The sequence below is a fragment of the Geotrypetes seraphini genome, chromosome 10, assembly GCF_902459505.1.
Source record: "Geotrypetes seraphini chromosome 10, aGeoSer1.1, whole genome shotgun sequence".
Lineage (NCBI taxonomy): Eukaryota > Metazoa > Chordata > Amphibia > Gymnophiona > Dermophiidae > Geotrypetes > Geotrypetes seraphini.
In genome coordinates, this window is record NC_047093.1 from 44317178 (window position 1) to 44605535 (window position 288358).

A 288358-nucleotide genomic window follows, 5' to 3' on the forward strand; every position below is an offset into this window, starting at 1 on the left:
ATGAAGTCTTTGACTCACTGTGCATAGTTCGAAAGCTCTGATTTATACGGTCATGACTTGGTGTACTACAAATATCCCATCTAGTATTTGAGGTGACATACCTTGGGTCACAAACTTGCTAATTTGATCAAGTCTCCTACTGGACACTCAAAATAGGAACCCTTGAAAAACCATGGAGAGAAAAATTAAGTCAGCTCTTAATTTCCACTCATCACAAAAGAAAAAACACCACTACTACAGCACATTTTGAGCTATCAACTACTGAATATGGATTTTAAAAACTTTTATTAAGTACAGTAGCCACTGCTAGAAAACAACAGCTACTGCCCAGGACCACCACAGAAGCTCTGTGTGCCACAAATTTCTTCAGAATAAATACTGGAAAACCGGGCAGATTAGATTCTACATTTGGGTGTTTACATCTAAAAATTCCAATTATATCTCTGACAGTAAGTTTTCATTAACTATCCTCTTCCCTTTACTCCCTGGTGCCCAGGATGTTAGCCTCCCTCCAGGGCATGTTTCCATGCCACCTTCTTTTAAAATATTCATGATATTAACCAAGGACAGTCAAATTCAGCACAATGTAAGAAACACTGTAACAGGTAGTGAGAGAGCTGCAGGCGAGTGCCGCTGCGCTGGATTTTCAAGCAGTGTTTTCTTTGTATTTCATTTAATGTTTCATTTACATGCAAGCCCAAACAGAAAGCCAATCAGCTTTGTGCATGGAAAGTGATTACATTTTAATTATGAAGCAGTTAAAATATGATGGGGTGGGGGGGGGGAGGAGAGGAAAAAACTCACTTGCTGTGTAATAAAGTAGCTTTATCAGACTTTAAACTGGAAAGACAAATAATATCATACCATTGGTAAAAAAATTAAAAGTAACAAAACCTACATTCAGTTTTACCAAAATGTAAAATCAAAGACTGGTGGGAGACCAAGGTTTTCCAGCAGAGCTATTGAGTGATTTGAAATGTTGAGAGACCCCCCCCCCAACCTTCCCCTTCCCACCCTCCTTCCTGGCTTGTTTTGCAGTGATGAGGAAACCCCCCCCCCCAAGAATTTCTAAATCCACATGTGAACGACAAAATACAGTATATCTACCAACATCTGGATTAGGTAGGTCATCTCTGAAAGGCTCACTGCCAGGAAAGGCTCCTTGCCTTTGTTCCCTTTAAGGAATATACAATCATGGATTTTTTTTTCTGTTTAGTTCTTTTTTTTTTTTTAAACCAGGTCACACACTAAGCGCTTTATCATGCTGCCATTGACACCGATGTACTCAGTCCTTAAAATAATCACATGGAGATTTCTTTTAAAAGATGTGTCCGTGCCAGCCCCTCCGTGTCCCAGTGTACACTGAGGTAGTTCAGTAGGAGGTACAGCCTCTGGAATAAGCAATGTCTCTTCCGTCGGACTTCTCTAGATGTGTTTGCTTGACAGCATTAAGGCCACCTGTGTTTCAGTTTGTTTTTCAGTGCTGAGAGTTCAAAGTCCTTTTTTTTATATATATATTTATATATATTCTTTTTTATTTAAAATTTTTTTGTGTTGTCACAGGGCCTATTTACCCACCTGGGTGTGAATGGTTCCCAGCATTGTGGGTGGTACATTAAGGATCTCCATTTTGGCACCTTAAAGTTAATAGCTGTTTTATTTAAAAAAAAAAAAAAAAAAAAAAAAAATAAAAAAAAAATAAACATAACACACACGCAACCCAAACTTCTGAAAAGTTTCTACTTCTGGCTATTTGGCTCACTCCTTGCCATAGATGGTGTGTCCATATTAACTGTTAGGATAATGCCTTCTCGTTCTTCGCTTTTAATTCGTTTCAGTTCAGGCTGCTCTAGTTGGTCTCCATTTTGACGCTTTGTTGGAAGGGATGCAGACACAGATGCATGGGTAGCTAGCATATGTAAAGGGCTGGAGGCAACTGCAATGAAAAAAAAGCATAAGGTCAAATATAGGACCTAAATGAAATGTGTGTCCCTCACAATGTTTTGGAGCACAATACAACTCTTTTTTAGCCCTAGCAGATTCTTCAGTCAGAACAAGCCTTTATTATACTACAGCACCACAAACCATCACCCTCTAGGACCTAAGGTTTTTCTTCTATTTCATCAGTCCTCCCCTGCAGACCAGTCTTCATCATGGATGTGTGATGTGGATAGTGGAAAAGTTTGTTCCTTAAATAAATGAAGTAATTAAAAACTGTATTTACACTCAGGTTCCCTTTATCAGATGCATTATTACATTTTGTTTAAAGATCAGAAACCATACAGTACGATATATGCAATAATAGGGGAAATCGAGAGGAAGGGCAAAAACACATCATTGTACTTAATAAAAGGTTCATTCATTGAACATTGTTTACTAACATCGCTTGGTTAGGTGGCCTGTGATTTTGTGAGTCAAGTTTATTGATGATCAAAACAAACAAACAAAAAAAGCTGTGTGGACTTTGGATTGTAAAATACATTTATCCTTTTACTTGGAAGGGATTAAAGTATGTACTAGAAGACACATTTGGCAGAGGAAAAATGTTTGTATGAGTGTACAGACCCAGATCATTAACTCTACAGGCTGAAGTTACCACCACCAAATATAAAACCTTCCATGTCAGGTACTTCAGATCATAAGAGTTTAGTGGCTTGAAGGGAGCTCATAACATTTGCTATTTCAAGACAAAGCAGGTGTCTTTATCCAGGGCAATCTCTCATCAAGGGGAACAAAAAGGCTGAGCAGAGATGACACCACTTTCTAAATAGTGATAAGCACCAAGGGGGAAATTCTCCAATTAGTAAATTGTCTTCAATTATGAACAAATTGAATGGCCTAATGGTAGAGCTGCTGCCTCTGCACCCAGAAATGCCAGAGCTGCTCCTTATGACCTTGGGCAAATCACTTAATCTTTCAGTGTACCTGTATACTCGTATATGCAAACTGGGATGTATCTAAAACATAACTAGTCTCCTCTTGTGTTCTTTTGATACTGGAATACTGGCTATGTTCAAGAAAGAAGATCCCAAGCAGAATGTTCTAAGCACAAATCTTTATTCAAAACAAGTACCCAACATGGTCTATGTTTTGCCCACTTTGGGTGCCTCAGGTGTATAATGCAAAAAATAAAATAAAACAAACAGAACACAATCATGCAAAGTACATCAAAGATAAAAACAAATTCAGCACACACAGAACATGAGAGAGCTAGGCAAGAAATCATGTGCACTAACAAAGATAATTATGTTTAAAAACAGCATATATCCATACAAATGTTAATATTGTAAAACCATGTATAAATAACACTTGTGGTAACCACTGGACTTTGCTTGCAACTTATTTTCAACAAAACAAAAAAATGAACACACATTTCAGAATGCATGCATAAAACTAACCAACTAAAATGGGTACAAAATATCTTGAATCACACAGAGCAACTATACAAATACTTAGAAAGCAAAAATAGCTAAACAAAACTTACATATGGAGGAGAATCATATTTTGAGGAGTGATGTGGTGCAGTGGATGGAGCTACAGCCTCAGCACCCTGGGGTTGTGGGTTCAAACCCTGTGCTGCTCCTTGTGACCCTGGGCAAGTCACTCAGTTCTCCATAGCCCCAGGTATGTTAGATAGATTGTGAGCCCACCGGGACAGATAGGGAAAATACTCGAGTACCTGATTGTAAAACCGCTTAGATAACCTTGATAGGCGGTATATAAAAACCTAATAAACTTGAAACTACTTGTTGACACTCCTACATTCAAAGATTATTTTTTGTTCAATAAGTAGTTTAGCTACATCTCCTCCTCTCCTAGATTGATTGTAATAAAAAAAAGTGTTGCAGAGTATTCTCACCAGTAAAACTGGGATGCAAGTCTTTTTAGCACTCATTGTGGTATGCAATGCTATGATTTCTTTTTAAATCACTTAAACATAAGCTATATCTGATCCACAAATACAATATAATATGGGTTTAGGGGTACAGATAAGAGTAGAGGTAGATTATAGGGATGGGATTAGAGGTAAGTTACAAAATTAATCAGGGACCACTGTTCAGGCACTAGGCCTGATGGGCCGCCGCGGGAGCGGACCGCTGAGCAAGATGGACCTCTGGTCTGACTCAGCGGGGGCAACTTCTTATGTTCTTATGAGCCACTGACTGTACACTAGATATTTTTAATAAGTGCTAGCAAAAGGTCACTGTGGTTACCATAGGTGTTACTTACAAATGGTTTTACAATATTGAATGGTACACACTTGTCCACTTGTATAAAAGTCTCAATTATCTGACCTTCACTAATCTGACAGACCCAGGGGAGTGCAGTGTTATTCTTTCCTTCTCCTTAGTACTGCGGCCTGCTCATTTTTTTACCTCTCCAAAGCCCTGCTCATTCTCTTCCTCTCTCCCACCCCCTTTAGCCAGCACTCCAGTATTTTCTGGGCCCATATCATGCCTACACGAACCTTGGAAATACAAAGGCTCTAGATGTAGAAATTCTGTATTTAGGTTGACAAAATGGGTGACACTGACAACAAGTAATTTCTTATCTTCCAGAATAACATTTTCAGATGGGTTAATTTTGTGTGTTCCATAACATTTACAGGAACGAACCTCACTCTTAAATCAGGGTACATTGCCCAGAGATTATCTCAGATGTACTGTTAATGCTCATCTCAACACTTGTCATTGTGCCAAAAATCAGCCTCCTTCAGAAGTTTGTGTAACATTTACAAGGTGCATATACAGTACACTGATATGTTGCACGTTACAAAAATTACTAAAGGAAGCTGTTTTAAACACAATGAAAGGGTTGAGATGAGCATTAACCGTATACCAGTCTACCATGATCTCTGATTAGAAAACACTTCCAAAGAACATCAATATACCTCCTATTGGGGAAGCAGAACAAGCTGGCCTGTTTACAAACTCCTAGGCAGAAAACATACCCTAGCAGAACACACCCCTATCACCTGACCTTTCATTTTCCCACAACAGCACAAAAGGGGCTCGGGGATCCTACCACTTCTCCCCTTCATGCACACAACATATGTAAAGACAAACACAAACACAAAGGCCAATTCTATAAAAGCACATACATATATTTAGGAATCCGACAGAAGCCTATTCTTTAAAGGAAGGTAAGCTGCCTAAATATCCCTTCTAAAGCCTATTTTTCCCTGAACATCTTGCACAACAGTTTCCTCATTTTCTTGCTCCTCATGCTGACCTCACCTTTCGGCCTCCAACCCATCATAGGCAGCCAGTAACCCAACTGTTTGGGGAGGCTCAGATGGTTGGGTCTAAGGTGGAATGGGGTGTGGTGGGGCAAGTTAAAATCTGCATGGGTGGGAGGGGAGGCCCAACACCTAAATAAACAGTAAAGGTACACTAGGGGCATTTTTGAACACAGCAAGGAAGGATTAAAACCGGACAGATACCAGACGACTGGAAGATAGCAAACGTCATCCCAATATTCAAAAAAGGATCAAGGGGAGAACCGGGCAACTATAGACCTGTGAGTCTTACATCGGTCCCTGGGAAGATGGTTGAAGCACTAATTAAGGATAGCATAGTCCAACACCTGGATACTCATGATCTGATGAGAGCCAGTCAACATGGCTTCAGGAAGGGGAAGTCCTGTTTGATGAATCTACTTCAATTCTTTGAGATGGTGAACAAACATATCGATAGCGGAAAAACGGTGGATATAATATACTTGGACTTCCAGAAAGCGTTCAACAAAGTTCCACACGAAAGACTTCTCAGAAAATTACAAAGCCACGGAATAGAAGAGTATATAATGAGATGGATAAACAAATGGCTGGAGAATAGAATGTAGAGGGTGTGCATAAACGGGAAGTTATCAGACTGGGAAAAAGTAACTAGGCACAGGGCTCGGTTCTTGGGCCCATCTTATTTAATATTTTTATAAAAGACCTGGAAGAAGAAATGACCAGTAAAATCATCAAGTTTGCAGATGACACCAAGCTAAGTCGGGCAATCAGGTCACAAAAGGATAGCAAAGAGCTCCAGAGAGATTTGAACCAACTAGAAAGATGGGCAGAAAACTGGCAGATGAAGTTTAATATAGAGAAATGCAAAGTGATGCACCTGGGCAGAAAAAACAAGGAGCATGAATATAAAATGTTAGGTGTAAAATTGGAAAAGTACGAGCAAGAAAAGGACCCGGGGATACTAATAGACAGGACCCTGAAACAGTCGGCTCAATGCGCAGCGGCAGCTAAGAAGGCAAACAGGATGTTGGGCATGATAAAGAAGGGAATCATGAGTAGATCAGAGGATGTCATAATGCCGCTCTATAGAGCAATGGTCAGACCACACTTGGAATTCTGTGTCCAGCACTGGTCTCCCTACTTAAAGAAGGATATAGCAATACTAGAGAGGGTGCAGAGGAGAGCGACGAAGCTAGTTAAAAATATGGAGAACTTGAGCTACAATGAACGCCTCAGAAAACTGGGATTGTTCACCCTCGAGAAGAGAAGAATGCGCGGGGATCTGATAGAGACTTTTAAAATACTAAAAGGAATCAACAAAATAGAGCAAGAAACAACGTTATTCACGTTGTCAAATGTGACTTGGACAAGAGATCATGGACTGAAACTGAAGGGAGACAGGACCAGGACAAATGTCAGAAAATACTGTTTCACACAGCGAGTGGTGGACGCCTGGAACGCACTCCCGGAAGAGGTTGTGGCGGAAACTACCATTCTAGGATTTAGGGGCAAGTTGGATGCACATCTTCTTGTAAGACACATTGAGGGATACGAGTGACCAAGGTCCTCGACGGGGAACACCTAGCTGAGCCTCCGCGGGTGCGGACCACCGGTCTAGATGGACTCAAGGTCTGATCTGGTGCGGGCATTTCTTATGTTCTTATGATCCCTTCACTGTGTCTCTGGTATAGAACCACCAGCTACTTCCTCCTATTATCTCTTTTTCTGATGGTATTTCACACCGAATACCATTCTAGGGAATTATATGCCAAAAAATTCTAAATGCGCACCAAAATAAAGTACAACATATTCAGAATAGCATTTGAAGTATTCTGGTAATATTCGCAGGTACTTTTAACACTTGCCTAGCAGTCAGTTCTAGCTCCACAGTCCATCACCATCCTGTTGGCCATGTGAACAGTAGCATCCAGCAGCACTTCTAATAGAAATCTTGTGATTACCAGCAACCATAAAGTGATGGTCCTTGAAGTCCACAGGAAGGTCAGGTTTTTAGGATATAAGTTATAATGCTTCATAGTGTGACCTTACCTTGAGTACTGCGTTCAGTTCTAGTCACCTTATCTCAAAAAAGGTTCAAAAATTCAAAGCAGAGCGACCAATATGATGGGATGGAATTCCTCTCATATGAGGAAAGACTAAAGAGGTTATGGTTCTTCAGCTTGGAAAAGAGGCAGCTGAGGGAAGATGTGATTGAAATCTACAAAATCCTAAGTGGTGTAGAAAAGGTACAAGTGGATCGATTTTTTACTCATCAAAAATTACAAAGTCTAGGAGACACTCAAAGTTACAGGGAAATGCTTTTAAAACCAATAGAAATAAATTTTTTTCACAGAGGATGTGGTAAGAGTGGTTAATATAGCTGTTTTTTTTTTTTTTTTTTTTTAAAAAGGTTTGGACAAGTTCTCTGAGGAAAAGTCCATGGTCTGCTATTGAGAGACACAGGGGAAACCACTTCCTGCCCTGGATCGGTAGCATGGAATGTTGCTACTATTTGGGGTTTTGTCAGGCATTTGTGACCTGGATTGGCCACCATGAAGAAAGGCTACTGGGCTAGATGGACCATTGGTCTAACCCAGGGTTAGGCAATTCTGGTCCTCGACAGCTGGAGCCAGGTTAGATTTTCAGGATATCCACAATAAATATGTATGAGATGGATTTGCATGCACTGCCTCCTTGAGATGCAAATCTATCTCATGCATATTTATTGTGGACATCCTGAAAACCTGACCTGGCTCCGGCTCTCGAGGACTAGAATTGCCTACCCCTGGTCTAACCCAGTAAGGCTATTCTTGTGTTCTTATGACTGGAGAAGACAAAGCCGGCTCTAATCAAGCTTTGTACAATTGTTTTAGATTTTGGAATGCTCAGTTCTGTATTTCTGTTCACTTTGCTTGCTATAAAAGACAACTCTTGAGGATGAACATGCAGTAGATAAATACGAATGGTTCCTTTGCTCAGTTTTGTATTTCAGTTCACACTGTCTTGCTATGTTGTAGAAAACAACTCGAGTGAGGATGATCACACAGAAGATAAATACGGTTTTGTATTTCTGTTCACACTGTTAAATACAGATACCCTATGCCTGTTTTATGTGGATAAACTATGTTTTCTGAGGGGTTACCATTGTTTTCCATATTATCTGACTTTTCACTTATCTAACAATAGATCTGTCTCGTTTACATCTGATAATTGAGACTTTTCTGTAATAATTTTTATGATTATCATGATTTCATTTTGTCATATTCCCTCCCACTAGGGGATTATATGAATAAAGTTTATTTCTCACTAGAATGAGTCTCCCTGAATCTGGATATAAGAGTTCAAACCAGCTTCCTTTGGCTGGTAAGGGATCCTTCATTAGTTGAGACTGGTCACCTGTTTCTACCAGCAGTGCACTCTCTTTAGAGTTCTGCATCTTAAATGAAATAACCTTTATATTCCAACAGAAATAAGTCAGCAGTGGCTTTTTTCCTGCCACTGCTCAGCCAGTTTATTATCAGCAACTCACAATTAACCTGCTTTTAAATCAGCATGGATAAACCGTCTAATCCAAAACAGAAGCGGTGATCAGACGCATGGGGTAACTGCTCCTCCACACGACTACTAACTATCAGATTTTGAGGAGACTTCGGGTGATTTTTCAACTTTCCTGCAGTTAGCCACTACCTCATATGTGTGCAACTATGACTCCCCCGAAAATTAATAAAGGTGATGCCTCACTTAATGCTCCCACGAGCGGCAAACAGCCAAAAACAGACTCGGGATCACCGGACAAGATGGCGCCAAAATCAGAGGACCCGCATCAGGATCTTCTGCTCAAAGAAATTAGAGCAGTTAAACAAATCGTGCAAGCGCAAGTTGCAGAAACAAAACTTGTTCGGGAAGAAATTGAGTCGCTCAACTCACAATTTGTGGATGCCCGACATCGCATCAATGCACTCGAAGCACACACTTCCACCTTACAAACGAAAATGTCGTTGGTAGACAAACATGACAAGCTCATTTCATCCTTACAACGCGATTTTGAAGATTTATCTAATCGTAGTTGGCGATCGAACATCAGAATTATTGGCCTGCCTGAAACTTCGCAAGGCCCAGATGTGGCTGCGTTCCTGGCTGATTCCTGCCTAAAACCCTGGGCATATCTTTTGAAGTCTCGCTAGAAATAGAGCGGGCTCACCGTGTACCATCCAAGCTTGCTGCACATATCAAGACACCAAGGCCCATTGTTGCTAAGTTGCTTCGATTTCAACATGCCCTGCAACTCATCAATGCCTCAAAATCACATCCACATCTATCAGGGCAAAAGGTTTTACATTGTACCAGATCTGGCTAAAGCTACTGCACTTCGGAGGAAAGCGTTTCTTTCACATCGTCAGGGGCTGAAAGATGTCGGCACCAAATATGGCTTAATGTACCCGGCCAAGATGAGGGTGACATACAACAACCGCACCACCACCTACTTGGATCCGGAGGATCTCAGCTCATTTCTGGACTCTTTAAAAATGCAATGATACTGTCCCCTAACTGCTTTTTTGCTCTATGAGCTTTTGAGGCTTTTGTCTGCCTTATTCACCTGCATTCTCCTGTTGAGACATAAGTTCTTGTTTGTGTGGTAGTGCTGTTCCGGTTGCTCCTAGCGCTCACCATCTGTTCCATCAGGAACACCCATATACTGTTACATACTATATACACTGGTATGGCTCTGTATTATGCTATGCTATGTGTTTCTCTACCTTGTGTGTCCCTTTTTCCTCTTCTCTCTTTTCACTTTTTCTTCAGGAGTGGTCTTTATTCTACTGTATATTATCATGCTTATGTACTGAATTGCTGCATAGGTATTCTAGCAATGGTTTCTTATACTGTTATTAATGTCTGATTTGCATATCATTTCATATAATGTTAATGGGCTGAATCATCCCATCAAACGGAAAAAGGTTGCTAATTATCTTTAAGGTAAACATCCAGATGTCATATTTCTACAGGAGACTCACCTTCCCTCTGCGTCAGCTACTAAACTGAACATTAAAGGTTATTCTTCCCATTATTTTTCACCGGCGGCTCCTCATAAAAAGAATGGGGTTTCCACTCTTTTCAATGATAAACTGCCGCTCACTATTCTCTCGCATGCTGCTGACTCAGAGGGAAGATGGTGCCTGATTCACGCTGTGTTGTGCTCATCGGAGTATGTTTTTCTCAATATATATGCTCCCGTTCTAGACCATCCAGAATTTTTTAGAGATCTTCAAACTCTATTACTCCCTTATTCAACTTGCTCAATTATAATTGGAGGTGACTTTAACCAACTACAGGATCTCTTCATAGATAGATCCTCCTCTTGTAAACCATCCAAATCTAAATCCCATCAAGAACTCCTCAATCTCAAGACTAATTACTCCCTTATAGATCCCTGGCATATATTACATCCTAAGGGCAGGGAATATTCACACTTTTCTCACCCACATAATACCTATTCCAGAATAGATTATTTTTTGATCTCTTCCTCTTTAATTCATTCTTTATCTAATGCTCTCATACACTCTATCACCCTCACCGATCATGCAGCTATTTCTATACATCTTACCATATCTCCACCCACATCTAATACTCCTTCGTGGAGATTAATAATCATCTGATTGAGACATTTAAGTACGTCACTGGTCGTGTCGAGGTGGAAAACGATATATTCTTTCCCAAGGGACCCTCGGTCACAAGGGGGCACCCGCTCAAACTCAGAGGGGGGAAATTTAGTGGTGACACCAGGAAGTATTTCTTCACGGAAAGGGTGGTAGATCACTGGAACAAACTTCCGGTGCAGGTGATCAAGGCCACCAGCGTGCTCGATTTTAAGAATAAATGGGACATCCACGTGGGATCCCTATGAGGGTCAAGTTAAGGGACTAGGTCACTAGCACTCAGACTCAATGGGGTGGGTCAATAGAGTGGGAAGACTTGATGGGCTGTGGCCCTTTTCTGCCGTCATCTTTCTATGTTTCTATCTGCTCCTGGATGACGAGATCTCTATTAAGGTGTGATTATTCACGATCAAATTCTTTGAACATAATTCTCATGATCCTGAGATTTGCCCTGCCATAGTCTGGGAAGCGTATAAGGCCTCCTTAAGGGGGGAACTCATCAAATTGGCAGCATGGAAAAAGAAAACCCAACTCCAAAAAGAAAAACACTTAGAACAATCCATTAAATTATTGGAACTCCAGCACATGTCTGCCCATATAAAAGATCCCTCATTCTATCAACAAATTCTTAAACTTAAATACGAGTACAACTCTATTGTCTCCTTAACAGCTAGAAAAGACTTATTTTTGCATGCTTCGGGGCACTACATGGGGGATAATGTCATGGGGAAACCTTTAGCCCATTATCTTAAACGCAAATCGAAAAAGCTCTATATATCGGCTATTCATGACTCTTCAGGACAAATTGTTACTAAAACAGATAAGATCGCTACAGAATTTGAACGCTTCTATACTACATTATATGGCTCTGACTTCTCTGAATCCAAGACAGATGTTGACTCTTTTCTGGCAAACATAGAACATTCCTCGTTAGATGAAGCCACTAAAAATGAATTAGACGTCCCTGTCTCGGCTTCAGAGATATCACGAGCTATCTCCTCTTTAGCCAATAACAAAGCGCCCGGACCTGATGGGTTCACTAATGAATTTTTCAAGAAATTTCATGATCTTTTGGCTCCTCATATGCTTACATATTATAATTTTCTTCATCAATCTCCTGATAAACAGTTTAATTTTGCGGACGCCATGATAGTTGGTTTTCCTAAGCCCGAGAGAGACCCCACTCAAATTAAAAACTACAGACCAATCTCCCTTCTGAATCTTGACTATAAGATTCTGGCCAAGATCCTGTCCTTGCGACTCAACAAAGTAGTATCCACTCTCATTCATAATGATCAGGTCGGTTTCATTAAAAACAGATACATTGGTGATAATCTTCGTCTCTTTCATCATATTAATACTCATGTTAAATCGCTTCATGATCCCATGGTCGGTTTGGCCATAGATGCGGAAAAAGCATTTGATCGGGTTGAGTGTCCCTTCCTACTACGAGCTCTTCATTGGTATAACTTTGGCCCTTATTTCCTCCAATGGATCAAAACGCTATACTGGCAACCTTCTTCTCACATCTTGATTAACAATTCTCTGTCCAATAAGATCTTTCTCCATAGAGGTACCCGGCAAGGCTGTCCTCTTTCCCCTTTATTGTTCAATTTAGCTCTAGAGCCTCTACTTGCCTCTATTCGTCAGAACTCAATTATTCAGGGTGTCTCATCCCAGTCCAGACAAATTAAACTAGCTGCATACGCTGATGATATTCTTCTTTTTATACGAGACCCTTGCTCCTCCCTTCCGGCTCTCATATCCTTGGTCAAGGAGTACTCCCTGCTCTCGGGATACTTAGTTAATTGGGAAAAATCTAACATATTTCCGTTAAACGATCTCATCACTCCATCAGAGTTGTTTCATTTTCCGTTTCAATGGTCATATGATCTTATCAAATACTTGGGCATATTGATTCATAAAGATCCCTCTTATGTCTTGGAGCTTAATATGAATAGGATCAAGAAATTGATCACTCAAGCGACTTCACAATGGTCTCCTTTGTATCTCTCTTGGTGGGGCAGAATAGCCTCCGTCAAGATGACTCTAGCGCCCCAAATTACTTATATTTTGTATATGCTTCCTTCCTATTGTCATAAATCATTATATCAATGGATTAATACTTCTATATCCAATTTCATTTGGAAAGATAAGAAACCTTGCATTGCTTTGAGCAAGCTGAAAGCTTCCAAATCTTGCGGAGGCATGAATCTCCCCGATTTCCACCTTTACCACACTGCCTCTCTAGCACACTATGGGGCTCATTAGCTCCAAAGACCTCTACCTTTGAATCCTCCAGCTTGGTTAGAAATGGAAAATTTCATATGCTCACCTTTTCCATTATCCATACTTTGTACCATGACCTTACCTAAGCGACTGAAATCATACACATTGGTGAGCGCAACACAGCTAGCTCTTCGTCATCTAGACACTGCAGCTGATGTTTCATTATTTGATAACCTAGACATGTCCTTATGGCAGAACCCCAAACTTAAACATAATGGTAAACCTTTCTCTTGGAAGAAATGGCAAAATGTGGGTATTTGGTCGGTAGAACAATTGAGAAATTCTGAATCGTTCATACCTTTTTCTGAATTATCTTCTACATACCCCGCATTACTCAAGTGTTATTCCCAATGGATTTTGTTGACATCCACTATAGCACAATCCTCCTTTACCTCTCACGATGACACAACCCTCAAATCTGTTCACCGTTGGTACGCATGTGTTTTAATGGGAGGTAAGGCTATCTCCACCTTCTATCACATATTATGAGATCATCGCTTTACTTTTTCTCCACACTCCATGAAGCACTGGGATGTGATGCTTTCTATTCCTCTACAGGATATTAACTGGGAACTTTTATGGTCTGCGACAAATAGACCCTTGCTGTCGTCAAGAATCTCACAGTCCATGTTTTTTCTCATGTGGCATGCAGTTTGGACTCCGTTTCGCATGTGGAAAGCTAATCTCAAATCAGATCCCAAATGCATTGCTTGGATATTGATGGTATCTTAGATCATATGTTGTTTCACTGTACCCAAGTCCGCTCGTTTTGGACCAGCATTTGGCCCACTATCAAAAAGATTACTTCCTGTTCATCAGAACTCGTTTTTGATATGATTATTGTCAGATCTCAACACTCGAGTTTTACTAACTCCACCTGCCCCAGTAAATTGATTGATGCCATGTTTGTTATAGCTATCATGCATATTTTAAAGAATTGGAAGTCAGCCCCTCTACTAGATTACACATTCTGGTGGAACTCACTACATTCTGGTGGAACTCACTATGTCTGTATCACAAGTACGAATCCTATGCCTATGAAAAACGCTATATTTATTCACTCACTATACATTCATCTTCTCATTTTTCTCCTTGGAAATTCTTGGATACTTATATACACTCCAGATAGTTTGACCACTCCTGCACAGTACTTTTAAAGGTTGATATACTTTTTATTCTCAGCACTGCTTGATTTCCCTTCTCTTTCCCTTATACCCTCTTTCTTTTCTCTTCCCTTCCTCCTTATGTTTCTATACCTCCCCTGAATTTTTCCTCTTATCGTTATGATTCTCTGATTTGGCTCAGGGGCTATGAATATGACGGAATGTACATTACTATGTGGCCTTGTCTATACTGTTCCCTTAACGTTTTGTACTTTTCCTGCATTTATATTTTGTATTGCTGTTTTATTCCCCAAAATCTTAATAAAAATTTTGACCTTAAAAAAAAAATAGTAACTTTTCAGAACAATTACACTTCCTTCTTCAGCATGTCTCTCCTTTGTTTCAAGTTTCTTTATTTTTGATATACCCTCTATCAAAACAAGTGTCTAAACGGTGTACAATATAAAAAGATTGCAAAAAACAATTAAAAAAATAAAAGCATGTCCTCAACTTCATTCTAAGAGTCCCTGCCCCTGGGAAACTTTTCCCTTTGTCAGGCTTTACTGCCCCTGAGAAACTTAAGAAACCCTTTCAGGCTTTCACCACCACTGGGAAGCTTTTCCCCTTGCCGTGCTTCAACTGCCCCTGTGAAGCTTTCCAGGCTTCATACAGAGCACCTTTTTTCCCCTTTGTCAGCAGGGCAATTGGTTCCCCCGACTATTTGCCTTGCTGCTCATCAGCAACAGCTGGAAAAGACTACTGTGCACTTAGCCCCTTCTCTAAGGTTTAATGCATTGTGGACATGTAGTTCACTTCAATAAATCTCTTGTAGCTTTTTAAAGGGCTAAGATGGGTTACTAATTATCTTTACTGTAGAATTAAGCAATGCAGGATTGCTTATCACAATAAGCATGATCATATTTATGCTGTGTTTACATGGTGTAATTATCTTTATTGTTAGTACACAGGATTTCTTGCTTCCATCCCTCACATTCCCTGTGTTTTGAGTTATTTATATTTTATATACTTTGCATGATCATTTTATATTTTTATTATTGTTTTTAGTACTATATTCCTGAGGAAGCCCACTGTGGGCAACACATGGATCATGTCAGGTACTTGTTTTTAATAAAGAATTGTCTTTAGAATATTCTGTTTGGGGATCTGCTTTCTTGTGCATTGGTTTGGTGCATATCTGAACAGCTTCACTGTTGCGCGTTGGACACTGGCTATTTTCTCCTGGAAGAGGAAGGGAAGGGATTTTGAATTTAGCTCACAGTTTTAGTTATAGCACTAGGCAAGTTACATTCAACTGCAGTAGATGCTTTGTCCTGTCCCCAGAGAGGTTACAATTGAAGTCTGTACATGAGGCAATGGAGGATTATGTGACTTTCCCCTTGTTCTTAGCCAGGAAAGCTTGGTTCAAAACCCCTTTCCCCAGCTTTGGTTGGGAAACTGACTGTGGTTTCTCCACTATTTCTATGAGAGTAGGATCGTTATTGATTTTACCTGGATCCAAAAAAAAAAAAAAAAGAGGAAGGTACTTAAGCCTCAGAGTAGTAGGTTCTCCTTTGCTAACAACTCAAATACTTCCTAAAGAAAGAGGCTGGGTCAGATATGATGCTTTTTATTAAAGAGCACCAAAAGACCTTTAAATCCCTCTTCCTATCTCCAACGATATTCTCATCATGGCATGACAGAAAATCTAATCTAATCTTCTATTTCTGCATCGCACTAGGCAGGCTCAAGGTGACTTACAAAGAGAAGAGAGAGGAATGGAGAAGGGAGGGGAGAGAAAGAGGAGGAGAAAGGGAATTTTTGGGCAGGGGAAGATCTGAGAAGTTTAAGTGTCAGAGGTTAGTTTCATGTTTTTTTCCGGAATGTGGTGTAATTGGGTTCTGTTCTGGTCGTTTCAGTGAGGTCATTCCAGGTTTTCACTCCTAGGAAGGTAAGCATGGAGTGAAAAAATTGCTTGTATTGGAGATTCTTTGTTGACGGAAGATTTAGTAATATCCTGTTAAGGTAGACCATGCCTTTGAAAAGAGTTGGATGAGTGGAGCAGTTGAGTTTCCGTGAATTATTTGGTATAAGATGCATGAAGTTTTAAATTTTATTTGTGATGGGATGGGATGGGTAATCAGTGAAGTTGCCTGACGAAGGCTGATATCGAGTCTTATTTTTTCAGGTTGAAAATTAGTCTTGCAGCTGTGTTTTGTATGAATTGCATTTTATGGATCAGTGCGCTGTTGATTCCCATGTAGGATCTAAAGGCATTCAATGTCATTCAAAATCATCATAGGTCACTGACCATGTTCTTTCTGGACTAATGTCCCCCTTGCCTAAAGTGATCAAAGCTGTGCAGCCCTATCCTAAGGAAGAAAATCCTTGATTTTATACTATGTTTTGCATCTACTAGCCCTTAAAAAACTGATAAGAAATTATGCAGAAAGAGCAGAGTGTTCTGAAAATATTTTCTGCCCTAAATATCAAGAGCATGGCGAAATGAGATCCCTTTGAGAGCAGATCAATCAAGAGTGATAAGAAAGCTGCTGTTTCTCAAATAAAAGGAGCTTTTTGGACTCTCTATATTAAAAAAACTTTATGTACTGAATACATAATAGGGTGAGGGGGTTCTCCCATATTCTTATCTGTTCATCTCTAAGTACCCTGTGAATGGGCACTGTTATAACCTTCTTGAGTGTGGAAAATCAAGGAACTGGAGAATATCCATTATTTTTTGCCCTGGAGTCCTCCTTTGTCTGTGATTTGAATGGATCTGAATTGAACTTGAAGCTATACATTGTGGCCTGCCAGATGCGCCACCAAAATGACTGGTTTAGAGATATTTTGCATTTCTCCTTCACAGCAGCGGAGACATCGTTGCTGCAACCTCTATATTTTAGTAGCTTGCTCCACAGACCCTCTGCAATTTTTTTTACTCCGAATTCAGACCTTCCCCCTTTATTGTTGCTTTGTAAGGCTTGGCGCCTGTTTTGTGGCCTGCTGCAGGTTCCGTCAGACACGTCAGTTTTGCTACCGATTTGGGGTAATCCTTTGTTCCCTCCACAAGGCCGTTTACTGGGGAAAAAAAGGTTATATTGGTGCGCTGGTTGGAGGCATCGCCCTTGACTTTGCAACATTGGAAGGCTGCCATTATTCAGCTCTTGCAGGTGGAGTGCCAGATGGTATCTAACAGAGAGTCTCACGAAGGGTGGCACCTCCAAGATGTTTGTCACCATTTTGAGATTTCCTAACGCCAGCTGCCTGTAGCTATTTACTTAATTTGTAACTAGGTTTATCAAGCTTCTCTCTTCTTTAATTTTTTTTTTTTTAAATCATTTGCTATTGTATATCGAGTAGAGGTAATGAGACTACTTTGTACTGGTACCACTCTAGCTCTTGAAGGGTTGGGGTTTTTCTATTGTTGTATGATTCTCTCTTTCTCTTTGTCTTGTTGGAACCACCGGTTCCTATTGTTTCTCATTTTCATGTACAATAAAGATGTTTGGAATAAAATAAATCAATAAAGGAGAGACCTTAAAAGAAGTCTGTCTCCTTTCATGGTAAGGTATTGGATCTGAAGGTAAGCCCACAGAGTCCCCTTCCTCAGATGCTTATAGTCAGAACACCATTTCAGTCCCAGAAAAAAAAAGAAAAGAAAATCAACCAAATCACTCCATGGGTGAGGTCTGGGTCTGAGCCTGCCTAGACCTCAACATTTCAGTGGAGGCATACTTCAGTTGAAGGCAACTAGACACAGATGTTTTCATGTATTCTGGGAATGTTTTCTCTCCCAGTGTACTGGAAGAGGATACTACTGCAGAAGATATCAATTCTGAGGCCGTTTGAGGTATTGGTACTGAATTTCCTATAGGAATGGCATAGATATCATGGATTAGCTTGAAGATCATCTGCATTGGCATCGACACTACTGAAAACATTCAGCAATTATCTATTCCAGCATCTGTCTTCCTGTTGAGATTTTCCTCAATGTGTGCTGATGCTAAGATCACAAATGATGGCCTCATTTCATGTCCCTGGAGGCTGCCATGGCCCCATTGACATTATGATGAGCAGTTCTCCAGGTGAAATCATTTCAAAAGGTATAATAATAGTTGGTATATATGTGCTCTTGATAATGTGCTCCAAAGGGCTAAGATATTGATACCCAACTTAGAGAAACTTGGCACTGAACGTTTCAAATCTTTCTTAGGACAGGACTCAGCTAATACCCAGTCTTCATGGGCTCTATCAACACTTGATGTTGAGTGTGATCAATGTACACTCAATGCTGATCCATCTTCATCTTCTGGTGCAGCCCTTGGCCCCTTCCTCTGAAGCAGATACTAGACAGTTTAGATGCATTGAGGATTTTCTAACATTTTCTACTTGAACAACTGCCTCATCATCCACAACACCTCAACCAGACAAAGGAAAACTCACACCCCATTCTCATACCCCCCAATTAAAGAGATCAAATGGAAAAAACTATATGATGGCCTACTAGCCACTCAAGCAGCCAAACTAGACAACCAAATCGCCAAACTACTGACAGCATCCCTAGACTACAAAACTTTTAGAAAAGAAATAAAGACCATACTATTCAAGAAATCCCTGGAAAAAAATAACACCGCAAGTATCAAACACCGCCTCTCACTAAAGCCAACTACCCTAAACAAATAACTATACTCATTTCTTACTCTCCTTGAAAATGACCAAATCTCTTTTTGGTAAGATCTTGTTGTAATACTTCCTTGATAAAAATTGTAATCCGCCTTGAACTGCAAGGTAATGGCGGAATATAAATCCCTAATGTAATGTAATGTAATTGTTCTTCATAACCCCAAATCTTTTATTCATTTGAGAACAAAGGTGACAATGAGAGGGTTTATGACTGGGCACAATACACTGCAAGCACCAGTTATGAGTATCCCCACAGAATGTGCTTCTATTGTACCACCTGCACTTGATAAAGGCTCTGGAGAATTTTCGTCAGAGATATATAACTGAAAGAATTAGCTGTAGCAAAATTAAACAATGCAAGTTTGAAAACAGATCCATTCAGGAACTCCTAAACCCCAAAAAAGACAAAACAAATTCAGAAAAAAAAGCCACACCTTAGAAATGTCCTAATACGAAGAAAAAAATTAAGGGGGTATAGTAGGAAGTTTACCTAAATTTCTTGTAAAAAATTATGGCATTAGAGTCAGTGTTCCCGCTAAGCTGCGTTGGCCTGCGCTCACGCACAAAATATTACATCGCAGCGCAAAGTTTCTCTTCACAGCGCACACACGCGTCGGTAAGGTAAGGGGACGCATTGGGGGGATTGCACTTCCCCACAATTGCCATGCTTCGGTTCCTCTTCTTCCTTCCTTCCTCCCCCCCCCCCCCCCCCGCGGGACCCTGCGGCACCATCAACTCTTACTCCCTCTAATGTCGGCCCTGCAGCTCCAGACTTCCTCGCACCTTCTCCCCTCCCCCTTTGGATCGCTATTATTTTAAATGTTATAGCCGCGGAGCTGTATCCATCAGTGGAGATGTCTAACCTCGGCCTGCCCCGGAACTCTTACTGCAGCAGCCGCCCGTCTAGGCAGGAACAGGAAGTCACTGTTGCAGTAAGAGTTCCGGGGCAGGCCGAGGTTAGACATCTCCACTGATGGATACAGCTCCGCGGCTATAACATTTAAAATAATAGCGATCCAAAGGGGGAGGGGAGAAGGTGCGAGGAAGTCTGGAGCTGCAGGGCCGACATTAGAGGGAGTAAGAGTTGATGGTGCTGCAGGGTCCCGGGGGGGGGGGGGAGGAAGGAAGGAAGAAGAGGAACCGAAGCATGGCAATTGTGGGGAAGTGCAGAGCTGCAGGGAAGAGTGTTGCGGTACCCAGCTGGAGGGAGAAGGAAGATGAGGGAGGGAATTAAAGGAGAGGCCAGGGCTTGGAGCGTAGGAGGAAGGTATGCCAGTCTAAGGGAAAAGGAAGGGGGAGATGTGAGAGCATGGAGGGGGAGCGAAAGATGGAAGAAAAGGAAAGGAGAGAGATGCCAGAGAATCAGGGAAGGGGAGATACCAGACTATGAGGAGAGGTGTGGGAGAGGGAAGGCGAGGAGAGAGATGCCAGACCAATGGGGTGAAAGGAGAGATGGAAGGGGGAGGCATACAGTTTCTGGAAGGGGCATAGAAGGAGAGAAGATGCCATATAGGGGAAGAGAGACGGCAGACAGTGGATGGAAGGAAGAGAGTTACAAGAAGATGAGGAAAGGAGAAACCACAGAAGACAAAGGTAGAAAAAAATTTCTATTTATTTATTGCTTTAGGAGACATGTGTCACTGTTTCTGTGAAGCATTGTATGCAGAGTCCAGCTTCTTGCTGGTTCAATTTAACCTTTGTCTATGTATTTTTATTTTATCCCCCCTTTTACAAAACTGTGAAGCGTTTTTAGCACCAGCCTTGGTGGTAGCAGCTCTGATGCTCAGAATTTTATGAGCATCAGAGCTGTTACCTCCGTAGCTAAAATCCACACTACAGTTTTGTAAAAGAGGGAGGGGTTAGTTTGTGATTACATATTCCTTACTAGGCGAAGGTGTTTTCTGTGTTCTGTGTGTTCGAAAGACATGGTTTTCTGTTAGGATTGACGGTGTAGGATTGATCTGTGCTGGTCTGGCTTGTTTAGTTTTACAATGGGTGTATTGATGTACTGCTCACTGCAATATGTAAGATGCTGCCTTTTCCTAGGTACTCATGTGTGACGTGTGGTTTGTTACTAAAAATCATGTTTTTCTTACAGATGGGGGGGGGGGTGCCAAAAAATGATGGGCCCCGGATGTTACATATGCTAGGTACGCCACTGTATGTAAAGATACCAGAAAGCTGGCGTAGCAAAAACTTCTAAGTTTTGAGTATTTAACCCTCCCACAATCTCACGGGCACTCGTTTCAAGTTTATTGAGATTTTGATTTAAACGCAATATCAAATATTTTCAATGCGTATAACAAAAATAAATTTGGGGAAATAAATAAAACCATTTGAACCAGTGTTCCCGCTAAGCTGCGCTGGCGTGCGCTGGCGCACAAAATATTACATCGCAGCGCACACGTTTCTCGTCACAGCGCACGATCGGAAGAGGCGTACGGCAGATGGCAGGGCGGCGAGAGGAGAATCGGGCGAGTTGGCTCATAACTTGCTGGCGCCCGATATTTTTGGCTCACGGTGAAAAAAGTTTGCTCACAACACCCGCCCGCTTAGAGGGAACACTGATTAGAGTACACACAAAAGATACATTTACTGGTACAATCTGTTACTTCTTTAATCTGGCCCTGTACATTTGGCCTTATATTAGCTATGCCTGAAATCTTGCCACAGGTTCTTAAAGTCTGGAAGTTATTTGTTCATAACACAGGCCAACAACAAAAAAATTTCTTGGTACCTTGTTTGTTTGTTTTTTTTTTTGGGGGGGGGGGTTTAAACATGTTCCTGAGGTTATTTGGGGCTCTGATTCAGAAAATTGCATTGGATAGACCGCATCAGCTCTAGTTTCTTAGATATGGTTAAATTTATTTATTTTTTACTGCTATTTAAAAGATCTCTTCTGTAGAATCGGGATTTCATAAGCTTTCTTCTTTGAATGGGAAATTTATGTATTTAAATTGCCCACTTTTTTTTATGTATAATGACCTTGGTTTTACAACTATTTGTCTACTTCCTTTCCTATAATGCACATTGGCATAAGAACATAAGAACATAAGCAGTGCCTCCGCTGGGTCAGACCACAGGTCCATCCCGCCCAGCAGTCCGCTCCCGCGGCGGCCCAAAACAGGTCAAGACCTGTCTGAATCATCAGAAGGGGCTCCCTTGCCACCTTGGTTTCCCATTTAAGTCCTGCCTTCCTATCGAAGTCCTAGCCCTCCGGTCTTGCACATGCACGACCAGGTTAGTTTATACTCATTACCTGATTTACTTCCTATACTTGTGTTACCTCCCAGCTCCTCCCTCAGTATCCCACGATCCCTTTATCCCTCAGGAATCCATCCAATCCCTGTTTGAATCCTTGTACCGTATTCTGTCTGATCACTTCCTCCGGTAGCGCATTCCAAGTGTCCACTACCCTTTGGGTGAAAAAAAACTTCCTTGCATTTGTTTTGAACCTATCTCCCTTCAGTTTCTCAGAATGTCCCCTCGTATTTGCTGTCCCCTTCAGTCTAAAGAATCTGTCCCTATCCACCTTCTCTATGCCCCTCATGATCTTGAAAGTCTCTATCATATCTCCCCTGAGCCTCCTTTTCTCCAGAGAGAAGAGCCCCAGCCTATCCAGCCTCTCGGCATATGAGCAGTGTTCCAGCCCTCTTACCAATTTCGTTGCTCTCCTTTGGACTCTCTCAAGTACCGCCATGTCCTTCCTGAGGTGCGGCGACCAATACTGAACGCAGTACTCCAGATGTGGACGTACCATCGCTCGATACAAAGGCATGATGACTTCCCGTGTTCTGGTTGCTATGCCCTTCTTTATGATGCCCAGCATCCTGTTGGCTTTTTTCGAGGCTGCTGCGCACTGTGCAGATGGCTTCAGTGATGCATCCACCAGCACACCCAAGTCTCTCTTGAGTCTGCTGTCTCCCAACAATACCCCCCCTAATTTGTAGCTGAACAACGGGTTCTTTTTCCCTATATGCATGACCTTGCATTTGTCCACGTTGAAGCGCATTTGCCATTTGTTTGCCCAGTCTTCCAGCTTGTCCAGGTCCCTTTGTAGGTCCTCACACTCCTCCCTGGTCGTAACTCTGCCGCACAGTTTGGTATCGTCTGCGAATTTTATAACCTCGCACTTTGCTTCCTTTTCCAGGTCATTGATGAATATGTTGAAGAGTAAAGGCCCCAGCACCGATCCCTGTGGCACACCGCTCGTGACTCCCCGCCAGTCAGAATATTGACCCTTTACTCCAACCCTCTGCAGTCTTCCCGACAACCAGTGCTTGATCCATCTGTGCACATCCCCTCCCACCCCGTGGTTCCACAGCTTCTTAAGTAGCCTTTCATGTGGCACCTTGTCGAAAGCCTTTTGAAAGTCGAGGTAAATGATGTCTATGGGCTCCCCATTGTCCACCCGACTGCTTATTCCCTCAAAGAAGTACAGAAGGTTCGTTAGGCACGACCTTCCCTTACAGAATCCGTGCTGGCTTGTTCTCAGTAGGCCATTTCTCTCGATGTGCTCGCAAATGCCGTCCTTGATCATAGCTTCAACAATCTTCCCTATAATTGAAGTCAGGCTCACCGGCCTGTAGTTCCCGGGGTCACCCCTCGATCCTTTCTTGAAGATGGGTGTGACATTTGCCAATTTCCAGTCCTCCGGCACCTCACCAGTTTTCAAGGATAGGTTGCAAACATGTTGTATTGTGCCCGCTATTTCCTGTCTTAGTTCCTTCAGAACCCTTGGATGGATCCCGTCCGGGCCCGGTGATTTGCCGCATTTTAACCTGTCTATCTGTTTGAGGACATCCTCCCTACTTACCTCTATGTGCTCTAATTTTTCAGTCTGTTCCCCACTCATGAGTTCCTCTGAGTCTGGTATATTAGATTTGTCTTCGCTCGTGAAAACCGACGAGAAGAACGTGTTCAACCTCTCAGCTACCTCTTTATCCTCCTTAATCACTCCCTTCCTGTCCCCATCGTCCAACGGCCCTACTTCCTCTCTCGCTGGTCGCTTCCCCTTAACGTAACCGAAGAATGCCTTGAAGTTTTTCGCCTCCTTGGCCAGCCCCTCTTCGTATTTCCCTTTTGCTTTTCTAACCTCCCGGTGGCATTCCTTTTGGCATTTCCTGTGCGCCTGGTGATTTTCCTCTGTTGGGTCCTTTTTCCATCTCCGGAAAGATACTTTTTTGTCCTTTATCGCCCTCTTAACTTCTATTGACATCCAAACCGGGTCCTTTGATCGCTTGTTCTTGCAGCCTTTCCTGAAGTTGGGGACGTACATTCTCTGTGCTTCTTGCAGGGTGTCCCTGAATAGGGTCCAGGCGCTTCCCACAGTCTCCATCCTAAAGATGTTTCTGAGCTTCCTCCCCACCATTTCCCTCATAGCAACGTAATTCCCTTTCTTGAAGTTCAGCGCAGTTGTTGCGGTCCTCCTAACTATGGGTGTCCCTCTTTCTAATGTGAATCTGATCGTGTTGTGATCACTGTTGCCTAGTGGTCCTCCCACTTCTACCCCTCTTGCAGGCCCCCCTAATCCGTTTAGGATGAGGTCAAGAGTAGTACCCCCTCGCGTCGGTTCTTTGACTAGTTGCTCCATGAAGCAGTCCTTCACAGCTTCTACAAATCCTATCTCCCTATTGCAGTTGGAGTGACCCGTACTCCAGTCTATCCCTGGGTAGTTGAAGTCCCCCATCACTGTTACATTTCCAGTCCTGCACTCCTGTCTCAATTCCGCTTCCAAGTCGTGTCCGACTCCCTCTGGTGTACCAGGTGGTCGATAGTACAGCCCCAGTTTTATGCCCGCACCCTTGTTTCCCGGTAATTTGACCCACATCGACTCCAGCCCCTCTGCCTTCGTTGCCATATCCATCCCGACCGAGTGGATAGAGTCCTTTATATATAGTGCTATGCCTCCCCCCTTTTTGTGGGTCCTGTCCCTCCTATAGAGCTTGTACCCCGGCAGCGCTACATCCCATTGATTTTCCTCTGTCCACCAGGTTTCTACAATTCCAATTATATCCAAGTCCTCCCCATTTGCCATGACTTCTAGTTCACCCATCTTGGCCGTGAGGCTTCTTGCATTTGCGTATAAGCACCGCAGGTCCCGTCATTTTTCTCCCAACTCTGCATTTACTTGGGCCACTTGCCCTTGGATTTCGGGCAGTTTTCCCGCTCTCTGTGTTTCTGCTTTACCCTCAGCCTTTACCCTCTTAGCTTTCAGCTTCCCCACATTCCTGCCACCCCACTTTCCCGCTTTTCCTCTGGGATTTCTAGCCCTACCGGCCCCCTCCTGGGCTATCATCCCTTGAGTCTCTGTTTGATCCCCCTCGCCTTGTGGTGCCTCTATATTACCCTCGGCTTTCGCCCTAATGCCACCCAGTCCCCCTGTGTCCACAAGCCCCTTAGTCTTCTCCCAGCAAGCTCCCATTTCCTGATGTTTCCCTCGCTGTCTGATTTGGAGATCTTCCGGTCCCCCTGTTTCCTCCCTGCAGTCAGCCCGTTCAGCATCTGTTCTGGATACTGTTGTCCGAAGCGTCAACATCAGATCAGCTGTCGGCTTTCCCCCTCTCCTCAGTTTAAAGCCCTCTCGATCTCCTTCCTCAAATTGGTTGCCAGTAGTCTGGTTCCCGCTGTGCTCAGGTGCAGGCCGTCCCGCCGGTAGAGCTTGTTCTTTCCCCAGAAGGACGTCCAGTTCCTCACAAAGCTGAAGCCCTCCTCCTGGCACCATCTCCTCAACCATGCATTCACAGCTTGGAGGTCTGCCTGCCTCTTTGCATCTGCTCTCGGTACAGGCAGGATCTCCGAGAATGCTATCCTCCATGTGCTCCGCTTCAGCTTTCGTCCCAGGACCCTGAACTGGTCAGTCAGTGCGTCCATGCTGAAGTTCCTCCGGCTCACATCGTTTGTTCCGACGTGGATTATTACAGCAGTCTCCTCTGTCTCAGCTCCGTCCAGGATCCTCTCGATCCTTTCAGTGATGTCTCGTGTCTTGGCCCCTGGGAGACAAGTCACTAGCCGGTCCTCCCTTCCTCCAGCTACGTGACTGTCTACCTCTCTCAAGATCGAGTCTCCCACCACAATAGCAGACTTCCCTTTCCTCAGCAACCTCCTCTGCCTCAGGTCTGTGTCCTCGGTGTAGTATGGTGTCTCTCCCTCGGGGTCCTGGTGAGTCGTGGTCTCCTCCTCTTGCGTTGTCCCTCCGCTAGGTCCTTCCCCGGTTTCGCCTTGTGGATCCTGGGTCTCGTCTACCGACATCCGTCTGTGCTGCAGCTGAACCCGTTCCTCCACCGTCCTATAGGCCTCCTCAATGAATCTCTCGAGGTCCCTCACCTGGTCCACAATGGGGCCTGCTCCGTCTGTGTTCTGGGTAGACCAGCTCGTCTCCTCTGTGGTGCGCAGTTCCTCCAGTCCCTCTAGCTCCTGGACCCTGACCCTCAATCTGCCGACCTCCGTCCTCAGGCTTTCCAGTTCCTGACACCGACTGCATATGTACTCCCGCCTTCCCAAAGGGAGGTAGTCGTACATATTGCACTCTGTGCAGTATACCGGAAAGTACCTCTGGGATCCTGGGTCCTCCATCGCTCTTGTGAAGTGCTGGTGTGTTCCTGCTGTGGGTAAGAGAGAGAGAAAGAGAGAAGGGAAAAAGAGAAAAGAAGAGAAAAGTGTATTACTTGGCGTTTCTGGCTCCCTCGCAAGGCTCCTTCGCAAAGGCGCTCTCGCTAAGGCGAGCGCCTTTGCCGCTCGCCTTCGTCGCGCGCCGAACGGCTGGGCGCCGTTGGCTCCCTTCTTCTTAAAGGGGAGCCCGGACGCCGACGCGACCTGTAAAGCTCAAATGACAAAATCGCCTTTGTTCTGTTATATTACATAATTATGTGCAAAAACTTTAGATATTAAACATAGTTTCCTTATACTACATAAATTTGTTTCAAAGGTTTCTCAACCTGATCTGTTTAAAACAATTGCACATAGATATAAATAATAATGGATTTTTCCAACTTTGTCTTCTATTACCTGGTTTGTATTTTTGCATACAAGTTAGCAGATATAGTGAGAGTGTTTACATATTTCCAACTGTAGTTTTACATCCAAAACATTGGATTGTAAAAGGTAACTTAACTGTATAATATTTATGATCATATATTCTCACTCATATCATTTCATTTTTGCAGATCGAACACCGTAGAGGTTATGGCTACTTCAAGATGGAGCTGCTTGAATCATCCCAAAGTATTTTGCTATATTTGTGGGGAGTACACACTGAAAGCATACAGGAATCCTATTTCTAAGTTTGTAAAAAGAGCATAAGGAGGTTATTTTGGTGTCAAGCTTGGAGATCAAGATAAGCCATGGGCTCCTCATATTGTATGCAAAACTTTTATGGAGCATTTGTGCCAGTGGACAAATGGAAAGAGAAGCTACCTGAAATCTGGAGTACCAATGGTTTGGAGGGAACTGAAAAAAGCAATTTGATGACTTATTTTTGTATTGTTAATATCATAGGCATCAATCGAAATAATGGTGAAAAGTGGTCTTACCCTGATCTACTTTCAGCCTGGAGACCTGTTCTGTACTGGGATCATGTACCCGTTTCACCTTTCCATGAACTACTACAGCTCTCAGAGGATGAGTGTTGCATGTCTGATAAAGTAGGGGCAGTGACAGTGATTCCCAAACAACTTCACATAGAATGTTTTGACCAGAATGAATTGAGTGATCTGATCAGGCACTTAAATTTTTCCAAGGAGTCTTCTGAATTGCTTGCCTCCAGACTAAAGGAAAAGAATGTATTTCAGCCTGAAACAAAAATTGCATTTTATCGGAGAGAAAAGGACTTGCTGCCATTCTTTACCGAAGACAACAATTTAGTATTCTCCAATGATATCAGAAACCTTCTGAAGAAAATAGATCTTTCAGTTCAAAACGTAGTCTGAAATGTATAAATAACGGCGACAAATGTAGTTCTATTTCAATCGGTCACTCCACCAGGATGAAAGAAGAGTACAAAGTGTGTAGACTTGAAGATGGTTAATTTTCTTCTTGGTCAACAAGTGATTACACAAAGTATCCTTTGGGATAGTAGAGGAAAACATGAACATTGGGCAAAAAAAGATTGGCCTCCAAGGGACTATATGATGGTTGGAGGACAAAATATAATCAATGAACCTTTGGTAGAACGAGATAGATTCATACTGCCACCACATGTAAAGTTAGGCCTGATGAAACAATTTGTAAAGGCTTTGAATAAAGACAGTTCGTGCATTGAATACATAGCACATATGTTACCTGGACTTACCATGGAAAAACTGAAGGCAGGAATTTTTGATGGTCCACAGATCAGACAACTTATAAATGATCCACATTTCATAGCATCAATGAAAGACATTGAATCATTTGCCTGGTCTTTATTTGTTCTTATTGTGAAAAAAATTATTAGCAACAAGAAGACAGACAACTACATAAAATTAGTAGAGGATATGCTCGTTCATTTCAACATGAGTGTTAAAGTCCATTATCTGCACAGTCACTTAGATCGCTTTCCAGAGAACCTTAGAAAAACTAAGCGAAGAGCAAAGTGAAAGATTTCACCAAGACATAAAAACAATGGAAGCCAGATACCAAGGAAGATGGGATGCACACATGATGCCAGACTATTGTTGGAATTTTATGCGGGATTGTCCTGGCAGATCCCACTTTCAGAAGTCTTACAAAACGAACTTCTTGTGTGTCGAATGACTGGAAAGTTTGTATCATAAACTTGTGCTTTTGGTATGAAATAAAAACATTTTCCATGTTGTACACTTTTCTTTTAATTTTTAATATGTTTCCTTCAGGCTTAAAAGATATTAATTTAAACACTACATTAAAATACCTGATATTTTAATGGGCACGCAGAGTGAAGAGTGGCATATGGCACATGTACTGTATCTCATAAACTAGAGCTGATAGAAAACTGGTGCCATTTTTGGAATCTGCATATCGAATATACCCAGAAACAGGTCTTAACATTTGAGGCACCAAAATGAGTGTTGGGCAGTGAATGGCTATAATGTTATGAGTTGTTAATGCATAAATCTGTGATACTGTCTTGAGCACAGCTACTTCTAGAGCAGAGCTTCTCAACCCACTCATTGGGTTTTCAGAATATCCATCATGAATACACTTGAGATAGATTGGCATGCCAAGGAGAAGTGTATGTCAATCTATCTCATGCAGATTCGAGGTAGATATCCAGAAAATCCAATAGGATTTGGTGTGCTCCAAGGACTGAATTGAAAAGGCCTGTTTTAGAGGATGACAAGTATTAAAGATAAGATTAGTTTTAGATGAGAATACTATATATCAAGATAGTATTGGTTCCCACTGAGTTGGTTGCCACAAAACAAAACGGAAGCTGTCAGAAAAAACCCCGCACCTACATTTAACAAATTTGCTAGATAGTGTCAATATCATAATTTTACATAGATGTCTGAAACTTAACACTCTAGGATTGTCCAGATACACAAAATTTTTTCTCACGTGAGCGACAAGTTCTAAAAAACTTTTCATGTGAGTAACAAGTTCTAAAACCAACAATTTTCTAGATTTGCAAAAAGAGATTAGGTTCTTACCTTGCTAATATCTTTTCTAGTAGATAGGTGTGTAATTCTGAACTGTAGGGTATTCTTCTCATGCTCGTGAGCTGTGCAGAAGGAATACACTCCAGGTTTTCAACTACTCCTCCTACCAAGGGCTCTGCTACAAAACAGGCGATACCCTTATATAGAAATATATAAGAAGGAGGAGTACGGGGAGACTCCCCGAAATATGCTTCTTTCAGAGCAGGTAGAAGTGCAACAAACATGTTAAACATCTTAACTGAACAAACGAAACATCAAAATAAACATACCAATCAGAAACGTTTTTGGAGCTCAAACATTCCCCAATGTGTTATAGCATACCATTAAGTTGCGACTGACAACAATATCTCTATTTTGACTCAAACTCTTCAGTTGAGACAGAAGGCAGGTGGAGTAAATAACTGACAGAATGACACACCTATCTACTAGAAAGCACAGTTACTTACCGTAACAGTTGTTATCCAGGGATAGCAGGCAGATATTCTCAACAGTGGGTGACATCACCGACAGAGCCCCCCAGTGGACAGCCTCGAAAGCAGACTTGCTTGAAGATCTTTGTAAGAGCTTCCGAGTGCTGCACTGCGCATGTGCGAATGCCTTCCCGCCCGAGTTAGGGCGCGTGTCTCCTGTGAGGAACCTCAGTTCAGATACCTAGCTAAGAAGCCAACCAGGGGAGGAGGGTGGGTTGTGAGAATATCTGCCTGCTGTCCCTGGATAACAACTGTTAAGGTAAGTAACTGTGCTTTATCCCAGGACAAGCAGGCAGCATATTCTCAACAGTGGGTGACCTCCAAACTAAGCATAATGGGATGGAGGGAGAGTTGTCAAGTTAAGAAAAAAGATTTTGCAAAACAGATTGGCCAAAATGGCCATCCCTTCTGGAGAAAGTATCCAGACAGTAATGAGAGGTGAATGTATGAACCGAGGACCAAGTGGCAGCCTTGCAGATTTCCTCAACAGAAGTTGATCTGAGGAAAGCTACAGACGCCACCATAGCTCTAACTCTGTGGCCCGTGACTCGACCCTGCAGAGGGAGACCAGCCTGAACATAGCAGAAAGAGATGCAATCAGCCATCTAGATGGAGATGGTTCGTTTTGAGACAGGGTGGCCCAACTTATTTGGATTGAAGGGGATGAAAAGTTGAGGGGCTTTTCTGTGAGGTTGAATGCGTTGCAAGTAGAAAGCCAAAATATGCAGTCCAAAATATGAAGAACCACTTCTCCAGGGTGAGAATGAGGCTTTGGAAAAAATACTGGAAGAACAATAGATTGATTGATGTGAAATTCCGAAACTACTTTAGGTAAGATTTTTGGATGAGTACGGAGGACCACTTTGTCATGGTGGAAAACTGTGAAAGGTGGATCCGCAACTAAAGCTTGTAACTCACTGACCCTTAGAACAGACGTTGAGGGCAATCAGGAAAATGACTTTCCAAGTAAGATACTTGAGATGAGCCTTATCAATTGGTTCAAATGGAGGCTTCATCAGTTGAGCCAAGACAACATTGAGATCCCAGACCACTGGGGGTGGTTTAAGTGGTGGATGAACATTAAAAATTCCTTTCATAAAGAGGGAAACCACAGGATGTGCAGACAGAGGTTTCCCATCAAGAGGCTGATGAAAAGCAGCAATCACACTGAGATGGACTCTGATTGATGTAGACTGAAGACCAGATTGTGATAAGTGAAGTAAATAATCCAAAACAGAAGTCAAGGAGGTAGACATTGGCTCCAGATGGCGAGTGGAACGCCAAGCAGAAAATCTAGTCCATTTCTGGCTGTAACACTGCCGAGTGGACGGCTTTCTGGAAGCTACCAAAATATCTTGTACAGACTGAGATAACTGTATAGTCTGTTAGGTTGAAAGGTACCAAGCTGTTAAGTGTAGAGACTGCAGGTTGGGATGTAGCAAGGATCCTTGACTCTGAGTAAGCAGAGAGGGAAAAACTGGTAGAAGCAGAGGCTCCCTGATGCTGAGTTGAAGTAGAAGGGAGTACCACGGTTGTCTGGGCCACCAAGGAGCTATCAGAATCATGGTGGCATGTTCTGTCTTGAGTTTAACAAGAGTCTTCAGAATCAGAGGGAATGGAGAAAATGACCCATCCAATCCAGGAGAAAAGCAGGGGAGAGTATATTCGAGAGCAGAACTGAGACCGCTTGTTGTTGAGGGGAGACGCAAAGAGGTCTATCTGAGGGGTCCCCCATTGAGCAAACACCTGACATAGAGGCGAGGAATTGAGTATCCATTTGTGAGGTTGCAGAAGACGACTCAATTTGTCCGCCAGACAGTCGTGCTGACCTTGAATATATGCAGCTCTGAGAAAGATGTTCTGATGGATTGCCCAATCCCACAGCTTCAGAGCTTCTTGACAGAGAGAGTGAGATCCCGTACCTCCCTGTTTCTTGACATAATACATGGCAACTTGGTTGTCTGTACAGACAAGGATACGTTGTCGTGAAGAAGGTGTTGAAAAGCTTTGAGAGCATTGAAAATCGCTCTGAGTTCCCATAGATTGATGTGACAAAGACGGTCCGCAGGAGTCCAATGATCTTGGGTACGGAGTCCGTCGAGATGAGCTCCCCATGCATAGGTTGACGAATCTGTTGTAAGAACCTTCTGATGAGGGAGATTGTGGAACAGCAAACCTCTGGAAAGATTGGAAGAGAGCATCCACCAGTGGAGAGACTGCTTCAACGAAGGAGTTACTGTAATTTGTTGAGAAAGCGGGTCGTTAGCTTGTTGCCACTGAGATGCCAGGGTCCATTGAGGTATGCGAAGGTGAAGTCTGGCAAAAGGAATCACATGAACTGTAGAAGCCATGTGACTGAGCAGAACCATCATTTATCTTGCTGAAATTGATGTGAGATGAGACACTTGATGGCAAAGGCGAATGAGGGTATCCCGACATGGTAGAGGTAGAAATGCTCTGAGCTGGACAGTGTCTAGAGTGGCCCCAATGAATTAGAGAGACTGAGATGGGGTGAGCTGGGATTTTGGAAAGTTGACTTCAAACCCCAGACTTTGGAGGAACATAATAGTTTGTTGGGTCACTGCAATAACCCCTTGTTGAGAGGGGGCTTTGATAAGCCAGTCGTCCAGGTATAGAAAAACTTTAAGACCCTGGGCATGGAGGGCTGCAGCCACCACCACCAGACATTTTGTGAAGACTCTGGGGGATGAGGCGAGTCCAAAAGGAAGAACTCTGTATTATAGATGAAGATTCTCCACCCTGAATCAAAGATATTTGCAAGAGGCTGGATAAATCGGGATATGAGTGTAAGCCTCTTTTGAGATCCAGAGAGCATAGCCAATCTCCCTGATCCATCAGGGAATATAAGGCTGGTACAGATAGCATCTGAAACTTCTCTTTGACTAGAAATTTGTTGAGGTCCAGAATGGGTCGCAAATCCCCCATCTTCTTTGGGACTAGAAAATAACGGGAATAAAAGCCCATGTCCCGTTGGTTTAGAGCAGTGTTTTTCAACCTTTTTTGGGCAAAGGCACACTTGTTTCATGAAAAAAATCACGAGGCACACCACCATTAGAAAATGTTAAAAAATTTAACTCTGTGCCTATATTGACTATATATAAAGTAATTCTCTTGAATAGGAATCAAATAAACACAAAGAAAGTATTTTATAATTACTTTATTATGAAATATTAAGTAAACAGAATAGTGAAAAATTATAAAATACTTTATTCAGTGCGAAACCTGGGCCTGTTTGGCTGAACACAAAGCTGATATTCTGGCTGGAATCGAAGAAAGACACACACGTAGCTCTTCGTCAACAGCTCTCAGTCTCTCTCTGTATTTGGTTTTTATAGCATACAAAAATAGACAAATATACCCTCCATCCTTTTTATTAAACCACAATAGCAGTTTTTAGCGCAGGGAGCTGCGCTGAATGCCCAGCGCTGCTCTTGACGCTCATAGGCTCCCTGCGCTAAAAACCACTATTGCGGTTTAGTAAAAGGTGACCATATTGTAAAATATAGACAGCAGATATAAATTCAGAACTGTGCATAGTAAGTGAAAGGAAGTTTTCATCTCTGGGAATTTACCCAGTTAACTATTAAGTTATTTGGGCAAATTCCTTTGAAAACTGTGGTAATACTGCCTCCACTTTGCTAAATTTAAAATAAAATCATTTTTCCTACCTTGTCTGGTGATTTCTGGTTGCACTTTCTTCTTCTGACTGTGCATCCAATCTTTCTTCCCTTCTATCAGCCTGTATGTTTTCTCTCCTCCACACCTCATTCCCTCCCCCAACTTTTTCTTCCTCTCTCCCTGACCTTTCTTTCTTTTTTTCTGTTTCTTTTCTTTCCTTCTGTTTCCCTGCCTGCCCCCTTTCTTTCTTTCTCCCTGCCGTTCCCCAAGCCACTGCCACTGCCGCTGCCATCGGGGAACAGGACCCACCAATGGATAACAGGCCCCAAAGCCGACGCCGACGCATGCTCTCCCTGACGTCAATTCTGCAATCGGAGAGGAAGTTCCGCCCAGCCAGGCAGCGATTGGCTGGCCCGAACTTCCTCTCCGACTGCAGAATTGACGTCGGGGAGAAGAAGACTTATCGGCTCGATAGATTAGATCGCCAAGACAAAGTGAGTCCTGTGTGATCGACTCACTTTGCCTTGGCGAGCTACTGGCGCCCCTGCCTCGGGCCCCCTGTCAGCTCCGGGCCCCTGAATGCAGGACTGGTAGTACTGCCCTGATGGCGGCCCTGCGGCACACCAGGCAACATCTCGCGGCGGAACAGCGGTTGAAAAACACTGGTTTAGAGGAAACTCCTCGACAGCTCGAAGGCGAAGAAGAGCTTGAGCTTCCTGAAGAAGAAGGGGAAGTTGTGACGAATTGGAAGGACACTCTTGGAGGGCGATCTGGAGGCACCTGAAGAAAGTAAAGTGAGTATCCCTCCCGAAGGATGGTGAGAACCCAGAGATCTGAGGTGATCATCTCCCACTGGTGATAAAAATGGTGAAGACAACCTCCTATGGGCAGAAGAGAATTGTGATGCAGGGAGATTGGCATGCTCAGAATGGGAATGTCAAAAAGACAGCTGGTTTAGTCGCAGCAGGAGTCTAAGCCTTCTGTTGTCGTTGTTGTTGTGAAGGCCTTCTAGACGGAGGCCTGGAGAAAGCTGGTGTCGGTTTTTGGGGATAACGACGCGGTGGTTGCTTTTATGGCCGAGCAGGAGGGGTCTTAGGCTTCGGCAGAATCAAGGAAGCAAAAGAGCGCTCATGTTCAGAGAGGCGCTTTGTAGCAGCTTCAAAAGAATTATCAAAGAGTTCATTCCCCTGGCAAGGCATGTTGGTTAGACGGTCCTGCAGATTGGGATCAGTATCAACAATGTGGATCCAGGCAAGACAGCGCATGGCTACTGCAAAGGCCGAAACTCTAGAAGAGAGCTCAAAAGCATCGTATGTGGCTTGCAACATGAAGAGGCGAAGTTGAGACAGAGTTCTGATGATCTGTTTGAATTCTGGAAGACTTTGTTCCTCAAGAGCAGGGTAGAATTTAGGCAGTAATTTGAAGAAATGGTTGAAATAAGCCGTGAAAATGTAGGTATAACTGAGAATTCTGCTAGCCATCATAGAATTCTGGTATAATCTGCGGCCAAACTTGTCCATGGTACGACCCTCCCTGCCTGGAGGGACCACAGCGTAAAGCTTAGATGAATGAGCTTTCTTTAAAGAAGATTCCACCACCAAAGACTGATGGAATAATTGAGATTTCTCGAAGCCTTTGCAGGGTACTGTGCGATACCTGGATTCCAGCTTGGATGGAATGGCTGTGATGGAATAAGGAGTTTCCATATTCCTTATCAAAGTTTGCTTCAATACTGGAGTCATAGGAAGCCTCAAGGTTTCCTTGGGTGGATGAGGCAACTCCATGTCGGCCAAGTATTCAGGTGTATACTTGGAATCAGAGTGGAGATCCAGTTGAAGAGCTTTTCCCATGTCGAAGACGAACCTGGCCAAAGAGGCAGATTTCGAGGTCGAGGCATCTTCCGGAGAAGGAGTGCGAGACCGAAAAACTACTAAATAGGAGGGAGAAGCCTCTCTGGAATACTCAGACAGAGGCTCAGAGTCAAGGCCCACAGTGATTGAGGAAGCTGCACTGCCTGCGTGAGGAGGAGTGAGTGAGTGTTTGCGCTTTAAAACCCTCGATGGTGAAGTTCCCAGGGTTCGAGGAAGAGTGGGTCGAGGCAGGAGAAGGCTCTCTCGGAGGTGGTCTCGATGGAGGAGACCTCGATGGACTTCAAGGAGAAGCAGCCGGTGTAATAGCTTTGCGAGACTTATGTTTAGATTTGGAAGAAGTCTCAGTATCCAAAGGCGGCGAAGGTTTCTGTTGAAGAGATGTCTCCTGAGGAAGTTTGGAAGCGAGATGCCTCGAATGTCTCGAGCGATGCTTCGGTCGAGGTGGAGGAGACTGTGTCCGAGGAGTAGGTGAAAAGTCACTGGACAAGAACCGGCGAGACTTCCGAGGCTTGCCTCTAGATGCTTCCACCGGGGTCTCAGACTGCCGCTCAGGCTGGCTCACAGGAAGCCGGGTCGAGGACGGGAGGAGTTGAGCCATGACCGAGGAAATGTGCATGGTTAGAATGGCTTTTAACATGTTCTCGAACATGGGCACCGAGGCAAAAGGATCATGTCTCGAAGGTGCAGCAGTGCGCTCCAAAGAGGGCGATCTTGAGGTTGAGTATTCCCGATGCTTGGAGGCACGCTTAGCTGGAGGTCTAGTCGAGGCAGGTAGGCCGGTAGATATGGCCTGGGATGCCTGTGACTCTGGAGGCTTCTTAGAAGTAGTACCTGAAGGAGAGACAGGAGACTTACCTGTCGAGATCTTCAGAGGAGATGCCGCCAAGGCCTTCGAGGCTGAAGGAGTCGGGATCGAGGCCTTGGTGGAGGCAGAAGCTGGAGTTGAGGTCGAGGACTTAAGAGGTCAAAGCTGCCCCCGAAGCCGAGGTCGAGACCTTGTCAGCCGGCTGGTCCATCGTGCCAAAAAGTTGAAGAACCTTGGCACGGCGCCGACGAAGGGCCCGAGGTTGGAGGGTAGCACAGCGCGAACAAGCGTCGGGACAATGTTCAGAACCCAGACAAACAATATACTGACTATGGGTATCGGTGATTGAAAGGGTCTTGTTGCACTGGCTACACTTTTTGAACCCGGTTAGAGGCCAGGACATAGAAAAAACGAAGCCTGACTTACTGAACGAGGTAAGCGGCCAGGCCTAGGCCGTAAGGCCGCTGCCAGAAGAAAAAATAAAAAATAAAAGTTTAAAAAAAATTTTTAAATACGGTATGAGAAAGAAAAAAATAACGAAATGCGAGCAGAGTGACTAATAAAATAACAAAAGCCACAGTGAGAGAAGGCAACGAAGGCTGCAGAGCTAAAGAAGAAAACTTCTCGGCTCCGCGGAAAAGGTTGAACTGAGGTTCCTCACAGGAGACGCGCGCCCTAACTCGGGCGGGAAGGCACTTGCGCATGCGCAGTGCAACACTCGGAAGCTCTTATAAATATCTTCAAGCAAGTCTGCTTTCAAGGCTGTCCGCTGGGGGGCTCCGTCGGTGACATCACCCCCTGTTAAGAATATGCTGCCTACGTGTCCTGGGATAAAAGATATTTGCAAGGTAAGAACCTAATCTCTTTTTCTAGTGCAATAGGTGTGTCATTCTAGACTGCAGGATAGGACTTCTACGCCTGCTCTTAAAACCAAGGACCCAAAGACAGTGTCCTCCATTGCTGCCACGTCCACTCTGTAGAACTTGGAGAGAATATGCAGAGTGAACCAGGTTACTGCCCTACAAATCTCCCCGGGCAAAATTCACCCAAGCTTTCGCCCACAAGACTACGCTTCTTGTGGAATGTGCCTTCAAGGAGGTTGGGAATTGGTTGTCACAGGCAATATATGCCAATGAGATGGCCATCAGTATCTATCTTGAAATGGTAGCCTTTGATGCTGGTCTGTCGTATCTAGCCTGACTGGTGAGCACAAACAGATGGTCAGACAGTCCGAACTCATTAGTAATTCCTAGATAACGTAGGACTCCTCACATCCAGATTTCTCAGAACCCTGTCCTTCTCTGATCCTGTGGTCTAGAATGCTGGTAATCTTACTTCTTTGATTAACATGGAAAGCCGAAACAACTTTCGGCCAAAAGGACAAGACTGTGCGAAAAGAAACTCCCGCACTAGTGATCTTGAGGAAGGGCTGCCTGCACAACAGTGCCTGTAGTTTCGAGATGATCCTCACTGACGTAATGGCCATGAGTAAAACAGTCTTGACTAACATCCATCCAGGACGCCTCTTGAATAGGTCCATACGGAACCTGACTGAGTCTGTGCAAGACCACATTAAGATTTCACAACATAAACAGTTGTTTTACCAGTGGTCTAAGCCTTAGCATCCCTTTCAGGAATCTGGCAATGTCTGGATGAGGTCAGGGGAGCTTTGCCTTTCTTGGGCTCTGAAACACAAGAAACCTGTTACTTGGATCCTAAGCGAGTCCACTGCGAGGCTTTTGTCAAGACCTGCTTGGAGAAAAAACAGCATCACTGATATCAGAGACTAAACGGTTCCACCTTTTCTTTCATGCACTAGCACAGGGCTGCCCAAGTCCGGTCCCCAAGATCTACTGGCAGGCCAGGTTTTCTGGATATCCATAATGAACATGCATGAGAGAGATTTGCATACCAAGAAGGCAGTGTGGGAAAATCTCTCTCATGCATATTCATTGTGGATATCCAGAAAACCTGGCCTCCAGTAGATCTCAAGGACCAGACTTGGGCAGCCCTGCACTAGCGTATTTGTATGCAGTGCACCATGCCGTAAGACCAAAGCGGTCTGGATCTTCTATTACCACTGGGCCCTGAGAGAGAAGATCAGGATGTACTTGTAGTCTGAGACATTTGTCCTTCTGTATATGTACTAAGTCCACGTACTACTGTACAGATGGCGTGGCCATCTAGTGCCACAAGCACCACTTTCTCTGGGTGATTTGCTATACCATGTAGTATACACCCTATCATGGGCCATGGAGGAAGATGTACAAGAGTTTTTTTCTTTGGCCACGGCTGAATCAGGGAATCCAGCCCTGCATTTCCGGGCTTGGATCTTTGATTGAAGAAATGGTCTGCTTTCTTGTTGCTCTCTGAAGCTATTGGGTTCAGTGACAAACAATGGCTTGGAATGCTTTTGCAGATAACATGCACATCATGGACATTGACCACTCCTGCTATATGCGTGGTGGAAATAGCTTGAAGGTGAAGGTGGAGTACATGTGTTGAGAGCCAGTACCTTTAATGAGCCTTCAGGAGCATTCCAATGCTCTGTGATTAAAAAAACTCATATCAGGATGCCAGAGAAAAGATGGGCTCTCACTCCACTTAGGATAAAGCATGGAGAAGATGGGACCTGCTGGGAGAGTAGCTGCAACTCCCACAGGGAGTCAAGAATGAGCTCTAACAGAGCTGAGGGTTTGAAAAACTGGCCTACCATGGGGTCATCCCCGTGGTTGAGGGCCACCAGTACATCTTACTTACTTGCTTCTGCTTATGACCCTGTCTCTCCCAGCAGGAAGGGCAACAGCAAAGGCATACAGATGACTCTTTGTTCTCTGAGTCTCTGACCAAAAGGTCCACCAGATCCTGGCCAGCCTCTGATACTGAGACAGGCACACTCTGGAAGCTCAAGCCCCCTTGCATTCCTCCTGGGTCGCTGCCAGACCACCCTGGGGATCTCGGCCATCCAAGTAAGCTCTCTACATCAGATTAACAAAGTGGGATGCAGCTGGGCACTTTTGATGCCTCCTTGGCGTTTGACATATTCCACTGTTGTAGCATTGTCCGAGAAGACTGACTGCCTGACCCTCCAGACTCTGCTTCAGCTTCTGTAACGTCAATTGAATGACCTGAAGCTCCAGCCTGTTGATGGACCACTTTCTAAGGGCAGCTGACCACCACTCCTGGACTGAGTACCTATTGGAATGACCTCCCCAGCCAAACAGGATGGCATCCATTGTCAGGATAACCCATGAGGTTATCTGGAGGGCATACCTTTCAATAATGACTGTGGATGGAGCCACCATGACATGCTGTTGGGATATTCTGGGGTCCACGAGAGTGTCATCTGAAGAGAATACATTTGTAAGGATCACCAAGACAACATCGTGTTCTGAAGGGGACACATGTGAGCCTTCGCCAAGGAGCCACATCTATAGTGGCTGCCATGAAGTCTAGCACCTGGAGGTAGCATCATGCTGACAGGGCTGGCCTGACCATTATTCTCTATAATCTGGGAGCAAATCTTCCATCTGCGTGGTTCTGGAAGATAAACATTGTCTTCTGCTGTATTGAACAGAAGTCCCAGAAATTCCAGGAACCTGTTGGCTCTTGTTAGAATTCACTATCCAGACCAGGCTCTGCAAGACCTGGACTATTTGATTCACTGCTCTATCTTCTTTCAAAATGATGGAGCTCTAATCAGCCAATCATCCCAACATGGATGCACTTGTAATCCTGCCCTGCAAAGATGTGCAGCAACCACCACCATCACATTAGTGAACGTGCAAAGTGCTGTTGCCAGATCATAGGGAAGTACCAAGAACTGGAAATGTTTCTCTAGGACATGGAATCTCAGGAATTTTCTGTGCTCTGGAAATATACAGATAGGCTTCTATCAAGTGTAGGGAAGCCAAACATTCTCCTGGTACTACTGCTGTGATGACTGTCCATACTGTTTCCATGTGAAAGCATGGAACTTTCAGAGCCACGCTGACATGTGTTGAGAGCTAGTACAGATCTCCAATCTTCTGAGCCTTCCTAGGGAACTATAAAGTACAGTATATGGAGTATCTGCTCAAGCCTGATTCTTCAGATGTTATGGGATCTATGGTCTGAAATTCTACCAGTCTCTGCACTGTTGCTAAGAATTTGCTTGCCTTCTCTGTTTGCCTTGCAGGGGAGTCCACAAACCAGACCATTAAAGGATGGGCGAACTAGAGATTGTAATCGCTCTGAATGATCTCTAGCACCTAATGATATGACGAGATCTGTGCCCTCTTCAGAGGAATGGCTCTAGTCCTAGCATCATTGTGCTTTCTTGGAGGCTGAAGCAGAACAAGAACTGGAGGCTTGGTTCCACCTAGATCCTGAAAATCTCTGTCATGATCCCTGATAGGATCTCTGAGATAAGACTCCTCCCTGAGTACTGCTGACAGCAACTGGAGTCATGAAACTTAGACTGCCTGGAGCCTTTCGAAGTTTGCGGTCTGCTCTCAGATACAGACTGCAACCTATGATCTGCCATTCTGGCTATAAGATTGTCCAGTCCCTTTCCAAACATTTGTCCCTAGAAAGGAAGTCTGCTGAGCGTAATCTTGGAGGTGGAATCTTCCACTCATTGTCTGACCCAGAGCATTCCTCGGGCTGAGATGGAATAAGCCAAGACTTTGCTCATGACTTTGATGATGCCATAAGGGCATCAGCCACTAATCCACTCCTGTGAATAGAAGCTGGGGAAAAGGCTCGTGCTCCGCTAGTGTAAGCTCACACAACCTGATATGACAAGCAAGTGCCACAAAAGAGACTGCTGCAGGTGCTTTGATTTCCAAGGCCAGTGCTTTAAGCTGTCTTTTCAGGAACACATCCACACTGCGATCCTGCATATCTTAGCAGAGATATGCTGCTAAGGAATCCACCTTGGGCTGAGGAAACATCTGCCGACATTCCTATGCCATCAGATACAGCCGAGCCATAGGTCTTGACTACCTTTACTGAGCCTTTAGGAGCATTCCAATGCTCTGTGACTAACACATAACAGGATGCCAGGGAAAACAAGATGTAGCCTGGGCTCTCACTCTGCTCAGGATAGAGCATGGAGCAAATGGGACCTGCTTGGAGTCTAGCTGCAACTCCCACAGGGAGTCAAGAATGAGCTCTATCAGAGCTGAGGGCTTGAAAAGCCAGCCTACTGTGAAGTTATCCCCATGGTTGAAGGCCATCAGTGCATCTTGCTTACTTGCTCCTGCTCTATGACAGCAAAGGCATAGATAGACCCCTCGTTCTGAGTCTCTGACCTGGCCAACCTCTGGAAGCTCAAGCCCCCTCGCATGCCTCCTGGGTCTCTGCCAGACAGCCCCAGGGAATCTCGGTCATCCAAGTAAGTTCTCCACATCATTACATTACATTAGTGATTTCTATTCCACCTTTACCTTACGGTTCAAGGCGGATTACACAAGAGTTGTCAGGAGGTTACAGGAGTTGTAACATTACATAAGAATTGTCGTAAGCATTACATAAGAATTGTCGAGAACTTAAGGAGCAACATGTTGGGTTATTCGAAACATTTTAGATTAGATATGGGTGGAGTGTGTGGTTGGTGGAGTTAGGGAAGGAACTTGTCATGTTAGACAGGTTTTATATGTTTTTTGAAGAGTAGGGTTTTGGTTTCTTTTTTGAAGGTTTTGTAGTCTGTGGTCGTAGATAGCAGATTGGTGATTTGTCTGTCCAGTTTAGCTGCTTTGGTGGCCATTAGGGTGTCATATAGTTTTCCTCGTTTGACATTTTTGGTTGGTGGGTGTGTGAATAGTGAGTGGGTTCTCCTGTGCCTGGTTGAGTTGAATTGTGTTAGTCAGTTGTTCCAGTAGGTTGGGCTTTCTCCATTAATAGCTTTGTATAGTTGGCAGTAGAATTTGAAGTGTATTCTTGCTTGTATTGGGAGCCAGTGTGAGTCGTGGTATGCTTCTGTTATGTTATCATATTTTTTCAATGAGTAGATGAGTCTTAGGGCTGTATTTTGTATTGTTTGTAATTACTTTATCATGGTTCTGGGCAGGGGAGGTATAGTATGTTGCAGTAGTCTATAAGTCCAAGGATAAGAGATTGTACCAAAAGTTGGAATTGTTTCCTGTCAAAGAATTTTTGGATTTGTCTTAGGTTTCTCATAGTCATGAATGATGTTTTTATTACTTTTTTGATTTGTGGTTGTGAGGTCCAGCCTGTCGATCAGTACTCCAAGAAGTTTTAGTGTGGGTTGAATGGGGTATGATATTGAGTTTATTACTAGGTTTGTTAAGGTTGGAGTTTTGCTGTTTTCTAGGAGGATGAATTTTGTTTTGTCAGAGTTAAGTTTTAGTTTGCGATTAGTCATCCATGTTGCTATTATTTCGAGAGTTCTGCGTATTGTGCCTGTCATGGTGGATTCTGGGTGGTCAAAGGGGAGGAGAATGGTGATGTCATCTGCATAGCTGTATGAGGTTATGCCATGTTTGTCTAGGTAGTAGCTGAGGGAGGCTATGTATATATTGAATAGTGTGGGAGAAAGAGGTGATCCCCGAGGAACTCCGCAGGGGTTGGACCATGGTTCTGATTTTTCTTTATTTGTTTTAATCCTATAGGTTCTGGATTGTAGGAAGCCTTTAAACCATGTGAGTACCTTGCCTGAGATTCCTATGGAGTCTAATGTTTGTAGGAGGATGTCATGGTCTACCAGGTCGAAGGCTGCAGAGAGGTCTAGTTGTATGAGCAGGATTTTCTTGCCCGTACAGAGATGCTGTCTAGATGTGTCCATTATTGTCCGAGAAGACTGACTGTCTGACCCTCCAGGATCTCAGTGCTGTAGTTAGTTCTGAAGCCTGACTGTGTGGGGGGGAGTAAGTTGTGGTTTTCTAGGTATGACGTTAAGGTTTTAGCTACGAGGCCTTCCGTCAGTTTGATGTACAGTGGGATTGAGGCTATGGGTCTGTAGTTGGATGGTTGGTCCATTGTTCCTTTGGGGTCTTTTAGTATCGGAGTTATGATGATTTCGCTGAGATCTTGTGGGAAATGTCCATCTAAGAGTAGAGATTGTATCCATTGTAGGAGCAGGGAGCGGAATAGTGTACTTGAGGCTTTCAATAGGTATGGGGGGGCAGTGGTTAAGGTTACGTGGTAAGGCTGCGTGGTTGTATTTATTATATAGTTTGTTAAAGTCGGACCACTGTATGGGTGCGAAGTGGGACCAGGTTCTATCTGCTGCAACTGATTCTTTTTCTGTGGGGGGAAATGAGGTCTCTTCTGTTTGAGTGGGAATTCTGTAGAACGTTGCTCTGATGTTTGCAATCTTGCTTTTGAAGTATGTGGCTAAGAGGGTGGCTGAGGGGGGGGAGTTACTGTTAGCTAGGTAAGGTGTGGTATCTATGAGATTTTTTAGTAGCTGGAATAGCTTTTCTGTGTCTTGGGGTCCTTCTATTTGCTTTGAGTAGTATGTTTTTCTTTTTTCTTTCAGTTTTTGCTTGTATTTTTGGTTCATTATTTTCCATGCTGTTTTTGTGGGTTCTTGGCTGCTTTTCCTCCATTTTCTTTCTAGTTGTCTGCATTGCCTTTTGAGTTGGAGTAGTTCGTTGTCGAACCACTTGTCTGATTTTCTGTGGAATTTGGTTTTGGGTTTTTCTGGGGCTAGTTCGTCCAGGGTTGCAATACTTAGATGGTTCCATTGTGAGATGAAGTCTTTGGGTGTGTAGTATTGGATTATGGTGTCTGCTTTTGTCCAGAATATGGTGGAGTCGATATGTTTGCGTGAGTTGTAAGTTATTTTTTGATTAACTGGAATGCTTTTGTTATTGGTCCAATTGATTTCGAAGGAGTATGTGTAGTAATCAGACCATATGGAACAGTTCCATTTTCCATTTGATGTTTGGATCTCTGGTTGTGTGGGTTGTTGGGACATGTAGGCTGCAATGTCGAATTGGTGACCTTTTTCGTGTGTGGTTTGAGGATCTAGGATTTTATATGTTAAGGCCTCGAGGTATTATAGTAAAGTTTCTACATGTTTGTAGGATTGGTTCTCGAGGTGAAGGTTTAGGTCTCCTAGGATTAGGTTGTAGGTTGTCGTTAGTGAGTTTCAATATATGAATTCTTCAAATATTAGTTTTGCTGTGTTTCAGTTATTTGGGGTTACGTAGCAGAGTATGCAAGTTAGTGTTCCTTTGAGCAATATGCTTGAAAGTTGATAGGCTAGTAAATCCATGCATGGGTTGGTTGTTTTGTCTTGTATTTTTAGGTTTATGGTGTTTCTGGCTATGATGGCAATTCCTCCTCCTCTTTTATTTTCTCTGCAGACTATTGTTAACTTGTGGCTCTTTGGGAAAACTTCAGTTATTCTGGGGTCCGAGTCAGAGGTAAGCTAGGTCTCTGTGAGGAAAAGGCAGTCTAGGTTGTCTTCTTCTATCCAGTTTTTTATGCATTCTGTTTGGGGGCCTATGGCTCTGATGTTCACATATGCACATGTTTTGGGGTATATGAGTGATCTTTGGTGGGGTTGTTTTTTGGTCTTGTATGGGTTTGTCGGTTTTCTTCTTCAGTTAACAAATTCAGAAGAAAATACTGCATTAGGTAGCACAGAGTCCCCTTTAGGCGATTCCATCTGGTGTCTCTTGGGCCCTGCAGCTTCCACATTCCTATGCTTAGGTAAGCCATTGTTCCAGTGCTCTGGAAGAGATTTTCTCCTATAGACAGGTCCTCCAATATCTCCTCAGCCCTAGAGACCCAAGGAGAGGCTAAGCCTGAAGCTCCCGCTCTCTTCACATTCTGCGCAGCATGTGATGAAAGGGTGTTCTTCTGGCGTCCATCCAGCACAAATTTGGCATGAATTAGGAATAGAAGAGCCTGAGCATTCCATCCCTGCAAGTTTTGATGCAAAACAGATTTTTGAAGGATCTGGAGAATTTTGAAAAAAAAAATAAAAAATTGGGGGAAATCCAAGATGGTGACGGCGGCAGCATTTTGGCACAACCCCCCCCCCCCAACTCCAAAACAGCTTAACTAAAAATAAAAAACTCAGAAAAAGGGATTTTAGAGGTAGGGACTCTAAAGGAAGGAGAATAAAATCAGCTTTTTCAGGACACCTCCCACCCCTCCTGATTTCCTCTTAGGTTGTAGGCCTTACTCATTGTGACCTGTGCTGTATATGTGATGCAGCCTGCCTCAGCTCTAAAAGAAGCTGGATCTGGGAGAAGAAATCACTGCCTCAATGGAACTGTCCTCCCACCCTGAAATCTTCAGGCTGCCAGTTGGACTGAAGTCTTGACTGATCTTCAAACTCCCGTGAACCCACGCATGCAAAAGGTGGGAGGCAAAACACAGCAGACACCCAGAAGAGCCCCGCTGAGCACCCTATAAGTGTGTGACAGCTTGTGTTCAAGCTCTTGTCACCCAGTAGGCAAGCAAAGCTTCTAGAGGACCGGACCCCAAGCTCCACAAAAGTTACTGCTGGCTGGCTAATAAGTACCACATAGGAATTGGCCTGTCAACTGCAGACCTCAGTCTGCTTCTCCTCCAGCTTTCCCCCCAATTTGGGGGAGCTCTGAGCACCAAAAAAATAAGAGAGTAGATCAGAAAGACTCCTTCTGGCGCATGTGCAGAAAGAAAAACTGAAGGGGAAAGCAGAGCCCTCGGTAGAAGGAAAAGGAGTTGAAAAGCTGTAGTGGATTCCTTCTGCATGGCTCGCAAGCATGGGGAGAATACCCTACAATCCAGAATGACATACCTACTGTACTACAAGTATTTTTGTGAGTGACCATATAAAATCTGTGAGTGACGCTCCTAAAATTTATGAGCAAATGCTCATGTACTTAGCTAAGATGGAACACAGTATTCATGATAAATGCGTTATTCATTTTAAAGGCAATTTATGAGTGGGTCAACCCTTAGATTTGACTATGTGCTGTGGTACAAGGTAGCCTTGTTTAAGCCCCACTCAAGATTGTTGTGAACCTGTATTCCACTTGAGGTGATGGGTCTGGCTACAGGTATATCAGAAATGCTCAGAGAAGGCAGGAAAAGCCCAACTTCAAAGAAATCTTCCCTCTTCCAGGCTTGACCAGCAAGATATCCTTGTCCATTGGTCCAGAGAGGAAGATAGACGTCTCAAATCTAATAGTAAGTGGAAAAAAACTTCTAAGTGTTCTGAATTACAACTGCCAAAAGGCGCTTAAGACAGCTAAACTCCAGTAGTACATGGCCTCAAAGTACCAGACCACATGAGCAAATGTGGAGCCATAAGGAATATTCATAACTAAAAATTAGCAAGAAGGGCGAACTTTCAAACCTTTTCCAAAACATCAAAAGCTCTTACCAGTATTGACTTGTCCTTGTATCACTGTGGTGGAGACCATGTGTGTTCCATTTTGTGTTACAGCTTTTACTGGTAGCTGATGTTGGCCCAGTGGTGCCTGCTGTACTATGGTAACTGTCTGCAAAGGTGCAGCTTGTGAGGTCTGAATGATACGACTAGCAGCTCCTATCGTGGCATGGCTAATAGCAGGAAGAGGCTCTACTTTAACTGTAAACAAAATAGAAGACTAATGAGAAATTTGAATGTCAGAACATGATTTCAAAATCAAGTCTTACATAGATTTACAAGCACTCACTTTTCTAAAAAATATTTTACAAATGTACTTATATCAAACAAGTAAATATCCGGACAAAAAACTACTTACTGTATACTGCAATCTAGTACATTTATCTACCGAGCTTAAATTTTGGAGAAAGACTGCATTAATAAAGGAAATTTCAATTAATCTATTCTGGAAAAAACAACCTCAAAACAAAATCTATGTTCCCTAAACCCACATTCCTATCCCGTAGCTAATAAAGTAATATAATTAAAATGTAATCCTCAAGTTTTATTCTAAAGAAATTTCTCAAGCTGGTCAAGAGCTAAAAAGAAATATCAATTTTCCTCAAATATAACTAAACATTTACAGGAGAATGCAAGAAAGTGGCTCCCAAAGCCAAAACGTTGTCCTTATACTGAAGAACCACCTTCCTCCATACCTTTGTAGCTCTGTAGACATCAGGAAATGGATATATCTTTTGATCATACAACAAATCTAACTTTTTATAAAAATAAGCATTTATCTATCACTTTTTAAAATCAGATTCTAGAGGTGGTCAACAAAAGAGTAGCCCTGGTAGACATAGCATCAAATAACTCTCAAAAAGAAGCCAACTTAAATTTGCCAGGTACTACCATCTTTAATTTAGCTAGCTAGCATGAACACAACCCTCTGAAAATTGATCAGGGTCTACCACTCCTCCATCCCTATTCGTGTTTGTCTTCTGCGGTCCCACATCCAGCACTTCAGCCATGAACACAGAACAGAAATATTTGTTAAGCAATTCAGCCTTTTCTTTATCAAATTCTACATGTTTCTCCCTTTCACCTTTGAGTCTCAAAATGCCACTTTTGTACTTCTTCCTATTACTGATATCTAAAAAATGTCTTGTCTCCCCATGTTACTGTCAGCTATTTTTTACTTCCATCTTTGCTTTCCTGACTACTCGACCAGCCTCTCTTAACTTTTCCAGATATTTGTGCCTGTCTTCCTCTTCCTGTGATCTTTTGTAGTTTATGAAAGCTAACCTCTTATTCCTTACCTTCTCAGTTACTAGTTTTGAGAACCAAAGCAGCCTTCTTTTCTTCTTACTCACCTCACAAAAAGATTTTGTTACCCTTACAATAACTCCTTTCAGTTTTGCCCACTGCATTTCTTCTCCTTCCAGACCTTCCCATCCATGACATAATCCCACATCCAAACAAAGTTAGTTGTTTTTTTTAAAGTCCAGAACCTTTACTTTTGAATGAGCCCTCTCTATACCTGTCTTAATATTAATCCATGCGATCACTGGATGCCAGATGATCACCCACTAACATCAGGTGCCAAACCATACAAGATTTTAAAGTCATAATATGCAAACTGAAATGAATTCCAGCCTCTGGGGGATGCCAATGCATTTGAATTAACATGACGACTCTCTCATATTTATAATGGAGAAACTTAGGTCAGGCTGCTGTGTTTTGAATAGTTTGAAGGTTTGTTTTTTTTTGTCGATTCTTTTTGACAACCAGTGTAAGGAATATTACAATAATCAGTTCATTTTTTCTAGCAAAAAAGGTGCTGGAACTCAAATACCAGACTACACTCTTCAGGAGAGGGGTTATCACTGAGGGGACCCCCCCCCCCCCACACACACACACAGTAGCCAGACTACCTGCAAGCTGTTACAGAATCAATTAAAAAGGCAGTACTGAGTGTGCAGAGCATGAGCTCTTTTAATAATACTTGAGGACCATGGGGCATTTTTAACCAAGCAATGGAAAAGGTGCCAGTACTCAGTACCCCCTCAAAAGAAGCCCTGATAATAGTCCATGGAAAATAAAATAAGAGATTGCACCATCAGGTGAAAACAGAGATCTAAAATCCCTCAAATTCTTCTCATTTTTCTTAAGACAAGAGCAGTTTTTATTAACTAATTAACATTAATCTGTGAATCCATAGTGAACAAATTGGAAAAGAACTCCCAGACTTTTGATACTTGGTTTAAATTTGAAATTAAGAGTTCCTCAACTCTAAAATATTATCGTTCCAAATACTGTTAGGATTTTCCAATAGCAAGGATTTGGTTTTTTCCTTATTCAATTTAAGAGAATGTTTTAGATTCCAGGATTCAAAGATATAAAATTTTATCTTTGACGATACTCAACAGTTTGGTATGAAGGAAAAATAGGTAAAGACCAACAACATAGCTATATACTTTAAAACCTGCATTTCCCCACAAAAACCAGAGTCCTTTTACTAAGCTTTGGTAAGCTCTACCGAGTGTAGGAGCCTTTACTACCTGTAAAATGGTGGTTGTAAGGGCTCACGGGGTAATATTTTTAATGGCCGTGCATTGATTGCGCAGTTAGCACATGGTCATTAATTATGGAAATAGGAAAAGCAGTCTATTTCCAGCTATGGCACATGTAGCCTTGGTGTGCTAAGGCCACTTTTGCTGTGACTTTAGGAAAAGGGCCCCCTAAGTGAGGACATCAAGATATTAAACAGTAGGTAAAAGAAGAGACCCCTGTGGGAGCCCACATGCCAAACTTTAAACATAGAATCATGAAATTTCACTTTGTATGATCTACAGGCTAAGTCCTTAATCCAATTAAAAACATTATCAGTAATTCCCAAGCTACTCAAAATTGATAAGAAAAGATAATGATCCACTTAGTTAAAAGCACATGACAGGTCATATTGTAAAATTACAGTGAGATGACCTCTGCTCAAACAAACCCTTCCTTCTGATAACAATGAAGTCAAGGTTGTTTCTGAGTTGAAGTTCTTACAGAAGAGATTATATCAGAATATATAAGTAAAACATAAAAGCATTCAACAAAAGGCTTAAGCCTTAATCAAAGAAAGTAAGCTCCCACAGAAACTCAAATATTGCAAAGTAACAAGCTGCAAATTGTGCCAGCATATTAACACCGAACCCCAATGAGGGACATGGGGTACAAAAAATAAGGGAGGCTCATGCTCAACATCAAATACAGCACAAAGGTAAATCAAAAATAAAGGCAAAATACATTGTACGGCTTTATTAGAAGTAACTGTGAGCAACTGAACATTTTTTTTCACATAGTCCCCATGCAAGATGACGCATTTGTTGAATTGTTCAACTAGCTTCTGCATTCTTGCAGAGACTTTTTTCGGTTGCTCCCGAAGTCAGGTGAGCACCGCTTCATGTTTTGTCTTTTGCTCTCCAGGTTGCAGTGATGCACACATGTCTTGTCACCAGTGACAATTCTCTCTAGAATACTTGGATGATCTTCATTCTGTCTCAGGAACTGTGTAGCAACCTTCACATGCTGTTGCTTGTGCAGATCAGTAAGCTGTTTGGGAACTCATCGTGTACCTTTTCCTGTATCTCAAGTCATCATACTTTATGGCAAATTTAGATTAGCCGATATCCAAATTTGAAGCCAATTCAGACATAATTATCCGTCAGTCTTCTGTAATCAAGGCATCCACCCTGTCAATGTGTTCTTGTGTGTACAACAATCTTGATTGACGACCAGAACAACCTTCATCAGTTATACCTGTTCTTCTCACTTTATACCTTTTTACCCACTCATAAACCTTTTGTTGATTCATGGTGCTATGTACGTACTGAGTCGATATCTGACGGTGAATTTCCACAGATTTCACTCCCTCTGCCCAAAGTGCAATACTGCACGTTGTTCTTCGATGGTGCAATCTTGCAATCCTGCAATTCCTGACCTCATGTCTGCCACATGACTAAAGGCTGAGAGCTACACCGCGGGCTCCTTTTACGAAGCCGCTTTAGCGGTTTAACGCGCGTAATAGCGCACGCTAATTTGCTGGCCGCGCTAGCCACTACTGCCTCCTCTTGAGCAGGCGGTAGTTTTTCGGCTAGCGCAGGGGTTAGCGCGCACTAAAAAGTTGTGTGCGATAAAACCGCTAACGCGGCTTCGTAAAAGGAGCCCTGTGTTTGGGCGAACTATCCCACAGGGAATGTATGAGAACATATATTGCATTTCGCAAGCTCTGTTCTGGATATCATGTAATTTAAAAATTGCCTTTAATCTATGATTCGCCCTCATACACATTATTTAATACAGAAAATGAGAAAAGTGTTACATTAGAGAAACAGGTCAGATGCTAAAAATAAAAATTAATTCACAAAGACTCAAGATAAGATACCAAAAAAGAAATCAAACTTATAGCTCTGTGAGGGAGAGCACTTTTCAGGACTATTGTATTAACGACCTTATAACAATCCAGGGAAACAGTGTATTTTGACATTAAAATAAGTTCTGCTGTCTGAGGCAATGGATGAGATGGTGCTATCCCTCTCCCTATACCCAAAATGGGTTACATCAGGGGTGCCCACACTTTTTTGGCTTGCGAGCTACTTTTAAAATGACCAAGTCAAAATGATCTACCAAGAATAAAATTTTAAAAAGCACACTGTACGCAGAGAAAATGTTAATTATCATTTATATTCTAAGTTTTTTTTTCAAAGAGATCAAGGCAGATGACTTTATGCAATGTCACTTCAGTGACAACTATACAAAAATAGACAAATATACCCCCTCCCTTTTTACTAAACCGCGATAGCGTTTTTTAGCGCAGGGAGCTGCGCTGAATGCCCTGCGCTGCTCTTGATGCTCATAGGCTCCCTGCACTAAAAAACGCTATTGTGGTTTAGAAAAAGGGGGCCATAGTGCAAAATATAGACAGCAGATATAAATTCTCAAAACGGCCACATTTTGATCACTAAATTGAAAATAAAATCATTTTTCCTACCTTTGTTGTCTGGTCATTATTCAAATCTTGTTGGTCCCAGGCTCTGGTTGTCTTCTGATAACTTGCTTGCCAGGGTCTCCTTCTTCTATCTCTGTCCTCCCCTTCCGTTTCCCTTCCCTCCCCTGGAAGTCTGGTATCATTCCTTTTTTTTCGTTTCCATCCACAAATCCACTTTTTCTCAACTACCCTTTCATCCAGCATCTCTCCCTCCTTCCCCACCACCCCAGGGTTCACCATCTCTCCCTTTTTTTTTCCCCAACTACCCTCCTATCCAGTATCTCTATCCCCCCCTCCACACCATCCCTTGTGTCCAAGCCCCCCTTCCCCCAAAGGCTTGCACCTCACCCCTGAAGGCCAGCACTACCCCTTGAAGGCCTGCCTGTCCCCCCTGAAGGTCTGCACCCCCCTCCCGAAGGCCTGTACTGTACCCTCGGAAGGCCTGCATGTTCTTCCCTGCCCTCCCACATCAACATGTCCCTGGCCAGCAGCTCCACAACCAGCACCCCTCCCGATTGCTACCTAAACCCGACTGACAACCTGCACAAGCCCGTCTACTCCTACTTCTCCCTTCCCCGCTCCTTCAAGCACGTCCACCGCTGGAAGGACGAGAGCTTGTTCCTATTCCATAAGACAGCACTGCTTCTGAATGAAGTTCAAATAAAAGCATCAGTTTCTTAGTCAAAAAAGAGTACTGTACTATTTCAGCCAAAGGAGGTCACCAAGTTTAAAGTACTGTGATGACTCCTTGATACATAGCAGAAAGAAAGCAATATTGAGAGCCAATGGATAGGAAAAGATACAAAGAAGCTGTATATAACTTCCTGATAACAGCCAGGCAGGAAGCTTTACATGAAGCGTAAACCCTATACATAAGAACCAAATGATAGCATTCAGTGGAGCTATCAAGGGAAAGGGACTGCTGAAAACAAAATCCTCTCGGCAGTCAGGGCTCACCTTTTATGTCTTTGTGGTCTCCATTCTCTTGAGGTTCTAGCTTGGTCTGGCTCATCAATGCAGCCTGTGTGACTACAGCCTGTCCTGCAACAGTGTATGTATTTGCTGGTGCTAATCCAGTCACATTGGTGACTGACACAGCTGGTATCTGGTGGACAACATGAACTGTCTGCACAACAGGTTGCTGAGACGTTGAGGTTGTTACAGGTGTTCCAACAGTATAAGCGACGGGTTTGATAGTTTGTGGTAGCTGCCGTTGCACAGTAATTAAAACTGGTTGATTAGAAAGTGGTGATCCTGTCAAATGGAAAAAAGAGAGACAAATTAAACTGCCCTATTTTTCAAATCTAAGCAGCAACAATTAACAGTGCTTTTCATGAAAACTAGGAGCCATTACTCAACCTTAATCCATACACTCAATAATTACTACTCTTATAGCTGATGAACTTTGAGGTAATCACCCATAAGAACATAAGAAGTTGCCTCCGCTGAGGCAGACCAGAGGTCCATCTTGCCCAGCGGTCCGCACCCGCGGCGGCCCTTCAGGCCTAATTGCCTGAACAGTGTCCTGACTGATTTTGTAACTGCCTCTAATCCTCTAGTCCTATCCCTATAACCTACCTCTACTCCTATCTGTACCCCTCAATCCCTTTGTCCTCCAGGTACCTATCCAAACCTTCTTTGAAGCCCTGTAGCGTGCTCCTGCTTATCACATCCTCCGGTAGCGCGTTCCATGTATCCACCACCCTCTGGTGCAGGAGGTGCACCAGCAGGCTGTTCAGAAGAGCAACTAAAATACATAACATTTTCTACATTCAAGATGTACTTGCTGGAGAAAAAATAAAAGGGGTTTGAGTGTTTCATTAGCTGTACAGTACTTTAGATGGCCAAAAAGGAGAGCATACAAGCTTAGGCAGAGTAATTGTAAATTTCTATTCCCCTGCCAAGAAAGCTATAGCTGTAATTAACAACCTATATTCCCTCTAAGCGGAGCGTATGAGCAATCGTTCATATTTGACAGGATCGTTACATGGTTGCTCACAAAATATTGACCTTAAACAAAAATTCAACCAGAAAAGTCATCCTTTGGGCACCATGAAAAACACTGATCTGTTAATGATAGCATACATGCATTAAAGTGCTCTTGAAATCTCCTGGATATTGGAAAATTTTGAAATGTACCTCACTGGGCAGGTTCTTACAGATATCATCACCCCATTATGACACAACTAGCGAGTGCCCTGACACATTCCATTTACTCTCAATTACTGGCCTTGTCTATACTAATTTAATTTTGAGGCATGGTACATATATTTTCCAGTACTCTAGAAACATACCTGTGCAATAATCTTTGAATGACTGAAAAATGTAAATTTTAAATACTATATAAGGAATATATTGCTTTCTCACTGCTTAAGGTAGTTAAATAGTAATAGCAAGAAAATGCCCCAGCCAAGCCTATACTGTTCATATAGGATCAAAATAGTGCCTTTTAAAAATATTTTTAATGGAAAGTGTTATTAATGTATTCTGACTCCAGGATTTCACATGACTAGGCAGTCTCAAGCTGCAGGATTAATACATAGCTGTCTAGTTGTATAAGCATTATATTGTTTCCTTAGAAGTGGTTATGAATAAGCTGCAAGAGCCAGTTTCAAAGCCCTGTATCTGCAAAATAGCCACAGCCTTGAAATATTCCTTTCAAGGCCACCACAATCACACTTGTGATATCACTGTTATGATTTCATAAAATGGAAACTATCCTGAAATCATAAATATAAATTATAAAACAAGAATATCAGGCTTTTTAACTTTAGTTTTTATGGTTCTTACATGGACTGCTAGCTTCACAGGCTTTTCCAGTTTTCTTATACAGTGCATCCCAAACTTTTACAGATTGCGACTATTTTAATGGTTCTAAAATATACATAAACCTCAGATTTATAATTCCTCCTGCTCTAAGCCTTTCATCAAGTCCAAGCAGGCTGTTACATAGAAACTGAGTATGACGGCAGAAAAGGGCCGACGGCCCAACAAGTCTGCCCACTCAAGAACCCTTCCTCCTTCGAGAATCCATCTTTTAATATTTAAATTTTTATTAGAAAGATTTTCCAAAAAATACAACATAGAACATACATCAACCAACCGGTACATCAGTAGATTAGACATCAACTACTAAGATTGCTCAATATACAAAAATGCACATTTTCCTTACAATTATCGCCCCAAGAACCCACCCCTCCCCCCCATTCATTCATTCATTCATCCCCCCCTCCCATCCCCCAGTCAACCCCCCCCCCCAGAACTTTCGCTCACCATCCTATGAGCCAGCCAGGCAGAGAGAACCTGGAAACCCCTACAGTGCGTCCAGTAAGGCTTCAATTGTGCTCCAAGTCAAAGAACGTGTCAGGAATTTATGGTAACGTTTAGCCACCGCCAGCTCCATTCTCCCAATGGACAAAAATCTAGTGGTCCAGTCTGAGATAGAGGAAGCAACATGATTTTTCCAATGATTAGCTATGAGGCATTTAGCAGCTGCAAGACCCCAACGAAGTAGTTTAGTCTGCCATGGGTGTTCCCTCTCATTATGTAGACCCAAAAGGCACGACTGTGGAGTCATTTCCACCATGTCTTCAACCATAGTAGACAAAGTACTCGTCACCCCCTGCCAAAAGGGACCAATAATCCCACAGTCCCACCAAATGTGTAAAAAGGATCCCACTGCTGAACCACAACGCCAACACTGAGCAGACACTCCCGAAAACATTTTGTGCAACCTTTCAGGGGTATAGTAGCACCTAGTGAGTATTTTATAGGCGTTCTCCTGAAGCAGAGCACAAGTAGAGGCCCTGGATACCTCCCCACAGATAGCATCCCAATGTTGAGCAGTGAAGGAAAATGCTAAGTCCCTCTCCCATTGCTTCTGAAAGATAGGTTGGGTAGGTAAGTGTCCCCTCCAAAATTGGTACAATACAGATAAAGGTCTGGGTACCTGTCGGAGTAGCAACCACAAATTCTCAAAAGATTCCTGTTCAATACGTCATGGCATTCCCCAGCCTTGAGCCTGCATGAAATGCCGTATCTGGAAATAGGCCAAATAGTCCCGATCTGGCAAGTTAAACTTCTGCTGGAGCATGGCAAAAGATAAAATCCTGGTAGTCCCCATCAAATCCCTAAAGACCCGCAGGCCACTCTGGGCCCATCTATGGAAAATCCTGTTATCACTCCCAGTTTGGAATCTGGGTTCAAATTGTATCTGGGCCAAGGATGACACCAACGCTCCGTTGCCCAATTGTACTCTGGCTCGGTACCACTCCGTGGCCAGATGTTGTACAAAGGGATTAGCAAGACCTTGAGTCCAAGATCTAGAGTGTCCAGAAATCCAAAGTCTATATTTCAACAGCATCCTATCCCCCGGGACCTGTTCCAACATCACCCCACTTTTATGCTCACCCAATTCCCAATCTAATATCAATTTCAGCTGCGCTGAATGGTAATACCATTCCAAATTTGGTAACCCTCTACCCCCCATGAACGGGTCGCCCACAACAAGGATTGGGATATCCTAGGAGTTTTGCGTTGCCAAATAAAGCCACGCAACTCCTTTGTTAACCCTCGAAGCTCCCGGACTGGGACCTGCACCGGTAGTGTTTGAAACAAGAATAGTAACCTGGGTAGTACATTCATTTTCACAAGAGCTATCCGTCCCCACCAGGATAGCCAAAGGCCATGCCACCGTTGCAAATCCGGTCTGATGCGGCGATACAGGGGCTGATAATTCTTCTCGTAAAGCTGGGTAAGGTCTTTAGGGATATGAATACCGAGATATTTAATCCCGTGAGTCACCCAACGAAAAGGAAAACTACCCCTAATATTCTCTACCTCTAACGGGGTGAGGGTCAAATTCAAAATTTCTGTTTTATCCAAATTAATTTTGAACCCAGAGATTCCACCATACGAGTCAAAAAGTTGTAACAGATACGGGATAGAGACAGCAGGCTGTCCTACGTATAGTAAATCCGCGAACAGCGCCACCCGATGTTCAACCCCATTCATCACGAACCCACGTAAATCTGGATGAGTCCGAATGTGCATCGCCAAAGGTTCAATGGAAAGAGCGAACAATAAAGGTGAAAGCGGGCACCCTTGTCTGGTCCCTCTGCAAATAGAGAAAAAGTCAGTATAAGATTGATTGATTCGTAGGCAAGCCCTAGGATCATTATACAATGCCCGAATCCAAGCTATAAAAGTCTGTCCCAATCCCATGCAATCTAGTACATCCCATAAGAATCCCCAAAGAACCCTATCAAATGCCTTGTCCGCATCGATGGACATCAACACAAGTTTATCCGCGCGATGACTAGCTCCCCATAGCAGATTAAGGGTTCTCCTGATATTATCGCTCACCTGTCTACGCTGTATGAATCCCGCTTGATCTTGGTGGATTAGAGATGGCAGCACTTTACCCAAACGCAAAGCCAACACCTTGGCCAAAATTTTTGCATCTAAATTCAGCAATGATATAGGGCGATATGACCCACATGACAGGGAATCCCTCCCAGGTTTTAAAAGTAAGGTCACTCCTGCTTCCCCCATAGTAGGCGGAAGACGGGATCCCTGTGGAATCCCATTTGCCACTCGTGCCAGTATAGGGCCTAACTGTTCAGCGTATTGTTTATAAAAACAACCAGTGTATCCATCCAGACCTGGTGATTTCCCATTCTTCAACTTCTTAATCACTCCCATAATTTCCGTCACCTTAACTGGTTCCTGTAAATATGCTCGATCAGATTCAGACAAAATCGGTAAAGGAACAGAATCAAGGAAAATAGCCTGAGCTTCCTGGTCAACCGGCTCTGGAGGACCATATAATTGAGAATAAAAGGCCAAAAACTCACTTCTGATATCCGAATCCACCACCTTCAAGGCTCCCGACGGAGCTCCCCGTATCCGAGTGATAGTAGCTCTATTCTGTTTAATCCTGATATATCTAGCCAACTGAGCTCCTGCTTTATTGCTATGTTCGTAAATTTGAAGTCGGAAGCGTTCTCGCATCTTATCAATTTCTTCAACCTGGAGTTGGTACAATTCATCTCGCGCCCTCTTTAATTGAGTCAGTACTGTCGCGTCCCGTGTTTCCTGATGTGTCCTCTCCAGCACTGACAGTCTCTGACGCAAATGGTAGAATCTCTGGGTTCTTTGGCGTTTGTATCTAGCCCCCCATTTAATAAGTTCCCCACGAACCACTACTTTTAAAGCATCCCATAATATAGCATCGGTGACCTCCCCGTTGTCATTCAATTCTAAATATTCTGTTATAGTACGCGCTACCGCTGCAACAACTGATGGAGATCCCAAAAGCGAATCATTAAGCCTCCAGTACTTGCAGCCTCCCTGATCCAACACACCAGTGCAGGCCACCCAGACGGGAGCGTGGTTCGATATATGCAGAGACTCTATTTCAGCCCGGGATATCCCTCCCATCTGGTTTCGATGGATCCACAACCCATCTAATCTAGTATATGTATTATGAGCATGGGAATAAAATGTGAACGTTTTCTGCGATCCATGAAGCAAGCGCCAACAGTCCACTAAACCCAAGGAAGACATCAATTTGCCTAAGGCTCTAGCAGGACTGTTTAAGGACCTACGCCCCCTGCCCGAGTGATCTAATACAGGATCCGGGGGGACATTAAAATCACCCCCTAGGTATACCGCCCCTTTAACAAAAGAGCACAGGTTGGATTGAAGACCTCTAAAAAAGACAACCTGTCCGGAGCACGGACCATAAATATTAATGATAGTCAAAAGTTGACCTTGTATTACTCCTTGCACTGCCAGACATCGCCCCTCTTTATCCCTATATATGTTGTCCACCTGAAGACCCAATCCCTTTCGCACCAAAATGGCCAGCCCTCCTGCCCTTTTAGTGGCTCCCGGTCCTTGGTGTGTCCAAATCAAATCAAATTGGGGTCTTTGAAGAAGACCAGTGTCCCTGGGTCTTAAATGTGTCTCTTGGAGCAAACAAATATCCCATTTCATACGTCTTAATTCTCGAAACACCATGCTCCTCTTGCCAGGACTATTTAGCCCATTGACATTCCAGGATCCAATGAGAATCTCCGATTCCCCATCCCTTACTCTCTGCCCAGCTGGCTCACGCCGTCTAGCCAATCCCCTCCCCCCCTCCCCCCTCCTATTAGCCGATACATTTAACTTAGAATCAGCCATTATGAGAAAAGTACGTCATAACAAAGAGGCTCATCTTGATTGCTTTTAAAATCTCTACCTTTACACACCCAGTCATCGCTCTCCCCTAGGAGCCTAGTCAAACCCACATGCACCCATCAATCACACTGTCCCGATTCAATCATCCTTCAGAGAATATGATAATTCCAGCCCATCCATGGAAAGAAGAAAGACATGTGCAATAAACCCTGTAAAGACTCAATACAATACTAAATGAACCTTCCTTGAATTAGCTTCCAAAGAGGGCTAGAAGCCGAAATTCAAGATGAATTATCAGGTTCATGATGGAACATCAAAGTGAAAATATAGCAGATCAGGAAGCTCGCCTTAACATTACATTACATTACATTAGTGATTTTTATTCCGCTTGTACCTTGCGGTTCAAAGCGGATTACATAAGAAGAGAACTGGACATTTCCAGGATGGTACATGACAATAGAGAATACAGTTTGAGGATAGAGACTTAATAACAGAATGATAGTAAAGACTTAATAACATCGGAAGATGTTTTGGACGGCAGTGTTTTGGTTTCTTGGGGGATGGGGTGAGGGAGGTTAGGTAGATTGTATATGCTTTTTGAACAGCAGTGTTTTGATTTCTTTACGGAATGTCTTGAGGTCTGATGTTGTGGTTAACAATCTGGTGATGGACGGTTCGAGTTTTGCAGCATGTGTTGCCAGGAGGCTATCATAAAGCTTTTTGCGGTGAGTACCCTTGAGTGGTGGGTATGTGAATGATGTCAGTTTTCTTCTTGTTCTGGTTGGAAGGTTACGGTTTAGGCGGTCATTTAGGTAGGTGGGTGCAGTACCGTTAATTACTTTGAAGAGTAGACAGTATAGTTTGAATTGAATTCTGGCTCGAATCGGTAGCCAGTGTGAGTCTAGGTAGGCATTGGTGATGTGGTCAAATTTTCCGAGTGAGTAGATTAGTCTAAGGGCTGTGTTCTGAACAGTTTGAAGTTTTTTGATCATGTTTGTGGGGCATGGTAGATAAAGGATATTGCAGTAGTCCACGAGACCTAGTACCAGGGATTGTACAATTATCCTGTAGTGTTCTTTGTCAAAGAATTTCCTTATTTTTCTTAAGTTGCGCATTGTGAAGAATGCTTTTTGGGTAGTTTTGTTGATTTGGGTCTGCATAGTGCAGCATCTGTCTATCTGCACTCCCAAGATTCTGAGTGAGGTCTGGATTGGGTATTTGGTTGCTTTAATTTCTAGGTCTGTTATGGATGGGTTTTTGTCCGTTTCAAGCATTAGGAATTTGGTTTTGTCCGAGTTTAGTTTCAGTTTGTGGTTTGTCATCCATTTTTCTACTTCATCCAGAATTATTTCCAGGTGTCCTGTTGAGGTGTGGTCTTGGATTTCAAAGGGGAGGAGAATAGTTATGTCATCTGCGTAGCTGAATGATGTTACATTTAGGTTGTCTAAAGTGGTGCCGAGGGAGGAGATGAAGAGATTGAATAGAATGGGCGATAGTGGTGACCCCTGCGGGACTCCGCATGGATTTGACCATGGGTTAGATTTCGTGTTGTTTGTCTTAACTCTGTACGTTCTTGTTTTGAGGAATCCTTGGAACCAATTGTAAACCACCCCTGAGATCCCGATTGCATCAAGTATCTGGAGTAATATGGTGTGATCGACTAGATCGAAGGCGGCGGAAAGATCTAGTTGGATAATTAGGATCCTGTGTCCTTTACTGAGGTGTTGTCGGGCTATGTCTAGTAGTGTTGCTAGTAGTGTTTCCGTGCTGTGGTGAGATCTAAATCCTGATTGAGAGGAGTGAAGTATATTATGGTCAAATAGGTAGTTGGTGAGGTATTGAGCCACAAGTCCTTCAATCAGTTTGACATATAATGGGATCGAAGCGATAGGTCTGTAGTTGGTAGGAGCGTCTATAGGGCCTTTTTGATCTTTCAGTAGGGGTGTGATTATGATCTCTCCAAGATCTTGTGGGAATTGACCTTCTATGAGAGTGCTTTGAATCCATTGCATGAGGTTGGTTTTGAATTTAAGGGAGGCATTTGTAAGCAGATACGATGGGCAGTAGTTCAAGTCGCATGAGGTGTGGCTGTATTTTTTGTATAGTCGGTTCAAATCAGACCATTGTAGGGTTGGGAATGTGGTCCATGTTCTGTCTGCAGATATGGCTTCTTCCGTTGTGGGGGTTATTATCTCGTAGAGTTTGGTGGTTGAGTTGTTGAAGGTATTTCTGATTGTAGTGATCTTGTGTTTGAAGTGGTCTGCTAGTTGAGAAGCTGTTGGTGATTTATTGCCTTGAGTGGCAAGGAATGGGTTTGTGTCCGTAAGTTTTTTTACTAAGTTGAAGAGTGTTTTTGTGTCAGAGGTGTTTGTGCCAATTAGTTTAGAGTAGTATGTTTTGCGCTTTTCTTTAAGTTTGATATTGTATCATGCACACATTCTACAACCCCACCCGTCCACCAAATATTCAAACATACTGAGCAGTTATCTTATAAAAAACAGTGTAAGAAAGCAATGTAGATTAAACCAGCACACAGTCTAACAGCAAATGATAGCCAGAGTATTGCCCATTGTGGGCTCTTCATAGCCATCCAGTCTAATCAGGGATACATTCCCATAATTATAATCTTGAAGTTAGGTGAAAAATAGCAAAAAAAGAACTCCTCAATAACCAACACGGAGATAAAACCCAACAGACAAAATCAATGCTGGGCTTAATACAGCAGTTCAGGTGCCTGATGTGGAAGGCTGAGGATTCTCAGTTGATGCGCTGTCATCCCTTGGAGTAGAATTATCGGGATCCCCTGCAGGGCTCTCATCACGACAGTCCCTAGGCAACCGGCAACCCAAGTCCTTCAGGGCTAGCCAGGCATCAGCCAAGAAGTCCACCCGGCGATGTTTCCCATTCAAAGTAAGTAATAGACCAAACGGAAACAGCCAGCGGTACCGATATCCCTCAGCCCGCATGAGTTGAGTTACTTCTTTAAAAGCACGCCTTTTTTGAAGGGTCGCTGAAGCCAAATCCTGGTACACCCCCACCGCAACTCCTTGCCAGGTAAAATTAGGATGTCGTCTGGCCGCCTGTAGAATCCGCTCCTTAATTATAAAGTCTCCGAAGCAGGCTATGATATCTCTATTGCCCGTACCCCGAGCTGGGCCTAGACTCCGATGAGCTCGTTGTAACACAATCACACTCATGTCTTCCCGATCATCTTCCCGGATCAGGGCACCGCAAAAGTCCTGTATCACTGACCGGGCTTCCTTGTAATGCTCCGTATCTGGAAAACCCTTAAAATGCAAATTAAGGCGCCGAGAATGGTTTTCCAGGTCCTCCACCTGATTCCGCAGGTCTTCTAGCTGGGACATCGCCTCGTGTAGCTCGGTGGAAAGTAATTGCGCCGTGGTCTCCATGTGTGTTAAACGGCCCTCATTCATCGACACCCGGGTGCCCAGTTCGCTCACCTCCGATCGTATCTCAGCCAGGGCCACCCGTACATTCGCTCGGAGCCCCACCATTTCCTCTTTGATTTCGCGAAACCACCGTTCCAAGTTCCCTTCCATATGCTGGGCTCCCGGATCTGTATCTGCTACTGGTAAGCCTGCATGTTTAGGCCCAGATTGCTGCGCCATCTTGATAGGAGCCGTCGGGGACTCAGGGACTTGCGACCTCATTTTTACGCTCACCGCCCCCGGATACTGGAATTTCGCTAACTTTTTCCTGCTCGCCATGCAATCACACTAATACTGCACCCGCGATGCCGCTCTCTCAGCGCTGTAGATAAGGTAGATTAAACTGACAATGTCGAGCCCCTCCGGAGCTCGAAAATTAAGCAGCCATACTTCATGATGACGTCACTTCCTCTCCCGAGAATCCATCTTTTAAGCATTCCTCTGGAGCAACCCCACCTGTCTGTCCCATCGTCCCTTGAAGTCGAGCATGGTACTGGCCTTGACTACCTGACGTGGAAGACCATTCCATCGATCAATTACCCTTTCGGTGAAGAAATAGTTCCTGGTGTCCCCATAAAATCTCCCCCCCCCCTTGAGTTTTAGCGGATGCCCTCTTGTCGCCGTGGGTCCTGTAAGACAAAAGATTTGTTCCTCCACATCAATGCGGCCCGTGATGTATTTGAATGTTTCTATCATGTCCCCCCTTTCTCTGCGCTCTTCGAGAGAATATAAATGCAGCCTGCTCAAACGTTCTTCATATGGGAGATTTTTTAGTCCTGAGACAATCCTAGTGGCCATTCGCTGAATCGACTCCATTCTCTTCACATCCTTTTGATAATGTGGCCTCCAAAACTGAACACAGTACTCCAGGTGAGGTCTCACCATTGATTTGTACAACGACAGTATAACTTCAGACTTTCAGCTGATAAAGCTCCTTCTGATGCAGCCCAGCATTTGTCTAGCTTTTGCTGTAGCTTTCTCCACCTGATTCGCAGCTTTCATATCTTTCCGGATGATTACTCCCCAAGTCCCATTCTGCTACAGTTCTGGTTAGGTTTTCACCATTCATGGTGTATGTTCTGTATGGATTTCTGCTACCAAGATGTATTACCTTACATTTTTTAGCATTAAAATTTAGTTGCCAAGTACTGGACAATTGTTCTAATAAAAGTAGGTCCTGCTCCATAGTGCCGGGCATGGTTGCGCTATCAGGTTCTGCTGCGCTGCCTACAACATTGCATAGTTTAACATCATCGGCGAATAATGTAATTCTACCTCAAAGTCCCTGAGGCAGGTCCCTTACAAAGATATTGAATAGTATTGGGCCCAACACCGAGCCCTGCGGTACTCCACTGGTCACTTCCGATGTTTCTGAGGGAATACCGTTTATCATTACCCTTTGAAGTCTACTGCTAAGCCGGTCTTCTACCCATGCAGTCAGTGTTTCTCCTTGTTCAATAATCTACGGTGTGGGACACTATCAAAAGCATTACTGAAGTCTAAATACACGATGTCCAGGGACTCTCCCTTATCCAGTTTCTTTGTTACCCAGTCAAAGAAGTTTATCAGATTGGATTGACAAGACATTCCCTTTGTAAAGCCATGCTGGTGGGGATCCCTTAGTCCTTCGTCATCCAGAATCGTGTCCAATCTGTTTTTGATCAACGTTTCCATAAGTTTACATACTATTGACAAAAGGACGATGCGGACCAAGAACTAATTGAAGACACTGAGACCGTCACACTGCGAGGAGACACAGTGCTGTTGGGAGACTTCAATATGCCCGATGTGGACTGGAACAAAAACTTTCAGCTACAACCAGTATCATCAGCCTATGCAGCCTGATACCACCACTGTCTGGAGTCAGTTGATTGGTCCTTCTCTGCCCCCAGCAGTCAAAGTTGTGACCCCACCACTTGGTGATGCAACCTACTGTGAGAACCACCGCTCTAACAAGTTTTGTCTATCATCACCGATTTTAAAACTCATTTCATTAATCTCACAATTAAAGACATTCATGGATGGGCTAGATGGCCTTACTGGGTCAGACCAAAGGGCCATCAAGCCCAGTAGCCTGTTCTCACAGTGGCCAATCCAGGTCACTAGTACCTTGCCAAAACCAAAGGAGTAGCAATATTCCATGCTACCGATCCAAGGCAAGCAGTGGCTTCCCCCATGTCTTTCTCATAACAGACTATGGACTTTTCCTCCAGGAACTTGTCCAAACCTTTCTTAAACCAGTATGCTATCCGCTCTTACCACAATCTCTGGCAATGTGTTCCAGAGCTTAACTATTCTCCGAGTGAAAAAAAATTTCCTCCTATTGGTTTTAAGTATTTCCCTGTAACTTCGTTGAGTGTCACTTTGAGGCTGCCGCACACTGTGCCGACGCCTTAAAGGTTGTGTCTACCATCACTCCCAGGTCTCTTTCAAGGTTGCTCACCCCTAGTGGTGAGTTTCCCATTTTGTAAGTGAACATCGGGTTTTTTTTCCTACATGCATGATCTTGCATGTCCCTATGTTGAAGCTCATTTGCCAATTTTTGGCCCACTCTTCCAGCGTTGTCAGATCTTTTTGGAGATCTTCGCAGTCCTCCATGTTATTTACCCTGCTGTATAGTTTGGTGTCATCCGCAAACTTAATAACCTCACATTTTGTTCCTGCCTCCAGGTCGTTATATATATTGAACAGGAGCGGTCCCAGCACCGACCCCTGCGGAACTCCGCTCATGACACATGGCCCTTTACTCCAACTCTCTGTTTCCTGTCTGCCAGCCAGTTTTTAATCCATCGGTGGACCTCCCCTTACACCCCGTGGTTCCATAGCTTCCTTAGCAGCCTTTCGTGTGGTACCTTGTCGAAGGCTTTTTGGAAGTCAAGATAAATGATGTCTATGGATTCCCCTTTATCCACCTGGCTGTTGACCCCCTCAAAGAAGTATAATAAGTTCGTGAGGCATGACCTGCCCTTGCAGAAGCCATGCTGGCTCGACTTTAGTAGCCCATTTTCTTCGATGTGTTCCCAGATGCTGTCTTTAATCAGCGCTTCCATCATCTTACCTGGGACAGAGGTCAAGCTCACCGGCCTGTAGTTTCCTGGGTCTCCCCTTGAGCCTTTCTTGAAGATGGCTCAAGGGGAGACCCAGGAAACTACAGTCTTTGTAAATTTTGACTTGTACCCATTCTACTCCACTCAAGATTTTGCAGACTTCAATTATATCTCCTCTCAGGCATCTCTTTTCCAAGCTGAAGAGCCCTAACCATTTTAGTCTTTCCTCATATGAGAGAAGTACCATCCCCTTTATCATCTTGGTTGCTCTTTGAGCTTTTTCTAGCACCACTATATTTTTCTTGAGATAAGGAGACCAGAATTGAATGCAATACTACAGATGATGTCACACCTCTGAAATCTGCATCATAACCTGTCTATATCCGATTACTACTAATGCAGCAGTTTCTTGGGTCCTGGAACCTTACATTAGCTCTATTTGCAAACACTTGGTCTCCAGTCCAGAGGAAGGCTACTATAATGGTACGTGGTCTTCGTCATAAGGTGCATGAGGACAGACTTAAAAATCTCAATCTGTTTACTTTGGTGGAAAGGCAGGAGAAGGGAGATATGATAGAGACGTTTAAATACCTACACGATATAATTGCACGAGTCAAGTCTCTTTCATTTGAAAGGAAGCTCTGGAATGAAAGGGTATAGGATGAAGTTAAGTGGTTCAGGAATAATTTAAGGAAATTTTTTTTTTTTTTTTTTTTCAGAAAGGATGGTGGATGCATGGAACAGTTTCCCGGAAGAGGTGGTGGAGACAAAGATCGTGTCTGAATTCAAGAAAGCCTGGGATAGGCACGTGGTATCTCTGAGGAAGAAAAGCACAGTTACTTACCGTAACAGGTGTTATCCAGGGACAGCAGGCAGATATTCTTGACTGATGGGTGACAGCACCGACGGAGCCCCGGTACGGACAATTTTAGAGTGATTGCACTCTAAGAACTTGGAAAGTTCTAGTAGGCCACACCACGCATGCGTGAGTGCCTTCCCGCCCGACAGAGGCGCGTGGTCCCCAGTTAGGATAAGCCAGCTAAGAAGCCAACCCGGGGAGGTGGGTGGGACGCAAGAATATCTGCCTGCTGTCCCTGGATAACACCTGTTACGGTAAGTAACTGTGCTTTATCCCAGGACAAGCAGGCAGCATATTCTTGACTGATGGGCGACCTCCAAGCTAACAAAAAGAGGGATGGAGGGAAGGTTGGCCATTAGGAAAACAAATTTTGCAAAACAGATTGGCCGAAGTGTCCATCCCGTCTGGAGAATGCATCCAGACAATAGTGAGAAGTAAAAGTATGAACTGAGGACCAAGTAGCAGCCTTGCAGATTTCCTCAATAGGAGTGGAACGGAGGAAAGCTACAGATGCTGCCATAGCTCGAACTCTATGGGCAGTGACAGAACCTTCCAGTGTCAGTCCGGTCTGAGCATAACAGAATGAAATGCATGCTGCAAGCCAATTAGACAACGTACGTTTAGAAACAGGACGTCCCAATTTATTCGGATCAAAGGACAGAAAGAGTTGAGGAGTTGATCTGTGGGGTTTAGTACGCTCTAAATAGTAAGCTAGAGCCCGCTTACAGTCCAAAGTATGCAGAGCCTGTTCACCAGAATGAGAGTGAGGTTTCGGAAAGAAGACAAGTAGAACAATGGATTGGTTGAGATGGAATTCAGAGACAACCTTAGGGAGAAACTTTGGATGTGTACGCAGAACCACCTTGTCATGATGAAAGACCGTAAAAGGTGGATCTGCAACTAGTGCATGTAACTCACTGACCCTCCTGGCAGAGGTAAGAGCAATAAGGAAAAGTACTTTCCAAGTGAGAAACTTGAAAGGAGTGGTAGCCAAAGGTTCAAATGGAGGTTTCATCAAGGCGGAAAGAACCACATTGAGATCCCAGATTACAGGAGGGGCTTTAAGAGGTGGTTTCACATTGAAAAGACCCCGCATGAATCTGGACACCAAGGGATGAGCTGAGAGAAGTTTTCCATGAACCGGCTCATGAAAAGCAGCAATAGCACTGAGGTGGACTCTGATGGAAGTAGACTTAAGGCCAGAGTCAGACAAAGAAAGAAGATAATCCAACAATGTCTCCACTGCAAGAGAAGTGGGATCAAGATGATGAAGAAAACACCAGAAGAAAATCGTGTCCACTTCTGATGGTAACATTGCAGAGTGGCTGGTTTCCTGGAGGCATCCAGAATGGAACGAACGGGCTGAGACAAAAAGAGTATCATGAGAAGTCAGCCCGAGAGATACCAAGCTGTCAGGTGCAGAGACTGGAGGTTGGGATGTAGAAGGGTCTCCTGATGCTGTGTAAGCAGAGAAGGAAACAGTGGAAGAAGAAAGGGTTCCCTGGAACTGAGTTGAAGTAGAAGGGAGAACCAATGTTGCCTGGGCCACCTTGGAGCAATCAGAATCATGGTGGCTCGTTCCCTCTTGAGCTTGAACAAGGTTCTTAACATGAGAGGCAGAGGAGGGAAAGCGTACAGGAACAGATTGGACCAATCGAGGAGAAATGCATCCGCTGCCAGACGGTGAGGAGAGTAGAGTCTGGAGCAAAATAGGGGCAACTGGTGATTGTGAGGAGCTGCAAAGAGGTCTATCTGAGGAGTGCCCCATTGAGCGAAGATGGACTGTAGAGTGAAAGGATCGAGTGCCCACTCGTGAGGCTGGAGAATTCTGCTGAGCTTGTCCGCTAAGGAATTCTGTTCTCCCTGAATATAGATAGCTTTCAGGAATAGATGGTGATCTATGGCCCAAGTCCAGATCTTCTGGGCTTCCTGGCACAAGAGGCGAGAGCCTGTCCCACCCTGCTTGTTGATGTAGTACATCGCAACTTGATTGTCTGTGCACAGCAGGAGGACTTGAGGAAAGAGAAGATGTTGAAAGGCCTTGAGGGCATAAAACATCGCTCTGAGTTCCAGGAAATTGATGTGATGCTTCATTTCCTGAGCTGTCCAAAGTCCTTGAGTTTGGAACTCGTTCAAATGAGCTCCCCAGGCGTAAGGGGAGGCGTCGGTGGTGATAATAAGTTGATGAGGAGGTAGATGGAAGAGAAGACCTCTGGAGAGATTTGAGGATATCAACCACCATTGTAGAGACTGACGAAGAGATGATGTCACAGATATGTGACGTAAGCAAGGATCCATCGCTTGGGACCACTGGGTAGCTAGGGTCCATTGAGGAGTGCGCAGGTGAAGACGTGCGAAGGGTGTGACATGAACTGTGGAGGCCATGTGACCCAAGAGTATCATCATTTGCTTGGCAGAGATGGAACGTTGTGGAAGCACCTGCTGACATAGAGATTGAAGCGTTTGAAGACAGTTGGATGGCAGGAACGATCTCATGAGGACTGTGTCCAAGACCGCTCCGATGAATTGAAGTCTCTGAGTGGGGATGAGATGAGATTTGGGTAGATTGATCTCGAACCCCAGAAGTTGCAGAAACAGGATGGTCTGGGTGGTGGCCTGAAGTACTGTCTGAGATGAATTGGCCTTTATCAACCAATCGTCCAGGTAAGGAAACACCTGAAGGTGGTGGGAACGTAGAAAGGCAGCCACCACAATCAGACATTTGGTAAATACTCTTGGAGAGGAGGCAAGACTGAAGGGTAGCACTTTGTATTGGTAATGACAACGATTGATCATGAAGCGTAGGTACTGTATGGAGGCCAGATTGACCAGTATGTGAGATCGAGGGAACATAGCCAGTCGCCTTGATTGAGAAGAGGGTAAAGAGTGGCCAGAGAAAGCATTCTGAATTTCTCTTTGACCAAGCATTTGTTGAGATCGCGAAGATCTAGGATGGGTCTGAGATCTCCTGTTTTTTTGGGAACTAGAAAATAACGGGAGTAGAATCCTTGCCCCTTTTGATCTAGAGGAACTTCCTCTATGGCGTTCAGAAGGAGGAGGGATTGAACCTCTTGAAGAAGGAGGGAAGACTGAGGAGTGTTCAAAGCAGACTCTTTTGGTAGACCTTGGGCAGGAAGAGTCTGAAAGTTGAGAGAGTAGCCGTGGCGGATGATGTTGAGGACCCACTGATCCGAGGTGATGGTTTCCCAATGGCTTATGAAATGAGTAAGGCGTCCTCCTATAGGCAGCGGAAGATGGGCAGATGGAGGGATACTGGCTATGTCCTGGAGAACCAAGTCAAAAGGGTTGTGAAGATTTTTGTGGAGGAGGAGGCTTCACCTGTTGTTGCTGCTGTGCTGGTCTAGTGTTTTGCCTCTGCTGTTGCCTCTGACGCCTGGGTTGTTGAGGTGCCGGTGGCAAAGGACGAGCCACAAATCGACGTTGGTAGGCCGATTGCTGACGAAAAGGCCTGGTAGGTGAGGTCTTCTTTTTTGTCTTGAGGAGAGTATCCCACCTAGTTTCATGAGCTGAGAGCTTTTGGGTAGTGGAGTCCATGGATTCTCCAAACAGCTCATCCCCCAGGCAAGGTGCATTAGCCAGTCGATCCTGATGACTGACATCAAGTTCTGAAACTCTGAGCCATGCGACTCGGCGCATGGCCACCAACATAGCCGTGGCCCAAGAGGTTAGCTCAAAGGTGTCATAGATCGACCTGACCATGAACTTACGAAGTTGTAAGAGCGATGAAGAAGTATGGCGAAAGGCAGATCTTTTACGGTCAGGGAGGTACTTCTCAAAAGCAGTCAGATTTTGTATGAGATGCCTGAGATAGAATGAGAAATGGAAAGCGTAATTCCCTGACCTGTTGGCCAACATCGCATTCTGGTACAACCTCTTGCCAAATTTGTCCATGGCTTTACCTTCTCTGCCAGGAGGGACTGAGGCGTATACACTAGCTCCCGTGGATTTCTTTAGAGTGGATTCCACTAATAGAGACTCATGTGGGAGCTGTGGTTTGTCAAACCCAGGAATCGGGATGACTTTATATAATGAGTCTAACTTGCGAGGGGCTCCTGGGATGGTCAAAGGTGTCTCTAAATTCTTGTAAAAAGTCTCTCTCAAGATGTCATGGAGAGGTAATTTGAGATATTCCCTTGGAGGTTGGTCAAAATCCAGTGCATCAAGAAAAGTTTTGGATTTCTTTGACTCAGCCTCCAAGGGAATAGAGAGAGAGTCACACATCTCTTTCAAAAAAGATGAGAAAGAGGTTACATCTGGTTTAGAGGATGGGTCTAAAGCAGAAGGATCCTCATCACCAGATGAACATTCCCCTTCAGAGAGAAGAGGGTCCTCCGAGTCACCCCACAGATCAGGATCCCTAACCTGAAAACTGCGGTCTCGAGATTCCGGTGTGGAGGGTTCCAGGTGTCGGGATTTGCGTGCCGACTTACCTGACCTCATAGACACCAGGAGACATTAAGGGCTGCATCGGTGCCGAAGTCTGAACAGCCTAGTGTTGAGCTCTCGGTTCCGGTGCGAGGACTGGCATGGAGACCGAGGAAGCAGAATGTACCGGTACCGACAAAGTGGATGCCAATAGAAGGGGCTGCTCCACTGTCGGTACCGGTGGCTCAGACCGGACCGGGACCGGAAGGCTCGGTGTCAAAAGTGCAGGAAGGAGTTGTTGCAATTGCTCCTTAAGCTGCACCTGCAGGACAGCAGCAATCCGCTCGTCCAGCGAAGGCACCGGTACCGCCTTTTTCTTCTGCGGTACCTGCGGTGCCGCTCTACGCCCCAAGGATGAGGAACCCGAGGTCGAGGGGCTCACCTCTATTGGGGCGGAGCGCTTCCGTGGGCGCCTCGAGGTCGGCAGGACTGGGCTCGCTGCTACTGAGACCGTAGGATGCTCCAACGGGGAAGGCTTCTTAGCCGGCTTACCTGAGGGATGCGACACCGACGCGGTATCGTGCGGTGTTGACGAGATGGGTGCCGACTGAGACGGGGCCGATGTCAGTGCCGGTGCCGCAGAATCAGACATCTCGGTACCAAATAATAACTGCTGTTGGATCTGCCGGTTTTTCAAAGTTCTCTTTTTTAAAGTCGCACAGCGGGTGCAGGTAGACGCTCGATGGTCAGGACCAAGACACTGTAGACACCAATTGTGTGGGTCAGTGAGTGAAATTGGTCATGCACACCGCTGGCACTTCTTAAACCCTGGTTGAGGGGGCATGAAGGTAAAAACGGCTTCTGCCAAATCGAAGGCCGAGGCCTCGATGGTGGCAACAGGCACCGCCGGGGCGAAACTGAAAGAATTGAAAAAAAAAAAAAACAAAGCCCAAAAGTTTTTTTTGTTTTTTTTAAAGAAAAGAAAGAAAAAAAAATGAAGGAAACAATATTTCCTTAAGGGTTTACGCGAGCGGGTTTACCTGCGCACTCCTCAATGGACCCTAGCTACCCAGTGGTCCCAAGCGATGGATCCTTGCTCACGTCACATATCTGTGACATCATCTCTTCGTCAGTCTCTACAATGGAAGGCGATATCAAAAAAGTCTTCAACAGCCGTTGAAAGAAATGTGTCTTCTTAGCTCCGCGGAAACTAAGAAACTGGGGACCGCGCGCCTCTGTCGGGCGGGAAGGCACTCGCGCGTGTGCGGTACGGCCTACTAGAACTTTCCAAGTTCTTAGAGTGCAATCACTCTAAAATTGTCCGTACCGGGGCTCCGTCGGTGCCGTCACCCATCAGTCAAGAATATGCTGCCTGCTTGTCCTGGGATAATAATGGTTACTGCAACTGGGCAGACTAGATGGGCCCTTTATTACATTACATGTTTTCTATCCTGCCAATACCTTTCAGTTTCAGGAGGTTTAAAAAAAGAGTTGGCCTGGGCATTCCCAGGGAGCTTACAGAGTTGATAAAGTGAGCTTACACAAATTGAAGACTAGCATGAGTGATGGGATCTGGGGGAGGGTTTATACAGTTTTAGTTAGCTCATTTGACAAATTTTTTGAAAAGTATAGTTTTCAGTTCTTTCCTGAATGTTTTGTAGTTGTTCGGTCTTGGTCAGTAGCTTGGAGAGGTGGCAGTCTATTTTCACTGCTCTGGTGGCTAGTAGTTCGTCATATAGTTTTTTGTTTTGTATGCTTTTTGCTGGGGGATGGGTGAAGAGAGCCTGTGTTCTCCTTTGCCTTGATGTGTTATTTCTGATTAGGTGTTTGTTTAGGTAGCTAGGACCATCATGTTTCTATATAAAGATGGACCACAGTGTGGCACCTAACATTTTGTGGAAAACAACCTCAATTCTCTCAAATATATGATCTTCCTCATTTTCTTTTTTTTAATCTGACCTATCAACCAAGGGAACACAAACACAAACCAAAATATCTCTGTCATGAACCCTAATGAAATAAAGCAAATCCTGGACATGGCCAGGCTCTTCTAAATTTTAAATCACATTCAACTTTTGGGGCATATTAGTGATTCATTAATACTAAATTAATGACGTGGAGGGGCATAATCGAAAGGAATGTCTAAGTCCATTTTTGTCTAAGTCGCAAGTCATCCAAAGTAAAAAACAGCTTAGAACACATTTTCGAAAAATATGTCCAAATTTTATTTCTTTTCGAAAATCGACTAACTATACGACCTGTCGATCTGATCGTCCAAGTCGCTAAATCGTCCATCTTTATACCACATTTCCGTCCAACTTTTCGTCCAAGTCAAAAACGCCTAGAATAAGCCCTGTTGGACGTGGAAGGGGTCTGCAAAGTGATGGACTGAACACCCAGACATGGCACATAAATAGTGGGGTAACTTACAGGGCACTGATATGAACTTCACAAAAAGGGTGCCATGTCTTCATCTTACTACAGCCCCTCAAACCACCTCCAGAATCCCCTTGACCTACTTATCTACCACCCCAATAGCCCTTATGGCTGCAGGAGCCACATATATGCCAGTACAAAAGGGTTTTGGGGGTGTATAGGGGAGTGCCCGTTTCAATATCAATGCAGTGATTACAGGGGCTTATGGGCATGGGCCCTCCTCTCCATGAATCCCAAACCCACCCCCAAGACGGCTTAAGCCGCCTCTGTGCTGCGACTTTCCTATGCCAGGCTGCCAGGTAATGATGTTCTGGAGGCACAATTTTCAAGTTGTGATTAATATTTTTATGGGGGTAGGGGAGGGGCAGTGATCACCGGGGTAGTGTGTGTGGGGTCTGTATTATGTGTTTGCAGTGCTTATCTGGTGACTTTAGGTGGGTTTTTGTGACTTAGACCATGTTCTAAGTCACAATGCCCAAGTTCCGTCGATCCTGTGCTATATAACTTTCAGTTATACATGCAGTACGACTAAGTGTAAGCCGCCCTCGACACTCCTCCTGAAAAGCTCCGTTTAGCTATGGTCGTTCAGCGGCACTATGAAGGCCTAGGTCATTTAGAAATACATCCAAAACCCGTTTTTATTATCGGCACTTGAATGTATTTTCACAATGTTTGTCCAAGTGCCGACTTAGGCCGGTTTTTGGACGTTTTTTCTCTTTCGATTATAAGTCCCACTAATTTATATCATGCTAAAATGTTTAAAAGCTTCATCAGATTTTAGTATCTTACCTGGAGCACTCTGTGCAAATCGTGCTTCTTGTATTACTGCTAATTTTGGCTGTATAGTGCTTGGCTCAGGTTCCATGGGGACAGGAGACCCTTCTCTGGAAAGGCTTTCTGGGGTTTGGACTCCACTGGAGTGGGCAGACAACACTCCAGAATGATTTGGAGAAGCTGGTGCACTTCTACAGGTTCAAAAAAGAAGCAAGCTAGTTACTAAAGTTAACAGTTAAATTAGCCTTTTCATTCACTAAACCCATACAAATAAAACTAAGCCTTGCATCCTGGAAAATCAACTGCAGTTAGCCAGGGGAGCCAGGCCAAACTGTCTTCTAGTGGTTCTCAAACCTGTCCTGGGGAACCACTAGCCAGTTGGATTTCAAGATATCCACAATGAATAAACTTGAGAAAAATGTGCGTGCTTATAGCACCATTATTTGTAAATCTCTAATGAATATCCTGAAAATCCAATGGGATGATGGTCTCCCTAGACAGGTTTGAGAACCGTTGTTGTAGCAAATAGCAGATAAGGGACCTTAAGGCTCATCTAGTCTCGGTTTCATGGCTAGTGCAATACTAGTTGCTCTTTTGCCCAGGGCCAGATGTATATTTTATACACCTATGAATACTGACTTCCAGACTTTCCCTTGGATCTCCCTTTATCTTCCTGTCTTTATCAGCACTCTTCATCTTCCTGTGCTAGCAGCAACAGTAGTAGCAGCAAGTGAAAATTCAGTGCTGGGCATTCCTGCCTTCACATTCTGGCAGCTTCTGTGATTCCCATCTCCTTAGGCATGGTTTTCCATTAAACAGAGTTACTGACCTGTAGTAGGTATTCTTCAAGAACAGCAGAACTTGAATCCTCACATAACGGGAAATGAGGGAAACAGTACTCCAACAATTCTTTCTAGAAGCCTCTAGTTATCTCAGCATTCATGCTCACCCTGCCACTGTCACATAGGATCTCTTCAGACTATTACTAGATAATGGCATATAACTCCTGGAGAAGGTGTTAGTGTTATGAGGGATCAAGTCCTGCTGTCCTTGGAAATCACTTGATGAAGGTAATTAAGTTTCAAGTTTAATATAAAATTTGATTAATCGCTTATTCAAAATTCTAAGCGATGAACAAATCAATAAAATTACAAAAGAGGGGAGACAAACAAAAGTAACAAAAAAACTGAACCTTACAAAACATATTGAAGACTAACTTAGCAAACATAATAAAACATGAGGAAAGGATGGGGACAGAAATACAATTTGGTTGATAGAAGAAAAGACACTTATGGTTGAAAACAATAGGAAGGGAAAGAATCTCAAAGAAGTTATGAAAATAAAATGAAGCTCCTAGATAGTCTTTTAAGTCATTAAATGCGTCTTTAAAAAGAAAGCTTTTAAATTTGCTCTTAAATTTATCCAAATTTTTCTCCTCTCTTAAGTAAATAGGGAGGGAATTCCATGTTTGAGGAGCTGTAATGGAAAAGATGAAGTGCCGTTGTGTATTAATAATTTTAAGTGAGGGGATGACTAATAAGTGTTGGTCACTGGACCTCAGTAATCTTTGTGAGGTATAAGGAATCAATGATTTGTAAATGAAAGCCGGAGTTTTGTATATCAGAGATTTAAAGGTAAGCAAACTTAATTTGTACATTATGCAGGAAGCCAGTGTGCTTTTTTAAGAAGAGGAGTCACGTGATCAAATTTCTTAGCTTTCATTATAAGTTTGATTGATGCGTTCTGGATGATCTGTAAACGTTTGATTTCCTTTAGTGCTATTCCCTTGAATAGGACATTGCAATAATCAATTTTTGAAATAACCAAGGAGTGGATTAATATGTTAAGAGACCTTGGACATAAAAATTTTGATATTGAACGGATTTGACGAAGTCTGTAAAAAGTTGATTTAACAATGTTACTAATATGATCATGGTAGGTTAATTTATTGTTGAAGATAACCCCTACGATCTTAATGCTACTTATCAACTGTTGAGTGATACCCTTAATTAATTAATTAATTTTATTTTCACCAAGGTCAAGCAGGACTGTGAATCCATACTCTTAGGACTCCCTAGCTAGAGGCTGTCTTCAACTAAAAAAAGGGAAGAAAACTACGAGGGGTGCTGCAAAAGGCAAACACCAATATTTTTGGTGAAAAAAGGCTGTGTACCCTTTTTTGGGAGTGGGAGACATGCTTAGACCTGAAAGAGAAAGTTCCAGGAGGTGGGGGAATGGAATTGGATTCTATATCCCAAATAGATAAGTTAGATATTGTGAGCCCACCGGGACAGATAGGGAAAATGCTTGAACACCTGATTGTAAAATCCGCTTAGATAACCTTGATAAGCGGTATATAAAATCCTAATAAACTTGAAACTTGAATAGATTCTGTTGGTCTGCCTAGCCAAACCTACTGTTGCATCAGAAGTCCTATTCTAAACAGTAGTGGGATGTCAACCTATAGACATATCCATGTTTTAGCTCTGCAAATCTCCTCTATGGAGTCTGATTTCATAGCTCTGAATTATGAGCTCTGGCAGAACCCTTAGTTAGCCCTGCTTTGTTGTAAGGGAAGGTGAAGGAAATGCAGGCCACATGCCAACTGGAATAGTGTGTATTTGCACCCTCATCCTTTTGAATAAAAAACAAAAAAGCTGGGTGGACTTTCTACGGGCTTTAGTCTGCTCCTGATCAAAAATCAAGGCTCTCTTGCAGTCCAAAGAGTGCAGTACGCTTTTTACTCTTATGGTTTAGGGAAAAAGGTTGGAAGAACTACTTACTATTCAAGATGAACTCCAACACAACTTTCAGTAAGGAAGTTCAGATGGGTGCACAAAACTTTAAAAAACTTAGTAGAAGGCAGATTAGTTACCAGAGCCTAGAGCTCAACAACCTTTGACACTGAAGTAACTGCCACCAAAAATACAACCTTACAGGTCCAGTACTTTAAATGACACATGGCTCAAAATTAGTTTTTGTCAGAACACTGAGGTCTCATGGCTCTGCAGTAAGCTCGATGAAAGCTTTCATAAGTAGCAAGTCCCACAAAAAGCATATAATTTAGGCTTTACAGGAGTTAGCTTTACCTTTTACTCAATGAGTTTCAATTAGAGAATGACATGGGGAAAAAATCTGTCCCCGTCACCGCCCCGTCACCGGCCCACCATCCTCTGCACCGCCCCGTCACCGCCGTTCCCTTCACCGCCCCGTCACCGTCACCGCCATCCCTTTCACCACCCCGTCACCGCCACTGCCATCCCATTCACCGCCCCGTCACCGTCCCCGCTGCATCCATATAAGCCTTAGAACTGTAATATTTAGCTTATTCCTTTCTTATAAATCAAAGTTCCTGCTGCTGAACTAGAGAAAGAGATGTTCAGCTGGCAGGGCTTTGTTTATAAATTTTTATCAACACAACTAATATACTATTTTATCCTAAAGCAAAAAATAAATAAATAAATATAATTTTTTTTTCTACCTTTGTTGTCTGGTTTCTGCTTTCCACATCTTCTCATTGGATTCCTTCCATCCACTGTGTGTCTTCTCTCTGCGTCTTCCATTTGCTGTTACTGTGCCTCTCCCTTAACCCCCCCCCCCAATTGGTCTAGCACCCATCTTCTTCCCTCCGCTCCCGCATAGTCTGGCATCTGTCTTCTTCCCACTCTGTCTTCCACATTTCCCTTGGGGGTCTGTTCCTCTCCACCCTCCTTCAATGTCTGTTCTATTCCTTTCCACCACCACCCTTCCCTCCCTCCTTTACCATCTGTTCCTTTCTACTACCCTTCAGCTCCTCTCGCGTGGCCTATCTACCTTCCTTCCTCTTATTTTCATGGCATGTTACAATGTAATTTGTGCAAGCCACTGGAGCCTGCAAGCTCGGTCCCTGTCCCATCCCCACAAACCATCTTGCTTCTGTGCTCCTATTTTCTCCATTTCTAATATCTCCCCTATGTATCTGTCATTGCCCCCCCTGTGTCCATATACCATCCCCATGGCATGTCCCCTTTATGTCTCTGTCCCTATGCCCCATGCACATAATTTCCCCTCTTTCTGTTACCTTCCTGTGTCCAGATTTCCCCTATCTTCCTCTTCCATACCAGTGTGTCTCTTCTTTTCAACCCCATCTAGCTTTTTTCCCTCTTTCTTCCCCCATCCCCCCCCTGCTTCTAGCATCTGGCTCACCTGCCTGTCCTTCCCTTTCTTTCCTGCTGTGGGTTTTTCTTTCCATTTTCATCCCCTTGGCCCAAAATTCTTTTCCCTTTCACTCCCTCCTTCCAGTTTGAGCCGGGAACACGGGCGATCGCATGGTCCTCGCAGCCCCCACCCGCCTGCCCAATCGATCGTAGTGATTAGCCAGCTCTCTCCCTTCTCCTCACCTTAGTTTGCAGGCTTTCTTTTTCGGTGACCTGCACGCTTTCCCAAAGAGCCGCGCACGAACGGCTGCTCAGTGTTCAATCTTCTGCTCTGCTGCAACTTCCTGTTTCCGGTTGCGTCAGAGCAGAAGATTGAAACTGAGCAGCAGCGGGTGCGCGGCTCTCTGATAGCGTGCGGGTCGCCGAAAAAGAAAATCTACAAACTAAGGTGAGGAGAAGGGAGAGAGCTGGCTAAACACTAGAATCGATTGGGCAGGCGGGTGTGAGCTGCAGGGACCGCGCGATCCTTCATGCCTCACTGCGGGGACAAGACCATTCACCGCCCCGCGGGCGGTGAATGGCCTTGTCCCCGTCGCCGCAGCGACTGCTAGTTTTCTTCCCCATTTTCGGCGGGTGACCCGCGGCTAAAATGCGATGGCCGCGGGTAAACCGCCACCGTGTCATTCTCTAGTTCCAATTGCACAAACATTAACCCTTACGGCAGGGATGTCAAACTCAATCACATAAGGGGCCGAAATCTAAAACACAGGCTAAGTCGAGGGCCAAATTTTCTATTAAGATACTTAGTCTTAGTAAAAGAATAGATTCTTCCTCGCCCTGAGACACCTGTGGTACGGTCAGGCACTTCTGTGGAGTACCCTGCTCCAACCTAGCTTTTACACTGGGACTGGGTCCTTCTGCCTGCAAATGGGTACTGAGGCAGCATGGTGAGAACCCCACCCTCATAAAAGTACTAATTGTAACACCATTTTTTCCATTCATTTTTCATATATACACTAGTACTGCTAGATTCAGGAAAAAAAAAATTAAATTCGATTCAATTTTCCTGCCCAATTGGGTAGTTTTTTCAAACATCCTGATGGGTTTATTTTATAGCCTCTTCACCCCCTTTGCCCTCTCCTACACTGGTCCTGTGGTGTAAACAAACTAAACAAACAAAAAATACTTTGCCTCTCTGTTAAATCCTAGCTCAAGTTCAAGGTCTAACACCAGCTCCGGAAGGATACACATTTCAAATCTGACATATTGTAATCACAAAACAGAAAATAAAATTATTTTTTCTACTTTTTGTTGTCTGGTCATTTTTCAAATCATTTTAGTCCCAGGTTCTGGTTGTCTTCTGATAACTCGCTTGCCAGGGTCTCCTTCTTTCTCCGTGCTAACCATCCATCTTCAGCTGCAGCGATAGACCCCACCATCCCTAGATACACCATCTCTCCTTTTCTCAACTACACTTTCATCCAGCATCTCTCCCTCCTTCCTCACCACCCCAGGGTCCACCAGCTCTCCCTTTCAAGTTTCAAGTTCAAATTTTATTGTGTTTAATATACCGACCATCAACATGTATCTGGCTGGTTTCTCTTCCTAAGTACCCTCCTATCCAGTATCTCTATCCCCACCCCCCCTCCACACCATACATTGTGTCCACTTCTCTCTCTTTCTGTTCCTTCCTTTCCTAAATCCCATTGTCCATCTCCTTCCCTCCCTCCATGTACTTCTACATCAGGGCCCTCCTGAAGGCCTGCATGTTCCCCCAGCTTCCCTTGTCCACCATCCATCCTCCCTCTGAATCCCTTATCTATCATATCCAGCATCTCTCTTCGGTGTCCCTGTCCCTCCGTGCCCAGCATCTTTTCTCTGTTTCAAGTCTCTCCCCATATCCAGCTTCTTCCTTACCTCCTGTATCCCCTTCCCCAGGTACAGACTAGAGAGTTGCGCGGGGACAGAAATCCCACCCGTTCCCACCAAAGTCCCACCCATCCCCGTGAGGAATCCTACCTGTCCCCACCCGTCCCCGCGAGGAATCCCTCCGTCCCCACCCGTCCCCGCGAGGAATCCCCTCGTCCCCGTGAGGAATCCCCTACGTCCCCACCCGTCCCCGCAAAGAATCCCCTCTGTCCCTACCTGTCCCTATAAACTACAGAAATATTATTTCATTTAATTATGCTACTGAATTAAAGGCTCTGGTAGAAACCCATTTACAAATAAGCAAAAATACTTTATTAATTTGGAAATATTAATTGGGAAGAATATATACTTTGTAAACAGGTTTCTACCAGAGCCTCTAATGTTTATAAATTTTTATCAAGATACAAAAAGGAGGCAAAAAATGTCAATAAGGACTCTATGAGTGTGTCTATCAGCTAATCACTCCTAACAAACCAAACCAAACAGGTACCAAATATCAATTGAAGGATAGGGGCGCTCTCAGTGTGAGGTTGTTAGCGACGGGAGAACAAACTCCAGCGCTTCCACTTACAAAGACGGAGGTGAATCACCCCGCCTGCACACCATCATCGGGCGTCCCTAGTGTGCAAAATCAACTGTGCAGAATTAATAACAATAAATAAGTCACAAACAGTGAACTAGTGAGAGAGTGAATCAAACTGAAAACCCACTCATAGAGTCCTCCCCAGCCTAATCCCCAAGATACAAAATGAAACCACAGCCAACTTAGCTTTTTAAAGCGAGCCAAATGAAGTCAATGAGCATTGCAGGAGAACAGAATAGTCATAGGATCAACCGGTTTCGGGTGAAACCCTTCATCAGGATCTTAAGGCTGGAGCAGAACCGGCTGGGAGGGAAACACAACTAATGTACTACTTTATCCTGAAGAAAAAAAAAAGAATTTTTTTCCTACCTTTATTGCCTGGTTTCTGCTTTCCTCATGTTCTCATTCAATTCCTTCCATCCACTCTCTCTCTTCTCTCTGCGTCTTCCATTTACTCTGTTACTGTGCCTTTCCCTTTCTCCCCCCTTCCAAATTGATCCGGCGGCCATTTTCTTCCCTCCGCTCCCCCCATAGTCTGGCATCTCTGTCTTGTTCCCTGCCAGCGTCTTCTCCCCACTCTCTTCCCCATTTCCTTTCAGCGTCCTTCTCCCCCCATCTTCCCCATGTTCTGTCAGCATCCTTCTCCTCCCTCTGTCTTCCACATGTGCTTTCAGTGTCCTTCTCCCCCCTGTCTTCCCCATGTCCTTTCAGCGTCCTTCTCCCCCCCCGTCTTCCCCATGTCCTTTCAGCATCCTTCTCCCCCTCCTCATCTTCCCCATGTCCTTTCAGCATCCTTCTCCACCCCTTTGTCTTCCCCATGTCCTTTCAGGGCCCTTCTCCCCCTTCTGTCTTCCCCATGTGCTTTCAGCGTCCTTCTCCACCCCTTTGTTTTCCCCAGTGCTTTCAGCTCCTTCTCCCCCCTCAGTTTTACCTTAAGCGCCTTTTCCTCTCCACTCCACCTTTCCTCCCTTTCTCCCTCCCTGCCCCTTACCTTTATGGCGCTTACCCACCCGACTGACAACAGAACAGGCCCGGTCCAACAAACCTCCCTGCCTTGTAGCCACGAATCTAAATTACCTTCTTACAGCAGCTGGAGTATTGAAGCTGCTGTAAGAAAGTAATTTAGATTCGCGGCTACAGGGCAGGGAGGTTTGACGGACCGGGCCTATTGTCGGTCGGTCGGGAGACCTGGCTTGCTGTGCTGCACCCGTCCCGGGACCGCCCCCCGCCTTGTACCAATGCCTTTTCCCTGCCTGCCCTGCTGCAGCACACAGCCGAACGGAAGTCTTCACGATGTCAGCGCTGACGTCGGAGGGAGGGATGGCTTTGCTTAAGCGCTGACATCAGGAAGACTTCAGTTCGGCTGTATGCGGCAGGGCTGAGGGCAGGTAGGGAAACGAGCCTCGCGGCTAAATACATCCAGCCCCGCAGGAACCCCGCGACCCTCGGAGGCGTCCCCACGGGATCCCTGCGACCCGAAGGGGGAACCCGCGGGATCCCCGCGGTCCTACGGGATTCCCGTCGTCCCTATTCTCGTGCAGCTCTCTAGTACAGACTTTATCCTACTATCTCTCCTGCCATCCTGCACCCTGCCCACCTACTTTGGAGCAGTATCTGTCCCTCTTGTATCCTTCCCATTCTCCCTGTGGTCTTGCATTTCTCTCTCCTTCTCTCCATTAGTCCAGCACTTCTCCTCTGCTTTCCTCCCCCCTCTTTTTGGTTTGGTCTCTCTGTCCCCTTCACTTCACCCCAGGTCTGGCATCTCCCCTCCCCTCTCTTACTCTCTCTTGCCCCTTCCTCCTCTTCCTCCCTCTGCATAGGCCTGGCAGGCATCTCTCAATCTTCAACATACGAATATAGCCTGCCCCCCCCCCCCCTCACGAAGGCCTGCCCCCGCCAGGAAGGCCTGCTCCCCCTGCAAAGGCTTGCTCCCCCTGCAAAGGTCTGCCCCCCTGCTACAAAGGCCTGCTCCCCCCGCAGGCCTACATGTTACCCCAGCTTCCCCGCTTTTACCATAAGCTAATCCTGTCCCTGACATCAGAGGAGGGGCAGGACCGTAGCAGAGAGAACACGCCGCTGAGGACGACGAACAGCTGCAAGGATCACTACAGAACCGGCGATCCTGCAGGCTGCCGTATTAGCTTAAGGTAAGAGCGGGGAAGCTGGGGGACCATGCAGGCCTTTACAACTGCCCCTGCCCCTACTGTTGTTGTCCCCCTCCCTCCAAGTTGTGCCTTGCTTTCTGGCTTGTTCCCACCTAGTTTTATGCCGCCCCCCCAGTGTTATCTTCGGGCCTGCTCCCTCTTCCTCAGTGCTGCACTGCACAAAGCCTTACGCGTCCTGCACCTCATCTTGGAAGCCTTCCCTCTGACGCTGCGATGCCATAAAGGCTTCCGGTTCAGGCGTGTAGGAGCCTCTGCCCACAGCTTTGTGCATTGCAGCACTGAGGAAGAGGGAGCCAGGCCGAAGGCAACGCTGCATCGATCACACCGTGGACCGGCAGCTGAAGAACACTGTCTCGGGCCAGATGCATGTGCCGACCCTACGGACTGGCAGGAAATTTCTGCAGACTGGCGAATGAACAACACTGGTCTAGATTTCAGCAAAGACTTTGATGCTATTCCTCATAGGAGGCTCAAATAAAATAAGCTGTTTGGGCATGGGTTCCAAGGCAGTAAAATGGATCACAAATTGGTTGGTTGATAGGTTACAGAGGGTAGTGGTAAATGGAAGAAAAAAAGGTAAGTAACAGAGTGCCTCAGAGATCGGTACAGGGCCAATTCTATTTAATATATTTATGAGAAGGAAATGTTTGCCTTTTTGTAGACGATATGAATATTTGCAACAGAGTGAACATTCTGGAGGGAAACAAAACTTTCAGAGTGATGTACTTAAGAAGCAACAGATACTCAAAGATGCTGAATGTAGTAGGAGGAGAGAGACTTTGGGGTGATAAATGACTGAATATCTCAAGGTGGCACACAATGTGATAAGGCAGCGACCAAAATCAGGATTCTATGCTGCATTGCAAAAGGCATAACCAGATGATGGTGATGTCAATGCCCTTGTACAGGTTGTTGATGAAGCCCCACTTGGAGATCAAGGTAAATTAATGCAATGAAAACAAGACAAGACTAGTAGAAAAAGTTGAGTTGTTTCACATTCATTCTGACATACAAATAAAACCAAAACTAAAGGGCAAGGAGACCACTGTACATTGCAAGGACCATACATGTCATGAATTCAGAGAGCTCCATCAAATGACCTCATCTACTTGTCTGCCCGATTCAATCCTGCTTATAGGCAAAACCTGGATTTATAAAGTGCCTTCAAATAAACCAGAATCCTGGTATGATTTTATTTTTTTACAACTTAATGCTTAAGAAGCATTCATGCAGCTAACTGAGACAGAAAAAAATGATATTACATTTCTGGATTACCTGACCACTACCTAAGAAAAACAGAGAGAAAAGGCTTTATCACCCAGTAACAGCTTGGTAAACAGACACAGGAAAACAGTGACCTGCCCACAAATAGGGTAAAAGGGAGATACTTTGCATGCCAGAAGTTCTTCTGGAAGCTCAACCACTGAACCATATCTCCTTTTCTGAAAGTCAGAAAAATAGCTCAAGGGGATAAACCATGCCATTAATTTTACCTTATTGTAGCTTAAGTACATACATTTTTGAGGAATTTACAACTACTGAAAACATGATACATTAAAAGCCATAGGAAACTAAGAAAGGGCTTCCGTTCCTGGTGCTCTTACCTAGAAGACAGGGGTCCAAGAGGAGTTCGAAAGCAAGGAACACCCCTGGGCCTTCTTTTCCTAAATGCCTGCTCTATGAGTTTGCTTTCAGAGGCAGGGTCTATCCTCCAGAATGAGCCTTTGCCTGGTTCTTCCTGGGAGCGTGGTACTTTGATGAAATAGCGATTTAGAGAGAGATTATGACGTATTGAATTCTATGGTACATAAAAAACATGAATTATGCAACTAATACTAAAAATTACAGTTAAATGTTTCTTCCATAAACAGGCACAGAAAACACAGAACTAAATTCCCTTGAGCCTTACACATTTTATTGGAAAATACATGGTAAATCCTTGCAATTCCAATTGATGACGGATGGCATTCTTCTGTGTTAATGCCAAGTTCTGCTTAAAGCCTCAAGTCATTCATGAACAGCAAATGATCAACTTACAAACCACTGCTATCTTCTTCTACTTTATAGAAATGCTGGGGTATCAAGTGTCTTTTAGTAGCTATGATCCCCAGGCCATGCAAACCAATTAACATGATTTCTGCCTCAATGTTCAAGACCTGTTAACATGTCATATATATATTTACATCATCATAAGATTTAATAAAAACAAGATATATGACATTTTACTCAATAATTGTTTCTTACCTGTCAACAGGAGTTTCATGAAGATAGTAGCTCACCAGTCAAAAAATTGAGTGTGCTTGGTACTGTGTGATTTGATTATTCCAGAGCTTTCCTGAGAGGGAAAGTGGATTTCATTGCCAATGCATGGTATTTCCAGTGCTGCAGTGGCCAAGAAATTCTCCCCAGTTTTACTTACATTTGACTGAAGAAAAGATCACCTCCAAAAAGATGGTGGGTGAATTTATATGACTGGGGAACTAATGTCTTTAGAGAATACCTGTCAAAAAGTATCAGGTAAACAACTGTGTTCTCTGAAGATAAGCAAATTCATTGAGTCAAATAAGACTACCAAAAATTTTCTGCAACAGAATAAGGAAAACCAAAAAGCTAACAGGCTGGTAATATTTTATTTTCCATTGAGAAAATTGTTTTGCCTTTTTCTTCTTCCTGCATCCCCCCCCCCCCCAAAAAAAAAAAGAGAGCAAAACAGGTTCCACTACGTATAAGCCTAAGTAATCACAAGGAACCAACACTGCAGATTATATAATACAAAAGAGAAATCTGTCTTAGCACTCTATACGCACCTTATTGGGCTAATGCTATAGCCAATTACAGGATTTCCCTAGGATTAACCACCATAAAACTAAAAATTAGCTATAATCATATCTTATAACTAGAGCCCCACATGTCACTAACAGCTGAAAACATACACGCCGTATTTCCCCATGTATAGGCAGTGGCCAATACATTGGTTTTACAATCTCCTGCAGTGGGGCGACCTATCTAAAGACATCGTAGATAAGCCGCCCCATTGGAAGATCAGCTGCAGAGTCCCTCATACCTGTAGCACCCTCCTTGACGGCTGACGGCTGCTTCATCGCGACATAGGGCAGGAGCAATCTTTTCAGCAGCCAGCTGGCCCCGTGATGCTTCCTCAATGACTGCGTCAGTTTTCGCGAGACTCGCAAGAACTGATACAGGCAATGAGGAAGCAGCGCAGTGCCGGCTCGATGCTGAAAAAAATGTTCCTGCCCTGCACTGCTGGCCGCGATGAGGCAGGAGGCAGCCACCGAAGGTATTTACTGGGGGGGGGGGAGGGAGGGATGTATAGACTGCCCCATTGTATAAGCCGTTTTAGGATTTAAAATGCTTAGATACACGCATACACCACCTCTATTGAATGCAAATCTTTTACCTATATTTATTGTGGATATCCTGAAAACTTGAGTGGCAAGGCACACCAGGACAGACAAGGGAAATACTGGTCTAGTCTATAGTCTTGAAGACTAGTGGGTGGTCAACTTACCACTAACAATTTTAAGATAGAAGTGATTTGGGAAGCTGCAAATCAGTAAAAACAGTATCAGTGCTAGGCAAAATGGAAGAAAATATTTTGAAGAATAAAATAACTGGACACAATTTAAAAAGACAAAATCAACAAGTCAAGGAAGTCTTGCCTCATCAATCAGTTACGTTTTTGTTCATGTCTTTAAAAAATGTACACATGCGTGAACTGGATGAAATGGTATATCTAGATTTTCAGAAAATTGTATGACAAAGCATCTCATGAGATAGAATGGCAATACCCTATTGTGGATTGGGTGCTTAGAAGATAGAAAAACATAGGTCTAAATGGTCAGTTTTTTCAACAGAGAAAGGTGAACAGTGGAGTACCTTAGGAATATGTGCTGAGACCACTGCGTTTTAATAATAATGTGAAAATGAAGAAAGTGAGGCAATCAAGTTTCAAGTTTATTTAAAATTTCTTATACCGCTCGATCAAACTTCTGAGCGGTGTACAATAAAAATACAGCTTTTATCATATAAAATAGGGGTAAGCATTTAACTAATAAAATCTACATAATAAGTTCAAATAATGACAAACAGAAACAAATGGGAAAAGAGGAGGAACTACAATATTTTAAAAAGAGAACAATTAAGGAAAAAATGAGAGGGAAGGGAAGGAAAATGCCTTCTGTAGTCGGCATGTGTTTAACCCTTACAAGGGCAATTAGGTATCAAATGTGTCTTGGAACAGAAATGTTTTTAACTTTGTTTTAAAATGAATCAGAGATACTTCTTCACGAATGTCATTAGGAATAGAATTCCAGAGTGATAGCGCAGTCACTGCAAAGTTATTTGATCTTATTGTGTTAATTTACTTTAGGGATGGAATCACAAGAAGGTTTTGTGTCATAGAACGAAGTGTTTTAGATGGACAGTGGGGAATTAATAGACTATTGATAAAATCTGGTTGATTACTTTGGCGTGTCTTAAATGTAAGTACCGTATTTTCACGCATATAACGCGCGCGTTATACGCGTTTTTACCTACCGCGCACACCCCTCGCGCGTTATATGCGTGAGCGCGGTATACCAAAGTTTTAAAACATAGTTCCCACCCCGCCCGACGCCCGATTCACCCCCCCAGCAGGACCGCTCGCACCCCCACCCCGAACGACCGCTCGCACGCGCTCCCATCCGCACCCGCATCCACGATCGGAGCAAGAGGGAGCCCAAGCCCTCTTGCCCGGCCGACCCCCCGACGTCCGATACATCCCCCCCCCCCCGGCAGGACCACTCGCACCCCCACCCCGAACGACCGCTCGCATGCGCTCCCACCCACACCCGCATCCACGATCGGAGCAAGAGGGAGCCCAAGCCCTCTTGCCCGGCCGACTCCCCGACGTCCGATACATCCCCCCCCCCCCCGGCAGGACCACTCGCACCCCCACCCCGAACGACCGCTCGCACGCGCTCCCACCCACACCCGCATCCACGATCGGAGCAAGAGGGAGCCCAAGCCCTCTTGCCCGGCCGACTCCCCGACGTCCGATACATCCCCCCCCCGGCAGGACCACTCGCACCCCCACCCCGAACGACCGCCGACTTCCCGACAATATCGGACCAGAAGGGAGCCCAAACCCTCCTGGCCACGGCGACCCCCTAACCCCACTACATTACGGGCAGGAGGGATCCCAGGCCCTCCTGCCCTCGACGCAAACCCCCCTCCCCCCCAAGAACCTCCGACCGCCTCCCAGCCGACCCGCGATCCCCCTGGCGACCCCCACGACCCCCCCACCCCCCTTCCCCGTACCTTTAGTAGTTGGCCGGACAGACGGGAGCCAAACCCGCCTGTCCGGCAGGCAGCCAACGAAGGAATGAGGCCGGATTGGCCCATCCATCCTAAAGCTCCGCCTACTGGTGGGGCCTAAGGCGCGTGGGCCAATCAGAATAGGCCCTGGAGCCTTAGGTCCCACCTGGGGGCGCGGCCTGAGGCACATGGGCCCAACCCGACCATGTGCCTCAGGCCGCGCCCCCAGGTGGGACCTAAGGCTCCAGGGCCTATTCTGATTGGCCCACGCGCCTTAGGCCCCACCAGTAGGCGGAGCTTTAGGATGGATGGGCCAATCCGGCCTCATTCCTTCGTTGGCTGCCTGCCGGACAGGCGGGTTTGGCTCCCGTCTGTCCGGCCAACTACTAAAGGTACGGGGAAGGGGGGTGGGGGGTCGTGGGGGTCGCCAGGGGGATCGCGGGTCGGCTGGGGGGCGGTCGGAGGTTCTTGGGGGGGAGGGGGGTTTGCGTCGAGGGCAGGAGGGCCTGGGATCCCTCCTGCCCGTAATGTAGTGCGGGGTGGGGTTAGGGGGTCGCCGTGGCCAGGAGGGTTTGGGCTCCCTTCTGGCCCAACTACCAAAGGTACGGGGAAGGGGGGTGGGGGGGTCGTGGGGGTCGCCAGGGGGATCGCGGGTCGGCTGGGGGGCGGTCGGAGGTTCTTGGGGGGGAGGGGGGTTTGCGTCGAGGGCAGGAGGGCCTGGGATCCCTCCTGCCCGTAATGTAGTGCGGGGTGGGGTTAGGGGGTCGCCGTGGCCAGGAGGATTTGGGCTCCCTCCTGGCCCGATATTGTTGGGGAGTCGGCGGTCCTTCGGGGGGGGGGGGGGATGTATCGGACGTCAGGGGGGGGGCATCAGGCTTTCAGGATGGGGACAGACCTTCAAGGGGGGACAGTGCACGGAAGTCAGGGGGGGTGAACGGAGAGTCGGGACAGCGCACGGAAAGTCAGGGCGGGCGAAAGGAGCGTCGGGCAGCATGCGCGGTATACCCGTGAGCGCGGTATATCAAAGTTTTTGTGCAAATCATCGTGATTTCTGCGCGCTATATCCGTGTGCGCGTTTTATACGGGTGCGTGTTATTTGCGTGAAAATACGGTAATACAATTTTGTAACTAATCCTGTGTTCTACAGGCAACCAGTATGCTTTACGCAGGAGGGGGGGGGGAAACGTGGTCATCTTTTTTGGCGTTAAATATAATTTTTATTGCGGTGTTTTGTAAATGAAACAAACTATTTAAATATGGTAAATTCTGACAGGATTCTGATAAGAACATAAGAAGTTGCCTCCACTGGGTCAGACCAGAGGTCCATCGCGCCTAGCGGTCCACTCCCGCGGCGGCCCATCAGGTCCATGACCTGTGAAGTAGTTCCTGACCATTTTTATAACCTACCTCTACTTCTATCTGTACCCCTCAATCCCCTTAACCTTTAGGAACCTATCCAAACCTTCCTTGAACCCCTGTACTGTGTTCTGGCCTATCACAACCTCCGGAAGCGCGTTCCATGTGTCCACCACCCTCTGGGTAAAAAAGACCTTCCTGGCATTTGTTTTAAACTTGTCCCCTTTCAGTTTCTCTGAGTGACCCCTAGTACCTGAGGTTCCTCACAGTCTGAAGAATCTGTCTCTGTCTACCTTCTCTATGCCCTTCAGGATCTTGAAGGTTTCTATCATGTCTCCTCTAAGTCTCCGCTTTTCCAAGGAGAACAGCCCCAGCATTTTCAATCTGTCAGCGTATGAAAAGTTTTCCATACCTTTTATCAGTTTAGTCGCTCTTCTCTGGACCCCCTCAAGTACTGCCATGTCCTTCTTGAGGTACGGCAACCAGTACTGGACACAATATTCCAGATGTGGGCGCACCATTGCACGATACAGCGGCATGATGACTTCCTTCGTCCTGGTTGTGATACCCTTTTTAATGATACCCAACATTCTGTTCGCTTTTTTTGATGCTGTCGCACACTGTGCCGATACTTTCAATGTTGAGTCCACCATCACCCCCAGATCTCTTTCAAGGTTGCTCACCCCTAGCAATGATCCCCCCATTTTGTAGCTGAACATCGGGTTCTTTTTCCCTACATGCATGACCTTGCATTTCTCTATGTTAAAGCTCATTTGCCACTTTCTTGCCCATTCTTCCAGTCTCGTTAGGTCCCTTTGCAGGTCTTCACAGTCTTCCGTGTTTCTAACCCTGCTGCAGAGTTTGGTGTCATCAGCAAATTTGATAACCTCACATTTCGTCCCCGTCTCCAGGTCGTTGATAAATATATTGAACAGGAGCGGTCCCAGCACCGACCCCTGCGGAACTCCGCTCGTGACCCATTGCTAGTCTGAGTAATGACCCTTTACTCCAACCCTCTGTTTCCTGCCTGCCAGCCAGTGTTTGATCCATCGGTGGACATCCCCTTGCACCCCGTGGCTCCACAGCTTCTTAAGTAGCCGTTCGTGAGGTACCTTGTCGAAGGCTTTTTGGAAGTCAAGGTAAATGATGTCTATGGATTCCCCCTTATCCATCTGGCTGTTTATTCCTTCAAAGAAGTACAGTAAGTTCGTGAGGCACGACCTTCCCTTGCAGAAGCCATGCTGGCTCGTCTTCAGTTGTCTCTTGCTTTCTATGTGTTCGCAGATTGTGTCCTTGACCAGTGCTTCCATCATTTTTCCTGGGACTGAGGTCAAGCTCACCGGCCTGTAGTTTCCCGGGTCCCCCCTTGATCCCTTCTTAAAGATAGGCGTGACATTTGCTAATTTCCAATCCTCTGGGATCTCCCCAGTTTTTAAGGATAGGTTACATATTTGGCGAAGTGTTTCCACTATTTCGTTTCTCAGCTCTTTTAGTACCCTTGGGTGGATGCCGTCCGGACCTGGTGATTTGTCGCTCTTCAGTCTGTCTATCTATCGGAGGACATCCTCTTTGCTTACCTCTAGTTGGACCAGCTTCTCATCATGGACTCCGTTTATGATCTCCTCGGGTTCTGGGATATTGGATGTGTCCTCTTTCGTGAAGACTGACGAGAAGAACTTGTTTAACCTGTCAGCTATCTCTTTTTCCTCCTTTACCACTCCCTTCCTGTCTCCATCGTCCAATGGTCCCACTTCCTCCCTGGCTGGTTGTTTCCCTTTCACATACCTGAAGAATGGTTTGAAGTTTCTTGCTTCCCCCGCCAGATTCTCCTCATATTCCCTTTTCGCTTTCCTGACCATTCGGTGACAGTCTTTTTGGTACCTTTTGTGCTCCTTCTGGTTTTCTTTTGTTTGGTCCTTTTTCCATTTTCTGAAAGATGTTTTCTTGTTACTTATTGCCTTTTTCACTGCATTTGTTATCCACGCCGGGTTTTTTGTGCGATTTTTTTTGCACCCTTTCCTAAACCTGGGGACATACAGGTTTTGTGCTTCGTGCACAGTGCCCTTGAGTAGGGCCCAGGCATCCTCTATGGTCTCCATTTTCCCTGAGCTGTTGCTGAGCTTCTTTCCCACCATTTTCCTCATTTCCTCGTAATATCCTTTTCTGAAATTGAGTGCTGTCGTTTTGGTTCTTTTCACCTTTGATGTTCCTATTTTTTAGCTTGTATTGGATCACGTTGTGATCGCTGTTTCCCAGTGGCGCTAGTACTACCACCTCCTTTGCGGGTCCTCCTAGCCCGTTGAGGATTAGGTCAAGAGTTGCATCTCCTCGCGTTGGTTCCATGACTAGCTGTTCCATGAAACAGTCCCTCACCGCCTCCAGGAATTTTGTTTCTCTCGTGCAACTTGAGTGTCCAATGCTCTAGTCTATTCCAGGGTAGATAAACTGCAAGATGACCCTGAAGGCTGGGCATTCAAATGACATATGAATATAATGTGTTCAAGTGTAAACCGATGCATGTACTGAAGACCAACCTAAACTACAGCTACACAATGCAGGTTCTAAGTTAACAATCACCACCCCCAGGAATGAATCAACGCCACCTTGTAGAAAATATGTTGAAATCCTCTGTTTAGTGTGCAGTGGCAGCCAAGAAAACAAGTAAATTGCTCGGAATCATTAGGAAAGGAATGGAAAAAAATAGAATATCATAGTACCTCTGCATTACTCCTTGGTGTGACTTCACCTTGAGTATTGCGTGCAATTCTGGTCACCACATTTCAAAATTAGAAAAGTTTCAGAGAAGGGCAGCCACAACAATAAAGGGGATGGAACAATTCTCCTATGAGGAAAGGCTAAAGAGGATAAGTTTCTTCAGCTTGAAGAAGAGACTACTGAGGTAAAAGATAAAATGAAAGGAGTGGAACAGGTAAAAGTGAATACAGTATGTTTATTCTCTCAAAGTACAGAAGTCTAGTGGACAAGCATTGAAGTAACCAACATTGAAAAAAATATTTTCACACATTTTTTATTAAGCGATGGAATTAGTTGTTGGAAGTTGTATTAAAAGCTGCTGATGTAGCTAGATTTGAAAGGTTTGGACACATTTCTGGAAGAAAAGTTTGTAAACCATTGAGGTAGACTTTCTAAAATCTAGGATAATATCACGTACTTGTGACATGAATTGGCCACTGCTGGAAATAGGATACTGGGCTTGATGTACCTTTGATCTTACCCAGTAAAGCAATTCTGTTCTTATATTCTTACAGGAAGGTATGTATACAGAAGACTTATGCCTCAATGAAGAAACTAGCCTGCCCCTTTTACCTTATCCTGGACCAGAGACAAACATCCCCGACAACTTTGAGGAAGGGGTCCTCGACCCACCTTGACCCGAAGAGACTGACATGGAGGGCTGCCATCGAGAATGAGAGGTGCGTCTCGACCACACCGAAGCCTTGGAGTGCCTCGAGGTCCACGGGGCAGGGGACCTAGCCCGGTGAGGCGAGTCCCTCAGTTGCTTCAAGGGCGGATGCCTCGAAGATGAAGTGACCTCCGTCTGGTGCTTCAAATGAGGCACACGGGCCGGAGACCCAAGCCTCGAAGCAGCAGGGGAAGACCCACTAGAAGAGAGCCGACGAGACCGACCCCGAGGGGCGTCGAGCGGACGCTCAGGCTGGCCTGCCGAAAGCAGGGTCGAGGCAGGGGCAAGCTGGCTCAGGACCGAGGAGATCCATGTCTTCAGGATGGCCTTCAGCATGTCCTCGAACATTGGCACCGAGACCATTGGATCAGGTCATACAGGTGCAGCAGTGCGCTCCGAGGGCGACCTCGATGAAGAGTATTCCCATTGTGTGGAGGCACGCTTAGAGGGAGATCTCGACAGGACATGGCCCACTGCACCCCGAGACCCCAGGGGAGGCGTCTTCACTAGCGAACCTGAGGGAGGAAGAGGAGACTTACCCAAGGCCACAGGTTTCATCGGGGCAGCTACAGAGGCCTTGGTGGAAGAGGGCGACTTCGATGAGGTCGAGGCCGGAGTTGAGGCCGAGGTTGCTCTGGCCGAAGGATCCATGGCTCCAAACAGTGCAAGGATCCTCGCCCGTCAATTATGAAGCACCCGCGGCTGAACGGTAGCACAGTGCGGGCAGGATTCAGTCCGGTAATCGGCTCCTAGGCACTTAAAGCACCAACCGTGGGGGTCAGTAATCAAAATAACCCGACTGCACTGAATGCATTTTTTAAATCCAGTAACAGGCCAGGACATAGGGCCAAACCACCCCCAGAGTTGCGCGAGGCTTTGTCGGCCTAGTCGGACCTGGGGCCCCGAGTCAACGATGAACACGAATAATTTTATTTATTTATTTATTTATTTTGGAAACGCACCGCATAGCAACTCACCCGAATTTGAAAACAAAATACGAAGCAAGCTAATGTGCAAGAGGCACTCTGATCGCGCAGAGCAGAACAGGGCTTCTGGCTCTGCAGAAAACGAAGAATTGATGCTGAGGAGACGCATGCCCTGACTTGGGCAGGAAGGCGCATGCGCGGTACACTTGCAAGCTTGAAGATCTTCAAGCAAGTTTGCTTGTGAGAGTGTCCGATCGGGGCTCCGTAGATGACATCACCCACATATAGAGAAAGCACAATTACTTACCGTAACAGGTGTTATCCAGGGACAGCAGACAGATATTCTCTACACGTAGGTGACGTCACCGACGGAGCACCCTAGCGGATGTTTTCGCAAGCAGACTTGCTCGAAGACCTTCAGGCTTGCGATTGGCCCGCGCATGCGCACGAGCCCCTCTCGCCCTGCCCAGGGCATGCGTCTCCTCAGCGTGTCCTCGGTTCAGATAGCTAGCAAAGAAGCCAACCACAGGGAGGTGGGTGGGTTGCGAGAATATCTGCCTGCTGTCCCTGGATAACACCTGTTACAGTAAGTAACTGTGCTTTATCCCAGGACAAGCAGGCAGCATATTCTCTACATGTGGGAGACCTCCAAGCTAAACAGAATGGGATGGAGGGAGAGTTGGCAATTCAGGAGAACAGATGTTGCAACACCGACTGGCTAAAATGGTCATCATGCCTGGAGAAAGCATCCAGACAGTAATGCGAGGTGAACGTATGAACCGAGGAAATTAAAGACGCGAGCACAGCGATTCAACAGAAACTAACCAAACAAGCCATGGTGCAAAAGGGGCAACGAGATCGCGCGAAGCAAGGGAGCAGTGCTTCTGGCTCCGCAGAAAACAGAGAACTGAGGACAAGCTGAGGAGATGCATGCCCTGGGCAGGGCGGGAGGGGCATGCGCGCATGCATGGGCCAATCGAAGCCTGAAGGTCTTCGAGCAAGTCTGCTTGTGAAAACGTCTGCTAGGGGGCTCCATAGGTGACGTTACCCACATGTAGAGAATATGCTGCCTGCTTGTCCTGGGATAAAGGAGAAGACTTACTAGCAAGAAGATAAGCTGAAGAACTCAGCTCCTTAATCCACTGAGCAATCATAGCTTTAGAAGCTGCCTGACCTTTATTAGAACCACCAAAGAGGACAAAAAATTGGTCTGAACACCTGAAGACATTCATGACCTGCAAAATACTAGAGCAAGACATATCGAACATCCAGAGGGTGTTCCTAAAGGAAAGCAGAAACAATGGCCGATTAATGTGAAAGGTTGAAACAATCTTCTGGAAAAGGACAGAACCGTCCTATTAGAGACCCCACTCTCAGTGAAGGACAGGAAGGGGTCTTCACAAGGCGAGGCTTAAAGCTCTGAAATGCGTTGAGCTGAGGTGATGGCCACCAGAAATAGCAGTTTCAAGATAAGATCCTTCAGAGAAATGGAATTTTAAGGGCTCAAAGGGTGATCTTTGGAGTATCTGCAACACCAAACTGAGATTCCAGGCCCAGTTTTTATTTGAATCTACATTAATAAAAATTGTTGTTTCCAAGGTTGATGTGCACAGTCCCACTCGGTTTCTTTTTCTATATTGTTTAACGTGGGGTTGGTTTACCTGGTTTCTGTAGTTTGCATCAATAGTAATCAAAAACAACAAAGACAAGACAATTTCAATATAGTCAGAGCATGCCAAAAGTCTTCATTCACTTCTCCTTTCCTCAGTTGGCAGACCTCAAACTATCAAGCTCTTCAGCATTCAGCAAATCCCCATCCTTCACTACACTTTCCTGACAGGGCTCATGAATGGGTCAACTCCAGAGGGACATCACCAGAGTAGGAGAGCTGTCCTATCATTGGACTTTATCTTCATATCCAGCAGTCCCTCATCACAAGGCAAATACACAGCCTAATAACTCTGAAATAGAACTGTGCTGTAATGGGGGTAATTTCAGGGACTTCTAAAAGTACTATATAAACTTCCTCCTTCTGCTTGCTCATTCTTCAGTCATAATGTGCAAAGCACACTTAACTCGGCATACTATAGTATCTTCCCTAAGATACCACTTGGGGTTTCACAAGAGGGAGTAATGAGTTTTGAGAAAGGGAGAGAGTATAATTCCATTTTTTATAACACTGAAGCATAAAGATCAACAGAAATTATGTTCAAAACCAGAGAATAGTGAAATTTCTGGAATTCAGTGGATTACAGGACCCGAGGCAAAATGGATTCACTAGTTGCAGATCTTGTAAGACAAATCTGATTATTTTCTTTGACTAGGTGACTAGAGAATTAGAGGGAGTGCTCTAGATGTGGTGCACTTAGATTTTAGCAGTCTTTGCCAGTATTGCACACAAGCGTCCAATAAATAAACTGAGTGTGCTCAGGATGGGCCCCAAAGTGATGGACTGGGTCAGGAACTGGTTAAGTGGAAGGCAAAAGAGAGTAGTGGTCAATGCAGATCTCTCTGAGGAAAGGGATCTTATCAGTGGTGTGAGTCAAGGTTCAGTTCTTAGGCCTGTTCTTGTTAGCATTTTTGTATATCATATTGCTAAAAGGCTGTCAGGTAAGATTTGCCTCTGTGGAAGATACCAAAATCTGCAAAAGAGTAGACCTAAAGAATGACATGGGGACAAATTTCCCCATTCCAGTGGGATCTCTCTATCCTTGTTCTCTCTCTGCAAGCTCTGCTCCTGACCCATTCCTGCAAGCTCTGTCCTCATCTGCCTAAAAGTTCGAGGCTTGTGAGGTTAAGGCAAAGTTTGCAGGAATGGGACAGGGACAGAATTTGTGGGGATGGAACAGGGATATTCAGATCCGGAAGGGATGGGGACAAATTTGTCACAGTGTCATTCTCAAGTGTGAATAATATGAAAAAGGACCTAGTGAAGCTTGAAGAATGGTCTGAAATTTGGCAGCTAAAATTTAATGCTAAGAAATGCAAGGTCATCACAAATTTGAGCTAGGTGTCAGCATGCACCCAACCCTTTTGATTTAATTCAGGTTCTCCATTTTTTTCAACTGCATAAGATGGACTTTTTGTGCCCATTGCATTCAGTTGAGGAGATACTTGGGAAAGCTCCATCATCTAGGAGCCTTAAATCCTAAATGTTCGAGTGGATGCTCACCTGGGAAGTAGCGATCATCAAACGGATTGGTTTGATATAACAGCTAAAGTGGAGAGCGGCCGCACGATACTTAAAGTCCTAGATTTCAAACGTACAGACTTTAATGAAATGGGAGAATACCTGAAGAAGAGCTGTTAGGATGGGAGGACATAAGAGAAGTGGAAAGACAGTGATCTAAGCTGAAAGGAGTGATAAAAATGGCTACGGACCTTTATGTGAAGAAAATAAATAAAAACAAGAGAAAAGGGAAGCCGATATGGTTCTCCAAACTAGTGGCAGAGAAAATAAAGGCGAAAGAGTTGGCGTTCGTGAAATATAAAAAAACCCAAGAAGAGGAATGCAGAAAGGACTACAGGGTGAAACTGAAAGAAACCAAGAGAGAGCGATACGTCTGGTGAAAGCACAGGCGGAAGAACAAATTGCTAAAAATGTAAAAAATGGAGACAAAAACTTTTTCTAAAATATTAGTGAAAGGAGGAAAATGAAAAATGGAATTGCTAAACTAAAAGATGCTGCAAACCAATATGTAGAGTGATGAGGAAAAAGCAAATGTGCTAAATAAATACTTCTGTGTTCACAGTAGAAAATCCTGGAGAAGGACTGAGATTGTCTGGCAAAGTTACACGAGAAAATAGAATAGATTCTGCGCCATTCACGGAGGAGAGTGTTTGAACAACTTGAAAAACTGAAGGTGGACAAAGCGATGGGACCAGACAGGATCCATCCCAGGATACTAAGGGAGCTCAGAGAGGTTCTGGCAAGTCCTACTAAAGATTTGTTTAACAAATCTCTGGAGACGAGAGTGGTTCCTGGGGATTGGAGGAGAGCGGATGTGGTCCCTATTCATAAAAGTGGTCACAGGGATGAAGCGGATAACTACAGGCCAGTGAGCCTCACTTTGGTTGTTGAAAAAATAATGAAAGTGTTGCTGAAAGAAAGGATAGTGTACTTCCTTGAATTTAATGGGTTACAGGATCCGAGGCAACATGGCTTTACAAAAGGTAAATCGTGCCAAACGAACCTGATTGAATTTTTTTGATTGGGTGACCAAAGAGCTTGATTGAGGACATATGCTAGATGTAATTTACTTAGATTTCAGCAAAGCCTTTGAAACGGTTCCTCATAGGAGGCTGTTGAACAAACTTGAAGGGCTGAAGTTAGGACCCAAAGTGGTGAACTGGGTTAGAAACTGGCTGTCAGACAGACGCCAGAGGGTGGTGGTTAATGGAAGTCGATCGGAGGAAGGAAAGGTGAGTAGTAGAGTCCCTCAGGGTTTGGTGCAGGGGCTGATCCTGTTCAATATGTTTGTGAGAGACATTGCTGAAGGGTTAGAAGGAAAAGTGTGCCTTTTTGCAGATGATACCAAGATTTGTAACAGAGTAGACACCGAAGAGGGAGTGGAAAATATGAAAAAGGATCTGCAAAAGTTAGAGGAATGGTCTAATGCCTGGCAACTAAAATTCAATGCAAAGAAATGCAGAGTAATGTATTTGAGGATTAATAATCGGCAGGAACCGTATATGCTGGGAGGTGAGAAGCTGATATGCACGGACGGGGAGAGGGACCTTGGGGTGATAGTGTCCGAAGATCTAAAGGCGAAAACACAATGCGACAAGGTGATGGCTGCCAGAAGGATGCTGGGCTGTATAAAGAGAGGCGTAGCCAGTAGAAGGAAGGTGTTGATGCCCATGTACAGGTCATTGGTAAGGCCCCCACGAGTATTGTGTTCAGTTTTGGAGACCGTATCTGGCAAAGGACGTAAGAAGACTTGAAGTGGTCCAGAGGAGAGCAACAAAAATGATAGGAGGCTTGCGCCAGAAGACGTATGAGGAAAGACTGGAAGCCCTGAAAATGTCCACCCTAGAGGAAAGGAGGGACAGGGGAGATATGATTCAGATGTTCAAATACTTGAAAGTATTGAAGTAGAACAAAATCTTTTCCAGAGAAAGAAAAATGGTAAAACCAGATGACATAATTTTAGGTTGAGGGATGGCAGATTCAAGAGCAATGTTAGGAAATTCTTCTTTACGGAGAGGGTGGTGGATACCTGGAATGCGCTCCCGAGAGAGGAAAATGGTGACTGAGTTCAAAGAAGCGTGGGATGAACACAGAGAATCTAGAATCAGAAATAATATTAAATATTGAACTAAGGCCAGTACTGGGTAGATCTGCACGGTCTGTGTCTGTATATGGCCGTTTGGGGAAGGATGGGCTGGAGAGGGCTTCAATGGCTGGGAGAGTTTAGATGGGCTAGAGTAGGTTTTAACAGAGATTTCGGCAGTTGGAACCCAAGCACAGTACCGGGTAGAGCTTTGGATTCTTGCCCAGAAATAGCTAAGAAGAAAAAAATTAAATTGAATTAGGTTGGGCAGACTGGATGGACCATTCGGGTCTTTATCTGCCGTCCATCTACTATGTTACTATGTTAAAAATGTATATATCGCATATTAACTTTATAAAGCTTTACTTATAGCCAATACAATACCTATAAAGGTTAATTTTCAGACTGAATGGGAGAGTGATTTGCAATTTGTCATACAACTGGAGAACTAGATTTTGAACTGTAGAAAATGGCAATCTTGTCTTTCTACTAGGACTCAATTTAAAATTCTGACATCAGAGAAGGGGTGAGACCGCGGCAGAAGAACGACAGCTTCGGAGGCCTATGGCAACCTGCAAGGATCGCTAAATTACCTGCGATCCTTTCTGCAGGCTGCTCTCTGCTGCAATCAGGTAAAGGGAAGCCAGACACTGCAGCACTTCCTGACTGTCCCTCCCCCCTCCTCTCTAAAGCAGGAGCAGCAGCGCCAGCCAGCAAGAGGCAGCGCTGCCAGTCCTGCTTTAGGGGGGAGGGTCGAGGGTCACAGTGAATCGGGAGGACAATTTTTTTTTTGGTTTTGAATCGATTCACCCAAAATGAATCGATGAATCGATTTGAATCGTGAATCGGGCAGTACTACCGAAAATAACTGAGATCTAACAGGAAAAGGTACTAAAAAAAAGTGTTGAGAAAAATAAGCAAAAAGGGGTCAAATTGAGCAAAAACGTCTGAGGGAAGGCCACAAAGTCCCAGCTCCATGGAAGAGAGACTGAAAGACCCGCATGCTGGGCAGGAAGGAACCCACATATGCATGATGGGATGTTGCTAGAACTTTCTAAAAGCAACAATGCTAGGCAGCATCTACATCGGGCTCTGTTGGATGATGTAACCCACATATGAGACTACATCTAATCTAACTGTCCTCAGAAATGTAGATATTTTAAATTTAATTGAAAAGGCCAGATTAAGATAAAATATCTGAAACATGGTGAACTTGATGCTTTAGAGGTTGCCAAACTGGAACATACATTTTTTTTTATACTAGAATCCACAACACAGCCATATTGACTCAGTGATGAAATGGACTACCTTACAACTCAAACATTTTTCTCTATGTGCTTAGTCTCATAATTGTTTTTTTAGCTAGTTCCACAATGTTCATAATGAAGAAAAAAGGTGGGGCCGCTGCCATTCTACCTGCTAGAAAGGCAGAGGAATCAGAGGCTTGAGCAAAAATCTTCTAGGGAGCCTGAGGCCAGTTCTGCCTACCACCTAGAGAATGGAAGGAAAATTTCATCAGGGAGGGTAAGAAAAACGCTGCCAGCTATGTGTTTGATATGCACATACTACTTACTATGCCTCACATAAAACAAGCCTCTTCATGTTCTTTTGTGCTCTGATAACCCCTTATGTCTGAAGTATATCTCTAGAGACTTAAGGTTCACCAAATGTTTTTGCTCCCAACTGAAGACCTAACTTTTCAAACAGATTTTTTCTTAATCAGTTTAGTCAACCCCCATCAGTCCACCACTATAGTTTCTTTGTACTGGTCAAAGTATTCAATATGTGATATACAATAAGGGATTTGAAGCACTGTAAGCTTAGGATGAACTTCAAAAGGTCTTCTAGAGACAAAATAATCCCCAATAAATTCATGAAGTATAGATTTAAATTATAAAAACTTATTGTTTAAAAATATTCTGCTCAGGGAGGCGATGAAGCTGGGAAGATCTTAGTGGGGGGCCATAAGACCTAAGGCCTCCTACTATGTTTGTGCTCATCTATTAGTGGTGGGGTGCGAAGGAGCCTTTGTATATTGTTGATGTTATCTGTTTATTGCCTGTTTGTGGTTCATGTTTTAATACAATAAAAATAATTTAGCCATAAAATATTCTGCTCATAAGAACATCTTTGTTATTGTACATTTTGTTACCATTTGCAACATTTTGGGGAAAAATGAAAACTGAATAAATGAAATGTTCAGAATTTTACCATGTTCACTTTTACAGCAGGTCCTTAAACATAACATATTCTATAATTTCCTCTATCAAAACAAAATACAAATAATGATTTGCTATCACTTTCTACCTATAATAAGCAGTTGCTTCTGGAGTGAATGTCATAGCAGCACCTTTAGCAGCTCAAAGATACTACTTGTCTATGAAAGTTTTATGAGGGGAGGAAAGGTAATTAGGTAGTCCTGTTATCTAAATAAAGCTGAGGAAACCGAGGAAGAATAAAATGTACTTGATTTGTCAGGGATCATGATGGGATACACTGCCAGAAATAACTACTTCCTGATTCCTAGATGTATCTTATTTTTTCCTCTACAAATCAGATTTATAAACAAAACTATAATGAATGTAACCTTTATCTTCAAATATACAAATTTTTCATTAAAAATACAGAATGCCTACAAAAATTGTAATACTAACCTGCCAGCCTTTGTCTGCTGTCCTGTAGTAGGGGTAGTTTTTCGTTATATGAGTATAAATTCCATTCAATGTAAGCTGCTTATCAGGTGCCATTGTAATTGCTTGTACTATTAATTGTGCATAGGAATATGGAGGTTTTGAATCATCCTATATGAGAGGGGTAAAAACACTTGTTTTATACATCAGTCATGTCTGTCACTAATCTAAATGTACAGTGTTATCCCTAAATTGCAAGTTACTATTGTTTTAATTGCTTTTAATGAGATATATGTTTTTATTTAAATTTGTTTCTTTTTTATATAAGTTGTTAACAATTTTGTTCTACGTTTTTTAACTTCTTAATAATTAGATAGTCATTCTCCCCTTAATTTGTTTTAACTGTACATCGCTTAGAATTTCTTATATAGGCGATTAATCAAATAAACGTGAACTTGAACTTGATTTGCAGAATCAGAGTTTAGCCAATTATTCTACTAAACTCTTACAGCTCAGTTTAAAAGATCAGGTTTTCTTTCACACACAAAAAAACAATGTTTTATTTCCAAAGTTGGTTTCCTAGCTATCTAGACCAGGGATGGTCAACCATGGTCCTCAAGGGCCATAACTCAGTCAGGTTTCAAAATTTTCACAATGAATATGCATGAGATTGCATATAATTGAAGCAATACATGCAAATCAATCTTCATGCATATTCATTGTGGAAATCTGGAAAACCCATCTGGGTTGTGGTCCTGAAGATGGATGCACACCCCTGATCTTGACCTACAAACACACTAATGGCATTACCTGTGCGCGCATATTGTAAACTGTAAATGTCACCGAGGAATATGACAATCAAGGGATCTGGAAATAGGAGAACTTACATTCGATATGAGTGTATGTAATTACACACAAAGCAATCTATATCAAGGATCACATTTGATTCCCAAAACCCAAAATTGGAAAAGTGAGGCAACAGTACTTATATGCATTCAGAGAGTACAACACAAACATGTAGAGCCATCATCTTAACAAAGGGGCAAAGAGGAATATACTGAGAAAAATTCCCTCTTGAACAAGCAAGTAGGTGCCAGCAAAAAGCTGACTAAATGAATATATAAAAAAATAACGGGAAAAAAAATGGAATACCTAGCTGAAGCAATAGTATTTTTTTCTTGACCCAGCAGCGTCTTCCTACTCATTGGACCTTCAGACCTACAGGAACTAGAACAGGGAGCCTGGTACCACGAGCCTTCATTCATAACTACTCAGGGATTTTTGCCCCCACCCCTGTCAAATTACCTAGACTGATCACAGAAGACTCAGAACTAGGCAAGGGGTCAGGTACCAGGTTGCTTCCAGAACTCTAATCAGGGGCCAAGGTGTCACTCTTGAATGTTGACCGTAAATCCTGCCTGCCAGCTGCCCCTCCTTCTCTAGAGAACGGAGTGAATTGAGTCTATGAATGATGTCTCTGCAGCATCTCCAGCCCTAGACATAGCAGGAAGTCAAGCTGAAGACACATATGTGACCATCTCTGGGAAAAAGCAAAATCATCAAAGACAAAAAAATAGGTTTTAATTAATTCTGTTGTTAGAGCAAACAGTTTGTAATATAACAGTCAAAACCCCATCCTTATGTGAAAAAAAAAAACAATAAACGTTATAGAAGTTCCAACATGTATCTTTTGCAAACTGCTTATGGACTCATGACATGAGAAAAAAAAAAAAATCTCAGTCATTCTCAACATTTCTGGATAAGGCGGTAAAAGGGGCCAAAAGAGACTATGAGGAAATAATAGCCAAGGAGGTGAAAAACTTCAAGCCGTTCTTTCGATATATTAAGGGGAAACGACCTGCGAAGGAAGCGGTGGGACCGTTGGATGACCTTGGAATAAAGGGAGTGCTAAAGGAGGACAAAGCAATTGCCGACAAACTGAACACATTTTTTGCATCTGTATTTGCAGAAGAGGATATACCCAGCATATCGGAACTCATCAGGCTATATGCTGGAAATGAAGACGGGAAACTGACAGGTTTGGCAGTCAGTCTAGAAGAGGTATGCAGGCAGATCGATAGGCTCAAGAGCAATAAATCCCTGGGACCGGATGGCATCCATCCAAGAGTCATCAAGGAACTGAAAGGGACTATAGCTGAACTGCTTCAAATAATAGCCAATCTGTCGATCAAATCGGGAAAGATTCCAGAAGACTGGAAGGTGGCGAATGTTACACCAATCTTCAAAAAAGATTTGAGGGGAGATTAGGGAAACTACAGACCGGTGAGTCTGACCTCGGTACTGGGAAAGAAGGTAGAGGCGCTGATAAAGGACTGCATCATTGATCACCTTGACGACACAGTTTCAGCAAAGGCAGATCTTGTTTGACGAACTTGCTGCACTTCTTCGAGGGAGTAAACAGTCAGATAGACAAGGGCGACCTGGTTGACATTGTATATCTGGATTTTCAGAAGGCGTTCGACAAGGTTCCGCATGAACAACTACTTTGGAAAATTGCGAGCCGTGGAATTGAGGGTGAAATACTCACATGGATTAAAAACTGGCTGGAGCATAGGAAACAGAGAGTGGGGGTAAACGGACAATACTCGGACTGGAAGAGAGTCATCAGTGGGGTGCTGCAGGGCTCGGTGCTTGGACTCATGCTCTTCAACATCTTTATAAACGATCTGGACATTGGTACGACGATTGAGGTGATTAAATTTGCGGATGATACAAAGTTATTTAGAGTAGTGAAGACGCAGGGGATTGCGAAGATCTGCAACATAACATAATCAAGCTGGAGAAATGGGCATCGACATGGAAAATGAGGTTCATCGTGGATAAGTGTAAAGTGATGCATGTCGGTAACAAAAATCTCATGCACGAATACAGGATGTCCGGGGCGGTACTTGGCAAGACCTCCCAGGAAAGAGACTTGGGAGTTCTAATCGACAAGTCGATGGAGCCATCTGCAGAATGTGCGGTGGAGGCGAAAAGGGCAAACAGAATGCTAGAAATGATAAATCGGAGAAGGTTATCATGCCGCTGTATCGGGCCATGGTGCGCCCTCACCTGGAATACTGCTTCCAGCACTAGTTGCCGTACATGAAGGACATGGTACTACTCGAAAGGATCCAGAGAAGAGCAAATAAAATGGTTAAGGGGCTGGAGGAGTTGACGTATAGTGAAAGATTAGGGAAACTGGGCCTTCTCTCCCTCGAACAGAGGAGATTGAGAGGAGACATGATTAAAACATTCAAGGTACTGAAGGGAATAGACTTAGTAGATAAGGAGAGGTTAAACATAGAAACATAGAAGATGACGGCAGAAAAGGGCTACAGCCCATCAAGTCTTCCCACTCTGCTTACACCCCCTGTCTATGTCCTAATGACCCAATTTCCTTATCTTGACTCTTGTAGGGATCCCACATGGGTATCCCATTTATTCTTAAAGTCTGGCACGCTGTCTGCCTTGCTCACCTGCACTGGAAGCTTGTTCCATTGATCAACCACTCTCTCTGTGAAGAAATACTTTCTGGTGTCGCCATGAAATTTTCCGCCCCTGAGTTTGAGCGGGTGCCCTCTTGTGGCCGAGGGTCCCTTGAGAAATAAAATATCATCTTCCACTTCGACACGTCTCGTGAGGTACTTAAATGTTTCGATCATGTCTCCCCTCTCCCTACGTTGCTCGAGAGTGTAGAGCTGCAATTTGTTCAGTCTCTCTTCGTACGAGAGACCCTTGAGCCCCGAGATCATCCTGGTGGCCGTCCGCTGAACCGATTCAATTCTGCGCACATCTTTACTGTAATGTGGCCTCCAGAATTGCACACAGTACTCCAGATGAGGTCTCACCATGGCCCTGTACAATGGCATTATGACTTCATGCTTTCGGCTGACGAAACTTCTATTGATACAACCCAATATCTGCCTTGCCTTAGATGAAGCCTTCTCCACTTGATTGGCAGTTTTCATGTCTGCACTGATGATTACTCCTAAATCTCGTTCTGCTGAAGTCCTAGTTAAAGTTTCTCCGTTCAAGAAGTACGTCCTGCATGGATTTCCGCTTCCGAGGTGCATGACCTTACATTTCTTAGCATTGAAGCCTAGCTGCCAGATTGAGGACTAACTTTCCAATGTAAGCAGGTCCTGCGCCATATAATTCTGTAAACTGCATTCACTTACTATATTACATAGTTTGGCGTCATGGGCGAATAGTGTTATTTTACCTTGAAGCCCTTGAGTCAGATCCCTTATGAATATGTTGAAAAGGAGTGGACCCAGGACCGAGCCCTGCGGCACTCCACTGGTCACCTCCAATGTTTTAGAGAGGGTACCATTAACCACCACCCTCTGAAGTCTGCCACTCAGCCAATCATTGACCCATGCAGTGAGTGTCTTTCCTAAACCCATCGATTCCATCTTGCTTAGCAGCCTGCGGTGTGGGACACTGTCAAAAGCTTTACTGAAGTCCAGGTACACGACATCCAAAGACTCTCCCAAGTCCAACTTTCTTGCTACCCAGTCAAAGAAGCTGATGAGATTGGATTGGCAGGACCTACCCTTGGTGAATCCATGCTGACTGGGATCCCGAAGATTCCCATCATTCAAGATCGTGTCCAATTTGCTTTTAATTAGTGTTTCCATGAGTTTGCACACTATTGATGCGAGACTCACCAGTCTATAATTCACAGCTTCTGCCCTGCAACCCTTTTTATGCAGAGGAACGACATTAGCTAATTTCCAGTCCAGGGGGAACTTTCCCCTTACTTAGGGAGAGATTGAATAGCTCAGCCAACGGTTTCGCCAGGACATCGCTCAATTCTCTGAGCACTCTTGGGTGCAAATTGTCTGGTCCCATGGCTTTGTTCACCTTGAGTCTTGCCAGTTCACTGTAAACTTCACCTGGTGTGAACTCAAAATTCTGAAACGGGTCTTCTGTGCTTTGTGTTGTCTTCAACTGCGGACAGGTGAAGACTGAGCAGAAGTATTCATTCAGTAGTTCGGCTTTATCGGAATCTGCTTCCACGTAACTTCCGTCTGGTCTTCTAAGGCGTACAATCCCGCCTGTGTTCCTTTTTCTGTCACTAATATACCTGAAGAAGGATTTGTCCCCCTTTTTAATGTTTTTTGCTAGAATTTCTTCCACTCGAAGTTTTGCCTCCCTAACTGCCATTTTGACCGCTGTAGACCCGGTCCTATATTCTACCTTTGCCTCTCGTTTCTCCGTGCACTTGTAGGAGAGAAACACTTTTTTCTTCTCCTTAATGAGGTGCGAGATCTCCGCAGTGAACCATTTATTTACTGATTTTATGAAGCGGCTAGTTGCTTCATGTATGGTTGATTTCAGTGTTAACCACTTAGCTTCTACATCATCGGTCTCCGCTTGGTCCTGCAGCGTCCGATGGACGAAATCTCCAATGCGTGCGAAGTATGTGCCCCAGAAATTGAGTACCTTTGTTTTCATGTTTGATCTAGGGAAGCCTTTCCTAAGGTTGAACCATACTATGTTGTGGTCGCTGGAGGCTAGCGTATCTCCTACTGAGACCTCTGAGACGCTTTCCCCGTTGGTGAGTACCAGGTCGAGGATCGCCTGGGCCCTAGTGGGCTCCGTTACCATTTGTTTGAGACGTGCTCCCTTTATGGTGTTTAAGAGCCTCCTGCTACCGCTGGTTGTCGCTGAAAATGAGTTCCAGTCTGCATCAGGCATATTGAAGTCCCCTAGCAGTACAGCTTCTCCTCGTAGAGTGATATTCTCTATGTCTTCAATTAATTCTGCGTCCATGTCTTCCAGTTGTCTTGGGGGTCTGTATACCACATCTAGATTCAGGCATTTTTCTCTGCCTCTTGCCAGGTTTACCCAGAGGGACTCCCCAGTGTACTTGACATCTGTGACCCTGGTGGTTTTGATGGCCTCTTTAATGTATAGAGCTACCCCCCCTCCTAACCTGCCCTCTCTGTCCTGACGAAGTAGATTGTAGCCCGGTATAGCCATATCCCACCCATGTGAGTCCACGAACCAAGTTTCAGATCTTGCCACCACATCTAGGTTGTTCACCCTCTCCAAGGTAGGGAGAATGAGAGGGCACTCTCTAAAATTGAAAGGGGATAAATTCCGTACGAACATAAGGAAGTTCTTCTTCACCCAGAGAGTGGTGGAAAACTGGGAACTCTCTTCCGGATTCTGTCATAGGGGAAAACACCTTCCAGGGATTCAAGACAAGTTGGACAAGAACGTACACAGGTAGGGCTAGTCTCAGTTAAAGCGCTGGTCTTTGACCAGAGGGCCACCACTGCTGGGCACGATGGACCACTGGTCTGACCCAGCAGCGTCAATTCTTAAGTTACTTTATTCACCTTTTCCCAGAGACAGTCACATATCAGTCTAGTCTTTTTACAAGTGGTACTATTCCATAATTTTATTTGAGGCCTGCAAATGTGATCATGTGATCCCTTGGTGGTAAAACTGAGCTTTATTTTTAGTGAAGATTTCTATATCACCAACCTGGGAGAAATCTCCAATCTACAACAAAGCTGTATGAAGAAGTAAGCACTGAACCTTAACATTGATGCTATTAATAGAATCCTGAGATCCTGAACAAAGCATAAAAATTATGTAAATATAGTAAATCAATGACCCTTATGAGCCTTAATGGTATTGTAATATAGTAACATGAGGAGGAAAAAAGTAACCAGACTAAAGGAGGGAGGGGGGGAAGTTAACTTGTCCTAGGGTGATGGTATTTTTTACTCATACATACAATTCATTATTTGGAGTCTGAGGCTTGTCACTGAAACTGTTACATTACTGGCAATTATATGGTAGTAATATCATGACATATGTACTGTAACTTAAGAGCACAGTATATTGCACACATTTAAAACTCCTTCAGCTTATTGAGAAATGTATACTTAATTGATAATTTCTTTTCCTTGAATCCTACTAACCAGTTCAGATGGAGATAGAGAGAAAAACTGAACATTCTATCACCACCAGTATAACAGGTATTATAGCAAAAGAACATACGAATAGCCTTACTGGATCAGACCAATACTTCATCAAGCCCAGTAGCCCATTCTCACAGTGGCCAATCCAGGTCACTAGCACTTGGCCAAAACCCAAGGAGTAGCAACATTCCATGCTACCGATTCAGGCATGCTAGTCTTTCCTCATATGAGAGCAGCTCCATCCCCTTTATCATCTTGGTCGCTCTTCTTTGAACCTTTTCTAGTGCCGCTATATCTTTTTTGAGATAAGGAGACAAGAATTGAACACAATACTCCAGGTGAGGTCGCACCATGGAGCGATACAGGAGCATTATAACATTCTTAGTCTTGTTAACCATCCCTTTTTAAATAATTCCTAACATCCTGTTTGCTTTTTTGGCCGTTGCCACACAGTAGGCAGAAGGTTTCATTGTATTGTCTATGACATCACCCAGATTCTTTTCTTGGGCACTAACCCCCAAGATGGACCCTAGCCTTTAGTAACTGATTTGGGTTATTCTTCCCAATGTGCATCACTTTGCATTTCTCCACATTAAATTTCATCTGCCACTTGGATGATCGGTCTTCTAATTTCCTAAGTTCTGCCTGCAATTTTTCACAATCCGCATGCATTTTAACAACTTTGAACAGTTTAGTGTCATCTACAAATTTAAACACCTCACCTGTCGTTCCAATTTCCAGATCATTTATAAATAAGTTAAATAGCACTGGTCCCAGTACAGATCCGTGCAGCACTCTACTGTTTACTCTTCTCCATTGAGAAAAGTAACCATTTAACCCTACCCTCTGTTTTCTATCCGATAACCATTTCCTAATCCACAACTGAACTTTGCCATCTATACCATGACTCTAATTTTCTCAGGAACCTCTCATGAGGCACTTTATCAAAAGCATTCTGAAAATCTAGATAAACTACATCAACTAGCTTACTTTTATCCACATTAATTTTATTATTTATTTATTCACATGTTTTCAATTATTATTTTCACATGCTTTCAATTATTATTCACATTTCACATGTTTATTCACACCTTCAAAGTCGTCAAGCAAATTTGTGAGGCAAAATCTCCCTCAGCTGAACCCATGCTGTCTGTCTCATTAAATGGGGAGTGTGCGGCGCAATGGTTAAAGCTAAAGCCTCAGCACCTTGGGGTTGTGGGTTCAAACCTACGCTGCTCCTTGTGACCCTGGGCAAGTCACTTAATCCCCCCATTTTCCCAGGTACATTAGGTAGATTGAGAGCCCACCGGGACAGACAGGGAAAAATGCTTGAGTACCTGAATAAATTAATGTAAACCGTTCTGAGCTCCCCTGGGAGAACGGTATAAAAACTTGAATTTAAAAAAAAAAAAATTATCTACGTGTTCCACAATTTTATTTTTTATAATTGTTTCCACCATGTTGCTCAGCACCGAGGTCAGGCTTACCAGTGTGTAATTTCCTGATCTCCCCTGGAACCCCTTTTAAAAAAAATCAGCTAACATTGGCCACCCACCAATCTTCAGGTACTACAGACGATTTTAGTGACAGGTTACAGATCACTATCAGCAGGTCAGCAATTTTATGTTTGAGTTCTTTTAGTAGCCTGGGATGTATATCATCTAGTCCAGGTGATTTATCACTTTTTAACTTGTCGATTTGGCTTGCTACATCTTCCAGATTCACCAAGATTTCTTTCAGTTCTTCTGCATCATCACCCTTGAAAACCATTTCTGGTTCAGGTAGATCTCTTACATCTTCTTCTGTAAAGACCGAAGCAAAAAATTCATTCAGTCTCTCTGCTATGGCCTTACCCTCCCTGAGTGCTCCTTTTTGCTCCTTGATCATCCAACGGTTCCACGGATTCCCTCATAGTTTTTCTGCGTCTGATGTACCTAAAAAAATTGTTATGAGATTTTGTCTCTTGCAAGTTTCTCTTCATATTCTTTCTTAGCTTTCTTTATCAATGCTTTGCATCTGACTTGCCAGTGCTTGTGTCTCTTCTTATTTTTTTCATTCAGATCCTTTCTCCATTCTTTAAAGGATATTTTTTTGGCTTTAAGAGCCTCTTTCACTTCACCTTTTAACCAAGCTGGCTCTTGTTTCCTCTTCTTTCCACCAGAATGTGACTGACAAAGCTGGAAGTAATAGAAACAGTGGAGAGGTTCAGATGTTTAATTGCCCATTTTAGAATGAAAGTTTTTCAAATGTTGAGAAGCCAAGTGTGGGAATATAGAGGGTGGGGAGAATGCAATATTACTACAAGAGGTCAGGCTTCCATATATGGATATTACTAGAGGTCTTGGTGGCCATCTTGGGTTCTGGTGGCTACTAAGCAAGAGTAAGTGAGCATCACATATACCCTACTAGACACCAGGGACCCCCAGTAAGCCCAGGGGGAGGAGAAAAACATATGGACCAAGGGCAAATTCAGAGGGCCTCACTGTATTTGGGAGTGGGGTGCTGGATGCAATCAAGGTGGCTGGGGTGTGTGACTGCCACACTAGGATCAGGACCTTTAAAGAGGAGCTACAATTCAAGAAAGCTGCTCCTGTGCCTATTTGGGGGACGGGGGGTAAGTTTGTTTTCCCATGTCCAGCTTTCTGAAATTGTTATTTCCTCTAGATGTGGAAGAGTGTGTAGCCCTGCTGCTATTTTACAAGAGAGACTTTACATTTGCAGAGCCTCTTGTAAATTATGAGGATACTAAACATCCTGATAATCAACTTCTGAATTCCCCTTCAATATCCTTTCTAAATGTTGATCAAACCCATTTACAAACCAGTAGAAAGTAAAGAACCAAGGATAATCACAAAACCCTCAGTCTTCCAGGGTGTGTCCTAGACTGGTCTAGCAAGATTCAAGAAAAAAAAAATATATATCAGGTGAGAGTAAATTTCATATTGTCATCCTGCTAGACCAAGTCCAGACTAGTGGGACATACCAAAACTTATTCCTCAGGATGGGAGGAAGATGTAACCTACTGTGAATGTTAGCTTGTAACCAATTCTGAGCTCCTGGGAGGATGGGCTAGAAATTGAATTAATTAGATAGATAAATAAATAAATAAACCAAGATCTCTCTAAAATGACCCTTTTCAAAAGGTTCCTATCCTCTGTCCCAGACATCAATCTTATAAAATCCCTCTTCTTCCAAACAAGAATTTATTTGATGAACTTATCAATTTTTTCTATACATATAATATAATGTAATGTAATGTGCTGTGCTCAGACCCACAACCAAAGTGCTCTTAAAATAAATATTAAGCAAATGTTGTCTCCAGAACCATTACAGCACCCTCACTGTCAAAATCAGGATTGCAGAACATTCAAGTAATATCCAGATGGGATGGCTCATTGGTGGGAAAGGAGTCTCACAGAAGTTGAAGTGAAATATACGGTTTTGAAGCAGGTCAAATTACCGTTTGAAGGTGATGTGACCCATACACTATTGGTATCTGAGCAGTTTATATTTTTGTGGCCACCATTGAGCTCCAGCGATTTAAACATCGAGTTAGAATGGTTCCAGCTGTAGCTGTTAAGGCTTGTCATCAGTTAGAGGAGCTAGAAACGGAGATCCAATAGTTGCTCATGCTGTGTAGTAAGTATCCGGTGTGAATGATTTTATATAGTAGGATTGCTAGCACAGAGGAGAGTTTGAGATTTGTTCCCTGATAAGAGTTTGGAAGTTGTTCCCGAAGTAATGCTTTGAATAGGTAAGTGGGTAGTTTAATATTATTTTACTTATTGATTTAAGAAATGGCAGAAGATAGATCTCAACTGATTTACGAATTTTATTTTATTGTAGTGATATGCCCCTCCTGTGGAAGCTATGCGAAACTCGGAGGTGCTTGAATGGCATACATAATTGGGAGGTTGATAAGAATTAGCGAAGGAAGTCTGCTACAAGTCTACTTGCTGCTATATGGATATAAGATAAGTGCACAAGTTAAAAGTGTTTTAGATGTTTATTTGATTGGAGCGGCGTGGGACCATGAGGGGGCTATGTTGGTCCCAGAGACAACCTTTGGTTAATATTTATTTTAAGAGTACTTTGGTTGTAGGTCTGAGCACATCACATTATATATACAGAAGAGATCGATATATTCACCAGATATTCTTGTGTTTGAAAGAAGAAGGATATTATAGAAGAATACACAAGAGGTTATTAAAAATATACTCCTAAAGATTCAGGTTTGTAATATCAATCTTATTACCTAATGCAGCTACAACCAAGTCACTGCCTCCAGAGAATATTTGTAGGGTGCTCTCTGACTTCTGCCCAAGATGCCACTTGAGCTCTTGAGAGACTATTTTCTAGTTCAAAAATGTACACACACCTTCAATTGACCTTTTGATCCAATGTGTCACATAGAACCTACAGAGGCTGTTTGCCCTTTACACAGGCCACTAAAATGTACAAACATCTGATACACGAAACAAATTAGTGAACTCCAGATAATGGATGTGTATCCTACAAACATTCAGTTTAAGCAGAGTGATACCTAATCCCCCTTCAGAAGACTTCTGGAAGAACAGAAGAGAAACCACCCGATTTACATGAAGCAGACCACTTATAAAAGAGTGAACTGTCCAAAAGGTAACCAAGTCTTCCAAAAGAAAGATGGGGTTGCCCAAAGTAAGGTCCAGCAACTCCCAAATCTTCCTAGATCCATCAAAGAGCATCCAGAAAATCTGTTTTAGATTTTTCTAGGAAATCCAGTCACGAATTAAGACCCCCCCCCCCCCCCCCCGGGGCATGACCAGTCTGATGGAAGCCTGAATGTATCCTAACATACATGAAAAATGAAGTACATCTTGTTAGACAGCAATAGGAAACAAGAAATCACCATACCTTACTAGCCCCTTTAAAAAAAAAGAAAAAAATTGAAGGGATATTTCCATTCCATGGGGTTATATCACAAGCTGAGCATCAATGCTCACTCTCCAATCTAAACCTCTTCAGATTGTGAGCCCACTGGGACAGATAGGGAGAAATACTTGAGTACTTGAATATAAATTGCTTAGGTTATAAATACTAAAAAAATTAATAAACAAACATCTTCAGGCCTTCAGCTATAAGCAATGGTAGAAACTGAAAATCTCTTTTTCAGGTGATGCCTTCAAACAGCCAAGCTACAACCAAAATGGGATCTGGATCTTTCATAAGAAGAGGGCACTTGATTAAGGCCCAGTTCTCTTGGTAACAGTACAACCTAAGGATGACAAATCCAATCCAGAACCATTAAAAAAAAACAGGAAGGTTGTTTCACTATCCTGTGCACTGCTCGAGCTAAGGAAGCAGACAAGAAGGAAAGACATACTGAGGCTGACACTGGCTAGGGCTGCATCAGCACATCCATCCCAACCACCCCCATTCTCTTCTGCAAGTGAAGAAAACCAGACATTTCGCAATCTGATTTGTTGCCAAGAACTCAAAAACAGGGAGCTCTCCTCCTTTCCCTTACCAGGTGTAAAGTTCCTGGAGTTTTCATTCCCTTGGGTCCAACTGATATCTACTAAGAAAGCTTTCCTGAACATAGCCCACTCCTGCAATATAAATAGCTGAAGTCTCCTAGGACAGCTGTGATCTCCTTGTTCACCTAGTTGTTCACATATGCAACCACTATGGAGCTGTCAGATAAGATTTGTATTGATCTCTCCTCTTTAAAGAGGCCGAAAACATGGTAAGGTCAACCAAATTGCTATCAAAAGCGAGTGACAGACCATAAAGACTTTTGAGCTGACCAACACCCTTGACCCTTGAGGCAATGGGCTCTCCAGCCCTACAGACTGGCATCTGTTACTACAGCTGTTCAATCCAGGAGTTCCAGAGGGTTGCCTCTCAATAGATGTGGAATAGCCCATCAAGCCAGCTGCTGCCTGAGAGAAGCTGAAATTGAAAGATAGCCTTGTACTTCTAAGAGTGAAGGGTACACCTCAAAAATATGCATTGGAGCAGCCTTATGTGTATCCTTTGACCACATTACTCTCTCTATTGTAGCTACCATAGAACCAATAATGTAAAGAAAATCACGAGATCTTGATACATGCATTGCACAGAAGGTACTTAATTGATCCAGAATCCCAACTTTGATATTGTCGTCAAAAGCAGATGATCCCAAATGAGGAAAATTAGTCTGATGATCAATTCTGCAACTATAATCAGCAATGGACCGCTACCACTGAGGCTACCAACATAGGGCAAATGTTCACATCAGAGGACATCCGCCAAGAAAGTTGCTCCAACTCCAAAAGAACTATCTCTGATAAAATTGGGAAGTGCTAAATCTAGTGTACCACTGTCCAAGCTACATAATCTCTACAGAAGGGTCCCTTGGACCCTAAGGGTCACAGAACCAAAGGCTGCAAGGCAGCAGCTCCACTTTCTTGTCATGAACATCCTCCAACTGGAATCATGGTTCTTTTGGTCACCACCATCAGTAAAGCATCCACCTAAGGAAAGGGATACAACTTATTCATAAATTTAGTACTCCTGATGACCAAATATGGGCTTCCCATTTTGCAAAGTCCATCTGTAACAAATGTGAAATATAAAGGCTTTTGTAGGTTCTTTCAAAACCTTCAGGACAGGATAACTCAGTCTGTGTCTGTCAAGCCATAGACATATAAAGAGCAGAAACAACTTGATCAGCTCACTCCTCCCCAGAGGACCTTCAAGAAAACCTTGGGCCCCAGCCAGACCCTAAGACACTCAAAGCTTATATGCCACACACAGGGAAGGGGCCTGGAGCCTAAAGAACTCACTTAAGCTACTCCAAGAGTACATGATAGAATTATAGTCCTGGAACAATTGAGGATCATCTCATGGACCCCCCTGGAGTCCCTTCGCATGGGACTGATCTCCCACAGTGAAGAGGAGCACAGTCTCCAATCTGAAAGGAAGTATTATGTGATCTTCCCTGGACACAATGAAAAGATTCTGGTCTGACAAAATGGCTACTGATCCCACAGAAAACTGAGGCATCACAGTGGGAACATAGGCCTCTCCCGAATACTGCTACTCAACAGGATAGCTCTAGAATTATTCACTGCTTTAGGTGGCTTTCCCCTCCCTCTGCCTAACAAACACTTTTTTAAAAAGTAACTTTATTCAATTAGCCAGAGAATAAAGTTAAGGGAATTTGTTTCGTTTAAAAACTTTTTTTTTTTGCGCAGAGGGATGGAAAGTGGGGGATGGTAAGGCCTCAAAGGAAATCTATGCAAGATATCCTCACATAATGAAAAACTTTGGTCCAATGCTTGGGGCTACAGAATGGGACAAAATTCCTCAAGGTTCAATTAAGAGAAATATTGTAATTCAGCTCCTCAACCACTGGTCATAAGCCATAGTGTGAACTCAAGGTGTCAGGCCTGTTACCGGAAAAATCCTGCTGCACCAGTCCAACCTGCACCATATTCTAGAGGCAGAAAAAACTGACAGGATCCTGGCAGCAGCAGCACCTATTATACTGTTGGTGTCGTTAGGATCTTCATTTATTTTCTCTTCTTCCATCCTTATACTCTGAACTGGTCTAGCAGGATAAGGATAAATATGTAAAACCAAGGCCTATATGTGTATATAAATGCAATTAGGAGTTTTATTAAAGACAATTTAAGCATTCCGTTATCATTGATAAATATAGGTTAAAAAAACACAGGTGTGGGGAGAATGTTATATAAAGGTTTAAACAAAAAACCAAGAACAAGAAAATTAAAATATGACAACTCCTAAAAGCTTACACTTCAATTATTCCTCTTTGGGTTTATGGCAATATAACATTGCTTTTTCTCAAGACAGTGCTATATTTGACTCCAGGTTTTAATTCTTGTTCTGATTTGGTGAAACAGTTACCTTTGGACTATCTCCACCAGAAGCCTCCTTGTCATTTTCTGACTGCGAATTGTCAGCCATTAAATGCAGTTCAGATGATATTACACGGCTCACTTTGTATCCTGAAGAGCCTGCACCACGTGGACTAGATGGACAAGAGTTTGCAGCACTGTAACAATATAGAGAGTTTCCAAAATTTTAATGTATATTATCTAATATTAAGAAACCTAGATCATTATCTCACTATGATGTAACAGAGAGCATTTGTGAGTATAAAGCAACAGTGGAGACCTGCTGCACATTATGCGTTTGAAAAAAAAGGTGTGACGTACATACCATACAAATTGGTTCTGGATACTTTTTATCCCCTAAGAATTGATCCCAAATATTAGCTAAACTATTAAAGATGTACATAAGGTTGACGTGAATTTGCTATTTATAAAAGGTCCTTTATTAAGAAGATTTTTTTTTACCACATCTAAAAATAAATGAATACATATTTTTTCTACTTTAAATATGCAAGGATCCACTGGTCCATCAAGCCCAATATCCTGTTTCCAACCCTGGCCAAAAAAAACTCTGTGGAGTGACGATGTTCCTAAATGGACTTTATTTGAAAGTGTTAAAGTTCCAAAGGTACACTGAAATCATCCACATAAAATAATTTCATCCACATAAAAGCCTTAAAGGACCTAGTCTGCTAGGGATACAGGACCCAACACGGTCCGCGTTTCGACAAAAAGTCTTCTTCAGGGGTCCCTGGGGGTCCTATAAAGGTGAATACGTGGGAAACAATTGTGTGGTGAGCCGGAAGTGAACTCGCAGGCCTTGAGCATGCGCAGATAGATGCTCAAGGCCCAGCAAAGAAGAGGAGGCAGATCTTCGGGCACCAGCACCAACGCACAGGACATGCCAGTGCCGGTGGCTAGATGGAAGTAAGACGCCTGTTCGGGTGGGTCTGGGGGATTTCAGATCGTGGCGGGGGGGGGGGGGTGCAGGATCGCGGGGGGGAGGGTGCCGCTCGCACATCAAGGCACGCTCGGTTTCCGAGGCGCCGATTTTGCAAATGTTTTGCTCGTCTTGCAAAACACTCGCAAACCGGTGCACTCGTAAACTGAGGTACCACTGCATGGTTTTAGGATGCATAGTTTCAATAGTAAGTAGAAGCATTTTTAATTAGGATGTTGGTATGGGCTTCTAGTGTCAGTTACTGATCTAGGGCGACTCCTAGGGTTTTGATGATAGGGTTAATTGGGAAGTTTCTTCAATTTAGGTTGATAGTAGATTCGGTTGGTTGGTTTGCTGGTGAGGCCATAAATATCTTGGTCTTTTCCGGGTTTAGTTTTAGTTTGAAGTTTGTTGACCATTGTTCTACTTGGTTGATGAGAGATGAGAGGAAGTGTCTGGTTTGTTGACAGTGTAGAGATGGAGACGATGATTGTGATGTCATCAGCGTAGATGTATGATTGGAGGTTCAGTTTGGATAATTCCTGGCCTAGGGAGGACATATACAGGTTGAATATGGTAGGGGATAAAGGGGAGCCTTGGGGGACACCACAGGAGTTGGTCCAAGCCTGGGAGTAGGTTTGCTCGCTGATGACTTGGTAGGATCAGTTTTTTAGGAAGCCTTTAAACCAGTTGGTATGTGGCCAGAGATACCTATGGCGTCTAGACAGCTGAGTAGGATGTCGTGGTCCACCAGGTCGAAGGCGCTGCTAAGGTTGAACTAAAGTATTAGTGCGTGTTTCCCTGAGCTGAGTAGTTGTGTGATGTGATGGAGGCTAGAGCTGTTTCGGTGCTGTGATGTGAGCGGAATCCTGATTGATATTCATGAAGTATTGAGAATTTATCCAGGTAGTTCATCAGGGCAGTTTTTATCAGACCTTCTATCAATTTGGTGAAGAAGGGGATATTGGCTACTGGTCTGTAATTGGATGTTGTTGTTATGGGGTCTTTGCGATTCTTAACAATAGGCGAAATGAGGATATGGCCAAGGTGGCCAAGGTTTGCTATAAGATGAGAGATCCAGTCAAAGAGCATGGCTTTGAAGGGGGTGGGGACTGCTCTTATGATGGTGGGTGGACAATTGTCTAGGCGGCAGAAGGTTTTGGCGTTATTTATTATAGAGCTTGAGAAATTGGAACCAGTTAGGGGGCTCAAAGTGGCTCCAGTTTCTGTCTACCGGGATTGAGTTAGTGTGTGTGGGTATGGTAGATGAGGAGTTGAATAATGTATTTTGGAATGATTACCATCTCGTTTAGTTAATTTTGATGCAGAAAAAGCCTTTGATAGGGTTTCTTGGAAATTTCTGTTTGCAAAATTGCAACATTATGGCTTTGGGGGGCTTTTTTTAGATGCCGTTCATGCTCTTTACACCTCAACCTTTGGCTATGGTTTGGGTTAATGGGCTATTATCTGAGGCCTTTGAGATTAAGCAGGGTACTAGGAAGGGATGTCCCTTGTCACATCTTATTTGTTCTTACCTTAGATCCTTTGATAAGGGACATCTTACAAACTCCTAATATCAGTGGGGTCTATGTTGGCACCACTGAGTTTACGATATTGGCTTTTGCGGATGATCTTTTAGTACATCTCACTACCGTATTTTCGCGGATATAACGCGCACCATTGTAAAACGCGCACAGGGGTATAGCGCGCAGAAATCACGATGATATGTACAAAAACTTTTCTATACCGCGCTCAGGCATATAACGCGCATGCTGCCCGACTCTCCTCTGGCCACCCCGACTCTCCTTTCGCTCTCCCCGACTCTCCTCTGGCCACCCCGACTCTCCTTTCGCCCTCCCCGACTCTCATCTGGTTGCCCCGACTCACCCTGACTTTCGGTGCACTGCCCCGACTCTCCTCTGGTTGCCCCGACTCACCGTTCACCCGCCCTGACTTTCGGTGCACTGCCCCGCCTCTCCGTGCCTGTCCCCCTTGAAGTCCTGTCCCCCCTTGAAGGTCTGCCTGTCCCCCCTTGAAGGTCTGCCTGTCCCCCCTTGAAGTCCTGTCCCCCTTGAAGGTCTGCCTGTCCCCCTTGAAGATCTGCCTGTCCCCCCTTGAAGTCCTGTCCCCATCCTGAAAGCCTGATGCCCCCCCTCGACGTCCGATTCTTCTCCCCCCTCGGCAGGACCACTCGCACCCCCACCCCGAAGGACCGCCGACTCCCCGACAATATTGGGCCAGGAGGGAGCCCAAATCCTCCTGGCCACGGCGACCCCCTAACCCCACCCCGCACTACATTACGGGCAGGAGGGATCCCAGGCCCTCCTGCCCTCGACGCAAACCCCCTCCCCCCAACGACCGCCCCCCCCCAAGAACCTCCGCCCGTCCCCCAGCCGACCCGCGACCCCCCTGGCCGACCCCCACGACACCCCCACCCGCCTTCCCCGTACTTTGTGTAGTTGGGCCAGAAGGGAGCCCAAACCCTCCTGGCCACGGCGACCCCCTAACCCCACCCCGCACTACATTACGGGCAGGAGGGATCCCAGGCCCTCCTGCCCTCGACGCAAACCCCCCTCCCTCCAACGACCGCCCCCCCCCAAGAACCTCCGACCGACCCGCGACCCCCCTGGCCGACCCCCCCCACCCCCCTTCCCCGTACCTTTGGAAGTTGGCCGGACAGACGGGAGCCAAACCCGCCTGTCCGGCAGGCAGCCAACGAAGGAATGAGGCCGGATTGGCCCATCCGTCCTAAAGCTCCGCCTACTGGTGGGGCCTAAGGCGCGTGGGCCAATCAGAATAGGCCCTGGAGCCTTAGGTCCCACCTGGGGGCGCGGCCTGAGACACATGGTCGGGTTTGGCCCATGTGCCTCAGGCCGCGCCCCCAGGTGGGACCTAAGGCTCCAGGGCCTATTCTGATTGGCCCACGCGCCTTAGGCCCCACCAGTAGGCGGAGCTTTAGGACGGATGGGCCAATCCGGCCTCATTCCTTCGTTGGCTGCCTGCCGGACAGGCGGGTTTGGCTCCCGTCTGTCCGGCCAACTTCCAAAGGTACGGGGAAGGGGGGGGGGGGGGTGCGGGGCGGTCGGAGGTTCTTGGGGGGGGGGGCGGTCGTTGGAGGGAGGGGGGTTTGCGTCGAGGGCAGGAGGGCCTGGGATCCCTCCTGCCCGTAATGTAGTGCGGGGTGGGGTTAGGGGGTCGCCGTGGCCAGGAGGGTTTGGGCTCCCTTCTGGCCCAACTACACAAAGTACGGGGAAGGCGGGTGGGGGTGTCGTGGGGGTCGGCCAGGGGGGTCGCGGGTCGGCTGGGGGACGGGCGGAGGTTCTTGGGGGGGGGGCGGTCGTTGGGGGGAGGGGGTTTGCGTCGAGGGCAGGAGGGCCTGGGATCCCTCCTGCCCGTAATGTAGTGCGGGGTGGGGTTAGGGGGTCGCCGTGGCCAGGAGGGTTTGGGCTCCCTCCTGGCCCGATATTGTTGGGGAGTCGGCGGTCCTTCGGGGTGAGGGTGCGAGTGGTCCTGCCGGGGGGGGGGATGTATCGGACGTCGGGGAGGCGGCCGGGCAAGAGGGCTTGGGCTCCCTCTTGCTCCGATCGTGGATGCGGGTGCGGGTGGGAGCGCGTGCGAGCGGTCGTTCGGGGTGGGGGTGCGAGCGGTCCTGCTGGGGGGGTGAATCGGGCGTCGGGCGGGGTGGGAACTATGTTTAAAAACTTTTGTATACCGCGCTCAGGCATATAACGCGCGAGGGGTATGCGCGGTACGTAAAATCACGTATAACGCGCGCGTTATATCCGCGAAAATACGGTAACTCAAGAAACCTCTCTTCCTGCTTTATTGATGGTGATGTCCAAATATGGGGATTTTTCCGGATTTAAGTTGAATCTGGATAAATCACTGGTTCTTCCTACATCCTGAGCATTTGTGACGGCTGGAGGGGGAAGTTTCCACTGAAATGGGCAGACTCCACTTTTCACTACTTGGGTATCCAGTTAACATCTTCCATTGACTCTAATTTGCAGTTGCTTTTTGACTATATTTGTCATCATCTGAATAGCTGGTAATGTTCCCTCTTCTCTTGCATGGTAGAATTTAGCTATTTAATATGATAATTTTCCCAAGATGGCTTTATGTATTGCAAATTTTGCCTATTCATCTTTTGCAAAAAGACTTACGTAAGATTTATAGTCTTTTGTCTCATTTTCTTTGGGAAGGCAAGAAGTCTCATGTTGCTTTTCAGTACTTGTTGGGGTCTTGGTCTCAGGGTGGGATGAATGTTCTCGATATGCAGAAATATAATCAAGCCTGTTTACTCCGGTCTCTTGGGGACTGGATTCTAGGACAAGACGCACGTACTTGTTTTGACTATGAACTGGCCTTCTATCATCCCTGGCATTTGTACTCTTTGCTTCATACTCATCGGGCTTCTCTCCCCTCTCCCCTCTCATTTGCATTCCAATTTTTTACTGGGATCCTTCTGAGATACCTGGAAAGTGTTGGCGTTATTGCTAGGAGGGAAGCCTGGAATTTCTGATCAGATGCCTATCCAGGGGAACCTACAGTTCTCTCTGGGTCAGCATTGCTTCAACATTTGGAGATAGGCTTCATTGGGTTTGACTCTATTAGCTCATGTACTTCATAGTAATGGTACTTTATCACCCTGGCGGGATTTCTAGCTTCAAGCTTCAAGAGGGGATTTTGGTTACATATTATTTTGCTTATTTGCAATTGCAACATTATGTGCGATCTTTGGATGTGGAGGGCCTTCGGCTGGTGTTAGGAAGTAAACTTCGGGATTTCTTTGATCAATTTGTGGACATGTGTCTTTCTATTACTTTGTTATATAAAGCTCTGCACCTTCTTACCCTGGATAGATCCCGGAAGCCTCTTTGTACTTGATGGGCAAATGAGTAACTCCACAAGACTTAAGATATGGGCTGCCTTATTAAATGCATCCCGACCCTTTCTGTGTCAGCTGAACTACGGGAATGCCAATTTTGGGTTCTGCACCAAGCACATTTTACGTGTGTTCAATAATATAGATCTGGCTTAGAGGTGACTTCTCAATGCGAAAAATGTCACAGTGATCCTAAGTCCTTTTTTCATGCCTTTTGGAGCTGCACAGTAGTTAAGGCTTTTTGGCAGCAGGTAGTCCAGTACTTGGAACATTTGCTGGGACATTCTATAACTCTTACTCTAGCAGGATTTCTTTTGGATAAATACAAAGCCTTTTGATTGCCTATTAGCTCTGGAAGACTTACTTCAGAAAGTGAGGTTATTGGCTAAGAAAATTATTTTGGGTGAATGGACTTCAGCCCATCCTCCATCCTATAGGGCCTGGCGTAATGGTTTACATGTTCTTATGCTTCTTGAGAGAGGTTGGGTGCGAAATTCCTTTCGCCAGGCAAAGTTCTTTCTTAAAATTTGGGGTCCTTATATATATTCCCTGCCCCATAGACTTCGCAGCCTTATTCTTAACACTTTGAAGATCTGAAATGTTCCTGGGCTGGGGAGGTTTAGCAACCCTGGGATAGCTCTGATATTAGAACTGGCCTTTTGGCTGTTCCATCTAGGTTTCTTTTTTTTTCTCTCTCTCTCTCTCTTTTTCTTTTGGTTCTTAGTGATTTGCTTGGGTTGTCTGCTGTTCTAGGGATTTGGAGGGTTTCCAGTTGGGGGGGGGGGGGATTTCTACAAAGTGGTTCTCTGGGCCCATAAGAACCCAGGGCCCTGGTATAGTTATTCTCGCTTCAGGTCTTGTTGTAGATAAATGGGATAGGTGGGATTAGAGTTTTCAGTGTTATCAATGTACTTGATGATTGTTTTCAATTTCTTGTAGTTTTCTTTAATGGTTCTTGCAAGTATTCATATTGTTTGGTGGTTTGTATCTTCAGTGTTGAAATTTCTATCATCATCAATAAAAATTGTTTTAAAATAAATAAATTGTTCTACTGATAAAAGCAGTTGGTAATGGTAAAATAGTTGTGGTGAAAGACAAAACACAGTTTAGGCTGAGTAAAGGCTAATGACAAGCTCAATGCAATGAAAGTTTACTTTGAGCATTGAGCCACACTGCTAAAGCCATTATAAAAGACAAATAAATGAATTAAGTTGGAGAAGTGACATGTGCTCCTAGAAACACTGGTGGTGAAGTGGATATATGCATCCTGAGAAAATAGATATTATAATTTAAATTGAAGCAATGTCATATGAAAAGCAGAATCTCAGTTAACCTGATTTGCTGCATGTAAAAACTATTTTACATATAAAAAAGGGTTTTTATAAAATTGTGCAACCGCATACATATATAACATGTAGAAGCATATAAAGTGCACTTGACCTTCACTTAGGCATTCCTGGGTAACCTAGTTTGGGTGGAGTTGCAATGCATGAGTTATTTTATAAAAGTATGCATGTACACACATTCACACCTTTTTCAGAGCATGTATAAATTTGTACAGAGCATTGCAAACTATTGGGCTGGCTCTGGAAGTCTATTTTATTAAAGGTCCAAGAACCTTTGCTGCCTTGACAAGATAGACTTAATACTGATACCTTTTTGGGATGTCGCATTAGATATTATAAAATTACTCCCTCCAACATCTGCAGAAAAATTACATGGAACGGCTATATTAATTAATGTCTTTTCTTCAGTGTATAGCTAAGGTAGGCATACTTTTCTTATGCTGGTTCATCTTGAAGTGGGGTTTCTTCTCCTCATTTAGAACACCAGTCAGATCATGTGCTCCAGGAAGAGAGTACTTGGGTTCTTTTTCTATGTAGCCTGGTAGTTTAATACATTTAAGTGCTGAGAGTAGCCTGGGAGTTATTTATCACCCTTTTTGAAGAAAATTCACCCAAAGCAGCATACAAATATAAACCAGTCATAAGAAATAAACAAAGGAAAAATGTGACCATGGAGAAAAATAATTATAACTACAAACTAGTACCTTCTCCACCTAGACCCCAGTCTCCCGACTTCTCATCCCCTGTACTTTCCCCAACTTGATCTTGCCCTGTATACTAAGGATGCATCAGCCAATCTGCTGCCACTAGGATCACGCAACCTGGAAGAGGAGCTTTAGTGTCCTACCTATCATTGGCCATGAAGGAAAAAGGTAGAGGCAGCCCAATGTTGGCCAAGTCTGAACTAATGCATCAATTCCCAAGGATCCCATCTCTTCCCTATGGCTGATGAAGCTGTTGACTTGTGCATTGGCCCTGGGCGCCAACAGATCTAGAATGGGAAGTCTCAGTGGGAAGAGGAGACTGAATACTTTGCTTGAGACCTGTCATTTCTTCAGATCCAGAGACACACTGCTGAGGTAATCTGCTTCCATAATTCTAACAATATGAGAAGATGACAGAAGGGGAATGGTCAGGTCCACCCACTGAAAAAGCAGTTGAGACACCTTGGCGCGAGACTCTCCTCTTCCTCAATTGCCCTACAATGACAGGTTTGAGGTCACACCTCATCTGGGCTCTCAAAAGCAACCTGAACCATTTCCCAAGGTAAAATGGTGGTAGTAACTGCTTTTCTTCAGAAGGGATTCAACTTCATCCCTACTTAGACGATTGGCTCCTTCCAAGCTGGACAGTACAGTGCAGTGTCTCGCAAACTTTTCCAAGCCCTGGCAAACTAAACCCGGGGCCGCGGCTTGAGGGTCTCTGCTTTTTGACAGCCCAAAGGGCATGACTTTACACTGGAAGTGTTCCCCAAGAACTGAAAACCTAAGGAATTTCCTTTGAGAAGGCCAAAGTGAAATATGGAAATAAGCTTCCATGAGGTCCAAAGATGTTAAAAAAAAAAAAATTATCCTGGTTGTTCCAAAGCTATGACTGAACTTAAAGTTTCCATGTGGAAATGCTGTTCTTAGAGCTTTATTGACCCCCTTGAGGTCTAGCATTGGATAGTAGGAGCCTCCCTTTTTTGAGCACTACATAACAGAAAGAGCTACAGAAGTTCCTTGTATAGTAGGAGATGAAATATTAAAGGACCTCTAAGAGTTTAGTAATAAGCAGAGATATTTCTTCTTTTACAACAGCCCAGCAGCAGAAAGGTCATCTCCCTCAGCGACAGGAAACTGGTTGAGAAATTGGCCTTTTACTGCCATGCTAAAAAGTGGCCTCAGCACAAAGGGAAATGCCCATGCTGAGGAAGCACTGACCATTTTTTAGCAGAGCTTAGTAAAAGGGTTGAAAAAGAAGTAAGCCCAAGCTAATCCTACACTACAGAGTTAGGGCTCTTCAGATTGGAAAAGAGACGGCTGAGGGGAGATATGATTGAAGTCTACAAAATCCTGAGTAGAGTAGAACGGGTACAAGTGGGTCAATTTTTCACTCTTGTCAAAAATTACAAAGACTAGAAAACACTTGAAGTTACAGGGAATACTTTTAAAAACAATAGGAGGAAAATTTTTTTCACTCAAAGATAGTTAAGCTCTGGAACACATTGCCAGAGGTTGTGGTAAGAGCGGATAGTGTTATCTGGTTTAAAGAAAAGGTTTGGACAATTTCCTGGAGGAAAAGTCCATAGTCTGTTATTGATAAAGACATGGGGGAAGCCACTGCTTGCCCTGGATCGGTAGCATGGAATATTGCTACTCCATGGGTTTTGGTCTGGTACTGGTGACCTGGATTGGGTACCCCGTAGACTCGATGTGTTGTTAGCACTTCAAAGCCCTGAAGAAATGATCAGCAGCAGATCATGAAACACTAGCCATTGCTTACTGACTCAAAGAGAAAATAACAGTCATGGCAGTTTAAGATAAGTGCTGTTTCATTTTATTTTTTCAAGCATAGCTTAGGGGGTTTCTCACCTACTATAGAAAGCTGAAAGGGAGTTAATGAGCAATTTAGGCTCTCCTTTCAAGTCTCAAAGCAACGCTTGCTTTGCAGCATCTGAGGCGTTCCCCCTATTAAGTTTTACTAGCTTGAGGATAACAAGCAGTTATATGCTCATGAGGAGTTAAGGTATTGAGAATTTTCCACCAGTGTATTTAAACTGGGAATTTTTTGTTTTGTATGATTGTAAATTGAGTTTCCAGTTCCTCTATTTTTTGTTTTGTCATACAAAATATTCTAACTAAGGATGCACAAAATACCAAACTTCCCTGTCCCCAAATCTACGTCCAGGCATAGGGCAACAAGAGCAACCAAAAGATGAGCCCAAACTGAACAAGTCCCAATCCAACACAAGCCAAAAGGGAAATAAACAAATCCATATGCACCAATCATCACATACTCAATCAGTTTTCCAATTCTATACACTCCCCAATCCTCCTCCTACCACTCACTCATACAAAATAACAATAGCATCCATACCCATAAATGGTAGGGTAAGTCAGTTGAAAAGAGAGGTGCCAAATAGAAGGCTGTCCAATTGGCCCAGTCTCTAGGACACTGGAGCCAAGTCTCCAATCCACAAAGATCTCAAGAAATCATGGCAAAGTAAAAGAGCTCCAAGTGTCAAGTTCAAATCCTATTAGCCAAAAGCCCATATGGCAAGCAGGGTCAGCTCAAAATACTGAAGCCTACTGAAGAAAAGAGGAGAAAAAAAAAAATCACAAATACCGGCTGCACCACACTGAAATATCCATTCTTACCCCTGACTCATACCACACCACAATCAAACTGCCACTTAAAAAACATACAGCTACCACAAAACTAACCCCCACCCCCAAACAAAAAACAACAACAAAAAGCCTACTTTGTGGTCCACTAGTAAGTGAGAAGTCCAAGCAGAATAAAGTTCACTCATTTAAGGTGTTGATCAAAGGTCCAATATGTCAGAAAACGCTCAATCCAAAAGTGCGAGCTTCCTGAGCCTTATGTCGACCCCGCAGGAAAGGCAGAGTGCATGGCGGTCCCAGAAGCAGGTAAAGTATCAACAAAAGCTTGTGCCACATCCACAGAATTATATGTGGTTGTAACTCCAATGTGTTATCTGTAACTTTGCAGGGTAGTTCAAGGTAAAACGGATCTTGCGGGTGAACAGCGTACTGCAGATTGATGAAAAGGTTCACCTTTGTTGTGCTACTTTGCTGGAATAATCTTGGAAGCACACGACACTCTGATTTTCATAAGTCAAAGCATGGCCCCTTAGTAGCGCTCTAAGAATTGCTGTCTTCTGCGCAAAATTAAGGACTCACACAATAATCACACAGGGCCTCATCCCTGCTGCCGGACATCCGCCAACCTGATGGGCTCGCTCAATATGCAGCAGGCCCAAGGTCTCCAGTAGGTGCAAAATCGATGGCAGCCACCTCTCAAAGAAGCAAATGAGGTCAACATCAGGTTGAGCTGTAGGAACCTGCACATCCTGGATCCTGTCTTCCACGTCACTGGCATATTGCTGGAAGGTGTCTAGCTCCCAGCTTACTTCCTCCAGTTCCCACTGAAGGGTTTCTAGCTTGCGGTCAATAAGGAGCAGGCATTTGTTCAGAATAGTCTCCAAAGCTACTGTAACTGCTAGTGTTATCTCCAAAACCCAAGTAGAGGCAACAAAAGGGCCTACAGGGCTAAGAGGTGCCACCATCTTGTCTCTATCCCATGTACCCGATCTCAATCTCTCCAGACAGCTTTAGAAGTCATGGTGACTCACAATCACACCAGAAGTTCCCAACCAAAACTCCTCACCACAACTAACGCATGGGCTTTGAGCAGGGAGGTTTAACAATAAAAAACAGCAGATTACTAGGGTGGGCAACAGTAGAACCACGCTTCAGCATCCTCCCCTGAGCATGGCATCATGTGATCTCCCCCTTAGACTTTGTTTTAATAACACATTTACAAGGAACATTAAAAAAAAAACCAAAAAAAAAAAAACCACCGCTCCCAAAAGATGAGGTCCCATCTTCAAGAATTGTTGGTGTCTCTTTAGGGTAGATCCTGACATGAGTTGTCATACTGGGACAGACCAAATATCCATCAAGCCCAGTATCCTGTTTCTAACAGTGGCCAACCCAGGTCACAATAGCTCTTCTTTACAAAGCCGTGCTAGTGTTTTTAGCACCAGATATGGCAGTAACAGCTCAGATGCTCATAGGAATTCAGAGCTGTTACCGTGGCGGCGCGCACTAAAAACACTAGCGTATCTTTGAAAAGAAGGGGGAATATTTGGCAAGAACATACTTCCTATAGCCTACAGGCATCCCTAGCTCCTTCCAACTTCTCTCAATTCACCTCAAAGATTCTCTCACCCCCCTAACTTCTGCCCATCAGATCATTACCTGCTAGAAACCAATTTCCACAGGCCTAACTCATAAGGATATGAGCTCCCACAATGCTCCTGATACAATTGCTTCATCAGCCAATGATTTAGCTAATTATTTCAAATCAAAGATAGAGAAATTAAGAAAAGAGATCTTGTTGGGATCATCACCTCCTTTATTATTAGAGGGTGCAAAAAAATTTAGCAATTCCTGTGAACAGAACCTGGAACACTTTTGAGGCAGCAACCTATCAAGAGGTAGAACGATTATTCAATTAATGTTGTTCTATTGCCTCCTAGATTCATGTCCACCCCAATTAATGGCAATAAGAGACTGGTTAAACGAAGAGTTGCAAAATGGTGTATTTAATGAGTCTGGTGGGAATATAATATTGATCCCAATAATAAAAACACACACACACACAAAAAAAATCAAAGTTGTTACAAATTATCAGCCAGTAGCTTCAATACCATTGTTTACTAAGATAATGGAAGAATGGGATGCAATAAAACTGACAATATTTGGATAAATTTGACTTACTACATCTGGTTTTAGTACAGAGACCTTGCTTTGTTCGCTAGTAACTAAAGGTAGATTACTTGGTCGAGGTCAGAATGCCATATTAATACAATTTGATCTCTCTTATACTTTTGACTTTGTTGATCATAATTTAATTTTATTTATATTACAAAATAGGGGTTTAGAGGATAAAGCATTAAACTGGATAAGTGGATTTTTATCGCACCAATTGGTTAGGGTTAATATTAGACCATTCATTTTAACCAAAGTTAATCATCTACTAGATGGAAAACAGGTTATGGGGTGCCAAAGAGCTTGACCCTTTCCCCAATATTATTTAATGTTGCGATGCAATCCTTAAGTAGAGCATTGGAAGTACGTAATATGTTTAATTATATTTATGCAGGTAACATTAATATTCTGTCACTGTTTGGTAATACAGATTTAGATTGTATTTTATAAAAAATAGTACTTAACACTGTAGAACAATGGGTATCGACCTATAAATTGAAAATAAATATAGAAAAAACTAAGTTTCTCTGGCTAGATTCTCAGGATTTAGCTAGATCTGATCTTTTGTGGATTATATGTCAGAATAATTATGTCTGATATGCAAACTAGAGTTTTGGGAGTTCAAATGGATAATTTGACTATGAAATATCAGATTAAATTGGCTAGTAAGAAAGATTTTGGCCTTTTAAGGAAGTTACGGGTAATACGTAAATATTTTGATATGGCAATATTTGCAATAATAGTTCAATCACTTATATTTTCTTTGACGGGTTATTGCAATATAGTATATACTTGGGATGTGCAAAGGGGTTGTTGAAGAGACTTCAGACAGTACAGAATAGTTAGGGCGATCTTTTTGATTTCTAAAGATAGAATTAAATCATATGACAAGGATAAATTTTAAGCTTTGTGTGATGGTTTTTAATATTCTATTTGACTAAGGACCACGTTATCTGCTGGAATTAGTCTCCACCACCTCCATGGGAGCAGCAAAGCTTTCCTATACCTGAAGATTGGAGGGTGGCCAATGTTACACCAATTTTTAAAAAGGGTTCAAAGGAAGATTCAGGAAATTATAGACCTCGGTGCTGGGCAAAATAGCAGAAACAAATAAAATTCTAGAACATACAAACACAGAAACATGATAGCAGATGCCCATCCGCAGTAACCATTATCTTTTCCTCTCTCTAAGAGATCCTACATGCCTATCCCACGTCTTCTTGAATTCATAAAGTCTCTGTCTCCACTACTTTATCTGGGAGACTGTTCCACATAACTACCACCCTTCTGTAAAAAAGTATTTCCTTAGATTATTCCTGAGCCTATCACCTCATAACTTCATCCTGTGCCCTCTCATTGCAGAGTTTCCTTTCTTTCAAATAAGAGAATCGACTCATGCGCATTTACATTACGTAGGTATTTAAACGTCTCTATCATATCTCCTCTCTTCCGCCTTTCCCCCAAAGTATACAGATTGAGATCTTTAAGTCTGTCCCCATATGCCTTATGATGAAGACCACATACCATTTTAGTAGCCTTCCTCTGGATTGACTCCAACCTTTTTATATCTTTTTGAAGGTGCAGCCTCTAGAATTGTACACAATATTCTAAATGAGTTCTCACCAAAGTCTTATACAGGGGTATCAATGCATCCTTTTTCCTACTGGCCATAGTTCTTCCTATGCACCCTAGGATCCTTCTAGCTTTCACCGTAACCTTTTCAACCTGTTTGGCTACCTTAAGATCATCACATATAATTACACCCAAGTTCCGCTCTTCTGTCATGTACATAAGTTCTTCACCCCCTAAACTGTACCATTCCTTTGGGTTTTTGCAGCCCAAATACATGACCTTACATTTCTTAACATTAAATTTTAGTTGCCAAATTTCAGACCATTCTTCAAACTTTGCTAGGTCTTTCTTCATGTTATTCACCCCATCAGGTGATTTAATGAGACAATCAGCATGGGTTCAGCCAAGGGAGGTCTTGCCTCACCAATTTGCTTGACTTCTTTGAAGGTGTGAATAAACATGGATAAAGGCGAGCCGGTTGATGTAGTGTATCTAGATTTCCAGAAGGCTTTTGACAACATTCCTCATGAGAAGCTCCTGAGAAAATTTAAAGAGTCATGGGGAGGCAATGTTCAATTGTGAATTAAGAACTAGTTATTAGACAGAAAACAGAGGGAAGGGTTAAATGGTCATTTTTCTCAGTGGAGGACAGTAAATAGTGGTGCACCACAGGGATCTGTGCTGGGACTGGTGCTACTTAACTTATTTAAAAATGATTTGGAAATTGGGATGACAAGTAAGGTGATTAAATTTGCAGATGACACTAAACTATTCAAAGTTGTTAAAATGCTTGCAGATTGTGAAAAATTGCAGGCAGACCTTAGGAAATTGGAAGACTGCATGTCCAAGTGGCAGATGAAATTTAATGTGGACAAATGCAAAGTGATGCACATTGGAAAGAATAACGCAAATCACAGTTATCGGATGCTAGGGTCCACCTTGGGGGTTAGCGCCCAAGAAAAGGATCTGGGTGTTATTGTAAACAATACGATGAAACCTTCCACCTAATGTGTGGTGGTGGCCAAAAAAGAAAACAAAATGCTAGGAATTATTAAAAAAGAGATGGTTACCAAGATTAAGAATGTTATAATGCCTCACCTGGAGTATTGCGTTCAATTCTTGTCTCCTTATCTCAAGAAAGATATAGCGGCACCAGAAAAGGTTCAAAGAAGAGCGAGCAAGATGATAAAAGGGACAGAACTCCTCTTGTATGAGGAAAGAACTAAAAAGGTTAGGGCTCCTCAGGTTGGAAAAGAGATGGCTGAGGGGAAATACGATTGAGGTCTACAAAATCCTGAGTGGAGTAGAATGGGTACAAGTGGATCGATTTTTCACTCTATCAAAAATTACAAAGACTAGGAGACACTCGAAGTTACAGGGAAATACTTTTAAAACCAATAGGCAGAAATATTTTTTCACTCAAGAGAATAAACTTTGGAAATGCATTGCCAGAGGTTGTGGTAAGAGCGGATAGTGTAGCTGGTTTTCCTGGAGGAAAAGTCCATAGTATGTTGTTGAGAAAGACATGGGGGAAGCCACTACTTGCCCTGGATCGGTAGTATGGATTGTCGCTACTCTTTGGGTTTTGAGCTGGATTGGCCACCATGAGAATGGGCTTGATGGACCATTGGTTTGACCCACCCAGTAAGGCTATTCTTATGTCATGTTCCTTAAGAGGAACTCAATGGTGTATAATAGGTTAGCTTATTCTTTAAATATTTTGGCCTATTTTGTCTGAGGACCTTGAAAATCAAACAGAGATTTACATTTAGCCTGTAAGGTACTGGTAATATAGCTGCTCAACTTGGACATGTGAGATTGGTTGGGCAACACATCTTTTTGTTCTTGGACCTTGAATAGGAACTTTTGGATCCCCTTGATATACTCATACATGCTTTGACTGTCCAACTGCCCCAACAGATGAGAAGTTTCAAGTTTTATTTTGGTTTGATATACTGCTTAAAATTTATCTTGATAGCCATCTTCAAGTCTTCCACAGTACAGCTTTGTCATGAACTCCAGCTTAAAGCTGAGGTATCGCCCCAGTTGCCCATTATAGAATATGCTGGATTTAATTTCAGGCACATTTGTGACTTGAGAGATAATGGTTACTGCAGATTAGCAGACTGGATGGGCCATTTGGCCTTTTATCTGCTATCATGTGTCTATGTTAAATATCATGGATGTCAAAGGATGCATCAGGATCTTTGAGATCTGTGTGCGATATCAGATTTGGTTAAAGGACCTTTCTTTGCTTAACACCAATTTAAGCACCATGTCCAGCGGCTTAATAGCTTAAATCTCTCAAAGGATATGGTGGTCAAACTAATGGAGAAATTTTTCTAGAAGCAGAAGACACAATTTTGGTATCTAACTATTACTCTAGTCTACGTCATATGAGAAAAGCTTGTAACTTGCAGAATCTTGCCAACAAATAGGTAATGAAACTATGTGTTGATTGAAAGGATTGGAGGATAGAGGGTGATACACATACTCACACTATAGGAGATCAAATACGAAGTCCTGATGCTTCATGCTGACCTGACAAAACAATCAGAGACCAAAACTGGCTGCTTGGTTTCAGCAGAAACTAAAGCTGAAAACAAAACCAGCCAGACCAGATCCCACCCCCTCACCGCGTACCATCCAGCCTCCCTTTTCTCCTCCCAAACTCACCCAGCCAGATTCCCCCTCCCCCAGACCTATCTCAGGCCATTAGACCACCACAGTGCCTAGCAGGGGCAAGAGTGATTCACAGTCACTCTCACCCCAGCCATCATCACCACCAAAATGGTCACAGTGACCTTCAGCGGCAGCCATTTCTGGCCAGAAATTAAACAGGAATAAAAGAGCTAAGTAGTTCTGAATGAAGGCTGATAGTATTAGCTCCCAGCCCTGGTACAAATTAAAGTAGAAGTCTAAAGGAATAGGAGAAACAAGCCAGTTAAAAAAAACCCCAAACACACACACACACATTAATTTTTTTCATCTTATTCATTTTTTGCGAAGTGAGGTTGGGAAGGGATATTTTTCACTTTTCATTAGAAGACCTACCCTTCCCTGCAGTCCCCTTCTCTCCTCATACCTTCTAGTTTTCTTCCTTTTTCTTCTAAAGCTCTATAATCCTCTCCTCACTGCCCAATCCTGCCTCCTCATTCTCTTCCTCTCCTTTCCTTTCATGTATTCGCCCTGTCTCACCCTTTCCAGATAGCTCAATAGCAGTGTGACGCCTCAGCCTACAGCAGTTTGGATTGGCCAGACCAGTGACTCAGTTATATACCAACTCTGCTTTCATCAATAATACAAAATGTACAGCTGAAAGTAACATTTATCTGTAATGACAAAAAAAGCATATGCCCCCAAGACTACTGCTGGTGTCAAGGTGACAAGTCCTTCTGCAAAACCTTTCCTGTAAATTGTAGGATCTCCAGAATACATCTGAAACACACACACAAAAATGAAGATAAAGCCCCTTCAAGGTTAAGATCTTACAGCACAGTAATCAGCTAGGTCAGAAGCACTTACCTGATGGTACCTGTGGGGGAGGGAATAGGGCTGATCAGGTGAGCCATGTTGTCTGGAATGTGTATTGTTAAGGGAGAGATCTGGGGCTGCACAGGCTTCACTGGGGACTCTGGGGACTCCTGTTTTTCTTTCTTTTCATTGGACAGAGCAGTGAACGTTATCTTGATGTTTGTGCTGGGAAACCTAAAAGTGCATCTGCATAAGAAAAAGCTATATCAGAGCATGCATACACTGTGTGTAAAGCATTGATTGTATTTGCATAAATCATAACATTGCAAATATGCATTCCCTCTTTAATACTATTGTAATTTATAAGGATTTTACAGGTAGCTATAATATTTTCAAAGCCCAAATTATACTGTTTTTGCTACCGATTGAGATAAAGAAGCCAAGTTTAATCATACTTGGAATCTCAATATAAAAAAGATCTTTTCACCTCATCACCAATATACACTTAACGGCCTTTTTACATGAGAGCACTAAAAAGTGCCTTAGTACGCCCTTATATGGGTCTTTCCCACGCCCAAAAGCTACTGTATAGCAGTAAAATGACTGACTTTCAAAATTTTGTATTAATGACCATGCTCTAATGTTGCCATTAGCACATGAACTTTTGTGGGTGGTAAAGGCTCACACGCTGGCATGCAGCAAAGTAGCTATGTTAGATTACAGCAGAAATGCCCACCCTGTCCTCAGACATGCCCCCTGCACATTAAAAATAAAATAATTTTTTAGCACATGGTATGCATGCGCAAACTCAGAACTTACTACAGGACACCTAAGGATGTCCAATTGTAAACCCTTTTAAGCTGTGACAAGCATGTGGTAGTGCTTACCATAGCTTGGTAAAAAGCTCTTAGTAAAAGGAGCATAAAAAAATCTGAGCTGCGATATTCCCTATCAGATAGAACTGATATGCCCCATTTATTTATTCAATAATGTATGCAGACTGGTTTTGAACAAAGTTTGAAAACTTTTCTAGTTTAAGCTAGAGTTGTTAGGGTCAGTTTTATTGCTTGCCCCCCCTCCCCTCGTATAGATGTATCAACTTTGCACTTAAGAGGTAAGGGGCTGATTCTGTGTAAATTGATTTGCAAAGAAACAATGGGGCTAAAGTCTCTCAACTCTGTATATCAACATCTGCTTCTTCACAGCAAAAATGTTATATCTCTGTAAACAAATTCATAGTTTTGAGAATTGAAAAAATAAAAAATAAAATAAAATCAAGCATCTGCAATAATATCTTCTAGACAAAAAAATTGCCCAAGATATTATGAATGGATTAACGGAATTCATTTACCAGAAAATGTAAACATTGCATGAATATACAGCCTTATGCTACATAATTAAAAACTAATCCTTATGTCATGATCAATAACTTTTGGACTATAATATATCTTAAATAGATAACTATTTTTAGATAGATTTTTCCTCAAAAAAGAAACATTTAAAAAATCCAATATTTTTTGTTGATTTTTATTCACCCTGGAAGCTTCTGATCCTCTTAGCACTCTTCCCTCTAAGCTGAGCAGGAATTTTCCAGTTGCATTGCTGCCAGTGGGGGATGATGTTTCAATATTGTGTTTTCAATAGCTAGACACAGGCAGGTTCCCTGGAGTCCTGAAGAGCTTGCCTGTCTCTCATTATTGAAAATGTGATGGTGAAACAGTAGCACCTGTTGGTAGGAATGTAGGTGGAGGACTTCTGCTCAGCTTAGAGGGAACAGTGCCCTCTAGTGATGATCCCAACGCCACAGAGAAAGGCAAACAGCACAGTTACTTACTGTAACAGGTGTTATCCAAGGACAGTAGGCAGATATTCTCACATGTAGGTGACGTCATCTACGGAGCCCTGGTATGGACAGCTTTAAAAGTGCATTGCCACTTTAAGAACTTGAGAAAGTTCGAACTGCCTGCACTGCACATGCGCGAGTGCCTTCCCGCCCGACGCAGCTTGTGGCTCCTCAGTTCGGTAAGCAAGCTAAGAAGCCAACCAAGGGAGAAGGGTGGGTTGTAAGAATATCTGCCTGCTGTCCATGGATAAACCTGTTACGGTAAGTAACTGTGCTTAATCCCAGGACAAGCAGGCAGCATATTCTCACATGTGGATTTCCCTAGATTACTATGATGGGATGGAGGAAAAGTTTGCCATTAGGAAAATAAATTTTGCAATACTGCTTGGCTGAAGTGACCATCCCGTCTGGAATAAGATTGCAGACAGTAGTGTGATGTGAATGTATGAACTGAGGACCAAGTAGCAGTTTTATAGATTTCATCAATAGGAGTGGAGCGCAGGAAAGCAACTGAAGCTGCCATAGCTCTGATTTTGTGAGCTGTGACACGACTCTCCAGTTGTAGCCCAGCCTGAGCATAACAGGTGATACAAGAGGCCAACCACGTGGAAATCGTTCTCTTTGATATTGGATGTCCCAACTTGTTAGGATCAAAGACGACAAAAAGTTGAGGAGATGTTCTATGACAGTGAGTTCTGCACAAATAGAAGGCCAAAGCCCTTTTGAAGTCCAGAGAGTGAAGAGCCATTTCTCCAGGATGAGAATGAGGCTTAGGAAAGAATACTGGAAGAATAATAGATTAAAGGTGGAATTCTGTGACAACCTTTGTAAGAAACTTGGGATGGGTACAAAGCACCACTTTGTCATGGTGAAATACTGTGAAAGAGGGATCTGCCACCAGCGCTTGAAGCTCATTGACTTGTTGAGCTGAAGTAAGGGAGATGAGAAAAACCACTTTCCACGTAACGAACTTAAGATGAGCCGTAGACATTGGCTCGAAAGGAGGTTTCATCAGTTTAACCACATTAAGATCCCAAACCACTGGAGGTGGCTTGAGAGGTGGTTTGACCCTGAAAAGTCCTTTCATGAATCTGGACACAAGAGCATAAACAGAGAGGTTTACCATCAACTGGTCTGTGAAAACTCTGAAGTGGTTTTGAGACCTGAATTGGATAAATGTAGAAGATACAGAGGTGGATTTAGGCTCATGATGATGAAGAGCACACCAGGTGGAAAACAGTGTCCATTTTCACTGGTAGCACTGCTGCGTAGATGGTTTTCTGGATGCTTCCAAGATTAATTTGACAGGCTGAGAAATATGAAAGTCAGCCGATGTTAGGCCAAGAGGTACCAAGCTATGAGGTGCAATGCTGAAAGACTGAGATGCAGAAGAGATCCATGATTCTGTGTGAGAAGAGATGGGAAAATTTGAAGAGGGATTGGTTCCTTGAAATTGAGTTGAAGGGAAAACCAGGATTGTCTGGGCCACTGAGGAGCTATAAGAATCATGGTGGCTGATTCCTGCTTGAGCTTGACAAACGTCTTAAGGATGAGAGGAATTGGAGGAAAGGCATAAAGAAACTTGTGAGTTCAATCCAGCAGAAAAGCATTTGCTTCCAGACGATGAGGAGAGTACTGCAGCTTGTGGTTGTGGAGGGATGCAAACAAGCCTGAGGAGTCCCCCATTGAGAAAATATGGGACGCAGAATTGCAGAGTTGAGTGTCCTCTCGTGTGGTTGAAGAAACCTGTTGAGTCTGTCTGCAAGTGAATCCTGTTCCCCTTGAATGTATGTTACTTTCAGGAATATGTTGTGAGCAATGGCCCAGGTCCAAATCTTCTGGGCCTCCAGACAAAGACGGAGAGAACCAGAGCCTCCTTCTTGTTTATGTAATACATTGCGACCTGATTATCCGTGCAGATGAGGACAACAGTGTTGGTCATAATGTGCTGAAAAGCTTTGAGAGCATTGTAGATCACTCCGAGTTCCAACAGATTTATATGACAAAGGCAGACTAGTGACCTTGCGTGTGAAGACCGTCCAGATGAGCTCCCCAAGCTTAAGTGGACGAGTCCTTAACTTTCTGATGAGAAGGGTTATGGAACAAAAATCCTCTGGACAGATTGGAAGAGCTCATCCACCAGTGCAGCGACTGTTGAAGTAAAGGCATGATTGTAATGTATTGAGAGAGTGGGTGGAGAGCTTGAGACCACTGAGATGCGAGAGTCCATTAAGGTATCATGAGATGAAATCTCACAAATGGAGTAACATGCACTGTAGAAGCCATGTGGCCCAGGAGTACCATCATTTGTCTGGCTGAGATTGATGGCATATGATAAATCTGAGTGCAAAGCTGAATTAAATTGTCTTGTCTTTGCTGTGGTAGAAACATCCTGAAATGAATAATGTTGATCAGAGCTTCTATGAAATGTACAGTCTGAGATGACTGAAGTTGGGATGTGGGAAAATTGATTGCGAAACCCAACTGTTAAAGGAAGAGAATTGGCATGCAAGTCGTTACTGTCACCCCTTACGAGGTAGGATCCTTGATCAACCAGTCATCTAGGTAAGGAAAGACTTGGAGGTCCTGAGACCGTAATGCTGCTGCCACTACAACCAGGTACTTGGTGAATACTCTGGGAGAGGATGCAAGGCCAAAGGATAGTACTTTGTACTGATAATGGTGATGAGCCACTTGAAATCGGAGGAATTTCCTGGAGGCCGGATGCAATGGAATGTGAGTGTAGGCTTCTTTCCAATCTAGAGAGCATAGCCAGTCGTTGCGATCTAAGAGGGGTATAAAGTTGCCAGGGATAACATCCAAAACTCTTCCTTCACTAGAAACTTGTTGAGACCCCTGAGGTCCAAGATTGGATGACGACTTCCCATCTTCTTTGGGACGAGAAAATACCAGGAGTAAAACCCCCGGTTTCTCTGTCCAGGAGGAATCCTTTTGATAGCATTGAGAAGGAGAAAGGATTCTGTCTCCCGAAGGAGAAGGGATGTCTGCTGAGGGTTGAAAGAAGTCTCTCTTGGAGGATGATCTGGAGGAATGTCGATAAAAGTGAAGAAAGTATCCCTCACGAATTACTGTTAGTACCCAGAGGTCTGTGGTAATCAGTTCCAGCGAGGATAACAGAGTTAAAGCCGTCCTCCAATGGGTTGAGGTAGAGTCTGGGATAGAGGAACAGTGGCTATGCTCTCATGAAGCACATCAAAAAATCTGAGCAGGCTAGCAGGCTTTTGGGAAGCTGCTGTCTGAGTTTTCTAAGGGTGTTGTTGCTTCTGTTTCTTTTGCTGTGGTCTAGGAGGAGCAGCAGGTTTGGAAGAAAAACGCCTCCAATTGGAAGAGAAAGGCTTTGGCTTGGTTTTGACTAAGGCATCCCAATGTTTCTCATGGTCAGTGAGCTTTTGGGTAGCATTTTCAATACAATCACCAAATAGCTCATCACCCAAGCATGGAATGTTAGCCAATCTATCTTGGAGATTGATATCCATATCGGAGACTCTGAACCATGCCAGCTGAGGCTCTGGAAGATAACTCAAAGGCATCATTAGCTGATCTCGTCATTTACCTTCTAGCCAGGGCAAGAGTATGAGAGATGTGATGAAAATCCTGTAACTCCTGTGAAGGGATGTACCTATCAAAAGAAGACAATTTCTTAACCAGAGTCTTGACATAGCAGGAAATATAGAAATTGTAGTTTAGGATTCTGTTAGCTAGCATGGAGTTTTGGTACAGGCAACAGCCGGACTTGTTCATAGTACGTCCTTCATGCTGGTGGAACTGAGGCATAGACTCTGGATGGAGTAGATTTTTTCACAGTCAACTCTACCACCAGGGACTGATGCTGGAATTGTGGTTTTTCAAAACCAGGAGAAGAAATGATTTTGTATAAAAAGTCCAATTTTCTGGGAGCCATAGTAATAGTAAGGCGGGTCTCCCAGTTCTTATGAAGAATCTCCTTGAGAATACCGTGTTTCTCCGAAAATAAGACAGTGTTATATATTAATTTTGGGCCCACAAAACGCACTAGATCTTATTTTTTTCATGTACATTTCATACAAGGAAATCTATGTGGAATCCTTTTGTATTTAAACTACATTTTTGGAGCCAGTAGGCAATTTTTACTCTATTAGAAGTGTGCGGAGCCCAATGCTAGGATGTTTAATGTCAGCTTGCTTTCTAGTGTAAACTGTAAATTATTTTTGGTTGCATTCAGCTGCTTCTTTGTTAACCTATTTATTCTTGGAAGACAACACTGTCTGCCTGCTTCCAGTGGTAGAAAGACAGTGACAGCTGTCTTCGCTCTACCAAATTAAGACTTCAGTTTGTCTCAGGATAGAAATATACTAGTATCTGTAGAAGCAAACACATAATCTAATTATTTATCTTCATGTATTAAGCTTTTTTTGTTTCATTCTGAAGCAAAGCACTACTATAATGATCAAGTTTATTGAGGTTTCAGGTTTATTAGATATACTGCCCTACAAAATTCACTTTCAGGGCAGTTTACAAAATATAAAAAACATCTAAAAATGAAAGTTAAAATAAAAGAAAGAGAAAAGGGAAGTAACTATCTGTTAATAGTAAAGCAAAAGGAAGTGCAAACATTCTAGCACCCAGTGCCCAAAGTTCCTAACAGCAAAGGGTGGAACCCAAGTTAGGGACTGAAGGCATCACAAAATAGGTTTTAAGAGAAATTTTGAAAAGTCCATAAAGATCTTTCTTACTGAAGCTGTAAAGTGAGAGCGTTCCATAATATTGGACTAATAATAATGAAGGCTTTGGATTATATAGCGTCAACATTTGATGGAATGTTGGAATGTTTAATGTGCTAGAGAGACCGAGGATCTCAAAGTTCTGGAAGGAGTATAAAGATCAGGTGTTGTAAGAAATGAGATACCAGAATAATGATTTTTATGAACTAAGATGAGAATTTAAACATACTCCATTGGGGAATGGGTAGCCAGGGTTCTTTCGGAAGTGGGGTTACAAGATCAAATTTTTTTTGATGTGGTTAAGAATTTTATTGTTATACTAGTATTTAAGCCGTTACATTAACAGGTGCTAGAATATATGTCTATCTGTCTGTCTTTCTTTATTTCTGTCTCTCTTCCTCCCTGGCCCCCTTTGTCTGTCTTTCTGTGTCTCTCCCTGCCCTTGTGTCTTTCTTCTTTTCTTTCTGTCTCCCTCCCTCCTGCTGTCTGTCTTTCTTTCTATCTGTCTCTCTCCCTGCCCCCTATGCAGGAGCATTTCTCTTCCCCCTCCATTTCCCTGTGCAGCATTTTCCCCCCATCCCACTTTCCTGTGCAGCAGCAGCATTTCGGATCCCCCCACACTTCCCTGTGCAGCAGCTGCAGCACCATTCCCTCTCCCTCCATTTTTCTGTGCAGCAGCAACAGCATTTCCCTCCCTCCCACTTCCCTGTACAGCAGCCACAGCATCATTCCCTCCCCCTCCATTTCCCTCCCCCACACCACTTCCCTGTGCAGCAGCAGCATTTTTCCCTAACCCCCTTTCCCTTCCCCTTCCCCTGGTCTGGCTGGCTCCCTTAGTCCCTTGCCGCCCCCCCCTTCCCTTCCCGCAGTCCCGACAAACCTGCTGACTCCAGCAGCGTCCGCAGCACTCTACACACGCTGCTTCGGGGCCTTCTACTGTCTTAATGTACTCTGTCACGTCCCTTATGACATCATCAGAGATCACCTTCACGTTTTTTCCCTACCCATTCTTCCCTTTTCTTCTTATTAAATGTAACTTTTTTCCCCCCCTCCCTTACTATCCTCACAGTCAAGTCTGTCTGGTTTTTGTCATTTATGTCCCACTTAAATATTTCATCCATTCTTCCCTTTTTACTCCCTCTTTTAAATTATATTGTTAACCGGCCAGATATTTGTTTTATGGTCGGGATATTAAAAACTAATAAACTTGGAAACTTGGCAGAGCAAATCAGGGCAGTAGAAGGCCCCGAAGCAGCGTGTGTAGAGTGCTGCGGATGCTGGAGTCAGCAGCTTTGGAGTCAGCAGGTTTGTCAGGACCATGGGAAGGGGGGATCGGCAAGGGACTAAGTGAGCCAGTCAGACGGTGGGAAGTGATGGGAGGGTCAGACCACGATGGGAGGATCAACGGGGGTTCGGGTGTGTCGAGGAGGGGTGCGATGCTTTCGGAACGGCTCCCTTAGTTGTTTTTTGAAGTTTTTTTAGTTCAAAGTCGTCGTCGCAGATCCTCTCTCGATCCCCGCCTGCATCGGAAGCCTTCTCCAACGCAGGTGCGGCTCGAGAGAGGAGCCACTGCGGCGGCTTTGAACTTAAAAATAAACTTTGTCCGTCAAGTGTAAGGCATCCGGAGCCGGCAAGCTCGCACATTTCCTTGGGATCTGTGAGAGAGAGATCAGTTGTAAGCGCGCATACGCACTCCTGCCAACCACAGACCTATAGATCAGGGATCAGGGAACACAGCGGTAAGAGTGCGCATGCATTTTATTATTATAGATTCCAAACTAGTTATAGGAATCTAAACTGAGGATTTTGCTCCATAAAAATGAGACTGTTATGATATTCTAGGTTGATAATTATTAGATTTATTCAAAGCACTTGTTCAGTGAATAGCTTGATGCACTGAGAAAATCTTAAGTTTGTAACATCAGCAATGTACTATGTTAGAAATCTAGGAATGGTAAGAAGTCAATTCAAAATGATCAGGAGAGCCTGCAAGAGAGATAGGTTGATCAAGAATGGGAGACCTGGTACGAGAGACTTGCATTTTTTCAGGATTTAGTTTTAGTTTGGCAGTGGACAGCCAATCAGCTTTAGTAAGTAGTTTCACATTAAGGTCAATGATGTTTCTTAGATGACCAGTCTACAAAAATAGCAAATCTGGATATCATTCATGTACACTTAGGTGGTGAATTCAAGGATGTGGATAAGGGTCAGGGGTAAAACCATATTAGCATTGAGCTAGGACTAATACTACGAGTACAGAGCCTTGCAAGACTCCACAATCAAGTTTAAATAATTGGAAGATGAATTATACCAATGGCAAGATCTATCTGAGAAAGAAATCTTGGAAACAGGGGCTATGCCAGAGATACCCAGGTCGGTAAGATGCTGAAGTAGAATGGAAAAATCAAATACAGCTGATAAAATAGTGACCTTTTCCCCAATGGATTTATCTTGGTTGAAATAATTAAGTATGGTGGTTGTCAATTCAAACAAAGAAGTTTGGTGCTGTGAGCTTTTCTGAAAGCTGTCTAGTAGGATGCAATGCATTAAATTTTTTAAGTACTCGGATAGTTGTTTTAAAATTGAGGCAAATAACTGGGAGATGAGGCAGTAATAAAAGCCCCCCCCCAAATGTGTGTGTTCAGACTGGGGGAGGGGGGTTCCAGAAAGAAAGTTCCCCCTAAAATGGCCCAATACATTTCTATGGAAAGCAGACCACATTTTGTTAACATTTATGAAAATTCTCTTGTGTATTGATTTTGGGCTGTGGTTGTCATCAATAAAAATTGCTTTACTAAAAGATAATCTACAGCAACATCTTTTTCATCTTGCAGCATACTGATAAGATGCAAAAACTGTCACGGCACACCATCAGTTGTTGTTTTTTTTTTAACAGATATATTTTATCAAGAGTATTTGCTGAAATACTCCAGTTCTCAGATAGCATTTCTAAAACAACTTTTACTGCATTGATGTCAATATAAATAATACCAATTTCTCCAGCATCCTCTCCAATACTCTCTCTTCCCAAAACTGCAGGAAGCCCTGCTCCATTTCTACTCCAGAGCACACACCCATCCATGAATTACAATAATAGAAAATTGCCTACTCTGCTCTCCCACTTTCCCAACAATTCAGTGTGCCATATTCCATTTGTCCCCTTGCTCCCTTCCCTCACAAACATTTTTCTGCTCTAGCAGAAACTTGTACTCTTGAGATTTCCTCCAGTTCCCCGGCACACACTTTCTCGGAAATAAACCAAGATGGTGCTTCTTTCCTTGTAAAGCAGCCTGAGCCCATAAATACTGAATTCAGCTTAGTTCTGTTGCCTTTTTTGCATCAAAGTCTACTCGTAAATGGTTGTAGATGGTATATTTTTTTGGGATTAACTTTAGCATGCCATTACCCACAAATTTGTTGGCCTTTAATTTCAACCTACCCAAGCAGACATCACTATTATTCCAGCAGCCACATGGCTTTAAGAGAAATGATGAGAGCTGTGACTGAATTGACAGGCACAAGTTCCTCTCATTCAGTGCAAATCTCACAGGAACAACAGAAAAATAGTACTACCAAAAAAAAAAAAAAAAATCCTATCCATCGGGAAGGATGAGAGTAAAATGGAAAGGGGAAATGTGTTTACATACATTGCAGTGATTGTACACACTACAAACATACCTTCCTTACTATGTTGCTTAGCTATCCAGGAGTTTTAAGCAGTTTACAGCGCAAATCTTGTATTTTGCTTAAAAAAAAAAACAAAAAACCATGCAAGAGCCAATTATCTCACACAGCTATACACTTTCCAGTCAGTAGCTCAGCATTTTAAGTTTTCTTCTATAGTGGTTGGTGACAGCGGGCAACAATTCAAACATCCTGCATGTGCCAACTCGAGCTCTTTTTTTTTTAGTTCAAACTTTATTAAGTTTTTAATACCATACACAAAGATCGCAATTACAGTTTAACAAGCAGCATTACAACACATTATCAGATTTTTCCTTCTCAAATCAAAACCCCACCCTCACCACTGGAAGGAAACCTGATTTGTCTGGCAGGGTAGTTACACACATTGTTTAAATGACACCCTTTAAAAGGACCCCAACCTTTCTGCTAAGTTAGTGTCATAGCACAGTGTTTCCCACCAAAATGAAAATTAAGGTGAGCGTACATTTCCAGATGAAGAAACACGTGTTCAAACCAACACATGTTCCAACACAATTCAGACTCCTGGTCCAGGCATCAATACTAGGCCTACTAGACTACTGCAATGTCATATACCTACCCTGTCCCACCACCATGATAAAACAACTACCAATAATAAAACTACTACAAACAGTGCAAAACACAGCCCTCAGACTGATCTACTCACTGAAGTAGTTCGACCACTTCACCGCCACATATCAAGACACACACTGGCTACAGATACAAGCAAGAATACTTTTTAAATTCTACTACATGCTCTTCAAACCCCTACATGGCAATGGACCATCCTACCTGAACACTCGCCTAACTCAGAACAACTCTTCCAGACCAAGGAGAACTCAGACACCCTTCACCAATCAAAGGCATTCAGCGTCAAAAAAATACATAACGGACTACTCACCACGCAAGCAGCGAAACTAGACAGCCACATCTCCAATCTACTGATTTCAGCACCAAACTACAGAACCTTCAAGGAGGGAAATAAAAACCAGTATTCAAGAAATACATCAAGACAAACTCCTGATACAACCAATATCCTCACTCCATCACCAGACTCCAAATGTTACAACCAATAGCTCCCTGTAATCTTCTGGAAATGACCAGAATCTCTTCCTTTTGTAATATGCCTAGAACCGCAAGGTATTGGCGGAATAAAAGACACTAATGTAATATATACTAACCTCCAATATACATTGTATTTTTCACCATATTTCTTGTCAGAATGCTTGAACCAGAGAACAATAAAGCAATAAGATCCAAAGTCAACTAGACAATTCCAACAAGTACTTAACAAAGTTGCATCTACTTTTTGTAATCTTACTTTTTGTCCACAAAACTCTGTGCAAAACAAAATAAAGGGATTGTCATAGAGATGCAGAGGCCATACATTTTAGCCTTCAAATCCACACCTTCTTCCAGTTCTCAGAAGAGACATTACTTTGTAACTCTCTACCTCAAACAGATTGAAGGCCTGAAAGAAGTTTCTTAAGTAAGTATGAACATAAAATCTTATATCAGCTTGAAGCTTCATGGCCCTGAGATTCCACTGAAAAACATGCAACAGGTAAACTTGACTGTTCTTTCAAATCCTGAAGGGATGAGAAACTGGTTTTAAGAGTATGTTGGAGCTGCAACCATTTAAAGCACTAGATGAATGGCAATCCAAATTTCTGTTGTATAGATTGAAAAGATATGACGCGCCCCCGACACAGATATCCTGCAAAGTTCTAATTCCAGCTTGCAGCCAAGTTCTCCAAAGTATTTTAGATCCATCAATAATGATAGAAGGGTTTAACCATAAAGATAACCATGGAGAACCTTTAGTTGGAATAGGTAACAAAGCATCCAAAAAGGTCAGAGCTTGCCACATAGATTGAAAGATTTTATTGTTACTGTATAGACGTGGAAGTTGTATCTTCATCAAATGACACAACTGATATGGTAATATAAATGCACTTTCCAAGCATAGCCAGTCAGGAATTCACTCACAGAATTCCAGTAATATCCAGTGCAGGCCTTGTCTTAGAATATAAAGTTGGGAAAGCTAACCCCTCCAAGTTCTTTGGATTTCTGTAGCACTGCCAGAGCAATTCTAAGCACTTTACCAGACCAAATAAATTTAGTAAGCAGTCTGTCAACCTGTTTGTAAAAACCTACAAAAAAAATAGGCAACATACTCATGTAATATAAAATAATCGGACCTATCATCATTTTCACAGTGTGAACTCTTCCCTACCAGGAGATGCAAAGGATGCCATCTATCACATAAATCTTGTATTTTAGAAAGAAGAAAACTCTCATTAGTTAGTGTTAGTAAAAGCATTATACCCAAATATTTAATGCCCTTAGATTTCCAAATAAATGGGTAAGGGGATCTAGCAGAGATTTCACACAGTGAACATTAAAAGACTAGTGTTTAAGCCCGTTACATTAACGGGTGCTAGAGTAGATGTCTGTATGTCTCTGTCTCTCCGTGTATGCTGTCTGTCATTTTTTCTGTCTGTGTCTCTCCCTGGCCCCTGTCTGTCTTTCTTTCTGTCTCTGTCTCCCTGGCCTGCCTGTATTTCTCTGTTGTGCCATGCCTGCCTGACTCTCTGTGACCCCCTTCCTATGTCCTTAGTGTCCCATCTTATGTCTTTAGTGCCCTCAGTGCCTCCTTCCTATGTCCTTAGTGCCCTAGTGCCACCTTCCTATGTCCTTAGTGTCCCATCCTATGTCCTTAGTGTCCCCAGTGCCACCTTCCTATGTCCTTAGTGCCCCCAGCGCCACCTTCCTATGTCCTTAGTGCCCCCAGTGCTACCTTCCTATGTCCTTAGTGTCCCGTCCTATGCCCCCAGTGCCTCCTTCCTGTCCTTAGTATCCCATCCTATGTCCTTAGTGCCTTCAGTGCCTCCTTCCTATGTCCTTAGTGTCCCATCCTATGTCCTTAGTGCCTCCTATGTGCTTAGTGCCCCCAGTGCCACCTTCCTATGTCCTTAGTGCCCCCCAGTGCCTCCTTCCTATGTCCTCAGTGCCCCCCAGTGCGACCTTCCTATGTCCTTAGTGTCCCATCCTATGCCCCCAGTGTCTCCTTCCTGTCCTTAGTGTCCCATCGTATGTCCTTAGTGCCTTCAGTGCCTCCTTCCTGTCCTTAGTGTCCCATCCTATGTCCTTAGTGCTTTCAGTGCCTCCTTCCTATGTCCTTAGTGCCCTCAGTGCCTCCTATGTCCTTAGTGCCCCCAGTGCCACCTTCCTATGTCCTTAGTGTCCCATCCTATGTCCTTAGTGCCCTCAGTGCCTATGTGCTTAGTACCCCCAGTGCCACCTTCCTATGTCCTTAGTGCCCCCAGCGCCACCTTCCTATGTCCTTAGTGCCCCCCAGTGCCTATGTCCTCAGTGCCCCCAGTGCCACCTTCCTATGTCCTTAGTGTCCCATCCTATGCCCCCAGTGCCTCCTTCCTGTCCTTAGTATCCCATCCTATGTCCTTAATGCCTTCAGTGCCTCTTTCCTATGTCCTTAGTGTCCCATCCTATGCCCCCAGTGCCTCCTTCCTGTCCTTAGTGTCCCATCCTATGTCCTTAGTGCCTTCAGTGCCTCCTTCCTATGTCCTTAGTGCCCTCAGTGCCTCCTATGTCCTTAGTGCCCCCAGTGCCACCTTCCTATGTCCTTAGTGCCTCCTATGTCTTTAGTGCTCTCAGTGCCCCCCCACCCCCAAAGCCAGCCAGCCTGCCTGCCTCCCTCCCCCCCTGTACTTGAAAGCTTGAAAGCAGCATGTTTCCATCCCCACCCCCCGCCACTACCGCCAAAGTGCAACCGACCTCACTTACCCTCCCATCCGACCCTCCCACCACGAGACGACCAGAAACCTCCCAGCTCGAGTAGCGGCCGCAGCACTCTAAACACGCTGCTTCGCGGCCTTCTACTCCCCGTGAGTCCCTCTGCCGCATTACCGGCAGAGCAAATCGGGGCAGGAGAAGGCCGTGAAGCAGCGTGTTTAGAGTGCTGCAGCCCCTGCTAGAGTCAAGAGGTTTGTCGGGACCATGGGAAGGGAAGGGGGCGGCCAGACCGCGGTTGGAGGGTCGGATTGGAGGCTCAACGGGGAATCGGGTGCGCCGGGGAGGGGGGGAGGGGCGAAGACAACGACACTCAACCTCTCGCTGGGGGCGGAAAGGCTCTGGACCCGAATTGTTTAGTTTTTGATTGAGTACGAAGAGACGAACAAATGGAGTAGCGGAGGTGATAGAACATGAAGGACTGAAAGTGATTAGCTCTTCCCAGAAGAAGTCCGATCTACATCAATCACTCACGGATCCTATTAGGGTAAAGAGATGAATGAAAGAAGACTGGCGTTTGCTGAGGCTGCGGCCGCCCGGAGACTGCATTCAGCTGCCTAGGAACCCCATTGGCCTGCACTGCACACTCCAAAGAGGAGAGCAGGTGGTGACAGCGGTTTCTTTCGCAGTGAGTGAGGGGGGGAAGCTCCAGAGTGTTCCCTGCTAATGCGTTCTAAAATAGAATCCGGCCACGGATCACACACCACAGCGGCAGGGAACACGAAATCCTAAGTGCGCATGTGTGCTTAGAGTTTTATTATATAGGATAACACCTCCAATTTACTCCAATTAATTTTATACCCTGAAAAAAGTCCAAAGGTATCAATCAACTGCAGTAAAGCTGGTATCGATACATCTGGTTCCGTGAGATATAGTAAGAGATCATCAGCATAAGCCAATAACTTATATGCATGGCTTCTATAAGATATACCCTCAATATCCTTTGATTTCTGAATAGCTAAAAGAAGAGGTTCCAGAACTAAATCAAATAGTAATGGAGAAAATGTGCATCCTTGTCTGACACCATGAAAAAGAATTTTCAGTGAGTACATTATTAATACATATCTTAGTGTAACTTTACCAGCCAATTGCAGTCCTTCTCCAGGGTTTTCTTCTGTGAATACAGAACAGAAGTACTTGTTTAGCACATTTGCTTTTTCCTCATCACTCTCCACATAGCGGTCCATAGCTTCTTTCAGTTTCACAATTCCATTTTTTGTTTTCCTCCTTTCACTAATATACCTGAAAAAATTTTTGTCTTCCGTTTTTACATTTCCAGCCATTTGCTCTTCTGCCTGTGCTTTTGCCAGATGCCTCTCTTATGTAATCTTTCAGTTTCATCCAGTAGTCCTTTCTGCACTCCTCCTCTTGATTTTTGTATTTCAGGAACACCAACTCCTTTGTCTTTATTTTCTCTGCCACTAGCTTAGAGAATCATATCAGTTTCCTTTTTCTCTTGTTTTTATTTTCCTCACATAAAGGTCGGTGGCCATTTTTATTGCTCCTTTCAGCTTGGATCAGTTTTTCCACTTCTCTTATGCCTTCCCATCCTATCAGCTCTTTCTTCAAGTACTCTCCCATTTTTCTAAAGTCCATGTTTGAAGTCTATGACTAAGATCTGTGTGGCTGCCCTCCACTTTAGCTGTTACATCAAACCAAACCGTTTTATGATCATTACTTCCCACTCTGACAGACACACTCTCCCCAAGATCCAGTATCGCTCTTTCCCTCGTGGGTTCTGCCACCATTTCCCTGAAAGGCATCCATGATTTCTCTACTTCTTTCCAACTCTGCTAATGGAACTTTCCAGTCTGCATCTGGCAGGTTGAAGTCATCTAACAACAGCACCTCCCCTTTCTTTCATACTTTTGTATATCTGCAACTAGATCTTTATCAGTTTGCTACAATTAAGCTGGAGGTCTGTAGACAACACCCACATTGATAGAAGATCCATCTTCTTTTTTCAGATCAATCCATATTGCTTCTTCCTTTCCCCAGTTCCACTGCATTTCAGTCATCTGGATATTGGTCTTTACATAAGAAAGCTACTCCACCTTTTTGCTATCTCTGTCCTTCCTAAAAAGATTATAGCCCGGTATGTTTGCATCCCATCCATGAGAATCACTAAACCATGTCTCTAACAATATTCAAGTCTGTCCCTAACATCAGGGCTTTCAGATCATGAACTTTGTTGCTTAGACTGCGAGCATTTGTGGTCACTGCTTTCCAGCTACCTTTCAACAGTAATCTCATTTTTCTAGTTTTTGATTCATTTCATTTCCTGTTGCATTGTAAAGTAGTGATTTGTTGTGATTGTTGTTTACATTGCTATCTTTATGACTGTCACATCTTGTCTTTTGCTGGGGGTGGCCACCAAAATTGTCCTGCATACATACGCCACCCCCACCTTCTAGTTTAAACGCCTAGAAACATTGCCTGAATTTCTCGGCAAGGATTCTTTTTCTTGCTATAGTAAGATGTAACCCCATCATTGCAATAGTTTCATGTTTTTCCATATATTACCTCATCCTCCTATGTACCTAAATCCTTCTTGATGACACTAGGCTTTGAGCCACCTATTGAAGTTCTCTGTATTTTGTACTCTTTCCTCTCCCTTTCGATAAGTAGACAATACTTCCGAAAAGCTATCTGAGTGTGGCAAAAACATCGTCTGAGATTTTTCACATGAAAAGACTTAAGCCTTCAATCAAAGGATCACATAACATGAGGGAATGAGAACTTTTCAAGAGTTTGCAAGGCAGAAACATTCAGGGGACTAGGAGGAGTGCTCTAGGTCCACAGGAATAAATGTTGGAGAACATTATGAAGAATAGCCAACAACAAATGAAGGGGGCTGCAGAGGGGACAGAGGACTCGGCCAACTGTTTCCAGTTTGATCCTTGATGAGTTGTGCCAACCAGGAAGAGAAAGGAAAGGACAGAAATGGTACAGCTAAGACTAGGACAAGAAGAAAACAGCAAGAAAAAGGTGAGGATAGCTGGAAAAAAAATAGATGAAAAGGACTCAGGTGAAGGAGAAAATAAAGGGATAAGGATGGACAGGTAAGAAAAGAAGGAACAAGCAGATAAGAAATAAATAAAAGCAGCATAACGTAAACAGCAACTGGTCAGGATTGCCTGCTGAATTTCACTTCTTAAATTTTTCCCACTTAAATCCTTCCTTTTTGTCCATACTAGACCAGTCCAGAACAAATGAGTTATGTCCATGCACCAGTAGAAGGAAACAGAACAAAATAGTCCCAAATGAAATATTTCTTAAGTAGTGCAGCCATCAAAAGCACAGTTACTTACCATAACAGGTGTTATCCGGGGACAGCAGGCAGAGTCTCACATGTGGGTGATGTCATTCACAGAGCCGAGTACAGACAGTGCTAAAAGTGTGCCACCACTTTAAACTTTTTAAAAAGGTTTGAGACTGCCCGCATCGCACACACGTGAGTATATTCCTGCCCGAGATCAGCTTGCATTTCCTCAGTTCCGTAAGCAAGCTAAGAAGGCAACCAGGGGAGGTGGGAGAGATGTGAGAATATCTGCCTTCTGTCTCCGGATAACACCTGTTACAGTAGTAACTGTGCTTTATCCTTGGACAAGCAAGCAACAAATTCTCACATGTAGGACTCCCTAGCTTACTGAATGGGATGGAGGGAGAGTTGGCCTTTAGGAAGAAAATAAACTCTGTAAAACTGGTTGGCCGAAATAGGATTCTAGACAGTAGTGAGATGTAAATGTGTGAATTGAGGACCAAATAGCTGCTTTGCAAATATCTTCAATGGGAGTGGAATGCAAAAAAGCCACCAATGGTACCATAGCTCGGACCTTGTGTGCTGTAACATGCCCCTTGAGCTGCATAAGAATAACCTTACTGGGTCAGACCAAAGGTCCATCAAGCCTAGTAGCTTGTTCTCATGGTGGCTAATCCAGTTCACTAGTACCTGGCCAAAACCCAAAAAGTAGCAACATTCCATGCTACCGATCCAGGGCAAGTAATGGCTTGCCCCATAACTGTCTCAATAACAGACTATGGCCTTTTCCTCCAGGAAATTGTCCAAACCCTTCTTAAAACCAGCTACACTATCCACTCTGGCAATGCGTTCTAGAGCTTAACTTTTCTGAGTGAAAAAATATTTCCTCCTATTGGTTTTAAAAGTATTTCCCTATAACTTCATTGAGTGTCCCCTAGTCTTTGTAATTTTTGACAGAGTGAAAAATCAATCCACTTGTACCTGTTTTACTCCACTCAGGATTTTGGAGAAATTAAGCCCAGCCTGAGCATACCAAAAGGAAATGCAGGCCGCTAACTATGTGGAAATAGTTTGTTTGGTTACAGGTAGACCAAATCTGTTAGGATCAAAAGAGATGAACAGTCGAGGCAAAGACCTGTGTGGCTTAATTCTCTGCTTGTAGTAAGCCAAGGCACGTTTACAGCCCAATGTGTGAAGAGCTGTTTCTCCAGAATGAGGCTTTAGAAAAAAAAAAAAAAAAAAAAACACAGGTAGCACAATTATGGTAAAATTCCATGACTATTTTCAGAAGGAATTTAGGATGAGTTCTGAGAACTACCAGTGCTTGAAGTTCACTCACTCGACGTGCAGAAGTGACACAGATCAAGAAGATCACTTTCCAAATGAGAAACTTTAAGAGGAGTGGTTACCATAGGTTGAAATGGAGGTTTCATCAGGCTGGTGAGGACTACATTAAGATCCCAGATAACTGGAGGCAGCCTTAGTGGAGGTTTTGAGTTCAAGAGTCCTTTCATAAACTGTGAAACAAGCGGGTGATTGGTTAAAGCTTTATTATTGAAAGGAGCATGATATGCACCAATAGCACTGAGGTGAACTCTGACTGAAGTGGTTTTAAGTTCAAAGTTGGGTAAGTGAAGGTAGTCCAACAATGAAGGAATAGAAGATTTAGAGGGATCTAGGTGATGAAGATTACACCAGGAAGTAATGCATGTCCACTTAAATCTATAGCATTGTCAAGTAGGTGGTTTTCTGGAAACAGCTACAATGGCCTGTATTGGTGCAGAAAGAGTGAAATCTGCTGAAATCAGGTCAAGAGGTACCAATCTGTTAAGTGCAGAGATTGCAGATTGGGATGTAATAGAGATCCTATACTCTGAGTGAGTAGAGATGGAAAGATCTGTAATGGAATTGGATCTTTGACACTCAGTTGAAGCAGAAGGAAGAATTAAGACTGTCTGGGCCACTGAGGAACTATGAGAATCTTGGTGGCTGATTCATGTTTGAGTTTGACTAGCGTCTTCAGAACTAGAGGGATTGGCGGAAACACATACAGAAACTAGTGTGACCATCCAGAAGAAATGCATCTGCTTCCAGACAATAAAAAGAGAATTGCCTCGTGCAGAATTGAGGTAACTTGTGGTTGTGGGGAGACTTAAACAGGTCTATGTGAGGAGTCCCCCAAAATGAGATGATTTGGTGCAAGACTTTGGAGTTGAGAGCCCACTCGTGTGGCTGAAGAAATCTGCTGAGCTTGTTGGTCAGGTCATTCGGCTTCCCTTGCACATATATTGCCTTGAGAAATATATCATGAGAAATTGCCTAGTTCCAAATGTTTAGGGCTTCTTGACAAAGATGACGAGAGCCTATTCCCCTTGTTTGTTGATATAGTATATTGCCATTTGATTGTCTGTTCAAACAAGGACTTGGTTGGAAAGACAATCTTGAAAGGTCTTCAGAGAACTGCAAATTGCCCGCAGCTCTAACAGGTTGATATAGAAAGTTCTCTCTCGACCAGCCCACATTCTCCGATTCTGGAGGACATCTAGGTAAGCTCCCCATGCAAACATGGATGCATGTGTTGTGAGTACTGAAGTGGAAGGATATGAAAGAGAAAACCTCGAGAGATTTGTTGGTTGCAACCACCTTTGGAAAGATTGACAAAAGAGATGAGGTGACAGTGATCCGGTGAGATAAAGGGTCTGTGGCCTGAGACTACTGAGATGCTCGGTTCTATTGAGCTGATTTGAGATGAAGTTGAGCGAAGGGAGATACATGAACTGTGGATACCATGTGACCCATGAGATGCATCATTTGTCTTGCTGAAATGTTTTGCAGAGTGGACACATGATTGCACAGTTAAAGCAAGGTGTTTTGTCTCTGCTGGGGTAAGAAAGCTGGTAAAAGATTGGTGTTGAGTACAGCTCCTATGAACTTCAATATTTGAAACGGCTGAAGATGAAAATTTGGAAAATTGACTTCAAATCCAAGAAGTTTGAAAAAAGTCATGGTCACCTATGTAGCTGACTGGACTGCTTGAGGCAAAGTAGGTTTTACCAACCAATCATCCAGATAAGGAAACACTTTAAATCCTTGGGTATGTACAGCTGCTGCTACCACCAGTAGGCATTTTGTGAATACACTTGGAGATGAAGCGAGGTCGAAAGGCAGAACTTTATATTGAAGATGATGTGACCTACATGAAATCGAAGGAATTTTCTCTGGTCAGGATGTGTGGAAATGTGTGTGTAGGCCTTTGAGGTCTAGAGAGCACAGCCAATTGTTTTGTTCTAAAAATGGGTATAGAGTCCCTAGGGAACTTTTCTTCGACTAAATTCTTGTTGAGAATGGGACGAAGACCTCCCATTTTCTTTGGAATTAAGAAACCCTTGATTTTTCTGGGAAGGGGGTATTGACTCTGTGGCATTTAGTTGAAGTAGAGCTTCGATTTCCTGAAGAAGAAGGGACGTCTGTTGAAATGTGAAAGAGGACTCTCTTGGAGGGTTGTTTGGAGGAATGGTGATAAAATGAAGACTATTGTCTGTTGTAATGAGTCCAGTGCTGGTGATATAAAAGAAGACTGCCTCCAATGGGTTGGGGAGGTGGCCGAGTTGGAAGAATTGTGGCTATGCTCTCTAGAAGCATGTACAAAAGACTGAGTTGATTTCTATGGAGGAGAAGTCACAGATTTCTGGGTTTTGTGTCTTTTCTGTGGTGGAGCTTTAGAAGAGGAGGATGAAGTTGCTGGAAAATGCCTTTTATAAAAGAGGAGTAAGTAGTTTCTGAGACTTACCGTGTTTCCCCAAAAATAAGACCTATCCTGAAAATAAGCCCTAGCATGATTTGGGGGGTAGGACTTAACATAAGCCCTACCCCAAAAATAAGCCCTAGTCCCTGGATTCGCCAACAGCGCTTCCCCCCACTGCGCAGCTGAACCCCCGCTGACTCTCCCACCTGAACCCCAACAACTCTCTGACCGCAAGACCTACTATCTCCCTCCACACAGCAGCATCAGCAGCACTCTGAACTTGTCCCATCGGGGCACTCCCTCGGCCGCATCACTGATGTCATCAGCAACGCAGCGCACGGAAGGCCTCGGCAGGAGAAGGCCATGAAGCAGCCTGTTTAGAGTGCTGCCGATGCTGCTTTGTAGAGGGAGGTATGTAGGTCTTGCAGTCGGCGAGGTTCAGATGGGAGGATGGAATGGTCTGCGGGGATTCGGCTGCATGGCGGGAGGGGGGCTGCTCAAGGGTTCTGCTGCAGCTGCACAGAAGGGAGGGATAGAAGCTGGGCAATGGTTCTGCTGCACAAGGGGAGGGAGGGAGGGACAGAAAGATGCTGTGCGCAGGGGGATGGAAGCGAGGGAGGAATAGAAAGATGCTGCAGAGAGAAGGTACAAGGGGATGGGTGAGGGGAGGAAAGATGCTGCACATATGGGGGAGAGAAAGGAAAGAGGAAGAATTGAAGTGGAGGAGAGGAAGGCAGAGATGATCATTAAGACCTACCCCGAAAATAAGACCTAGTGCGTTTTTTGGACCCAAAATTAATTTAAGACACTGTCTTATTTTCAGAGAAACACGGTAGATGGTTGAATCTTAAACTTAGACCCTGCTAAGTAGCCCAGTTCTGTTCACGCAAAGTCTTTGGGAAAAAAGCTGAGGATGCCATGCAAACAGCTCTTCACCTAGACAAGGAATAGTGGCTAAACGATCCTGAATGTTGATGTCAAGGTCAGAGACTCGAAGCCATGCTAGATGTCGCTTGGCAACAGACATAGCCAATGTCCTAGATGTCAAATCAAATGCATCAAAAGCTGATCTAGCCATGAATTTTCTAGTTTGAAGGAAACTGAGTAGTTTCTTAAAACTCTGGAAGTTTATCAAATGGAGGATGTTGTTTAAAATCAACCAGTCTGTTTATGAGTTGTTTAAGATAAAATGACAAAGAAATTATAGCTGAGAATTCTGCTGGTCAACATAGAGTTCTGGTAAAGGCGACGCTCAAACTTATCCATGGTGATGTCTTCACATTCTGGTGTGAAGTAGCATAGACTCTTGTAATGAAGAATTTTTTAAAGAGTGGATTCAACCAGCAAATGATGTTGTAACTGTGGATTATTAAAGCCCAGACATGACTGAATTCTGTAGAGTCAATTTTTCATGGAGCTATGGGAAGTGTGAGAGGAGTTTCCTAGCTCTTAAACATAGTTTCTTTTAGTAAAGTATGAAGAGGTAATTTGAGGAGCTCGTCAGGAGGCTCATCGAAATCAAACGCCTCAAGGAGCTCTGCTCTTGGTTCAACATCTGACTCTAATTCAACAGACAAAGCTTTTCCCATCTGCTTGATAAACTTGGTGAAAGATAATCCCTCAGGTGGTGATCTGTGTCTTGGTGATGGTGGGATGCCATATGATTCTGGAGCAGACAATGTGGGTTCAAGATCAATACCAGTATGGACAGAGATTTGAATCAATCTCTCCAACTCCGGAGATTCTCTAAAAGAAGGAGATAGATGCTTTTTGGTCTGGGGAGTATGATGATGGTGAGGACATTGAGAAGAACTCCTGCAATGATGTTGGTACCAGTCAGTTGAAGATGAAGTTCAACATTGAGAATGGCTAGATCTCGACTTACATCGAGGTGAATGAGAACCAGTAACATGCGATGCTCTCTTGGATTTACCACGGAATCAGTACCACGGGATCTCAATGTTCTTAGAGATGTAGGTTTATTTGGAGAGCTAGGTCCGGTAACTTGAGGCCTTGATGCACCATGCTCAGGCTGGGCTGGTACCGAAGGAGTCGATGCAAGCACCAGTGTCACAAGTACTTAAAACAGCACAGCTAGCTCCCTTTGGAAGAACACCTTAAGTTAGTCCAGGAAGGACTACACCGGTACCGTTGGCTCAACAGCCGAGACCATAGGTGCTGCAGGGTGTCAAGGGGTAGGTGACCTTGATAAGGAAGCACGCCCTAAAGGAAGAGACACAGCCTAAACTGAAAGAAATAGATGGTGTCAAAGCTTGGCATGCATCGAGGGACTCAATGCTGAAGATGCCTGCGACATGATTGAGATGACGGCTTCTAAGCAGGCTTACCCGATACAGGAGGCCGACACTGAGGGAGGCATCGATACCGCTGGCATAGATTTTGTCGCTGGAGGCCATGGCCACTCCAAAAAGCTTCTCTTGCTGGATGAGAGCCTTAAGAGAGCATTTTTTTGTAAAGTAGAACAGTGAATACACGAGTCTGCTCAATGCTCTGGCCCCAGACACTGAATGCACCAGTTGTGCGGATCAATGATCAATATGGGCCATTGGCAACGAGAGCACTTCTTGAACCTTCTAGAAGGCCTCAACATGAGAGGAAAAATCTCAGCTGCGAGGTCAAAAAATGTAATGGTTGCAACACAGAGTTACTTGAAACAAGAGAAGAAAAAAAATCCCGGAGGGAAACCAGCTCAAAGGCTGAACTGAAGAGTTTGAATATCAAAAATTTGATGAAAAAATACCAAAATGAAAAAGAACAAAGAAATAAAACACTAAAAATAAAATAAAACGAGCCGAAAAGGTTAAGAAAATGATGACGGGAAAGCAACTTGTATGGACAGAGTCCAAACACAACTGCTTCGCTCCGTGGAAAACGATGAACTGAGGAACCTCAAGCCGACATTGGGCAGGAAGGCACTCGCATGTGCACAATGTGGGCAGTCTCGAAGCTTCTTAAAAGTTTAAAGTGACAGTACACTTTTAGGACTGTCTTTACCGGACTCCTTGGATGATGCCACCCACATGTCAGAATATGCTACCTGCTTGTCCAAGGATAATGTTCATTTCTCTGTCTCCTAGCAGCCAGTGGACCAGATTGTGTGGCTCGTGTCTCCAAGTATCAGTTGAGCAATGGAGTCACTGGTTTATTCTGATCTTATTGCCTGAAAATGCCTGAGCAAAGACAACAGCTCCACGCCTTCCTATGTGGCAGCTATGATGGTAAAGTGATGTACAATTAAGGTCTTCCTGGTGTGTGAGAAACCTCAATGAGCAGGAAAATACTAGATACTGCAACAAACACTTAGGGCTAATTCTATAAACGGCACCTAAAAAAATGGCACTGGTTGCATGTCTATCACACTTAGGAGCTATTTAAAACAGTGCTTCTCAACTCAGTCCTGGAGTACTCCCTTGCCAGTTAGGTTTTCAAGATATCTACAATGAATGTGCATGAGATACATTTGCATATAATGGAGGCTGTGTATACAAATCGAGTTTATGCAAATTCAATGTGGATATCCTGAAAACCTGACTGGCAAGGGGGTACTCCAGGACCAAGTTGAGAAACACTGGTTTAAAGAATTGTGCCTAGCAGCGCCTATGTAAAAACGTAGGTGCTTGAAATGTAGGCAAGGGTTTTAAAGGCTTACATTTCAGGCACCTAAGTTGTTGGAGAATTGTGATTAGTGGCGCCTAAGTCATGCTCAGCCCATAGAAATGTCCACTTAGACATTAGGAACAGCTAAGCACCATGCGATAGGCATCTATCTTTTAGAGAATCAGATATGTACCTATCGCCCAATTATTATTATTAATTTTTTTTAAGCAATTACTGAGCCTATTAAAATGTATTTTGCCAATTAACCCCCCCCCCTCCTTTTATGAAGCTACTCTAGGCTTTTTTTAAATCGAATTCTATGAACATCAAAGCTTTTACCACCGTGGCCAGCGATAAAGCCTAAGATGGCTTCATAAAAGGGGGAGGGCGCCATTTATAAAATCAGCCCCTTATTGCCCTGGCAAGTATTGCATGTCAGCAGTTTTTGGTTTTTTTTTTATTCAATTTCAAAATATATTTCTTACATAAAGAAATACAGAATATGGAAGTCACATCAAAATACTAAAGAAAACAAACCAAATATATATACAATTACATACTTTAATATTCCATCTAGTCCCCTCATTAAGGGAGGGGGGACACAACTATCTTTTACACAAAGAAACTTAGGCAATATTAGGAAATTAATTCCTCACTAAGGTGCAGTATTTCACTTATTACTCCTCTTTTTCTTAACCAGTTACTTCCTATTAGTCCTAAGAAATTGTTCAAATTGCAGAAAATCAACAAAAATAAAGTGTACTCTGAAAAGATACTAAACATTTACATGGAAATTTTAGAAAAGTAGTTTTAATTTTGAATATTCTCTCAGCATCTTTATTTCCCTTGTCAGCAAGTGGATGTCTAAATTTTTACCCTGGATACTTGCATTTCTTTTTATTGCCTGCCATCCCTTGCTTCAGCACAACTGTTCTTTTTTGCTTGGCGCTATAACCACTACTCAGTCAGGTAGACCACATTCTTTTCGTTCTGTTGGAGTTCTAATGTTGGCCACTTTGTTTTTGGTTATAGTTGGCTGAATGTGCTTACCTCAGGGTAAGCTGAGCTTTCTTTAAAACAAAAACAAAACCCAGAAAAACAAACAAACAAAAAAATCCTCCTTTGTTTTCATTTGTGGCAGCACTATTAAACACTCGTGTAGCATTTCTCTTCAATTGAATTGCTCTCTATTGCTCGATCTTTCACTCTGGGCAGCAGCGGAACATGTTTTTCTTCTTTTTGCTCTCAGCTGGTCCTATACATTATGAATCATTACAATATTGTTATAATCTGCTACTTTTTCAGAACAAACATTTCATTCAGATTCTCCTATCAGCTTACTTTCTGTATTCTGCAGGGGTCTTATAGCCTTTATCATCAGCTATGGCATTCTCAGGGAGATTGTGTGTATTATTTGCTGGCTTCCAGAGTTGTTTTTGTTTTTTTTACAGTCCCTCTTGGGTCCTGCTCTTTCAGTAATTTCCTTGCAGCTATCATTGGTGTCTGCCTTTTATTACTTGCTATATTCCTTAGTTGCGCAACTGTTCTGAGCTACTTCCCCTAGCCTATTTGCATCTCAACAGCCTCTTGGGTTATATACTGGAGGCTGTGTTCTGACATTCTATAGGAGTAGGGCTACCATATTTGTGAAGACAAAAAAAAAAAGGACACATGGCCATGCCATGGCCCCGTCCTTCTCCTAAACGGCTGCTAGTTGCAGTCAGGGCTGAAGCAAGCTATAATTACGCCCTGTATGACTTGCCCTCCATGTTGCTCCCCCATCCGTTTTTGTACTGCCCCCGCCCTCTTCCCCATTTCATCAGACTTTCAGTTGTGAGTTTTATACTTTATTCAAAATTTAAAAATACAATTTTTTTCTACCTTTTTTGTCTAGCCATGTAATTTTTCAAATCATGTTAGTCCCATATAATCTCTGTTTTCCTCTGTCTTCTCAACTCTCATGCCAGTTTTTGTGGCCATTAGTCATTTTTCTCTAGCCTCCTGTCTTCTGCTTTTCCTCCACTATTACATCCATCTCTAACGTTTTTTCCCTCTCAGCATTCTTCAATTTATTTTCACTCTTACTATATAGTCTTCAATGTCCCTCTTTCTAGAGTCTACCAACAGTTTTCTCCCTCTTCTCTCACACCACACTTCTCATTCAGCTCTCTCTTTCTCAAGGTTCCCAACACGTAGTACACATACCTCAAGGGGTACCCATACTGGTGGCTAGGGGGTACACATCACCAGCATGTCTCCTGAGATTGCTGTTGTCAAAGCTGCTGCTGCTATTTTCACCCCCCCCACCCCCCTAGAAGAGCAGCAGCAGCAGCTTGTAACTTCCCTGCACAGCTGCCAACAATAGCAGAGTGTTTTCCTCTGGTAGCTTCAGGGACTTTGCTAGACTGGGCCTGCCTCCAAGGAAAGAGGAAGTTACATAATCGGAAGTGGGCCTAGCCTATAGCATAGGCCCTGAAGCTGCTGGAGGAAATTGTTGCGCAACTGCCGTCAGCTGTGCAAGGAAGTTACAAGCTGCTGCTGGACCTGGGTTGTGTGGGGAGGTGGGAGGGCAAGGTGCTGCTGGACTTAAGAGTGGAAGAAAGAAAGGTGCTGCAGGACTGGGGAGAGGGCTGTAGAGAAGAAGAGCGAGGGAGACTGGATCAGGAAAACGAAGATACTGGATTCAGGGAGGTAGAGATGTGGATTGCAGGGGGAAAGCAAGGAAGAGAGAAAGACATTCAAGCCACAGGGTGAGTGAGGGGTGTGGGCAGAAAAGAAAAGAGGACAGGGACAAAGACACAAAGGGGAAATGGTGGATGAAGAGGGCATGGGTACATAGAAGGGCAATACTGATCACAGGGATACAAAAGGACAAGGACACAGAGGTTAGATGCAGGACAGGATAGATAGGGGTGCAGAGGGAAGATGGAAGGAAGACATGGAGAGAGAAGATGTGTCAAATATATAGGACACCCTGCAAAGACGGAAGAAAGGCTGCCCTCTCCTGCCTCTCCAGCTGCCCTCTCCTGCCCGTTCATTCGCGGTCGGAAAATACCGCAAATGACCAGGACTGCAAATCGCGGACCGCGAATTTGCGGGGGAGCACTGTAAACAATATTGAGATCTTTATGTCTGTCCCTATATGCCTTATGATGAAGACCGACCATTTTAGTAGCTTTCTTCTGAACAGACGCCATAATGTCTGTTTGAAGGTGTGGTCCCCAGAATTGTACACAATATTCTAAATGAGGTTTCAAGAGTCTTATACAGTGGCATCAAAGCCTCCTTTTTCTTATTGGCCATACCTCTCCCTATGCAACCTACCATCCTTCTAGCTTTCACCATCAACTTTTTAACCTATTTGGCCACCTTAAGATAGCATGTGACAATTACTTCCATGCCCCGCTCCTTTTTTATGCACAAAAGTTCTTTGCTCCCTAAACTGTACTGTCTTCTCATGTTGTTTGCAGCTCAAATGCATGACCTTACATTTCTTAGCATTAAATCTTAGCTGCCACATTTCAGACCATTCTTCAAGCTTCGCTAGGTCCCTCCCATGTTATAAGTTGTTGCTCTTTGAGTCCTGGAAGCTAGTGCTGTTGTAATATGGCAAGGTCCTCTCTTTTTGCAGTGGTAGGATTGTGTATTGTGTACTGAAATGATATCAAAACTTTTTAATATAGTTTGTTATAACATCAGACAGGGCTTTAGACATTTTGCAGCAACTAATGTGTTGAAGTGCAAGAAGAGGCCATTGATCTTGTAACTCCCAGTCTCATGAGACAGCAAAATCAACAAGCTCTCAGAGAGGACAGAGTGGCTGAGGACAGGTGGGATGTGAATGTGAGCGAACTTGCCACAGATTTCATGTTTATTTTCCCGAAGAACAGATGAAACTGTATTTGTCACTAATGGCAATTTTTATGGATATTGTCCTTTTCTTTATTATTATAAATAGGCCCCATCTATGTGTCATTGTTCGTTGTCACTCACCACCTGTCAAAGGACCGGTTTATATAATACTGAAATAACAGTGCAGTGACCTGTATTTGTATGTTGCCTAGTTACTGCTTAACAATAATAACATGTCCATTTCTAAATCTCTATGCTTGTAGCTCGGGGATACTCGGTTGAAAATTTTTCAATCTAGGGTGTACTTGGCTTGAAGAAGTTGGAAACGCTGCTCTACTCCCTTCAATTCAGCATGTCCTCTCTCTTTCCACTTCCATCCAGTGCATCACCCTCCTCCCTCTCGCGTCTTTCCTTACTTACATCCTTCGTTTCCTCTCTGTCTTCCTTAACTTTCCATCCAGCATGACCCCTTTTTCTCTCCTTATCCTTCCATTTAGCATGCCCCCTCCCTTATCCTTCCATCAAACGTCTCCCCTCTTCCCCACCTTTCCATCCAGCATCTTCTCTGCCCCCTGAAAACTGGCTCCTTGGGAAGTCAATCTGTCAGCCGTCAACTGCTAGACTGCAACGTGGACTAGATGTTCTTTGGCTGGTCAATTTTCATCTCTATGATGAAGGAAAACTTTTGCCGGAAAGCTATAAGTTGGCGTGTGAGTCAGCGATGGCAGTATGGAATTGAGCCAGGATACTGACAATGTGCAGACTCTTCATTAGGAAGCTGAACTACATGAAGAATATTTGTCCTTAAAGAAACACAAAACTCGTCAATGAGAACATGATAGAATGAAGAAATCTTTAAAAATGAACTCAAGTTTGATATTTAAAAAAAAAAAAAAAAAAAAAAGCTATGACAACTTAAAAACGAAGATCAAGAGTTCCTACAGAAGCAAAGGCAGAACATGTTTTCCTGCTGTATGAACAGAGTTGACCTTCAAACAGCTGCAAAAGAATGCAGAAAGAGGTAGTGCAAGGAAAAGAAAATCCTGACAATAGCAAAGTATGAGGAAAGGCAAGACCAAAGTAGTTACTCATATAACATCTGAATTTTCTTCAACATCTAGTGAGTCTGAAAGTGAAAATAAATATCAATCTATGAAATCAGTGTCTACTGAGGTTGCCAGTACTGCATCGTTGAGAAAAACACCTAAGAATATCGACATCTCCTGTGGTTGTTGGTTTCTGTCCGAGCACCTAGCAGCATTTGCCTTTTTTGATGACAGAATTGCATCAGAAATAAAGCTACGAATGGTGCAAAATTTACAGCATCCACCGTTGCCAGACATTCCACGACGTCTCATATGTACAGATGAAATGGAACCTGTGAAAATCTTGTAACCCAGTCATTTTTTGATCTCTTGATTGAAGGAGGATAACAAAAGCAAAAATATTCCTGAACAAACATCCCAAAGAGTGGACTAACAATTCAGTTTGAGGAACTTTGGAATCAGGCATCCAAACTGACTGTTAATGATGCATCAGAACGAGGGATAAGCTCATTGAAAAACACAATGGTACTTTGACAAAAAGACGAAAAATAGAAGAAATTGTTCTTCAGCTAGTGGTCAGTCACCAAAAGAAGTTTCCTTCTGCTTCAAAGGTGGCTCTTATATCACAGACAGTTGATTATTGTCGAGTGCATAAGAATTATAATATACTGTTAAGCTTAGCAGTAGGATTTTTTGTTTTTTTTAGTTCAAGCAAATTGTATTGAATTTTCAGAAAATCCAACAGTTATGATAAACAAAAGCAATGCTTCAAAATGGGAAGCATGAAAATAGGCTTAGTGGTAGTTTTAAAAAAAACAGCGAGGTGGAGCGACCCCCTAAACTATTTGTTTTAAGTAAAATTTTGAGTGTTTTTCATTTTTATATAAAGGAATAAAATTAGCCATATGGACAAACAAAATGGGTTAATTTTTTTGGGACCACCCTAATAACCATATACGATATACCACAGGGTATAGAACATGTCAGGGAAGGCTTTTTTTTTTTAAACTGGAAGCCAAAGAACTTCACAAACCAACCTCCAGGATGAGATCTAGGGTGCCCCAATCAGAGGATTAGGGGTGGGGGGAGAAGAGACAAGTACCTTAGCATTGCACCTTCCTGAATCTGACCTGCGAAGGCCTATATCCCAAGCAGTATAGGAAAGACGAAAAAAGAATTTCAGCAAGGAGCTTGACTGGCTAAGTAAGTGGCTTGCAAGAGGAAGGGCCCCTGACCAGACCAAGCCCAAAAGTGCAAAAGCACAAAATCCCCTGTGTAGGCAAGCATATGCCCTATGCTCACACAATTAGTTGCCTGAAATCTGGCTTCAAATGGAAAGAAGGCTGCTATATCAGCCTGCAGGCCCCAACTATCAGAGTGGAGTCAAGGAGGCTGCCTAATCCAGTGTCTCTCTCATGGGAAGAATGGCTCTGAGCCGGCCCACCAAAATGGAGCCCTGAAGCACTAATTTTTTTTTTGCATAAAGTAGACTGAAACACTGCCCAATTACAGTGGGAGGATGCATTACTGCTAGGAAGCGAGTCTGAAGAGATGGAGAAATGCCCTCCATGTCATTCCCATCCCTGAGCCAAATTGGGTAGAGCCAAGGGAGGCAATGAAGAATGCAGGCCTGAATATAAGAAGCAGACTCACCAAGGATCCCCGCATTGCCAAGAACCATCACACCAATGCACCTCTCGCAGAAGGCCCAACAGCCATGGCAACTGGATGTTGGGGAGTCACTTCCCTCCGAAACTTGCATTGTCGTGTTGCCTCAAGTGGTGGTCACGGAAGAACCATTGTTCTCCCAGAGAGCACAAAGAAGACCCAAAGAATAACTGCCACCTGTTTTTTATATATGTGTTTTAACTGAAAAATGGAGCCTAGAGGACAGTGGACTGAAGAATCCCCCCCCCCCCCCCCCCAGTCCCGAAGCGGGAATCAATGCAGGAAACCAATAGCAACCAATGATAGGAGAAAACAAAGCCACATACTCACTGTCCTTATAGGTGATTGAAGGCACAGCTGGCTGCAATCTCCATTCTACATGACCCTAGTCTACTGTACTCCCTCTGGGTTTAATAAGCAGTGCTTTATTGTATTTATTTTTTTGCAATGTGAGAAAGGAGAGAGGAGTGCAGGACAATCTAAATGGTGTTCTAGGGAATAGGCAGGGAACTGACACCATCAGCTAAACCCTAAAATAGGCACCCAGGAAAGCTCCACCGAGTTAGCGAAGCCAAAACAGAAACTTGGCTGCGCCAGATGCTGGACCTAGCCACGTCTGCAGGCCACGCTGAACAACAGATAAAACCAGGAGCAGGAGAGAAACCATCCAATCTGCCTGAAGAGATAAATAATACTGGCTTATCAGTGAGCATGCCATCCTATTATATAATATCAATCATTGGCAATCAATATTTAAATGAATAGTTTCTTTATCCAGCCTGTATTCAATGTATAATCGGAACTGATATAATCCAGATAAAGGCTGATAAAGGCTTTTCAATCTTCTTTCATCTATTAGGAAGCCTCAGCCCCACCACTCCTCCGCTGTGTTAACTTAGAACTGAGGGAAGCATTACGTGGTGCCTCATCATTGGCTATCCATTTCACTATGTTTGAAGTGACATTTTTGCAGTCATCAATATTTGTAATTTAAATACGGAATAAATATCCAACAGATAAATATATAAATATAAAGTGCTTAGTACTTAGCTCAACTTAATATTCAGCCAACCCCAGACTCCCAGGTGTTGGCTGAATATTAAGTTGAGCTAAGTACTAAGCACTTTATATTTATATATTTATCTGTTGGATATTTATTCCGTATTTAAATTACAAATATTGATAATTGCAAAAATGTCACTTCAAACATAGTGAAATAGATAGCCAATGATGAGGCACCACGTAATGCTTCCCGCAGTTCTAAGTTAACACAGCGGAGGAGTGGTGGGGCTGAGGCTTCCTAATAGATGAAAGAAGATTGAAAAGGCTACTTTATCCGGATTATATCAGTTCCGATTATACATCCTATTATATAAGACAGAGCTCAGTTTGGTGTTCTCTTTCTCCACTTGCTGATGGACAGACACAACCCACTTGTCTAGATTCATCTGCTGCCAATGACGAGAAATGATGGCTTCCTATGCTACACAACTCAGTTTCTGAACGTCTGTGGCACCTCTCTTCTTGCCTGCTTACTGGTACTGTCAACTGTATTGCAAAATTCTATCCATTCCTCTCTGGAATCTTCCACCAGTGTGCAGTGGACATAGGTCTCCTCTGTGTACAGTAGTGGCAGACATAGGGGCTTGCTCCTTTCTCAGTTTAGTGGAGCAGTTGTCTCCTATGTGTCTCTCCTTTAGCACCTCATTTGAGGCTCTTATTGATTCATTTTGGAGCTATGGCATATTCTTTTTGGATTATCTTCAACACTTGCCCCTTCATTCTGCATCTTAATTACCTGCTTCTTGTGCCTTATGCAGTGGGAGGTCTCTTACAGAAAACCAAGAAAATTAGGTGTCTTATTTCAGAATTTAGATGTCTAACAGACTCTTTTCATTGCAGACATACCCCAAGATTCTATAAATATTGTACCAGATTTCCACACCCAAATTGTGCACATATCAGAGATGCACAGCAAATAAGTTGACTGATGAGCTCAGAAAAATCAATAATTGGGTTCTTAACAGCCAATTACTGATGCTATTTGGCAGTTTTAAAACTATGCATGTGCATGTCACTGTGATCTATTCTATAAAGCATGGTGCTTAACTTCACTTGCGTATATCTGAAAAGGGAGATTTCTAAAAAGTTGAACTCAGTTTTACAAAATTCACCTGAAGTGTGCCCAAGTTGGGCACCAACACTTGTAAGCATAAGAACAGCACCCAAAAAAGTTAGGCGTGGGATCAATGTCAAATGCTATTCTATAAAGTGTGCACTCCTTTTATAGAAAAAAGCTTAGCATTCAAGATTTTTGGCACCATTTATTGAATTCCCTTCCATTATGATCTGGTTACATTGGACTACCTTGCCGGTCTCAGAGCAGTCATTACTTTGTGGTAACATCTGCCTACTGGGTTCTCTTGTAGCATCCACAGATTTAGCTGCATTCCATAATCCTCAAATAAGCCTTAAATATTATATCTTCAGGGGTTCATTTGGATAGATACACTCAAGTTTATTATATACAGTAGTGGCTTCAATTCTGCACTAACATCACCTTCAAAATAGTCTATTGTGCCTGCCTGTATGATATGCCCATCTTTTGAAGCTTCAGCTAATAAAATTATTTTTCCGAACCAACCTACTGAAGTGCTCTTCATATTATGTTATCGACTTGCATCTCTATAACACCAGCCTTAGAAGCCAACTTGATGGCATCTAGCTTTAATGACTATATAAATACCTTCAGCAACTGCAGCTACTGGTTAGGTACTGACTACGCAATTCAGTGTTCTCCCCAGAAATTTTTTCCAGCCGGGTGGCATGAAAAAGTAGCCGGGTGGGGCAGGATGGGGAAATTTGGTGGTGGGGAAAATTAACCCCAGAGCTACTTTTAAAATGACCAAGTCAAAATGATCTACCAACAATAAAATTAAAAAAAAAAACACAAAGCACACTGTACGCAGAGAAAATGTTAATTATCATTTATATTCCGCGGGTTTTCAAAGAGGTTAAGGCAGACGATTCTATGCAATGTCACCTCAGGAACAACTATACAAAAATAGACAAATATACCCCCTCCCTTTTTACTAAATCGCAATACTGGTTTTTAGAGCAGGGAGATGCACTGAATGTCCTGTGCTGCTCTCGATGCTCATAGGCTCCCTGCGCTAAAAACCACTATTGCGGTTTAGTAAAAGGGGGTCATAGTGCAAAATATAGACAGCAGATATAAATTCTTAAAACAGACACATTTTGATCACTAAACTGAAAATAAAATCATTTTTCCTACCTTTTTGTCTGGTGATTTCATGAGTCTCTGTTTGCACTTCCTTCTTCTGGCTATAAATCCAATATTTTTTTTCTTTCTGCCCCTCCCCTTTTCTTTCTGCCTCTCTTTCTTTCTCTCTCCCCCCCTGCCCCCCCAAGCCATTGCGCTAATTTCTCCACTTCCCCGATTCTTTCCCTACCCTCTAAGCCACCATGCCAATTTCTCCCTGCTTCCACAAGCCAGACCAGGAATGTATAAGCGCCGGACTCACAAGACTTCACCTCTGATGTCAATTCTTACGTCGGAGAGGAAGTTCCAGGCCAGCCAGGCAGCAATTGGCTGGTCCAGAACTTCCTCTCTGACGTCAGAATTGATGTCGGAGATGAAGTCTTGCGAGTCCGGCGCTTGTACACGCCTGGCCTGGCTCAGGGAGGCAGGAAGAAAAAGATTGCCAAGGCAATGCGATCGACTCACATTTCCTTTGCTATCTACTGGTCGATCGCGCTCGACCATTTGGGCACCCCTGCTGTTATGGTATCCTGTCCTGACCTGAGGAAAGGGGTTTAGTCCCCCAAAAACTGCCTTATTTCCATTTCCTATTTATAAACTTTAATCAATAGATACAATACTACTTGATTCTATGTAAAGCAACAAAAAAATTTTTTTCTATCTTTTGTCGTTTCTGCTTTAATCATCTTGTCTTCACTCTTATTTCTAGCCAGCATCTGTCCGCTCTGTCTTCCATGCAGCATCAGCCCCTTTCATCCACTGTCTGCCCTCTCCCCGTTCCATATGGCATCTTCCCTCTTTTTATGCTCCTTCAATAAACTGTCTATCCTGTGCCCCTTCTCTTCTCCTTTGTACATGATTGATTTCAGCTCTGCCACCTCTCCATTTTTCTCTGTCAACACCCCATCCCCTATGCTCTGGCAACTCTCTCTTCTCCTTTCTTTTCTTCGCACCCCACAGTCTGGTATCTTCCCTTCCCTGATTCTCTGGCATCTCACTTCTTTCCTTTTCTTCCATCTCTCCCTTCCCCTCCATGCTCTGACATCTTCTCCTTCCTTTCCCCCTTCCTTTTCCCTTGGTCTGGCATACTTTCCTCCTACCCTCCAATCCCTGGCATCTCGTTTCATTCCCTCTCTCATCTTCTTTCTCCCTCCAGTTGGGTGCAGCAAGTCTCTCCCCCTCTGCTCCCTTTCCTCCTTCTGTCACCCAAGGCCTGGTGTCATGAACTTCTTCAGGCAGCAGCATTCACAATTCGCTGCAGTTGCCAGCTTCGGGCATTCTTCTCTGTCGGGTCCTGCCTTCATAGAAACAGAAGTAGGCAGGACCCGACAGAGAGGAAGGCCTGAAGCTGGCAACAGCAGTGAATTGTAAATGCTGTTGCTAGCCGAAGAAGTTCATGACGCCAGGCCGAGCACCCGGGGCAGACTGCTACTCCCCCCCCACACCTATCTCTCCCTCCCTCCCATCACGAGACTCTAAACAGCACTGCTCTACTCTAAGCAGGCTGCTTCAGGGCTTTCTCCTGCCGTGATTCCTTCTGGCACGTCACTGATGAGGGAAGGAGAGAGAGATAGGAGGGTCAGATCGGGTTGGGGGAGGGGCACCCGGGATGATGATGAGGCTGCTGCTGCCAGCGAATCCAGCAAGGGTGAGGCCCCAAAGCACAGCACTGGCGGGACCCCCCTGACCATTTCAGGCCCTAGGCCTGTGCCTACTGGGCCTATCCTTTAATCCAGCCCTACTTCCCCCCCCATATGCCCTGACATCTCTCTCTTCCATTCCATGGTATGGTATCTCCTTTCCCTCCCTCCCATGGTCTTTGCATCTCTTTCCTCCTTTTCCTGATCTTCCTTCTCCCTCCTTCCCTCTTTCTCCCCAATTGGGTGCAGCAGCATTTCTCTTCCCCTCCCCCCATTGGGTACAGCAGTATCATCAGCATTTCTCTTTCCTCCCCCCAATTTGGTACAGCAGAAGCAGCATTTCTCTTCACCCTCCCCCCTAATTGGGTGCAGCAGCATAACACTTCCCACTCCCCCTATTGGGTACAGCAGCAGCATCATCAGCATTTCTCTTAACCCCCCTCCCCAATTGGGTACAGCAGAAGCAACAGCATTTCTCTTACCCCTCCCCCTCTAACTGGGTACAGCAGCATTTCTCCTCCCATTCACCCCCTCCCCCCCCCCCTTCTCACACACCCGGCAGATTCGCTACAGACAAAGGCAAGTTGCAAGTTTCCCTTCGTCGCTGACCTATCTCCCAAAGGTTAGCGACAGAGGGAAACTTACAACTTGCTGCTCTTGCTTATTTCGGGCCTTTCTCGTTGCCGGGTCCTGCCTTCGCGGAAACAGAAAGTAGGCAGGACCCGGCAGCGAGAAAGGCCTGAAGTAAGCAAGAGCAAGTAAGCTTCCCTCCGTGGCTGGCCTATCTCCCGCATGCTCCGGGGCTCTAATGGTCCGTGCCGGCTTCTCTTCCCTACCCTCCCCCCCAACGTAACTTCCGGTTTCGGAGGGAAGCTGGGTTCGAGTCGCTTGCTGGGTTTTGTTTTGTTTAAAGTCCGGCGGGAGTCTTTCGGCGGTTCTTCAGGCTGCGCGTTAAGCAGTGGTGGCAGCAGGATTCGGCAGATGACAGCCGGGCAGTAATCTAAATTTGCTGGGCAGAGCACCCGGCTGAAAAGCGCTGGGGAGAACACTGCAATTGTTTCTAGTTGCCTTCTTTGCTCGCATCTCTTGCTTCTTAGTGGCATTTTCCACTGGTATACCTCCGGTTGTTTTAGGCTCTTCCGTTCTTGTTAAAAGAAGATAGTTTCAGTAATCTGTATTGGATTACTGTAGATGACTCTCTAATTCTCTCGACTCTCTTGTTGATTCTTTGACAGATTTGCAAGTCTACCATAATCAATTCTCTGTCTATTCCTGGTTTGCTACTTTGGTACAGCTCCTTTTTTTCAAAACAAGGTCATATAACAAAAAACTCTAACCAACCAGCATTTATAAATAAACTTCTGATCCCATACTCATCATCCAGGACCCTCTGATCTAACAATCAAAACCTACTTTCCATACTGTCAATACATAAACTGTTCTACGATACTACTCGTAAATCCATTTTTTCAGTTACTGCCCCTTCTTTGTGGAATGCCCTCCCGTTAGATGTTCAATTAGATGTTCAATTAGAGAACTCACTTGAAAAATTTAAAACCAAGCTCAAAACTTTTCTCTTTTTAAAGATGCCTTTACTCTTTAGTACCGCTTCCGCTTTTCAAACGTCTAATTTCTGTGAAGCTCTGAAATATCAAACGCTTCTTCTGAAGCGATCCCCTCCCTAATGTCTTGCCACTCCCCTTTTACCTTCCCTTTTTTATTAATTTTACTTCGATGTATTTTAAACAATTTTTCCTTTCCCAACTTCCCTTTTGTCTCATATACGTTAATGTGAATTTGCCTAGTATTTTAATATATGACAAAATATTGTTTTATTTACCCATTTTAACAGTTTTCTACAATCTTTTTATATTGTACACCGTTTAGACATTTGTTTTGATAGACGGTATATCAAAAATAAACAAACTTGAAACTTAACTGAATGGTAAATGCCATTAAGTTTTCAAATCTGGGGCCTTTTGATATTCTAGGACTAGTGGTATCTCCCCATTGCCTAGAGTTTCAGTGGAATATGGCCCTGTATTATTTATTACCTCGATATTTAATTCCTATAGTTCTGGATGGCTTCTATATTATGTCTCTATCTAACCATTTTCCTTTGACTTTCTATGGTACTCTTTTCAGAGTTTAAACATAACACCTTCTCAAATTCTAGTCAGTTTTTCCCAGCCTTGCAGGTTACTTTTTACTCATCGTTCTTCATCCCCCACCTCCCCTTCCGGGGCACTGCTTTGCTACACCCATTCGTTCTGGACTGTTCTGGGTACAGACAAAAAAGGAAAGGAAAATTGTGTCTTACCTGAAATTTTTCCCCTTCAGTCCTACCAGACCAGTCCAGAAACCCTCCCTCATTGTATTTATTTCCATATGTGATTTCTGTATTTTTCCTGGTTATTTCCTTCCAGACTTCTCCACTTGTTTTCAGTATTCTCCAAAACGCTCCTTCTCCAGCAGCTCCTGAATCAGTGAAATACCTTCATGTCAGTTGAGCATTTACTTCAGTTGTTGCTATAAATAAATACTTATTGAATATGCAAGATACTTTTGATTATACAGTATAGTCATACAGTATGATAAGCACCACTGCTTGGCTATTCATAATACTAAACATTGTATGGCTGCACTAATCCCTTAAGGAACGATTCACTTGGGACTATTTTGTTCTGTCTCCATCCGCTGGGGGATGGATATAACCCATTCATTCTGGACTGGTCTGGTAGGACTAAAAGAAGGAAAATTATCAGGTAAGAATTTTTTTTCTTCCAGGCAGCATGTCCACTTGACTTAAGTTTCCTTACTAGCAAATGGCTAGAGAATTCTACTCCACGATCATATTGCTTAGTATCACTCTTCTACAAGCTGCTGTAGCACACCTCATCTGTGGATGCACTATTAACAATAGACAGGAGGCTTGAACTTTAAGAACTTGCTCACCATGGCATTAACAGTGTTAGCAAACCATTCCTTGCTGATTTTTACTGTATTAAGTTTGAATCAACTCATTTCAGGTTCTGCACTTTAACTCTTTCACCTCAGAATTATGTTCACTGCATAAGTCTCACATTTTGAAATGAAAATATCCTTGAAAAAAAAAAATTCATAACAACTTCTCAAGTTACAACAAATATACAAGTATTCTCAGTGCTCTCCGGCTTAACTTTGGTACAAATGGGAACTGACCACTATAATCAAAAAAATTGGAATTTTCAATGTGGAATTTTTAAACTAAAGCTTGTTGACAAAAATGCTTAAATTTAACATCACAAGTAAGGAAAATTCAAAGAACGAACAGCAAGCAGGATGTAGGCCCGTTACTGTAGAAATCAGCACTTCACTTTTTTTTTTTACTCCTAATCAGAACAAATGCATAAAAAGTTGGAAAGCAGTTATCAAGGGGAAGCTTAAAAAGCTGCTTGTCACATCTACTGCAGGAAAACCAGACACTGATTCATTAAACTGTTCGTGTAATTTAGTTTCTGGAGTTTGAGGCTCCTCAACTTCTGAATACAAAGCAGCATTCATTATTTAAAAAAAAAAAAAAAAAAAAATATATATATATATATATATATATATATATATATATATATAGTCTTTCATTAATCATGGGCTCTATAGTTATACCTGCAATCTGATTTGTGGACTATAAGATTTAAGTTTGAATTTTCATTTCTTTGATATATAGGCATAAAAGACAACCAGTGATGCGCTAAAGGGTCAGAAGAACATTTCAACACCAAACTACAAAGCCATTGCCAAGAAAATTAATACACGGTCGAGTCACATTATGATCACCTGCTAATATCTAGTATAACCGCCTCTTGCAGCACGGACGGCAGCTAGACAACGTGGAAGTGACTCAATAAAATGTTGGGTGGTTGTTAGAGATATCTGGAGCCATGCAGACTGCAATGCATCAGACAGCTGCCAACAGGTGCATGGTGGTAGATCCCGTCAAATATGTCAATCGAGGTAGTCCCAAATGTCCTTGATAGGGTTAAGGTCTGGGGAATTCGGAGACCAGAGAAGTAGCTAGAAGTCTTGGTTATGTTCTGTGAACCACTTACGAATAATTCTGGTGGTACGACATGTCGCATTGTCCTGTTGAAAGATCCCATCGGCCATAAGGAAGATCGTCAACGTGTATGGGTGTACTTGATCGACAAGGATGGAGAGATACCCATATTGGTTGAAAGTGCCTTCCAGAGGGAATGGGACAACATAGCATGGCTGTTTCAGCACAGCCAGTTCAGAGTGGTCCTTTCAGCACGGAACAGTTCATCACAGGCCGTTTCAACTAAGAACATAAGAAGTTGCCTCCGCTGAGGCAGACTAGAGGTCCATCTCGCCCAGCGGTCCGCTCCCGCGGCGGCCCATCAGGTCTATTGCCTGAGCAGTGGTCCCTGACTATTTCTATAACTACCTCTTGCTCCTATCCCTATCTGTTAATATTAATATGCCCTCTCAAAGTCAACCTTTTACCTCATAAGGTTTCCCTCTATATTGGAACAGAAAGTTCCCTCTGGACAACTTTCTGTTCCAATATAGAGGGAAACCTTATGATGTGCCCAATTGATCAGTGATAATACCTCCCTCCTCTTTCACACCTTGAAGTCACCAGATGATGCAGAGGCAGGAGATGAAAAGAAAGAAGCATCAGTATTTGGGTGGGGAGGGGGGTGAGCTATGCCTCCTTTCAAACCTTGAAGTCAACAGATGATGTGGAGGCAGGACAAGGGTGAGTAAAGGGAAAGAAGCATTAATAAGGGGTGGGGGGCTATTCCCCCCCTTTCTTTCAAAACCTCACAGCTTCAGCATGGTAAGTACTTGTCATTACAATGGCCACAATGAAACAGCTGCAGTTAAACAGCCATGTTGAACCTAGCTGGCTGAAACAGCTACACTGAGTAGTCCTAGATCCCTTCCAGAGGTATCAAGGGACCCAGATCATGCCAAGAAAAAATATTCCCTGGACCATAACTCTGCCGCCACGGTTGCTGGGTGTTTGTTCTCAGTGGTTTCACACCCAACATGCCAACATCCATCCATCCATTCGGTGGAGCTCAAAATGTGACTTATCGGCCCAAGTCCAATGTCGGTACTTCTGTACAAATTGCAACCATGTTTTGCAATGAACCCTTGTGAGCATGGGTGCTGTCAGCAGCCATCTGCTCCAGAGCCCCATTTGCAACAGGGTTCACTGCATGGTCATTTTGGACACATCTGGAGACCCTCCTAGTTTGTTTGGATGGAGAATGCTCCACAGTAGCATGTTGATCAGCCCGCACCAACCTGTGCAGCCGACATTCACCTTTTGAATCAATGGCTCATGTTGTCCCCCCGTTACCATTTTGGGTCATCGAATAGGTTCCATTTGTCCACACACAGTACACTTTTACCACAGTAGCCGATGATCATGCCGGCATGATCAAGTCGAACTTTTGTCCTCTTGACAAACACAGTTGCGGTGTGGGACACTATCAAAAGCCTTACTGAAGTCCAAGTACACGACATCCAGGGACTCCCCCATATCCAGCTTTTTTATTCCCAATCAAAGAAGCTGATTAGATTGGATTGGCAGGACCTTCCCTTTGTAAATCCCCATCAACATGGATTTACAAAGGGAAGGCCCTGCCAATCCAATCAGCTTCTTTGATTGGGTAACGAAAAAGCTGGATATGGGGGAGTCCCTGGACGTCGTATACTTGGACTTCAGTAAGGCTTTTGATAGTGTCCCACACCGCAGGTTATTAAGCAAGATGGGTTTGATGGGATTAGGAGGAACATTAACTGCATGGGTTAAAGACTGGCTCAGAGGTAGACTTCAAAGGGTGGTGGTGAACGGTACTCTCTTCAAAACGTCGGAAGTGATCAGTGGAGTGCCGCAGGGCTCGGTCTTGGGTCCGATCCTATTTAATATCTTCGTAAGGAACCTGGCTCAGGGGCTTCGAGGTAAAATTACATTATTCGCCGATGACACCAAACTATGCAACATAGTAGGTAACAGCACAGTGCCCGACTGTATGACGCAGGACCTACTCTTACTGGAAAAATGGTCCATAACTTGGCATCTAAGTTTTAATGCCAAAAAGTGTAAGGTCATGCACCTTGGCAGCAGAAATCCTTGCAGAACTTACACCCTAAATGGTGAGACCTTAGCAAGAACTGCAGCAGAACGAGACTTGGGAGTGATTATTAGTGAAGAAATGAAGACTGCCAATCAAGTGGAGAAAGCTTCGTCCATAGTGAAATAATGCCTCTACAAAATAGCCAGTTTCTAGGGAAACCAAACTTCCCCTCCAAATATTCCCGGGTATACTTGGATTCGGACTGGAGGTCCAGTTGCAGCACCTTGCCCATGTCCAGCACGAACCTGGTGAAGGAGGAAGGCTTGCCCGCAGAACGCCCTTCAAGGGGCAAAGCCGAGTGGGACTTCAGGGCAGCCAAGAACGAGGGGGGAAGCTTCCCTCGAGTACTGCACCGGCAAGTCAGTGTCCATAAGCAGGGATGTCGATGAAGCCCTGCTGAGAGAACGAGGGGGAGTCGACGACAGCTTGCGCTTAGAGAGCCTGGAAGGCGAGGACCTGAGGGTCAGAGGCCCGGGGAGCCCGCCTCGGTAAGCCCCGGGAAGAAGAGACCTTCCGATGCGGCAGGGAGGTTGGAGTCTTCGACCTCGAAGCCCCTCGGCTCGGAGACCGAGACGGCATGGGAGATCGGCGAAGACGAGGGTCAGACAGTACGAGGTCCGACGGCTGGATGGACCCCGTTGTGCGAGGACCTGGCGACCTACCACGCCTTGGGGAAGAATCCCTGGGCCGTTGGTGGACCGCTGCCTCAAAGAAGAAGTACATTTAGTCCGGTGCTTCGAACGAGGTCGGGCGGCAGGGGAAGTCCGCCTCGAAGGAGTAGGTGAGGAATCACTCGAGAACAAGCAGCGGGACCGACGCACCTTGCCTCGAGAGCCCTCGGCGCAACGCTCAAGCTGGTCAACAACGAGCGAGGTCAAGGCCGGGGCAAGCTGAGCCAAAGCAGAGGAGATCTGCGAGGTTAGGATAGCCTTAAGCATATCCTTGAACATCGGCACCGAGACCAAAGGATTTGGACGAACTGGTGCAGGAGTGCGCTCCAACGAGGGCAACCTCGATGTAGAGTGTTCCCGTAATGTGGAGGCACGCTTAGGAGGAGGTCTCGCAGAGGCCGGCAGGACTACACTCACTGCCTGGGTGGCCAGACACTCCGAGGACGGCTTGTTCAGTAGCTGAGCTGAACCTGATGGAGGAATCGGAGACTTACCTGAAGCCGAGGTCTTCAAAGCCGGAGCAGCCAAGGCCTTCGAAGTCAAGGGAGACATGCTCGGGCCTGAGGTCTTCGAGGTCGAGGCCAAGACCGGGGTCGAGGCTTTATCCATGGAGAAAAGTTCCAAAATTATGGCCAGTCGTCGACGAAGAGCCCGGGGTTGGAGATTGGCACAATGAGGCCAAGAGTCTGTAGGGTGATCAACACCGAGACATAGTATACACCAACGGTGCGGATCTGTGATCGGGATCACCCGACCGCACTGTGTGCACTTCTTGAAACCGGTAAGAGGCAGGGATATAAGGCAGGAAAAAAAGGCTGCGGCCACGCGAGGCCGGGCAGCCAAGGAAAAAAACGGGACCCCCCAGTCGTGATCGATGTAATTAAGGTTTTTTTTTTTGTTTTTTTTAATAAAACAGAAAAGACGCGGGGCACAACGACTTCCGAAGAAAACAATAAAAGAAGCTGCGGTGCAAGAAAGTCACTTAGATTCGCAGAGAAGAGAGACAGGGCCTTCTGGCTCCGCGGAAAACTAAGAACGGAGGACCACGTTGAGGAGACGCCCCTATAGCTGAGCAGGAAGGTACATGCATGCACGGTGCAGCACTAGCAAGCTTTAAGATCTTCAATCAAGTTTGCTTGAAAAGCTGTCCGCGACAGGGCTTCATGGATGACGTCACCCACATGTAGAGAATATGCTGCCTGCTTGTCCTGGGATAAACACAGGGCTTATAGAATGCACCACAATAAGGTCAAAAGCAGACCTCTTATAGGGATAGGAAAAAAAAAAAGAGCGCACTCACAGGCTTACAATGTTCCCACTGTGTATGCCATCATTTCTTTTTCTTATGTCTGTTGCCATTAGCAACTATATTTTTTTGAAGCCTTAGATATTTTCACACACACACCACTTCACTGATACTGTCTTTTACAATTTATTCTCCTGATTAAAACTTTAAGACAACAATAGATTCTAAATGGCAATCCAGAACTGCCCATCGATTAGGGCACAGAAAACCATTTCAAACAAACTCCTGAGTACTAATATGCACATTGTTCAAGGAGATTTGGGAATTTAGATAAAGGAAAGTAACCATAATTAGACTTAAAATCACTTGATGTTAGGTCTTCAATGACCTATTTATGCACCAAAAACAGACCTTTCAATCTAATAACCCTGTGAATAAACCATGCATTTCAATACCAATTTAAATGTCAGCCAATTTGTGACTTTACTGTTTATAGTATTATTTGCCACCATGATCTAACCTTTGGAGCACAAACTGACTATTTCAGATTAAGACAAATTTAGCACAATAAGATCTGTCTTAAACCAGACCAGCTTTAGGAAAATTGCACAGGCAGTCTTACTCCCACATCTGGACTATTGCAACTCCTTATACTGTGGAATCTTAGAGAAGGAACATAAGAAATTACAGCTTCTCCAAAACACACCCACATCTGGACTATTGCAACTCCTTATACTATGGAATCTTAGAGAAGGAACATAAGAAATTACAGCTTCTCCAAAACACAGAGACTAGACAAATCTTTTCGTTTAGGAAACACACAGGCTGATGGTGAATAGAAGAATTTATGATTGTTGCATGGTCTATAAGGAATTACAATGGTCTAACATCTGACATAAAAGTCACATGTGTCTTCTGTAACTCAAGAACACGACAGCATTTTAAACTAACTTTTCCTTCTCCTCAACAAATTTACCGGGAAAAGCTATTCATGTCTACCTTCAACTTTCAAGGTCCCAATATCTGGAACAACTTACCACACCTACTACAACTTCAGGAAACTGTTGGACATATCTCTTCTCACTAATTCTCATGGCTTATACTCCTTATAGCCTATGAATCTTGTAACGTCAGTGAATGCTTAGAATTTTTATTGTAAACTGCAATGAATGAATCTTTGTTGAAAATTGCGAGGTATAAGAAATGGTATAGTAAAACACCTGACTCAAGAAAACCAATTTAAACTAAAAATACAAAGGATGAAGAGCAAAAATCATACAAATGCATGTAATCAAATATAGATTAACACTACAAATGCAAAGAACTTCAATTAAGAAGCTTTCCAATTCAAAGTTTATTATTTTCTTAACTCAGTAGAAACAAGCAACACAGACTTTTAATGTGCTTTCATTTAAAACTTGTTTTGTCTTATAAAATTAAATAAAAAAACAAAACAAAAATTTTAGTTTTCAATTTTGATGTGCCTTACAAGGTTTTAATGTATGCTGTTTAAATACACTAAAATAAATCTCCCAGAACATGTGTTATAGGAAGATGGTACTATACTTTGAAACCTTTGGCCAGTTTAAGAGTCAGAAGAGATGTTGGAAGAGAGATAGCTACAATTACATCATTACTGTATATGATAATTCTGGGCAGGTTTATGGCAAAAATACCACCTTGTTTGAGTTGGTTTTGGGTTTTTTTCAAACAATCCAAAGAGCAACCCTATCTATAGCCGCAGTTTACAAAGCTTTATTAACTACACTGCCAGGAAAGCATGTGCGGGATTTACTGATAAAATGGGCAATTCTACAATTAATATCACACATTCCCCTTTATGATGTAATGTGCAGAACTTAAGAGTGTGCTTATAGATGCACTAAAATGGAAACTCCAAAAAAGTAAAAGCTCACCAACAAAATTAAAACAATTTACACACTAGTAATTAAAAAAAAATCCATGCAGGTAAACAATCTCTTTTCAAAATACTTGGGACCAGATATATGTAAAGTAATCATAGTCAGTTAACTTATAGGCTCGGATGCTCTAAAATTGCTGTTAAAATCCTGTGGGTCGTTGTAGGGCTGGTAAAAGTCCAATTTGAAAACAGTGATTGATATTCAAACAATTTTGCATGCAAATAAGTTTCCCAACGTCCTGCCATAATTCCATCCAATCAGTCATTGGAGAAAGTGACCGACATGTGCAGAGCTGTCAGGGGAAGGCCCGAATATCTAAGCAGCAGGGGAAGCCCTGAAGCAGCCTCCTGCCACACAGCTGTTTGGGGAAGAAGAGTACAGTAGTAGTCTAAAAGAAAAAAAAAAAAAAAAAAAAAAGTCTTGTTGGAACAACCCCAACAATGGCCAACCCCTGAACTTTAAAAAAAATCCAGCAGGAGAGAAATCCACTTCCTCCTGCCTCAGCCACCCGGACCCCCCCCCCCCCTCACACACACACACCTTTAAATTAAAGAGCAGAAGGGATGCCTACTCCTCCTCGCTGCCGCTAAATTAAAAGATCTTGGTTTTCTCCATTTTACAAAAATTATATTTTTTGTTTTTCACATGTTTCCATTATTTAATAGGTTGGGCATTTTTTTTTTTTTTTGCATTGTATCAAATCACTGAGATAAACTGCCACTAACTTTAAACAGCTGAAATACAGAGTGAAAACATGCTTAAGTACAATGATATTGTATACTATCACTATCGCCTCTGAATCATCACAAAAACATCAGTTTAAGGAAGATGTAAATATTAGGTTTATAATCAAATACTCCAGCTATTTCTGGCCATAACTATACTGACCAATGTTCCACAGAATTTACAATGCTTGTGTTTTTTGATGAAAGAAGTGGTATAAGGCATAAATAAGATAAATGAACAAAGTGAGGGACAAATATGGATATGTCGACTAAAAAGTATATAAGGACAAGGCAGACTTTTTAAAGTTCAAAGGCAATTATTTCTTGTTTATGTGCAAGATATTTAACCAACACTGAGTCAAAACAGGCTGTGATTCATTCTTCTTCAGTTTGGACTGCTGCTGAATATCATTGAATAATGGGACTCTAGTTGATTTCTGATCACTGAAGATAATTCTGTTGGTTATTATTATGTTTTCAGTCCTTTCCACTGACATTTTGAGAACTTCACTGTATTTTTTATTATCTATTATTAACAATTCAACTGTTTGTGATGTGTATTGATTTATCAGATTCTCTTTATGATTCAAGATATTTAACCTACATTTTATCTATACATTATGATTTATTTGATATACTGTCTTTCCTTAGACAATAACAAAGTGATATATAAAATACTGAATACGGAAAAGAATGGCAGTTCTGAATAGGATAGTAAAAGGAAAAAAAAGTTATTAGATTGCAAGACAAAGAGTATCAGAAAACCACCAGGGGTGGGAGATTATTCTTTACTGTATGTAAAACAACTAAATAGCTTACTCAAGGGGAAGTCTAGTTATCAAACTTTTCAGTTCCATTTTCCCAGCTCTCATTAAGGAAGAGAATGCACACTCACCCGCTCTTTTACTAAGGCATTCTAGCCGATTTAGCACGTGCCAAATACTAACGCGTCCATAAAATATAATGGCCGCGCTAGCATTCAGCATGCACTAATATTTAAGCGCACGCTAAATTGGCTAGCATACCTTAGTAAAGGGATCCCTCAATGCATCTTATGGGATGAAGGGAGGCCTTATTCTTTTCCAAACAGTCCTTAATAGAGAGGTTTTGCTAGTACAGATACACAATCTCTTATCTGAAATTCTGAAAACCAAAATTTTTCATTGAAAAAATATGTCAAAGCTATTTGGCAATGAACATGCTTCAATGCAAAGCACACTCGACCCTTCTTGACTACCATTCCAAACACCAAAATCCAAAATGTGGATGGTCTCAAGGATTTTGAGTAAAAGATTGTGTACCTGTATAAATTATTTCATTATTTCTATTATGTTATAAGAGCAATCTCCTTTGGACAGAGTTCCAAGTGTAGCATCTAATTTTGGTAGAAACTGAGAATCTGTACCAAATGGAGGTTTTACCCATCCACCTGATCCCACTAAGGACACAATTACTTTAAGATCATTAGTAAAGTAGGTGATGTAAACTTCATGCTTTTAAAATTATTCTCCAATCTAGGATTTGTGGATCCCTCTATGCCTATGAAAATTCAAGGCGATTACATCAAATATCAGAGCCTGAAATAAGTCTACAGACATTTGTTGCTTTATTTATTCAGTGCTTCTATGTACCATAAGAAAACATTTTCTCCTTCAAACTACTTTTAAATGTCCATTCTTAGTGCAACATACCCACACTCAATGTTTGTAGCACTAAACTAGCACATCTCCTTTTAAGAATGATCTCAGCTGGCAAATCCATCCAACAGTAAAGTCAATGAACACAAAGTTAACCAGCTTCTCTTATCTTAATGCTTTCGACCACTTCAAAAAAAAAAAAAAAATCTAAGTGCAGGCAGCAACTCTTAGCAGCCAAATAACAAATATTCTAACCCAAAGAGCTCAGAATGCAATCTTTTTAGCCCTAGAGCACATCGAACTCGTTCCTCAAGTTAAACGCTGGGTGACATTAAAAACGCTTCCCTTAAGGGCCGCCCAAACACGACTACAGCATGTGTCAACCACAAACATCAACACATGCCCTGCCTTCCTTACAGCGATCCGGCCAAGCAAAGAGCTTCGGGGTCTCGGGAAGGTGCATGGGCCCCCGGCTGAGCTGCCCAGCACCTGCAGCATTCAGCTCCACTCTCCAAGACATCCTTGCCTCTACACTTCTGCAGAGTGTCCGGCACATTTAATGCTCCCGAGTCTGATTTCGCCTCATGCAAGGCGAAAGGCATACAGGAGAGGAGTAGCTATAATATCGGGATGATTAAAACCAAACAAACCCAAAACCCCACAAGCGCCAACACACCGTCGCTGCAAAAGCTAATAATGAATTTTACACTTGGGCTGCTTCAGCCAGGGGCCCCCGGTCCCCGCGCAATACTCACACTCTGGGCAGCTGCAGCGGCGGGGCCCCTCTCCGCTGGAACACGCCGTCTACGAACACGCCGTTCTTGCCGAGGCAGCGCAGGTAGAAATCGCCGCCTTCGCCCTCCTCGCCGGCCGTGAAGATCTCCAGGTGGCGACGGGAAATGAAGCTAGAGTGGCCCATGCTGACGTCCACCGAGCCTTGGGACGAGTTGCGGCCGATGGTTACCGAGCGCTTTTTCATCAAGTACTCGAACTCTCGGCCTTCCAACCGGGCCACGGCAGAGACAGGTACCCCGCTCACCGTCGCTGCTGCTCCTGTTCCTGCCGCCATCTTTTGGGGGGGTGGGGGGTGCTGAAGAACGCTGCGTCTCTCACACCGGCGCTCCCACGTCTTCAGCTGCAAGAGGCCGTGCGCTGCCACACTGGTCCTCGTTCCCGGGGCTAGCAGGAGACGAGGTAGTGGCGGAGCGGGGCGAAGCCGAAGCCAACGAGCTCCTCCAGCGCTGGCGGCTCCGACCGACCCGCAGCCGCCACAGACAGCGAAAGAAAAGGAAGAGGAAAGGCTGCAGCCTAGCCTGACCGGCACCCGGCCGCGGGCTCTGCCTGATGGACGGCGGGGGACTGCCAATGGGACGCACAAACTGTAATGGGGCTATCAAACCGTGGCCTGTCAGAAGCGGCTCTAAGCTCAACTCCAAGGTGGAGGGGAAGGGAGGGTTGGTTGCACCGCGCAAGAACAAGACAGATTTGAGGTGAGACTGAAATCCCGGAACAGACGTTACTGTCGAGAGAATGGGAATGGAGTCGGACGACTAGACACAAAAAGGGTTCCGGCGGCGGAATGTCAAGTGTTCTGCAATACTATCGGCGTTACTCTTTTTAACTATCTTTATTTACTGCAAGTTTTTGAACAAAAGATTTATGAATGTGCTAAAAGTAAGATAGCCTGCAAGCTCTTCCAACCAAGGTCTGTCTACTCTATGTTATTTATTATGTGCATCCTTTATTAATAGCACAGTATGAAAATAAATCTCTTACAAAATATTGGAGCCGAGCAGAAAAACCATGATTCTGTGCAGCAGTCAGGAACTCCACCCTTTATGTTAGCTAAATGCCTGCAGGTGGAGTTCTAGCGACCATATTCTTAAATTATGACAGATCCCTGAGAAAATAATAAAATCGCTTTTTTTTCTTTCAAATTAACTGTCTCAAGCAAAAATGTCAACAATTGCCTCACAACTGGGGACCCTTCTTCCCAAATTGGATAAACAAGAAATCCCATACCTGGTGTCCAACACACTTTCCTCATGGACACCAAAGAACATTTATAAGTAGATTGGGGTGAAGGGCATCATAGAACTTCAAGCCAATCTTCCAGAAGCCTCCAGTATTATGTTATAGCAAAAAATATCCCCAGAAGGCTGACAGGCCTGCACAAAGGCAGTACCTGGATGACCATACATGGTGGAAGACTAAGGGCTCCTTTTACGAAGGTGTGTTAGGGTCTTAACGTGCGTTTTTTGACTAGCGTGCACTATAGCACATGCTAATCCGGTGCGTGCACTAAAAATGCAGCACACCTCCATAAAAGGAGCCCTAAGGGCCTGTTTTACAAAGCCACGCTAGCGACTGCTGTGCGGCAACAGCCCCGAAGCCCTTTAAATCTCTTTGGGCTTCAGGGCTTTGTAAAACAGGCCCTAAGTTTAAGGGTATTCATGCAGACAAGAGGCTTACAGTTAATTTTTCCTTACATGTTTTTTTAATATTTCTTGGAGCAATGTTTGAATACAAAAACTGAAACTGTTAAAAAAAGTTACCTGAAGAGCTGCACAACGGAAAGAAAACACCTGTCATCTATTCTGCTAGTATCCCTTTGCACAAGAACTCCTGAAGGCAATATGGGGATAATTCTGTGACTGTGCACCTGATTGGTGCATATTCTACAAATGAATATAGGTGCTTAATTTCCTTTATAGACTAGTGTAACTGGGTATATACACATGCATGTGCAAGGTGCAATAGGAGGGGGGAGAGAATTACCAGCAACGTTACATCATTATATTAATCATAGGTGCACTAGCGCTATTGGATGGGAGGGGAGGGGAGGTGCAATCGTCGGATTTCAGCAAGCACATATAAGACATAACTTCAATACATGCCTCTAATGCGTGTGCTCGAGATGCATGCTTTTGAGATTTTTTCCCAAAAGTATGTTGCTATAATTTATATAAATAGTGTGTTAAAAATTTTTTTATCATGAGCCACAGCCAGAAACACACGCTCAAGACATGCTTTTCACAGTACCAGCACCCACAGACCAGCTGGTGATTTTTGGCCGTTAAAAGCTGGTGCTTTGTTTGGAAAATCATCCAGCGATGATAGAGAATCACTTGGAGCACCCGTTTAAATATTGAGCCTGTTTTACTACCATTTTAATAGTAATGACCTCGTTGTACTACATTTGCATGGCAGAGTTGGAAGCTGCTAGGAAGCTTGGAAAAGACTACAGTAGTCGTTTTGATAATTGGGTGGTAAAATACTGTCATGCTAAACTAGCTGGAACCAGTTTAGCGATCATCATTAAAGACACGGTAAATTTTGAGAATCCGTCCCTAGGTTCTTACCTGGATAATCTTCTTTTTGTTAATCCTCTCAGGAGTCCGTACGTATGGTGATCAATCCGTTCCTGCAAACAGGACTTGCAGAAGTGTGAATACAGTTTTGGCCACCTCCCTCATGGAGGCAGAGCCCAGAGTCCCCTTTAAGTTACATCCCAAAGCAATCGAGCTCCACTGGAACACAATATAAAGAAGGAGGTGAACAGGGAGTGACCCCGCATACATTACACAGTTCTGTTCTGCTCTGTAATTTAGAAACAAGAAGTAGAACAACAATGAACAGGAATTTGTATAAAACAACCTTAGAGAACCAACCTGTTGAGTGCAACTAGCACTAACAATAAGGGAGGTAGATGCTGAAGAATACACTAACATATACAATATTTCTTCACATACAGCCATCTGACAAGAGAAAAGTTCCAGGCTTGGAATCTAGAAACATTAAAGGCAGAAAAATAGGCGAAACAGAATACACAGAAAGATTTTTCAAGTAAGAACATAATCTTTCATTCTGCTACATCCACTTAGGAGTCTGTACATATGGTGATTTACCAAAGCAATGGTCGACGTCTACGGAGGAACAGAAGAGCCTACCTGCAAGACCGAGGACCCAAAAGCCTCTCAAGCCACCACGTCCACTCTATATAAAATATGGAAAAAGCATGCAGAGTAGACTAAGTAGATGCTCTACAAATCTGTGTGGGAGGAACTGCTTGATACCCTGCCCATGAAGAAGTGACACCCCTGGTGGAATGCGTCTTGAGAGAGACTGGCAGCTGTTTACCAAAGGCAATGTATGTCAAAGATATGGCCATATGAATCCATCTAGCTATAGGTGCCCTGCCAAGCTGGGACAGGAGGTAAGTACAAACAGATGGTCTGAAAGTCCAAGTAGTCTCAAAATCATATCCTTGTTTGTTTGAGCCTGTAAACTAAAAAGCAGGCAGACGAACCTCCTGGTTGACATGGAAATCATTAATGTATTTTTAATTTATTTAAGTGTGTTTTAACCGATGTGTTCATTGACATGTGTCTGCTGTATTCATAGGGTCGTTAAAAGATCTGTGGACATTTAATACTCCTTTTATGTTATACCAGCCCTATTTATACATTTTGTTTTGAATATGAATGTGTTCTAGCAACCTTTTATGGTATATCAGCTTTCTTTATTAACTGATATTTTGAACGCTAATGTGATTAGATAAACTATAATTGTTAGGGTTGCCATTGATGCTTATGTCATATATGCCTATATTCAAGTTTGTCATTTTCCCCTCCTTTACAAAGCCGCTCTAGCATTTTTAGTGCCGACCATGGCGGTAACAGCTCGGACGCTCATAGGAATTCTATGAGCATTGGAGCTGTTACCGCGGTGGCCAGTGCTAAAAACACTAGTGCAGCTTTGTAAAGGAGGGGGTTTGTTTGTGTTATGTATCTCCTATTTTTTAGTCTCTTTAAAATTTATTAACATCTCTCAACATTTTCTTGTACTTTTTTTATAGCTTTTAGCATAGTATTCATATATTTGTGTATCAATCTCATCTTAATATTTATATATTTGCATATAATTCTTTTTTTACTTATCATAGGGTTTTTATGTTTTTTGATTGACACTTCTGTGCTTTGTCATGTTGGTCTGATCTATCCGTATGTGAATGTAATAAAGCTTGGGCATGTACTCGTATATTTTTTATCTCTATGCACATTTTTATAAAAACATATCTTTTATATTTGTTTATATCACATGGCACGACAATCATCTTATTGTATTATATTTATATTTTTTTTGTACTTTATATATGATGTGCTTTTTAATTTTAAATTTTGATTATGACCATGTTTACAATGTTTGTTGATTGTATATATTTGTGTGTTATAGATTCCTGAAGAAGGCACCTGTATGTTGCCAAAACACTGGCTGTGTAGCGTCAGTATTGCCTCAGAATTTGAATAAAGATCCCTTTAGAAACATCTCTATATCTCTGTATTTGTGTTGTCTTCAATATCATAGAAGTTGTCTTTCGTCTTTTGGACTTATCCTGTTGGACATGGAAACCAGACACAATCTTCGGAAGAAAGGAGGGAACAGGACAGAGAGTGACACCTGCTTCCATAATTCTAAGGAAGGGCTCCCTACAGGAGAGAGCCTGCAGCTCCAAAATACACCACGTTGAAACAAAAGCCAACAGAAACACAGTTTTGACTGTGAGATTCAAAAAGGAAGTGTCGCCAAGCGTCTCATGAGGAGCCTTGGCAAGGCTATTTAGGACAATGTTAAGATTCCATGAAGGGAAAGGATGTTGCAGCAGGGTCCTAAGCCAAAGCGCACCTCTCAGGAATCGTGTCGCATCCGGATTAGCTGTCAGCAAAACCATGCGACTCTGCGCTAGGAAAGACTAGCCACCTGCACTTTCATGGAGGCCACTGCAAGCCTTTCTCCAGTACAGCCTGAAGGAAAGCCAGCATGACCAGAATGGAAAACTGTAGCAGCTCCTTCTGGTCCTTTTCATACCATTGTTGAAAAGCCTTCCAAGCTTTAGCATAGGCTTCCATAGTAGACAGCTTCTTAGGCCAGATTACAGCCTTGCACTCAAGAGCCATGCCATAAGACCAAAGCGCTGTGGATTCTCCATGGGATCTGGCCCCTAACTCAGAAGCCTGTGATGAAAAGGCAGCTTAAGGCTTCTGTTGCACTGCAGACATAGTAGGTCCACATACCACGGTTGGCAAAGCCAGTCTGGAGCCACTAGGATCACAAGACCTGATTGAGTCCCACTCCTGCGAATGACTTTGGTTACCATGAGAGGGGAAGGGGGGAGGGGAGAGAGAGACAAAAAGAACACCGTTGTACAGCCAGGGCTGGACCAACATGTCTGACCCCGAGCTTCCTGGTTCATCTCACCAACTAAAAAAGCACTATGTTTTTTAATTTTTGGCAGAAGCCATCAAATCCATCACTGGCCTGCCTCAGTGGCATATAATGAGATTGAACGCCATGGCCTGCCCCAATGGCAATGAGACTTAATGCCCTTTGGGAGAGTGACAATTCCCCCGGGTTCAGGAACTAACGACTTAGGAAATCAGCCTGAATGTTTTCCACTCTGACCACATGGGACGCAGAAAGAGCCTGAAGGTGGGTTTCTGAGCCTCTAGGCTTAATGGGGTGCTTCTGGTGCCTCCCTGTTTGTTCACATATGCCACTGCTTTGTTGTTGGAGAACACCCTTACAGCTTTTCCCTCGATGACCTTTTCCAGCACCTTTAAGGATAGTTGGATGGCTCGGAGCTCCAGACGATTTATGGACCACCCCTTCTGATGGCGAGTCCACTGGCTCTGAATTGAGCAATCCCCACAATGAACTCCCCAGCCAAAACGACTGGCATCGGTCATGAGACTCACCCATTCTGATATTCAGAGAGGTATGCCTGTCGACAAGGTATCCTGAAGCCACTAGCATAAGCTGTTCCTCACTGTCCCTGTCCATAGGAGCTGCATCTAAAGTGAATGCCTCTGTGGAGACCACCAAGATAGAAGAATCCTGGTTGCATGTGTGCCCAGGGGACCACCTCCAGGGATACTGCCATGGAGCCAAACATCTGAAGATAATGCCATGCAGTGGGAAAGAGGAAGAATTTGGGTGAAGGAGAGGAAGGGAGAGATTATCATGTACATACCCCGAAAATAAGACTTAGTGTGTTTTTTTGGGCCCAAAATTAATATGACACTGTCTTATTGGGGAAACATGGTAGTAACTAGAGACTGGGACCAACAATTAGATAAATAAAATGTCCAGAAAATAAAGGTGAATAAAATTAATTTTATATGTAGAATATGTCAGCTTTTGAAATGTGCATCTGCTAGAGCTGATATTAAAAATGACTGGGTTCTGTGAGCATAATGTCATTCACTGGCCTTAAATCTCAAACACGGAGGAGATACAGGTAAATCTCCAGCTTCCAGACGGGCAATACCTGATTTCTCTTACATTTTAGCTTAGGGTAATAGGAAAACAAACGATTTTAGTAAAATAAGGGAGAGTTTCTTGCCTTTTAACTAAATAGACAACCAAGGAGCACATTTCCAGAATTCTTAACCCCCCCCTCCTCCCCCTTTACAAAGCCGCGCCGGTAACAGCTCGGACGCTCATAGGAATTCTATGAGAATGGGGGGAGCTGTTACCGCGGCGGCCAGTGTTAAAAACGCTAGCGCGACTTTGTAAATTGTATCAGAAAGCGCTGACAGGCCGTAGATGCATCGCCTCAGGGAATACTCCAATCCAGAGACCTAAGACGCTCCAGTCCTCCTTTGCTTCCAACATAAATGCCTGCAGTTGGTTTTTCACAAGCCCCCCCCCCCCCCCCCCGTTTCCCAACATGCTCCAGCGCACAGTTCCTTCTGAAGGTCGCCCCGCACTCGGAGCGATACTCGGGGTAACGCGTGTCAAGGAGAGGAGGAGCAGATCCAACGTCACATATCATTCGCACTTTCCCACAAGGCAGCCAGCTAGTAGTGTTCAAGGCCTGGGGCAGCGGACACGTGCTTCAACGATGACGTCATACGTAGCTTCCTGACACTGTGCGAGGCGGCAGCTTTGTTTGTAAACATTGAGGGACAGGAGGAACAGGGGTGGGGCGGGAAAGTGGCGTGCTGCTTTCGCGCCTTGCGTCCTCTGCCGCTCTACACCGCTAACACCAATTTCCATTGCGGGAGGCCATTTTCGTTATGTTTTGCTGTGCTCTGTGCTATTTTGTTCTTCCGGATCTCCATGGTGATGGAGTTCTTATCATTTTTAACCCCAAATTAAAATTTTGTACACAATAGTTTCGAATTTCTCATACTTTTTATTTTATTTTCCTGAGGCGTACTACTATTTATTTATATAGCGCTACTAGACATACGCAGCAGCACTGTATGTCAAAACACAGAAGAGACAGTCCGTGCTCATAACAGATTACAATCTACTCAACAGGACAGCTCAAGGCAATCTGCCTGAGGTGAGGAATGAGCTGGTGACCTCCCCCCCCTGCATCCAAAATATGGGTTGCCCTATTAGGCAAGACTGGCCAGCTGCCTATAGCAGCAGCTTTTAAGTGAGTAGTAGCTTTAGTAACAGTAAATGACAGCAGAGCCTCACACACAACTCCTTTTAGACCCAGGTCACCCATGTTTAAAACAAAACAATAACGTCATCTAGTGTACCTACGCCTGCCTGCATCCAATGCTTCCAGGTGATCTTAGACTCGCCAACTTGAATCTTGGAGTTTAGCCATAAGGACTGACACATGGATTTCTCTACTGGAATTTCTGTTAAATTGTTAATAAATTTAAAGGTTTTCCAGGTGTCCAATAAAATACTATTGTCCTTAACATAACTAGGTAACTTGATACTCAACACATGAGACAACCTTAATGGGGACATAAGTTGCCACTCTAAGTACAACCAATCAGGAAGATGTTGCAGCTTGATTTAAAATGAGACAAAGATGTTTCTTCCCTTATATGCAGCGATGTGATGTTCCATAGCGAAGGTGATGCTCACATTGTGTTAATATGGTTTAAAGAAGGAATATTTAAGAGATGTGATGCTGAATGGAGTGATCTGGAAGGGGTGTAAGGAACAATTTGAAGCACGGGTTTTAAAGGGTTTTAGAAGGGTTTTAGAAGGAGAATTTTATATGTAATTCTGTGCCTCCTGGGGGGAGGTGAGGCAGGGAGTACCTACCACCCTTCTCACTCTGCTCCCCAGTTTGTTCTAATTTCTTCCTCCTCAGCCTTTTCTTTTTTGTTGTCTCCCTCCCTGCTCGAGCAAGACCCTTAGCTTCCTCTCTCTCTATACTCATCTCAACACTCAGCCCTTTTCTCAGCTCTCTGCAAGGTCTCATTTTCTCCTTCTGCATCCCAGGTATAAACAACCAGCCTTAATTCTCCCCCTTTAGGATCATCACCTAAGCAAGTGGTCTCAAACTCACGGCCCGCAAGGTACTATTTTGAGGCCCTCGGTATGTTTATCATAATCACAAAAGTAAAATAAAACAGTTTCTTGATCATATGTCTCTACATAACATAACATAACTTTATTCTTCTATACCACCATGATCAGACGACTTCTAGGCGGTTCACACTAAAGAGAGCTTGACAATCAGCGAATTACAAAATGCAAATAATAAAAGTACAACATATTACTCAAGAATAGACAGAATAAGATTATTAAATTTAGTGTGACTTCTATTTAAGAGATAAATCTATCAAACAATACAGTTTTAATTTCTTTCCGAAAGGCGATGTAGGTTAGAATGGCTCCATTGATGTAGTTACCTAACCAAGACTGCTGTTTACTTGCTTGAAACATGAAAGTCCTATCTAAAAAGGGCTTGTATTTACAGCCAGTGATCCTTGGGTATGCAAATAAATTACAATTTCTGGTTATCCTTGTAGGGCTATGTAGCACGAAATGAGGTAAAAGATAGGTAGGAGTTAATCCCCAAAACAAATGCAAGAAAACTTAAACATTATTTGTGCCTCCATTGGCAACCAGTGCAGTAGTCTATAGCTATAAATGACATTATTATTAAGACTTAGCCAAAAAGAAAGATTTATAAACTATAAAGAGTTTTACCTCATGCAAAATTGGCATTTCTTTAATAAGACATTAACTATTTTTTCTGAGGCCCTCCAAGTACCTACAAATCCAAAATGTGTCCCTGCAAAGGGTTTGAATTTGAGACCACTGCCCTAAGCTGTCATTCTCCACCCCCACCCACCCCCCCTAAAACCTACATCCAGCTTTCTTTTATGACTTCCAGGTATCCATTCCCAGCTCTCTTAATGGCAGGCACACACCCCAGTCTGCTGTCTATAGTATAAGGCCTAGGGACCAATGGTTGCTGCCATCAACCCTAAGACTTATTCCTAATTACACAATCTCCTATCACTGTTCCATCAGACTTATTGTTGGCATATCTTCACATATCTCTGTACTGCCCAAAATCCCACTCTATCTTCACATGATGTAGGTGGCACCACAAACAAGCCTCCAGAGGAAGTATAGGGGGAGATTAACAACTGGAGGGGGAGAGGTAGAGGCAAACCAGTTTGAATGGGATGGAGAGGAGATAGGATAGTGAAAATTGACAGGGTATCTTCTGCTCTATCTGGTGATGATCTTAGCTCTCACGTTCACTTTTTTTTAGGACATAGTGATCCCTACTTTTAAAATAGCAAAGATATCTGCTTCATACCCAGGGAGTGAACAGCTGTGCATTCCTTCTCCTTCATTGCCTGTGCACTTCAAGTTAGCAATCAGAGGAGGAGGACATAGCATGACTTTCAACCACTCTCTTCCTCTTTATGGTCAGTGTTGGGGGAGGGGAGAGGTGGCAATCCATACAAGTTTCTAGGTCTACTGCTTCTGATCTCTGTGCAGAATTTCTGCACATATTATGCATTGTACAGTTGTGCAGAACTCTCCCAGAAGCAGTATTTTGCTAGTTTCTGCTGTTTTATTTCCCTGTCTTAACCTGGCAGTCTATTTCTAATTCTTTCCTCCTTCAGCTCATTTGCAACCAGAGCAGGGAACTTGATGCCATGAGCCTTTATTTGCAGCTACTTGGAATTCTCTTATATTGTAGATTTCTATTCTGGACCTAATGTACATAGGGCCTCTAACATCAAATTAGAGTGGGCTGGTGCGGCAAATGTACCAAAGCCCATAGGGATTTAAAGGGCTTCAGTGCATTTGCCATATAGCACTCACCACCATGGCTTGATAAAAAAAGGGCCTTAGTGCAATCTTTTGCAGGGACAGTCCTTCAGGGTACCATACACATATGAATTTGGCTACTAAATGTCATCCTTGAACAATGACTGAGCTATTTCTGCTGCCCCACACCATCCCTAGCTGATCCAGAGTTGCTAAGGGTGGCCCACAAAGAGTGAAAATATTCAGGCAGCATGCTCAGAGAACAAATCTTGGAAAAATCACTGAAATTACAATCTTGCTGCTGCTCCTGGTTTAACATTAAATCCTGGCCACTAATTAACTTCAGAACACATGAACTTAGTGGTACAAAAATGCTTTTTTACACTGGAAATTAAGAACCATAAAAAAATATTTTGATCCTTATCGTTCAGACTATTGGTGCAGGCATTAGTTTTATCTATTTTAGACTATTGTAACATCATCTATTTAGGAGCACCCAAAAAATTCTAAGGAAATTAAGGATAATTCAGAATACAGCTGTTCGATTGATTTTTGGTTTAAAAAAGAACAACCATATTAGTCCATATTATTGTTTACTTCATTGGCTGCCTTTGGAGACAAGAGTATTATTCAAATTTTCCTGTATCTGCTTTAAGCTGATTTCGGGATTGTCTCCAGCTTACCTTTTTCCTCATTTTGTGTTGCATAGACCATCAAGAGAAACTAGAAACTTCTACTTATTTGCTTATCCAAAAATTAATGTATGTAGATATAAGACCTTCTTAGGACCCTAGCATTTCAAGCTGGTAGGCAACAATCTTGGTTAGGTAAATGTATTCAGCAAGCTATGTTATCCTATTGCAGTTTTCGGAAATTAATTAGGACCACTTTGTTCGATAAGTTTATTACTTAGTGAGTTTTATTATTGAAATTTTATTTTACAAATATTTGTATTTTTTACAGTATTATTGTATTTCGCTGATTGTCCAGCTCTTTTTAGTGTAAACCGCCTAGAACTTTTGGTTATGGCGGTATAAAAGAATAAAGTTATTATTATTATTTGTTGCTGCACCAGTTCTGGGTTCTAGCACTATAGAAATGATACGTAGTAGTATAATAGTATTTTGTTGATTTTGTTGTGCTGTTTTTTTCCAGCGGTACTAGGAACCCTGTCACTCATGCTACTCTAATCCACTTTTCTCCCAGAATCTTGTGTTGCTAGTGGTTGGCCCCCTCTCAGAGAATTATAAAATCTCGCTAAAATGATAGAGAGAGAGTATCAGAGTACGATTTATAATAAATATTAGAAAATCCATTTAAGCCAGGTGATTTACCTCCAGGAAGGGGACGAATCACTCCACAAACAGCAGCCATTATCTCTTTCTCCAGTGCTTGTGCAGCAGTTATTTCTACTTTGAGAAGAGATACAGTATCAAGATAGCCTATAATATCTGCCTGACTTAAATTAGAATCTGGTCATAAAGGTTTTTTATAAAATTCCAGAAGGCATTCCTGGATTTGTTGCTCCTGGACACCAGGTCTCCTTTATTATTTCTAGCCTTAAGGATATGAGTATGGGCTTTCTAGGTAGGCGTCTTCCCACATTATCCCCAAACTCAAAGTAGGTTTGCTGAACCTATCTTAATTGAAATTCAAGTATAAATAAATGCAAATTATATAATTCATGTCTCAAGGCATCTAAAAGGGATTTTTATCTTTTTTTTGCCTTGGATTGTTAATAAATTCTCTCTGCTTCTCCAATTTGATTCCTCTCGTGCCATCAAGGGACACTTCCTGTAACATTGTTTTTTTTTTCCCCTGGACAGGGACCATGTTCTGGATTTGTACATTAAGAACTTACAGAAATGATCTTTGGAGCTAAGGTTTAGATTTTTCTGGACTACTTTAGATCTATTACTACAGAAGCATCAAGAGGTGTGCTCATTATTGTAAATGTACACATATAGATATGTTAATTAAATGCATATTATTTGAGCCATTGGGACAAGTTCTATTCAGAATATGGTGCAGTTAAAGAGGTGGTTCAAGTCTGGAAATATAAAGATCCAGAGTATCAGTATTGGGATTTATTTTTCAAATGTTTCACCATCACTGCTGCCACAAAAACTGCACCACTCAAAAACTGCACAACTCAAATTTGAGCTGCACAATGCAGAAATCTCATGCTATTTGCCAGTTTCAAATCTCATAAGATTTGAGACCATAACACCAGCTCACTGCATTGCTTAAACTTGTGATGGGTTACACTGTAGAGAGGAAGACTTGTTTTGGCAGCAGCAGTGATGTAGCAGCAATGGGGAGAAACATTCATAAGAGGAGGGAGTGAGAAGCAAACGGAAGAAAAAAAAAATACAAAGGGCCAGAAAGAAGTATTAGAGGAAAAAAGAGAAGAAAGAAACAGAAAATAGCAAGATTAAAAACATAAAAGGAATGGGGGATAAGAAGACAGAAAAAAAAGACAGATAAAAAAGAGGGAAGAAAGCCTTACTTTTCCTGGCATTAGCCATTACAAAGCAACTTTACCCTAGTGGTAGTACTGTTGGGAGGGTGTTGGCATAGGGTGGCTTTAAGTGGGGTTGAGAACTGGGAACTTTGGGAAGTTTATTGATTAGATGGGGGGCTTCTGGAGGGAGGTTTGGAACTGGAGGAATTCTGCCCCTGGCTTGGCCAAAGGGTGGGGGGTAGAGAATGGCACAGGGACAAATTTGTCCCCATCCCTGCGGGATCTGTCTCCATCCCTGTCCTGTCCCTGCAAGCTCCATCCTCATCTGCACAAGCCTCGAACACATATGATTTTAAAGTGTTTGAGTCTTGTGCAGTTGAGGATAGAGCTTGCAGGGATGAGACAGGGACAGAAGTCATAGGGACTGGACAGGGATGGAGATAGATCCCACAGGGATGGAGATAAATTTGTCCCCATGTCATTTACAAGTGGGGGTGGGGGATAGGGGGAACCTGTTTAGTTCACATGCTAGCCCCTTGTGACAGGGAAGCTCCTGTCACCAGTTTAAACCCGGTTTTAAACCCTGCCAGGCAAAGGGCGGCCCCTATTCCTAAGCCCAGGAAGCTACCCATTAACCCTGTTCCTATTACAAAGAGCCAACAGGCAGGGCAAGGCAGAGAGAGAAGGGCAGAAATATCTGATTTAGGGCACAATAATCCCTTTTATAATTCCTTGGGCAGTTCTCCAGTAAAGCCTCTGGTAAAGAAAACTAGCCCAGAAAGGGTTAAGGAAAGGGGAGGAGCTGACAGGCAAGATGAACCCAGAGGGAGAGTAGGAACGAGCCTGCAGCATAAAACCAACACACCTGGGAACACTCAGGGGAACTCAGGAACTGCAAGAGAGTGACGTGCCATGCAGAGCAGGAAGGAAACAGCTAGGAGTTTTCTTTCACAGTCCAGGGCTAAAGAACAGGCTGTCCTACAGCCCTCACGAATTAACAAACTTCTGGCTCCCAGGCAGAAGCTCAAGGGAGGAGAAAGGCTTCCAGAGCAGGGCTGGCCAGTAGCTGCCCCTGAAGGGAATTCCTATCCAGCCTCAGAGAGCGGGGAGTCCCTAATGGAGATAGAGATAGAGGTCTCTGAAGGAAGTGAAATGGAGTGCAGTCTGGCAGCCTGGGATCTCCTATCTAACTACAGTCAATAAGGTAATGAATTGGGGGGAGGGGAATGAATGTAACGTCTTTCTGTACAGCGTTCTTTCTCCCTTAGGCAGGACTGTAAGGAAGTGTGAATGTGTCAATTAGAGCCCGAGAGATAGGCCTTGCAGAGAGAGTGAAGGAGGTGGGAACCCTAATTAACCTCTGAGAAAAGCCTGAAGGGAATTCAGTGACCAGACGTTACATAGCCCTGAATAGGGAAACTTTTGGGTGGGGACTTAAACCAGTCAGAAAAGGGTGGATGGTTCCCCAGCCCCTACCCCAGGAGCATAAGGGTAGTGGGGGTTTGCCCTCTGGTTCAGCACTGAAGATCATCTTGCTGGTTGCCGCCCTGTCTTCTCTGCTCCTTTGCTGCCTGCCCTGTGTGGTCCCCATAGCCATAAAGCTGCTCAACTGAACTATGGACTCTGCTGTCAACTGTTCCACTGCTGCATTGGCCCTTGCCCTTTCCCAGTATCATCCCTTACCCACTGGGAACCCCGACTTTCCTGACTCCTAACTTTATTTTGTCAGGCTTGGCTCCTTAGGTACGCCAGCCTGAAAGGGGGGAATGTAGGGTCATGAAATGGTTAACTGTTGTTTAAAATATTGCTCTGGTCTACATAGCTGAAGAAAGTGTACAATCTATTGACTTCATCTGCTTAAAATGTATGTCCCTACCTTACCACATTGTAAGCTGAATAGATAAGAGTTGGAGCCATGATGTACCCTGCCCTTCTGTACATTTAACTGTAAGAGTTAGATAAATGTCCTGCTAGTGACCTGCTAGTGTGAGCTTAGAACCAATGAGTGTTAAGAAAAGTAACACATGAAAAGCTTTTTCTAGAATTCAGTTGTATAGCCAGAAAAATGAATAAATATCTCTGTAACTTCCTGGTTTCGGCACTTCTGAGCCAGCTTGGCGCTCAGGGGTCCAGCATGCATGCTGTGAATAAACCTCTTGTACTTTCTTCACGCCTCTGACGTTGTGTGTCCAAGTGACCTTTCAGGGGCATTGTACTTCAGGTGGGTCAAGTGGGAAAAGCTTCCTGAAGTATCCACAGGCACAATTGGTGAAACTGAAAAAAAAAACGTTTTTGTTTATTTTTGGTTTATCTGCCTGAACAGCAGTCTGGACTCTCTTATAAAGGAGAAGCATTGCTTATGTATTCTTTGTTTCAAGTCCACTCAGCCAAGACGGACTATTTGAGACCCAGTGCCTTGAACTGGGGATAATAAAAAGAAAAGTCTGAACTTTACAAAGTGAGCAGTGTATTGTATTTTCTACTGGGATTATCCAGCGGGAGTCCTCCAGGGAGCACTCCGTCCTGCGCCTGGGGCGGGAGCCGGGTTGCCAGCGCTAGGCTTATCCCTGGCCCTGCCACACCCTTTAAAGGCACCTAGTAGCATGGAGCCATGGCTTTGTGGCATGATGCTCCCATGATATTAAAATAACCCCAGCTTTTTGCTGAGGTTATTTTTCCAACTTTAATATGGCTTGTGGCATTGCAAGCTGTGTTACAGAATGTACACAGAATAGGTGGTTATGCATGCTTTGCATCTCATTACTATGTAGTCCCAATATTATAATTTGCGTTAGTGTCCTTTAGCATACATTAAGGGACAAATAGTGCACATTATAGCAAAAACACAGCTTGATAACTGCCTTTATGTCAGCAGTTCTGTAAAGGGCACCAAGAAGTAGCCCACTAGAGCCCGATTATATGTCGTCTAAAAATTTTAGTGCACTCTTTTTATGCCAGCGTTTTCTTGACCTAAATGCATACACTTCCCCCTCCCCATTCGCGGTTTCGATACTCGCGATTTCACATATTCACAATTTTGGGGGGGAGGGAGGAAAAACAGCCCTATAGTATAGCACGTTCCTGTCTCTCCAGCCTTTCCCCTCAGTATCCTGGCCTTACCTGGTGGTCTAGCGGACTTTCAGGGCAGGAGCAATCTTCCTACGCTCCTGCCCCGTGTAGATCGCCAATAGGAAATGGCTGCTGTGAGCTCCCATCGTAGTCTCGAGAATGCCAGGGGGAAGGCGGGAGGGAGGCGGGGTTGGGTCAGAGCCAGACGAGACGATATTCGTGATTTTTCCCTATTCACGGTCCAGCTCTGCCCCTATCCCCCGCAAATACCGAGGGAGAAGTGTACACCTAAGTTGTGTGCACAATGTTACCTAAGTTAAAATCAGGTGCATAACCCCAAAACATCCACGATCTGCCCCTAAGCATGTCCACTTTTAGGTAGGTGCTTTGGACTACGCATATATTACTTTGTGCTATGCACCTACCAAGTTGTGCACCTAATTTTCAGTTAAGTACAATTAACTTCAATTGCGAGTTACTAATTGCCAATTTTGGCACTGATTAAGCCTATCAATTAAGTTAGGTGCCTACATTGGCTAAGTGTGTCGATGTTGGTGCCTAATTTTAGATGGACTTTATAGAATTTGGGGTCAGTGCTAATATTATAATGTTATCCGAGTGCCCAGATTCTGTTATAGAATATTGGTGGTCTAGTAGCCTCTTCAGGGGCAGGGAGAAACCCCACTCATTCTTGCCTGGTGCTGCTGCTCATTCAAATGGATGTGAGAGATCCTGGCAGCCATTTTGAGATTGAAATTGGCCGTGAGCAAAAGCAAGTGGGGGAACTCCTGCACCCGCTATCTACCAACAACAGGATAGTTCCAGAAGGGAGCTACTGCTGGGAGGTGGGCTCAAGAGGGAGGCAGCTGCCAGGGCGTATAAGTGCACAGTTAACATTTATATGCATAAAACCTATGTGCATAAGTACTAATATTCCATAATATGCATGAACAATTGCTCAGTGCTGTCAGAGAATCCAGGGCTGCTAGTGCTTCAGATTTCATCATATTAAGTTTGAATCCTGAGAAATTGCCATAATCCTTAAAATTCTCGAGTAGTGCTGGAAAGGATGATTTTGGTTTTATTTATTTATTTAAAAATTTGTTACTTGCAACATCCAAGAATTTTATGCAAGGTACAGTAAAACCTACACAATAAAATGGAATCAACAAAGTCATAAAAACAACACATACAAATACATTTTCTCTCAAATAACATTATCTTACATAGAGGGGCATCATTGATAGAGTGTGCATATGCACATCATTGATAGAGCATGCATACGCCGCCAACACTGGATGTCTCCTGAAAGCATACAATAACAAAAAGATGTCTAACACAGTTTGATTATTTGAAGGGTGGATATCCCGCAGGGAATACAGGGATGACCTTTAAAGATGTCCAAAGTCATCCAAGTTCCAAAGATCATCCAACCCCCTAGATGTACATACTTGGCCATCTATTAGTCGTCCTGGCACATGTCCCTAATGATGTCAAAACATCACACAAGTGTAACTAGCATCCTACATGTCCATATATAGCCCTGCACATGGCAAGACGATTCTTTGTGAGTGTAGTGTAATGGAGTTTGGCATTGTGGTAGAGGTGGTTGTTGGATATTTAAAAAATCAAGTTCTAATTGATCTCCTCGAACCCAGAACTCCAACTCATGGTTGTTCTAAATCCCTCAGACACTCATTACCCTTAGATCTCCAATCAATTAATACGTAACTTTCGCATCTAAACTATTGTATTGCATTTAGACTCTCTGTACGATATTGTATTTAGACTTAATGTATAGTATTGTATTTAGACTTAATGTATAGTATTGTTATTCATTCTCACGGTATTGTATAGTATCGTATTGTATGTGGATCTATTGTTTTGTTTTGTATTGTTTTAAAACCTTTAATATTCGCTGAATGTCCAGCCTTCTTACTATGTAAACCGCCTAGAAGTCGTCTGACTATGGCGGTATAGAAAAATAAAGTTATTATTATTATTAATTGAGATTGTGTGACAGGAGAAAGATTCAGAGAGTGCCAGTGTGAGAGACAGACAGGAGAGATTGGGAGAGTGAGAGACCTTGCAGTGAGAAAGGGTGTGATAGGGAGAGTGTGTGACAACCAGAGTAAGTGTGTGAGAGAGTGTGAGAGTGGGTCAATGAGAGATTGTGGGAATTAAAGTGGGTGTGATGGTGGAAAGACAGGAACCTAATTACTCCCTAGGGTAATTAGACTAGTGAAGCTGTACCTACGTTACGAGAGTTGTGTCTTTAGCCACAATGACTGCAGGCCACCCCGTAGTGTCACCATGAGGGCCTGGACCTATATCCATGACACCTCCATAAGTGAGCATCAGCCACTACCCATCACTTTGTAAGCCTACATAGGTAGCCTACATAGGTAGCCTAATGTTTGAGAGCTGTCAGGGTACTACATACCATCCCAATGGCCTCTTAATATGAGGGCCCCCCTCCCCAATGATCCTGGCCTCAACTAGTCCCCCCCAACCCTTCTTGCAAGCAGCCTCTTTCTTTTGTCTGCCAATAAATAAATAAAAATAGATATAAAGTAATGCATTCCATAGTAATACTCCCTGCACAGTCATCATAGAATGACGAAGACCGGGGATTTGCTATATAGTGTAACCACTGCTTTTTTTAAAAGAAGGACCCAGTCCATAGGCCTCAAGAACAGCAAAGAGGAAACCCCAAGACATATGATTGAACGCTTTTTCCGCATCAAAGCTTATCAATAAGGATAGAGTCCCTTCTTGCTGAGCTCTCTCCAAAGCAGCCAAGATGCACTGCATATTCTTAGAGATGGGCCAGACGCATACAAATCCCACCTGTTGTTCAGATATCAAAGAGGGCAATACCCTGGCTAATCTATTGGCCAATACTTTTGCCAAAAGTTTCATTTCAACATTAAGCAAAGAAATTGGCCTATAGGACTCTGGTTGTTACCAAATCTTTCCCTGGTTTTGGTAGCAGTTAGGTGCCATCGACTTGTGTTCGAGTCCTAGCAACTTGATGAATTACAGATCTAAAAAGAGATCAGTTTTGTGTTAGTTCGGTAAGGTCCTTCAGCATCATCCCCATGGTTGTTTCAACATGTCTAGCCATCTGATTGCAGACCTGGTTCCTTCAGTCTTCCCAAACATGATGTCCTTATACAATTATCTTTTTCTTCTGACATTGTGACCAGAATAAGACAGTCATAATTTCATCATCTGGGCTTTGAGTGACATAGCCAATTTGATCTCTTCCAGAATTGATTTGTTAGTTCTTCTGCACCAAAGCTCAAATGAGTCAGTCTTCTTTCTGTAGTGTCCAGCTTTTGTATCCATAATTGACCACTCAGAAAATGAATGCATGGACAAATCTGATCTTTGTTTGGAGTGCTATTCTGCAGAGTATTTCTTCCCTGCTAGTTGCTTCTTTGTTTATGAAAGAGCCCAGGAGATTGAAATCCTTTGCAACTTCTATTCTAGTGCCTTCAAGCTCAAAATCTTCATCATTTTCTGTGTTCATGATTTTTGTTTTCATTATGTTCAGTTCTAATCCCATGTTTTATGACTTTGGGCTTTGATTTTTGGCACAGTTTGTGCCAAATTAAGATATCTTAGTATAGCCCCCTTATCAATAGTAGCATTAAAAATAGACATTAAGGTAGGAGCTATTTGCTTTCTTAATAGTTTATAGAATTTGTTGTGCATCCCATCAGGACCCGTCCCACTCTACCTCTCTGACTGTAAAGGGAGCATTTAATTTCCCTCTGTTTTTTCTTCCCCAAGAGTCTGGTCAATTCCAAATTAGACACCCTCCCTTGAATATAAGGTGGCATAAAAGGTCTGCAGAATAAAATTAATTTCCGCATCCTCATGCTTCAAATGTCCCTAAGGATTTCGTAAAGTGGGCATTCTCATTGGGCTGGATTGTTGACGTATTAACCTAGCCAGCAGCACACTACTGTTTTTGGCAAATTTATAAAGTTTTTATTGATAATAATGCATAGAACATTGCATGCTCTGATGTATCAGTTAATTTAAAGCCTGCTGTGCTTCTAGCAATTGGGTTTTTAGTGTCAAAGAATGTGCTGTACCATATCGCTGGAATAAGAGCATTACCCTGTGTTCCAGCATCAATATTTTTTATGACACATCCTTTTATGCTGTCCCTATAAAGAGAACAGGGGAAATCTCCATAGTCCATTCTTTTTGAACCCCTTCAAATCTCATTGCAATTCTACCCAAGCATGGTCAGAGATCTCTATTGGTCTCTATTCTGTTTTGATAATCTCCGGGAGAAGGTCTCTAGAAATCAATTTATAGTCTATCCTGGACATGGTGGAATGGGCTCTGGAAAGGTGAATGTAATCTCTATTCGTAATATCCTTCAGACATCCACCATGTCCAAGGCAGAATACATCAGAGACCTTTCCAATGCTCTAGGCCAGTGGTTCCCAACCCTGTCCTGGAGGAACACCAGGCCAATTGGGTTTTCAGGCTAGCCCTAATGAATATGCATGAAGCAAATTTGCATGCCTATCACTTCCATCATATGCAAATCTCTCTCATGCATATTCATTAGGGCTAGCCTGAAAACCCGATTGGCCTGGTGTTCCTCCAGGACAGGGTTGGGAATCACTGCTCTATGCTGTGTCTCTGTCTAGCTGAGGATCATAAACTTCATTGAAGTCTCCTCCCAACAAGACTGGCATATTTCCAAAATAAAGAAGTGTCTTTGCTATTCCCTTAAAGAATGTTATACCTGGGTTGTTAGGAGCATAAATGTCACAAAGGACATAATGATTAGAATTCAATGTAAGGGAAACAATAGCATACCTACCAACTGGATCTTTTCTAATCAAAATCAAAACCTCTGCTTTTCATTTACAGAATCAAAGTGTGTTTCCTTTAAATACCTGTTTTCTTTCTATTCAATTGTTGTAAAATCTTACCTTGCATCATACTAGAACAAGGAAGCTGTGCCCAGAAGGGATCTACCCTCTGAGAAATTCTTCTACTGTGAGTATTTATGTTATACTTACTCAATAAAGCATAATTCAGAAATTATGAAGATTATCTGCATGTGTATCAGCATGAGGGGTTTAAACTTCTGATAAGTGTGACCTATATTCAGGATTTGATTATACAAAATCAGCTTTACTAGTGAGAGTATGCCACCCACATTCCAGGATGTTAATTTAAGTGACATCAAACCTCCGAAAACAGTGCATTATGCAGATATATTGAAATTTCATAGGGACTTCAAGGGTGTCCCAGCCACCATCCCTAAGCATGCTTGTTTCCAAAAGAAATATTAACTTTCACCATTAAAGAACCCACTCTCAATCTGAAAAACATATTTCTCCTCTGTCCCTTCCCCAATTTCATTCTTCCCTCCCACCAGAACCCCACTAATGAAATTGCACCTTCTGGTGACACTTCCTTAATGCCTGGGGTCCCCACCAACCAGGTACACTGGAACCATAGAGCAAATTTGAGTCAAATAACCCCTAATAGTCCTGGGCCTCCACCAATAAAGCCCATATAGAACATTCTCGTCCACAGTCCTGCTATAGGGGTATTCTTCGAACTGCTACAGAACAAATGCTCAGTTTCCAATAAACCCCTAACATGAGAGATCTAGTTTTTATCAGCTAATATTCGCCTGATGCATATAATCCAGCAAATCATAGATTATACCCTTTACTCACGATGAGGGTGAAAATTCCTTTAGAAGAATATCGTCCACAAATTTTGATGTCTGAGTGCTGTCTTCAAGAATGTGTGTAGAGCCTTCATACATTTTTCTCAGTTGTACTGGGAACACAGACCATGATGGAAGATAAAGGCCAAATGGCCCATCCAGTCTGTCCATCCACAGCAGAAGAGTGAATTTTATTTTCTTTTTAATTAAACGGGAGCAAGTTAGAGTAAATGCTCTGCATGCTTAGAAGACTTGTGAGTAATCTTGAAAACAAAGTATATTTTTATTCTCATGTTGTAAGGTTTTGCTTTTTCTTAGGACTTGTAGTATATTTTCATTTTGTGCACATAGTTAAGGACCCTTAAGATAACCACTCTAGGTCTCATTGCAGAATCCAACTTCCTACCCAGTCTGTGGGCCCGTACAATGCATTGCAGTCCGGCCCGGATGGCAAGTTGCAGGGATGAAGTAGGCCAAGATTCTAGAAACTGCTGTAGATCCTTGTCCAACACTGATTCTGCCAGCCCCATGAGCCACAGGTTGTTCCATTGAGATTGGTTTTCAAGATCATCCAATTTTAGTTCAATCTAATTTACACAGGTTTGTAGATCTTCCTTCTCTTGGATTAGGCCGAAAACATCGTCCTCAACTACTCCCACCCTTTGCTGTACTTCTTTAAGCAAAGTATTGCTTCATCGAGCCCAATTATCTAATATCACTTGCAGTTGGGCTCCAAGAGAAGTTCTAAAGTTGCTTGCACTATGGTCATCATCTCTGCCACCCATGCAGAGCTCGGTGTTGAAGGTGATTTGGAGAAGGCCTCTTTGCTATTTTGGGATCCTGTGTCTTACCCTGATCTCTCTTCTTATGTCCGCTGTTTCGTGACCATAGGAGTAGCAATTTGGTGGAAGTCTCGGGATCTGCCAATGATCACTTCTATATAGAATTCTGTCCAGAATCGCTGAGTATTTTCATTTTTGTGTGAGCAACCTCGGAGCTGCGAGTTTATGTGACCTCACAGACTCATGGCTCCACTGGAAGACTCCTTTCCTCCTTTTTAAATACATGGAATATATCTAGTCTGGGCTTCCAGGATAGTATTTTATAATAACATCAACACCTGATCTAAATTTTTGACCTTTGCAACTGCTCCTCTAAGTTTCTTTTTTTACCATTCTCCTCATGTTATCGTTGTCTCCTTTTTTAAAGTTAAATGCTATTGCATTGTATTTCCCTTGTGAATTTACTCCAGGGATTATATCAAATCTAATCATGTTATGATCACTGTTATCAAGCGGCCCCAGTATCATTACCTCTCACACAAATTCATGTGCTCCACTAAGAGCTAGGTCTAGGATTGCTTCGCCTCTTGTCAATTCCCGAAGCAGTCCTTAATTTCATCAAGGAGTTTTACTTCCCTAGCATGCCCTGATGTTACATAAGAACATAAGAAGTTGCCTCCGCTGAGGCAGACCAGAGGTCCATCCTGCTCAGCGGTCCGCTCCCGCGGTGGCCCATCAAGCCCATTGCCTGAGCAGTGGTCTATATCTATCTATACCCTTCAATCCCTTTTTCTTCTAGGAATCTATCCAAACCTTCTTTGAAACCATTTAATGTGTTCCTGTCTACCACAGCCTCTGGAAGCGCGTTCCATGTATCCACCACCCTCTGAGTGAAGAAGAACTTCCTGGCGTTTGTTCTAAACCTGTCCCCTTTCAGTTTCTCCGAGTGCCCCCTTGTACTTGTGGTGCCCCTTAATTTGAAAAATCTGTCCCTGTCTACTTTTTCTATGCCTTTCAGGATCTTGAAGGTTTCTATCATGTCTCCTCTAAGTCTCCGCTTTTCCAGGGAGAAAAGTCCTAGCTGCTTTAATCTGTCGGTATATGGGAGATTTTCCATTCCCTTTATCAGTTTAGTCGCTCTTCTCTGTACTCCCTCTAGTACCGCCATGTCCTTCTTGAGGTGCGGCAACCAGTACTGGACACAGTACTCCAGATGTGGCCGCACCATTGCACGATACAGCGGCATGATGACTTCCCTCGTCCTGGTCGTGATACCCTTCTTAATGATACCCAACATTCTGTTAGCTTTCCTTGAGGCCGTGGCGCACTGCGCCGATGCCTTCAGTGTTGCGTCTGCCATCACTCCCAGGTCTCTCTCCAGGTTACTGACCCCTAGTGGTGTTCCCCCCATTTTGTAAGTGAACATCGGGTTCTTTTTCCCCACGTGCATGACCTTGCATTTCCCTACGTTGAAGCTCATTTGCCATTTTTCGGCCCACTTTTCCAGCTGCGTTACATTTACCCAGTCAATATTGGGGAAGTTGAAAGCACCAATTATTACTTTGATAGGTTGCCTGTATGTATTGGAATACACTTCTCCCTCCGTATTCGCTGTGATAGGGGATTAACAGACCCACAAATACAGAAAACAGCGAATAACTTTTTCATATGTTATTCACGGTTTTCTATTAAAAACCATCTTGAATATTGTGAAACCGTGAATAACATGGTAAGAGACCTGGCCTGTTCCTGAAAGAGAGGCAAAACATGGTGAAGAAAGTGCTGGGAATCAGCGAATTTCTCTGTAAACACTTGGAATCAGCGATTTCTCTTTTCTTTTTTTTATTTATAAATTTTTGAAATTTTTAACAAGCATACCATCTTGTACAGAAAAGTGCAATCAAGAAAACATATCTTTGATTATTCTCAAAATTGAAAATAAACCAAAATTACATAAAAGGTAATAATTCCAACTTAATCGTACACTAGTCCTCAACAATGGATCCAAGATTCAGGAATTAGGAGTGAATATAATACAATAACAAAATTAACCAAAACACGTCATCTGTGCTGAAAGAGAGCTTAATAATTAAGACACCAATGTTCCTCCTTTTTCAAGGCGCTTCATGGAGAGGAAAGCAGTCAAATGAGACGGTTCAAAGAAAATATATTTGAGGGAATTATACCTTATTACACACTTACAAGGGTATCTAAGAAAAAATAATCCCCCCATCTGGGTCACACCTGGTTTTAACAATAAAAATTCCCTCCTTCTTTTCTGAGTTTCTCTCGAAACATCAGGAAAAACTTGAATATGGAAGCCAAGGAAATCTCTGGATCTATTTTTAAAGAAAAGTTTAAGAATCCAATCTCTGTCTGGAGCCAAAGCTACAGTCAGTAAGAGAGTGGCTGGACTAGCCACCTCTCTATCAGATTGTTCCAATAAAGCAGTAACATCCAAAGAATTTTCCTGTGGACTACCATCCTCATCTTTTTTTTGAGAATCCTGATTTTTTTTAGTAGGCAAGTAGTACACTCTTGACAATGGTGGCAGTGAACTCTCAGGAATTTTTAAATTTTCCAGAAAGTACCGTTTTATCAATTCTCCTGGAGGAATTGAGACAACCTTTGGAAAATTAATCAAACGTAAATTGTTAAACCGATTATTGTTTTCAAGTACTTCTAATTTTCTTCTCAAATTAAGATTATCTTTCACAATCAAGTCTTGGTTGCTCTTAAACATTTTAAAGTCCTTCTTTTCTTCTTGTATCTCAGTTTTTATGACTACAATGTCCTGTTTCACATTTTTAATTTCTTCTTTCTGAAATTCTAATTCTTTTTCCAAATTCTTTATCTGAGGACTGAGAGAATTACCCAGATTAGAAACCAAGTCCCATAAAGATTCCAGTGTAACCTCTGGGGGACGGATAGGGACAAAGGAAAGTATTGGTGCACTGTTAGTTAGTTCATCTGAGTGTTTTACCTCCCCTGTGCCTTGTAGACCCTTAAGCACAGTTGTCCCGGTCGCTGGTTCTTTTACAAGGAGAAGTTCCCCTTGTGCTGTTCCCTGCAGCGAGCCCTCCACTTCACTGGCCTCTCGAGAAGAAAACTCTGCCTCTTCAGACATGCTCTCCTCCCTCGGAGAGCTGGCTCCCAGCGGCAACGGCTGCAAGGGAGGCGTCCTGACGTCGGGGCTCAGCGTGACGTCTAGCCTGGGGGTATCCGCCGAGACACTCCTATCAACCGGCGCTCCCAACGGGCGATTCCCCAAGCGGCTCGACTCACTTTGGAGACGCTGGAAAATGTCGTCGACGGTAAGAACTGCGGGGCTCGAGCGCTGGGAGGCTCCACCAACGCTCCTACCCCTTCTCTTCGGCATTGTTCTAGTAGGTAGGAAAGACACACTCCAGCGTCTTGTCAGCAACAGATAGCGGCAGCCATCTTGGAATCCCACCGCCCCTGCCGGAATCAGCGATTTCTCTATGCAAACTGATGTAATTTGAGGGGAGGAACCAACAAGCTAAAAACCGCAAATAATCGAAACCACGATTGCTGAAGCTGCAAATACAGAGGGCGAAATATAATTATATAAGGGGGGAAGAGAAGTGTACATTTTTGGTATTTTAATCATTTGCTTACAGATTTGGCAACATACACATATAAATAACCCCATACAGAAAACCAGCTAGTTGAAAAAATATGGTATATACTTGGGTAGAGCATACAAGTGTACATATATGTAGATTTAAAAATATATCTTATATGCATATATGACAAATATTGGTGAGGATATTTACATCTATGCTGGGGCTGGTATAAATGCCTGGCTGGTGATTATGTCTAAAAAAGGAACCTTCTCTGGACTTCACAGCTGCATCTGATGCCTCTTACTAGAATCAAACTACAAAAAGCTTTTAATAGTAACTTGCTTGAGTGTACTGCCATCTATTGGTAATGAAAAAAATGAGCAAATAACACCGATGTGTACATTAATCTTAGTTTTGGTAGCTTATTTCTCATGTGGTATTCTGCCATATGTTCCGCTTCCAAAGTTGTGTTCCGTGGATCGCTCTGACCTGTATATTCCACCAGTCAAGCAGTTGCTTTTGAAAGTGTCTAGGGCAAGCATGTTTTCCTGATTAGGACCATATACATGGAATGAGATTCCAACATATATATGTCAGCAGGAGAATTTGCATAACTTTAAAGAAATTATTGAAGAGGTTTTTGTTTTACAAGATGAAATATGTGAATAAAGTCCTTGATAGAAAGCTACCCGCTGGTTTTACTGTCTGTTCTTAGTTTGTACTGTATGTATTGAGGTTTATAATTGTGTATGTATTTACTGTGGTCCGCTTTGTATAAAGCGGGATACAAATAAAATAAATTATAAACTATTGTAAGATGATTTGGGCTGTTTTAATAAAATGTTGGCTTGGGGATGAGTTGAAGAATAGCAATGTAAAGGAATCTGGAATAAAAATGTTTCAGTTCCAGTATAACCCACATAATACAGAGAGAACCTATATGGTGTGTAAAGCTCATGTGCTATGGTAGCTTTTAAGTATGAATAGTGAGGCCCGGATTCTATAAAAGATGCCTACATTGAGGCACCTAGATTGGCATTCCTAACTGATCTAGGCACCTAACTTAATTTTTTAAATTGGCTTAATAGTTGTTGATAATTGAAAGCGCTATTAAAAAACAATTTAAAAACTCAGAGCACCCTTTATAGAATAGCACCCTATACCAATTTTTTTCCAGTGCCCAAAGTTGGGCGCCATCTTGTTCCTGACTGCTTAAAGTGGATTAGTATCCATAACAAATCATCAATGAAACAGGAGGAATATCATGCCAAGAGAACATGATGGCATCAGTCTTGGAAAGATTTAATTTAAGACCATTACTAGCAAGCCACTCAGGGGGAAATTCTAAAACTGACACCTAAACTTAGGCACCGGAAGGCACCCTACCCACGCCTAAATCAATTGAAAAATGCTAATAGAATGGCAAAAAAATGGCAAGGTTGAGGTGCCTACTAGGCACTGGAATTGTATCTACATAGGCGCTTTAGGCTGCCAAATGCCAAAGTAGGCATGCCAAACGCCAGAAGTGATGTTAGGTGGCATTCATTTAATTCCCAACCTTGTGTTTTTACCTTACCTCCTTTTCTATAATATTTTGTAGTTCAAATCCCCTTTTCCTTTTACTCGTGTTTTGTTAAGTTTGACATAGCCTAGTTTATTTTAATGTTATGCTTAAATTAATGTTTTTTTTTTTTTAATATTGTAATTTTAATTGTTTTTGTTCATCGCTTTGAAGTAAGATTAAGCGATTAATCAAAAATTTTAATAAACTTGAAACTTGAAACTTGAATTTAGGCACAATTCACGCAAAGATAGGTGCCAGAAATGAAAACTCTGGCCTACATTTCTGGTGCCTATTCTTGCTGGGGGGTCGTGACATAGTCCGCAGCCTGCCATCAGCTGATTGCAGCAAAGGAATCCCCCCGATCAGCTGAGCCGGCAGGACTCTCCAAAACCGCAGCTTCGGGGAGTCCTGACAGCTCAGCTGTTTGGGGAGTCTCCTGCTGGCTCAGCTGAGCACGATTCTCTAACCAGTGCTAGGCGTGATTTTTTAACCAGAGCTAGACGCGATTCTCTAACCATCACTATCGCATGATTGTCACGTGATCTGCAGCCATTTTTAAGGCAACCGCTGACATGGGTGCCAGTAAGAGAATCAGTGGGTCAGCGTTTTTCCTTGGATTTAATGAGATATCAGAGATCAATTTAGGGGAAGCAGAAATCATGGCAGTTAATAGCTCAGAACTTAGGAACATGACATGAAGCTGCAAGAAGGCAGCTTCAGGAGCAATGTTTTGTTTTTATTTACAGAAATAAATAAACTGACCTCTTAGAGGTCCCTTCCCTTGTTTAAAAGCAGACTGAAAACCCACCTTTTGATATAGCTTTCAATCCTTAACTCTACTCTTCTGCCCTCCAACCCACCCCGTTGATTAACCGTTCCTCTTGACTGTATCCATGACATCCTGTTTGTCTGTCCTGCCTGTTTAGATTGTAAGCTCTTTCAAGCAGGGACTGTTTTCTTACTCTTTGTGACTCTGTGCAGCGCTGCGTGCATCTGGTAGCGCTATAGAACTAATTAATAGTAGTAACAGTAGCACGGTAGAGGCAAAAATGTTGATGGAATTCAGAAAGGCAATGGCTGTACACAAAAGTAACCTAAATGACATCCATCATTGGAGGTGTTAGCTCATAACAGCACTGAAAAAATGTATGCATTTCTAAGAAGTGGTGGGATGGGGGCTATCTTGCATGGAGAACAGTTCAACCCTAAATTGAAAGCATGGAGAGGGTCATTTCAGTCATCTTCTGTTGTCATTTAATATGTTATTTGTGTGCAAACATGATGGCCATTAAGAAAATAACTTTCTGAGTCAGGAACTTCAGTTCTATTGAGTGTAAAGTTCATTGGTATGCCTCATGAGTTAAGGGAGATCCTATGGAAGTAGGGGTATGCATATCAGTGGTAATGGGCTATCATGGGAAATGTCAATGAGATAGCCCATATCATTGTATGCTATTAACAAATACAAATGAGCAGAAACCCCCCCCCTAGAATTTTGTCAGGGGGGGGGGTGTTTCTCCTTATGCTGATAATAGTGCACTCTCTGCAAATAGTGCAAACTTTTTTCTGAGGATGTATCGGGAGGTGGCAGCAGGAAGAATTGGGCACTTCTCCTGCTAAACTATCCCTAATAGCATGCACATTCTCTTCATAGAAGGTGTATATTTGTGCATATTCTCTATGCCAGTGTTTCTTAAACCGACCACCAGCTAGTCAGGATTTTAGGATATCCAGAATGAATATGCATGTAATAAATCTGGATGCCTACTACCTCCATTCTATGCAACTCTCTCTTATGCACATTCATTAGAGATATTCTGAAAGCCAACTGACCAGTGATCCTCAGGACAGGTTTGAGTACCACTTCTCTATACATGCACACACATTTTATAAGATATGCATGTATACTGCAACTGGGCTCCAGGTATGCCCAAACTATAGCATGGGAATGCACACATATATGCAGGTGCAATTTCTTCCCAGGGAATCTGCATTTATACGAATATAAGAACATAAGCATTGCCTCTGCCGGATCAGACCAGGGGTCCATCATGACCAGCAGTCCACTCACGTGGCGGCACCCCAGGTCCAAGATCTATAAGTGTTCCTTTATCTAAACCTCTTATTCCCTAATCATTTATTATCCTGTATAGTAACCCTCTATCTATACCCTTCAATCCCCTTCTCCTTCAGGAAATCATCCAATCCCTTTTTGAAACCCAATAACGTACTCTGTCCTATCACCCCTTCTGGAAGCGCATTCCAGGTGTCTACCACTCTCTGAGTGAAAAAGAACTTCCTAGCATTTATATTTCATACCTGTGCGCAGTTTTATAAGACTCATGCTTTATATACAGAAAAAGCTTTAGGAAATTATCCCCAGAGTAGATGCACAGATTAAAAATGTGTGCAAGAGCATCGTACACATTGTACACTACTGGGCATAGTTCTGCAAACCTATTTTATTTGCATATAAATAGGATGATGGATTATGGCATAATCATGCCAGTATTAATTACTCTGCAACACCACCACAGAGCTCCATGTATGAGAGAGCCCATGTATTGTAACACCTTACAACTCCTCATGGTAACCTCTCTACAGAAGCTCATGTAGTGTAGCGCCTTTGCGGAGGCTCATGTAGACCACTCTGCATTGACTCCCCAGTCATTAGTAGCGGTATAGAAGCTCTCTCAATAATCATAATAATCAATAATAATCATAAAGGTACACATATGTATACCTATGTTGCCTGTTATAAATGGCACAAACTAGGTACATTTTTGGAAATTTTTATGGATGGTATAAATTTACCTCCAAAATGTTTATATACCAGACTGTTTACAAAAAAAAAGAAAGAAAAACATGCAATTTCCACTACATACTAGACTGTTGCATATCTGACTACCTCATATACCAAAATATTAGGATAGTAGAAGTATGGTAGAGGCAAAAATGTCCAATGGTGATACCAGAAAATACAAACTATAATCATTGTGGTTGAGCAACATGAGACTGTGGTAACAATTTGCAATACAGCAAGAGAACATGGGATAAATTCAAAATCGGAATAATATGGTTTTGAAAGGAACTGAAAAAGAAAAGCTTTGTTCCTGTCCAGATTTTCTGGCCCAATGGGGTATTCCCATTGAAAACAAAAATAAACTCCAAAAACCTGCCAAAGAAACTTAACAAGATACCAAAAAAAGAGGCAGTGAAGATCAATTGGTCCTCAAAGAGACTGCTCACTGACCAGACAATTGTGAACACACAAGTGGTGGAACTCCGGAAAGTAATTAATATAATTTAGTAAAGGAGTGCCCTCAGTGTGATAAAGCAGCGAAGGGAGCAATACTCCTACGCTTCACATCATGAGACAAGGACAACCAGTCCCTGCCCCCACACCATCATGGGGTACTTCCAAAGTGTATGTATTCCCATTGATAATTTTAAATAATCACAGCTCTAATTTATAAATAAATTATGACTTAATTAATATCCTTATTTAAATGTGAAGTGCTCAGACCTTATAACCAGTGTTTTTAGTAATGTCACTAAAACGGGGTTAACAAGGGGACCATCATCGCCTTCACCGTCCCCAAACCACCATTATTGTATAAACAAAACACTCCACGTGAATTGCTATTGTATATAATATACTTATCTTCGCCAGGTGGTTGTTGGTAATGTTAAACCTCGTTGACAAAATTTAAGAACCGTGTTATGTGGGGGACAGGGACCATAAGTAGAGAAAAACACAGAGAAAAATTTTTTAAGCTCACATAACACGGTTCTTAAATTTTGTCAACGAGGTTTAACATTACCAACAACCACCTGGCGAAGATAAGTATATTATATACAATAGCAATTCACGTGGAGTGTTTTGTTTATACAATAATGGTGGTTTGGGGACGGTGAAGGTGATGATGGTCCCCTTGTTAACCCCGTTTTAGTGACATCACTAAAAACACTGGTTATAAGGTCTGAGCACTTCACATTTAAATAAGGATATTAATTAAGTCATAATTTATTTATAAATTAGAGCTGTGATTATTTAAAATTATTGAAGATTCTCATCACAGAATATAGTTATTTATTCCTCCATTGATTGCTTGTATTCCCATTGAGCCATTTTATAAAGAAAAATGTTTTGTAGTCTGATTGGTTTAGAGTGTGTGGTTTGGTAACATATTATTTAAATCAGTGTGATATAAATATATTTATTATGTCGTAATAAAGAATAAAAAATGATATGTGCAATAGAAGGCTTCTTGTAGTTAGTAGGTATTGTTGAGTTAGCTGAAACCATCTTAAGTGATTTAAAGCCCTGTTTGTATTAGAATATATTAGGATAGAGATTTAGCAAGCTTACAGTGACACATGATTAATTACTTTGCCATTTGGATCAACAAATTATCTTCATATGAGTTAAATCCAAATAATAAGTAAATATGCAGTTACGATCCAAGATGGCCGCGGCTAAGACGTGCTGAGAAGTATGCACCCGATCAGCCTAAGCTCTTCTCTCCTTCTTTCTTCTTTAAGCGATTTTTGCGGCCCGATTTGCTTTCCAATGCCAAAGAGGAGAGGCAGGAGTGCCGCTGGTGCCTCGCAACGCTCCATGGTGCTGACTCTCGGCAACATAGAGGAGCTTTTGCGAAGGATGCAGGGAGCTGTAACGATGTCGGCATCTGATGTCAGCCCGCTGAGGGTGCCTGGATTGAGCGAGACCGGGGCTGTCTCTCTTGGGCCGGATACCACCTTAAGCCTAGACGTTCAAGCACCACCTCCACAACCCCAGTCTACAAGCTCTCCGAATGGCGAAGAAACTCCGAAGTTGGGGGAAGTACCCACTATTGAGGCAGTAGAGAGCATAGAACCAGAATCACCCCTTCAGATGGTATCTGTAGAAGAAGCTGGAGTCGGATCAGCAATGGGAGGTGAATTGACCCAGATGGAACATGACCAGGAGAACTTCTTAGAGAGTGAGCATTTCTACACAAAACAAAAGTTTCCACAATGGGAGAAGCCCCCTCAGGTGACTTTGGACTCTCTATGCTAATTTTTCTAAAACAATTTCTAAAACAAGTCCCAATTTCCAATACATAGAGAATAAATTGATACAACACACTAAAGAGCTTAAGGGTTTAAAAGATCAGATGAGTTCAAAATCATCTATTCAAAAGCTTGATCAAGATTTAAAAGTGTCTAAACAATTACAAGAGACCCTGGTTAAGGGCAACGTGAACCTAAGAAGGAAATTAGAAATGTTGGGAGAACAATTCTCGAAATAAAATTTGAGACTTATTAATTTCCCTAGATTACCTTTGGTAACTCCTAGGGAGATGTTCAAGAGATATTTGGTAGAAGTACTACAAGTCCCAGAAGAAAATTTGCCTCCATTCTCTCAGGTATATTATCTACCAAATAAAAAAAATTGGCCTCAAGCACAGTTAAAACCGGGTCAAGCACCATTGAATGTGTCTGAAATTTTGGAAACGTCTGATAAGGACATGGTAAAACCTTCTACTTTGATATTAATAGTAGCTCTATCGATAGATAAAGTATGGCTACTGAGGCTTTTCTTTAAAAATAAATGGAAGGATTTTCTTGGATGTAAAATTCAAATGTAGAGAAACTCAGAAACATTGCCGAGAATGTCTTCTTTGGGGGCTACATTTTGCTTGAGACATCATTGTAAGTGTATTATTTGCCACCGCTCAGTCAAATATGTTTTCTTCGAGCCTCAACAGTTAACTGCTTTCTTGGCCCTGTCCTGAATGGAAGAGGGAACATCAAAATCAAGTGCTCTATAGTTTAAAATGTTACTCCTACCTCAGCACTATGTATAGCATATTCTAATAAGAATTATAATTTTCCTTAATTTCTCGCTTATGTGGAACCTTGGATCCTAATTGAGGACTTGAATTTTGTTAGTTAAAATATATTTTCTTTTTTTTTTTTCTTGTTAAGAATTTCAAGGTGTAATTGTTTTATACATTTGAAATAGTAATGTTTATTCTGACAAACTTTCTGTACAAGTACATGCTTGGATGTAAATTTGAAAATCTATAAATAAATAAATATTAAATAAATATGCACTGCTGGTATTATAAAGATCCATATTTTGTATGCTGCTTTTTTCTTATATGAATCAAGAGAAATTTGCAACAAACTCCACCTCCACCCACCAAGGAAAGAGACGCAAGATTAAATCTTTCACAGTTGTACACTAGCAATTATAAGGTTTATACACAAGATGGTGCTATGCATTAACAGATTATTGTCACCTGTCAGGAATAAGCAAAAAAGGAAAGAAAAAAAGGTGAGAAAGGAAATAAATATTTTCCTTTTTAAAAGGCCTTAGACTAATGCCTGTAGCGATCCTGACCCTCCCATGCAAATTAGCAAAACCCCATGCAAAATAGCCAAGCGATTGATTCACTAACAATTGCTTGGCTATTTTGAATCCGATTTTACTATTGGCAAACACAACTGCTGCGTGCAGGCAAGAGAGATCGTGGCAGAGCAGGGCAAGAAGGAGAGATCAGGCAGACCCTGACCGCAGTGACAGGAGGCTGCTTCTCCTGTCACTACTGTCAGGGTCTGCGCATGAGCGGGGATCGCACATTTGCGATCCCTGCTCGCAAATGGGGGTGTTCCTCCGATCGCCCCCATTTGAATACAAATGATTTGTGAATCAGTCAGACCTGCCCAAATCGGAAATGGATTGTTCCTCGTACATATGGCAGGAGGTAGTCGTACATATGAGGTAGTCGTACATATGGCAGACTGTGTAGAACACTGGAAAGCTCATCTTCTGGATTCCCTCTGCTTCCATTGTTGTCCGCCTTTTTGGAGTATTCTCTGTTATTACACTGGTACCTTTTAGCATGTGTGTGTGTGTGTTCTCTTCTGTGCTTGCTGCTTGCTACTTCTCTATTCCCTAGTTATATGTTTCCCCTGTATACAATCCTAATGTGCTATGTTTGACTAGTGTTGATTAATGTTGTGGTGTTCTGTGTTGGTTAGTGCTGGTGTCCACTGTGTTCTCCTTCTGCTCTCCTTTAGTGGTCACTTGGAGTACTGTGTTCAATTCTGGAGACCACACTACCGTAAAGACATGCTGAGGATCGAGTCGGTTCAGCGAATGGCCACCAGGATGGTCTCGGGGCTAAAAGATCTAACGTATGAAGAAAGACTAAAGAAGTTGCGACTGTACTCACTTGAGGAACGAAGAGAAAGGGGAGACATGATTGAAACGTTTAAGTACATCACGGGTCGCATTGAGTCGGAAGATGATATCTTCTGTCTTATGGGTCCCTCGACCACCAGAGGGCATCCGCTGAAGATCAGAGGAGGGAAGTTTCAAGGAGACTCCAGAAAGTACTTCTTCACCGAAAGAGTGGTGGATCAGTGGAACAAACTCCCACTGCAGGTTGTTGAAGCCAGCAGCGTGAAAGATTTTAAGAGTAAATGGGATGCTCACGTGGGATCTTTAAGGGAGTAAATTCGGGAGCGAATACTTTGGAATGGGCAGACTTGGTGGGCTATAGCCCTTTTCTGCCTCTATGTTTCTATGTTTCTATGTTTCTATGGTTGTGTGTTCTCTGTACCTGCTGTGTCCTCTGTGTATGCCTGGTTGTGTGTTGTACCTGCTTTGTCCTCTGCGCCTGCTGTGGTCTCCTTCTTGCTCTCCTTTATAGGTTACTGTTTTGATTACAGTTTATAGAATTATGTAGACTAGGGACCTGCAACTCCATGTGTGAGATTTGCTTCATACAATGGAAACTGAAATCCTTTTAAATATTGTGTTTGTGATTAGTCTCTCACTGTGATCTTTTTTTTATACAATACATTGTGAGAACTTCTATTCCACCACTTGCCCAAAAGCTTACCCCCTCTTCTACGAAACCGCGCTAGCGGTTTTTAGCATGGGGAGCTGCGCTGAATGGCCCGCGCTGCTCCCGACACTCATTGAGTTTCTATGAGCGTCAGGAGCAGCGCAGGTCATTCAGCGCGGCTCTCTGCGCTATAAACCGCTAGCGTGGTTTCGTAGAAGAGGGGGTTAGTGTGGATTACAATAATAATATTTAAAAAAACAGGAAATAGACATTCCTGACTGTACAATAATAATGTGTAGTTAAAGAAATATCACATTTAATTAAAAAAAACACCTTAGGACCCTATTAACAAAGCTGCGGCAGTGAGTCCCAGCACAACAAATGTGATGAAGCCCATAAGAATTGCATTTGCCGCACACAAATCACTACTGTGGCTTTGCAAAAAGGGCCCTTAAATTTTAAAGAATTTCATAAATTGGTAAAATTTTAATAGTTTCATAAATCTTAAATAAGGGGATTTAATTTTTAATGGTAGAGAATTCCAAAATTTTACTGCTTGATAGACAAAAGATGCAATAAAAGAATAATTTAAATTGTATTTTATTTGTTAATGGAAAGGAAGAGGTTATATCTTGATCAAGGACCTTTCAATAGAGACAAATTAGAGAGATAGCTTGGAGCTAACCCATGTATTAGTCTGAAGATAATGGTACAGAGTTTTAATGGAGAGTTTGCCCAAATTGGAAGCTAATAGAGCTTTCTCAAAAGAGGAGTAACCCTTTCCAGGCAGCTTGTACCAAAAAGCATTCTGGCAGCAGCATTTTGTAAAATTTTAAGATAATGCAGTCAATATACAAAAGATTGAAATAATCAAGGAAGGACAGAATCATAGTTTGAATTAGGAGAACCAGATGATTGTGTTGAAAACAGTGTTTAACTCATCTAATTTTTTTCAGTTTATACAACACTCCACGGATCAGATTAATTGGATTTTCATTGTTAGATTGGATCTAAACTAATCCCTGAGATATGTAGAAATGACTCAAGCTTAATTTTTTCTTCAGTAAAAATAATATGGGGTTCATAATAAAAAAAACAACAACGTCTAAAAAGTGTCCTAAATAGCTACTTGGACGATCAAAAAGCCTGATCGTCCAAGTACCCATAACAAAAGTTGGTTTTTAGACGTATCTAAAGCCAGCTTAGGCCTTTCCCCTGCCTCTAAACGCACAGAGAGAAAAGAGGCGTGTTTAGAGGAGGGGAAAGGGCGGGCGGTGGGTGGGAGGTGGGCCGACCTACACCTAGGCGTGCAGCAGGTATAACCAAAACCTTAGGCAGGTTGCCTAGTCGGCACTTATACCTTTTTGACTTAGATGAAGTCAAACCAGGTCTAAGTGCCGAAAAAGTGGCCGCTGAGCTGATGGCCGCTGGCGCGATCAGTTTAGCGGCCCGGCAACCTACCCACCCACCCACCGCAACCATCGCGGCAGGAGAGATGCCTCATCTCCCCTACCGCGATGCAATCACCCTTCTACCCGAACTGTTGTGACCCGCGGCAGGAGAGATGCCCTATCTCTCCTGCCGCGGGTTGCAGCAGTTCGGGTAGAGGAGTGATGGCATCGCGATAGGGGAGATGAGGCATCTCTGCTACCGGGATACATCAACCCCCCCCACACACACACAACATCGGGGCAAGAGGGAGCTCAAGCCCTCTTGCCCCGGTGATTGTGCCCCCCCCCCCCGCCGAATACACCCCACCCCCACTACAATATGGGCAGGAGGGATCCCAGGCCCTCCTGCCCTTGACACAAACCCTTCCCCCAATGACCGCCCCCCTCCGACCCCCCGATCGGCCCCCCCCGCTGACCCGCAACCCCCCCGGCCGACCCCAGGACCTCCCACCCCCCCTTCCCTGTACCTTTCAACGTTGGCCAGATGGACGGGTCGTGAGGCCAGCCGGGGGGGTCGCGGGTCGGCGGAGGGGGCGATCGGGGGTTCAGAGGGGGGCGGTCATTGGGGGGAAGGGGGTTTTGTCGAGGGCAGGAGGGCCTGGGATCCCTCCTGCTTGTATTGTAGTAGGGGGTGGGGGTAGGGGGTCGCCGGGGCCAGGAGGGCTTGGGCTCCCTCCTGGCCAGATCCAGTCGTGGGGGGTCGCTGGGGCCAGGAGGGTTTGGGCTCCCTCCTGGCCCGATCGTACTCGGCGGGAGGGGGGCACGATCGCCAGGGCAAGAGGGCTTGGGCTCCCTCTTTCCTCGATGTCGTCGGGGGGTGCCACGGGTGCTCGGGGCAGGGAGGCTTGGGTTCTCTCCTGCCCCGATGTTGTGTGTGTGTGTGGGGATTCTGTAACCGATGTTGTTTTTGACAGACACCGGTTACAGAATCCAGCTTTTAGGCGAAGGACTGGCTCCTCCTTCGCCTAAAAGCCCTTGTGTTGGACGTTTTGGGCTTATGCATTTTTTTGGTTCATTATGGGGTATAAGTGTAGACTTCGTGGGGATGTACTTGTAGACGTAGTGGTTGGCTGGGCGTTTAAACAGCTGAAGGTAGAGGCAGGCCATAATCAAAACAAGGACGTTTGTTTTGGTTATGGACACTTTCCCTGCTTCTGCTTTCAACGTTTAAGGCCTTAGGCCAAAAAGGGACTTAGACGTTTTTTTTTATTATGCCCCTCCACTTGATTAGGATGTTGGTACTGAGGGAGTACCAAACCAGATTCGTTTGGTTTTAGTTTGATCACAGTCTTAGAAAGACCACAATGATCCTTTCCCTTGTAATTCATCCATCAATTTCACTTTCATTTCTGCAGAAAGAGAAAATAAAGACACGCATGCTACCTCATGATGTGTACTTCTACAATGTGCGTACAGCTTTAATACTACTATTGAACTGAAATGAGTGACTTTACATTCACTGCATGTTTTTTCCTATCGGGAATCTCTATTTTGGTTTCTTTAAAAGATTTTCACAATGTTGTGTCCCCATTTGGCTAACCTCACTTGTACAACACAAAAGGGTATGTCTACTAAAGTGCACTAGCAAATGAGCTTAGAGCATTTTAATGCGGGACTTTCCCATGCAATAAACCCATTTCTAGCATGCCTAGGATCAAGCAATTTTCAGCATTTCTTTTTTAAGTTGTGCGCTAGTGTTTGCATTAGCATGCATAATCTGAAAAAATTTATGGGGAGAAGCTCTTAAGAACATAAGAATACCCTTACTGGGTCAGACCAATTGTCCATCAAGCCCAGTAGACCGTTCTCATGGTGGCCAATCCAGGTCACTAGTACCTGGCCAGAACCCAAGGAATAGCAATATTTCATGCTACCGATCCAGGGCAAGCAGTGGATTCCCCCATGTCTTTCTTAATAACAGACTATGGACTTTTCCTCCAGGAACTTGTCCAAACCTTTCTTAAAACCAGCTATGCTATCAGCTCTTACCACAACCTTGGGCAACACATTCCAGAGCTTAACTACCATATTTTTCACTCGATAAGATGCACTTTTTTTCCCCAAAAAAGTGGGTCAAAAAGTGGATGCTTCTTATGGAGCGAATACAATTTTTTTTTTAACACCTCTGCCCGCCCAGTACCTTTTTAAAAATGCTCTCTCGCGCTTATCCGCCAACTCTTCCTCCGAAGAACAGTGAGCCTGGTCGATTTGGTTTCGGGGTGACTGAAGTGCGAGGAGATATTTCCCTGCCAGTTTGCCTTTAGTTCTCCCGGGGGCCAAGGAGGCAAGCCTAACCTGCGCCATGTGCCTCTGCCTCTTGGAGGAGCCCATCATGCTCCCGCTCTGTTCGCACAACTTCTGCAAGCTGGATTGGAGCCATTGTCTGACATGGTTTCCTCTGCTCCGAAACCGGTCCCGAGTCAGGTGTTGTATCCGATGAGCGGATCGTAGGGCGCTGTGGGCCAGTCCCGGCTACTTCTTAATTGTGCGCTACTTCCCGCTTGTGCTAGTTGCTGGACAGCAGCCTCTTCATGATGTTGGGGCCAGCAGCACACAAGTGTGGTCCTGCATGGGCCCGCATGGCTGTCTGTTCTCGCTGGCCTCAACATCATGAAGAGGCTGCCGTCCAGCAACTAGCATAAACCTGGGCCGCAGCCCCTTCATTCCCTGGCTGAGGAGATGCAGGTACCATACACCCTCTGCTGCAAAGTTAGTGCCTTAGAGAGGGGGGGGGCACCTCCAGCCTGCCCATGCTGGCCGAGGTGGTCAAAGTGATCAAGCCGGAGCGGTGAGCAGAGATTGTGGGGGTGGGACGGGGAGGCAGAGGCTCCCGGGCTGAAAGGCTCTGTCTGCCCCAAGCAAAATGTGCCAGCAAGTGGCCTGCAGACAGTGCTTGGCCGGGGAGCATAAGGGTCACAACTCAGTTTGATGAAATTTACCAACTTTTAGATTTGAAAAAGAAATAGGTGCTAAAAGAACTTGAAAATTGTTACAGTAAGAAAATAAAAGAACATCAGGTTTGGAAGCAGATGAAAGACAGTCACAAGAAAACAACTGAAAACTTCCCGAAGGACTGTGAAAAGATTGTGGATGAAAGTGATCCAGAATGCTTTCTTAAGGTGAAATGTTAGAGCTTTTTACTATACAAACACAAGTGTTAAAGCTTCTGTGTGATACAGGAAAAAAAAAAAGCAGGACAACAGAAGAACAGAGGGAAACAGTACAGAGGGAGTTTAACATTTTAAATCTGTTTCTTTTGATAAAATGTATGAAAACACCCTACATATATACATAGCAAACTAGTGTTATAAAACACATGCTTGTTTGAGTTTAAAATAGTGATCACTGAAGAGAATGGAGCTAAGTGAAGAAAAGGAACTGAAGAAAAAGTGACAGAAATAGTGGTTGTTGACAAACTCAAAGAATGTAGGGAAGTTCACATAGGACTTTAATCTTGCAGAAAAGATGCTATTGGAATGTCTTGGAAGAAATGTCGCTCTATTTTCCTTTTACTGTTTGTAACTATTTGTTGCAGGGAGGGGGGACAGGGTACAGAGCCTGGCAGGGAGTGAGGGGGGCTGGGTGTAGAGCCTGGTATATATTAGTACACAATTTGGTTCAGAATGCTTTTATTCTTGTTTTCCTACTATAAATCTAAGGTGTGTCTTATGGTCCGGTGCGTCTTATGGAGCGAAAAATACAGTATTCTCTGAGTGAAAAAAAATTTTCTCCTATTGGTTTTAAAAGTATTTCTCTGTAACTTCACCTCCTGTTTAGCAAACGTTAATCAGAATGTGCTAGCTGGATGTGCTAACATGTCCACACCTATTCCCAGCCCAAAATACCCCTTCCAGAAAATAAATAGTGTGTGCTTAACATGCACAAAAAGGTTACTTACCACAAAATGCATTATCATGCATTGTGGTAAGCATTTTTACATGTGCTACGCATGCATTAAGACATAACACACTTTAGTAAACATACCCCAAGCATTCCATACTATTTCACCCCCTACCTTCTTGTAATTAGAACTACCTTCCTGTACTCTGCCTCCACCATGTTCCCATTGGTTGGATCCTACCCACAGTCTCTGCTGCTGGAAGCACTAGGACAGGCTCCCTCATCTAAAGCAGTGGTTCTCAATCTAGTCCTTGAGGCACACCTAGTCAGTCACGCTTTCATGATATCCCCAATGAATATGCATGAGATAGATTTACATGCAGTGGAGGCAATGCATTCAAATCTATTCTATACATATGCATTGTGGATATCCAGAAAAGCTGATTGGCAGGGTGTGCCCTGAGGAAGGGGTTGAAAAGCACTGATCTAGAAGTGTGTATACTGTATGTATGTTTATGTGTAGGGGAGAAAGAGGAAGGAAGAGGGGACTGGAGATTGCAGAGAGAGGTCTAAACTTTGAAACATTTTCAGATACTGTAGCCATACTTCTGGCTTTCAGACATTAATACAAAATCTCTATAGTTGTGAGAAAGCCATAAAGTTGATAGTCTTAACTTCCTGAGACCTGAGCAAATCTGAGACGGATCTCCTAAACATTTGGACCCTAGGCATGTGCCTAGTTTGCCTATGCCTTAATCTGGCCCTGATAGACAGTGACATTGAGTCTTGTGAGAAAGACTCAATTTCTTGAGTCTTGTGAGAAAGGTCAATTTGAATCAATCTACTGAATTACTAACAGGACTGCCCCCCCCCCCATGACACTTATGACAAGCGCCTATGATGCGCTACAGTAAGGCGGACCTATAATTTGTGTGCTTATGACGTAGCTTTTCCTGGCATATGTGCACAGTTATGTCTCTTTGTGTGAACTATTCTGTGCATGTCAATTGCTTTCTCCATTGACTGATCAGATGGTATTTCCGCAAACCTCATTTGCATGTGAAATTTTTGGAGCTTCGTTTGTTGTTTTGAAATTGGAAAATTTACGACCACTACAATGGCTCGCAGGATTTTAACAGCGACTTTAGAGCATTGGGGTCTCAGTTCCTTTGTGCACTTCATTGTATGTAAAGAATAAAAAAACCAAACAAATAACATTGCAACATTTATTCTAGATTGATTTTTTTAAATTCTAGAGGATGTGGACAGAACTTACCACTACAGTAAACTGTCAAATATGGCCAATTTATAGCAATAAAACCACCCAGAGATATTTTATGTGTACTTTGTACTAAGCAGAAGGCGGAAGGTGGCAATTAGACTTGAGTAAATAGGATTTGTGCTTCTGTCCCTCATTATGGGCTACACGTGACTGCAATGACCACTTTAATTAGTATTTATGTGTAATGCAGTTTTCTGAATCTAATTTGTGTTATAATCCAGATGCAGGAATCCTAGATATAGGATCCCATTGAGTTTCAATCATTGTGTTTCTGAGAGACATATCTAGGACACATTCAGCTTCCAACAGAAGGAACAAGAAGCTGGTATTGAAGAAATGATAATTCTTTCGTTGTATAGGAGCTCTTTGAGCCACTAAATTATTTCCATATCAATAATTTCATTTCTAGTCTCCTACCCACCGTTACACTCATTATCAGAATATTCTACATTAAACACAGTTTACAGTTCAAGTTTATTTAATATACCACATATAAACAAAATTGTGTAAGTGGTTCAGAAAATAAATATATTGTATTATAGTGGAAAACTAAGGAGAAAAATGTAAGGTTAACTGGGATTACAAAAGGGTATAATAACTAAAGCTCAAAAGGTGAGAAGTAATTTAACTTTGATGGGGGCATAATGAGACAGTAGGTGGGGAGGGGTATGAAAAGAATAAACCAAACAGTGATTAAAGGGAATGATATACTGAGATTGGGGTCGTAGCTACAGAATAATTTAGATATTTTAATGAGATAAGTCTTTAAGATGGTTTTAAACCTCACACATGAAAGTTCGAAGCAAAGATGAAGAGGGATGTCATTCCAAAGGGAAGGGGCGACCACTGAAAAACAGAGCTGCTTCAGGAAATTGGGCTTCTGTCAGACTTATTTGATTTTGGTTTTCAATTTTTTCTTCCAGTTTAGACTTTATTCCATTGTTTTTACCCCAATTCTTTTTATTTTATTAATTGAAATTCCCTGAATTTCTATTGTTTAATGGTTCCTCCCTTCTATTCCTTTTTACATATTCCTTTAATTCATTTAGATATCATTTACATAGATGGTGCTCCTATTTGTAAAGTTAGGAATTTCTATGAAATATTCTACATGCTTCTCTCCTCTCCACTCCTTCCTGCCCTCCATAGTCCTCCCTACCCTCTTATAACCCCTTCCTCTGTAATGTCGCCTAGAGCTTGTATAGGTATGTGCGACGCACAAATGGAAGAAATAAAATAAATAAATGTTTCCTTTGCATTCAATATCCAGTATCAAAATGCCTAGATTATATAAAGAAAATAGATTATTTGTAGACACATGGAATACAATAAGATATGTGAGTAATTTAACACCTATTTCAATTCACAAATCAAACTATATGGCTGAACTCCAAGATTCAAATTGGCGGATTTAAGGTCATCTGGAAGTATTGGATGATAGCAGGAATTCATGTATTAGAAGATGTTATTTCAAATGGTAAGCTGCTTGATTTTTTACAGTTGCAACATAAATATGGCCTCTATAAATCACAAAGTTTTAGATGGATGCAACTGACGCAGGCCATTCAGGTGGGGTTCCCTGAATGGAAAAATCTTAATAATCAATATAGTTTGGAATTCTTATGCTTTCAGGTGGACTTCCTGGGACACCAGGCCGCTCAGTGGTATAAATTGATATCTGGATTTATGAATAAAAAAACAAAGACTGGTCTTCAAGACATTTGGAGCATTGAGACTAAGCATCAAATTACTGCTTCTCAGTGGCCACAAATTTGGTCTTGGAGGATGAGATGTACAATGTCTGCATCTTTGAGACAAACATGGTTTTTCCTGTTGCATAGAGCATTCTGGACCCCTGTTCGTTTACAAAAATTAGATTGCTCTAAGTCTAATAGATGTTGGCATTGTCATCTTGAAACAGGGACTTTAGATCACCTTTTATTCTATTGTCCATTTATTTTGGCTTTTTGGAAATCAATATGGGGCCAAATAAATTGTTTGTTAGAAAATCATGTGGCATTATCATATGATCCAGTATTATTTGGCATGTTTATGAGGGCTAAGAGCCAAATATCTTCTAATAATAATAAACTTCTACTTATTTTAACAGGAGATGCCATACAACAAATAACATGTAATTGGAAAAATTGGAATAGATTGAACTACAGTTTTTGGTGGAATTCAGTGTGTCGTATTTATAAAATGGAAAGAACATTAGCTATTCAGAAAGGGAATTTTAATAAAATTTCAAGATGTGTGGGGGCCATTAACAAATTATTGCAATGAATAGGTATCATTTTCCCTGATTAGTGCAAATGAAATAATGGGGGAGGGGATAGTTTTTTGAATTTTTATTATTGGTTTGAATGGAAAGAAAGACTCTATTATATGATATATGTGATATGAGATACTGAAGGGTTGGGTGGGAAAGGGATCATTTCTATTTAATATGAAGAATTGTAGTTTTTCAAGTGATGTATTTAAGTTAAAATGTTGTTACTTTTTGATGCACTTGATGTAAGTTATAAAAATGAATAAAGAATAAAAAAAAAATTAAATAAAAAATGCAGATGATCTGGCCTGATGTGAGTGGGTTTAAAGAAAGTTAGGAACCACAAGGAGGAAGCAGTCAGCATTATTATGGCCGCCACTGGCATTCTCCCTGGATATTGAATGCTAAGCCATGTCCAGGCACCAGCATCGAATACCTGGGTATACGTGACCAGCTAACATTCAGAATTTAACCGCATAAGATGGACTGCATTTTATACAGTCCTATTTATGTGGTTACCTTATGCAGTTAAGCGTTGGATATTGGCATTTAACTGCATAAGTGCCAAGTCCATCCCAGACTGCCCACAAAGTAGTCAGCTTCAGCTTAGTCCAAAGGACTAAATTATATGGCACCCAAAAGATCAGCACAGAATAAAAATGCATTTAGTGCTATTTTATAAACCACATTTAAAATTAGGTGTGGTGCATAAAATACACATGGAGGGGCATAATTGAAAGGAATATCTAAGTCTGTTTTCATCCAAGTCACAAGTCATCCAAAGTAAAAAAACAGCTTAAGACACATTTTCAAAAAATGCGTCAAAATTATTTTCCGTCTATAAATCGTCTAACTATATGTCCTGCCGATCTGATCATCCAAGCTGTTAAATCGTCTATCTTTATACCACATTTTCGTCCAACTTTTTGTCCAAGGCAAAAACACCTAGAAACAGACCTTTTGGACGTGGGAGGAGACTACAAAGTGATGGACTGGACAACCAGACATGGCACCTAAATAGTGGGGTACCTTATAGGGCACTGCTGTGAACTTCACCGTTAATGTAATGGGCTTAAAGACTAGTAGGAGATAAGTGGCTATTTCCAGCTTTTTCTAACAGATATCTGTTATACCAGATTTTTTTTTCTATCCCTATACCTAGATTTTATTGTTTTAATTCCTAATAAAAACCTACTATGGGGTTTTCTATGACTAGCCCATCCCTTCATTCATTTGAGTGATATTACTCTAGAACAGGGACCCAGAATGCTCCTGTTATTGTAAGGAAGGCACATGATGAAACCTGCTACACAAGCTCTGTATGTGCTTCATAATATCTTTATTATTGGTAATGTTTCCACAGACATTTTTCAATAAAGATTTTATAAAGGTAAGAAAAAAAGAAAAGAATTGAAAGCTTCATTTGTGTCTGTATATAGGAGATGGGGTCCACCAGTGGCTGCTGAGATTTTATGAGTCAGAGCATCTGTATATCACAGAGATTTACAATGAACTGTGGTGTCGATGTGTGCAGTTTGTGCACACCTCTGTTAAGTAAAGAGATGAACTTAGCCTGAAATCAGTGAATGAGCAGTTTTACGTTTTCTATGACTTTATAGGAAATGTGGCTGTTTTTGTTGAGAATTTCAAGGCTTTTAGAATTATAGTGATTTGATTTTGACTGTATGACATCATAATTGCTTTTAAAGTCTGTCCAATCATTAAGGGAAACAGTTTCGGTAGCTTTTATAGTAATTTCCTGTCTTCTTTCCTGATTTTGCTCATTATAAGCAATATTCACTATTTACAGTAATTTAGCCCATCCTGTCAGTTAGAATGTGAATAGATTTCGTCTGATTCCCTGCCTTCCTGTCAGAGATGCAGATACTCTGAAATGTTCTAGGTGTTTCTGGTATAGTGTTTTGTTTTTAACATAGTTCTGAAAATCTGCAACAACCCCTAAGAAGATGATGATATGCTTGGGGGAAATACCCCTCACTAGTGGACTTACACCGTCTGTAATCTGCTGAGGGGGTGGGGAGGAGGGAGGGGAAGATGAATTGGTTGGTGGATTCCTACCTGTGCTGGTCTGGCATTCACTCCAGTAGATGTACAGTGCCAGCTTAGCCATTACTTTTGCAAATGCTGGGTTTTGATGCACTAAACAAGGTCAGTTTTTCAGTCATGTGACCTGTGCAACTGCTTAGGCAGTATCCATAATAAGGGCAATTCTATAGGTTGGTGCCTAAAGATAGTAGTAGTAACACAATACTACCACTAGAGGTTGTGGTGTCCATTTTCTATGAGGAGCTGTGAAAGCAAGATTGAGTGAAGTTTGCTCCTGCCCCCATGGCTACTAGACCACCAGGCCTCTTCAGAGCACTTTAAAAAAAGTACACCCCTTGAATCCTCTCAACTCCTTCCCTATTCCAGAAACCCTTGGCATCCTATTTAGAGGGGAGCAGGAACAATCCCCAGAGACTCCTATCCTGGTGACTATATTTTCAAAAATAGTACTGCCAATTCCCAAATACACTAGTAGTCTCATGGTACTAGGTCTAGGGGGTCAGGCTACTGCATATAGGAATGCAATGTTCATGGCTGCAGCAATGTCAACAAGATTTACTGGAGGATTCATTAACCCGTGGTACTGAAATACCCTAGGTTAAATCCTGAAGAAAATTTTCCTGTGATAGAAAAGCATACAAATGTGCTACTTTAGAACAGGTTAGTAAACAGAAACCTTTGTCTCAGATGATACTCTGCAGAAAGATGCTTCCCTTTCATACAGAGTGTGAAAGTAGGAAACGGCAGACCCTTCTGTTACTCTCAAAGAAGAATGTGCTCACTGACAGGGAAGTGGAGGAGGCAGATTTAGAAAATTCCAATCCATGAGTAGATTTCAACCTCTTCAATGCGCTGCTCTACACAACCCAAATTACTCATGAATTACACTAAGTGAAAAAGGAAGCATATTTCTGGTATTTGCAATAAATTTAGACTTGTCTCTTCCAGCCTCTCCCACATCCCAGCCCTTGCTATGACCCATCTCCAATCAAGAATCAGGTAAAGATTCAACATTTTCCACAATTATCATGATTCTGGTAAGATAAAATATTAAATAACCAGTTTACGTATTTAACACTAAACATCTGTCTCTATGGAGGAGTTTGGCCCCAGAAGATCCCCATATTGACTGAAAACCTTTCTATTGCAGTAAGACAAATGCTGAAAGCCTGCACAACTTACACTATTGTTGTGATATGTGTGTTGGACTATTCCCTGGACACATGTAGGATTGTTTTGGATAATTTATTACAAATTTGATGCTAATAGATGCTAATGGCAATGTAATGCATCACAAATTAGAGAACGTGGTATTTCTTATGGAATGCAAATGGCAGATTTGGGAATTAAATGCTCTACAGAAGTGCTCTATAAACTACTGGCAAGCCATGCACCCATTAACAGAACAGGTTTAGTGAAATCAGACTGAATCATGGCTTGTTAATTATTGAAAACACAGGATCATCAGTGAATCTGTTCTTCGGATATGCAAAAGAACTTTTTTTTTTTTTCTTTAATGGTCATTTAAAATTAAATACAGCAAAATCTCTGCTCTGAATGTGCAGACGTCCATAAAGGCCTCGGCACTTTGGAGAGGGATAAATTTTGGGAGTAATTGCCAGTTTTGTTTGTATGCTTTTATTCTTTCATTGTTGTTTTCTTTTCTGACCTTCATTTGTACCATATCTCTGAGTTCAAATTTTCTTAACATAAATGATTGAGAGGGGGATTGTGGTCTTCAATGAACTGTTAAAATCCTACGCAAGACAGAGTGCTGACTACATGGCAGGATGGTGGTTGGAAGTTGGTTGTACCAGGCTCCAACCTCCAATAAACACATGAAGTTTGAGGGAGCCACTATGGAGCTCCTAGGACCTAGTACAACTCAAGCAGCTGAAGGAGGGGAGGATAAAATTCCTCACCAGGCTTTGGCTTTGGGATGTGGTATCACTCTTAAGTAATCACTCTAACTTAGCATTTTATATTACAAGAAAAGAGGAACTTGTATTCTGGAGAGCAGCAGCCCTGTACTGGGGAAGAGAAAACAGCCACATACAGATTGAGAGTGATATTCTTAAGGGCTGTAAAAAGAGTACAATAAAAAGCAAAGCATGATACCAGTGCCCTTCAGATGGTGACCCTTTTGTTGGGAAGCTGTACTGGGAGCCAAAGGCTCCTTAGAGGTGATCATTTCTGTAATTTTTCAGCCTTAAAATGTTCCTGAACCACAGAGTTTGTGGCAAGGGTGCCTCACTAGAATTTACATTGACAGCCCAGTTTAACCTTCTCTTTTTTTAGAAGGGATTAGAAAGGATGCAGAGCAGCCTCCACCCTCATGTATCCAGCATGGTTCATAGTCAAATGCGTGCAAGACAAAAACGCGAAGACAATTGAGCGTGAATACATCTGAGCGCAAGAAGCATGTGTTGTAGTTCGCTGCACGCAATTGTCCTGAGCTAAGTTGTCTTGCTTTAAATTGTCATGTGCTTAATTGTCTTGCGCTGAGTTGTCTTGTGTGCAATTGTGGTTGTGCTCAGTTGTCTTCGTACTCGATTGTCCTGCGCTCAGTTGTCTTCATGCAATTGTCCGCGCACCTTTGTCTTGCACACATTTGACTTGCCACCATCCAGCATAGGTCAGAAATTTTCTAGGTTCTGGTTCCTGCAGCTTCAACCTCACTCCTTATGCCTACTCAGTGGTCTGAGTGACACAGTAAACAGACTTATTACTTCTGGGTCCTATGTTGGTAAGGTTTGGCTTGAAGGCTCTCTCCTAATGAAAAGGACAGAGGCTGGGGAAGTTCTGGAGCCTAAGATGTGGTTACAAGGTAGAGGCTCTGTTTTATAACCAGAAGATGTCTCTGCTGCCACCACAGACTCCCACTGATTACACTACTAGTACTACTATTTATCATTTCTATAGGTCTGAAAGGCATACCGAGCACTGTACATTAAACTCCATTGACAATCAGTAGTTTGTTCCAGCTCAAAGATTTCTTCCTCATCCAATATAATCTGTACTTTCTATAGTCAACCCAACTCTTCCCAGTAGAAGACTCTTCGCCTTCTCCCGCTTCTCCTCCAGCTTACTCTCTTGCCCCTTAATTCTTTTGTCATTTTGCCTAACACTTGAATTGTACATCGCCTTGAACCTATCCAGGCATAGAGCGACTCACAAATTGTAGATTAGATTACATTAAACAAGCAATAGACGGTCCCTTCTCAATAGAGCTTACAATCTAATTTGGACAGACAAGACATATAGGGTTGGGGAGTTTCTTGCAGAGAGAATGATAGGATGGATATAGGTATCTTATGGTAAGTGGGAGTCTGTTCCAGGCATATGGCGCAGCAAGATAGAAAGGACAGTGGAGTTGGCAGTGGAGGAGAAGGGTACGCTGCAGCTTCCAGCCCTCTCTGGAAAGTGTTAGAAAATCCCCCTACGAGGCACCAGATTGCCTGCCTACAGATAAGTAGAGAGCTGCACAGGAATGAAGATCCATGGGTATGTCTATGGTCCTTCCTGGACCTTGTCTAGTGAAATTGGAGTCCACTCTGGATTCGGCTTTCTTTTTTGAAGCCCCTTCACTCTGGAACAGTATGCCCCTCATCTTGTGTGCCAAGGGTTCCCTCTGGAATTTTAAATCTCTCTTAAAGACTTGGCTGAAAGCTTGCTTTCTCCTCCTAATTCAGGCCCTAGATTGCTTTCTGGTGTCCTTCCACCTTCCTGTGAGTCTGGTTATATACTCTAGTGATCTGGTTGTTTTCTCCTTTCCTGTCGATTGATGGAGTTCCTTTCCTACTTTTGTTTTAGTCTGTAAACCTCTCAATTCTGTAGCGGTACACTAAATTGTGAATGCTACTACTATTAATTATTTCTGTAGTGCTACCAGACGTACGCAGTGCTGTACAGTGACAAAAAAGAAGAAAACATTCCCTGCTCAAAAGAGCTTACAATCTAAACAACCAATACAGACAAACAGGATGTCATGGATACAGTTAAGGGGAACGATTAATCAGCTGGCTGGGTTGGAGGGCGGAGGAGTAAGGTTAAGGATTGAAGGCTTTATCAGAAAGGTGGATTTTCAGTCTGCTTTTAAACAAGGGAAGGGAAGGAATAAATAAATGTCTTCTGGGTTTGTGGGATTCCTGCGGGGATGGAAGAAGTTGCTGTGGATTTCCTCTGGTGATACCAGCATGAGGCTTGGTTCTCAGCTCACTGCACTAACCATTAGCTTCTCCTCCACGCCCCTAGTCTCGTCAAAAGATGCTGTTCTCCCCTTCAGCTTTGCTGTCAACCTTTCCATGATATACATTTCCATACTTTTTTATGTAAGTCATTTAAATTGGTTGCATACATGCCCCTCCATTTGGCAGCAATCTGCAAGTCAGGCCAACATCAGGAGTAAGTTAATCTTCCTTCCTTCTGTCACAGAATTAATTGTCCCTTCGTAGTCATAACCCAATAAAGCAAAAATGTAAGCCGCTGGTATCATGTAACCCTGTAACTTCTGGCATGGTATCCATAACCTCCTGCCCAAACTCCTAAATTGACAGACATTTTCAGCATATGTGCTTCTTTGAGTACATCCTTTCTAACACATCTGGTATCTCGCATCTCTAGTTTAAGAAGTATAGCCAGAGTGGAGTAACTTTAACATAATATATTGTGGATCAGTATACATCTAGAGCTCTTCCTAATTGTTCTCCATGGTGTCAGGTTAAAAGCACGCGGGGACAAAGGCGCGCCCAGACAATTGAGCGCAGCGCGCGCCGCTCTAAATTACTGTTTTTAGTGCTCCGACAGGAGGGCGTGGGGAGGACCCCCCCCACTTTACTTAATAGACATCACGCCGTGTTGTGGGGGCGTTGTGGGGGGTGTGGGGGGTTGTAACCCCCCACATTTTACTGAAAACTTCACTTTTTCCCTGTTTTTAAGGAAAAAGTTTAGTTTACAGTAACATGTGGAGGGTTACAACCCCCCAAACCCCCCCATAACGCCGGCGCGATGTCTATTAAGTAAACTGGGGGGGTTCCCCAACAAAACCCCCTGTCGGAGCCCCTAAAAACTGTAATTTAGAATGGCGTGGCGGCATGCGCTGCGCTCAATTGTCGGCATGTGCTTTTGTCTTTCGCGCCGTTGTCTATGAACCGTTCTCCATTGATCCTTTGGAGTACCAGCCCCAGATTTCTTTTCCATTCTTGTTGATAAATATACTTATTGTTCTCCTCCAGGTCAACCAAGCCTTACAAAACTTATATAATACCCTTTTATAACCTTTTACTTTCCATAAAATGAGTTCATTTCCAGTAACAGGAGAATGAAAATTTGAATATGCACCTGAAAATAATGCTGAAAGCTGCAGCCAAGGTAAGATTGGGATTCTCCCTTGAAAGCAGTTTTCTTCCAACTCCTGCTTGGATTTGAGCTCACCATCTTTAATGAAATCTATAACTCTCCAATCCCAGTTTAAGCACCAAGTGAAATTTTCTAGGGCTTTCACATCTGAGAGGAAAGAAGGAGCAAAAATATTTTGACTATCAGGCCCTGAATAAATAATTTTGCTTTGATTTTGTTGTACTTAATATTCCTTGAGCTCATAAAATAATTCTCCAGGCTGGTGTTTTCCTATAATTCACTTCTGCCCCTGCAACACATCTCTATCATTAGACCTTCAGATGTTTAGTTAATCTGAGTCTGTACTTCAGTAATTCATAGGGCTTTTAGTGACCTGGGTCACATGTCGATAGAACTTTCCAGTACTTTAAATAGATTCACCTCTCATAGACTGCTGCATGGGCTCACCACTTTACCAGAAACTGCTTTGTTATTTTTTTTTTTTATCCTTATTCCAACTCTTTAGTTTATCAAATTTTACTATGTAGCCCAAGTCTGAAAACGAGAGCTGATGATTTTTCCGCAGGAGATTCAGAATAGAGAATGACACAGTGACAAAATTAATCACCGTTCCCGTCCCCACGGATAACCGCGGGAAATAATCCCATGTCATTTTCTAGTGTCTATTTCAACCTCAGTCCTTCTACACCAGCATTCTTCAAAACAAAGCTTGCGGGTCAGTGGTTGTGGCCATTCATACTCTGATTCTTATGTGAGCCAAGAATAATGAAGCCATTGTGACATCACTGATGTGATTGGCTCTTAGGCACTGGTGGAATGAGGCATTATGACATCACAATATTTGCTCTGGATACCAGAGACTGTCATTCTTTAGTGTCTATCTCAACCTCAGTCCTTCTATACCAGCATTCTTCAAAGCAAAGCTTGAGGGTCAGTGGTTGTGGCCATTCATACTCTGATTCTTCCCTCTCTCTTTAAAGAATGACATGAAGATGGTTATCTGCGGGGACGGGAACTGTGATGAATTTTGTCACCGTGTCATTCTCTATTCAGAATTTAGAATCATTTTCATTAACCCTGAAGACAGAGCTCTGCTATTTCTCTACTACTGGTCAGTGCTTTTGGAAAGGTCTCGAGACCCCTGCAGAGAATAACAGAGGATAGCTCTCACTGTGCGATCAAGCAGTGAGCATCTATCTGTGCTTGGTTCAACTATCGCTTTTCACTTCTTCAATTATTCATTGCAGAAGTCCAGTAGAGACACTGGGATTTTTTTTTTACTTTGTTGCTGATATGAAGAGCACAACAGATCTCTGCCAAGTTTCTCATACTGTAAATGAGCCTCTTTTTTTATGTGTGGTCAGGAAAGCGCATTGGTTTTGTAGAACATCAACCTGAGAAATGATTGTTTTGCAAAATGAAAAAAAAAAAATACATTGCGTAAATCAAAAGGTAATGGACTAGACACATTGTTGGTAAACAACTCTCAGAAAAGAGGTGTTTGGTTCCGGAAGAATCTAAAAGGTTGTTAGATACACTCTGTGATAAACAATGGGGTCATATTCAGCGGGTAGTGATCAGTGTTTTGATTTTTTTTTTTTAAACGCCAGCTGCCACCTGCTACATTCCTTGCCAACACTTTTCTGGATATTGGCACTGAATATCTAGACAGTCGATGGCCTGCTGGAAGTTACCTGGGTACCACTGATTTCACTATGTAACATGATTTTTGTTTCTGGGCAGCAAATGTGGTAATTGCTCATGCCTTAAAAGTATAGAAAATGTCTGTTATTTCCTTAAAACTTTGCTTTTGTGACCAGGATAGTCAAATTTTGCAATTTACCTATTTAAAAATGTGAAAATGCAGAATTTTCATCTTTTCATTTTTATAAAGTCATAAAAAGCAACATATGAATCACAATTAACATATTTTTATATAAAAGTTATACAAAGATGACCACAGAAGATTTAGAAGTTTTTTGAGATTTGAGATTTTATTGTAAATCACTTTTACGAATCAGCCCCCAGATGTAGTCTCCCATCATGTTCTCATTATATTGTCATTGGAAGTGGCAGTGGCGTTCGAAGTCCAGTATATCCTGGTGGAAGCGCTCTCCTTGCTCCTCTGAGTATGCCCCCATGTTCTTAATGAATATCTCAAGATGAGCATCAGGGACATGGACTTTGAGAGACATCCTATAGCCCATTTTATTGTAATTCTTCACCAGATTCTCAACCAACTCCACATAGTTTTCAGCCTTGAATCACTGTGACAAAGCTGTTCCAAGCTGCCTTTCTTTTCTGGTTAGCTTCTTGGGAAATCCCTTGAACTCCAGGATCTTCTTTATCTGTGGTCCGACGAAGACATCAGCTTTGACCTTTACCTCAGACAGATTAGGGAAGATGTCATATGCCTTGAAGGTACTTGAAGGCTGCCGACTCCCTATCTAGAGCTCTGACAAATTGTTTACTTAGGCACAATTTGATGTACAGTGGTGGCATCAGTACCTTCCGTAGGTCCACCAGTGGTTCCCATTTGCCATTGTTTCTTCCCACAGAGAATTTGGTCTGCTATGTCCAGTCCCACATTTGGCAGTGCACCTTTGTGCCCCTGCAGTCCCAAAGGCATAGATAGCAGGAAAATTTGGTAAAATGGCCTTGGAGACCCATTAGGAATACCACCATTTTGAAGTCTCTGATGACCTCCCAGCTATAGTCATCATACTTCAAGGCACAAAGTAAGATCTTGATGCTGTTGTAATCCTCTTTGAGGTGCACTGAGTGGAAGAGATATATGGAGCAGCATGGCTTTGATGCTCCTGAATGAATTGTCAATGAAGAGATGCCACTCTTTCGGGTTACAGGCAATTCCAATTGCCTCAAAAAGACTGGTCACATTGTGGCAGAAGCAGAGCCCATCTTGGGTGAAAAAGGAGAAAAAGCTTGCTGATGCTTCCTCTGATCTGTGACTTGCACATTTTCATTCAACATATTCCACTGCTTGAGCCTAGACATCAAAAGCTTGGAATTGGACTTGGTGAGACCAAGATCTCTTATCAAGTTGTTGAGGTCTTTTTGGTTTGGATAATATGGGTTTCTCTCAGCTGCACCACTGATATTATAAACTGGATCTACAATGTCTCTCTCACTCTCTGATTTGGTGCTCTCTTCTGAAGCAGCTGCTCTCTCTCTGGGGGAAGTAAAGATGGGGCACTCAGAGCAATGTGGCACTAGGGTTAATGTCCTGACATAGGTGCCAGTTCTGTGGGTGCTAGAGCATCCCCAATATTCTTTCCAGGACTGCCCAGACATGAGAGCTGAAGTCTTCCCGATGTAGAGCTGAATGGGAAAGCAGGAAGTAAGGCTGTGTCTCTGAAGCTATTGCTCCCACCTCCTCCTGCATTGTATTGGTCAGATTTTCCTCAGCCAGCCAATAAGCTCAGCCTGGGCTACAGCTCAAGGGTTATGTTACAGCACACAAAGTCCGAGCTATGGCAGCATCAGTAACATTTTTACATTCCACTCCCATTGATGAAATTTGCAAATCTGCTACTAAGTCCTCAATTCATATGTTCATATCTCACTACTGTCTAGAATCCTATTCCAGACAAGATGGTCATTTCAGCCAAGCAGTATTACAGAATTTATTTTCTTCTTAATGGCCAACTCTCCCTCTATCCCATTATGTTCAGCTAGGGAGTCCCACATGTGAGAATATGCTGCCTGTTTGTCCTTGGATAAAGCAAAGTTACTTACCGTAAAAGGTGTTATCCGGGGACAGCAGGCAGATATTCTCGCATCTCTCCTACCTCCCCTGGTTGGCTTCTTAGTTTGCTTACAGAACTGAGGAACCACAGACAATTGAAGATTGAACTTGCGTTTTTTGAATTTTCTTAAAAATATGGCCATTTCTCCCATTGAAGCATTACTTAATTGAAGTCGTAAAAATTTCCTCTGATCATATTCCACCAATTAATTATGCTTGTTATATTCCTTTGAAGCCTTTGGGAGAAAATTCTGAAACTGTTGGATTAAATTATATTAGAAAAGAAACTCTTGATGTTTCTGATATACCTGAGACTACTGTTTCTGAATCATCTAAAAGAGCTACTTTACTAGTCTCTTTGGTTTTTCTACAAGATGTGAATTCAATTATACGATTATATTTTCAGAACTCTCAAGTTTTATTTTATGGAAAGAAGATATGGTTATTTCCAGATATTAACCGACAGACTCAAGAACGGCACAAATTTTTCCTAATGATGAGATTGGAAGCCTTAGCACTTGGAGCTTCTTTTTTTTCTTGCATACCCTTGTAAATGCATAGTTAAGTTTTTTTGGGGGGGGCGGGGGTGAAATATGTGTTCTTTATACCTGAGCAATTGAGAGCTTTTTTGGATTTGAAGAAGTTGTTAACTGAAGCCATCTAATTTTTGTTGGACTATTGTAATAGGGAAGGAGTTCCCGTTAAGCCTTTTCTTTTTTTTTTTCTTTAGTTTTCCTTTTTCTTATAGATCTCTTCACTAATTTGTACCATCTCCTCCAATATAGTGGTCTAGGGAAGGTATAATTTAAAGTTTCTTGTAATGATTTATTTTGAAATGTCAATCTGTATTTCCAAAGCAAGAGTTATCTTGTTTATTTTGCAAAATTATGAAAATTTTTTTAAAATTACATGTTGTATGAAGAAATATTTTCTCTGATATGTTTTAAATCTACTACTTAGTAGCTTCATTGCATGCCCCCCTAGTCCTAGTGTTTTTGGAAAGAGTAAACAAGAGATTCACATGTACCTTTTCCACTCCATTCAGTATTTTATAGACCTGTATCATATTACCCCTGAGCTGTCTCTTCTCTAAGCTGAAGAGCCCTAAATGCTTTAGCCCAGGGGTGTCCAACCTTTTGGCTTCCCTGGGCCGCATTGGCCAAAAAAATGTTTCTGGGGCCACAAATGCACAAACGCTGCAGCAAGACAGAGGAGGGAGCTGGCAAGACAGTAAACACCCAGGGGCAGCAGAGGAAAACACTGCATCGCCCTCGATTGGGGCCACACAAAATACTTCACGGGGCCGCATGCGGCCCTCGGACCACAGGTTGGAGACCCCTGTTTTAGCCTTTCCTCATAGGGAAGTCGTCCCATCCCTTTTATCATTTTCATTGCCCTTCTCTGTACCCTTTCTAATTCCACTATATCTTTTTTGAGATACGGTGACCAGAATTGCACACAGTATTCGAGGTGTGACCGTACCATAGAGCATTATAACATTTTCATCTTTGTTTTCCATTCCTTTCCTGATAATTCCTAACATTCTAGTTGCTGTCTTAGCCACCACCGCACATTGACACCTAGATTCTTTTTTCCTGGGCAGTGACTCCTAACATAGACCCTTGCATCACGTAGCTATAGTTCAGGTTCCTCTTTCCTACATGCATCACTTTGTATTTGCTCACATTAAATGTCATCTGCCATTATGGTGCCCAGCCTCCCAGTCTCACAAGGTCCTCTTGCAATTTTTCACAATCCTCTTACGATTTAACAACTTTGTGTCATCAGCAAATTTAATTATCTCACTAGTTATTCCCATCTCTAGATCATTGATAAATATGTTAAAGAGCAGCGGTCCCAACACAGCCCCCTGGGGAACCCCCCTCACTATTTATCCTTCTCCATTGAGAATATTGACCATTTAAATCTACTCTCTGTCTTTGCGAGTTTTGTTCCTGACTTATAGCCTTTAAAATGGCACCACAAAAATAACAGGCTGCCAAACAATGAAGTGCTGCAATATAGTCAGATATGATTGATACCGAGCTTGCATGCATTTGGCAAAATGATAACAAGACACCACTACACTCTGCTGTGGTTTAAAGTGATTCTGGAGTAGTGCAAAATGTATTTAAGGTAAAGGATGTATGAGAAAGCAGAGTAAGATGTTCTCTGCCCAGTGAAGATAAGAGGATTGCTTTTGGTAGGCCTTTGATGCACTATGACTTGCCAACATAAATTGTTCAACATATTGAAAATATTGCCATCCACTGACTCAGCAGAAAAAAGGAAAACCAGCTCCAAGGCTGCCAGGGACAAGTCCATGAACAGTGCAGGTCTGACAACTACCTTGTCAACGTTGTTAGCTTGTGAGCTGCTCAGTCTTGTAGATGAAACAAGCTTGAGGTCATTTCTTCCAATTGGGACATGTATATTCGCTGTATTAACATCATTTGTTTGAATGAAGACAGACAGAAATCCCAATAAATAATGTAGTGGTCTCTAAGGTTCTGCCTTAAGAGGATACCAGAGACTACTAAAGTATTGCTGTGACCTGTAGGAGTGTGGGGAAGGGGGCAGGGCTTTGAACTGCTCTGGGGGGAAAGGAGAGGTAGGAATGTCAGATACTCTTGGGTTGGCCCTGGACCAGTTAGATTCCATATAATTTAAGATGGCTAATGAACCTGCTCACAGGCACTTAGGGAACTGCTTAAAAAAGAGTGGGAGGGAGTACGTTAATCAAATTACTATGGATTCTGATGGTTATATTTCTAGTCAAGGCATTGCTGATATGCATGTCCTTGCAGTGGCGTACCAAGGGGGGGGGGGGGGGAGAGATCCGCACCAGGTGCACGCCCCAAGGGGGTGCACAGCTGGCCAGGGCCGGATTAAAGGAGTTCAGGGTGCCCAATGCCTAGGGGTTACCATATCTCAGGACGTCGGGGCAGATGTTGAATTTGCTCTCGGAAGATCTCATTTGTCTGGGTTTTAGTGTTGGGGGGGGGAGCAGCAGAAGAGCAAAAATGAAAAATCAGCAATGCGCTGCTCCGGAGGACCCATTCATTGCGCAGACACACAGCCTTGTCAGCGCGTGCCGGCTGGTCACCCAATGCTGCGCTGGAACCTCCTCTTTCCTCTTCGCCCTCCCACCTCGTGCACACACAGCGCGGTGCATGCCGTTCAGCCAAAACCAGAAGGACTCTCTTCCTCCCCCCTCCCCTCCGGGCCAGCGTTAGGGGAAGCTTAATTCAATTCCCCAGTGGATGGAGAGAAGAGGAGAAATGGGTTGGGCTGTGGAGGTAAGGGGGAGAGGGAAATTAAGGTAACAGGCTAGGAAGGAAGAATTGGAGAGTAAACTTCTAATGGGAAGATACATAAATAAAATAAAGAGAATACAGTATAAACATAAGAGGAAAAAATAAAGAGGTAGAGTTGAAAGTCTGAGGAAAAATAACTACTATTTGGGTTTGTGGGTACTTGTGACCTGGATTGGCCACTCTGGAGGCAGGATACTGGGCTAGATAGACCATTGGTCTGACCCTGTATGGCTATTCTTATGTACAGATCCAGGGGGCCCCGCAGTCTGAACTTCTTTTCCACTTCTATCTATCTCCCTCACTTCTCAGTCTGTTACTTTTCACTGGGGCCCAGACATGGCAGCCATCTCTCGCAAGCTGCGGTGATCTGCCCTTATGGAAATGGGAAGTTGCAGCAGAAGGAAAACTTTGGGACAGCTGAAAAGTAACATTTGGAAAGTGGCATACTGGGGGGATGGGGAAGAGAGGAGGAGAAACAGTCTGCCCCGGGTGCTCCAAGGCCTGGTGTCATTAACTTCTTCCAGCAGCAACAGCATTTACAATTCGCTGCTGTTGCCGGCTTCATGCCTTCCTCTGTGCCAGGTCCTGCCTACTTCCTGTTTCCATGAAGGCAGGACCCGATAGAGAAGAAGGCCCAAAGCCAGCAACAGCAGCAAATTGTGAATGCTGCTGCTGCCTGAGAAATTCATGACGCCAGGCCTTGGAGCACCTGCTTAGGTGCTGAACTGCTGACCGGGGATGGGGTGACAGAAAAAGGAAAGGGAGCAGAGGGGGAGAGAATTGCTGCACCCAACTGGAGGGAGAGAGAGAGAGAGGGAGAAAAAAGATGAGGAAGGAATGAAAGGATATGCCAGTGCATGGAGGGGAGGGAGGAAGAGATGCCAGGGCATGGAGGGAAAGAGGAAGGTATGCCAGGGCATGGAGGGAAGGAGGAAAGTATGCCAGACCAAAGGAAAAGGAAGGAGAGGAAATGCCAGAGCAGGGGGGAAGGGAGGAGACCGATACCAGACCTGGGAGGAGTAAAGGAGGAAGGAGACAGATACGAGATCTGAGGGGAGGAAAAGAAGAGAGAGAGATGCTAAAATCTGCTGGGAGAGATGGAAGGGCGAGGCAGACAGTTTCTGGAAGAGGCATAGAAAGAGAGCAGATGCCATATGGAAGAGGCAGAGAGAGGGCAGACAGTGGATGGAAGGAAGAGAATGATAAGAAGATGAGGAAAGCAGAAACCAGACAACCAAGGTAGAAAAAAAAATTTCTATTTGTTTTATTTATTTATTTTTGCTTTAGGATAAAGTATTATTGTAGCTGTGTTGATAATCGTTTATTAATAGAAAATGGAAATAAGGTGATCCTGTTTATTGAAATAATTTTAATACATTTTATTACTAATTCAGAGATCATAACTCCTTTCCTCAGGTCACGACAGGGATACTCTAACAGCAGTATAGTTTACTGACCTGAAGAAAGATGTTTTAACCTCTGAAAGCTAAGTGAGAAATGTATTAGTCCAATAAAATGGTATTTTCTTATTTCTCATTATTTGTTTTATTTTTATTTGTTAATTTGTAAAGTGGTGATTGTTATGTATCAGTTTTTTCAAATTTACATCTACTGTCTTTATATTTTGCACAGTATTAGAGGACATGTGTTACTGTTTTTGTGGTGTTGCATTGTATGCAGAGTCTGGTTTCTTCGCAGTTCAGTTTAACTTTTGTCTACATATTTCTATTTTTAGTTTGTGATTATTCCATATTGGGTGAGGGTGTATCTGTTCTGACTGCAGGATCAATTGACTGTGTGGGATCTGGCTTGTTTAGTTTTATAATGTATGTGTTGGTGTTCTAGTGCTCACTGCAATGTTTAAGATGCTGCCTTTTCCTAGGTACACTCTTGTTGTGCGATATATGGATTGTTACTAAAAATCATATTTTTCATATAGATGGGTGGAAGTGTCAAAAAATGATAGGCCCGGGTGTCACATATGCTAGGTACGCCACCGTGTCCTTGTTCTATGTACACAATTTTTTTTTTTTTTTTAAATTCTCTGGTTCATAGGTTAAACTGATCCTGAAAAGTCTGAAACTCCTCTCGTATGAGGAAAGACTAAAAAGTTTAGGGCTTTTCAGCTTGGAAAAGAGAAGGCTGAAAGGAGATATGATTGAAGTCTACAAAATCCTGAGTGGAGTAGAATGGATACAAGTGGATCGATTTATCACTGTCAAAAATTACAAAGACTAGGGGAAACTCGATGAAGTTACAGGGAAATATTCGTACTTTTAAAACCAATAGGAGGAAATATTTTTTCACTCAGAGAATAGTTAAGCTCTGGAACTTGTGGCCAGAGGTTGTGGTAAAAGCAGATAGTGTAGCTGGTTTTAAGAAAGGTTTGGACAAGTTCCTGGAGGAAAAGTCCATAGTCTGTTATTAAGACATGGGGAAGCCTCTGCTTGCCCTGGATCGGTAGCATTTTTGGCCAGGTACTAGTGACCTGGATTGGCCACCGTGAGAATGGGCTATTGGACTTGATGGCCCATTGGTCTGACCCAGTACTTATGTTCTTATGGATATAAAAATGCTGCAGTTTGTATCATGCTGATTCTTTTCTCTAGGCTTAGGACCAGCTGAACAGGTTTAATTACGTAGATCTGATGCATTGCATTGATTAAGAACTGTGATGACTTCTGAGGTCTTAAGCATCAGAAGAATACAATAGTAGACAAGAAGATTTTCTCTCTATTGTGCAAAATCTCAAAGAGATATATTACCTCATAAAGAGGCATCTGCAGAGCATTCTGGAACACTTCTGATGGAAAAGTGGAACTAAGACAGCTTTATGTTCTAAGAGGCAAAATACTGTGATGTCTCCTACTGCCCATGGGATGTATCTATTGACAGCCAGTGCAGCATCAGACACAGATATATCAGTGTTGGGAAAAGGAACTTCATTTCACAAAGGGGCTGATATTCAGCTGGTGACGCTCAGCGTTTTGCTGGAAATTTAATGCCCGGCCACATCCAGGCTTTAGCATTCAGTTTCTGGGTTTGCGGAGCTGGTTGAGTGTGATATTCAACACTTAACCGGCTACGGGACACCATGCGATTGAATTTTATGCGGTCCTATTTGTGCGATTACCCTGGCCAGTTAAGTACTGAATATCGACACTTTGGGCTCCTTTTCCTAAGGTGCGCTAGCGTTTTTAGCGCACGCAGGAAATTACTGCGCGCTACGTGGAAAAACTAGTGCCACCTCAATGCTGGCGTTAAGGTCTAGCACGCGTGGCAATGTAGTGAGCGCTATTCCGCACGTTAAAGCCCTAACGCAGCTTAGTAAAAGGAGGCCTTAATCAGCCAAGTGCTGACTCCGCCTCCAAATATCCAGTTTTGCTTTAGAACTTAACTGGACATTTTCAACAGCACTAGCTAGTTAAGTGCCACTGAAAATGACCGGTTAACCCCAAAGAGGTGATTTTACGAGCCAGAGCTGGTTTTGGAGTGGCCCAGTGGTTAGAGCTGCAACATCGGCACCCTGAAATTGTCCCAGTCCCAGCACTGCTTTTTGTGACCCTTGGCAAGTTGCCTAACCTTCCATTGCCCCAGGTACCATAGTTAGATTGTGAGTCTATCAGGACAGAGAGGGAAAATACTTAGAAAACCTCTTTAAAAAAATTATACACTGCTCTGAACTTCTTCAAGATAGGGCAGAATGCCAATAAACACAACTCACTTTGTTTGTAATCTAAATGATCAGAAATCAGTTTAGTTTGCTACTCTTATGCTTTCAGGTGGACTTCCTGGGACATCAGGCCCTCAGTGGTACAAATCAATATCTGGATTTTTAAATAAGAAACCAAAAACTGGTCTTCGGGACATTTGAGCATCAAATTACTGCATCTCAAAGGTCACGTATTTGGGCTGGGAGGATGAGATGTACAGTGTCTGCATCTATGAGACAAACTTGGTTTTTTCTGTTACATAGAGCATTTTGGACCCCAGTTCGTTTACAGAAGTTAGATAGCTCTAAATCTAATAGATGCTGGCACTGTCATCTTGAAGCTGGGACATTAGATCATTTGTTATTCTACTGTCCATTAATACTTGCTTTTTTGAAATCAATATGGGGTCAAATAAATAATTTGTTAGATAATCCGGTGGCATTATCTTATGACACCGTATTGTTTGGCATGGCAATGAGGGCTAAAAGCCAAATATCCTCTAATAACAATAAGCTTCTACTCATTTACTCACTTCCTGTTATGCAATTCTACTGGAAATGCCCAGATATCTTCTAATTTGTAATCCGCCTAGAACCGCAAGGCACAGGCGGAATAGAAATCACTAATGTAATGTAATGTACTAATTGCCATGCAGCAGGGAAATTTTAAGAAATTTCAGGTTATTTGGGAGCCATTAACAAGATACTGTAAAGATTGAAATTAATGCATAGAATAAATATTAATTTTTTCCCTTTTGTTCGTACACGTCCAGGGTGGGATGGGGGGGGGATATTTTATGATTTCTTTTGCTTATGAATAACTGTTGGGTATAAGGGAGGGGGATATTTGATGCGAGTTAGAATTTGATGATCTATTAAGTGATGTTAAAGTATAAATGATTGTATTATATGATATACTTATTGTGAGTTTTAAAAATGAATAAAGATTAACAAAAAAAATAAAAATGATCAGAAAGGGAAAATTGTGAGAAATAAGAGGATGAGGATAGCAGATGTAGGTTCACAAGGGAGCCACATGATCCTTGGTTCTGAGGACAGCGAATTCTTTGCTGCTGTATTCAGAATGACTTGCAAAGTGGCAAGGAAAGAAAGGAGGAGGCCAGGAAAGAGATTACAGTAGTGAATGCTGAAGATTAACCAGAGAACTAATTAGGGATATATAGTAATTATCAGAGCATAGAAAATTGTTTGTTATTTCTTTATTGAAAACATTTATATCCTGCCTATCAAATACATGTTTGAGATGTAGTTTTAGAACATAAGCAATAATCTTCTAAGATGATGTATAAATTCTCATGACACTGTACCAAAAGCTCATGTGAACTGCAATGCTTTTATCATCTTCCTAAATGCTCAAAGATCAGTCATAGGTCTAAGCTCCGTTGGCACCTGCCCTGGAATGGGAATGCGAATGTACCTCTGTGCTTCAGAATAATTCGTGTACATTGCTGTGAGGAGCTAAGTGGCCAAACAGTACCTGTAGCAAAGATTGAAGCAGAGCTTCCACGTTACCCATTTCCAAGGGGAAAAACTCACATTAATTAAACAATGTAAGAATATGGCACCAAACTCTTAGGACGCCTAGCGATTCCTAAATAGAGGCACCTTTCAATGGCCTTTCTCAATCATAAGCACATAAGCACATAAGCATGGCCTCTGCCGAGTCAGACCATAGGTCCATCATGTCCAGCAGTCCGCTCCCGCGGCGGCCCCCCAGGTCAATGACCTGTAGTGATCTATTACTCAAGAGCATTTTGTCTTGTATAGTAACCCTCTAATTGTACCCCTGGATTCCCTTACCCTTCAGGAATTCGTCCAATCCCTTTTTGAAACCCAAAACCGTACTCTGCTCAACCACCCCCTCTGGAAGCGCATTCCAGGTGTCCACCACCCTCTGGGTGAAGAAGAACTTCCTAGCATTTGTTCTAAACCTATCTCCCTTCAATTTTTTTGAGTGTCCTCTAGTTCTTGTTGCCCCCGCCAGTCTGAAGAATCTGTCTCTCTCTACCTTCACTATACCCTTCATGATCTTATAAGTTTCTATCATATCCCCTCTAAGTCTCCTCTTTTCCAGGGAAAAGAGCCCCAACTTCTCCAGCCTCTCAGCATACGAGAGGTTTTCCATGCCCTTTATCATTTTTGTCGCTCTTCTCTGGACCCTCTCGAGTATCGCCATATCTTTCTTTAGGTACGGCGACCAGTACTGGATGCAGTACTCCAGATGCGGTCGCACCATTGCCATGTACAGCGGGAGGATAACTTCCTTGGATCTGGTAGTGATACCTTTTTTGATAATGCCCAACATTCTGTTCGCCTTTTTTGAGGCCGCTGCGCATTGTGCTGCCGGTTTCATTGTTTTATCCACCAAAACCCCCAAGTCCTTTTCTAGGTTGCCTTTTCCCAATGTCATCCCCCCCATCGTGTAGTTGTACATCAGGTTCCCTTTCCCTATGTGCATAACTTTACATTTCTCCACATTAAAACTCATCTGCCATTTATCTGCCCACTCACTCAGTTTGTCCAGATCCCTTTGGAGTTTTTTACATTCCTCTACAGATCTAACCTTACCGGAGAGTTTTGTGTCATCCGCAAATTTTATAACTTCACACTTTGTCCCTGTTTCCAAGTCATTAATAAATATATTGAATAGCAGCGGTCCCAGCACTGACCCTTGTGGGATGCCACTTGTGACCCCTTTCCAATCAGAATAGTGTCCCTTTACTCCTACCCTCTGTTTCCTGTTTGCCAACCAGTTTTTGATCCATCTGTGTATGTCCCCTTCCACCCCGTGGTTCCACAGTTTCCTTAGAAGGCGCTCATGAGGTACCTTGTCGAAGGCTTTCTGGAAGTCTAGGTATACTATATCTATGGGGTCACCTTTGTCCAAATGTCCGCTTATCCCCTCGAAGAAGTGCAGTAGGTTTGTTTGGCAGGATCTTCCAGTACAGAAACCATGCTGGCTTGTTCTCATCAGCTTATTTTTTTCTATGTGCTCACTGATACTGTTCTTGATCAATGATTCGGCCATCTTCCCCGGAACTGAGGTCAAGCTGACCAGTCTATAATTCCCCGGGTCACCTCTGGTTCCTTTCTTGAAGATAGGTGTAACATTTGCTATCCTCCAGTCTTCCGGTATTACCCCTGTTTTCAGGGATAGGTTACAAATCTACTGCAGTAACTCCGCTATTTCGTTTCTAAGTTCTCTTAGTATTCTTGGGTGAATTCCGTCCGGGCCTGGCGATTTGTCAGTTTTTAGCCTATCTATCTGTTTGAGTACGTCTTCGAGGCTTACCTCCATTCTCCAATCCTTTCTCAAATAGTAGGTGTGGTTATGGGCAAAGAATAGGCGTGGTTGAGTTAGGTGTTGTTAGGCATCAGACATATGCACTGTCAATTTAGGTGAGTGAAAAGCTGGTCTAATTGAGCAGTGCCTAATTCTAGGATGCTGCTAGGTGTGATTCTATAAACAGTGCCTAGCAGCTGATTGACAACTGCGCCAAGCGTCGCCTGCAATGTAGACATGCTTAGGTTCTGTTTATAGAAACTGGCCCAAAGTGTCATCTACAGCTGAGGCTAGAGGGACTTTGATACATGCACATTAAAGTTACCCAGGACTTTTAACTTGGAAAGGTCAACATTAGAAGCAAGAACAGTTTCAATCAATGCTGCCGATTCAATGTTTACGTCTTTAGGTGGCCTATATACCAGGCAGAGTGCCCACATGCTATTAGTAAGCATTAATATTTGGCTATTAATGCTTACTAATAGCCAATCTCTACTTGGCATTCCTTGAGATTTTTCATAACGATAGGTAAAGCACTTCCACCATGCCTTATAAAGCACAGTTGGTAGGGGGTGACACAATCAACAGAACATCATCGATTATGAGAATCAGCAAATCAGTCTAAAAAGTCATGTTTCAACACATAATGCATTTGGCTTCTGATCCACAACAAGTCATGTCACAAAAAGCTTGTTGCATAGTGATTGCACATAAAAAAAAAAATACAGGATGATACTTGAGTTCAAACCTTTGTCTCTATAACCCTACAACTGCAATTACAATTACAATTGTTGTTTATATACTGCAAATACCTTTTCAAAACTCAGTGCATTTTACATATAGTAAGAATGAAGACATCCATAATTACAGGATTTAAACTAAACCAAAATACATAATTTCAATTTACATTATCCTTTAAAACATATTTACTAAAATGTTCTTCAGAGCTTTTCTAAAATTTTTATAATTGGTTAAAGAGGCAACATGAGCTGGTAACTTTTTCCATGATTGTGCTGCTTGATAAGCAAAAGTTGCAGTAAACAATTTGGTTTATTTATTTCCTCTCACTTCTAGAAATCAAAATGGTGATTTTGTCATAAATATCCCAGGTGTAATCCTGGACCAGAATCTGACGATGAGGAATCAGGTGGATGCCCTAGTGAGGAGGGGATTTCACACACTATGGAAGCTCCGATCAATCAGAGCATATTTTGATGTTAACTCATTTAGACTTTTGGTTCAGTCTATGGTAATGAGCCAATTAGATTACTGCAATATTGTTTACTTGGCAGGAACACAGAAAAATTTGCTGAAGCTACGCATTGTGCAGAACGCAGCAGTTAGGCTGTTTTTCGGACTGAAGAAATATGATCATATCACTGCCTTCTTTCACGTACTGCACTGGTTGCCAGTGGAGGCTTGGATTAAGTGTAAGTTTGGATGCTTTTGTTACAAAATCCTGTTTGGACTTCCCCTAATTATCTCACGGATTCATTCTCATTTGCTACTAATAAAGACATACTAACATACTAACACCGCAGGAAGCATTTCAGTCCTCTGAAGCAACCCGCTCCACTCTGTAGAAATGTCCAGATAACCTCATATGTAATCCGCTTTCAACCGCAAGGTAATGGCGGAATAAAAATCACTAATGTAATGTACTCTTAACTGATAGATCCTGACCACCATGAAATCATATAAATTGGCGCTTCTCCATAATAAATTTTAAGTGACACACAGAAAAACTTAAACCATATCCTGGCTTCTCAACAGGAAGCCAATGTAATTTCATCAAATATGGTAAAATTCTATCACTCTCTTTAAGACCAAAAATCAAATGGATGGACAAAACACAAAACTAGAAAATTATATAGAAAGTTTCAGATATAGGGCAAAATTACAACTTTCCAGCAAACAAAAGAAAACTCCATACAACCTTTCCCCACCAGAACGATCTGCCATAAAAAGCTTACAAAATAATCACAACATTGTTATCAAAGCTGCAGACAAAGGAGGTACTATAGCAATTATGGACACACATAATTACATTGAAGAAGGACACAAACAACTCTCAAATAACATACATAACATGGGAATATCAGGAAGAGTGTGGACCTGGTTCCAAGGTTTCCTAACCAAACGATCTTATCAAGTGGTCCATGAAGGAAATTACTCTGAACCCTGGAAAAGCCCCTCGGGAGTCCCACAAGGATCCCCCCTATCTCCCACCTTGTTCAATATATACATCTCTTCTCTAGGCCACCTTTTACAAAAGCTTAACCTAACTTATTATATATACACAGACGACATCTCCATACTAATACCAATAACAAATGTGACCTCAACCAACTCAAAACATATCTCCTCCATCATGCTCGAAATAGAAAAATGGACTTTAAACTTCAAACTGAAATTAAACTCAGAAAAGACAAAGATTTTCCTTGCTAGCCCAAACGAGAAAATCTCCGCAACTACAATATATGTAAACGGCCATGATCACCCAATACTAAAAACCATAAAAATACTGGGAGTCACCCTAGATACCCACCTGACCCTGACCGAGCACATAAACTCGGTGACTAAAAAATGCTTCTTCATCCTTTGGAAACTGAAAACCATAAAAAAATACTTCGACCCGCTATCCTTCAGAATATTGGTACAATCACTGATTTTATCCACCCTGGACTACTGTAACATTGTCTACTTGGGAATACCTAAAAAAAATGTGAGAAAACTGAGAATAGTTCAAAATACGGCCATCCGTCTAATATTCGGACTAAAGAAGAGCGATCATGTTAGTCCATTCTACAAACTCCTTCATTGGTTACCAATTGAAGCACGAATTCTATTCAAATTCTCCTGCCTCTGCTATAAACTAATCTGGGGACTGGCCCCCAGCTATCTACTACCTCACTTCGAATTCCACTCCTCTATTAGTCCTACCAGAAACCGTAATCTCTTTACCTACCCAAATATCATAGGCTGTAGATATCGCACCTTCTTTGATAGAACATTCAAATTCCAAGCAGGTAGACTGCAAACTTGGACAGGCTACTTCACTGATGCCGCCATCTTGTTTAAGAAATTTATAACTTAACCAGACTTCTCCCCTAAAATCGGAGCCTCCTCCCATCCCAAGGAGTCCATCTACCCTCTTCTGCCAAAATTTCTATCTTTAATTGTTACCAGTTTTTCCCACTGGTGCCCGTCCTTCGTTCAAATGTACCAAGTTAACAACTTACTTCTCATCAACATCTTATGTTATCTTTTTCACCTTTGCAGTCTTGCACCTTTGTAACTCAAAGCGCAATCTCCTTTCTCTTCTCCTACTTATGATCTGAATACCGTCGACTGTATAATGCTACTCATTGTGAAACTGTGTAATACACAGACCCTGTAACTCTCCTGTTACTATCACTAGATGTTCAATGCAATACTCTGTAATTCGCTGTCTGTACAGTTTCTCTTCATTGTAAACCGCCTAGAAGTTGCAAGATTGTTGGCGGTATATAAGAATAAAGTTATTATTATTATTATTATACTATAAAAAAAACTGACTGGAGACTCCCATAAAAGATTATACTAAACAGCTAAAAATCCTCATCAAAACACTTCTAAAGGAGGTACCTCCACATTTAATGAAACTGATACCTAACCATCCATCTGTGGGCACATTCTACATGCTGCCAGAAATCCATAAATCTGGCAACCAAACATATTCGGTATTGGCACGCTCACGGAAAAAATATCTGGATTTATAGAAGGGATTTTTAAACTCTTAGGCCTGGATTCTGTATAGGACGCCTGGTCTCAGAAGCTGATGGGCGTCCTATACAGAATCGTGCCTAAGCCCACCTAAAATGAAACTGATTCTCTAACAGACGCTGGTTAGAGAATCGGGTTCCCGCTGAGTTTATCACGGCAAGGGATCTCCCTGCCATGATAAGTTTAGCGGCAACCCGTCTCCACTCCCCGCAAAGATTACCTGCAGGAAGGATGCCTAATCCCTCCTGCCGGAACCCCCCACTCATGAACAATCGCAGTAGGAGGGATGTCTAGTCCCTTCTGCCCGGCATCCCCTCCCTAACGAACCCGACAGGAGGGATGCCCAATCCCTCCTGCCGGAACCCCCCCTCCACCCCCCCAGTAGATCTTCAGCAGGAGGGATGCCCAATAGCTCCTGCCCAGAACACTCCCCCGTAGATTGAGTAGATTGATAAACTCAGCGACTGTGTCTACTTACAATGTAGGAAGCGCCTGGACCCTATTCAGGGACACCCTGCAGGAAGCACAAAAAATGTACGTCCCCAGTTTCAGGAAAGGCTGCAAGAACAAGCGGTCAAAGGACCCGATTTGGATCTCAGCAGAAGTAAAGAGGGCAATAAATGACAAAAAAGTATCCTTCCGGAGATGGAAAAAGGATCCAACGGAGGAAAATCACCAGGCGCACAGGAAATGCCAAAAAGAATGCCACCGAGAGGTTAGAAAAGCAAAAGGGAAATACGAAGAGGGGCTGGCCAGGGAGGCGAAAAACTTCAAGGCATTCTTCAGTTACGTAAAGGGGAAACGACCAGCGAGAGAGGAGGTGGGGCCGTTGGACGATGGGGATAGGAGGGGAGTGATTAAAGAGGATAAAGAGGTAGCTGAGAGGCTGAACACGTTCTTCTCGTCGGTTTTCACGAGAGAAGACACATCTAATATACCGGACTCAGAGGAGCTCATGAGTGGGGAACAGGCTGAAAAATTGGAGCACATAGAGGTAAGTAAGGAGGATGTCCTCAAACAGATAGACAGGTTAAAATGCGGCAAATCACCGGGTCCGGACGGGATCCACCCGAGGGTTCTGAAGGAGCTAAGACAAGAAATAGCGGGCACAATACAGCATGTTTGTAACCTATCCTTGAAAACTGGAGAGATACCAGAGGACTGGAAATTGGCGAATGTCACACCTATCTTCAAAAAGGGATCGAGGGGTGACCCCGGGAACTACAGGCCGGTGAGCCTGACTTCAATTATAGGGAAGATGGTGGAAGCTATGATAAAGGACGGCATTTGCGAGCACATTGAGAGAAATGGCCTACTGAGAACAAGCCAGCACGGATTCTGTAAGGGAAGGTCATGCTTAACGAACCTTCTGTACTTCTTTGAGGGAATAAGCAGTCGGGTGGACAATGGGGAACCCATCGACATCATTTACCTCGATTTTCAAAAGGCTTTCGACAAGGTGCCACATGAAAGGCTGCTTAGGAAGCTGTGGAACCACGGGGTGGGAGGGGATGTGCACCGATGGATAGAGCACTGGTTGTCGGGTAGACTGCAGAGGGTCGGAGTAAAGGGCCAATATTCTGACTGGCGGGGAGTCACGAGCGGTGTGCCGCAGGGATCGGTGCTGGGGCCGTTACTCTTCAACATATTTATCAATGACCTGGAAAAGGAGGCAAAGTGCGAGGTTATAAAATTTGCAGACGATACCAAACTGTGCGGCAGAGTTAGCTCCAGGGAGGAGTGTGAGGACCTGCAAAGGGACCTAGACAAGCTGGAAGACTGGGCGAACAAATGGCAAATGCGCTTTAACGTGGAAAAATGCAAGGTCATGCATATAGGGAAAAAGAACCCGTTGTTCAACTACAAATTGGGGGGGGCATTGTTGGGAGAAAGCGGTCTTGAGAGAGACTTGGGAGTGCTGGTGGATGCATCACTGAAGCCATCTGCACAGTGTGCAGCGGCCTCAAAAAAAGCCAACAGGATGCTGGGCATCATAAAAAGGGGCATAACAACCAGGACGAGGGAAGTCATCATGCCACTGTATCGAGCAATGGTGCGTCCACATCTGGAATATTGTGTTCAATATTGGTCGCCGTACCTCAAGAAGGACATGGCGGTACTCGAGAGAGTCCAAAGGAGAGCAACAAAACTGGTAAGAGGGCTGGAACACTGCCCATATGCCGAGAGGTTGGATAGGCTGGGGCTCTTCTCTCTGGAAAAAAGGAGGCTCAGGGGTGATATGATAGAGACCTTCAAGATCATGAGGGGCATAGAGAGGGTGGATAGGGACAGATTCTTCAGGCTGAAGGGGACAACAGGTACGAGGGGGCATTCGGAGAAACTGAAGGGAGATAGGTTCAAAACGAATGCAAGGAAGTTTTTTTTCACCCAAAGGGTCGTGGACACTTGGAATGCGCTACCGGAGGACGTGATTGGGCAGAGTACGGTACAGGGATTCAAACAGAGACTGGACGGATTCCTGAGGGATAAAGGGATCGTGGGATACTGAGAAAGCTAACCAGAAAATAAGTATAGAAACCCGACCAGGTCGTGCATGTGCAAGACCGGAGGGCTAGGACTTGATGGGAAGATAGGACTCAATAGGAAACCAAGGTGGCATGGGGGCCCCTTCTGGTGATTTGGACAGGTCGTGACCTGTTTGGGCCGCCGCGGGAGCGGACTGCTGGGCAGGATGGACCTATGGTCTGACCCGGCGGAGGCACTGCTTATGTTCTTATGTTCTTATGTTCTTATGTATGCATCTCCTGCTGGCCTAGGGAAATGCGTAGAGCCACCTAGGTCTGCCTAAGGCTACTTCCTGGCCAAACCATGCCTGTGCCTAGCCTTAGATGAGCTTAGGCAGGCTTGTGCGCCTTCCTAGGCTCCCAAAGGCACCTCCAATGTAGGAGGCCTGCCTCGGGAAGGTTTAAAAAAAAAAAATTAAAAAAAATGTGCATCCCGATTGGCTGTTTAGACAGCGGTAGAATGCCTACCACTGCATACAATTGGGACGCTGTTTATAGAATCCGGGCCTTAGGGTCTGATTTTCTATAGGACACCCGGTCTCAGCAGCTGCCTTAGTGGCTTTTGAGAATCGCACACAGGTGTCCTATACAGAATTGCGTCTGCCCTAATGGACAGCCACCTGACCTCAAATAACCACCCCGATTCTCTAACTGGCATCCATGTCACAGGCGCCATTTTCTTCTGTAAACCGCTCTGAACTGTTGTGGTACTGCGGTATACAAAAATAAAGTTATTATTATACTCCTTCTCCTTCATTTCCCACTCCCCATAGGCATATGAACTGATGGACAGACAGGTAGACAGATGGAGAAGTCCTTAGGACCTGCTGCACCAGTATGATGATGATAGGTGCCACAACTCGAATTCAAGTCCTAGTGATTTGATGAATATCATCAAGTTTTTGTGACAAAATACAGAAGTAAATTGCCGGGCCTTTCTTCTGCACAGTATAAATTTGATGATGTTGCCATTATCACATCAAATGCAATCTTCCGCCTCCAACACTGCCCATCCGTTGCTCTTGCCCAAATGGGTGGTACATCGTTAGCCAAACATCTTCCCTGAAACCTGTCCACCTTGGGAGGCCCTGCTGGTAGTAAAACTACCAATGGCATAGCTTCTCAGATGTGCACAAGCCCCAGTGGCACGACAAACCCACATACCATGACTGGAATGCACCAGCATAGCATGCCTAAAACTCAATTATCAGTTTTATATTACTTCATAATTCTTCATATAAAGCTTATAAAGGCCTACATACTTAGGGCTCCTTTTACGAAGCCACGGTAGCAGTTTAATGCGCATAATAGTGCGCGGTAAACTGTCGGCCGCGCTTGCTGCTACCACCTCCTCTTGAGCAGGCGGTAGTTTTTTGGCTAGCATGGGGGTTAGCGCGTGATGAAAAGTCACGCATGCTGAAGCCACTACCGCGGCTTCATAAAAGGAGCCCTTAATGCAGCAGATTCAGTGTCAGGGATTAAATACTTTTGAAAAAGTAACAAGAATAATTTGACAGATCAGTTCTTTTCATCACAATCATTGTCCTGCCATGTACAAATACAGTTGTATTTTAGACAGTTCATAATCCCTTCCCTAATGTTTTCCCTCATTTTTGTGCTTTTCTAGAAAAATTGTAGTTCTGCCTTTTATCGCCCTCCCCCCCCCCAAAGTTTGTCATGGGTAATGTCTGTCATTTACCGTATGTGTTTTAAGATGCCTATTTTTATATTGTTTATTAAGATTTTTGATATACCACTCCCGCATTTTACTGACCTAAGTGGTTTGCAATATAACAATTAAATAATGAAAGGAATTCCATTGAACATATTCAGATAGAAAAGATAGAGATAGAGGCAAGATATCTACACATCCCAACAAGTATTCCATGAGGGTACAAACAAAGATTACCTTAAAAAACAAAAATAAAATAATAATTAAATTATAAATTAAAAGATTAAACATTAATTAAATTAAAATAAATTCCAGTCCCACATTAGGTCCTGATATTAGAGGTCCGCAGAGGCGACAGGCCAGGGAGAGAAAGAGGAACCAACACTCAACCATCCCCGACAAGGCTGTCCTACCCGCTGCACTTTTGCTAGTAGCAATCTGCTGGCTTGAACAGTTGGAGGCAGGAAGACATCAGCAGCCGCCAACGAAACTGGCCCATTGCTCCATTGCTGGAATAACATAAGCACATAAGCACATAAGCATGGCCTCTGCCGAGTCAGACCATAGGTCCATCATGCCCAGCAGTCCGCTCCCGCGGCGGCCCCCCAGGTCAATGACCTGTAGTGATCTATTACTCAAGAGCATTTTGTCTTGTATAGTAACCCTCTAATTGTACCCCTGGATTCCCTTACCCCTCAGGAATTCGTCCAATCCCTTTTTGAAACCCAAAACCGTACTCTGCTCAACCACCCCCTCTGGAAGCGCATTCCAGGTGTCCACCACCCTCTGGGTAAAGAAGAACTTCCATAGACATAGCAGTATCTAGTGCCGACCAGTAGCACCCACGTCCAGCATCTGCTCTGCCTCCTCACCGGTTCTCGCACTGCTAAGCACTTCCCCACAATCACTGTAGTGATGTGATGGCTCCACTTGAACACCCAGAGTCCTGGGCTGGTGCGATGCCAAGTCTGTGCCGGTAACCTGCCATCTGCTACTCTGAATCTGGGCCAGCCCCACTGAAAAGCAGAGATGGGGTAAAGCGGCTGGTCTGGGGGAAAACAAACGGCTTCAAGCCTGGGCGCAGTGACCACTTCGGCAGCATCAATCTCCCCACTCAGAAATGGCATGGCTGCCGGAAGTCCCACCGGTGGTGCAAAGGATCCGAAACCAGACCCCTTCCATCCTCGACGAAGGAGAAGACGCGAGGGCCCAGTCCATCTTCCCTCAACCACCACAATGGAACCAATCGAGCAGTAACGGTCAGACCGGAGAGATCAATGGTCAAACCAGAGAGACAGAGAAATCATTTAAAAACCAAACAGAAAATAAGAATGGAGGACCCAAACCAAAGGAACAAAGTCCAAAAATCACTTTGAAATTCCTTATAAGCATTTTTATCAGATTTTAAATAAAACTTGAACTTGAAAACTTGACTAGGGAAAGATATCATCAAAACCTGCTGTAAAGTTTTTCATTGTCTCACATATTCCTCTGACCATTGCTTCATACATAAGAACAATATAAGATATTCCATGCTGAGTCAGATCAAGATCCATCAAGCCTAGCATTCTGTCTCTGACAGCAGCCAGTTTGGCTCAAGAGTACCTGGCAAAGTCCAAAAAGTAGAGCTCATTTCTTAAAGTTCATTTCCAGGGATATGGGATGACTTGCCCAAATCTGCCTGGCTAATACGTTTTTATTGACTTTTGCTCTGGGAACTTGTCCAGACTTTTTTTTTTATCTGCCATGTTAGTCACCTTGATAACATCCTCTCGTAGATTCCAAAGCTTAATGATTGTGCTGTACATGGTATGTGGGATAAAAAAAACTTTTTAAGACTAGTTCATTAGTTTCATGGAATGTCCTTCTGTTTTTCTGTTGTTTGACAGGTTAAACAACCTTTCCCTGTTTAACTATTCCACCCTATTCATGGCTTAATAAACTTCTTTCAAATTCCTTCTCAGCAGAAGAGCTCTAACCTGTTCAACCTTTCTTCTTAAGGGAAGTGATCTCTCCCCTTTGTCTCTTGTTTGCTTCATCCTGTTTCTTTCTTCTTGGCCAAATCTTTGCTTGGTGATTCAAACTATGGACGTAAGAACAGCTATATAGATGTGACCAAAGACCTAGAGCTGGTTCAAGGGCCAACTTTCAGCCTTAACTTTTACACTCTTATGCCTGCAGCTCCCTCCCCCAGGATTTTGATAATTTAACTCAAGAAATCATGATCAACACACGGAAATCCTATATTTTGCAGGTTAAAGTAGTATGCACTGATGGCTCTTTGGGCTACATTCACTAACGCCACGAATTGGATCTGATCCATGAGCGATCCGATCCATGGCCGGGGGACTGATTCACAAATCACCCTTATGTAAATGAGGGCGATCGGAATCACGCCCCCAACCGACCGCACGGATCGCTTTCCAGCGATCCCGACGCATGCGCAGACCATCTGTAGATGGTCATAGAAACATAGAAAATGACAGCAGAAAAGGGCCATGGCCCGTCTAGTCTGCCCAGGGTCACAAGGAGCAGCATGGGCCTGCACCCACAACCTCAGGGTGCTGAGGCCACAGCTCCAACCATGCACAACACATGGTGTAAGTGCTCACATCTAAAGTTAGGTGTGCACGAGCTCACTTACGCCCTATTCTATAATGGCAATTTCATTACAGAATTGGCATTTACGGATAGCACCCATATTTTTGTCACTCTTTATAGAATCTACACTTCAATGCATCTCCTCAGGCACACTTCCTACTATCAATAAAACTATTATTCCTTCAGCAGTATCCTTTAAGAAAAGTCTTTCTTATTGGACTTAATTTTCAAAAATATATACCTCCATCTCTCTCTGGACCCTGCCAGTCTCTCTTCTAGAGTTAATCTGGTTAATAGCTGAGCCACTACTCACAGAATCCATGTGATCTGTTCCTTCTCCCCTGGAACCAAATTGTGCAATCCGTGAAAATGCCAATCAGTTGGTTAAGGCTTGATCGTGTTCTCCCTTGCTCCTTTTTCCTCTTGTAGAAATGAGAGGTAGAAAACGGGTACTCCACTCCAACTTCCTCCTTCAGCAAGTGCAGAAGCTTTTCAGGCTCTGGTGCTTCTCCAGGTATGCTGGCCTGAGTAGCCAGGGACCCTCTTTTTATTAACTAGATGGAGCTTGGTGAGGTAAGAGCCAAACCTGGTCCTCTAGCAGTATCCTAGGACAATGGCCAAAGACTGGAAAATAATGACAAAAACCCTTCCCTGGACTAGGTATGAGACTGAGCAGTGGCATAGTAAGGGGGGGAGGGAGGCAGACCACCCCAGGCACCATCTCATGGGGGCACCAGCACCTCTCCGCTCCCCATGCCATGCTTATGCCCTCCATTCCTCGCCCCCCGTACCTCTTTGAAATCTTCACCAGTGCAATCTGTAACATTTCTAATCATTGTAAACCGCATAGAACTTCACGGTCCTGCGGTATATAAATTGTTATTATTATTATTATTTATTATTACTCTTGCCTGCTGCTCTTGTAGGCCTCACTCCCTCTGAAACCACTTCCAGGTCATGGGGCCAGGAAGTGACATCAGAGGGAAAGCTAATGCCAATGTGAGCAGCAGGCTGGAGAACTTTTTCACGCTGATGAAGATTTTTAAAGAAGTACGGAGGTGGGAAGGGATGGCTCGAGTGTGGCATGGGGACACGGAAGGAGCGGGGGGGGGGGGGGAGGTGGAGAGGAGAGCACAAGGTGGGGTTGATAGGGAAAGCATTGGGGATGGAAAGGAGGGTATGAGGGCACTATTGCCCCAGGCACCTCCTGCCTCACTATGCCACTGGATATGAGTCCTACTTTCCCTCTAAGAGATAGATCTTCGTACTCAGTGAGTCAGGCAGGGAAGATCCAGCCCCAGTCCTGATCCGTGCCTAAATTTTACACACGAGTCAAATCAGGAAGTGTGGAAATGAGCAGGTCCAGGGTTTTATTTTAAGTTGTGTGTGTAATTATAGACTAAGGGCATCTATGCCTAAATTTAGTCACAGTTCCCAGGCATAAACACTGTTCTATAAACTGCATCGGTTTATAGAATAGCACTTTTTTTTCAGCGCCAACTTTTTAGGCACAATATATAGAATTCAGTCCTAAATGTGTGCTATTGCACTCACTGCTCCACACCTCCTCCAACATAGGTTTAAAATCCATGGGAAGATATGAACCAGATTGGATTGGGTTGGTTATCATCTATACGGTATACTGTATTAGCTTGTATTGAGAAATTCAGACAATATAAATGTGAATGGAAAAATCACCCCAAGCAACAGAGTGACAGTAGTGAGGAAAATAATGAAACAAACCACCTTAGCAACTCATTTACCAGAAACAAAATACATGAGCAGCATATATTGATTCACCATTTTTGTGCAATGTGTCTGTCATAATTAGATTGTAAGCTCTTTTGAGCAGGGACCATCTCTTGTGTGTTTAATGTACAGCGCTATGTGCATCTGGTAGCGCAATAGAATCTCTATCCGCATAGGTGTCATCTACAGACTTCCAACACAAACAGAGAAGCTGGACAAAGATCTGGTCATAGTGCCAAACCCCTTTTCCCCCAGCCAGGGATTGCTAGCCTGGGTGAGCTTGGGTCAGAAGAGAGGGTCTGTGCTTATCCGAGTGAAAGGGAGGGAGAAGGAGAAATTAATATTGTGTCTTATAGATCCAGAGGAAAAGGGGAAGGTGATTTGATATACTGCCTTTCTGAAGTTACAATCAAAGTGGTTTTACATTATACAGATACCTGGGGTAATGGTGGGTTAAGTGACTTGCCCAGATTAGAAACATAGAAACATAGAAATAGACGGCAGATAAGGGCCACGGCCCATCTAGTCTGCCCACCCCAATGACCCTCTCCTACCTTTCTCTGTGAATAGATCCCATTTGGCCTTAAAATCAGGCACGCTGCTGGCCTCAATAACCTGAAGTGGAAGACTATTCCAGCGATCAACCACCCTTTCAGTGAAAAAGAATTTCCTGGTGTCCCCATGCAGTTTCCCGCCCCTGATTTTCCACGGATACCCCCTTGTTGCCGCGGGACCCTTGAAAAAGAAGATATCTTCTTCCACCTCGATTCGGCCCGTGAGATACTTGAATGTCTCGATCATGTCACCCCTCTCTCTGCGTTCCTCGAGTGAGTACAGCTGCAACTTATCCAGTCGTTCCTCGTACGGGAGATCCTTGAGTCCCGAGACCATCCTGGTGGCCATTCTCTGGACCGACTCCAGTCTCAGCACATCCTTACGGTAATGCGGCCTCCAGAATTGCACACAGTATTCCAGGTGGGGCCTCACCATGGATCTATACAATGGCATAATGACTTCAGGCTTATGGCTGATGAAACTCCTGCGTATGCAACCTATGATTTGCCTTGCCTTGGATGAAGCTTGCTCCACTTGATTGGCAGTCTTCATGTTCTCACTGACGATCACCCCAAGTCTTGTTCTGCTTTAGTTCTTGTTAGGATCTCGCCATTAAGAACTGAAGCAGAACGAAGGAAGTGCAGTGGAAATTGAACTTGCAGTAGTTCCCCAGGTTCTCAGGCCACTTTACTAGGCTACTCCTCTACTCAGAGGAAGCTGAACTCAGAACAAGGAGAGAAAAAGGAAGTTGAAGAAAAAGAAATCACAAGAAAACTTTTTTGTTTGTTCTTTTAATCCTAACCAATTGCCTGGACTGGATCCTTATCTGAGAGGAGCATGTAGATTGCGAGTGTTTGGAGACAGGTCGGGTATAAGAGTATTGGGTGCCCCAAGCAAATCTTCAGACTTATAACATCTCCCTCAGTTAATTTTCAGGTCTTTAGTCTGTTGGTTGTACCCTCCCAAGATTTTGATCTACACTCATGATCATCCTACAGCTATTCTATAAAATCACACACCTGAACATCATACCTTTAAATCATACCTTTAAATATTAAACTTTGTCTTTCAGGTAAAAGTACACACTGATGGTTCTTTGAGTATGTATGGCTGTCAGAACTTACTGTTTTGCTTTGACTGCGACTGCTTTATTTTATTTGCTTTTCTAGGTGACCACCTAGTCTTGTCTAATGGTTATGCTGGTCCTGCTTGAAAAACATCCCACAGAAACAGAGCCTTGGCAGTGAACAACCCCTCCCCAAGCAACATGACTCTGGGGTCAGGAGTCTGAAATTTTGCCCCTGCCCCACACACTCAGCTTCCAAGTTACTCAGTTCTAGAAGGGAGATTTTAGACCAGTCTGGGATCTGCTTTATCACACAGACAAATAGTACACAAGCCTATAGAACTGGGACTAAAATATTCTTTATTTACAGAGACCCGATGTTTCGGTGGAAGGCCTGCATCAGGTTTCTGTGAAGGTGTCTCATATATAACTCATATATGAGAAAGCAAGTCCCACTGTAAGGTAATCCAGAATCAAATGGTAAGATGGACATAGGTATTTCATGGTGAGTGGAGTTAGGAGTTAAAAGCAGCCTGAAAAATGTGAGCTTTTAGAAATTTGATCATGTCACTCCTCTCCTTAGAAAAGCTCACTAGTTACCTATTTCCCACAGGGTTACCTTCAAAACCCTTCTTCTTGCTTTCAAAGTTCAATCCAGTCAACAGATTGCTGATCCCCTATGAATCCCATCGGTCACTACGCTCTTCTCAACAATATCTTCTTGCAGTTCCTTCCGTCCGTCGGTTGCTTTACGATACAACACACAAAACAATCTTTTCAGTAACCACCCCCAAATTATGGAACGCCCCACCCCTGACCCTGAGACAGGAAACTAAACTCAACAACTTTAAAGCTGGTCTTAAAACATATCTTTTCAAAGATGCTTATAAGATCTGTTCCTAGGACTTACCACATATGAGACTGAGGCTATTGGCTTAACATTAAAGACTCCCTTTACCCCTTCCGTTCTTTCCTTCCCCTTTCTATTAGTTTCATGCAATGTATCCTTACCATGTACCCTTATGTAGCATGTTATGTCTGTATTGTTTATGTAAGTCTGTTTCGTAATATTTTTTTTTAAAGTATTTTTTAATTCTCTATATAATTGTAAACCGCTTTGCATTTTAAAAGCGGGATATCAAGACCAAATAAACTTGAAATTTGAATATGAATACTACTAGAGATGGAAGCCTGACGTAATGACTCAGGCAGTCTGTTCCAGGCATACAGTGCAGCTAGATAGAAAGGACGGAGTCTGGAGTTGGCAGTGGAGGAGAAGGATATGGATAGGAGGGACTTACCCAATGAATGGAGTTCGTGGGAGGGATTATAGGGGGAGATACGGTAAGTGAGGAGAGATATTGAGGGGTTGCCGAGTGAATGCACTTGTAGGTAAACACAAGTTTGGCTTTTGATTTATGACTTTGTAATTCCTGGAATGAATGTATCCAGCTTCTTATTTTGTAAACCGCTTTGAGCTGTAACCGGTATGAGCAGGATAGACATACTGGATAATGTAATGTACTATAGTTTTGACACAAATTGCCATCCAGTCCTAGAGGTAAAACAGGGCTCTGTGCCAGTCTGCAAAGCAATCCAAACCTAGAAGTGAAATATTCTTAGTATAAATTCCATAAGCCATCCAGCCTATCCAGTGAATGGGTGTGTCCTGAATCAGGGAGAAAATTACTCTTCTTTTTCGTATTGATATTTTAAGCCAGGTGGAATGGAAATGTCATCATCTATTGTTAAGCTGCTCCAACATTTGAATAGTAATATTATTTCCCTGAACATGCACAAGTTGCATGTCCTTGAGTAGTACAGTTCTGCCACACATGACAATCTAGAAATATATATTACAAATATTTTAATTTTTATATTTAAATAGATATATACAGTAGGTAGACATTGATCAGATCCTTCCTTATCTGCAATGTAAACGGTATATGTTTGAGTCAAAAAAACAAAAACACAGCAATCATTGATCATAAAGATATTTGACCGTCATAGTTCATAAGGAGGTTGTCCAAAGGAGCACCCAGAATCAGAAGGGCTGCGCCATTCATTTGAGTGACATACATTACAATCTGACTTCACATGTATCATGGGTAAGTGGAAATAAACCTCTTGGTTACTAATCTTCAGAGAAATTTCAACCATCTGGAAGGCAGAGAAAGATAGGGCAATAAGACAATCCAAAAGCTTCCTTCATACAAGAGAAAAGTACAGTTCAGGTTAATCAATCAATAACCTTTGTAAACAACATGGTCAGGGCATATCTGTGGCTCCTGTGGTGAGATTCCAGAATTTATTACTTGACCCAAGTATTTTGCCAGCTGTGTTAAGCTCAGCCTTCATGAAACCGAGACAAACAAAAATAGAAACCTGTGTTACATGTATCTCTTATTGACAGAACAAAGACCTGGGGCTTATTCATTGAAACGTTGAGCTAGAGACCGTCATAGGCTGTGTGCATTGACACCTGAAGCCAGTCACTGGGCAGAAAGCCATTCATAGTTCTCTCATTTCACTTTATAAGGGAAATTTTATACCACTGCACTTGGTTTAGCAGAACAAATAAGTGCTTATTTAGGCAGTGGCGTACCAAGGGGTAGGGTGGTGGGTGCGGTCCACTCTGGGTGCAGGCCATAAGGGGCTTCATGGAGCAGCCTTGGGGCCACAATCCACATGCAGCTATTGGATCCGATGATCCCTTTTCCCCTCTGACATCAACTTCCTGTTGCAGGGCAGGGGGCAAAGTCAACAGCTGTATGCATGCAGATCTCGGCCCCATGACCGCTTCACATAACTCCCCCATTGCCTGGAGGAAGAGGGCTGATGTGCCCAGAGTTCAGGTGCAACTAAGCCAGGTACACCACTGTATTTAGGTGCTATTTCATGAAGACATTTAGATGCCTATGTATCTTTATAAAATAGTAGCATAAGAGGGAAGATGTTGTTTCCAATATTCAATGCAAGTAAAACCTGGATGTCTCAATCCGTCCTTCTTTTTCTGGAGCCATATGGTAATCCTAAAAGCATTTCCATTTCAGGGCTCATTTTCAAACTATAAAACAATCATAGGGGCCAGCTCAAAAAGATAAACCTCCCAGTTGCCACTTTAATACTGCAAAGGTGATTCTGGCTGATCAGAACACAGTTTGGCGATTTTGATTGACTTGTTATCATGAGCTGGCTTCACCTCCTAATCCTCTTACAAGTCTAACAGAGCCTTTGGAGAGAGACTGCTGGCAAGTTTTAAGTTCATTCACAAAATCAAATATCCAAGAGCAGCTTTGAATCTTATGTGTCAATATCATGTTGAAAATGAGCATCAGTAGGTCCCATAGAATGGAGTAGCCGAGCTATAATTTAACTGATATTTATTTTTGCGAGTACTTAGTCTTATTTTTTGTGAGCATTGAGACAGCTCTCGGGAATGATGCTTTTCTACTGGAAATGCTAAATACGTTTTTGCTCTTGCTTTTCTGAATCCACTGACATTTTGCAGACTGCTGGTGCTTCAGGGGTCACCTGCTCTTTGGTGGGCTGCAAATGAGACCTTGGCAGCTTCTGTGCAGCACAGATGCTCTGTATTTTTTCCTCTGCTAAGTCTGATGCATATTGATGGTTTCAAAATCCGATTAAGTGGTAAGATGTAACATTCCTGTGATCACTAGGCATGCTTTTTTTCTTCTTGTCTGGGATATTTTGATGCACCACTCGAATTCTGAAAAAGAAAATTATAAATGCCTTTATTTCCCCCCTTTTTAAAAATGAAAAGTTCTCATCCCAGGCCATGGAGATTTACAAGTTATTCCACACTTATTCTTGACACTTTTCATTTCATATCATTAAAACGAAAAGTATAGAATAGCTTGTAGGTTTCATGGCTCCACATCATTCTCTTCTTGGTTGGGCTGAAAACGTTTCAGTGGCCCCTCATATACAGACAGCTGGCCTCTGATTGGTATGCCTTATTTTGTAACAATCTAATCACTAGACACCATTGTGCTGAAATTTCCTGAATTGTAACATCAATATACACCTTCCAGTCTTTCAAGTTTTTCTATATACAGTACATATATAATGATCCTCAGAGGGCACCAAAGCCCATTTGGTTTCTGTGAAACAAATCACAATCACCCAATCGTCATAGGATCGATATTATGTATCTTTTGATATATATTAGTGAAAAAATTATTTATTTTAAATGTACTTATCTTGATCAATATAATGAATACTTGGGAGCGCCTCTACCGACACGCACATGTTTCAAAATAGTTTTTGTCAGGGTTGAGGCTACCACATATGATCTAAAAAACACAAAATTTAGCGATTTTAGTCACTGAGAATGCCATTACTTCTAATCTAATTTCAACATAATTTTAATATAATATATATTTTCTAACCAGGACCTAGCACTTATTTAAACTTAAATTATCATGACTTACTACCATGCTTCAAAGCTGCCGCTCCTCTCCATAAGATATCATGTTTAATTAGCATCTGTCGTCAGTTCTGGTTTTTAAACACAACTAATACCCGGAACTGATTTCATAGAGGGGGCGGATATCTATCAATGAGCAAGCGAGAACACACCACAAAAAAGTATAATTATACTTTTATGATAATGGTTAAGGGATATGTTTAAGACTAAATCAGTAAAACTTGAAACGAAAAAACCCTTTACACTCAGGACATCCAGTCAATTTCTTCATTCAAACCATCTGGAACTAAAGTTTTCAATAGATAGATCCATTTTTGTTCTTTTACATTCAAAGCTTTTTTTTTTTTCATGAAAGTTTATTGAAAATTTTTTTGTTTTATACAAAACAGAAAGAACAAGAATAGAAAATATGTAAAACTCTCCCTCCCTACATGTACAATATCAATGATCCGCCATGTAATATCCTGCCAAGAATGATTCATAAGCTTCCAATGGTTAACTATTGGGGCTGTATCTGTCTCAGTGTTGACTCTAGACTTATGTTCATTCAATCGTATTTTAACCGATCTATAAGTTCTACCCACATATACCTTTGCACATGGACATTGGATAATATATATGACGTTCATTGTTTCACAATTAGTATTTGTTCTTGAGTAAATTTCTTCACCCGTTTGTGGATGTATCCATCGTTCACCCGACATAGTAAGAGAGCACCACTGACAGTGCCCACATGCTTCATGAGAACCATATTGACCAGATGTATCTGGACTATGAATAATTTCACCTATATTACGGTGTCTCTGATAAGCAAATATCGGGAGCTCAGGCATCTCATTTAATAGCTATATTATATGCCGGTGTTTAAGGATTATATGTTTTATTTTAAATGATAATAATGTATATTTTTGTACATATATCAATTCTAACTCTGATGTTTGTTTTTCTGTTTGTAAGAGGAGATCCCGATTGGCATACTTTGCTCTTAAATATGCCTTTTTTATAATTGTTTTTGGGTACCCCCTCTGGGTGAATCTATGCCAGAGAACTTTCGCTTGAATCTTATAATCCTTCACTGAGGAACAAAGACAACGTATCCTCAAGAATTGACTAATAGGAAGATTAGTTCTTAGTTCTGGGGGGTGAAAACTATGATAGCATAAAAAACTTGCCCGATCTATATTCTTACGATATAAAGATGTTTGAAAAATGTTGTTAAACTTCATAATTTGAATGTCCAAATAATCAACCGTACGCTGGCTCATCGTGACTGTAAACTTCAGGTATGGATCAATCGCATTTAACCACTCCACAAATCTTATTAACTCTTCCTTCGTAGATGACCAAATGAAAATAATGTCATCCAAAAATCTTCTCCATAATTTTAAATGATGAATTAGAATAAATGTGGCGTTCTACATCAGTTACATATATGGTTGCTACAGATGGAGCCAAAGAGGCCCCCATCGCAATCCCATGTGTCTGAAGGAAATATTCTCCTTCAAACATGAAATAATTCCTTTTTAACACAATGGTAGTGAGTGTTAACAAAAATGCTGGAGTAAGTCTCAGTATCCAAGTTCTAGTTAAAAAGATACCCTCCAATATATTTAGAACTCTATCTATTGGGATCATCGTGTATAGAGAAGTTATATCCAAAGTAACCAGCCAATCTTGATCTGTTACATTATCCACTTCATTTATAATATTCAGCATATGAGTAGAAGAATCCTTTACAAAAGAGACAGCTTGCTTAGCTATTTTCTGGAGATGAATGTCTACAAATTTAGATAATGGTTCTAAAACAGACTATTGCATAGTCACAATAGGATGACCCGACGGACTATTCAAATTTTTATGCATCTTGGGAAGAAACTGTATGAGTAGTGTACGGGGATACAATTCCATTAAATATAAAGCTTCTTTAGATGTTATAATTTTTTCTTTCAAAGCTTTTGTGATTACATCCTTTATTTCACTTTGTAATTGCTTCACCGGATCACTAGGGAGTCGTTGGTAAAACTCTATTTTGTTAAGTTGAGAATAAGCTTCATTTAGGTAAGCCTCGTGGGACTGGATTATAATTGCTCCTCCTTTATCCGCACGAGAGATTATTATAGTTGGATCATGACGTAGCGTTTGAAGGGCTTTCTATTGATTCGAGGACAAATTGGATCTATATGGTTGGGCCTGTTGTTCCATTATTTCTAAATCCCTAATTACCAGATCTTTAAAAGTATTGATATGATGGTTTAAGGCACCGGGAGGGCACCAAGATGATTTAGGGGCAATTATAGACCCATCGAAACTAACCACATAATCTTGGAAATAAATTTTTAATTGAAGTTTTCGTACAAATCTATGAATTTCTCTACGGGCTTGAAAAGAATCATAATGGGGGTAGGCACAAAACCTAAGCCCAAATTCAAAACCTCATATTGTTGTTGTGTCATTTGATAATTGGTAATATTTATTACCGAAGATTCTATTGTTATGGTTGTTGTGATTGAGTGTTCGGGCGATTGCTGCTCTGCTCTTGTCCTTGAAACCCCACTCGCGTTACTCCTCTATTTCGATTCCTACTTCTTTGTCGCCAGGAGCCTTGTCCCATATCCATAACTCTATACGCTACTATCACTACCAGAATCAGATTATTCATATTATCTTTATTTTTGAAGGTCCAAGTATAGATCCAATTTTGATTGTAGTCACTCTCATCTTGTTTCAGTTTCTTAATTTTAGAAAGTCTAATCGATTCCCGAAAATTTCCTGAATTGTAACATATAGATCGGGCAAGTTTTATATGCTATCATAGTTTTCACCCCCCAGAACTAAGAACTAATATTCCTATTAGTCAATTCTTGAGGATACGTCGTCTTTGTTCCTCAGTGGAGGATTATAAGATACAAGTGAAAGTTCTCTGGCATAGATTCGCCCAGAGGGGGTACCCAAAAACAATTATAAAAAAGGCGTACTTAAGAGCAAAGTATGCCAATCGGGATCTCCTCTTACAAACAGAAAAACAAACATCAGAGTTAGAGTTGATATATGTACAAAAATTACGTTGAAATTAGATTAAAAGTAATGGCATTCTCAGTGACTAAAATCACTAAATTTTGTGTTTTTTAGATCATATGTGGGAGCCTCAACCCTGACGAAAACTATTTTGAAACCTACAAAAGAGGCAGGAAAGATCACTCGGTTCTCAGAGGGGCGACTTACAGACCAAAAACACTGTGAATACACACAAACTAGTGCAAAATCTATAAATTAATATCATTTGATAATGGGGTGCCCTCAGTGTAAGAGAGCAGCGAAAGGAGAAATACTCCAGCGCTTTACATCATGAGACAAGGACCAACAAGTCCCTGCCCCCACACCATCATAGGGCACCTCCAATGTGTGTCAATAAATCAAAAAGAAATAGTGCAAAATAAATCACTACATTTCAATAAACACAAGTGAAGTCAATAAAGCAGCCACTCTGAGAACCTCCCCCAGAGAACTCCCACAAGAATCAAACAGACCGACTTAACTGAAGATGTAAAAAGTTGAAACAGCGGCAACCCGAAAGAGAGGAACCGCCGGATACTAGGTCCAACCAAGCCTGGTTTCGGGATCCAAAATCCCTTCTTCAGGAACCCATAATGGTGACATGAATCTCTGAAGGCAATCGAGTCGGCTGAGGGAGGGCGTGTCGGTAGAGGTGCAACCAAGTATTCATTATATTGATCAAGATAAGTAAATTTAAAATAAATAATTTTTTCACTAATATATATCAAAAGATACATAATATCGATCCTATGACGATCGGGTGATTGTGATTTGTTTCACAGAAACCAAATGGGCTTTGGTGCCCTCTGAGGATCATTATATATGTACTGTATATAGAAAAACTTGAAAGACTGGAAGGTGTATATTGATGTTACAATTTGGAACCAGTCTATGAATAGCCGAGTATATTGAAGCTGAAATTTCCTGAATGACATCAGTTTGAAAACAGGAATCATCTAGTTTTTAAAGCATCTTGCAGTAACCCCTGTCAACAACAGTAGTAATGTTTTTAACAATTGTACATTTGTTTTGGGTTATTTAGAAAAATGTTGGGGGTATTGTTTTTTCTTGACACCTTGTATACTCAGCACTGCAACCTATTTCTGTAGCAGTGCCGAATATATGTATTTTTATAATTCCATGACTTGGTTTAAATTAAAACTGTTGCCACTGAATACCGACCAGATAATGTCTCTTTAAAAGTAGAAATTGGCCTTTGTTTCACTTGGGGCTGTGAGTGCTACTTCACCAATCTCAAAATCAGTAACCAGAGGCAAGTCTGGAACTCAGATCACCAATCACAGACCCTTCTCACTGGGAGAGCAGGTCTTTATAAATTTAAAGGGTAGATTACAAAGCCGTTTCCAGCTGTTCACAGTGGGTGTGCATTTACCTGTGGCAATAAAGGAGCAGTGCTAGGTTTGAAAGGAAAGTATACATGGAGATTGCATTTTAAGGTCCCTGAAAGGCCCTCTTGCACCTCCTTCCAAATACCCACTTTCAGCTTTCCCTATGAAAAGCAGCTTGTAGACCCCATCCCATGCTTTCACTATTACCCTTTCAATGCTTATTTTAATGTTCTTGAATTAACATGCCTAAATTTTGGCCTTCTTGGCGAGTCTTTGAGTGGTTGATAGAATAAGGCCGGAGAGTAATTTTATTTTTTTATTTCATTTGTTTTCTATCCTATTTATTTTATAATTTATATTCCGCATATCCTACAATTCTATGCGGATTACAAATTATTCAGCATTATTCCCTAACTATCCCGGCGGGCTCCCACTCTATCTAATGTAATCTATCAAAACGGATTACAGTTTGACATTGCATAAGGAGTGTGTGGCGCGGAGGTTGAAGCTACAGCCTCAGCACCCCGGGGTTGTGGGTTCAAACCCTGTGCTGCTCCATGTGACCCTGGGCAAGTCATTTAATCCTCCATAGCCCTAGGTACGTTAGATAGATTGTGAGCCCACCGGGACAGATAGGGAAAATGCTTGAGTACCTGATTGTAAAACCGCTTAGAAAGCCTTGATAGGCGGTATATAAAATCCTAATAAACTTAAACTTAAGTTAATGGGTTACCATTTGCCATATCTACAGTACAAGTTTTTTCAAAACAAGTTTTTTTATCCTAAGTCAACACATACTAGGGATCTACCTGTGTAATATCTTGATTAAACACTCATGGAACAGTGCCAGGAAATACCAACAGAACAATGCAGCAAAATAACTTCTCAATGTTTTTTTAAGGGAATTGCTCAGAGTGAAATCAGACGTTTACAAATTATACAAAATGCTTCCATTAAACTCATAACAAAAACCTGGAAATTTGATCATGTAACCCCCCTTCTTAAGAAGGCGCACTGGCTTCCTGTATCTCACCGGATAACATACAAATTATGTTTGCTTACTTTCAAATCCCTACTTTATAAAACTCCAGCATTTATTTTTAAATTATTAATCCCTTATACTTCGAACAGAACGTTACGATCAAATGAACAGCATTTATTGACGATTCCTTCCCTTAAGATCATTAATACTAGACGACAAATTATTTTTTCTGTTACAGCCCCTCAAGTTTGGAATTCTCTTCCTATTTATTTGAGAGAAGAGCGCAATCTTGACAAATTTTGAGTAATTTAAAAACTTTTCTTTTTAAAGATGCTTTTGATAATTAATTACCTAGTTTTCTGGCTAATTCATTTTTATTGTATAATTTTATGGAATTATTTTATTTCCCCTAGCTAATGTACTTTCCTTGATTGTTCTTCTTTTAAATGTTTGTTAAGTTTGTCAATAGCCCTTCAGGACTTAATTTTTGTTAAGTATTGTATGTTCCCTAAATATTGTAATTTTATTATGTTCATCGCTTTGAAATATGATTAAGCGATCAATCAAAAACCTTATTAAACTTGAAACTTGAAATTTGAACACAAATGCATGCAAAGTATATGCACACCCACAAAAGCTATGCAGTATGCTCAGCTCTTGTGTGCATGCACCAGGCAAACCTGAATGTGAAGCACACATTGGCGCCTGTTTTCAGTGCCTTTAAATATAAGCTTTCTGGGTTTGTTTTGTTTTTTACTTGGAAGTCTTATATTTAAACTGGAAACAGGCGCCAATGTGTGCTTTCAGTTTCGGGTTTGTTCTGATTCATGCATATTCATCTGACAGCCACTGCCAGAATTTAGGACAGTGGTTCTCAAACTTTTTTGGTTTGTGTAAAACATGTAAAAAAATTTTCTGGCACAATGTGTGCACAAAATTAAAAAAAATATTAACTAAAGTATGAATAAAAGTAACAAACTTCAGAAAGCTATTAATAACCTTGTTTTAATAGATTAAGCATGGTTGTGTGAAACATGAGCTTGATGTTTTTTGGCGACTTTTTCAATGTTGGGACGTATATGAGACAAATATGCCCTCATTTCATCTTCAATGCATTGAAATCTTTCTCCTTTTTTGCATTTAATGTTAGTTAGTGAAGAAAACCCTAATTCATGTAGGTATAGTTAAACACTCACAGGAAGGACCCCCCCCCCCCCACACACACACATAGGTGTGTCCCATCAGTAAGGACTAAGGAGAAAACAGTAACTGGGAGAAGCACAAAATCAGGAAACAGGCAAAGGGCACACGTGAGTGTGACTGTCCCACTGAGGCACCCCATCCCAGAGAGACTGAGGAAAATGGGCCCAGCTCACTGCTCCCAGGCGTGACTGCCATGCATTACATAGTCCCCTCTCTGGCCCTGCCACATGGCAGAGAGGGTGACCCGGAGCCAACTGGCAATGCTCAGGCACTGCCACCCCACACTCCCACCCACCGGTTTACCTTTTGCCTTTCACGTGTTCCCTCCCCTCACTTGTCTCGCCTCTCTTGCATGTGTTTCCTAGCCTCGTCACTCTTTCAGTCATGAATTACCAAGCCTCTCGCCTTACTTCTCTCGCAACCTCCCCAAGCCTTGCCTCTAAAATACTTAACCACAACAATTTGCAGGGCACTTAGCCACCTCTTGTGGCACACCATTTGAGAACCACTGATTTAGGGGCTTGCATTGGGCTTCCTTCTGTTTCTAAATTAAATAAAAACATAGAACACCCCCCCTTCAGAGGAGGTGTAATTTTGTTCAAGAGATCTGTGTCCTGCTGAGAAGGGTCATTCTATCAGCCTATTATATAAAATCACAGAGGCATCCATCTGGCCTTAGGAATAAAACAGGTGCCCTTTTGACTTTACACAGCAGTGCCTCTTTGTAAATTTATCCCCTCTAAATGTGACATAGCCTTTTCGTTCTCTCTCTATGAGACACAATCACTTCTGGGCACAGTTACCTACTAATCAGATAGAAAATCCAATTTAATTTCAAGACCTGGTGATGGTTACTTTATAAAATGTTCTTATTAGACTCAGGAGCTCAGGGCAGAAGTTGTTTGTGATTGACCTACTCTTTTGGGTTTCAAACTCAATCAAGCCTGGGATTCAGTGCCAAAAGTCTTCATTTGCACTGGACCAGACTGATACATCTGTGTTTAATATGGTCATGAATCTGATTTGCAATTAATGATGCTTCAGCCCCTGTGGCAATGCTGGCTTCTTGGACATTTTTCTTCCGTGCACATTTTCAGTAAGCTCATCTTGGAGTCATAAATTGGAGGGAATGACCAAAATATAGCAGCCTGTTTATAGAGCTTACACTTCACTTAAACACCGGAGCTCGCCTGGGGGGGGGGGGGGGGGAGGGAAGAGAACATTGGATGGACTCTTCCTATGCTTTGTAATGCTTTCTGGGGAAGAAGTGAATTAATATTTGCAACCATCTCTGGGAGCTTTCAATGTACAGTAAAACCTTGGATTGCGAGTAACTTGATGTGTGAGTGTTTGGCAAGACGAGCAAAAATTTTTATTCAAATTTTAACTTGATAAACAAGCGAGGTCTTGCGTTACGAGGACAGTACGTAAATGCTCGTCACATCATCACAGCTGAGCCGATGCTTCTTCTCTCTCTGACGCTGTGGGATTGTACTTAATCCACGTGTTCTGGCTGTTCTATGCGTCGTGCGTACTGCAACACTGGCCCCTATGAAGAAAAACCTTTATCCTCTCCTCTCTCTCCTCTCCCTCACACCAGCCACGATTCTTTTCAAAAGTAAAGTGCAGGTTAATTTGTTTTACTGTATATATTTTTACTTTATACAGCACAGTATTTGGTATTAAACATTTTTCTATAAATGTTTTTGGGTTGTGGAACAAATCATCTGAGTTTCCGTTATTTCATATGGAGAAATTCGGTTTGATATACGAGTGCTTTGGATTACAAGCTTGTTTCCGGAATGAATTATGCTCACAAACCAAGGCACCAAGGGGTGGGAGATTTCTTAGCGACACTGGAAGTATTTCTTCACCAAAAGGGTGGTTGATCGTTGGAATGATCTTCCACTGCAGGTAATTGAGGCCAGCAACGTGCTAGATTTTAAGAAAAAAATAGGATAAGCATGTGGGGTCACTTCAAGGAAGAACTTAGGGGGGAGGGTCATTAGAGTGGGCAGACTTGTTGGGCCGGTGGCCTTTTTCTGCCGTCATATTCTATGTTTCTATATCAAATTGTGCCGGATCATTCCTGTGTAACTATAATGCCAAAGTCACTACATGGTGCTTCCAATGACAAATACAGGGGTGCCTTGGTTTGCAAGCATAATTCATTCCGGAAACAAGCTTGTAATCCAAAGCACTCGTATATCAAATCGAATTTCCCCATATGAAATAACGGAAACTCAGATGATTTGTTCCACAACCCAAAAACATTTATAGAAAAATGCTTAATACCAAATACTGTGCTGTATAAAGTAAAAATATATACAGTAAAACAAATTAACCTGCACTTTACTTTTGAAAAGAATCGTGGCTGGTGTGAGGGAGAGGAGAGAGAGGAGAGGATAAAGGTTTTTCTTCATAGGGGCCAGTGTTGCAGTACGCACGACGCATAGAACAGCCAGAACACGTGGATTAAGTACAATCCCACAGCGTCAGAGAGAGAAGAAGCATCGGCTCAGCTGTGATGATGTGACGCGCATTTACGTACTGTCCTCGTATCGCAAGACCTCGCTTGTTTATCAAGTTAAAATTTGAATAAAAATTTTTGCTCGTCTTGCCAAACACTCACACATCAAGTTACTCGCAATCCAAGGTTTTACTGTACATTGAAAGCTCCCAGAGATGGTTACAAATATTAATTCACTTCTTCCCCAGAAAGCATTACAAAGCATAGGAAGAGTCCATCCAATGTTCTCTCTCCCCCCCCCCCCCCCCCCCACCAGGCGAGCTCCGGTGTTTAAGTGAAGTGTAAGCTCTATAAACAGGCTGCTGTATTTTGGTCATTCCCTCCAATTTATGACTCCAAGATGAGTTTACTGAAAATGTGCACGGAAGAAAAATGTCCAAGAAGCCAGCATTGCGACAGGGGCTGAAGCATCATTAATTGCAAATCAGATTCATGACCATATTAAACACAGATGTATCAGTCTGGTCCAGTCCTTATCTTGTAGCTAGCTTGGCACTTACCTTACAGACTGAAAATCAGTTTTATTTTTTCTTCAGAAAGGATGGTTAATTGTAGCAGTTACCATCTTCCCTGCTTTCGTTGATCCTTGCATACTTTTTACTTTCTAATTTTTCAGGATTAGTAAAAGTCTTACTAATGCTAAATGTCATAGCAGTGCATCCTCACTTCCAGATGGCCAATTATAGTATTTCCAGCTCTTTAGCTGAGACCTCAATATTAAATGTATACCACAGTATCCAGATAACCACGCTCAAGCCAATAACTATTGCTCCAGTGTACACGAAAAAGTCCCAAAAGCTAAATGCAGCAAAAATTCCCAGGAATAGCAAGGTCAGCCCAGCTGCATCAAATGTTAGGGCAATGAGCAATAATGCAGGACATCTGCCCACAAGTCTGGAGAGCTTCATAGCTGAACCTCCCCACTTGCTGTGTACCGTAGTTGGAGTGCAAGAAAGATGCGGTCCTCATGGCTTAGGCTTCCGTCCCTGTTCGGTCTCTCTCTAGACAGCAAGTGAGGAAACACTGACAGATGCCAGAAGGTAAAACAAGCAGAATGTCAGGCACACACCTTCACCACAAATAGAAATACATTGAGTAGAACACTTATTAACTGCTTCTTGGCTATACAATACTGCATTCCTGAGCAGTGAAAGTCTGGTAAAACCTGTCTTGACAAATCTACTCTAGAAATCAACAACTTGGTCTTGAAATTCATAATCAATAACTTCAATAGCTTGTATTGCTTTCTTTTAACAGCTTATCAAAATTATGAAGCCCTTTCATACATGGGGGGGGAGGCTTGAGAAACACAGGATTTTTCTTTCTGTTTAATTTTTCTTTCACATTTTGAATTGCCATTTTTTAACCTATTTCTTGAGTTTTTATATATAATGTAAACCACTTTATCATCTCCAGATAAAATGCAGTATATAAAATAAACTGACCATAAACCAAAGCTGACCCTCACTGTTTAAAAAATAAAGCATGCGCAGCCCCCTCCTGGGTGTAAATGGTAGTCGAGGAACTCGGTGGGATCCAGATCTCTACTTTGTAGGCTTCATGTAAGACCTAGCTCAGTGGTCTCAGACTTGTGGCCCAGTACTATTTTGAGGTCCTCGGTATGTTTATCATAATCACAAAAGTAAAATAAAACAATTTCTTGATCATTATTAAGACTTAGCCAAAAGGAAAGATTTATAAACTATAAAGAGTTTTACCTCATTCAAAATTGTCATTTCTTTAATATGACATTAACTATTTTTTCTGAGAACCTCCAAGTACCTACAAATCCAAAATGTGGCCCTACAAAAGGTTTGAGTTTGAGACCACTGACATAACCGGATTATCTGATGGGTGAGGGAATACTCCATTTCATGGCACAAAAACCTTCTTACCTCACAATGAGCTCGGTCGTTCTTTGAACTTTTCATGGGTTTCCTCATGCTTCCAGGGACCCACTTGATACCTTAGACTTCAAGGTTTTGATGTCTCCTCTGCAGCTCCCTCTCCTTCTCTAGAAGCCACTGATCTCCCAGATTTCCCCCCCCCCCCTTTCTCTCTATATAATAAAACTCTTCAAATCATTAGTCCTCTGGATTGTCAGAAGCCTCTCAAGGAAGCTACTTGCATTTGGAATCAGAAAACTATCAAGGAAGAACAGAAATCCAAATGAATGATCTGGCAAACTAAAAACCAGGATCTTAAAAGATACAGTAGGAAATAGGGAGCCAACTTTTATCACTGTGAATGAGTTTTAAGAGGTGTTTTTGTTTTTAAAAAACTTCCCTTGCTTCTTTCTTATTTAGTTACCTTGTGCTGAAACTGAATCTCAATGCAAGACTTTCTAATGCAAGCATACAATCATCAATCCTTCAGTTTAGGAAGCAAGTAAAAACATATTTATTTCAGAAGGCATCTTGTTGAGGAACTTGGGAGCTAGTATTTAGATTTTTCTTTTATTATTGTATGTTGTTATATTGTATGGTATTATATGTGGTATTTGTTTTATTTTTATGAGTATTTTATTGTAATCCTGCTTAGATTTTTGGATAACTGCAGGCTAGAAATTTGATAAATAAATAATGCCAAAAATGTGTTTCCAGTGCTATAAGTAGCTTGCAAATTACCATTACTGTATATTAAAACATGTACAGAGTCAGAAAAAACTGTGTACACCACTTTGGTCATATGCAGCCCTTTGCTGCATTTAGATTAAAATGTCTTCTTTCCTGTTAGTACACATGATGGAAGACATTAGAAAATAAAAATAGCCTACCAGACTCTGTAATCCATCTCTTCCTTCAGTCCTTCTAAATAATGCCTGGTAATCCAATCTCCTACACCTGACACCCCAAAAGCACTGCCTTATGTGACAAGACAGTGGTGGCACTGGAACCAGGAGCGAGTAGCCATTGCTTCTGCCATTCAGTGTTCAGAGCTGGTGGGGAGGGTCCAAGGAATTCAAGAGAAGGGCTGCCCTACCCCACCAGGGATTATTTTGTGAGGTGTTGGAAAGGGGAGGAATTGAGTCAGCTGGACCACCAGGGATTACCATTGGGGTGTCAGAAGTGATGGGTACAGTCCACTACACCACCAGGGATTATTTATATGTCATATCATATTCACTAGACGAGTGGTTCTCAACCAAGTCTTTGGAGCACACACAGTCAGTTGGGTTTTCAGAAAATGCACAATGAATATGAACCCAATGATTACACCATGAGAGAGATCTGAATACCAAGGACCCAGCACATGTAAATCTATCTCTGGGTGTGCATTGAGGACTGGGTTGAAAAGCATTGTACTAAATAAGGGATTATATTTGGGCCACCAGAGATCTTAGATCATCTGAGGTAAAATATGACACTTCACCTCAAATGATCCTTTTGTTCCTAGCTCTATTTTGACACCAGCTCTAAACTGATGTAAAATTTCAGCATTAAGGAAAAGAGATTATAGCAGATCTCATATATATCTGGGTCCATCAGAGGCTGGTATATAACAATTATAATAATGTCTATGGCTAAAATGCATTTCACATTTCCCAAAACTCCTCTCTCACATCACTATCATAAAGATCTCCTGTTAAATATACTGATAACCAGTCACAGTAAATTCAAAGGCAAAAGAACCAGAGACTGTTCTGGCCTTATAAATAAAATGGACTCTCCACTAACATACAAGCGGCGTTTAATAATTTATCCATCTCAGTAGGAAAGAAAAGAGTTTTCAAAAATGTTTTGTTTTATTTTTCATTTATAGTCCCCTGATAGCTCCATATATTTCATTCACTTTTCATGCAATAGTTTTAACCCCTTTGAAAAGAATTCTTCTGTTTGACCTTCAAACCAGGATGTCACAGCTTCCTTGACATCTTTATCACTTGAAAACCGCTGTCCATGGAGAGATTTCTTTCAGACTCGGAATAAGAAATAATTCAACGGAGCCAGGTCAGGACTGTAGGGTGGATGGTTCAGCAGCTTGTGATTGTTGTGACATGTGCACCAACATATTGTCCTGAAGCAGCACGCTTGCTGTGAGTTTTCCTTGTCTTTTCTCCTTGATTGACTTCCACAAAGTGATCATTGTGTTGGAGAAACTCTCTCAGGTTATGGTTGTCTTGTATGACATGAACTCCAGAAGCAAAAATCCTTTAGCATCCCAGAAGACAGTTGCCATGACTTTGCCTGTAGAGTTTTCTGTCTTGAACTTTTTGGTGTGTGGGATGACTTGTGTTTCCACTGCATTGACTCCATTTTACGACTCAGGAGCTCTGTAATAGATCCAAGTCTCATCTCTAGTCACCAAATGATGAAAAAAATTCACTTGGTCTTCACGGAGCATCTCCAAGTTCTCCTGACAGCACTGGAGCCTCGTGGCCTTCTGACATGGCATCAGCATTCTTGGAACCCATCTTGTACTAACCTTGGACGTGCCCAGCCTTTCATGATTTATTTTCCAAACTGCACCTGCTGAGATTCCCATTTCTTCAGCTATTTGGGAAACCTTAATTTGTCTGTCTGACAAAGTTAAATCCTCAGCTGTATTGCACATTTCTGTGGAAGTTGCTTCCACAGGCTCTCCATTGTGAGGGTCATCTTCAATGGAATCTCTACCCCTCTTAGGCATCCTTTTACGAAACTGCAATAGCAGTTTCTAGTGAGGGGAGCCGCGCTGAATGACCCGCACTGCTCCCGACGCTCATTGAGTTCCTATGAGCGTCGGGAGCAGCACAGGCCATTCAGCACAGCTCCCCACGCTAGAAACTGCTATTGCAGTTTTGTAAAAGAGGGGGTTAAACTGCTTGCTCCAAAATTTCACTTTGTAGGACGCTGGGGCAGACTCACTCTAAACGGCAGTCATGCGTTCAGGGATCTCCTTTGGCTTTTCCCCTTCTTTTGTGAGAAATTTTATCACTGAATGGTGCTCCAAATCTAGCAGTTTCTTGATTTGCACAAGGACTCTCCTGTGTCTCTTGGCACGTTAAGACTCGCACTGAGATGCCAGTGTACATGAGGAACCCTGAGACAAGTCAAAACATGCACAGACTTGTTTCAACACGCTTGCTACTTTCTTTCATATTCATGTAGATAAATTATTGAATACCCCTCATACAAGCATATATAAAAGAAGGATTTTGAAAAAAACTACAAATAATTTATAAAAGAAAACTAAGGTAGTTGCAAAAAGAATCAAATTGTTTAATTAGAGTAATAACTTCTGGTCTTCTCTGAGCAGTTTATTCACCTCAAGCACTCTTGCACTTGTTCACAGGCTGGGTAGCTGTAACAATCTTTATTTATTCATTCAAATTTCTATATTGTTCTCCCAGGAGAGCTCATAATGGTTTACATGAGTTTATTCAGGTACTCAAGCATTTTTTCCTGTCTGTCCCAGTGGGCTCACAATCTATCTAATGTACCTGGGGCAATGAGTGGGATTAAGTGACTTGACCAAGGTCACAAGGAGCAGTGTGGGTTTGAACCCATAACTCCAGGGTGCTGAGGCTGTAGCTTTAACCACTGTGCCACACTCCCCACAATCCTTACTTTTCAATCCTTACAATTCTGTTTATTGTGATCTTACTCTCACTCAGCCCAACACTTACAGCAAACATTATGGGAATGTCATTTCAGCTGGGTCCTTATTTTTGGAACAAACCAAACAATGGACTTTGTCACTCGATTGTCTAGCAAGTGTGGAATACCACTTTTGATAAGAAGCCCTCAGGTAGAGCTGTTCACACCTGAACACATAGACCCCCTGAAGAAGCCAATATCTGGCGAAACGCATCCCATCGGGCCAGCTGTTCAAGCCACAGAATAAGCGACCAGCCATAAGATAAGTGTCACTTTTCTGCATACAGCTTTTAAATACTGTAAGTTTGGTTAGTGTGGTTCACTTTTAAATTTCACATAAAATATAAAAACATATGAAGCCCGATGAAAAAATGCAATACTTGCCAATAGCTGTATCGATCAGCGCAGGAATCTGAGGGCTTCTTATCAAAAGTGGTATTCCACACTTGCTAGACAATCGAGTGACAAAGTCCATTGTTTGGTTTGTTTCATATATATATATATTGGGGACTTTCCTGCCATTGTTTTTTTTTGGGGTAGTGTGTCCTTATTTTTGGAGAGACCCAATGATCCACAGTGAAAACAATCCACCGATGAAAACAAAAACTGTGGATACAGATGTACATCTGCATCCTTATTTTTGGAACCATATTAAAAAAAAGTGGAGGGAGTCTCAGTAATGTACACAGCAAAGAGCTGGGGGAAGCATCAAAACATGAGGAAGAAGCTTGCCTCACTCATAAGCAAATGAAATACAAATAGAAAGAAAAACATTGCATAACACATAAAAATACCAGCGCTGCAAGATTTGGGAATATGATGCTATAATGAGACTTGTGCTGTAACTCCTAACTCAGTTGTTAAATATTGTGTTAGGCTGTAACATCATCTCACACCTACTCATAATTTAATTGCTTCATTACATAAAGCCAGTGTAGTTCTTTCTCATGCACTGATTTCTTGTTGATGTTTTGGGTAGTCCAGAAATTGAACAATGCTGACATATGATATGCAAATTGTCCTGTTCATTCATTCCATCACAGGACAATTGCTGAACGGCAGCATGAAGCTAACTCATTAGACTGTGGGTATGGAAACTACAATCATGCAAGAAGGGGGAGAGGACCTAACACATAAGGCTCCCCCATTCCTACCCTATCCACCCTGCAGTTGGCTTGTGCCATACAGGAAGCAGGCCCCAGTACACCTGAAATTAAGGCCCTCTTCTATTAAACTGCGCTAGCAGTTTCTAGCACAGGGAGCTGCGCTGAATTGCCCGCGCTGCTCCCGATGCTCATAGAGTTCCTATGAGCATCGGGAGCAGTGCGGGCCCATTCAGCGCGGCTCTTTGTGCTAAAAACTGCTAGCGCAGTTTAATAAAAGAGGGGGTAAGTTTCTGAGGCTTGACCCTGTGGATGCCTGGTATCAAGCTCTGTGACAACTCCCTTTATGCCTCAGAATTTACCAGACATCGGGTGAAAGGATTTGACATACTGCCTTTCTGTGGTTACAGTTTAGACTTGCTTTTCTGAAGAAGGCTGTGAAAACTGTAAAACTGTTTATAGCTGTTCTGCATGCTGTTTTAGATTCTTTAATTTGTAATTTTTCAATTTGCATTTTGTGTTTCATAGCTTTTAATTACTTTTTATTCTTTAATTTTTTTAGGGCTGCATTTTGATTAAAATTTGTAATCGTGACTAATGATATGTTATTCCCCCCCCCCCCTGCAGCTCCTTATGGAGGGTTAAGTGACTTGCCCAGAGTCACAAAGAGCTGCAGGGGAAAAAAATAACATACCTTTAATCACATTCATTTATTTAACTGCCTTTATAAAGAGATTCACCCAAGGCGGTGTACAGCAGGTATAATTCAACATAAAATTTGCAATTTTGTTAACAGCATAACAGTAGTAAAAAGACCAAATATAAACATAGATACAATGAACGAGGTGAAGTTAAAATAAGTAAATTGATTATAATAAGACCACCATGAAACAGTTTCAAAAATATAGTTAACAGCACAGAAATTCAATTGAGAGATATACTGTAATACATAGAACAAGAGAGACATAATATGTATGCAGTATCTGATAAGCACAAATCAGAACATTCAAACAACACAGATAGGACACTAATGCATTTCTATAATACAGCTTATCCTATAGACGAGGGGTAAAATGCAGATATTAAATGGGAGCAAGATGGCTGGTACAGAGTGCATTGGGATAAACAGATGGGAGGCTAAACTCAAATCAAGTTGTTTAAACAGCTAGTTAGTGTGTGTGGCAAGCTAGTCCTGGCGTAGAATGAGTGTATTATAGTCAATCACTCTATGTATTAAAGGCTTTGGGGAAGAACCAGGCTTTCACCTGCTTCCTGAAATAGAGGTAGTCTGGAGTTAGACGTAGCTGCTCTGGGAGTGAATTCCAAAGCATGGGGGCTACTCGGGGGGGGGGGGGGGGGTGTCACTGGCAGGTATCACATCATACAATTTCTTTTCATGAGGATACAGATAGTGATGCTCCTCGAAAGGACCTCAGAGGTCTTGACAGTGGGGAAAATGGGAAAGAAAACTAACTAAATAAATAAAACTGTTACTTGACTAAAGAGAGACTTTACAGCATCAAAGAAAAATCTGCCTGAGCTGTCTTCTTGTTCAGTGTTGTGTTTCTGTGCAGATTGGAGAAGGTTATCATGACGCTGAACCGGGCCATGGTGCGCCGTCACCTGGAGTACTGCATCAAGCATTGGTCACCGTACATGAAGAAGGACACGGTACTACTCAAAAGGGTCCAGAGAAGAGCAACTAAGATGGTTAAGGGGCTGGAGGAGCTGCCGTACAGCGAAAGATTAGAGAAACTGGGCCTCTTCTCCCTCGAGCAGAGGAGTTTGAGAGGGGACCTGATCGAAACATTCAAGGTACTGAAGGGAATAGACGTAGTAGATAATGGCAGGTTGTTCACCCTCTCCAAGGTAGGGAGAATGAGAGGGCACTCTCTAAAGTTGAAAGGGGATACATTCCGTATGAACGTAAGGAAGTTCTTCACCCAGAGAGTGGTAGAAAACTGGAACGCTCTTCCGGAGGCTGTTATAGGGGAAAACACCCACCAGGGATTCAAGACAAAGTTAGACAAGTTCCTGCTGAACCAGAACGTATGCAGGTAGGGCTAGTCTCAGTTAAAGCGCTGGTCTTTGACCAGAGGGCCGCCCCGTGAGCGGACTGCTGGTCATAATGGACCACTGGTCTGACCCAGCAGCGGCAATTCATATGTGCAGCAGTAAAACTGTGCAAACACAACAGAAGGCAGCAACAGGGTAATCACTGGCTGCAGTCAAGAGGACTTTGGAGTTTGTCTTAACTCTGCAAAAGGTTATAGCAGGCCCCTGAGGCCAAATTGGAAGTGAGGAGTAAGAGAGCTTGACATAGTTTAATAAAGTTAATTGGTTGATTATTGTTCCAACATTCAGTGAACTCCCTAATCACTTTATCTATGAAAACAAAAACAAAAACTGTGGATACAGATGTTCTGGAGATAATTTATTAAACACTGATAAAAAATACTGACAAAAATCCAACTGGACCCTATATGGTCCGTGTTTCGGCGAACATGCCTTCCTCAGGGGTCCAATGGTTTGCAACCTCACATATAAAGAATTGGACTGAAAACAGTCTATTGTCTTTAAACATGTGAGCATTTTAAACATGTAGCATATTTTTTGCTACTTCAGCTTGTCTGCAGTGTTCTTTGCTCACATGTTTAAAGACAATAGACTGTTTTCAGTCCAATTCTTTATATGTGAGGTTGAAAACCATTGGACCCCTGAGGAAGGCGTGTTCGCCGAAACACGGGCCGTGTAGGGTCCGGTTGGATTTTTATCACAGTATTTTTTATCATTGTACTTTTTTAATTGAATTTTCATAGTTTTATATGTCAGTCTTTAATAAATTATCTCCAGAACATCTGTATCCACAGTTTTTGTTTTTATCGGTGGATTGTTTTCACTGTGGATCATTGGGTCTCCCCATTTTTCTTTGTTGTAATCACTTTATCTTACAGAAAGGTAAATGGAGAATTTGATTGCTATGAATTTCCTGTTTGTTGCTCACTATACTACCTCAACCATATCTATGTCTGATAGTTACTTCTTATGTATGCAAATCACTTTTAAGAGAGCTGCCACAGTATTATCCTGTATCCTTCTAGTATACTATACTGAGAGATAAATTGATACAGTGAGTTGCTATTTTACTGATGTCCCCACTTATGGTACAGGGAGGAGAGTTTAGGTTTCTCATAATGAAGAACATGTCCATCACAGGGATTAACAAGCAGATGTGGGATATGTATATGACAGGACAGTACCTGAATAGATGATTAGTTACATGTGATGTGTTTTAATCATGTTAGACACCAGTAAATGTATGCAGTAGCATACCTGGTGGGATGGGAACCCAGGGCAGAGCACCCCACCCCTCCTCCTAGAAATGGGAGGGTACGTGCAACAGTTGTGGTGCCATGGCCATTGGCTCCACCAGCCTCTGCCCCCTTTGACATTAACTTCCTGCTCTGGGTTGGGGGACCAGTAGAGCCAACAGCTGTAAACGAGTGGACCGCAGCCCCCTGCCCATATTCTTTTGGGTGAGTGGGAGTGCCTACCTTTCTTTCCTTATATGGGAAAAGACATAAAAGGAACATTTAGATTTTTTTGTGTGTGAGAGCTACATATATAACCAGCCTATCACGCATTAGAGCCACTGCTCCCTCTAAGCTAAGGAGGAGTCTTCAAACTGCTTTGTATTTTCAAGCACAAGGGACAGGCAAGTTCCCTGAAGGCTGTTCTGATTATAGACACAATAAATATTTTATTTTCTGTTGCATAAATGTGAGTGCCGCACCATGCACACTTGGTATTCATACTGCAATCACAGACACTAGCCGGTCAATATTCAGCCCTCAATGATAAATTGTTTTTTTAAAGGTTGACTGCTGTGTACAGATTTAGCCCTGAATATTCAATGCTGGGCCTCATGTACGACTAAATTGGTCTGTGCAATTTGAGTTTAATTACATGTGAAGAAATATAGTCTTCTGGTTGTTTTAAATCTACTACTTAGTAGCTTCATCATATGCCCCCTAGTCCTAGTATTTTTGGAAAGAGTGAATAAACATTTCACATCACCATTTCCACTCCACTCTATATTTTATAGACCTCTATCATAAGAACCCTGAGCCATCTGTTCTCCAAGCTGAAGAACCATAGCTGTTTTAGCCTTTCCTCATAGGGAAGTCGTTCCAAATCTTTGATCGTTTTTTGTCACCCTTCTCTGTACCTTTTCTAATTCCACTATATCTTTTTTGAGATACGGTGATGGGAACTGCACACAGTATTCAAGTTGAGGCCATACAACAGAGCGATACAAGGGCATTATAACATTTTTATGTTTGTTTTCCATTCCCTTCCTGATAATTCCTAACATTCTATTTGCTTTCTTAGCCGCCACCACACATTGAGCTGAGGGTTTCAACATATCCTCACCAATGAAATCTAGATCCTTTTCCTGGTCAGTGACTCCTAACATAGAATCCAACATCATGTAGCTATAGTTCAGGTTCCTCTTTCAAACATCACTTTGCACATGCTCACATTAAACGTCATCTGCCATTTTGATGTGCCTTTTCCAATCTCACAAGGTCCTCTTGCAATTTTTCACAATCCTCTTGTGATCTAACATTGTGTCATCAGCAAATTTAAATTATCTCAATAGTTATTCCTATCTCTAGATCATATGTTAAAAAGTGGTCCCCTGGAGAACCCCACTATTTACACTTCTCCATTGAAAATATTGACCATTTAAACCCACTCTCTGTTTTCTTTCAACCAGTTCTTAATCCATAATAGGACATTACCTCCTATCCCATGACTTTGTAATTTCCTCAGAAGTCTTTCATGAGGTACTTTGTCAAATGCCTTTTGAAAATCCTTATACACAGTATGAACCAGTTCACCTTTATCCACATGTTCATTCACCCCTTCAAAATGCAGTAGATTGGTGAGGCAAGATTTCCCTTGACTAAAACCATGTTGGCTTTCTCATTAATCCATGCCTACATAGTCATGAGAAAAAATTAAGACACCCCATGAAATATTCAGTTCT

General features: G+C 42.9%; 1 protein-coding gene and 1 long non-coding RNA gene across 7 annotated transcripts; one reads left to right on the plus strand and one right to left on the minus strand.

Annotated features, from left to right (window-relative positions):
* Positions 1 to 268: 268 nt before the first annotated feature.
* On the minus strand, positions 269 to 183947 carry FOXK2 (forkhead box K2). Of its 5 annotated transcripts, none has more exons than XM_033961710.1 (11): positions 183712 to 183946; positions 172646 to 172803; positions 134184 to 134378; positions 116431 to 116578; positions 101618 to 101764; positions 84273 to 84466; positions 73871 to 74046; positions 52677 to 52973; positions 46700 to 46906; positions 29576 to 29702; positions 1705 to 1936 (listed from the first exon to the last, which is right to left on the minus strand). In XM_033961710.1, exons 2-11 carry the CDS (start codon positions 172711 to 172713, stop codon positions 1840 to 1842), a joined length of 1656 nt encoding a protein of 551 aa, XP_033817601.1. In that variant the 5' UTR covers positions 172714 to 172803; positions 183712 to 183946; the 3' UTR covers positions 1705 to 1839. The 5 variants fall into 5 exon arrangements, 4 of the variants coding, with proteins under 4 accessions (XP_033817599.1, XP_033817601.1, XP_033817600.1 ...); XM_033961709.1 differs by lacking the exon at positions 183712 to 183946 and adding an exon at positions 183428 to 183565; XM_033961707.1 differs by lacking the exon at positions 172646 to 172803 and having other exon boundaries at positions 183428 to 183947.
* Positions 183948 to 184096: 149 nt separating this feature from the next.
* On the plus strand, positions 184097 to 187989 carry LOC117368251. 2 transcript variants are annotated; one of them, XR_004540937.1, is made up of 3 exons: positions 184097 to 184377; positions 186427 to 186888; positions 187908 to 187989. It is a non-coding gene; the product is annotated as an uncharacterized LOC117368251 (long non-coding RNA). The 2 variants fall into 2 exon arrangements; XR_004540936.1 differs by having other exon boundaries at positions 186557 to 186888.
* The last annotated feature ends 100369 nt before the right edge of the window (positions 187990 to 288358 follow it).

Coding starts and splice junctions, on each gene's coding strand:
- FOXK2 (XM_033961707.1), bottom strand. CDS start 183,741: ATGGCGGCAGGAACAGGAGCAGCAGCGACGGTGAGCGGGGTACCTGTC. Junction 101,765..116,430: donor CTGGTGGAGATAGTCCAAAG/GTAACTGTTTCA, acceptor CCTCTCATATAG/GATGATTCAAAACCTCCATA. Junction 29,703..46,699: donor ACAAGGACAAGTCAATACTG/GTAAGAGCTTTT, acceptor CCTGTTTTGTAG/CAGAGCCCTTGGTAGGAGGA.